The sequence below is a fragment of the Scyliorhinus torazame genome, chromosome 10, assembly GCF_047496885.1.
Source record: "Scyliorhinus torazame isolate Kashiwa2021f chromosome 10, sScyTor2.1, whole genome shotgun sequence".
NCBI classification, from domain to species: domain Eukaryota; kingdom Metazoa; phylum Chordata; class Chondrichthyes; order Carcharhiniformes; family Scyliorhinidae; genus Scyliorhinus; species Scyliorhinus torazame.
The window spans coordinates 178,274,691-178,563,048 of NC_092716.1; the positions used below are offsets into that span (position 1 = coordinate 178,274,691).

Genomic DNA, 288,358 nt, shown 5'->3' on the forward strand with positions numbered 1-288,358 from the left:
ATACATATATAAGTGGTTCAAGCTAGGAACTGTCTCCATGCTTGCTTGTGCACATGGTTTTGCCGGACAATAAACTGACCCCTCAGTGCGGTCATGTGTTTTCTTACATTAATGTGGGCAATACCACAGTCAATCTCATGTTAACCCTATATGTACCCTTTGTATTACATTCTGAACCCCCACTCCAAGGGCTGGATTCTTTGCCGTCGGGATGCTCCATTTTGCCGGCAGTCCAGGGCTTTCCCGACGGCATGGGGCTGTCTCACAATGGGAACCCCATTGAACAGCCGTCGAAACTTAGCATCCCGCCGGCATGCTGAACCAGAAATCTGGTACGGCGGGACGGAGAATCCAGCCCACGTCTTTATCCAATGTATTTTAAGTCATTCCAGCTTACCACATGCATTTACATCGTTATTATTACCCCATCTCCCCTTTCAAGTCTCACATTCCATAGGTTCAGGCAGTTAGTAATACTTTCATATAACACTTATAACAATTCCATATTATGCATACTACTTTCAGAGGCTCAAATATATGTTGATTCAGAGGTTGTTCAGGAATCTGTATATCTTTTTATCCTCTTTTTCCATTCCTTGGTATTGAACCGCTCTTTGGCGATCCAGCAATTGCACTGATGGGTAGTTGTTATTCCATTCCATTTCTTGAGGAGTGGACAAACGTAATGCTCATCTCCGTGTCATTTTTCCCTTCTTTTTTCATCGCAAAGTCCTCTGTACTGGAAGATGGCCTTTTCTATTAGTAAGCTCACTTTCCATTTGACAGTGTGGTGTGCTATTGGCAATGGACAGCTGCTATCTGGTTAGAGCATTGGCTGTGGCACTGTCCTGGTGTCTGGCAATTTAGATAGCTTTGTTGAGGGGGAGCTTTGTTTGGGGGGGGTGGGATTTGACATGTTAAATTAAGAATTAGACACTTTAGATTAAAGCCACAGTCAGAATCAGATAGACCTGATGGGAAGTCAAACAGCCAAACTTGCAAGACAGACAACCACGGCACATCTGGAGCTGTCCTCAGAAGATAATCAGCCCTATTCAAATGGATTGATTGGTGTTGATTGCCCAGATGAAGCCAGACTTTCTGCCGCCTAGATTTCCCACCGTTCCCTTAAATGGAATACAGTTACGAGCAGAAAATGTACCTAGGGATGGATGGACAGCTTTTTTTTGGGGGGAGAGGATCCTGGTGTCCTGCAGAGTTGCAATCGGCGACTTCATTGACTGTTGCAGCCCCCACCCGGCGACCTCAGCGACTGAGGGCCAGAGAAAATTCTGGAAGGGTGGGAAGAGGGGGTAAAGAAAAGACACCCAGACATCCTCCCCAGCGAAGACTCAATGCAGGGGCAATGGAGTAGACTTGAAGGCGGACCAGAGATTGGATGGAAGAAACGATTAAAACCCACCTTTGCAGACGAGAACCTCGAGACGACTGAGGCTCAGAGGATTAGCCTCGCAGCTCGAACCAGTTCATCAGCACAGGTAGTATTAGAATCTTGGGGGGGGAATAACTGATTTACTGTGTTTGTGAATAAATTTCGGTTGAATCGGAAATCGAAAAAAAGGGCACCTGGGTAAAATTGAAATGCAGCAATCTGCAGGCTCCAGTAAAGGTCCAGCACCAGGCAGGGAAAGAGAACAGAGCCCGTGCAGCAGACCATTCAAAGTGCCCACGCTATATTGGAAAATTAAAATCACAATTATCCATTAAAAAAAGAGGGACGAGTGGGAAGAGATAGAGGAGGAAGCCCGTGAATATGCACTCCCAGAAAATTCCCCCGTTCCTGAGCACTAGCTGTCGAGATGGCCAGAATGTTAACATCACATGCGTAACTCGATATACCTTAGCACAATTGACAATCATCACCAAGACAGTTGAGGTGTTTGAGCCTACAGGGGATCCAAGCGTCTTCTTCGAAATACAAACAAACAGAGGGTTTTGCTCGGATTAAATGATGTGAAGAGGTAAAACTGATATTAATGTACTTTAACCCAGCGAAAAGCTCCACCTTGCGCAATCCCCAAAATGTAACAGAGGGATATTAGAAGAGATGAAAGCGAAAATTTTGACAGTCATAGGATATATGATAGAGGCGACCTAGTGGATGTCCTGAATAAGTGTAGACAAAAGGGGAACCACCGACGGCATATGCAAGTCGCTTGTGGATTCAATTTATAGCGATTTTTGCGCGATTAGACAGAGCCCAGTTGAAAGAGCACAACCAATCCACTTGGATCCAAACACTAGTCTTGCATGCCACTGACAGGAGTCGGAAGGCATGAGAGAATTTTGACTCAACCAACGACAACACAAAATGAGCCATGGGCAATTCGGAGAATGACCAGTGCCTGGGAGTGGTAGGGAAGCTAGATAAGCCAAACTCACGAGAGCGGGGAAAATGAACCCGATTTGAACAAACTCAGACCCTAGCCAATGTGGAAGAATGAGGAGAGAGCAGGAATAGGGGAGGTAACTACAGAGGGTACCCACTCCCAAATACTCCTTCCACTCCTAGAAGCAAAGATCAGCCCAGAGGGGACCCTAGGTATTCACCTCCACAGGAACAATGTTACAATAGCAGCCAGACAGGCCAAAAGTGTAGGGCAACAGCCACAGACACACCAGCATTTTCCCAAACAAATATCCCAACCCATACCACTGGAGGCACCAGCCCGACAGGTTACGGAAACCCCAGTGGAGAAAACTGGCAATCCATACAGCCTGTGTCCACAACTAGACAGAGGACCGAGGGCACAACGGTATCAGGCCTCACCGACTTGGGTGTGAAACATCAAATGGGATAGTGTAGGGAGATCCCTGGTACAAAGCAAGGTAGGAAACCGCCCCGTCGAGTTCCTGTGGGACACAGGAGAATCCCGTACTACCCGTAATATATCCCGTCTTGGGTAGCACATGGCCTGCCTGTCAGAAGATCATGCCAGTAGCTTTGCAGGACACTTACAGTAAAGGTCCAAGACGGACCTATTAGAATTCAGGTTGGGGGATGTGGTGTTATCACCCAGCCATTTTAGTCAACCACCACCCCAAAGCAGAACATTTCCTAGATTCCGATTCCATACTAAAAAGTATTCTCTTCTTTGACCCGGCGAGTTGTTGTATATGGATTATGGCCCAGACAAGTATGGCATCAACAGAAGTAGCCACAAGATGCCATGTAGATAGAATTTACACGATCAGGGAGCTATGGATAAAAAACACAGGCATGAGGGAATCATTGCAAAGCACACACAAGCATTCACAAACCATAAACATGACTGTGGCTAGATTATAGGGGAAGTCATTCTAGAAGGTCCCAACTCAAAACCCCAATGGCAGTATGGCTTCCCAGGCAAGCCAAGGGAAAAGTGGCCAAAGTCATCCACAGTTATTACAGCAGGGAGTCCTGCACCAGTAATTGCCTCCACCAATAATTCCCTGATTTGGACAGTAAGAAAACCGAACGGTTCATGGAGGTTGACGATCAATTATTGGGAACTGAACAGATCACAACTCCTACTTGCACCAAAGCCATGATGAGGCAGGCCCTGCACGCCTAGTATTTCAGTGTTGAACATCACCAACAGCTTCTGGTCAATTCCTCTAAATCGCAATGCCAGCATAAATTTGCATTCACCTTTCAGGGGTAGCAATATACTTGGACATGCCTGCCACAAGGGCTTCCATAACTCACCCTCCATATTTCACCAGAGACTCGCAAAGGTCTGACAGGGTTTTCAAAACCCGAATGACTGGTGAGGCATGTGGATGATCTCCTCCTCCAACGAAACCAGGGGGAATATCTTAAAACTGTTGAAGGAATTGCTGAACCTCCTCACTACGCTAGGCCTAAAAGTCGACCCCAAGAAAGCCCAGATTAGGAGATCACAAATCTTATACTTGGGGACAGTAGTGACCGAGGGGAAGCACAAAATAAAAGGAAGTGGATTGAGTCAGTAATACTGCCAAACAATGGAAGCTCATTGCAATCCTTTCTAGGCTTGCAATCCTTTCTAGGTGCTGCCGAAACCACATTGATGGTTTCACCACCAAAGCCGCCCCCTATCAGACCTCTTAAGGAAAAATATTCAGGAAAGAAATGAGTCTGCATGACCCACACGCCATCAGTTCTTTGTCTTACTTAGGGATCAATGAAATCGAGACCTGTGCCAGTATCGGCGGCATGGCCCCCATCGACAGCGAGTCATTGAACATCTCCCGCAGGTGCGGGACAAATGCTTCCACGGAGCGTTTTGTGAAAGACCACTAGGAACCCGTCTGGTGCTTGTGTCTTCCCTGATTGCATGGAATTGATGGATTCTATGATCTCCTCCAGACCCAGCGGCGCTTCCAGTCCCCGTCTCTTTTCCTCTCACACAGCCAGGATGCCCACCCAGTCCAGGAACTGCTTCACCTTCAAGTCTCCCGCCAAGAGTTCAGAGGTGTACAGTCCCCAGTAGAAGGTCACAATGGCCCTTTTGATCTCCTCTGGAGCTGTAACCACCCTACTGCTCCTGTCAGTTATCTGCACTCTCTCTTTTGTGGCCACCTGTTTCCTCAGGTGGTATGCCTGTAAACGGCTGGCTTTGTCCCAGTGCTCACAGGTCCCCCATGCATGGCAGAGCTGGCTCACTGCTTTTCCAGTGGAGAGCAGGTCATACTCCATTTGTAGTTTTTCCCGCTCCGTCAACAGCTCCACCGTTGGGGCCGTGGAGTACCTCCGATCCACTTCCAATATGGAGTCGATCAGCCACTATTTGACCGCCCTTTCCTTCCTGTCCCTGAGTGCCCTATTATTTATTCCCTGATCGCTGCCTTCAGTGCTTCCCAGAATGTGGAAGGGGAAATCTCCCCATTCTGGTTGCAGGTTAACATACCTGTTGATGGCTTATGTAATTCTTTCGCCGAAGGTCTTCTTGCGAGCAGGGCTGTGTCCAGCCTTCATGCGGGGTGCTGGGACCGGCCCCGTCTCCAATCTCACATCCACGTAGTGTGGTGCATGGTCTGAGATTACTATTGCACAGTATTCCGTCCTTACTACTCTTGGAATGCACCAACTTTACTACTACGATGAAGTCTATACGGGAACAGGCTTTATGGACATGGGAGAAGGAGGTAAACTCTTTCTCCCTCCGGCGGTTGAAACTGTACGGGTCCACCCCCCCCCCCCCCCCCCCCCGGATCAGTCGGTGGGAGTTGAGGTCAGGGATCTCTGCCATGTTGTTTTTAATGAACACGTTGTTGTCTCAGTTAGGGGCATATATGTTGACTAATACCACAGGGCCGCTTTTAGAACCCCACTAACCATGATATGACGTCTCCCTGGGTCAGTCACCGTTGTCATTGCTGTAAAGGCTATCCTTTTGTTAAAAAGTATGGCCAACCCCCTCGCCCTTGTGTCGAAGGCACACCTGTTAGGCCTGTCCCACCCAGCCTTTCCTGATCCTCCGTTGGTCCCTCTCTCTTAAGTGGGTCTCTTGAAGAAAGATTATGTCAGCCCTCAGGTTCTTTAGATGGGCGAAGACTCGATCTTTTCACTGGTCCGTTCAGTCTCCTCACAGCCCAGGTGAGTATCCTAACAGGGAGTTTCTGACTCCCCCCCCCCCCCCCCTCCTCTGGTGACAGGCATACTTACCTTGTGGAGATGCCTCTGCATGCCCAGGCTCGCCTTTGTTTAGGCCGTTCAAAATGGCACCGCCACCTTCTTCTTTCAAACCTACTGTCCCCCACTTCCCTGCCCCCCCCCGCCTGTGAATTCTCCCCTTTCTTTTATAGATAGATTACAGATTTATTGATTTACTAATTGCTTCATTGATTTATTTGGGGCCTTTAAGAATTAATGCAGTATAATTTTTTAATTCAGTGCTAAGACAGAAAATGGAATATCAACAAAGCCAAAGTCATGGGGCTGGATTCTCCCAAAATGGGGCCAAGCCCTACCCCAGCGTCAAAAGGCTGGCGTTTCACTCTGGACTTTCCTTAAGAAAGTCCTGAGCGATTCTCCTACCTGCAGGGGGCTTGCAGGGCCCCGTGGTGCTTCTCGCAGCTCTAGCTGCGGATACGGGGCCCCATACTTCTGATCGGGCGTCCACGCACGGCGGCAGCGGACGGTCATGGAAAATGTAGCCCCCCCCCCCCCCCCCGCGGGATCACACGCGCCAGTAGATCAGTGCCGCCCGATCGTTCCCCCGGACGTCTATGAGGCCCCCCCCCCCCCTTGAATGATCCCCCCGCCCCCCACCAGGGCGGCCGTGGACTGAGTTCGCAGCCGTCACCCGTGGTTCATTCTAAAACAAAGAAGAGTGCTTTGTACACCTCTTCAACCGGACTGAATGCCTTATCTTCAGTAAGAGATAAGAGGAATATTTCACCGATCCTTCCCCTCCCAGTTCATGTAAGTCCGTACTTTTGTGTCTTCCCCGCATTATTTCCGTTCTTCTGCACAAACTCATTAGCTTCCTCCTGCGTATTAAAATAGTGTTCTCTGTCATTGTGGATGACCCATAGTCTTACCGGGTATAACATGCCGAATAACACCTTGATTTTAAAAAACTCTGATGCTTAACGGTGCTTAGTCAGGTCGGCTCCAATGTCCTGGTAAATGCAGATGGTGTGTCCTTCCCACTTACATGACCGTGTGTTCCTTGCCCACCTCAGTATCCGTTCCTTATCTTGGTATTTGGGGAACTTAAATTATTGTCCGTGATGGTTCCCGAGCCTGGTTTTTGGCAGAGTGATCTGTACGCCCGGTGTATTTCTGGGGTTTGGTGAAGCCCTCTTCCCCGACCAGTTTTCCGAGCATCTTTGAGATGAATTCCATTAGCCTGCTACCATCTGCACCCTCTGGTAACCCGATGATCTGACGATTCTGTCATCAGGACCTGTTCTCTTGGTTATCCATCTTTCCCGTTAGTGCCTTCTGGGTCACACAAATCTTGTTACCTTGGCCTCGAGTGAAGTGATTCACTCGCCCTGGTTGATGAGCACTTTCTCCAGGTCTCAAACTGTCGCTTCTTGGTCCTCCAGTCTCCGCTCCACCCTGTTCATTGTCCCCTTTATGGGGACCAGCATGGCCTCTATTGCCGACACAAGATCCTCTTTTGCCACCTCTGTGACTTTGGTGCTCTGTGGAGATAAACTCCATCAGTTTCACCATTGACGACTGGGTCAGTGTTGGCGGCTTTGCTGGGTCTGCCAAGTACAAGTCTGTGCCGCAACAGGGGTCCTCCCTGATCTAGAGTTGGGGTCTTTCTTTGCTTTTACTGGCCTTGAGGCCTGGTCGCTGCCTCGCCAGCAATTCAATCAGGTTGGTTATAGCTGGGTGTTTGGTTGGTTCACTTTGCCGTAGTTTTGGTGCCCGTTCGACGGGTTACAAAGATCTAATTAAATGTTTCCAGGAGAGAGTCACCTTTTGTATGACCACTCAGTTCATGGCCACCACCGCAAGTCCAGCATCATTAAAGTTAAGGCCCATCATAGAACTTGCCCAATTGGAAACATAAGGGCAGATGAATTGACCAAGCAGGGCACCTAGGAGGGGGAACCATGGCAGCCCCCGATTACTGAGCACATTGATGCCATCACTATAAGCCAGACTAAGGTCGAAGATCTTAAACAAGGTCAGAGCAGCGACCAGGACCTGAAACAGATTCAGGAAGGAGCACACCCCACCTCCTTTGACAAGTGGCGGGATACAATTACAATAAACGATGGGCTAGTCCTTAAGGATTGCAGGTACATGATATCGGCTAGGGACTGCAACCAAATTATTTATTAACACCACGATGTCCAAGGCCACCAAGGGGCAGGAGCCACAGGTGAACGAATTAAGAGTTAGAGCTGGTGGTCAGACATAGATTAAGACTTGCAACATTATGTCGATAACTGCATTGTCTGTGCCCAAAACAATCCTGACAGGATAGACCCACAAGGGAAAACTGAGGCAGACCCAACCCGCAGAAGGCCCTTGGACAAATATATAGATTGATTATATCGATCCCCGGGACTTCCGTTGGCAGCCATGGTGTGAGCAGTCGCATATTTGGCAGCTCCCGCTCGAGGCTGTTTTTTCAGACCTTTTCCCCATTTGGAGGGTGGATTTGTGGTTGAAGAAGGTGTAGGACTGGCCAGAGGGAAGTCTGACTCCACTGGTGGGACTGGTGGATGGATCCAAGGACCAGAAGTGGGTTGAGAAGAAGGGAGCAGCTGGAGAGTGAGAATCTTTGTGCGCCACAGCTTAAGATGGTGGAGGGAAAAGGGCCCGCGCTGCCAACCCAATGGTCGATGGATTAAGGGTGGACTTCTTGAACGAGAAGTTCAGCCAGGAAAGGAGAGAGGCCAATGAGGACCTAGCCAAGGCTATAGATCTGTTGAAGTCGAGAATTGACCGAGTGGAGTAGTGGCTAGAGTCCCAGGGCCAAGCTATCCAGAAAGTGGAGGAGGCGGTAGGGGAGCACAAGGAGCAGTTGGCTTCGTTAGCAGCCAAGGTGGGAGTAATGCAAGAGACCCAGAAGCAGCTACAGGAGAAGGTGGAGGACTTTGAGAACCGCTCCCGGAGGCAGATCTTGAGAATTGTAGGGATGCCTGAGGGCATCGGGGGAGCGGACGCTGCCACGTATGTGGCCAGAATGCTGGAAAAGCTGAAGGGGATGGGGCATCAGACCGGTCCCTGGAGGTCGATCGAGCGCATGGGGGGCTGATGAGGAGGCCGCAGGCGAAGGAGCTGCCGAAAGGTAATGAAGGTGCGTCTTCACCAGTTCCTGGAAAAGATTCTGAGATGGGCAAGGCAGACGAGGAGATGCACCTGGGAGGGGAGTGAGCTGCGAGTGTATCAGGACCTGGGCCCGGATCTGGTGAGGAGGAGTGCCGGGTTTAACCACGTGAAGGCTGCCCTCTTTAAAAAGGGGATGGGGGGAGTGGACCTATGGAGGTTTGGGAGGCCGAGGGAGAAGGAGTTTTCATACTTCTCCCATGTGCACAGGGTTTACTCGCGGATCGAGTTTTTGTGGTTGGGAAGTCATTGCTTGCGGGGGGGGTTGTGGACTCGGGATACTCGGCGAGCGTGGTCTCGGACCATGCACCACATTGGGTGGACTTACAAGTGGATCGGGGGGGGGGGGAGGCGGAGGCGAAGTGGAGGCTGGATGTAGGATTACTAGCAGAGGAGGTGTGTGAGTGGGTGAGGGCCACCATACGGGGGTAGGTGGAACTAAACGACACAGGTAAGATCTCAGCCGCCACTCTTGGGAGCCACTCAAGGCAGTGATTAGGGATAGTTTATATCAATTTGGGCACAAAGGGAAAGGAGGAGCGAGCAGAGATGGCAAGGTTGGTGAACTAGATTTTGCGGGTGAATAGGAGGTACGCAGAGGCCCCGGAGGCGGGACAGGCAGAAGCTCCAGATGGTGTTTGGGCTGGTATCCACAAGGCAGTGGGGCAGTTGCAGAGGGCCAGGGGGGCATTGAATGAGTATGAGGAGAAGGCTAGTAGGATTCTGGCCCACCAGCTCAGGAAACGGCGAGGGAAATTGGTAGGGTGAAGGACGGCAAGGGTGGAATGGTATTGGACCCCGTGGGGGTGAATGGGGCATTTGAGGAATTCAACAGAAGCAGGGCCTGTTGGAGGGATTGGAAGCACCCATTGGACTGGTGGAGGTGATGGAGGACATAGGGGCAATGCAGACAGGGAAGGCCCCGAGCCCAGACGGCTTCCCAGAATAATTTTATAAAAGACTTTCGGGGGACTTGGGGCCTCTGCTGGTAAGAGCATTTAACGAGGCGAGGGAGAAAGATGAGCTCCCACCTGTGTTATCACAGGCCTCAATATCTCTGATCCTGACGAAAGATAAGGACCCGGAGCAGTGTGGGTCATACCGTTCAATATCACTATTTAATGTGGATGGCAAGTTGTTGACTAAGATTTTGGCCTCACGGATTGAGGACCGTGCGCCATGGGTGAAAGGGGGGCCCAGACGGGGTTCGTAAAAGGGAGACATATGTCAGCTAATATCAGGTGTCTGTTAAATGTCATAATGATGCCCCCGGATGGACGGAATGTGGAAAGGGCAGTCGTGATGGATGCGGAGAAGGACTTTGATCAGGTAGAGTGTGAGTATTTTTTGGGAGGTATTGTGGTGGTTCGGGTTTAGGCAGGGGTCTGTGGATTAGATCCAGTTGTTGTACTAGGTGCCGGTGGTGAGTGTAAGAACAAATTGAGTTGAGTTTGGGGTACTTTAGGCTGTATCATGGGACTAGACAGGGATACCCACTCTCCCCGTTGCTCTTCCACTTGGCAATAGAGCCACTGGCAATGGCGCTTAGAGCGTCAAGGGGCTGGAGAGGGATAGTGTGGGGGGTTGGTGGAGCATAGGGTTAGGCTATATGCCGACGACCTGTTGCTGTACATAACCGGACCCATTGGAAAGCATAGGGAATATCATGGACATTCTGGTGGAATTCGGCCAGTTTTCGGGGGAAATTAAACATGGAGAAGAGTGAGGTCTTCCTGATCCAGGCGTGGGGGCAGTAGAGAAGGCTGGGCAGCTGCCGTTTAAGGTAGTGGGGGCATGTTTCAGGTATCTGGGCACCCAAATGGCGCAGGGGAGCAATTACATAAGTTAAATCTGGCCTGGCTGGTGGAGCAAATGAAGGGGGAGTTTAAGAGGTAGGATGTGCTTCCGCTATCACTGGTGCAGTCTGTGAAGATGACTGTGTTTCCAAGGTTTTTGTTCGTATTCCAGGCCTTCACAAATTTTATCTCAAAAGCCTTTTTTAGGAAGGTTAACACACTGATATCGGGATTTATGGGGGGGGGGGGGGGGGAGCCCCACGAGTAAAGGAGGTGCTGTTGGAGCGGGCGAGCAGGAAGGGAGGCTGATTGGCTGGCCTTGCCAAATTTAATGAATTACTACTGGGCAGCAAATATCGCCATGGTAAGGAAGTGGGTAGTGGGGGAGGGGTCGGTATGGGAGATGGATGGAGGCAGCCTGGTGAAAGGGCACTAGCTCAGGAGCACTGTTGACAGTGCCTCTGCCATTCACCTGGAATGTCAGGGGACTTAACAGCCCAATGAAAAGATCCAGATTCTTTGCCCACCTGAAAAATATGAAAGACGACATTGTCTTCCTCTAGGAGACCCACCTGAGGGAGAAGGACGGACTGTGGGTAAGAAAGAGTTGAGTGGGACAGACATACCATTCGTGCTACAGGACAAGGACTAGGGATGGCCATACTGCTCAATAAGAGGACAGCATTTACAGCAATGAGGACGGTTACGACCAAGGGGAACGGTACATCATGGTCAGTGTTGTTCTGGAAGGGCCACCAGTGGTCCCAACTGGGACGACACAGAATTCAAGAAGAAAACGATGACGGAAATCCCCAACATGGCCACACACCACCCATGGACAAACAAATCAAATTCCAAATCAGGGTAAAAGTCAAACATGGTGAAGGAACTAGGCGTGTTCATGGAACAGATGGGGACAGTGGACCCATGGAGCTTCACACACCAGGGGAGAAGGAATTCTCCTTCTTCTCCCAGATACATGACATATATACCACGATATAGACTTCTTTGTGGTGGGGAAAGCGATGCTTCTAGGGGGAGTAGGAACAGAGTACTCTGCAATCGTAATCGTAATCACCGACCACACTCCACGCTACGTGGACATGAAGTTGACAAGACATGAGAAAGCAGGCAGCCACGAGGAAAATAGCTCAGGTTACAGATAGAAGCGGCACGCTAGTCAGCATGCCAGAAAGGGTCAACATGACCATTGCGAAGACATGTACAGGTCAAAAACCTCCTCCGTAAGGAAACAATGATGTACCCCTGGGACAAAAAACTGTTGGACACGGTCGATCGACCTAGGGAAGGGAAACTGTGGGGACCAGTACGGACGACTGTAAGAGGAGATACGCTCTCTGTTGGACGAAACAAGGGAAAAGTGGAAGGAGAACTAGGCATAGAAATAGGGGGTGGACTCTGGATCGAAGCACTGCACAGGGAGAACTCCACATGTGCATGTCTGAGCCTAACACAGCTAAAGATGGTGCGCAGAGCACACCTAACCAGAACCCGAATGAGTAGGTTCTTTTCGGACGTGGAGGACAAATTTGAATGGTGCCAGGAAGGCCCGGCCAACCACACCCAAGTGTTCTGGGCCTACCCCAGACTTGCCGGGTACTGGACGACCTTTTTGAGGCAATGTCCAGTGTTGTTGGAATGAGGCTGGAGCCATGCCCAAAGGTGGCAGTCCTCAGGGTCTCAGACCAGCCAGACTCTTCATGGGGAAGGGCCAACGCCCTAGCTTTTGCCTTCCTCGTCGCTCTAAGAATTCTGTTTGGCTGGCGATCGGCAACACCACCAAAGGCTGCAGACTGGCTGTCTGACCTGGCGGAATTTCTCAAAACTGGAGAAAATAACATTTGCCACCCAAGGGCCAGAAGAGGACTTCCACAGGACGTGCATGCCGTTCACCACCTTGTTCCAAGATTTGTTCATAGCCAGCAACAAGAGTTGGGGGACACAAATCATGGGATAAATATGAAAAGGAAAGGGAGGTTGGGGGGAGGACACACAAGGAAATCGAGAGGGACAAGAGAATAAACTGTAGATAAACATCTGTAAATATGCGTCTGGACCAAACTGGGAACTGCTACACTGTTCGAGGGGTGGGGGGTGGGGGGGGGGGGGGCGTCATGGCCACAGCAGGGAGGAAAGCAATTGTATGTATGTAAATATATGTACTGACTTCTGCCTGTCTTTTTACCTCCTATTATTTCTTGCCCATTTTTGGTTTTTTTCTCTGGTCGGCATGGTTATGTAAAGTGTAACATATAACATGAGTTATGAAATACAAAATGTGAAACCCAATAAAAACACTTTTTAAAAATAATACAATTGCCCCCTCCCTCTCACCTTCTTTCCTCTTCAACAATAATTCAAATTATTTTCATCTGTGATCGAGCCCTCTGATCTACAGATGTGTATCTAACACACTTTTCTGGAGTGTGTGAAAATCACAATTCTTGTCACCTCTCCCCGTTGCGTGGTTTCTTGGCTGTAGTGATTTTTGTATGTGCATGTACATAAGGGGTTAATGTGTAATCAGAAGATCACTAGAGGGCAGCACTAATGGGTATAAAAGTCAGACTCAGCCAGTTCCTCTCTCTCTTAGTGATTAGACTTTGATGAGAGCAGGAGTATAGATTTAGCTCAGAGTGATTAGTGTGGTCAAACATAGATACTGCATTAAGACCTTGTAACCTTTCTACTAGTATTGATCTTAAAGTAAAGAACTCACGCAGTTGTTAATTTAGTTACTCAATAAACCTTTCAATACCTCTGGACGACTTTGAGTCTTTTTCATCAAGATACAGAAAACCTCTTCAGCAACTGGAGTAACGCATGTTACGCTCAGTAGTGCAACCAAACACACCACGGTAAAGTAACAAAAGATTTGCCACTTCCTGCGTGCAATTTCATCTTTCTACAATTGTCAATGGCATCCTCCCAGGCACCCTCACTTCTCTTTGCCTCATTTTCATACCACTTCCACTGTGCCTGCCAAACACAGCAACAGTCCTGTTTCCCACTTGTTGTTCACCAGTCTTCTCACCTTCTGCAAACTGACTTGGTCCATTTTACCTCTCCTAATTCATACCCACAACTAGGAAAATGACAATAGGGTCTTCAGGAGCCATGTTTTTGTTGTTTAAAGCTAATACGATATATATTGCAAACGTTGATACAAAGTTGAGTAAATTTTTTTAAATCATTGTAGAATCTCCACAGTACAGGAGGCCACTCGGCCCATCGAGTCTGCACCAACCCTCCGAAGAGCACCCCATCCAGGCCCACTCCCCCGTCCTATTCCCACAGCCTCACTCAATCTATACAGTCCTGGACACGAAGGGGCAATTTAGAATGGCCAATCCACCTAACCTGCACATCTTTGGACTAGAAGAGGAAACCGTAGCACTCAAGGGGAACCCACGCAGACACGGGGAGAAAGTGCAAACTCCTCACAATCACCTAAGGCCGGAATCGAATCCACATCGCTGCCGCTTGAGGCAGCAGGACTAACCACTGTGCCACCATGCTGCCCTAAAAATAATTTATCTTGATTACTAACAGAAAGAATTTCAAATCTCCAAAAATGAATGAATGTTTGTAGTTTTCTGTAGTTAGTTCCAGTAATAAATTTTAGAAATGATCAAAATGCGCAACTACAAACTAGAGGCTATGAAAAATAAACATAACACTCAACTTACCTGTGAAAGTGACTTCAAAAATATATGAGATTCAATTTCAAAAGCACTGCTAAAAATTAACACAGGCATGAATGCATGAATAAGCAACAATGGGTTGATGTTTGCCATAATCTCACTGTACTGGCGAACCTAAAGAAATCAGATAAAAAATTCATCCAGTGATCTAAAATCTTTGAGTCAAAACAATGTGCATTAAATAGAAGAGTGGCATTGATTATTTTATGCAACAGATAAATTGTTGATCCCCCATTGCAAAAACATTAACACAACCAAGGCAACTTGTATACAGCACAAATGACACAGCATTTAGTGCAATTTGTATTTCTGGCAAAAAAAGTCAGAGCTGAAATTTTGGGATGGCTGTTCACTCCCAAAATGGGTAGCTAGAGTCAGGAAATTTCTTGACCAGCACACCTGCCTCGGGGGAAAAAGTGGCTCAATTTTCACTTCAGGGTTCTGGAGTGAGGCCCGCCGACCCCAGATGCAAATTGGAGGTGGCCACAAGGGCTGAGTGCTGAGACAGGCTGGTTAAAAGCTCCACCTCAGTTGTCTGAGGTTTCATCCCACTTGGTTTGTTAAATATTAGGCTCTTGAGACCTCATCCCTCCACTTACTGCCCACCCATGCCACCCCATGCCTTCTTCTCACCCTTGCAATAGCCCTTTAGAGCCTCTATGCCAACCCATGGCCCCCACTTATTTATATGGTTTCTTGCCAATTTAGTACTAACTCCTGCCACACCAAATGCCCCATCCACCACCCTTAGCCTTTACATCCTCCATTTCATATCACTTAGTATCTATCATAGGCAGAGATTAGGAATTTTGTGAGATTAAATCAAATGAAGTTCTAAATATCTATTACACACATCACTATGCAGAAAAAGCTATTCACGAAAGCCTACTCAGTACATTAAAACCCCCTCAAGTACCTTATAAATACATACATTTGTATTCAAAATACCATATTAACGATGGATAATCCTTTAATAACTTCTATAAGCTATCAATCAAACTATAAACCTACAGCTCCCCCCAACTGTGATAATGATTTTTTTTTAGGAATCATTTTATTGAGGCATTTATCATTTTATCATATTAACATTCTAAATAACAGAACGGTCCGACACTCGCAAAAAACCTACAGTAACACACCCAACGTCCCCAACCCTAACTCCTAGCTACCCATATATTAGATTCTCTGCCTTTATTCTCCACTTCCATGCCTCTCCTTTCCCGCACCCCCTCACCATTCCCCCCACCCCCCTCTGCTGACGGTCAGTTTTTCTTAAAGAAGTTGATAAACGGCTGCCACTTCCGAGCGAATCCCTCTAATGAACCCTTTACAGCGAACTTGATCTCCTCTAGCCTGAGAAACTCTGCCATGTCACTGACCCACAACCCCGACTTTGGAGGCTCCGAGTCTCTCCATCCCAGCAAAATTCGTCTCCGGGCCACCAGGGAGGCAAAGGCCAAAACGTTAGCCTTTCTCCCCCCCCCTGGGCTCCCAGATCTTCAGACACTCCAAATATTGCCACCTCTGGACTTGGAGTCACCCCCCCCCCCCTTCCAGGACCTCTGACATGACATCTGCGAATCCCTGCCAAAATCCCCATAGCTTCGGACACACCCAAACCATATGTACATGATACACCGGACTTCCCCCGTAACTTCCACACCTGTCGTCCGCCTCCTCAAAAAACCTACTCATCCGGGCCAGTCATATGAGCCCTGTGGACCACTTTGAACTGGATCAGGCTAAGCCTGGCACATGACGAGGATGCATTGATTCTTTTCAGGGCCTTCTCCCATAGCCCAACTTCAACTCCCTCTCCACCTCGTCTTCCCACTTCCTCTTCACCTCCCTGATTGGGACTCCTTCCCACTCCATCAATTCCTTATATATTTCAGAGACCCTCCCCTCCCCAACTCCTGTTTTTGACATCACTTTATCCTGTAGTCCCCTTAGAGGGAGGCAAGAGAAGCTTGGCACCTGCCTCCGGACAAAATGTCTCTGACCTGCAGGTACCGGAATCCGTTACCACCCGGTAACTCAAACACCTCCTCTAGCTCCTTCAAGCTCGGGAAACCTCCTCAATGAAAAGGTCCCCAAATCTCTCAATCCCTGCCCGCTGCCACTGCTAAAGCCCCCATCCACCCCCCCCCCCCCCCCCCACCCCCCCACCCCCGGAGCAAACCGGTGATTGTCACAGATCGGTGACCACACCGACAGTCCCTCCAGTCTCATATGCTGCCTCTATTGCCCCCACACTCTCAGAGCTGCCACTGCTACTGGGCTTGTGGAGTACCGAGCCGGCGAGAATGGCAGAGGTGCCATTAACAGAGCCTCCAGACTCTTGCCCTTACAAAATGCTCCCACACCGACCGACCCCCCCCCCCCCCCCCCCCCCCCCACTTACCAACCATTGAAATATTAGCCGCTCAGTAGTAATTAATAAAGTTTGGAAGGGCCAAGCCTCCCTCCCCACGCCCCTGCTCAGGAAGGACCTTCTTCACCCTCAGGGCTTTACCAGCCCATATAAAACCCGAGATTGCCACGTTCATTTTCCTAAAAAATGCCTTGGGGATAAAGATTGGGAAACACTGAAACACAAACAGCAATCTCGGGAGGACTGTCATTTTCACAGTCTGTACCGTCCCCGCCAATGACAACGGGAGCATCTCCCACCTACGGAAGTCCCCTTTCATTTGCTCAATCACCCTGCCCAAATTTAGTTTCTGAAGCTGACCCCAGTCCCTTGCCACCTGAATCCCCAGATACCTAAAACCCCTTCCCACCATTTTGAACGGCATCTCCCTCATACTCCTCTCCTACCCCCTTGCCTTGCTCTTACTCATGTTTAGTTTTTAGCCTGAGAACCGGCCAAATTCCTCCAGTACTCCCATAATCTCTCCCCCCCCCCCCCCCCCCCCCCCCCCAAAACGGGTCTGTTATATACAGGAGCAAATTGTCCGCATAGAGCGAGACCCAATGCTCCACGCCCCCCTCACTATCCCCCACCAAATGTTCAATGCCCTCAGCGCCATTGCCAAAGGCTCTATGGCCAGGGCAAACAGTAGTGGGGAGAGTGGGCAACCCTGCCTTGTCCCCCTGCACAGACTGAAATACTATGACCGGACCCAGTCGGTCCTCACATTCGCCACTGGTGCCTGATAAAGCAACTGGACCCAATCCACAAATCCCTGCCCGAACCCGAACCTTTCCAGGACATCCCACAGGTACCTCCACTCCACCCGATTAAAGGCCTTCTCTGCATCCATGGCCACCACCACCACTTCAACCTCACGCCCCTCCGCAGGCATCATTATCACATTTAGAAGCCACCTAATATTGGATGTCAGGTGTCGTTCCTTCACAAATCCAGTCTGGTGCTCCCCTATTACCTCCGGGACACAGTCCTCTATGTGCATGGCCAAGATCTTTGCCAGCAATTTAGCATCCACATTCAATAGGGAGATCGGTCTATACGACCCACAACTCTCCGGATCCTTATCCCGCTTCAAAATAAGGGAGATCGATACCTGCGATAACGTTGGGGGGAGCACTCCCAGCTCCTTGGACTCATTAAAAGCCTTTACCAAGAGTGGTCCTAGCAACCCGGAGAACTTTTTATAAAACTCAATCGGGTACCCATCAGGTCCCGGGGCCTTACCCGATTGCGTCGCCCCCAATCCGTCCATAACTTCCCGAAGTCCAATTAGGGCTCCCAAATCCTCCATCAACTCCTCATCTATCCTCGGGAACTCTAGCCCCCCCCCCCCCCCCCCCCCCGCCCAGGAATCGCTTCATACCCTCCTCCCCGGCTGGGGGTTCCGATTTGTACAATCTACTGTAAAACCCCAGAAAAACATCATTCACCCCTGCTGGATCCAAAATCAATTTCCCCCTGTATCTTTTACTTTCCCAATCTCTCTTGCCGCCTCCTGTTTCCTCAGCTGGTGCGCCAACATCCTGCTGGCTTTTTCCCCATATTCATACACCGCCCCCTTCACCCTCCTCAGCTGTCCCTCCGCCTTACCTGTCGACAGGAGCCTAAATTCTAGCTGCATTCTCTGACACTCCTTCAGAAGCCTGTCATCCGGAGACTCCATACACCTCCTGTCCACCTGCAAAATTTCACCTACCAGCCTATCCAACTCCGCACGCTCAGTCTTCTCCTTATGTGCCCAAATTGAGATGAGGTCCCCCCCTAACAACCGCTTTCAGTGCCTCCCACACCAACAGATGCACAATCAATTGCACAAAGACGCAGATTGGGTACAACTGTGGCTTTATTGCAGTCAGATGCGTGGCATCCTGCTGCAGCTGGCGAAATGGCAGGGCAATGGACGTCATGCATATTTATCCAGATCTTAGTGGCGGAGCTAGGCGGCAGGGGCTACCGGCGAACCTGTAGTGCAGGTCCTACCTCACATCCCCTAATGCAGTGGTTCACCACATTCACCCCCTGTTAAAAATGAGTCCGGCGGGGGTGATGTGAAACTATATACAAATAGTGCAATTATGTACAGTGTTAAGAATGGGGAAAACAAGGAAGAAGAAAAAGGAAAAGTCCATGTTGACGGTCCGGAGTCCGTCAAAGGTTCAGCCGATCCGGTGCTTTGGTGCTTCGTTGGGAGCGGCGTAACAGTGGCGGCGAAGTCGGTGCTGGAGGTGGCACCAAAGGCGGTGATGGCGGTGCTGATGCTGGCCAGTCATCGGGGAACTCTGGAAGCCTGCCGAACTTCTCTTCATCCTCTTCTGCGGAGAGTTGGTCTGGTGGGGTCAATGTTGGCGGCGCGGTGGGAGGGGGGGGGGGCTTGGGTGGAGGAGTGTGTTCGGGTGGAACCTGACGGTGCCAGGTCCCTGAGTGAGACCATATCTTGGCGGCCGTCGGAGAACTCCACGTAGGCATATTGAGGGTTGGCGTGGAGCAGGTCAACCCTGTCCACCAAGGGGTCCGGCTTGTGGAGTCGGACCTGCCAACGGAGAAGGAACGGTCCTGGAGCTGCGAGCCAAGTCAGGAACGACACTCCGGATGTGGACTTTCTGGGGAAGGTAATAACAAGTTCATGGGGTGTGGTATTAGTGGCGGCGCACAATAGTGACCGGATAGAGTGTAGAGCGTCAGGGAGGACCTCCTGCCAGCGAGAGGCTGGGAGGTTCCTGTACCGGAGGGCCAGCTGGACGACCCTCCAAACCGTCCCATTCTCCCATTCTACTTGCCCATTTCCCCGGGGGTTGTAGCTGGTCGTCCTGCTGGAGGCTATACCTCTGCTGAGCAGGAACCGACGCAGCTCGTCGCTCATGAATGAGGATCCCCTGTCACTGTGGATGTAGGCGGGGGAACCGAAGAGCGAAGATGGTGTTGAGAGCCTTGATGACGGTAGCAGACGTCATATCGGGGCATGGGATGGCGAAGGGGAATCTGGAGTACTCATAGACCACAGTGAGAATGTACGTGTTCCGGTCGGTGGAGGGGAGGGGCCCCTTGAAATCCACGCTGAGGCGTTCAAAGGGGCGGGAAGCCTTCACCAGGCGCGCACAGTCCGGCCGGCAGAAGTGCGGCTTGCACTCCTCACAGACCTGGCAGTCCCTGGTGACTGTCCTTACTTCCTCGATAGAGTAGGGCAGATTGCGAACTTTGACCAGATGGTACAATCGAGTGACCCCCCCCCCGGTGACAAAGGCTGTCATGTAGGGCCCGGAGTTGGTCCACTTGTGCGCTGAAACATGTACCTCGGGAGAGGGCGTCTGGGGGCTCGTTGAGTTTACCGGGGCGATACAAAATCTCGTAATTATAGGTGGAGAGCTCGATTCTCCACCGCAAGATTTTATCATTTTTGATCTTGCCCCGCTGTGTGTTATTGAACATGAAGGCTACCGACCGTTGGTCAGTGAGGAGAGTGAATCTCTTACCGCCCAGGTAATGCCTCCAATGTCGCACAGCTTCAACGATAGCTTGGGCCTCCTTTTCGACGGTGAGTGTCGGATTTCAGAGGCATGAAGGGTGCGGGAAAAGAATGCCACGAGTCTGCCTGCCTGGTTTAGAGTGGCGGCAAGGGCGACGTCTGAAGCGTCGCTTTCTACTTGAAAAGGCAATGACTCGCCCACTGCATGCATCCCAGCCTTAGGCGATGTCTGCTCTGATGCAGGCGAAAGCGTGTTGTGCCTCGGCCGCGAGAGGGAGTGAATGAGTGAGCGGGCCTTGTCCACATAGTTTGGGACCCACTGGGCGTAGTAGGAAAAGAACCCCAGGCAGCATTTGAGGGCCTTGGGGCAGTGGGGGAGGGGGAGCTCCAAGAGGGGGCGCATGCGGGCGGGGTCTGGCACGAGAAGTTCGTTTTGGACTACATAGCCAAGAATGGCTAACCGGGTCGTGCTGAACACACACTTCTCTTTGTTATAGGCCAGGTTGAGAAGAGTGGCAGTGCGGAGGAAGTTATCGAGGTTGGTATCGTGGTCCTGCTGGTCATGGCCGCAGATGGTGACATTATCTAAGTACGGAAAGGTGGCCTGCAAACCGTACTGGTCGACCATTCGGTCCATTTCCCTTTGGAAGACCGAGACCCCGTTTGTGACGCCGAAAGGGACCCTAAAGAAGTGATAGAGGCGACCGTCCGCCTCAAAGGCAGTGTATGGACGGTCCGACTTCCGGATGGGGAGCTGGTGGTAGGAGGATTTCAGGTCAATTGTTGAGAAGACACGGTACTGCGCAATCTGATTGACCATATCAGATATGCGTGGGAGGGGGTACGCGTCGAGCTGCGTGTACCGATTGATGGTCTGACTGTAGTCCACGACCATCCTGTGTTTCTCCCCAGTTTTAACCACTACCACTTGGGCTCTCCAGGGGCTGTTGCTGGCCTCGATAATACCCTCCTTAAGCAGCCGCTGTACTTCGGGCTTGATGAAGATCTTGCCCTGGGTGCTGTACCGTCTGCTCCTGGTGGCAACGGGCTTGCAATCGCAGTTAGATTGGCAAAAAGGGAGGGGGGATCAACGTTGAGGGTCGCGAGGCCGCAAACGGTAAGGGGGGGTAGGGGCCCTTTGAATTTGAGGGTGAGGCTCTGGAGATTGCACTGGAAGTCCAGGCCCAACAAGAGTGCAGCGCAGAGATTAGGAAGGACGTAGAGGCGGAGGTTACTAAATTCTACGCCCTGGACAGTGAGGGTGACTGTACAGAAGCCTCGGATCAGGACGGAGTGGGATCCGGAGGCTAGGGAGATCCTTTGATTGGCAGGATGGACAGCGAGGCAGCAGCGCATTACCGTATCTGGTTCCACGAAGCTTTCGGTGCTCCCGGAGTCCAGCAGGCACGAGGTCGCCATGCCGTTGATTTTCACCGTCGTCGACGCGGTAGCCAGGTTGTGCGGGCGAGATTGGTCCAGCGTCATCGAAGCGAGCTGCGGGTAGTCGTCAGATGCTTCAGATGGCAAGCGTGTGCGGTTCCGATCTCGGGATGTCCGAAGACCCTGTGGAGAACAAGATGGCGGCACCCATGGTGCGCGCGTTGCGGGGTCGGGACAAGATGGCGGCACCCATCGGGCACGTGTGGCCGACGGAGGACAAGATGGCGGCGCCCATTGGTCGCACATGGCCCCGGAAGGAGAAGATGGCAGCACCCATTGTGCGTTTGGTGTGGGGGAGGGGGCAATAGCGGGCGCGATCGCAGCGACTGCGCGGGCCTGGCACACAGCCGCGAAGTGGCCCTTCTTACTGCAGGATTTACAAATGGCAGTGCAGGCCGGGCAATGTTGGCGGGAGTGCTTCTGCTGACCGCAGAAATAGCAGCGGGGACCTCCAGGGTGCGCGGGTCGGCGTGCGGCTCAGGCGTATTCGGAAGGCAGGGTCCCAGCTGAGGAGGTCGTCGGCGGGGTCCAGGAGGGGTAGGAAAGGGTAGAAGGGTGGGCAGCGCGGCGGGATGGGTACGACTGTACATTACGGGCGAGTGCGGATCCAGCTGCAGGCAATCTGGTTTGATTCTGATATCCATTCTGTGGAAAAGTCTGATTGTAATAAATTGATGCGCGATCAATTGTACAAAGACGCAGATTGGGTACAACTGTGGCTTTATTGCAGTCAGATGCGTGGCCTCCTGCTGCAGCTGGCGAAATGGCAGGGCAATGGAGGTCATGCATATTTATACAGATCATAGTGGGCGGAGCCAGCCGGCAGGGGCTACCGGCGAACCTGTAGTGCAGGTCCTACCTTACATTCCCTAATACAGTGGTTCACCATACCAACCCTGCCAAAACCTCATCTGTGTCATTGATCTTTATATACCCCCGAATGGCCTCCCTCACCCGCTCACACGCCACCTCCTCCGCTAACAGTCCCACATCCAACCTCTATTGCAGCCATTGGGCCTTTCCTTTATTGATTTGTAGGTCTACCCAGTGTGGGGCGTGGTCTGACACCACAATTGCTGAATATTCAGCATCCACCACCTCAGCCAGCAGCGTTTTGTCCAGCACAAAGAGGTCTATCCGGGAATATACCTTATGTACATGGGAGTAGAATGAAAACTCCTTACTCCTTGGCCTCCCGAATCTCTACGGATCCCCCCCCCCCCCCATGCGTTCCATAAACCCCCGAAGCTCCTTTGCCATAGCTGATACCTTCACAGACCTGGAACTTGACCAATCCAGCCTCGGATCCAGGACCACGTTGAGATTTCCCCCCATAATAGTCGATATGTATCCAGGTCCAGGATCTTCCCCAGCACCCGTCTGACAAACTCAACATCTTCCCAGTTTGGGGCATATATATTTATCAATACCACGGCCATTCCCTCCAACTTCCCACTAACCATAACATATCTACCCCCGGGTCCACCTCTATCTTCCCCACCTTGAACGCCACCCGTTTATTGACCAGGATTCCACCCCCCTCGTTTTAAACTCTAATCCCAAATGAAACACTTGCCAAACCCATCCCTTCCTCAACCTAACCTGATCCCCCACCTTCAGATGTGTATCCTGCAACATGGCCACGCACGCCTTCAGTTGCCTCAAGTGCGCGAACACACGGGCCCTTTTGGCTGGCCCATTCAGTCCCCGAATGTTCCATGTGACCAGCCTGGTCGGGGGGGCACCCCGCACCACTCCGGCAGCCCCCCCCCCCCCCGTCGATCAACTATAGCCTCTCCTAGGCAAGTCTTGGGGCCATGTCCTGCACCTCCCCTGGTCTGTCCTCGGCCAACCACCGTCGTCAACCCTCCTCCTCCACTTTGAAAGTCCCCTCCCCGTCAGCATTTTAGTCCCTCCCCCACCCAACCCCCCTCCCCCTCCCACACACCCCCTCCCACATTGGACACATTGCCCACTGCCTTTTTTAGGGGGTGGACAGGTTTATCTCCTCATTTGTTTGTGGGGGGGTAGGTGTCTAGGATAAGGAAGGTGATACTGCAGAGGGGACGGCAAACGGGGGGGGGGGGGGGGGGGGTTAGGTCTCCCAAATGCAGAGAAGATTCGGGAATGAAATAGGGAGGGGCGGGCTTTGTAGGTGAGGATGGAGACTGGCTCTTGCAGGGGGTCGGGCTTGCGGGCGCTGGCAAGGGCGTAGCTCCCGATGGCCCCAGGGCAGTATTCGGAGAGAGGAGCTGGGCGAGAGGTTTGAGTTGGCGCAGGGCAAAGGTTTCAGACATATACAGGTGCGGGACTTTGCGAGGAAGGTCTTCCCGACTCCCTATAGCACCTACCTCCTCGCAGGGGGGTTGGAGAGGGGGGTCGACTCAGCGATTTACGGGAAGATTTTGGAGGAGGATGGGGTGTCCATGGAGGGGGTTATGACATAGTGGGAGGAGTTGGGGTGGCATTGGAGGCGATACTGTGGTGCGAGGTTCTGCGGATGGCAAATGCCTCTACTTCGCCCGTGAGGCTGGGGTTGATACAGCTGAAGGTAGTGTACAGGGTGCACCTTACAAAATCTAGGATGCGCCAGCTCTTTGAGGGGTGGAGAAGGTCTGTGAGCGATGCGGGAGGGGCTCTGCGAACCATGTGCATATGGTTTGGTTCTGCCTGAGGCTGGAAAGGTTTTGGAGGACTGTGTTCAGCAGCATCTCGGGAGTCTTGCATGTGGATGTGGAACCTGGTCCCCTAGAAGCCAGGGGGGGGGGGTTCTACGATTGTTGGAATTTGTTTATCATGCATTTCGGGGAGTTGGTTACCATTGAGGAAACGGTGGGGGGAGTTGTGGGGTTGTTGTAAACTGTTTTTAAAAAATGAATAAAAACACTTGTAAACAGTTCAACAGTACAATATCATATCAGCTTTCAGACTAAAACCTCTTTTTCAGGTCAGCAGTGATGTCACAACCGTTGTCAGGGGAGTTCAGGATGGGCAATACTTGTGGCCTCGCCAGTGATGCATACACACACACACACACACACACACACACACACACAGCCACACACTGTGAGTGATGTCATTTTGCAGCAGAATGTGGTTTCCCAACAGGAGACCTATGTGAAAATCAAGGATCTAACAAGGTTGCGGAAGAAATGGGAGGGCAGGTACATCACTCGAGTTTTGATTGGAAGACATGGGGGACTGCTGTGTTGATTAATAAGAGGGTGGCTTCTTCTGCGGTTAATATATTGGCAGACCCAGGTGGGAGGTACGTAATCATCAGTGGATCATTGGTGGGCACGCCAGTGGTGTTGGTCAATGTGTATGCATCGAACTGCGTGTATCCTTTGCCATTGGGGAGTATGTCGAGTTCAACAAGATTGCGGCGGTATTGCCTCCTACGCCCTGGGAAGCCCTGAAGGCGGTTACTGGGAGGAAATAATCTCTTATAAGGCGCCGAGGGATAAATCTGGGAAGGTGGAGAGGCAGAGACTGATGGATGCCATTATCGAGGTGGACTGGCAGTACTCGATTCTCCCGACAGCGGAGTTATTGGCGGACGGAGAAAGAATTGTAAACGGATTTTGAGTTCTGACGAGTAAGGCAATGAGCCAGCTGCAACAGTAGAGGGGGACATTTTATAAGTATGGGGAGAAGACCAGTCGTCTGTTGGCCCTCCAAATGAGGTGGCAGACTGTCTCCTCGAAGATAGTACAGATTAGGGACCCGGGTGGCGGGTTGGTTTCTGACCCAGAGAAGGTTAATAAGGTGTTTGAGGCCTACTATCATGGATTGTAGCAGTCGGAGCCTTCGGAGGACGGTTCAATAATGAAGCAATTTTTCAATGGGTTGACCTTCACCTTGGAGGTGGAGCAGGAAAGAAGGCAGAAGTTGGAAATGCCAATAGGGCTGGAGGAGATTATGTACTGTATTCTGCACCAGGTCGGATGGGTTTCCCATCGAATTTTACGAATCAGTTTGCTGATTATTTGATCCCACTTCTGCTGGATATGTTTAATAATTCAACATCAGGGGTATTCAATATTCAGGAAAGATAGAAGGAAAGGAAAGGGAGGGGGGTTGGCGTTGCTAGTTAAAGAGGAGATTAACGCAATAGTAAGGAAAGACATTAGCCTGGACGATGTGGAATCTGTATGGGTGGAGCTGGGAACACCAAAGGACAAAAAACATTAGTGGCAGTTGTGTACAAACCACCAAACAGTAGTTGTGAGGTTGGGGATGGCACCAAACAGAGATGCGTAAGGGTACAGCAGTTTTTATTTTATAAATTTAGAGCACCCAATTCATTTTTTCCAATGAAGGGGCAATTTAGAGTGGCTAAACCACCTACCCTGCACATCTTTAGCTTAACCTACGGAAACACGGAGAGAATGTGCAAACGCCACATGAACAGTGACCCAGAGCCGGGATCGAAGCTGTGACCTCGGCGCCGTGCTGCCACGGATACAGCAGTTATTATGGGTGACTTCAATCTGCATATTGATTGGGCTAATCAAACTGTAGCAATGCGATGGGGGAGGATTTCCTGGAATGTATAAGGGATGGTTTTCTCGACCAATACGTCGAGGAACCAAATAGAGAGCAGGCCATCCTCGACTGGTATTGTGCAACGAGAGAAGATTAATTAGCAACGCTGTGGTGCAAGGTCCTTTATGGAAGACTGACCATATTATGGTAGAATCCTTCATTAAAGTGGAGAGTAACACAGTTAAGTCTGAGTCTAGGGTCCTGAACTCAAAGAAAGCTACCTTTAATGGTTTGAGACGTGCATTGGGTAGGATAAGCTGACAAAGGATACTCCCGGCTCACCACAAAAATGTTGATTCTGGAGTACACCCTGTAAACGTGTGAGAAAAAGGAGTACTCCCTTCCCCCTGGATTCTTAAGGTGCCACGGATCCACCATACCCATCTTTTTCATGAACCCCCCCACCTCTTTTGCCATTCGTATCCTTCCCATTGACCTGGGTCTTGACCTATCCACCCTCAGCTCTGGAACACAATTAAAATCTCCTCCCATGGTCAACTGCGGAATCGCTGCCAGCAGCCCGCTCAAAAACCTTGCATCATCCCAATTCGATGCACATATATTCACCGACACATAAAAACATAAGAACTAGGAGCAGGAGTAGGCCATCTGGCCCCTCGAGCCTGCTCCACCATTCAATGAGATCATGGCTGATCTTTTGTGGACCCAGCTCCACTTTCCGGCCCGAACACCATAACCCTTAATCCCTTTATTCTTCAAAAAACTATCTATCTTTATCTTAAAAACATTTAATGAAGGAGCCTCTACTGCTTCACTGGGCCAGGAATTCCATAGATTCACAACCCTTTGAGTGAAGAAGTTCCTCTTAAACTCAGTCCTAAATCTACTTCCCCTTATTTTGAGGCTATGCCCCCGAGTTCTGCTTTCACCCGCCAGTGGAAACAACCTGCCCGCATCTATCCTATCTATTCCCTTCATAATCTTATATGTTTCTATAAGATCCCCCCTCATCCTTCTAAATTCCAACGAGTACAGTCCCAGTCTACTCAACCTCTCCTCGTAATCCAACCCCTTCTTCTCTGGGATTAACCTAGTGAATCTCCTCTGCACACCCTCCAGTGCCAGTACGTCCTTTCTCAAGTAAGGAGACCAGAACTGAACACAATACTCCAGGTGTGGCCTCACTAACACCTTATACAATTGCAGCATAACCTCCCTAGTCTTAAACTCCATCCCTCTAACAATGAAGGACAAAATTCCATTTGCCTTCTTAATCACCTGTTCCACCTGTAAACCAACTTTTTGCGACTCATGCACTAGCATACCCAGGTATCTCTGCACAGCAGCATGTTTTAATATTTTATCATTTAAATAATAATCCCTTTTGCTGTTATTCCTACCAAAATGGATAATCTCACATTTGTCAACATTGTATTCCATCTGCCAGACCCTAGCCCATTCACTTAGCCTATCCATATCCCTCTGCAGACTCCCAGTATCCTCTGCACTTTTTGCTTTACCACTTATCTTAGTGTCGTCTGCAAACTTGGACACGTTGCCCTTGGTCCCCAACTCCAAATCATCTATGTAAATTGTGAACAGTTGTGGGCCCAACACTGATCCCTGAGGGACCCCACTAACTACTAATTGGCAACCAGAGAAACACCCATTAATCCCCACTCTTTGCTTTCTATTAATTAACCAATCCTCTATCCATGCTACTACTTTCCCCTTAATGCCATGCATCCTTTATCTTATGCAGTAACCTTTTGTGTGGCACCTTGTCAAAGGCTTTCTGGAAATCCAGATATACCACATCCATTGGCTCCCCGTTATCTACCGCACTGTTAATGTCCTCAAAAAATTCCACTAAATTAGTTAGGCACGACCTGCCCTTTATGAACCCATGCTGCGTCTGCCCAATGGGACAATTTCCATCCAGATGCCTCGCTATTTCTTCCTTTGATGATCGATTCCAGCATCTTCCCGACTACCGAAGTTAAGCTCACTGGCCTATAATTACCCGCTTTCTGCCTACCTCCTTTTTTAAACAGTGGTGTCACGTTTGCTAATTTCCAATCCGCCGGGACCACCCCAGAGTCTAGTGAATTTTGGTAAATTATCACTAGTGCATTTGCAATTTCCCTAGCCATCTCTTTTAGCACTCTGGGATGCATTCCATCAGGTCCAGGAGACTTGTCTACCTTTAGCCCCATTAGCTTGCCCATCACTACCTCCTTGGTGACAACAATCCTCTCAAGGTCCTCACCTGTCATAGCCTCATTTCCATCAGTCACTGGCATGTTATTTGTGTCTTCCACTGTGAAGACCGACCCAACAAACCTGTTCAGTTCCTCAGCCATTTCTTCATCTCCCATTAGTAAATCTCCCTTCTCATCCTCTAAAGGACCAATATTTACCTTAGCCACTCTTTTTTGTTTTATATATTTGTAGAAACTTTTACTATCTGTTTTTATATTCTGAGCAAGTTTACTTTCATAATCTATCTTACTCTTCGTTATAGCTTTTTCAGTAGCTTTCTGTTGCCCCCTAAAGAGTTCCCAGTCCTCTAGTCTCCCACTGATCTTTGCTACTTTGTATGTTTTTTCCTTCAATTTGATACTCTCCCTTATTTACTTAGATATCCACGGTCGATTTTCCCTCTTTTTACCGTCCTTCCTTTTTGTTGGTATGAACTGAGCACTGTTTGCTGAGCACTGTGAAAAATCACTTGGAATGTTCTCCACTGGTACTCAACTGTTTCACCATAAAGTCTTTGCTCCCAGTCTACCTCAGCTAGTTCTTCTCTCATCCCATTGTAATCTCCTTTGTTTAAGCACAAAACACTAGTGCTTGATTTTACCTTCTCACCCTCCATCTGTATTTTAAATTCCACCATATTGTGATCACTCCTTCCGAGAGGATCCCTAACTATGAGATCCTGAATCAATCCTGTCTCATTACACAGGACCAGATCTAGGACCGCTTGTTCCCTCGTAGGTTCCATTACATACTGTTCTAGGAAACTATCGCGGATACATTCTATAAACTCCTTCTCAAGGCTGCCTTGACCGACCTGGTTAAACCAATCGACATGCAGATTAAAATCCCCCATGATAACTGCTGTACCATTTCTACATGCATCATTTATTTCTTTGTTTATTGCCTGCCCCACCATAATGTTACTATTTGGTGGCCTATAGACTACTCCTATCAGTGACTTTTTCGCCTTACTATTCCTGATTTCCACCCAAATGGATTCAACCTTATCCTCCATAGCACTGATGTCATCCCTTACTGTTGCCCGGATGTCATCCTTAAATAACAGAGCTACACCACCTCCCTTACCATCCACTCTGTCCTTCCGAATAGTTTGATACCCTCGGATATTTAACTCCCAGTCGTGACCATCCTTTAACCATGTTTCCGTAATGGCCACTAAATCATCGTCATTCACGATGATTTGCGCCATCAACTCATTTACCTTATTCCGAATACTACGAGCATTCAGGTAAAGTACACTTATGTTGGCTTTTTTACCTCTGTTCTGAATCTTAACACCTCGATCAGTAACCTCTCCTAAGTTATATTTCCTCTTAACATTTCTCTTAATTTTCCTCGTCGTTGAACCCATATCTTCATGTAACAACCTGCCGCGTCGCTTACCACTAATGTTTTCACTTCCCGTTTTATTCCTTTTCATATTCCTGGTCCTATTCACTGAGCTCCCCTCAGTCACTGTACCTTGTACTGTCGCCCTTTTTGATTTTTGACTATGGCTTCTCTGCCTTACACTTTCCCCCTTACTGCCTTTTGTTTCTGTCCCTGTTTTACTACCTTCCAACTTCCTGCATCGGTTCCCATCCCCCTGCCACATTAGTTTAAACTCTCCCCAACAGCTCTAGCAAACACCCCCCCAGGACATCGGTCCCAGTCCTGCCCAGGTGCAGACCGTCCGGTTTGTACTGGTCCCACCTCCCCCAGAACCGGTTCCAATGTCCCAGGAATTTGAAACACTCCCTCTTGCACCATCTCTCGAGCCACGCATTCATCCTATCTATCCTGACATTCCTACTCTGACTAGCTCGTGGCACTGGTAGCAATCCTGAGATTAATACCTTTGAGGTCCTACTTTTTAGTTTAACTCCTAACTCCCTAAATTCAGCTTGTAGGACCTCGTCCCGTTTTTTACCTATATCGTTGGTGCCTATGTGCACCATGACAGCTGGCTGTTCACCCCCCCCCCCCCCAGAATGTCCTGCAACCACTCCGAGACATCCTTGACCCTTGCACCAGGGAGGCAACATACCATCCTGGAGTCTCGATTGCGTCCGCAGAACCGCCTGTCTATTCCCCTTACAATTGAGTCCCCTATCACTATAGCCCTGCCATTCTTCTTCCTGCCCAGCTGTGCAGCAGAGCCAGCCATGGTGCCATGAACCTGGCTGCTGCTGCCTTCCCCTGGTGAGCCATCTCCCTCAACAGTATCCAAAGCGGTATATCTGTTTTGCAGGGAGATGACCGCAGAGGACACCTGCACTGCCTTCCTACTCTTGTTCTGTCTTTTGGTCACCCATTTTCTATCTCCCTCAGTACCTTTCACCTGCGGTGTGACCAACTCGCTAAACGTGCTATCCACAACGTCCTCAGCATCGCGGATGCTCCAAAGTGAGTCCATCCGCAGCTCCAGAGCCGTCAAGCGGTCTAACAGGAGCTGCAACTGGACACACTTCTTGCACGTGAAGGAGCCAGGGACAGTGGACGTGTCCCTGACCTCCCACATCGCACACGAGGAGCATGACACGGGTCTGAGATCTCCTGCCATGTCTTAAACCTTCGGTTAACTTCAACAATTACAATTTACCCCCAAAAATTAAATAAATAAATAAACAACGAAGAAAAAAATATATCAGTATACCAATGAGAAGAACACAGAAACACTACTTATCAGTCACTGACCTCGAGCCTTCCTCTTGATCTTTACAGCGGTTGTTTTTTTTGGTTAGAGGAGGGGGTAGGGAGGGAAACACTGAAGAAGTGTTTTGGGTTTAAGTGTCACTTGACAACAGCTCCTCCACAAACTACCTTCAAACCTTGCAACACCAATCAGCAGCTCCGCTCTACTGCCCTCTGCTGGATGCTTGTCTTCACTCGAACAGCTAGGGTCTCTAGCTCAGGTACACCTTCAAATTAGGGTGGCCACGACGGAGGTATGCAAATTTCCCTTGCAACACCAATCAGCAGCTCCGCTCTACTGCCCTCTGCTGGATCACTATCGGTGTCCCCTTCAATACACTGCTCACCATCACGTATCCCCCGCCTGGGTCCTTCACTTCCTTCGCACTCACAAACTCAGTCTTCTTGCTCATCAAAATGGCCACACGCACCCCCTCCGTGACTTTGAGTCAAACCCCGAGTGGAATATCTGACCCACCAATCCCTTTCTCAACCTAATCTGGTCCTTCACAAGGAAGTCCAACTTCTGCAGAAAGACCACCTCGTTCTTTAAACTCCAGAGGTGAGCGAAAACCAGAGATCTTTTCACCGGTCCATTGAGCTCTCGCACGTTCAATGTTATAAGCCTTACCGTGAGCTTACGCCTCCATTCCACTCTACCGTCCGCTATCCTCTCCCTTTCAGCTCTGCTTCTTCTAATTTCGCCCTGTACCAGCCCTTCTCCGCACCTGACCTCACTTCTTCTCCAACCCTGCCACATCACATCTCCCTCCCTTCTCACCCACACGTCCCTTCCCATCCACATCCCCCTCCTCCCCTACCCTCTCCCCCCCCACCATCTCAAAACACCAAATTTTAACTGTTGCTGCATCTTATTCCTCACCTTTCAACAACAATTTTTATTTGTATAGCATCTTTAATAGTTCCATACTGTTAAATACTGCTAGAATTCTCATCCTAAAGTTCTCCACCTTTCTACATCTCTCTCCACCTTAGCATGTATGTTCAATTTACACATCAACTATTAAAAATTTACCGCATGAGCTCGTCTCTAACTCAGTTTTAATGTTTGTCAATCGTTTGTCAAGCATCCTCAAAACAATTTTCTCAATTAAAATCAATAATGTAATTAATAGTTATTGAAGAACTAATCAGAAATCAATCCACAGTGGTGATTCTAGGATGTGATTGGTTCCTTTGTCTCTTAAACTAATGAGACCCACGACTATCAGTGAGATACTAGCCAAAGATCAATGTGATTTGTTTCCACAATCTGATCATCAAAGGAATTTTAAAACCTAACGTGACATTCACATTTGAACAAGATAAAACTTCAGTAAGATTAAGATTCATACCCGTTGATACTTCACACTTAATGCCCCGAAAGCAATACCAGCCATGCAGACAATTACAGTGTATGGAAGCTTTATTTTCTTTATCAAAGTTCTGGTCACAGCTGAAAAATAAAAATCAAGTGGGTTTTCAATTTTCATAATACAAGAGCTATTATAGCAATAAAAATACATCAGGTGTGTACAAAAACAAATTCAAATCAGATCTAACTTTTAAAAATAAATTACATGAAGGACTTCCGGGTGCGGCGATGACCAGCTAAGTCGCACGTTTCGGCAGCTCCCGGTGGAACGGACTTTTGGGCTCTTAATAGGAGCCCCATCGGCAATTTTAACGGCAAATAACACTGTGCGGTAATCCAGAAGGGAATCCCCCCTGGACACGGATGGAAAAAAGAGAGGAAAGTAGCCGGATTGCGGTGGATCCTCAAGAGCAGCGGCCAGGAAGGCAGGCACAAAGCAAGATGGCGTCGGAAGGAGGCAGTTTAATATGGGGCCCTGACCAACAAGAGTTCCTGCGGCGTTGCGTAGATGAACTCAAAAAGGAGATGAAGGAGGAGCTGTTGGCCCCGATATTACAAGCGATTGAGGGGCTAAAGGAGGAGCAAAAGACCCAGGAACAGGAGTTTCGGGTCGTGAATGCTAAGGCTGCTGAGAATGAGGACGACATACAGGACCTGGTGGTGAAAACAGAGATCCACGAGGCACAACACAAAGGATGTGTGGAAAGGCTGGAGGTGCTGGAGAACAATGCGAGGAGGAAGAACTTAAGGATTCTTGGTCTTCCCGAAGGTGCAGAAGGGGCGGACGTCGGGGCATATGTGAGCACGATGCTGCATTCGTTAATGGGATCGGAGGCCCCGACGGGTCCGCTGGAGGTGGAGGGAGCCTATCGGGTTATGGCGCGAAGACCGAAGGCTGGAGAAATTCCTCGAGCAATAGTTGTGAGATTTCTCCGATACAAGGACAGAGAGATGGTCCTCAGATGGGCCAAGAAAACTCGGAACAGTAGGTGGGAGAATGCGGTGATCCGCGTGTATCAAGATTGGAGTGCGGAGGTGGTGGGAAGGAGGGCAAGCTTTAATCGGGCCAAGGCGGTGTTGCATAAAAGGAAGGTCAAATTCGGAATGTTGCAACCGGCAAGACTGTGGGTCTCACATCTAGGGAAACACCACTATTTCGAAACGGCAGACGAGGCGTGGACATTTATTGTCGAGGAGAAGCTGGAGTGAGCGGGCCAGAAAAAGAACGTTTGGGACAAAAGCGGGGGGGTGAATTTGTGGGATGAAGGGGGGAAAGGGGGAAGAGAGGACTTCCCAGATTGTTAAACCTGCGACCCTGTAACTTCTCTCTCTTCCCCATGTCGTGGGGGAGGGGGTGAGGGAGGATGAGGAGCTGTGGGCGCCGGCCATTGGGGGCGGGGCCAAAAGGGAAGCGCGGGCTTTGTTCCCGCGCTATGGTAATCATGGCGGGGACAGGGAAGCAGGAAGGAGGGGGCCTCGCACAGTGTGAGCCGAGGTCACGGGGGGAAGCCGAGGTCGGCCAGAGTTTGCTGACTTCTGGGAGCAACATGGGGGGTGCAATTACGCTAGCTTGGGATCTAGCGGGGGGGGGGTTAACTGGGTTGCTGCTGCTGGGGAGAAGGGGGAGCTGGTATGGGAGGGGGGAGGTCGGGGCGGGGGGGCGCCGCCTGGGGGGGATACAGCTATGTGGGAACCGGGTGAGGAGCTGGATTGAAAAAGGAAATGGCTAGTCGTCAAGGGGGGGGGGGGGTAAAGAGCCCCCCAACCCGGTTGATCACGTGAAATGTGAGAGGGCTGAACGGGCCGATTTAGAGGGCACGGGTACTCGCACACCTAAAGAAATTTAAGGCAGATGTGGTTATGCTTCAGGAGACGCATCTGAAGCTGACAGACCAGGTTAGACTTCGCAAAGGATGGGGCAGGTGTTTCATTCGGGGCTAGATGCAAAAAACAGGGGGGTGGCCATACTAGTGGGGAAGCGGGTAATGTTTGAGGCAAAGACTATAGTGGCGGATAGTGGGGGCAGATACGTGATGGTGAGTGGCAAACTGCAAGGGGAGGCGGTGGTATTAGTGAACGTGTATGCCCCGAACTGGGATGATGCCAATTTTATGAGGCGTATGTTAGGACGAATCCCGGACCTAGAAGTGGGGAAGTTGGTAATGGGTGGAGATTTTAATATGGTGCTGGACCCAGGGCTGGACAGGTCGAGGTCCAGGACCGGAAGGAGGCCGGCTGCAGCTAGGGTGCTTAAGGATTTTATGGTGCAGATGGGAGGAGTAGATCCTTGGAGATTTAGTAGACATAGGAGTAAGGAGTTTTCATTTTTCTCCTATGTACATAAAGTATTTTCACGAATAGATTTTTTTGTTTTGGGAAGGGCACTGATCCCAAAGGTGACGGGGACGGAGTACACGGCTATAGCCATCTCGGATCATGCTCCACACTGGGTGGACCTGGAGATAGGGGAAGAAAAACAACAGCTTCCATCCTGGAGAATGGACATGGGATTATTGGCAGATGAGGGGGTGTGTTTAAGGGTGAGGGGGTGTATTGAAAGGTACTTGGAACTTAATGATAATGGGGAGGTACAGGTGGGAGTGGTCTGGGAGGCACTGAAGGCAGTGGTTAGAGGGGAGCTGATATCTATTAGGGCACATAAAGGAAAGCAGGAGGGTAGGGAAAGGGAGCGGTTGTTGAAAGAACTTCTGAGGGTGGACAGACAATCGCGGAGGCACCGGAGGAGGGACTGTACAGGGAAAGGCAAAGGCTATATGTAGAATTTGACTTGTTGACTACGGGTAAGGCAGAGGCACAATGGAGGAAGGCACAGGGTGTACAGTACGAATATGGGGAGAAGGCGAGTAGGTTGTTGGCCCACCAACTGAGGAAAAGGGGAGCAGCGAGGGATATAGGGGGGGTGAGAGATGAGGAGGGAGAGATGGAGAGGGGAGCGGAGAGAGTGAATGGAGTGTTCAAGGCATTTTATGAAAGATTATATGAAGCGCAGCCCCCGGACGGGAAGGAGAGAATGTTGTGCTTTCTGGATCAGCTGAAATTTCCTACGGTGGAGGAACAGGAGAGAGTGGGGCTGGGAGCACAGATTGAGAAGGAGGAAGTAGTGAAAGGGATTGGGAGCATGCAGGCGGGGAAGGCCCCGGGACCAGACGGATTCCCAGTTGAATTCTATAAGAAATATTTGGACTTGCTGGCCCCGCTACTGATGAGAACCTTTAATGAGGCGAGGGAAAGGGGGCAGCTGCCCCCGACTATGTCAGAGGCAACGATATCGCTCCTCCTAAAGAAGGAAAAATACCCGCTGCAATGCGGGTCATACAGGCCCATTTCCCTCCTGAATGTGGATGCTAAGATTCTGGCCAAGGTAATGGCAATGAGGATAGAGGATTGTGTCCCGGGGGTGGTCCATGAGGACCAAACTGGGTTTGTGAAGGGGAGACAGCTAAATACAAATATACGCAGGCTGCTAGGGGTAATGATGATGCCCCCACCAGAGGGGGAAGCGGAGATAGTGGTGGCGATGGATGCCGAGAAAGCATTTGATAAGAGTGGAGTGGGATTATTTGTGGGAGGTGTTGAGGAGATTTGGCTTTGGGGACGGGTATATCAGGTGGGTACAGTTGCTGTATAGGGCCCCGATGGCGAGCGTGGTCACGAATGGACGGGGGTCTGACTATTTTCGGCTCCATAGAGGGACGAGGCAGGGATGTCCTCTGTCCCCGTTATTGTTTGCATTGGCGATTGAACCCCTGGCCATGGCACTGAGGGGTTCCAGGAAGTGGAGGGGAGTACTTAGGGGGGGGAGAAGAACACCGGGTATCTCTGTATGCGGATGATTTGTTGCTATATGTGGCGGACCCGGCGGAGGGGATGCCAGAGATAATGCGGATACTTGGGAAGTTTGGGGATTTTTCAGGGTATAAACTGAACATGGAGAAAAGTGAGTTATTTGTGGTGCATCCGGGGGAGCAGAGCAGAGAGATAGAGGATTTACCGTTGAGGAAGGTAACAAGGGACTTCCGGTACTTGGGGATCCAGATAGCCAAGAATTGGGGTACATTACATAGGCTTAATTTAACACGGTTGGTGGAACAGATGGAGGAGGATTTCAAGAGATGGGACATGGTGTCCCTGTCATTGGCAGGTAGGGTGCAGGCGGTTAAAATGGTGGTCCTCCCGAGATTCCTTTTTGTGTTCCAGTGCCTCCCGGTGGTGATCACGAAGGCTTTTTTCAAAAGAATTGAGAAGAGCATTATGAGTTTTGTGTGGGCTGGGAAGACCCCGAGAGTGAGGCGGGGATTCTTGCAGCATAGTAGGGACAGGGGGGGGCTGGCACTACCGAGCCTAAGTGAGTACTACTGGGCCGCCAATGTTTCAATGGTGTGTAAGTGGATGGGAGAAGGGGAGGGAGTGGCGTGGAAGAGATTGGAGAGGGCGTCCTGCAGGGGGACTAGCCTGCAAGCAATGGTGACGGCGCCATTGCCGTTCTCACCAAAGAAATACACCACAAGCCCGGTGGTGGTGGCTACATTGAAAATTTGGGGACAGTGGAGACAGCATAGGGGAGGGACGGGAGCTTCGGTGCGGTCCCCGATAAGAAACAATCATAGGTTTGTTCCGGGGAGAATGGATGGGGGATTTGGAGCATGGCAAAGAGCTGGGGTAGTACAATTAAGAGATCTATTTGTAGATGGGACGTTTGCGAGTCTGGGAGCGCTGACGGAGAAATATGGGTTGCCCCAAGGGAATGCATTTCGGTATATGCAATTGAGGGCTTTTGCGAGGCAACAGGTGAGGGAATTCCCGCAGCTCCCGACGCAGGAAGTGCAGGATAGAGTGATCTCAGAGACATGGGTGGGGGACGGTAAGGTGGCGGACATATACAGGGAGATGAGGGACGAGGGGGAGATCATGGTAGATGAGCTGAAAGGGAAATGGGAAGAAGAACTGGGGGAGGAGATTGAGGAGGGGCTGTGGGCTGATGCCCTACGTAGGGTAAGCTCATCGTCCTCGTGTGCCAGGCTAAGCCTGATACAATTTAAGGTGATACACAGGGCGCATATGACTGGAGCACGGCTTAGTAAATTTTTGGGGGTAGAGGATAGGTGTGCGAGATGCTCGAGAGGCCCAGCGAATCACACCCACATGTTCTGGTCATGCCCGGCACTACAGGGGTTCTGGGTGGGGGTGGAAAAGGTGCTTTCGAACGTGGTGGGGGTCCGGGTCGAACCAAGCTGGGGGTTGGCTATATTTGGGTTGCAGAAGAGCCGGGAGTGCAGGAGGCGAGAGAGGCTGACGTGTTGGCCTTTGCGTCCCTTGTAGCCCGGCGCAGGATATTGTTAATGTGGAAGGAAGCCAAACCCCCAGGGGTGGAGACCTGGATAAACGATATGGCAGGGTTCATAAAGTTAGAACGGATTAAGTTTGTGTTAAGGGGTTCGGCTCAGGGGTTCACCAGGCGTGGCAACCGTTCGTCGACTACCTCACAGAAAGATAGAGGGAATGGAAAAGAAGTAGATAACAGCAGCAACCCAGGGGGAGAGGGGGGGGGAAGAATCGGACGGACTCTCAGGGAGGTTATTGTATATGTATAGGTATTTGGTATATGTAATTGTATATTGGATTGCTGGATTGTATTTTTGGAGAGTATTTATTTTGGACAAGGCAGTTGCCATTTAGTTTTGTTTTTTGTTTATATATTACTTATTTATTTGTTTCAAACTGGCCACGGTTATTTATATTGCTTTATTGTTGTGTAAAAGAAACACTACGTATTGTTATGTTTGGCCAAAAAACTTGAAGAAAATATATATATTTTTTTAAAATAAATAAATAAATAAATTACATGCAACATTTAATTTGATTTATTCTCACATGTACCGAAGTACAGTGAGAAGTATTTTTCTGCGGCCGAGGGAACGTACACAGTACATACATAGTAGACAAAAGAATAATCAACAGGGAACATTGACAAATGGTACATCGACAATGATTGGTTACAGTGCGGAATAAGGGCCAAAACAAAGCAAATACATGAGCAAGAGCAGCATAGGGCGTCGTGAATAGTGTTCTTACAGGGAACAGATCAGTCCGAGGGGGAGTCGTTGAGGAGTCTTTTAGCTGTGGGGGAGAAGCTGTTCTATTTCTGGATGTGCGAGTCTTCAGATTTCTGTACCTTCTGCCTGATGGAAGGGTCTGGAAGAAAACAATGCCTGGGTGGAGGTGTCTCTGATAATGCTGCCTGCCTTCCTGAGGCAGCAGGAGGTGTATACAGAATCAATGTGTGGGTGGCAAGCTTGTGTGATGCATTGGGTTGAGTTCACCACAGTCTGCAGTTTCTTGCGATTTGGGACCAAGCAGTTGCCATACCAAGCTGTGATGCAGCCGGATAGGATGCTCTCTATCACACATCTGTAGAAGTTTGTGAGAGTCAATGCAGACATGCCAAATTTCTTTAGCTTCCATAGGAAGTAGAGACATTGTTGGGCTTTCTTGACTGTTCCATCAACGTGAGTGGACCAGAACAGACTGTTGGTGATGGTGACCCTCAGGAACTTAAAGCTATCGACCATCTCCACTTCGGTGCCATTGATGCAGACGGGAGTGTGTGTCGTGCTACGCTTCCTGAAGTCAATGATCAGTTCCGTGAGCTTTACAACATTTAGAGAGAGGTTGTTTTCGGTACACCATGCAACCAAGTGATTTATCTCGCTCCTGTAGTCTGATTCATCGTTGTTTGAGATACGGCCCACCACAGTCGAATCCTCCGCAAACTTATAGATTGAGTTGAAGTTAAATCTTGCCCACACATTCATGTGTGTATAGGGAGTACAGTAGAGGACTGAGCACACATCCTTGCCGGGCTCCGGTGTTCAGGACTATTGTGGAGGAGGTGCTATCCTGACAGATTGCAGTCTATTGGTGAGGAAGTTGAGGATCCAAGCTGCACAGGGAGGGGTCAAGTCCAAGATTGCGGAGTTTGGTTATTAGTCTTGTTGGGATAATGGTGTTGAAGGTGGAGCTGTAGTCTATGAACAGCAGCAGTCTTACATAGGTGTCCTTGTTGTCGAGATGTTCGAGTGTTGATTGCAGAGCCAGTGAGATAGCATCTGCTGTGGACCGGTTGCGGTGATAGGCAAACTGCAGTGGATCGAGACCGTCTGGGAGGCTGGCAGTGATCCATCTCATGACTAGCCGCTCGAAGCATTTCATGATAACAGACGTTAGGGCCACCAGTCAGTAGTCGTTGAGGCAGGCTACCTTGTCTTCTTTGGTACTGGGATGATGGTGGTCTTCTTGAAGGAGGTGGGGACCTCAGAGCGGAGGAGTGAGGTGGTGAAGATATCTGCGAATACACTCGCCAGCTGGTCTGCGCAGGCTCGGAGTGCTCGCCAGGGACTCCGTCGGGACCCGTCGCTTTCCGTGGATTCACTTTCAGGAAGGCAGCTCTAACCTCTTGAGGCTGTAATAGTGGGTATGGGTGTGTCCAGGGCTGTCGGGGCGGGTGGCACTGATACATTGGCTAACTGCTCAAAGCGGACATAGAACTTGTTCAGATCATCAGGTAGGGATGCTCCAGCCCCAGATATTCTGCCTGGCCTGGCTTTATAGCCTGGGATCTTGTGTAGGCCCTGCCATAGTCGTCATGGGTTAGTGTCATTAGCCTGGGACTCTAGTTTGATGCGGTATTCTATTTTTCCATCGCTAATGGCTTTCAGTACATCGTCCTGGATTTCTTATATGGGTCAGGGTCATCAGACTTGAACGCCTCCATCCGGAACTTCAGCAGGGAGTGAACCTTTTGGTTGAGCCAGGGTTTCCAATTGAGGAATACTCGTATTGTCTTCTTTGGTACATAGTCCTCGACACATGGTTTCCAATTGGGGAATACTCGTATTGTCTTCTTTGGTACACAGTCCTCGACACACTTACTGATAAAGTCTGTGACGGTGGTTGCGTACTCGTCCAGGTTAGCTGCCACGGCTTTGAATATGGACCAGTCCACAGTCTCCAAGCAATCGCGGAAGCTGTCCTTAGAGTCCTCGGACCAGCACTGCACAGTTTCCTGGCTTGTAATCATTCTAGCCATTTCATTACTCGAACTACGACTGGAAATATTAAGATGTATTTTAAGATTGGCTTTCGGTGGCGGCTATGAAGAAGTAGCTCGCACATTTGGTGGCTCCCGCTCGGGTCAGAACTTTGGACCTTTTTCCCCGATTTGTTGTCGGATCTGAAGTGGAAAATTGATGTTGGATGCAATTGTGAAGAGGAATCCGACATCAGTGCATGGAGAAGCGGACCAGGAGTGTTCGCAAAGGAAGAAATAGGCGAATGGAGAAGGCTTGGGCTGAGGCTGCAACGGGAGAAAGCATGGCAGAGGACCAGAGTTCTGACTTGACGACCCAGTGGTCGACAGAGCCGTTGATGCAGTTTATACAGGAGGGCTTCGCCAAGCAGAAACAGGAATGCTTGGACCCGATTAAGGAGTCGATTGCGCGACTGGAACTTAGACTGGATGCTCAAGAGCGGGTGATCCAGAAAGTGGAGAAGGCACTGACTGAGCAGGAGCACCAAGCTGCAGTGGAGTTGGAGGTGGGAATGTTGAGAGACCAACATAAAAGGCTCCAGGAGGTGGAGGATGTAGAGAACAGGTCCCGCCGGCAGAACCTGAGAATCGTGGGTCTCCCGGAGGGATCCGAAGGAACGGACACAGGGGCATACATAGCGGCTATGTTTGAGAAGATACTGGGGCGGGAACGTTCTCCCAACCCTTGGAGGTGGACAGGGCACTAGCGAGGAAGCCACGTGTGGGTGACCCCCCCCGAGAGCAATGGCGGTGAGATTCCACACGTACCTTGGCAAGGAGCGCATTCTACGGTGGGACAGGCAGACGCAGAGCTGCAAATGAGAGAACAGTGTCCTGCGTATATATCAGGATCTGAGCTCGGACGTGGCCAGAAGAGCAGGGTTCAACCAGAAAATATCGACCCTTTTTAAGAAGGTAAAGTTTGGACTACTGTACCTGGCTGTCTTTGGGTTACGCACGAAGAGCTACAATTCTACTTCGAGTCGCCAGAGGTAGCGATGGACTTCGCGAGAAGGGAAGGGCTGGTAGCGGACTGAAGTGTTTGGACTGAACTTTGCTGCAGTGCTCATGTGGTTTTTTTTCTCTTCAGTTATTTTTTTTTTTTTAAAAGAAAAGTTTCTGTCTTTGGATGTTACTTTTGTATTGAGTTGGGGTCTGCGGACGACCTGCTTGAGTTAAAATTTGCATTTTCAGTGATGGGGGATGGAGGTGTGAATGTTAGATGTTTGATCTTCTTTTTGATTTTCTTTGTGTGTTTCTTTTGGGCAATTGTGTTGGGATTGTTTACGTTTGCATATGTGTGGCGAGCGGGGGGGGCGGGGTGCGGACAGTAGGTGGGAAAATGTCTGGCGCCATGGGCGGGAGCCACCAAGCTAGCTGGGCGGAAGTGCAGATGGTATGCGTGTTGGAGGGGGCTGTGTGGAGAGTGCTGTTACTAAGGGGGTGGGGGGAATGTTCTGCTGACAGGGGAGGGACTATTGCTGTGGGACAATAGGGAGGTCGGGGACGGAGGCTGCCGGGGGGGGGGGGTTGCAGATGGGTGGGCTGGAGACTGGACCAAGATAGGTGATGGCTGATCGGTGGAGGGGGGGGTTGGGGGGCGGGGCGAGAAGCCCCACAACCAGGCTGATCACGTGGAATGTAAGAGGGCTACATGGTCCGGTTAAGAGGGCACACATCTTCGCGCATTTGAGGGGCCTGAAGGCAGACATGATCAGATTAGATTAAGGAAGGAATGGGTCGGACAGGTTTTCCACTTGGGGCTGGACTCTAAGACTAGAGGGGTCGCGATCCTGATTAATAAGCTAGTGTCATTCAAAGCGCAAGTTGCGGACTTGGGGGGTCGGTACATAATGGTCAGTGGAAAGCTGGAGGGGCTGCCAGTGGTACTCGTGAATGTGTCCGCGCTGGATTAGGATTATGTGGAGTTCATAAGGAGGATGTTGGGGAAGATCTCGGACTTGGATTTGCATAAACTGGTGATGCGGGGGGGGACTTCAACACAGTCATTAACCCAGGGCTAGATTGATCTAGCTCAAGGCCAGGCAGGGTGCCAGCAATGGCAAAGGAGCTAAAAGGGTTTATGGAGCAGATGGGGGGGGGGGGGGGGGGGCGCGGGTGGACCCATGGATATTTGGGCGGCTGAGAGCGAAGGAGTTTTCCTTCTATTCGCACGTGCACAAAGTGTACTCCCGGATTGACTTTTTTATCCTGAACAGAGCTTTACTGACGGGGGTATTGGGCACTGAGTACTCAGCAGTCACGATCTCCGATCATGCCCCGCCCTGGGTTGACCTACAGGTGAGCAAGGAGAGTAGCCAGCGCCCGCACTGGAGGCTAGACATGGGACTTTTAGCTGATGAGGAGGTGTGTGGGTGGCTGAGGAAATGTATCCAGAACTATCTGGAAGTCAATGACACGGGGGAAGTTTCGGCTGCGGTGGTCTGGGATGCGCTGAAAGCGGTGGTTAGAGGGGAGCTGATCTCGATAAGGGCCCACAGGGAGAAGGCAGACAGAGCAGAGACGGACTGACTGATAAAGGAAATACTACAGGTTGACAGGAGGTATGCGGAGACCCCAGAGGCAGGGCTTCTAAGGGAACGACGGAGGCTACAGGTGGAATTTGGCTTGTTAACTACAAAGAAGTGTAGCTGAGGAAGGCGAGGGGGGCGATCTATGAATATGGGGAGGAGGCCAGTAGAATGCATGCGGAGCAGCTTAGAAAGCGGGAGACGGCCAGGAAGATTGGGAAAGTAAGGGACAGAGATGGGAACGGAGGGGATGAGGCAATTCTTAGGGGGCTGAAGTTCCTGAAGGTTGATGAAGACTTGGTAGAAGGGCTGGGGGCCCCGATCGGGTTGGAAGAGATAGCAGGTGGGCTGAAGGCCATGCAGTCAGTTAAAGCCCTGGGACCGGATGGGTATCCCGTGGAGTTTTGCAAAAGGTTCTCTGGGATCACTGCTGATGAGAACATTTAATGAGGCAAGGTAGAGAGGGGGCTGCCCCTGACGATGTCACAGGCCACCATCTCGTTGATCCTAAAGCGGGATAAGAACCCAGAGTTATGCGGGTCCTACAGACCGATCTCCCTACTAAATGTAGACGCCAAATTGTTGGCCAAGATCTTGTCCTCAAGGATTGAGGGCTGCGTCCTGGACGTGATTCAAAGAATTCATAGAATTTACAGTGCAGAAGGAAGCCATTCGGCCCATCGAGTCTGCACCGGCTCTTGGAAAGAGCACCCTACCCAAGGTCAACACTTCCACCCTATCCCCATAACCCAGTAACCCCACCCAACACTAAGGGCAATTTATCATAGCCAATCCACCTAACCTGCACATCTTTGGACTGTGGGAGGAAACCGGAGCACCCGGAGGAAACCCACGCACACACGGGGAGAACGTGCAGACTCCGCACAGACAGTGACCCAAGCCGGAATCAAACCTGGGACCCTGGAGCTGTGAAGCAATTGTGCTATCCACAATGCTACCGTGCATTGGTCGTGTGATTGGGGAGGACCAGACGGGATTTGTTAAGGGGCCAACGTAAGAAGGCTGTTGAATGTTATCATGATGCCCCCAGAGGGTAGGGACGCAGAGAAGGCATCTGACCGGGTGGAATGGGATTATCTGTGGGAGGTACTGGGGCGGTTTGGATTTGGGCGGGGCTTCAATGACTGGGTCAGGCTGCTGTATCAGGCGCCCATGGCAAATGTTTGGACGAACAGGCTGACATCGGGCTATTTTAGACTGCACCAGGGGACAAGGCAGGGATGCTCCCTCTCCCCGCTGTTGTTTGCACTGGCCATAGAACCACTGGCAATTGCGTTGAGAGCCTCAAAGGACTGGAAGGGACTGGCCCCCGGGGGGGGGGGGGGGGGGGACGGACACAAAGTCTCACTATACGCGGATGATCTGCTCTTATATGTGTCGGACCCATTGGAAGGGATGGACGAAATTATGGGGATTCTAGGGGATTTTGGCCGGTTTTCGGGTTATAAATTGAACATGGGGAAAAGCAAGGTGTTCGCGATCCAGGAAGGGGGCAGGAGAGGCGATTGGGGGAGCTGTCGTTTAGAGTGGTAGGGGGAAGCTTTCTGTACCTAGGCATCCAGGTCGCGTGGGAATGGGAACGGCTGCACAAGCTTAATCTGGCCCGACTACTAGACCAAATGAAGGAGGATTTTCGGAGGTGGGACGTGCTCCCGCTGTCACTGGCTGGGAGGGTACAGACAGTGAAAATGACGGTTCTCCCGAGATTCCTGTTTGTGTTTCAGTGTCTCCCCATCTTTATTCCTCGGTCCTTTTTTAAACGGGTCAACAAGGTGATTTCAGGCTTTGTATGGGCGGGTAAGAACCCGCGAGTTAAAAGGGGGATGTTGGAGCGCAGCCGGGGGGAGGGCGGGCTGGCACTCCCGAACTTTAATAATTATTACTGGGTGGCAAATATAGCCATGAATGAAGATGAAAATCGCTTATTGTCACAAGTAGGCCTCAAATGAAGTTACTGTGAAAAGCCATGATTAGGAAGTGGATGGTGGGTATCGGTGTGGGAGCGAGTGGAGGTGGCATCTTGTAAAGGCACTAGTTTAGGGGCGTTGGTAATGGTGCTTCTGCCGTTCCCGCCGGCATGCTACTCCACCAGCCCCGTGGTGGTTGCGGTCCTGAGAGTCTGGGGGCAATGAAGGAGACATGTGGGAGCAGAGGGAGCATCGGTCTGGTCCCCAATTTGCAATATTCACCAGTTTGCCCAGGGGAGGTTAGATGGAGGGATCCGGAGATGGCAGAGAGCAGGGATCAAAGGGATGGGCGATATGTTTTTAGAAGGGAGCTTTCCCAGCTTGAGGGAACTGGAGGTGAAATTTGAACTGACGGGAGGGAATGAATCTCTGCAGGCGCGAGACTTCCTATGCAGGCAGGTCTCAACCTTCCTGCTCCTACCACCAAGGGGGATACAGGGTAGGGTAGTTTCCAGACTGTGGGTGGGAGAAGGGAGGGTTTCGGACATCAGAGGACAAGCAGACTGAGGGGCTGAAGCGCAAGTGGGAAGAGGAGTTAGGAGGAGAGATAGAGAGGATGGTCTTTGGGCCAATGCATTGAGCAGAGTCAACGCGTCCACAACAAGTGCCAGGCTCAGCCTGATACAGTTTAAGGTCGTTCATCGGGCTCACATGACAGTGGCCCGGATGAGCAGGTTCTTTGGGGTGGAAGACAGGTGTGCAAGGTGTGCGGGAGGACCAGTGAGCCATGTTCACATGTTCTGGACATGCCCGAAGCTTAGGGGATTCTGGCAGGGGTTTGCGGACGTCATGTCCAAAGTATTGAAAACGTCCAGAAGTGGCGATTTCGGAGTGTCGAAGGGCCCGGGAATCCAGGAGGAGAAAGAGGCAGACGTTCTGGCCTTTGCTTCCCTGGTATCCCAGAGAAGGATATTATTAGCTTGGAGGGACTCAAAGCCCCCGAAGTCGGAGACCTGGCTATCTTACGTGGCTAGCTTTCTCTGTTTGGAGAAAATCAAGTTAGCCCTGAGAGGGTCAATGTTAGGGTTCGTCCGGAGGTGGCAGCCGTTCGTCGACTTCTTTAGGGAATATTAACTGTCAGCAGGGGGTGGGGGCCCTGTGGGGATAGTTTAGTGTAGAGTAAGAGGCTAGAAAAGGTGGGATGTGTGAGAGAGGAAGACGGCTTTTGCACTATGTTTATATTTATATGTACAGTTTCTTCTGTTATAAAACCATAAATACCTCAATAAAATGTTTATTTAAAAAATGCATTTTAAAAGTAAGTTACTTCAGTAAGGTTTTTTTTAATAAAGCCATTGTGCTTTCCTACTTTACTGCCTCCTGTGACAGTTGAAATGAGAGATGGATCAGGAGATGGCTGTATGCTGGTTTTGCAGCAGGTGGCTCTCTCTCGCTCACACCGTGCCCTGCATCAGTGTGTCCTGTTCCGGTGGTCTTTGCTGCTTATCTGGGCGCCTTTTTATGGCCTTTACATTTTTTCTGAAGAGCAGTGCCTGAAATTGTCCACAATAATCCAGCAGAAGTTCAAATAGTGATTTATAAAGTTCCAGTGAGAACCCTTTTCTTTAAAGACATCAAACAGAAGCCCCATCCTCCTATTTGGGTGAATATGAAAGATCCCATGGCATTATTGTAAAGAAGAATGGGGAGTTATCCCCAGTGGCCTGGCCAATATTTATCGCTCAATCACAAAAACAAATGATCTGATCATTACCACATTGCTGTTTGCGAGTTTGCTGTGCACATTTTGGCTGCTGCATTACAACACTAACTTTACTTCAAAAGTACTTCATTTACTCTAAAGTGCTTTGAGAAACATAGAAAATGAGAAAATAGGCGCAGGAATAGGCCATTCGGCCGATTGAGTCTGCACCACCATTCAATAAGATCATGGCCGATCATGCAAATTCAGTATCCCACTCCCGCTTTCGCTCCATAACCCTTGATCCCTTTAACCGCAAGGGCCACGTCCAGCTCTCTCTTGAATATGTCCAACACACTGGCCCCAACAGCTTTCTGTTATAGAGAATTCCACAAGTTCACAACTCTCTGAGAAAATAAGTTCTTCCTTATCTCAGTCCTGAATAGCTTACTCCTTATTCTTAGGCTGTAACTTCAGGTTCTGATGTCCCCAACATCGGGAACATTATTCCTGCATCTAGCCTGTCCAGTCCTTTTATATGTTTTGTTGTGATCCCCTCTCATTTTTCTAAACTCCAGTAAGTACAAGCCCAGTCGATCCAGACTTTCTTCATATGTAAATCCTGCCATCCCGGGAATTAGTCTGGTGAACCTTCGCTGGACACCCTCAATAGCAAGAATGTCCTTCCTCAAACTAAGAGACCAACACTGCATACAATACTCAAGGTGTGGCCTCACCAAGGTCCTGTATAACTGCAGCAAGACATCCCTACTCCTATCCTCAAATCCTCTTGCTATGAAGGCTAGCATACCATGAGCTTTCCTCACCGCCTGCTGTACCTGCATGCCAACCTTCGGCAACTGTTCCACCATGACATCCAGGTCTCATTCAGACAAGAATTGAAGTGCATAAGTTGGGAACATAGGCTGGCAGGGAAGGACACAAGTGAAATGTGGAACTTGTTCAAGGAACAGGTGCTACGTGTCCTTGATATGTATGTCCCTGTCAGGCAGGGAAGAGATGGTCGAGTGAGGGAACCATGGTTGACAAGAGAGGTTGAATGTCTTGTTAAGAGGAAAAAGGTGACTTATGTAAGGCTGAGGAAACAAGGTTCAGACAGGGCATTGGAGGGATACAAGATAGCCAGGAGGGAACTGAAGAAAGGGATTAGGAGAGCTAAGAGAGGGCATGAACAATCTTTGGCGGGTAGGATCAAGGAAAACCCCAAGGCCTTTTACACATATGTGAGAAATATGAGAATGACTAGAGCGAGGGTAGGTCCGATCATGGACAGTAGCGGGAGATTGTGTATTGAGTCTGAAGTGATTGGAGAGGTCTTGAACGAGTACTTTTCTTCTGTATTTACAAATGAGAGGGGCGATATTGTTGGAGAGGACAGTGTGAAACAGATTGGTAAGCTCGAGGAAATACTTGTTAGGAAGGAAGATGTGTTGGGCATTTTGAAAAACTTGAGGATAGACAAGTCCCCCGGGCCTGACGGGATATATCCAAGGATTCTATGGGAAGCAAGAGATGAAATTGCAGAGCCGTTGGCAATGATCTTTTCGTCCTCACTGTCAACAGGGGTGGTACCAGGGGATTGGAGAGTGGCGAATGTCGTGCCCCTGTTCAAAAAAGGGACTAGGGATAACCCTGGGAATTACAGGCCAGTTAGTCTTACTTCGGTGGTAGGCAAAGTAATGGAAAGGGTACTGAAGGATAGGATTTCTGAGCATCTGGAAAGACACTGCTTGATTAGGGATAGTCAGCACGGATTTGTGAGGGGTAGGTCTTGCCTTACAAATCTTATTGAATTCTTTGAGGAGGTGACCAAGCATGTGGATGAAGGTAAAGCAGTGGATGTAGTGTACATGGATTTTAGTAAGGCATTTCATAAAGTTCCCCATGGTAGGCTTATGCAGAAAGTAAGGAGGCATGGGGTAGTGGGAAATTTGGCCAGTTGGATAACGAACTGGCTAACCGATAGAAGTCAGAGAGTGGTGGTGGATGGCAAATATTCAGCCTGGAGCCGTTACCAGTGGCGTACCGCAGGGATCAGTTCTGGGTCCTCTGCTGTTTGTGATTTTCATTAATGACTTGGATGAGGGAGTTGAAGGGTGGGTCAGTAAATTAGCAGACGATACGAAGATTGGTGGAGTTGTGGATAGTAAGGAGGGCTGTTGTCGGCTGCAAAGAGACATAGATAGGATGCAGAGCTGGGCTGAGAAGTGGCAGATGGAGTTTAACCCTGAAAAGTGTGAGGTTGTCCATTTTGGAAGGACAAATATGAATGCGGAATACAGGGTTAACGGTAGAGTTCTTGGCAATGTGGAGGAGCAGAGAGATCTTGGGGTCTATGATCATACATCTTTGAAAGTTGCCACTCAAGTGGATAGAGCTGTGAAGAAGGCCTATGGTGTGCTCGCGTTCATTAACAGAGGGATTGAATTTAAGAGCCGTGAGGTGATGATGCAGCTGTACAAAACTTTGGTAAGGCCTCATTTGGAGTATTGTGTACAGTTTTGGTCGCCTCATTTTAGGAAGGATGTGGAAGCTTTGGAAAAGGTGCAAAGAAGATTTACCAGGATGTTGCCTGGAATGGAGAGTAGGTCTTACGAGGAAAGGTTGAGGGTGCTAGGCCTTTTCTCATTAGAACGGAGAAGGATGAGGGGCGACTTGATAGAGGTTTATAAGATGATCAGGGGAATAGATAGAGTAGACAGTCAGAGACTTTTTCCCCGGGTGGAACAAACCATTACAAGGGGACATAAATTTAAGGTGAAAGGTGGAAGATATAGGAGGGATATCAGAGGTAGGTTCTTTACCCAGAGAGTAGTGGGGGCATGGAATGCACTGCCTGTGGAAGTAGTTGAGTCGGGAACATTAGGGACCTTCAAGCAGCTATTGGATAGGTACATGGATTAAGGTAAAATGATATAGTGTAGATTTATTTGTTCTCAAGGGCAGCACGGTAGCATTGTGGATAGCACAATTGCTTCACAGCTCCAGGGTCCCAGGTTCGATTCCGGCTTGGGTCACTGTCTGTGCGGAGTCTGCACGTCCTCCCCGTGTCTGCGTGGGTTTCCTCCGGGTGCTCCGGTTTCCTCCCACAGTCCAAAGATGTGTGGGTTAGGTGAATTGGCCAATGATAAATTGCCCTTAATGTCCAAATTGCCCTGGGTGTTGGGTGGAGGTGTTGGGTTTGGGTAGGGTGCTCTTTACAGGAGCCGGTGCAGACTCGAGGGGCCGAATGGCCTCCTTCTGCACTGTAAATTCAATGATAATCTATGATTAATCTAGGACAAAGGTTCGGCACAACATCGTGGGCCGAAGGGCCTGTTCTGTGCTGTATTTTTCTATGTTCTATGTTCATTGCATTTCCCCTTCTCCTAAACTGCCACCATTCAGATAATAATCTGTCTTCCTATTTTTGCCTCCAAAATGGATAACCTCACATTTACCCACATTATATTGCATTTTCCATGTGTTTGCCCACTCAGCCAGCTTGTCCAAGTCACCCTGCAGCCTCTTACAACATACACTGTCACCTAGCTTAGTGCCATCTGAAAATTTGGAGATATTGCATGCAATTCCTTCATTCAAATCATTTATATATTGTGAACAACTGGGGTCCCAGCACTGAATCCTGTAGTACCCCACTAGTCACTGCCTGTCACTCTCTGCTTACTGTCTGCCAACCAGTTCTTTATCCATGTCAACACATTACCCCCAATGCCATGAGCTTCACTTTTGCTCACTAATCTCTTGTGTGGACTTTGTCAAGAGCCTTTTGAAAGTCCAGGTACACAACATCCATTGGTTCATCTTTGTCCACTCTCCTAGTCACATCCTCAAAAGATTCCAGAAGATTTGTCAAGTATGATTTCCCTTCAGTGAATCCATGCTGACTTGGACCGCCCGCTTTCCAAATGCTCAGTTATTTCATCCTTAATAATTGATTCCAGCATTTTCCCCACCACCGATGTCAGATTAACTGGTCTATAATTCCCCATTTTCTCGCTCCCTCCTTTTTTAAAAGGTGGGGTTACATTAACTCTCTCCAATCCATTGGAACTCTTCCAGAGTCTACAGAATGCTGGAAAATGATCACCAATGCGTCCTCTATTTCTAGGGACACTTCTTTAAGTACTCTGGGATGCAGAGTATCAGGCCCTGGAGATTTATTGCATTTTAATCCCATCAATTTCCCTGACTAATAAAGATTTCCTTCAGTTCTTCCTTCATGCTGGACCCTCAGTCCCCTATCATTTCCGGAAGGTTATTTGTGTCCTCCTGAGTGAAGGCAGGTCCAGAGTATTTGTTCAACTGGTCTGCCATCTCTTGCCCATCACAAATTCACCTGATTCTAACTGTAAGGGACCTGCAGAGGGTAGTAGAGCGGAGATGCTGATTGGCTGTTGCAGGGAAAATTTGCATCAGTGCATAGCGGTCACTGCATCCAGAAAGTGTACCTGAGCAAGACACTCTAGGTGTTCAAGTGAAGGCAAGCATCCAGCAGAGGGCAGTAGAGCGGAGCTGCTGATTGGCTGTTGCGGCGAAAATTTGCATCAGTGCATTGCGGTCACCGTATCTTGAAGGTGGTTTGTGGAGGAGCTGTTGTCAAGTGTCAGTTAAACCCAAAACACTTCTTCAGTGTTTCCCTCCCTACCTCCTCTCACCAAAAAAAAGACAATCACTGTAAGGATCCCAGCCAAGTAAAGATCAAGAGGGAGACGCGAGGGCAGGTAGAAGTAGAAAGAAGTTGAACCGTGACGTCACGGCCTGCAGGTAAGTGATTGGCTGGTGACTGGTAAGTAGTTTTTATTTTCCCTGAGGTGTTATCGTGCAGGGTGCAGTGGTTGCTGAGTGAGTGCTTGCTGAGAAGGGGAGTAAAAAACATTTTAAACTTACTGTTGGGAGTTTCCAGCTGAATCCGGTCAGAGTGAGGATAGAGTGACTGCTGAGTAAGTAGTAAAGATTTAAATTGTTTGCACAGGCCCATAGCAGCTGATTGGTGTTCTCGTGTGGGGCGCAGTGGTTGCTGGTTAAGTGTTTTATTTTTACCTGTATTTAAGTTGGACAGTTTCTAAACCCTAGACACTACACCTGTAGTGGCCCCCACCCTTCCACCTCCTTTAACCTAAGGGGTAGAGTGAATAATAGGTAAGCTCTTTCTTTCGTTTTTGTTTTTATCTAGAGGGAATGGCAGGGCAGGCAGTTCCTCCTGCAGAATGTTTGAGGTGAGGTATGCTGTCAGTGTCCCTGCTGATTTCACCTGTGGGAAATGCACACATCTCCAGCTCCTCAGAAACCACGTTAGGGAACTGGAGCTGGATGAACTTCGGATCATTCGGGAGGCAGAGGTGGTCATAGATAGTAGCTTCAGGGATGTAGTTACTCCGAAGAATCAAAGTAGATGGGTGACGGTGAGAGGGGCTGGGAGGAAGCAGTCAGTACAGGGATCCCCTGTGGTCGTTCCCCGCAGTAACAAGTATACTGTTTTGGATACTGTTGAGGGGGACGACCTACCAGGGGTAAGCCACAGTGAACGGATCTCCAGCACTGTGTCCATCCCTGTGGCTCAGAAGGGAAGGAGGGAGAGCAGGAGAGCAATAGTTATTGGGGACTCGATAGTTAGAGGGGCAGATAGACGGTTCTGTGGCAGCGAAAGAGGCTCACGGATGGTATGTTGCCTGCTGGGTGCCAGAGTCCATGGCGTCTCAACCGTGTTTTCAGAATCCTTAAAGGGGAGGGGGAGCAGTCACAAGTCGTGGTACACATCAGTACCAACGCCATAGGTAAGAGAAGGGACGGTGATTTAAAACAGGAATTTAGGGGGCTAGGGTGGAAGCTGAGAGCCAGGACAAATCATGTTGTCATCTCTGGTTTGTTGCCGGTGCCACGTGCTAGTGAGGTGAGGAACAGGGAGAGAGTGCAGATAAACACGTGGCTGCAGGGATGGTGCAGGAGGGAGGGTTTCAGGTACGTGGATAATTGGAGCACATTCTGGGGAAGGTGGGACCTGTACAGACAGGACAGTTTGCACCTGAACCAGAGGGGCACCAATACCCTGGGAGGGAAATTTGCTACGGCTCTTCGGGGGGTTTTAAACTAATTTGTCAGGGGGCTGAGAAAACGAGCTGTAGTCCAGAAGCCAGTGTCGAGAGTAGTGAGATACTGAGGAGGGTATCAAGGTCGCAGGAGTCTACCGGCAGACAGAAAGGTGGGTTGAGGCGTGTCTACTTCAATGCAAGGAGCATCCGGAATAAGGTAGGTGAACTTGGAGCGTGGATTGGTACTTGGGACTACAATGTTGTGGCCATTACGGAGACATGGTTAGAACAGGGACAGGAATGGTTGTTGGAAGCTCCGGGGTATAGATGTTTCAGTAAGAGTAGGGAAGGTGGTAAAAGGGGTGGAGGAGTAGCATTGTTAATCAAGGATAGTTTAACGGCTGCAGAAAGGCAGTTTGAAGGGGATCTGCCTACTGAGGTAATATGGGTGGAAGTTAGAAATAGGAAAGGAACGGTCACATTGTTAGGAGTTTTCTATAAGCCCCCAAATAGTAATAGAGATGTGGAGGAAGAAATTGCAAAACAGATTTTGGACAGGTGTGGCGGTCTCAGGGTAGTTGCCATGGGTGACTTTTAACTTTCCAAATACTGATTGGAACCTCTATAGGTCGAACAGTTCGGATGGGGCAGTTTTTGTACAGTGTATGCAGGAGGGTTTCCTGACACAATATGTGGATAGGCCGACAAGAGGGCGGGGGGGGCACATTGGATTTGGTACTGGGTAATGAACCGGGCCAAGTGTTAGATTTGTTTGTGGGAGAGCACTTTGGAGGTAGTGACCACAATTCGGTGTCATTCATTATTGCAATGGAAAGGGATAGGGCCATACGGCAGGACAAGGTTTATAATTGGGGGAGGGGTAATTATGATGCGATTAGGCAAGAATTAGGGAGCATAAGATGGGAACAGAAACTGTCAGGGAAAGGCACAAATGAAAGTGGAGCTTGTTCAGGAACAAATACTGCGTGTCCTTGATACGCATGTCCCTGTCAGGCAGGGAGGAAATGGTTGTGTGAGGGAACCATGGTTCAGAAACGAGGTTGAATGTCTTGTCAAGAGGAAAAAGGAAGAGTATGTAAGGATGAGAAAACAAGGTTCAGTAGGGTCGCTTGAGGGTTACAAGGTAGCAAGGAATGAGCTGAAAAAAGGGCTTAGGAGAGCTAGGAGGGGGCATGAGAAGTCCTTGGGTGGGTGAGATCAAGGAAAACCCCAAGGCTTTTTACTCTTATGTGAGAAATAAAAGAATGACCAGGGTGAGGGTAGGGCTGGTCAAGGACAGTAGTTGGAACTTACGCATGGAGTCAGAAGAACAAGAGGCGTTCAATTAATATATTTTGTTTCGGTGTTCACAAAGGAGAGGGGTCATGTTTTTGAGGATGAGAGTGTGATTCAGGCAGGTAGGCTGGAGGAAGTAGATGTTCTGAGGAAGGATGTATTAGCAATTTTGAAAAACCGGAGGGTCGACAAGTCCCCTGGGCCAGATGGGATATACCCAAGGATTCTTTGGGACTAAAGTGATGAGATTGCAGAGCCTTTGGCTTTGATCTTTGGGTTCTTGCTGTCCATGGGGATAGTGTCAGAGGACTGGAGAGTGGCGAATGTTGTTCCTCTGTTCAAGAAAGGGAATAGGAATGACCCTGGTAATTATAGGCCAGTTAGTCTTACTTCGGTGGTCGGGAAGATAATGGAAAAGGTCCTGAAGGATAGGATTTATGACCATTTAGAAAGATGCAGCTTAATCCGGGATAGTCAACACGGATTCGTGAAGGGTAGGTCATGCCTCACAAATTTGATTGAATTCTTTGAGGAGGTAACTAAGTGTGTAGATGAAGGTAGAGCAGTTGATGTCGTATACATGGATTTTAGTAAGACATTTGATAAGGTTCCCCATAGTCGGCTCATGAAGAAAGTAAGGAGGTGTGGGATAGAGGGAAATTTGGCCGATTGGATAAGTAACTGGCTATCACATAGAAGACAGAGGGTGGTGGTGGATGGAAAATCTTCAGACTGGAGACCAGTTACCAGTGGTGTACCACAGGGATCAGTGCTGGGTCCTCTGCTATTTGTGATTTTTATCAATGACTTGGAGGAGGGGGCTGAAGGGTGGGTCAGTAAATTTGCTGATGGTACCAAGATTGGTGGAGTAGTGGATGAGGTGGAGGGCTATTGTAGGCTGCAAAGAGACATTGATAGGATGCAGAGCTGGGCCGAAAAATGGCAGATGGAGTTTAACCCTGATAAGTGCGAGGTGATTCATTTTGGTAGAAAACATTTGAATGCGTATTACAGGGTCAATGGCAGGGTTCTGAGGAATGTGGAGGAACAGAGAGATCTTGGGGTTCATGTCCACAGATATATGAAGATTGCCACTCAAGTGGATAGAGCCGTGAAGAAGGCTTATTAGCGTTTATTAACAGTGGTCTTGAGTTTAAGAACCGCGGGGTTATGCTGCAACTATACATGACCCTGGTGAGACCACATTTGGAGTATTGTGTGCAGTTCTGGTCGCCTTATTATAGGAAGGATGTGGAAGCATTGGAAAGGGTGCAAAAGAGATTTACCAGGATGCTGCCTGGTTTGCAGGATAGATCTTATGAGGAAAGGTTGAGGGAGCTAGGGCTTTTCTCTTTGGAGTGGAGGAGGATGAGAGGCGACTTAATAGAGGTTTATAAGATAATGAGGGAGGTAGATAGGGTGGACGTTCAGAGACTATTTCCTCGGGCGGATGTAGCTGTTACAAGGGGGCATAACTATAACATTCAGGGTGGGAGATATAGGAGGGATGTCCGAGGTAGGTTCTTTACTCAGTGGTTAGGGTGTGGAATGGATTGCCTGCTGTAATAGTGGAGTCGGACACTTTAGGAATTTTCAAGCGATTATTGGATAGGCACATGGAGCACACCAAAATGACAGGGAGTGGGATAGCTTGATCTAGGTTTCGGACATTGCTCGGCACAACATCGAGGGCCGAAAAGCCTGTTCTGTACTGTACTGTTCTATGTTCTACATTTGTTTTCACCAGTCTTTTCCTCTTCACATATCTATGGAAGCTTTTGCAGTCCATTTTTATCTTTTCTGCAAGCTTACTCTTGTATTCTATTTTCCCCCTCCGAATTAAACCCTGTGTCGTCCTCTGCTGAATTTGAAATTTCTCCCAGTCCTCAGGCTTGCTTTTTCTGGCCATTTGTATGCCTCCTCTTTGGCATTAATACTAGCCCTGATTTCTCTTGTTAGCCATGGTTGAGTCACCTTCCCCGTCTTACTCTTGCGCCAGACAGGGATGTACAATTGTTGAAGTTCATCCATGTGTTCTTTAAATGTCTGCCACTGCCTATCCACCATCAACCCCTTGAGTATCCTTTGCTAGCTTATCCTATCCAATACACGTCTCATACCATCAAAGTTAGCTTTCTTTAGGTTCAGGACCCTAGTCTCAGACTTAACTATGTCACTCCATCTTAATGAAAAATTCTACCATATTATGGTCACTCTTCCCTAAAGGATCTCACACCACAATGTTGCTAATTAATCCTCTCTCATTGCACAATACCCAGTCTAGGGTGACCTGCTCACTAATTGGTTCCTCGACATATTGGCCAAGAAAACCATCCCTTATACATTCCAGGAAATCCTCTTCCATCACATTGCTATAAGTTTGATTAGCCCAATCAATTTTGCAGATTGAAGTCACCCAAAATAACTGCTGTACCCTTACTGCATGCATCTCTAATTTCCTGTTTGATGCTATCCCCAACCTCAACTACTGTTTAGTGGTTTGTACACAACTCCCACTAATATTTTTTGCCCTTTGGTGTTCCACAGTTCTACCCATACAAATTCCACATCATCCAGGCTAATGTCCTTCCTTAATATTGCGTTAATCTCTTTAATCAGCAATGCTATCCATCTCCCATTCCTTTCCTTCTAACTTTTCTGAATATTGAATACCCCTGGGTGTTGAGCTCCCATCCTTGGTCGCCCTGGAGCCAGGTCTCCGTGATCCCAATTACTTCATATCTGTTAATTCATCAACCTTATTACAAATGCTCTTCACATTGAGAGACAGAGTCTTCGGGCTTGTTTTTTTGACTTTAAGAAGTATGATGTAATGCGGCCCTTTTTGATTTGAGTCTTTGATTTCTCTGCCTTCCACTTTTCCCTTTAGTACCTTTTGTTTCTATCCCCACCTTACTTCCCTCCGACTTCCTGCATCAGTTCTCATCCCCATGCCATATTAGTTTAAACCCTCCCCAACAACACTAGCAAACACTCACCCTCGGACATTGGTTCCGGTCCTGCCCATGTGCAAACCATCCGGTTTGGACTGGTCTCACCGCCCCCAGAACCGGTTCTAATGTTCCAGGAATTTGAATCTCTCCCTTTTGCACCATCCGTCAAGCCACATTTTCATCTTAGCTATCCTGCCATTCCTACTCTGACTAGCACGTGGTAGCTAGTAGCAATCCTTAGATTACTACCTTTGAAGTCCTGCTTTTCAGTTTAACTCCTAACTCCCTAAATTCAGCTTGTAGGACGTCACTCTGTTTTTTTTACCTATATGCACAACTGGCTGTTCACCCTCCCAGATGTCCTGTAGGTGTGGAAACAGCTACATAAATGCAAGTCATTCTTCTACAATCCATTCCTCTATTTATGAACCCACGTGATCCATGTTATTTTAAAACAATCTTATCAACTTCCCCTGCCACCTATAAGAATGTGTGTATGTGGACAGCAAGGTCCCTTTGCTCATCTATAAAATCATTAAATTTGTCGTATACATCTTTCCAGATCAGTCCGCCCAAAGTACAACACTTCAAACTTTTTAATATTGAACTCCATCTGCCATATCATCACCCTGTCTTGGTCATCCTGAAGCCTATAATTATTCTCATCACTGTATTGTCACATTACACTGTGTAATACTGCTCCCCACACCAGAGTCTAGGTGACGAGTCACATCTCATCTACAGCTGCCAATCTTTCCAAGTTCTGTTGCATGATGTCAAGACGAGTATTTTTAGTGAGGATAAAAGGGCTAATCATTAATCTGCGCTTTATACATTATTTCAAAAAAAGCATGCCAAGCACCCAACTCTCTCTTCCGACCTGAATACCCCAATCTAACAAAACCTCCCAACCCACCTACCTACCTCACCCACCCATCCCACTGAAAAGCTGCTCAAATGTCCCAAACCTTTCAGTGTGTTGGTGAATGCTTATCAAAATACAGCAGCTTGTGCCATAAAAAGGGTGGGTGGCTCATCTTCCTCCCAGCACTATAAGGAAGCAGTTTGATGGAAGGTCACTCCATATTTCTGAAAGGTCAGGATTGGAAGACCTGGCCAGAAAAGCATAGCTCTTTTGTGATGTAAAAAGGCAACAGCAGAGCAGCAATCCAATAGTGATTACCACTTCACAGAAGATTCAGGCCAATGCCTTTGGTTTGAGAAACAGGTTTTATGGTTGCAACCATTAGTGTTTCCAATATATCATATACAATAAATTATTCAGTAGTATCTGCTGTTAGAAACTTTTCTGGACCACAAGAATGAATAACTGAAAAAACTGTCTTAATTTTTAAAAACAATTTTAAAGGTAACTTTACTGACAAAATTATAGAAAATAAAAATGAATGATGCTATAATTCAGAGTTAGGTGTGTTTTGAATTTTTCTATTGATACATGAATTCAATACTTATATTTTATCAATTATAAATGGAAGCACGGTGCACAGCGAGCGGCATGGTAGCACAATGGTTAGCACTGTTGCTTCACAGCACCAGGGTTCCAAATTCGCTTCCCTGCTTGGGTCACTGTGCGGAGTCTGCACGTTCTCCCTGTACTGCATGGGTTTCCTCCGGGTGCTCCAGTTTTCTCCCACAAGTCCCGAAAGACGCTTTTAGGTCATTTGGATATTCTGAATTCTCCCTCCGTGTACCCGAACAGGTGCCAGAATGTGACAACTAGGAGCTTTTCACAGTAACTTCAATGCAGTGTTAATGTAAGCCTACTTATGACAATAAAGATTATTATATATACATCGCTGATAGCTTTACCGCCAAGTGTTCTTGTAATACAAATCAGGCCACCCGACAAGAACATTACATCGCAGCAAGGCTGGGTGGTATTAAACACTGAGAACACCTGCCACAAAGTCCGCAGAGATTTGAACATTTTGCAGACTGCCAGAATTAACAACATGGAGTCATTGAAAACACCAATGAGTCTCAGATTTCATGGTAATGTGGACAGCAATCATCGTGTGTGTAAACAACAATTTAATCTGTTTCTTACTGCAGTAAATTTAAGAGATCAATCAGATTTGCATAAGGTAGCACCGCTCCCAACAGTGGCAGGGCCCAAAGCAATTTCTGTGTTAAATACGATTTATAAACGATGAAGATAGTAAAAATTTTAACGAAGCACATTGCAACCCCAGAATGAATTAAATTGATAAGCGCTTTGTGTTTAGATCACGTTTACAGAAGACAGAAGAGTCCATAGATCATTTCAGCACTGATTTAAAGTTAAAAGCTAAAACCTGCAATTTTTTTGCGGTGGAACCTTCCATGATTCGGGACTAGATTGTGTTTGGTGTGAATGAAAATAAGCTGAGGGAATGGTTGCTGAGGGAATCGGAGCTGTCTTTGGAACAAAGTTAAGATTTGTCACGCTCACGAGCTAGCAGCACAGCATTCTAAAATGTTTCTCAGTAATGCTGGTGTCTTCTTGGGGGAAAGCAGTCCGGTTGCCGCTCTTGTTACAAAAAGGTGGGAAACTTAAAAAAAAAGACGGGACGGTTCTGCAGCTCCTCGCACACTAACAAACATGTTAACGATCGGGACAAAGTATTTCTGTGTAAAAGATGTGGTGAAAGGTTCGGCAAGATGTTGTCCAGCATTTGGCAAGTTTTCTTCTAGATGCAAAGAAAAAAAATCACTTTGTTCAGAATTGTCACCCTAAGCTCAACCCCAGATCAGTCAGCACAGTGGAAGATAGTCTCCAGTGATGAAATATTGTTGTTTGTTGGAGTAATAACAGAGAAGAACAATTTTTCGGAGACATCAAAACGTTCTCCAGCACAAGAAAATGCAAATTGATACTCCATGAATGCGGTTGATGAGGACAAATGACTGCTACTACTTGAAGTGAACGATAAAGTGGTTCAATTGAAGTTAGACACTGGTGCCAAATCCAATTTAATCAGCAAGCATGATTTTAAAAATCTAAAAATTCAGTCGATTAGAAAAAATCACGAAATATCTCAGAGATTATAATAGTTCAAGCATTAAATGTTAATGCCAGGTGCTTGTGATGGTGAAGAACACAGTTTATTCCGTCCCATTCTGTATTGTATCCGAGGGCTTGGATTCATTATTAGGTGATCAGTCCTGTGAAGAATTGGGACTAGTGTAGTTGGTGTATAGCATCCACAAAGGATTAGATCAACACTCCAACTATTCTGAGAACATTATCAGCAAATTCAGCGATGTGATCACAGGTTTTGCTACACTACCATATGCAAAACCTGTAATAAAGGCACAAAGAACAGTACCTGCAACTCTTCGGGATAGTCTCAAAAAGGAGCTAGACAGAATGACAAAATTATAAGTAATCAAAAAGATAGAAGAATCTACCGTTTGGATAAACTCCATGGTTTGTGTAAAGAAAAAGAACGGCATGGATCCCAAGATCTTAATGAGACTATCAAAAGAGGACATTACCAAAGTGTGCGGAAATCACATCCGAGATGGCTGGTGCACAATTCTTTCTGCATCGCAAGGTTTCTGGGAACTAAAGCTAGAGGAACAAAATACAAAGTACTGCACTTTTAATACGTGATTTGAACGGTACTGCTTTGAGAATGCCATTTGGCATAATTTCAGCATCAAAGATTTTTACCGGTGCCATGGAGCACATAATCGAAAGCATCAAAGGTGTACGTCGATGATATCATCGTTTGGGGTTCAAAAATAGAAGAGCACAATACAAGGTTGCTTAAAGTTCTAACGAACTTCAGGAGAAATGGGTTGAAGCTCAACAAGCAAAAGTGCCAATTTGGAGCAACTGAGGTCACATTCCTAGGTGACAAGCTCTCATCGCATGGCATTGAACCCGACAAGGACAAAATCCAAGCAATTCTCAACATGCCAAAACCACACAAGAAAGCCACCTTAAGAGTGATGGGTTTGATCAATTTTATAGGGAAATTCATTCCAAACCTGTCAGCAAAAACAACACATCTATGTGATCTCTTGCACAAGACAACGGATTTCACTTGGACTGCATGATGTACCTGCGTAGGGGCTGGTTTAGCTCACTGGGCTAAATCGCTAGCTTTTAAAAGCAGACCAAGGCAGGCCAGCAGCACGGTTCAATTCCTGTAGCAGCCTCCCCGAACAGGCGCCGGAATGTGGTGACTAGGGGCTTTTCACAGTAACTTCATTGAAGTCTACTTGTGACAATAAGGGATTTTCATTTTCATTTAATTTCAAGTACCGTCAATTACCACGAGACGAGAATGGTGAAACAATCGAGGCTTTATTGCACAAGATGCTGTGCCTCCTGCAGCTGGAACCAGAATGGGAGCAGTGCAGGGGAGCTTACACTTTTATACACCACCTGCTGGGAGGAGCCAGCAGGCAGGGGTTTACCGTAGTACCTTTGATACACAGGCAGTGCCGTAATACATACAATATCTCACTAGTGGTGTTTACCACATTCACCCCGTTTTAAAAAAAAGAGTCCGGCGGGGGTGAAGAACAACATTACAGATTAAGTCTGTCGGGGGCTTTGACCCTCCGCTGCGATCGCCTCAGTCCTGGTGGTGATGTGGGCACCGATGTGGTCACCTGCGACTCCGGGAGCGTGTTGTCCTCTCCTTCGTCGCCCCTGAGTGGATCCAGTGGGAGGACGGATCATGTTGGGGTGGGGAGGGTGGGTGGCGCAGGGGTGAATGAGGCAACCGGGGGGGGAGGAGCGGTGTCAGGTTGGGAGTTGTGGGTGGGGACCCAGCGGGTGCCAGGTCCCGGAGGGAGACTGTGTCCTGGTGCCTGTCGGAGTGTGCCACGTAGGTGTACTGTGGGTTGGCATGGAGGAGGTGGACTTTCTCGACCAAGGGGTCCGATTTATGGCTCCGCACATGCATCCGGAGGAGGACGGGTCCAGGAATTGTCAGCCATGTTGGGAGCAAGACCTCGGAGGTGGACTTCCTGGGGAAGGCAAACACACGTTCGTGAGGGGTCTCATTAGTGGCGGTGCAGAGGAGCGACCGGATGGAGTGGAGTGCGTCGGGGAGGACCTCCTGCCAGCGGGAGACCAGGAGATTTTTAGACCGAAGGGCCAGCAGGACGGGCTTCCAGACAGTCCCGTTCTCCCTCTCCACCTGCCCGTTTCCCCGGGGGTTGTAGCTGGTCGTCCTGCTCGAGGCGATGCCTTTGCTGAGCAGGAACTGACGCAGTTCGTCGCTCATGAAAGAGGATCCCGGGTCGCTGTGGATGTAAGTGGGGAAACCGAACAGAGTGAAGATGCTGTGCAGGGCTGTGATGACCGTGGCAGAAGTCATGTCGGGGCATGGGATGGCGATGGGAACCGGGAGTACTCATCAATTACGTTGAGGATGTACACATTGCGGTCGGTGGAGGGGACGGGCCCTTTGAAGTCCATGCTGAGGCGCTCAAAGGGGCGGGAGGCCTTCACCAGGTGCGCTTTATCTGGCCGGTAGAAGTGCGGCTTGCACTCTGCGCAGACTTGGCAGTCTCTGGTTATGGTCCTGACCTCCTCAATGGAGTAGGGCAGATTGCGGGCCTTGACAAAATGGAAGAACTGGGTGACCCCCGGGTGGCAGAGGTCATAGTGGAGAGCCCAGAGTCGGTCCACTTGTGCGCTGGCACATGTACCGCGGGATAGGGCATCAGGGGGCTCATTGAGCTTCCCCGGGCGATACAACATATCATAGTTATAGGTGGAGAGCTCGATCCTCTACCTCCCCGTTTTTTATCTTGCCCCGCTGCGTATTATTAAACCTGAAGACAACCGACCGTTGGTCAGGTCAGTGAGGAGAGTGAATCTCCTGCCGGCCAGGTAATGCCTCCAATGTCGCACAGCTTCCACAATGGCTTGGGCCTCCTTTTCAACAGAGGAGTGCCGAATTTTGGAGGCATGGAGGGTGCAGGAAAAGAAAGCCACGGGTCTGCCCGCCTGGTTGAGGGTGGCGGCCTAGCTACGTCTGATGCATCGCTCCACACCTGAAAGGATTCTCGTCGACCGCGTGCATCGTGGCCTTGGCGATGTCCGCCTTGATGTGGTTGAAGGCCTGGCGGGCCTCAGCCGTCAGGGGAAAAACTGTGGACTTGATAAGTGGGCGGGCCTTGTCCGCATAATTTGGGACCCACTGGGCGTAACACGAAAAAAAAAACAGGCATTGTTTCAGGGCCCTGGGGCAGTGAGGGAGATGGAGTTCGAGGAGGGGGCGCATACGGTCGGGCCCTAGAACTCCATTTTCCACTACGTAGCCAAGGATGGGCAAGCGGTTGCTGCAGAACACGCATTTCTCCTTATTGTAGGTGAGGTTAAGGAGTTTGCCGGTATGGAGGAATGTCTGGAGGTTTGCGTCGTGGTCCTGCTGATCGTGGCCGCAGATGTTGACGTTATCTAGGTACGGGAAGGTGGCCCGCAGCCCGTACTGGTCAACCATTCGGTCCATCTCTCGCTGGAAGACCGAGACCCCATTGGTGATGCCGAAGGGAACACTGAGGAAATGATTGAGGCGGCCATCTGCTTCGAACGCAGTGTATTGGCGGTCCTCCGGGCGGATGGGGAGCTGGTGGTAGACGGACTTCAAGTCTACTGTGGAGAAGACTCGATACTGCGCAATCTGATTGACCACGTCAGATATGCATGGGAGCGGGCACGCGTCGAGCTGTGTGTACCGGTTGATGGTCTGGCTGTAGTCAATGACCATCCTGTGCTTCTCCCCAGTCTTCACTACCATCACTTGAGCTCTCCAGTGGCTGTTGCTGGCCTCAATGATCCCTTCCCGCAGGAGCCGTTGGACATCCAACCTGATAAAGGTCCTGTCCTGCGCACTGTACCGTCTGCTCCTAGTGGCGACGGGCTTGCAGTCCGGGGTGAGGTTCGCAAACAGTGAGGGTGGATCAACCTTTTAAGGGTCGTGAGGCCGCAGACGGCAAGGGGGGGCAGGGGTCCGCTGAATTTCAAAGTAAGGATTTGGTGGTGGCATTGGAAATCAAGGCCTAGTAACAGGGCAGCGCAGAGGTGGGGGAGGACGTAGAGCCTGAAGTTGCTGAACTCTACGCCCTGAACGGTGAGGGTCGCGACACAGTACCCCGGTTTTCAACGGAATGGGATCCGGAGGCCAGGGAGATTTTCTGGGTAACTGGGTGTACCGTGAGGGAGCAGCGTGGATGAAACTCTCTGTGCTCCCGGAGTCAAAGAGGCAGGTTGGCTCGTGCCCGTTGATCTTCACCGTCGTCGTAACGGTCGCGAGGTTGCGGGGACGGGACTGATCCAGAGTGATGGAAGTGAGCTGCGGAAGATGCTGGGAGGTCCCGGGCTGATCAGCGGTGGCGGAGATATCAGTAGGCAGCGAATTGCCAATCGAGCAGGGGTCCTGAGGTGCGGTCCAAAATGACGCCGAAGATGGCGACACCCACAGGGCGCACGTGGTTTGCGGTGGAGAAGATGGCGGCGCCTCTGGATCGCACATGGGATTTGTAGTAACGCCAGACCTGGAAACAGCGGCGAGCAACCGGGCCTGGCAAACGGAAACAAAGTGTCCTTTCTTCCCACATCCATAGCAGGTCGCGCTCCGTGCCGGGCAGCGCTGCCTGGGGTGTTTACTCTGTCCACAGAAATAACACTTGGGGGGGCCCCCGGAGTTGGCTGGCTGCCGCGCGGCGCAGGCTTGCAGTGAGCTGGAGTCGGCAGCTGGTGGGGCCCACGAGGGTGCCGCGCGGTCGGGGAATCTGGAGGCCACTTCCAGTGAATTGGCAAGCTGCCTAGTCTCCGCAAGATCGAGCTTACTCCCTTCCAGTATTCGCTGGCGAACATACGTAGACTTCATGCCCGTGACATAAGCGTCACTGATTAAATGTTCGGTGTGTTGGACTGCCGAAACTGCCTGGCAGTCACAGTTCCTACCAGAAATCTGCAGGGCCCACAAGAAATCGTCCAGAGTCTCTCCCGGGAGTTGCCGTCTCATGGCCAGGAGGTGCCTGGCGTACACTTGATTCACTGACTTAACGTAATGTCCTTTCAGTCACGTCATCACTTCTGCGTAGGTAGGTGCATCCCAGATGAGGGGGAAAATTTCAGGGCTCACCCGTGAGTAGAGGACTTGGAGCTTCTAGTGGATCCGAGAGTTCTTCAGTGGCTGCTCTGAGGTAGCCTTCAAAGCAGGCTAGCCAGTGCTCAAAGGCGGACATGGCGTTGGCTGCGTGAGGGCTCAGCTGCAGACGATCAGGATTGATTAGGAAGTCCATCGTTTAAAATCTTGTGCAATAAATTGGTGTACCATCAATTACTACGAGACGCGAATGGTGAAACAATCGAGGCTTTATTGCACAAGATGTTGTGCCTCCTGCAGCTGGAACCAGAATGGGAGCAGCGCAGGAGAGCTTACACTTTTATACGCCACCTGCTGAGAGGTGCCAGCAGCCAGCAGTACCTTTAATACACAGGCAGTGCTGTAATACATACAATATCTCATTAGTGGTGTTTACCACACTGTGCAACATTAGGAAGAGTGGAAGAAGTTCAAGACTTCATTAACCACACCAGTTCTCACATTTCTTGACCCATCTAAGCAGATTAAAGCGTCAACAGGCGCATCCAAAGGTAGTCTTGGAGCAGTTCTTCTGCAACTCGAGCATGACGATCGAAAACTAGTATGCATCACGATACAAGATGACAACAGAGCAGAGGTACGCTCAAATAGAAAAAGAATGCCTAGATTTAATTGTAGGCTTGGAGAAATTCCACATCTGCGTGTATGGGCTTCCAATTTTCACAGTTGAGACAGATCATTGTCCTTTGATTATCAAAAAAACTCATCCAGATGTCTCCGTGCATTCAGAGGTTGATGATGAAGTTACAACGCTATGACTTCAATCTCATCTACATGCTTGGCAAATATTTGTTCTTAACAGATGCATTATCAAGAGCGCCGATACAAAGTATTAGTAGTGAAATTGCTGAAGGTGTCGATCTGCATGTCAATCTTATTTCCACACTACTACGAGTATCAGATACAAAACTATGTGAGATCCAAGAAGAGACCAGGAAGGATCAAACTCTTCAAGAGGTGATGAGGAGCATCAACTCGCACTGTTGTTTTGTATATAGTTGATACACAGTTAATGTTAAATTGTTTATAGCTTTAGCTACAAGTGTTCTCATAATATAAATCATGCCATCCGACAAGAACATTATACACTCCCATCACCTCCCCGAGACCAATCAGGGCCCCAGCCCCGTACCCTCGCATCATCCACCCTCAGGAACTCCAGCCCATCCAAAAACTACCTCATGCCCTCATCATCTCTGGGGTTCCGAACAGTACAACACCCAATAAAATGCCTCATACACCCCATTTACCTCCTCCAGCCTCATTACCAGCTTGCCGCCCCCACATCTGGGAGCTCACCCTTCTACCCGCAAATCCACCTAGTGTGGCGGGTGGTCAGCAACCATGATCGCCAAATACTCAGTCCCAACCACCCCCACCAGCAATGCCTTGTCCAGGACAAAAAAAAAATTAATCCGGAGTACACCCTATACATGCGGAAAGAACAAAAATTCCTTCACCCTCTCAAACCACCGCCCTCATTTGCTCCATAAACCCAGCAACTCCTTCACCATTGCCGACACCCTTAAACCTGGGCCACAGCCTGATCAGTCTCGGATCCAACACTGTATTAAAATTACCCCATGATCAGCCAGTGCGCGTCCAGGCCCAGGATCTTTGCCAGGACCCGCCTCATAAACTCCACATCATCCCAATTTGAGGCATAAATGTTCACCAGTACCAATGGCACCCCCTCCAACCTCCTGCACACCATCACAAATCTACCCCGGTCCGCCATATGCTCCCCACCACAAAGGACACCCTCTTATTAATCAGCACTGCCACCCTCTCGTCTTCATATCCAGCCCCGAATTAAACACCTGTCCCATCCATCCCTTCCTCAGCCTCGTCTGATCCGCCACCTTCAAATGAGTCTCATGCAAAAACAGTGTCCGCCGTAAGACTCCTCAAGTGCACGAACGCGTGTGACCTCACCTCTTAACCGGCCCAGTTAATCCCTGAACATTCCATATAATCAGCCGGGTCGGCGGGTTCCCCGTCTCCCTCCCCTCTAGCCAGCCATATCTCCACTTTATCCAGCTTCTCCAGTCCTAAATCTGCTCCACTTTATTTTGAGGCTATGCTCCCTAGTTTTAGTTTCATCTGCCAGTGGAAACAACCTCCCTGCTTCTATCTAAACAATTCCCTTCATAATTTTGTATGTTTCTATACGATTCCCCCTCATCCATCTAAATTCCAATCAGTACAGTCCCAGTCCACTCAGTTTGTCCTCATAAGCCAATCCTCTCAACTCCAGAATCAACCGAGTGAATCTCCTCTGCACCCCCTCCAGTGCCAGTACATCCTTTCTCAAGTAAGGAGACCAAAACTGTATACAGTACACGAGGTGTGGCCCCACCAGCCCCTTATACAGCTGCAACATAACCTTCCTGTTTTTAAAACTCCAGCCCTCTAGCAACCAAGGACAAAATTCCATTTGCCTTCTTAATTACCTGCTATGCCTGCAAACCAACTTTTTGCGTTCATGCACAAGGACACTCAGGTCCCTCTGCACCATGCTGCAATTTTGTACCATTTAGATACTGGTCCATTTGCTGTCATTCCTACCAAAATGGATGACCACACATTTACCAACATTGGACTCCATCTGCCAGACCCTTGCCCACTCACTTAAACTATCTATATCCCTCTGCAGACTTTGTGTCCTCTGCACACTCTACCACTCATTTTAGTGTCATCTGTGAACTTTGACACATTACACTTGGTCCCCAACTCCAAATCGTCCCTGCCCTCGACAGTGACCCGCTGACGGGTGATGACACAGTCCCATCACCCTGGAGTGATGTTACACAGACGCTGTTAAGGTAGGGGCGGAGAGCTGGCTGGAATGTCAGACTTAGCCACACCCTATGTGAAGCGGGTGAGGTTGAGGGCCTCCCTGGCTCTCTGGACTTGTCAGACCCTCACCACTGCTACCTGTCCTCCATCCACCGGCTGGTCCTGCAGGTCCTCCCCGAGCTCGTCCTCCAGCCCCCTACTGGTCCAGCGTCTCCTCATCCACCTCCTTGCAAGTGGCCACATGTTTCTCCCCCTCCAGTCACCCCGCTGCTGTATTAAGTTGTGAAGGACACAGAAGACCACCACAAGCAGGCGACACTCTGGGGATGTACTGTAATGCACCACCAGAGCGATCCAGGAATCTGAACTGCATCTCGAGGAGTCCAATGACCACTCAGTGATATCCTGGGTGGCTGCATGGGCCTCGTTGTATCGGGTCTCCACATCGGTCACCAGCCTCCGTACTGGCCTCGGTCCTCGAAGAGGCCGGGGATGTAGCGGTCATGCACACTCACTGGGAAACACACACGCGCATGATCTTCAAGTGGTGGTCGTCGCACACGAGCTGGACGTTCAGTGAGTGGACGCCCTTTCTGTTGATGTAGTGCACTCTTAGACGGCCTGGTGAGCGCAAGGCAACCTCCATGCCATCTATTAGCCTCGGGATCTGTCCCGTCGATGGTGGAGAATCCTGCTACCCGGGCATCTTGTTGGACCTGATTCGTATCAAAGTTTATATAGTTTGCTGTCCATGCAAACAGGGGATCCATGCACTTGTATGATACCACCCAAGTCCCCACTCGAGCCCTGGAATTATCCCGAGGCGTAGAAGTTCAGCGCTGCAGTGATCTTGACGGCCACCAGGAACTGATTTTCTCCTCCTCCACATGGTGCCATGTCCACGAGGGCAGGGCATAGGTGCCGCACCATCCCCTTGTTGAGGCAGAGCCTCCTGCAGCAGACGCTGTCCGCCATCTGTTCGAAAGACCAAGACGTCTGCACACCGTGGGCCGTCGCCGGCCTCCCCCTCTGGGTCCCTCCCTGATCTGATGGCCGACCAGGTCCTCAGGGTGTCGTTCACCATTCACATGGGCCGCTGCCTCGAGTCTCTGTCGATACTGCTGCAACTGCCTCCTCCAGCGTCTGGCCACCTGGCCTGCCAGCAGCACCATGAGTGCAGCTTCCACAGGATCCAAGATATCATCCATTGTGTGCAATATCTGTAAGGAATTGGAGAGGGTGAGGGACTGGCAAACAGCGGCATCCCCCACACTGGGACCCTCCCATTTCCCCCATTACTCTCCCCTCCCCACCATTCCTACATTGCTCCCCAATCCGCCTCCCATTCCAGCAATTCTCCTCCCTCCCCATTCCCCAAATGCTCCCCCTTCCCCCACTGCATTTCCCTCCTCATTCCCCTTCCCCCATACCCACGTTGTTACCCCATTTCCACATTGCTTCTCCCACCACATCCCCTGCCATCCGACATGCCCTGCCCACGCATCCCCAGCCACACCAGGTGCCCCTGTTCACCAGACCCCACACCCTGTGCCCCAGACACCTACGTGTAATGTTACCTGGGCCGGGTGCTGGTCCCCGCCACGGTGCACATGCCCACCCTCTGGTCACCGAAATGTCCCGGTGTTGGGGCATGGCCCCTAGATGCTCGGATGTTGTATCAGTGTTCAGGCATCATAATCTATTTGAGATGCCAGGCAATAACACCCACATGCTACATGGTATACCTACCCACGGGGATCCACTTGGGAGGTGTGAAGTGCTCATTTAACTACGGTTGCCAATTAGCAATAGTCTTCAGCCGCCCACCCAGATGCATCCGCAGTCAGTGGGAGTTATGGGTGGTCAGTGGGGCTGGCGTTGCCCCAGGAACAGGAAGAAACGATCGAGGGGAAGGAATGATGGACCCGTGGGCGCTGAGACACCCATCGCCCCACCACCGCACCCTCATGCTCGACAAACCCCCCCACTCCACCCCCGCCCACCACCCCGATGGCAGCCCCCCCCCGGGGTTCCCCCGCCCCACCTCCGAGCACCGGGGCAGCAATCCCAGTGCTCCCGGGCTCATTGCCCGGGAGAAAAGGTGGCCGCTCATCTCCTCGGGCTCCCGCAGCAGCCTTTCAGCCAGCTTCACGTAAAAAGGAGTACTTTTAAAAAAATATATATTTATTACAGTTTTACATGGGAGGAGGAGCCTCCTTTCGCCTCCTGCACTCCCGGTTCGTCCACTACTCCAAATATTGCTAGCCCCCAGCTTGGCTTGACCCGGACTTTCACCACCTGAGATATTGCTCCTGCCACTCCTCTCCAGAACCCCTCCAGTGCCGGGCATGACCAAAACATATGGACATGGTTCGCCGGGTTCCCTGAGCACCTTCCAATTCTGTCCTTTACCCCAAAGAACCTACTCAACCTCGCCCCCGTCAAGTGCGCTCTGTGGACCACCTTAAATTGTATCAGGCTGAGCCTGGCACACGAGGAGGAATTAACCCTACCTAGGGCATCAGCCCACAGACCTTCCTCGATCTCCTCCACCAGCTCCTCCTCCCATTTACCCTTCAACTCTTCTACCAGCGCTTCCCCCTCTTCTTTCAACTCCTGGTGTATTTCCGACACCTTGCCCTCCCCGACCCATACACCTGAGATCACCCTATCTTGAACTTCTTGTGCCGGGAGCAACGGGAATTCCCTCACCTGTCGCCTCACAAAAGCCCTCACCTGCATATATCTAAAGGCATTTCCCGGGGGTAACTCGAACTTCTCCTCCAGTGCCCCTAAGCTCGCAAACGTCCTGTCGATGAACAGGTCCCCCATTCTTCCAATCCCCGCCCGATGCCAGCTCTGGAACCCCCCGTCCATCTTCCCCGGGACAAACCGGTGGTTACCCCTGATCGGGGACCACACCGATGCTCCCATTGCACCCCGGTGCCGTCTCCACTGGCCCCAGATCCTTAGCGTTGCGACCACCACCGGGCTCGTGGTATACTTTGTCGGCGGGAGCGGCAGCGGTGCCGTCACGAACACCCCCAGGCTCGTTCCTTTACAGGACGCCATCTCCATCCTCTTCCATGCCGCCCCCTCTCCCTCCATAACCCACTTGCGGATCATCGCCACATTTGCTGCCCAGTAGTAGCTCCCCAGATTTGGCAGCGCCAACCCTCCTCGGTCCCTACTGCGTTCCAGGAACCCTCTCCTTACTCTCGGGGTCTTATTCGCCCACACAAACCCCATAATACTCCTGCCTACTCTCTTTAAAAAGGCCTTAGTGATCACGATGGAAAGGCACTGAAACACAAACAGAAACCTCGGAAGGACCACCATTTTGACCGACTGCACTCTACCCGCCAGCGAGAGCGGTAACATGTCCCATCTTTTGAAATCCTCCTCCATTTGCTCCGCCAACCTCGTCAGATTCAGTTTATGTAGGGTCCCCCAACTCCTGGCTATCTGGATTCCCAGATACCGAAAGCTACCCTCCGCCCTCCTCAGCGGTAGGTCCCCTAACCCTCTTTCTTGGCCCCCCACCTGTAATACAAAGAGCTCACTCTTCCCTACATTGAGCTTATAGCCCGAAAACTCCCCAAACTCCCTTAGAGTCTGCATGACCTCCACCATCCCCTCCATTGGATCCGCCACGTACAGCAACAGGCCATCCGCATATAGCGGCACCCGATGCTCTTCTCCCCCTCGGACCACCCCCCTCCATTTATTAGACTCCCTCAATGACATGGCCAATGGTTCGATCGCCAATGTGAATAGGGGGGACAGGGGGCACCCCTGCCTCGTCCCTCGGTACAGTCGAAAGTACTCCGACCTCCGCCGGTTCGTCACTACACTTGCCATCGGGGCTCTGTAAAGGAGCTTAACCCAATTGATAAACCCTACCCCGAACCCAAACCTGCGCAGCACCTCCCAGAGGTACTCCCACTCTACTCGGTCAAAGGCCTTTTCCGCGTCCATAGCTGCCACAATCTCCGCCTCTCCCTCCTCCGATGGCATCATTATCACGTTTAAGAGCCTCCGCACATTGGTGTTTAGTTGCCTGCCCTTTACAAATCCCGTCTGGTCCTCGTGGATTACACAGTCCTCGATCCTCGTGGCCAGCACTTTTGCCAGCAACTTTGCATCCACATTGAGGAGCGAGGTCGGCCTGTACGATCCACATTGCAGTGGGTCCTTGTCCCGCTTTAGGATCAAAGAAATTGTCGCTTCCGACATTGTCGGGGGCAGGGTCCCCTCCTCTCTTGCCTCATTAAAGGTCCTCATCAGTAGCGGGGCCAACAGGTCTGCGTACTTCCTGTAGAACTCCACCGGGAATCCGTCCGGTCCCGGGGCCTTCCCCGCCTGCATGCTCCCCAAACCCTTGCTCAGCTCCTCCAACCCAATTGGTGCCCCCAAACCAGCCACCTCTTGCTCCTCCACCCTCGGGAATCTCAGCTGATCTAGGAATCGTCTCATCCCCTCTTCCCCCGCTGGGGGCTGGGATCTGTACAGCTCTTCATAAAAGGCCTTGAATACCTCGTTTATTTTCGTCGCACTCCGAACCGTGGCTCCCCTTCCATCTTTGACTCCCCCTATTTCCCTCGCTGCCATCCTCTTACGAAGCTGGTGTGCCAGCATCCGACTAGCCTTTTCCCCTTACTCGTAGGTCGCCCCCTGCGCTTTCCTCCACTGTGCCTCCGCCTTCCCTGTGGTCAACAGGTGAAACTCCGTCTGGAGCCGTCTTCTTTCCCCAAGTAATCTTTCCTCCGGGGCCTCTGCGTATCTCCTGTCCACTCTCAAAATCTCCCCCACTCACCTCTCCCTTTCCATACCCTCTGTCTTCTCCCTATGAGCCCTAATGGAAATTAGCTCTCCCTGATCACCGCCTTCAACGCCTCCCATACCACCCCCACCTCCCCGTTGTCGTTGGCCTCCAAGTACCTTTCGATACACCCACTCACCTTCCCACACACCACCTCGTCCGCCAGCAGTCCCACATCCAGCCGCCACAACGGGCGTTGGTCCCTCTCCTCTCCCAGCTCCAGTTCCACCCAGTGTGGGGCATGGTCCGAAACGGCTATAGCCGAATACTCCGTCCCCTCCACCCTCGGGATGAGCGCCCTACCCAGAACAAAGAAATCTATCCGGGAGTAGGCTTTGTGTTCATGGGAGAAGAAAGAAAATTCCCTGGCCTGCGGCCTTGCAAACCGCCATGGGTCCACTCCCCCCATCTGATCCATAAACCCCCTAAGTACCTTGGCCGCCGCCGGCCTCTTTCCAGTCCTTGATTTGGAGCAGTCTAGTGCTGGATCCAACACTGTATTGAAGTCCCCTCCCATTATCAGGCCTCCTATCTCCAGGTCCGTAATGCGCCCCAACATGTGCTTCATGAATCCTGCATCATCACAGTTCGGGGCGTATACGTTTACCAACACCACCCACATCCCTTGCAGTCTACCGCTCACCATTACATATCGCCCTCCATTGTCCACTACAATAGTCTTGGCCTCAAATAACACCCACTTTCCCACCAATATTGCCACCCCTCTATTCTTCGCGTCCAGTCCCGAGTGGAATACCTGTCCTACCCATCCCTTTCTTAGCCTGACCTGGTCCGCCACCTTCAGGTGTGTCTCTTGGAGCATGGCCACGTCCGCCTTCAGTCCCTTTAAGTGCGCGAACACTCGAGCCCTCTTCACCGGCCCATTCAGGCCCCTCACATTCCACGTTATCAGCCGGATTGGAGGGGCTCTCACCCCCCCCCCCCACGCCCCGCCGACTAGCCATCTCCTTTTCTGGGCCAGTCCCGTGTCCACGCCTCCCTCACCCTCCAGTCCCCCAGAGGGGGGATCCCCGTCCCGACCACCTCTTCTGTGTCCCATTCCCTTTCAGCCAGTGCAGCAGCAACCCTTCCCCCCCCCCTTCCCCCCTCCCCTCCCCCCCCGTTAGACCCCTGTCTCGCTTTTTTGCTCCCCCCATGTCACTCCCGTAAGTCAGCTGACGCCTGCTGACCCCGGCTTCCCCCGCTGTCCCATTGACCTCCCCGCGTGGGAGTCTCCCAATCCATATGCATTCCTTCGTTCCCCTTTCCACCTTTCTTCCCACACGCGGGAAAACACCCCGCGCTTTCCAAAGCCCGCTCCGCCCCCTCTGGCGCAGCTCCTGTCGTGGCCTTGTCTCCCTCCCCCAGCCCATGTAACATTGCCTGCGCGTGATTGACCCCCTTATATACAACAACCATCACACATCAAACCTCAAACATCCCCTCTACCCTCACAAACCCTCAGTTAGAGTCCAACTTTTTGGCTTGTACAAAGGTCCACGCCTCTTCAGGCGTTTCGAAGTAATAGTGTTGGCCCTTGTATGTGACCCACAGTCGCGCTGGCTGCAGCATTCCGAATTTCACTTCTTTCCGGTACAACGCTGCTTTGGTCCGGTTGAAAGCCGCTCTCCGCTTTGCAACCTCCGTGCTCCAGTCCGGGTATATTCGGATCTCTGCATTGTCCCACTTACTGCTCCGCTCCTTCTTGGCCCATCTCAGGACCCACTCTCTGTCCGTGAACCGGTGGAACCTCACCACCATCGCCCTTGGCGGCTCATTTGCCTGGGGCTTCTTCGCCAGCACCCGATGTGCCCCGTCCAACTCCAGCGGCCTCGAAGGGGCCTTCGTGCCCATCATCGCCTCGAGCATCGTGCTCGCGTATGCCCCGGCATCAGCCCCCTCCACTCCCTCAGGGAGACCCAGGATTCGCAGATTCTTTCTCCTCAACCTGTTCTCCAGGTCTTCGAGTCTTCCCGCCCACCTCTTGTGTAGCGCCTTGTTCTGCTCCACTCTCACCGCCAGGCCCACGAGCTCGTCCTCGTTCTGACTGACTCTTTTCTGTACCCCCTGGATCTTAGCTTCGTGGACCTTCTGGGTGATCCCGAGTCCTTCAATTGCCGAAAGCATAGGCGCCAACATCTCCTTGCGCATCTCCTCGCGTTGCTCCTCGAAGCAGCGCTTGATGAACTCCTGCAGCTCCCCTTTGTCCCTGGCCGCCGCCATTTTGTTTTCTTTCCCTCGCTTCTCCCGTTGCTCCAGTGCCGCTCCTTTGGCCGTTACACTTCTGGTCCGTTTAAAAAGTCTATAGAAACTCCTGAAAAAGGTCTGAGAGTCAGTTCCAGACGGGAGCTGCCGAATACGCGACCTACTCCTCCATGGCCGCCACCGGAAGCCTCGTCCCTGCTTCTTCAATGGCCCTGGTAGATCCTTTCACAGTTGTTCCCTCTGCTGCTAGAATTCACCTTTGATAGAATCAAGTCAGATTGCAGCTTTAAGCTTGCCCTTCCTCCGCCTGCATGCTGGAAGAGGCCCTTGTCTAAACCTGCAGCCAAAGCCAAATCCTTTACTGTTACTGCCGGGTCTGGCAGCCAAAAGACATAACATTCCTGGGGGACACTGTCAGGGGAATGCTGCAGTCTTCTTGCCACACCGGGAAATGTCAAACAAATGCCGTGGGGGCCCTGTAAAAGAGCCCAAAAGTCCGTTACAAGTGGGAGCTACCGAATATGCGACCTAGCTCTGCATAGCCGCACCCGGAAGTCGTAAAAAGTACTAATCGGCGCCTGCGTGACCACTTGCTGGGGGCCCGTTAGATCACAGGAGACCATTAGATCGGGGTTTGCTCCCGTTAATTGTATGGAGATTGGACTTAAGTGGTTTCTCGCCATGCTACGGTGGGATCCTGATTTCGGCAACAGTGGCGGGCCGGTTAGATCGCAAAAGGATTGGTGCCCAGTGCAGTTCTCAATTTTGGCCACTCCCGCGATCTAATAGCCTCGCCGCACTCACGCTTAAGTGCAATGCAACCATTAAATCGCGCCCAATATTACTGGGACTACTGTCACAGATGTGGTGACAACATTGGCTTAATGTGCTGTTTTTATATTGCTCTGCAAATTTTGATATAAAGTGCTAAAATTCCAATAAAAATATATTTTTTTTAAACTGAAATCGGGAACAAAGCAGTATAAAGATGATTTATTGAAGTATGGCTTAGTTAATTGTACCAGTGCAAATCAGACTGCAAATCAGGATGTATGCAGGGAACTACTGGCAAATGAAAGTTTAAAACTCTCAAAATTTCAAAGGAATTTGAAGACTTAGCATGGCACGTTTGAGGACAAATCTCTTGATTTTTTCAAAGGATGCGGCGAGAACTTAAATCATCAGCTGAAGTCCTTCACAGAAAAATAACATTGAATGACGAAGCAAATGAGATCATGAGGAGCACACAGGCTCACCTGTCACATTAAAGGTGAGTGAAAATGTGTGTCGCGAAGGTCGGACAGTTGATAAAAGTGGGTCCCGGTCTGGCTGGGGGTGCATGGTCAGGCGTGTCGGATAGCAGGGATGTGGCAGGGGAAATAAAGTTTGAAAAACACGGGTCTGGTATTTTGACATAGTCCTTAGTATTAACCATACCTATAATTTAGTGTCCCCCCTAAATTTTGATGTTGTATTTCAGATTCAAGTCCAGATCGTTTCTTTAAATGATGAACAATGGTCCCGGTAATAGAATGCCACTTCCATCAGCCTCAGTAACTAAACTTTACCTCCCTGCTGCTATCTGTTTACAGACAGTTTTCTAGCCATTCTGTACTCATCCCCTGACTTAACCTGAGTCATGAGTCTAGCAAATACCTTCTCAAGGGTCCTTCGAAGGCCAGTTATATCACCAACTGCTTTGCCATTGATTTCTTCCAATGCCATGTTTGAATCTTTCTAATCAGATTTCCACCCTTACCACAGCACTGAATCATCCTTAATCAAAATCACTGTGGTCATGGTGCACTATCCCAATTCATCCTTTATGATCTCTCTTTGATACAATCAACCACACCATCCTCCTACAATACCTTTCCAGCCCTGCCCAGTTTTAACCATTGTGCCATTTTGATTGAAACTTGCCTTGGCTTAGTTTCATTCTTATCTATCTGAGCAAAGCTGGAGCATCACCATCAATAGCATCAATGGATCTCTGACCTCACATGGTTACCACTAAAGACCGCAAAGATCTAAGCTTGATATATGTACTACCCCTCAACGCCATCACCTAGACATGGCATCAGGTATCAATTATTTTGTCACAATATTTAATTACACTTTTTACATTTTACACACAAAAAAGCACACTCCACCCCAAACAGAACTAGTACACAAAGAAACGCCAACACCCTCCCCGCACCCCAAACCACCTCCCCAAAACACTAGAAAACCCTACATCCCCCACCATCCCTAGCAACTGACGGTGACCTACTCTTTGAAATACAGAATGAAAGGGCTCCATCTTTTATAGAAGCCCTCGATCACTCCTCTCAAGGTGAACTTAACTTTTTCAAGGTGAATGAATTCCATTAGATCCCTCAGCCATGAGGCACAGGGCAGAAAAGCTGCCCTCCACCCCAATAGGACCCGCCTACGGGCAATCAGCAAGGCGAAGGCCAAAGCATCCGCCCCGCTCCTCTTTGCAGCTCCAGCAGTCCAACACCCCATGAAGGAAATTTTCACAGTAACTTATTTGCTGTGTTTCTGTAAGACTACTTGTGACACTAATAAAATTAGTCATATAACCCTTAGGGGATTGGGCTCCAAATCAATTTGTAAGATTGCCGACATGATGGTGAAGAAAAAGCCCCAAAACCAGAACATACGAACATGATTGGCCAGGTCCCTCCTTCACTGCTCACATTTGTCCTCCACTCCTTCAAACAACCAGAGGAGTACACCTTCTTCTCACACATGTATCTAGAATTGATTTTATTGTGGTGAGTTGGGCGGTGTTGATAGGGGTATTGGGGATAGAGTCTGCAAACATTGTGATTTCAGAACATGCACCACATTGGCTGAAGGTCAGGCTTAGCTCAGGCCAAGTGCAGAGGCCGGGATGGAGGCTAGATTTGAGTTTTGTGGCAGACAAGGGGTTTCATGAAAAGGTGAGGTCAGAGATTGGGGATTAATCAGAACAGCGAGGTGTCAGTGGTCACGTTCTGGGAGGCGTTGAAGGCGGTGGTCCAGGTGAGATTATCTCGTTCAAGGTGCATTGGGATAGGAGGAGCATGGAAGGCTGCTGGACGAGATAGTCGAGGTGAATTGGAGATACTCGGGGGCACCTTCTAAAGAGCTGCTGGTGAAGAGGAAGAGTTTGCAGGGGCAGTTTGATAGGTTGACGACGGGAAAGGCGGTGGGGCAGTTACGGAGTGCGAGGGGAATGCAATAGGAGTATGGAGAGAAGGCGAGCCATATGCTGACCCACCAGCTACGGAGGCAGGCAGCGTCTAGGGAAATTCTAAGAGAGGAGGAGATGGTGTCAAGAGCCGGGGAGGATAAACAAAGTGTTCTGGGAGTATTATGAGAAGCTGTAAAGGGCCGAGTTGACTGAAGAAGAAGGGAATATGGGACGGTTTTTGGATGGTCAGGAGTTTCAACGTTGGAGGAAGAAAGGAGGCAGGCATTGAAGGCAGGCTGGGACTGAGGGAGGTGACTGACAGTATCAGGGGGATGAAGTCGGGGAAGGCCCCAGGACCGGGCGGCTTCCCGGCATTTGTGGCAGAGTTGACACGGCATTTGTTAGGGATGTGAGGCGTTGGAGAAGGGGGAGTTGCCAGAGATGTTGACACAGGTGTCGATCACCCTAATCCTGAAGAAAGGGAAGGATCCATCGGAGTTGGGTGCTCCGGTTTCCTCCCCATTGCGCAGCACAGTAGCACAGGTGGTTAGCACTGTGGCTTCACAGCGCCAGTGTCCCAGGTTCAATTTCCCGCTGGGTCACTGTCTGTGCAGAGTCTGCACGTTCTCCCCATGTCTGCGTGGGTTTCTTCCGGGTGCTGCGGTTTCCTCCCACAGTCCAAAGACGTGCAGGTTAGGTGGATTGGCCATGATAAATTGCCCTTAGTGACCAAAGAAAAGGTTAGGAGGGGTTATTGAGTTATGGGGATAGGGTGGAAGTGAGGGCTTAAGTGGGTCGGTGCAGACTCGATGGGCCAAATGGCCTCCTTCTGCACTGTATGTTCTATGTCTAATACCGAAAGACGTGCTTGTTAGATGAATTGGACATTCTGAATTCTCCCTCAGTGTACCCGAACAGGCACTGGAGCGTGGCGACTAGGGGATTTTCACAGTAACTTCATTGCAGTGTTAATGTAAGCCTACTTGTGAAAATAATAAAGATTATTTTAAAAAGTATAGGCCCATTTCATTGTTGAATACGGACGTGAAAGTACTGGCTAAGTTGTTGGCAGAGAGGATGGAAGGATGTGTGCCAGGGGTGATCTCTGGGATTGTTCATGATGCTGTTTGAGGAGCTGTTTGTCGAGGACAACAGCCTGCCCTTTACAAACCCTATCTGGTCCTCACCAACCACCTGCGCAAGACACTCCTCCAACCTGAGTTCCAGCACCTGAGCAAGAATCTTTGCATTCTCATTTAGTAGAGATATCGACCCGTATGACCTGCACTCTATCGGGTCCTTATCTCTCTTTAATACAAGTGAAATGGAAGCCTGCATCATCATCTCCAGGAGCCCCCCACTTGCCACTGCATCCTCAAATATCTCCACCAACAGAGGTACCAGCCGGTCCACAAACCTCTTAGAAAATTCCATCAGGAACCCATCTGGTCCCGGTGTCTTGCCTGTCTGCATTTTCCCCATAGCCATCCAAGCCTCCTCAACCACCAGTGGCTGTTCCAATCCCTCCCTATCCTTCTCCTCCACCTTAGAGCATTCCAATCTCTCCAAAACCTCCCACCATATCGGACTCGTCCTCCAGTGGCTCCAACCTGTACAACATTTGATAAAACTCCTCAAATGCCCTATTCACCTTCTCCAGTGCAGGCATCAAACACCCACTCACCTTTCATATCTGAACAATCTCCCAGGAGGCCCCCTGCCATCTAAGCTGGCCAGCCAACAAACGGCTGTCATTCTCCCCATATTCGTACATTGCTCCTTTTGCCCACCTCAACTGGCGCACCAACTTGCCTGTGGACAACAGATGAAACTGTGTCTGCATTACCTTCCTGCAGGCCTAGAGTTCTGGGATCGGATCATTCTAATACTTGCCATCCAAAATTTCATTTGTCAGCCTCTGGTGCTCCTCTCTTGCCTCCTTCTCAACCTTCACCTTATGCAAGATTTTCTCACCTCTTACCACTGCTTTCAAAGCCTCACACAGCACCGACAGAGAGACCACCCCATTTTTATTAACCTCCACATATTCATCTATCACCTTCGCCATCTTCACACAGAACCCCCAACGGGATTCTCCGATATTGAGGCAGAGTGTCTGCGCCGTTGTGAACGCCGTCGCGAGACGGCCGCGGGTACGATCGATTCAGGCCCCGAAAAGGGGCCAGCAGCGGGGTCGCGAGAAATGCGGTGGGCGTGGCGCCAGAGTAGCGGCGTCATTGCGCGACGCCCAGCTGATGCCGCGCGTGTAATTTAAAGTGCGCGATCCGCGCACAGGACCCCGAAGGATAGAGATGGCTGAGCCCGCCGTGCCTCTCCCAGGTTCCGGGGCAGTGATCTAGAGACTCTATTAGATGCACTAAGAAGAGTGCAGGGCCATCCTGTGGCCAAGACGTGGGTACCAGCACCCCTCCAGCACTGTGAATCGCGGCTGGCGTGAAGTGGGCACCGCGGTTAGCGCTGTGGTGCACACCCATCGCTCTGGAGACCAGTGCCGGAAGAAGCTCCACAACCTCATGAGGGCTGCCAGGGTAAGTACCCCGAGAGTTCCCCCGGGCCACACCCCACCCCTCCCTCCCTCCCACCACGTTTCACGGGAACCCACCCCTGCCCACGCAGGGGGGGGCACCACGTTGCACCCGACCCACATGGCAACACCCTCCCCCTTGAGAGCTGCCATGGTGTGGTGTCCAGTGTCCCCCACTCAGTCATAATGTTGCCAACATCTGCGCATCTTGATGCTGACTGTGATGCTTCTCTCCCCCCCACCCCCCCGGTAGGATAAGACAGCTCACAACCACAGTGAGCATACAAGAACCAGAGGGGGATCACCAGAGCTGCACCCCCTCACCGTCCATGAGCAGAGGGCTCTGGACCTCGCTGGAGGAGCCACCACCCGGGTGGTAGCGCCATGCCAGATCAGAGGCACAGGACCAAGTGAGACTCCCCTGCCTGGCTACACTCCCACAGCCTGTCACCTCCGTCGCCCCCCCCCCTCACACTGCAGCCCCTACCAGTGCCCGCAAACCCCCCCTCTCAACACACCCCGACACATACCCCTCCACCCCTAACCACCCCCCCCTCACACTGCCCCCTCCACCCCCTCACACCCGACTCCGCATGTCTAACAATACATGCCTTATTGTGTTCTCCAGGGCCAGGAGCCGAAAGTCCAGGGACGTCTCGGACAAGCCCCCGCCATCCAGCTGCAAGCTCATCCGCCCACAGGGACGCACGGCAGAGAGGGGAAGGAAGACGGACAGGAGGGCATTCTTCTGAGGCCGGGGCACTGGAGGGGGACTCACAGAGGACAGACAGAGACGACACTGACGAACACAGGACGGACAGTCAGGACACTGATGGCCGTGAGACGGACCAGGAGAGGGTTGCGAGCCAGGACAGTGACGGAGAGAGGACAGGGACTCTGGACAGTGACACACAAGAGGACGGCCAGACAGACGATGGACAGACTGGACTACGTGCATCGGTCCAAGGATCGACCCAGGAGACCCCAGACCTGGGGACAGATGAGGACCTCGAGTTTGCGTCACTGCTGTCACCCACAACATCCACCATCATTTTTTTTGCACTGAGTGCTGAATTTGGTGCATGTGAGTGCTATAGTGAGAGTTTGGTGACTGAGGGAGTATAAGGGTTCATTTTTATCTAAAGTCTAGTCTTTCTTTTATTTAGTTGATTAACTTAAATGTTGCTGTTTGGTTTAGAAGAAGGTGAATTTCAAACAGCTTTAAACAAAGGTTCTACTTGTAGGTACTTGCAGCTGGAGCTTGTTAATTAGTTAATTGGATTAGGCCAGTTTTCAGAGGCTAGATTCACAGTGTAAAAGTGATCCACCTGCAGTGCAGACTTTGTTTGCACTGAGTGCTGAATTTGGTGCATTTGAGTGCTATAGTGAGAGTTTGGTGACTGAGGGAGTGCTGAATTTGGTGCATTTGAGTGCTATAGTGAGAGTTTGGTGACTGAGGGAGTTAGGTGAGGAGGGAGCAAGGTGCTCCTTTCATTTTGTTTCCTACATTTCCGCAAAGAGCGAGAAGGGAGCCAGGAGTTTACAAAGAGTGCAGCTGACTGGGAGCAGAGTCAGAGGTCCAGTTGGTCCACAGGGCAGCTATATTCTGTAAGGTAAGAGGGGATGGAGGCTAGGCCAGTTGCATGCTCCTGTAGGATGTGGGTTGTGAGGTATACCACCGGTGTCCCCGCTGACTATACCCGCGGGAAGTGCACCCAACTCCAGCTCCTCAGAGACCATGTTAGGGAACTGGAGCTGGATGAACTTTGGGTCATCCGGGAGGCAGAGTGGGTTATAGAGAAGTTACAGGAGGTAACCACACCCAAGGTACAGGACAAGAGTAGCTGGGTTACAGTCAGGAGAAAGAAAACAAACAGGCAGACATTGCAGGGATCCTTCATGGCCGTTCCCCTTCAAAACAAGTATACCGTTTTGGATGCTGTTGGGGGGGGATGACCTACCGGGGGAAGGCCCTAGCGGCCAGGTCTCTGGCACTGAGTCTGGCTCTGGGGCTCAGAAGGGAAGGGGGGAGAATAGAAAAGCAATAGTAATAGGAGATTCAATGGTTAGGGGAATAGATAGAAGATTCTGTGGTCGCGAGCGAGACTCCCGGGAGGTATGTTGCCTCCCGGGTGCCAGGGCCAGGGATGTCTCGGATAGTGTCTTCAGGATCCTTAAAGGGGAGGGTGAGCAGCCAGAATCATGGTGCACATTGGTACCAACGACGTAGGTAGGAAAAGTTGTGTGGAGGTAATAAATGAGTTTAGGGGGTTAGGCTGGAAGTTAAAAGCCAGGACAGAGAGAGATGTCATCTCTGGTTTGTTGTCGGTGCCACGTGATAGCGAGGCTAGGAATAGGGAGAGTGCAGTTGAACACGTGGCTGCAGGAATGATGTAGGAGGGAGGGCTTCAGGTATTTGGATAATTGGAGCGCATTCTGGGGAAGGTGGGACCTGTATAAGCAGGACGGGTTGCATCTGAACCAGAGGGGCACCAATATCCTGTGAGGGAGGTTTTCTAGTCTTCTTCGGGAGAGTTTAAACTAATTTGACAGGGGAATGGGAACCGGATTTTTAGTCCAGCAACTAAGGTAGCCGATATTCAGGATGCCAAAGCGTGTAGTGAGGCAGTGGGGAAGGGAACACTGACAAAGGAGAGTACTTGCAGGCACGGAGATGGGTTGAAGTGTGTATACTTCAATGCAAGAAGCATCAGGAATAAGGTGGGTGAACTTAAGGCATGGATCGGTACTTGGGACTACGATGTGGTGGCCATCACGGAAACTTGGATAGAAGAGGGGCAGAAATGGTTGTTGGAGGTCCCTGGTTATAGATGTTTCAATAAGATTAGGGACGGTGGTAAAAGAGGTGGGGGGTGGCATTGTTAATTAGAGATAGTATAACAGCTGCAGAAAGGCAGTTTGAGGAGTATCTGCCTACTGAGGTAGTATGGGTTGAAGTCAGAAATAGGAAAGGAGCAGTCACCTTGTTGGGAGTTTTCTATAGGCCCCCCAATAGTAGCAGAGATGTGGAGGAACAGATTAGGAAACAGATTTTGGAAAGGTGCAGAAGTCACAGGGTAGTAGTCATGGGCGACATCAACTTCCCAAACATTGAGTGGAAACTCTTTAGATCAAATAGTTTGGATGGGGTGGTGTTTGTGCAGTGTGTCCAGGAAGCTTTTCTAACACAGTATGTAGATTGTCCGACCAGAGGGGAGGCCATTTTGGATTTGGTACTTGGTAATGAACCAGGGCAAGTGATAGATTTGTTAGTGAAGGAGCATTTTGGAGATAGTGACCACAATTCTGTGACTTTCACTTTAGTAATGGAGAGGGATAGGTACGTGCAACAGTGCAGGGTTTACAATTGGGGGAAGGGTAAATACAATGTTGTCAGACAAGAATTGAAGTGCATAAGTTGGGAACATAGGCTGTCAGGGAAGGACACAAGTGAAATATGGAACTTGTTCAAGGAACAGGTACTACTTGTCCTTGATATGTATGTCCCTGTCAGGCAGGGAAGAGATGGTCGAGTGAGGGAACCATGGTTGACAAGAGAGGTTGAATGTCTTGTTAAGAAGAAGACAGAGACTTATGTAAGGCTGAGGAAACATGGTTCAGACAGTGCGCTGGAGGGATACAAGATAGCCAGGAGGGAACTGCAGAAAGGGATTAGGAGAGCTAAGAGAGTGCATGAACAATCTTTGGCGGGTAGGATCAAAGAAAACCCCAAGGCCTTTTACACATACGAGAGAAATATGAGAATGACTAGAGCGAGCGTAGGTCCGATCAAGGACAGTAGCGGGAGATTGTGTATTGAGTCTGAAGAGATAGGAGTGGCCTTGAACGAGTACTTTTCTTCAGTATTTACAAATGAGAGGGGCCATATTGTTGGAGAGGACAGTGTGAAACAGACTGGTAAGCTCGAGGAAATACTTGTTAGGAAGGAAGATGTGTTGGGCATTTTGAAAAACTTGAGGATAGATAAGTCCCCCGGGCCTGACAGGATATATCCAAGGATTCTATGGGAAGCAAGAGATGAAATTGCATGGCCGTTGGCAATGATCTTTTCGTCCTCACTGTCAACAGGGGTGGTACCAGGGGATTGGAGAGTGGCGAATGTCGTGCCCCTGTTCAAAAAAGTGAATAGGGATAACCCTGGGAATTACAGGCCAGTTAGTCTTACTTCAGTGGGTAGGCAAAGTAATGGAAAGGATACGGAGGGATAGGATTTCTGGGCACCTGGAAAGACACTGCTTGATTAGAGATAGTCAGCACCGATTTGTGAGGGGTAGGTCTTGCCTTACAAGTCTTATTGAATTCTTTGAGGAGGTGACCAAGGATGAAGGTAAAGCAGTGGATGTAGTGTACATGGATTTTAGTAAGGCATTTGATAAGGTTCCCCTTGGTAGGCTTATGCAAAAAGTAAGGAGGCATGGGATCGTGGGAAATTTGGCCAGTTGGATAATGAACTGGCTAACCGATAGAAGTCAGAGAGTGGTGGTGGATGGCAAATATTCAGCCTGGATCCCAATTACCAGTGGCGTACCGCAGGGATCAGTTCTGGGTCCCCTGCCGTTTGTGATTTTCATTAATGACTTGGATAAGGGAGTTGAAGAGTGGGTCAGTAAATTTGCAGGCTATACGAAGATTGGAGGAGTTGTGGATAGTGAGGAGGGCTGTTGTCGGCTGCAGAGACATAGATAGGATGCAGAGCTGGGCTGAGAAGTGGCAGATGGAGTTTAACCCTGAAAAGTGTGAGGTTGTCCATTTTGGAAGGACAAATATGAATGCGGAATACAGGGTTAACGGTAGGGTTCTTGGCAATGTGGAGGAGCAGAGAGATCTTGGGGTCTATGTTCATACATCTTTGAAAGTTGCCACTCAAGTGGATAGAGCTGTGAAGCAGGCCTATGGTGTGCTAGCGTTCAGTAACAGAGGGATTGAATTTAAGAGCCGTGAGGTGATGATGCAGCTGTACAAAACCTTGGTAAGGCCACATTTGGAGTACTGTTCTGGTCGCCTCATTTTAGGAAGGATGTGGAAGCTTTGGAAAAGGTGCAAAGGAGATTTATCAGGATGTTGCCTGGAATGGAGAGTAGGTCTTATGAGGAAAGGTTGAGGGTGCTAGGCCTTTTCTCATTAGAACTGAGAAGGATGAGGGGTAACTTGATAGAGGTTTATAAGATGATCAGGGGAATAGATAAGAGTAGGCAGTCAGAGACTTTTTCCCCGGGTGGAACAAACCATTACAAGGGGAAATAAATTCAAGGTGAATGGTGGAAGATAGGGGGGATGTCTGAGGTAGGTTCTTTACCCAGAGAGTAGTGGGGGCATGGAATGCACTGCCTGTGGAATTAGTAGAGTCGGAAACATTAGGGACCTTCAAGCAGCTATTGGATAGGTACATGGATTATGGTAGATTGATATAGTGTAGATTAATTTGTCTTAAGGGCAGCACAGTAGCATTGTGAATAGCACAATTGCTTCACAGCTCCAGGGTCCCAGGTTCGATTCCGGCTTGGGTCACTGTCTGTGCGGAGTCTGCACATCCTCCCCGTGTGTGCGTGGATTTCCTCCGGGTGCTCTGGTTTCCTCCCACAGTCCAAAGATGTGCAGGTTAGGTGGATTGGCCATGATAAATTGCCCTTAGTGTCCAAAATTGCCCTCAAGTGTTGGGTGGGGTTACTGGGTTATGGGGATAGGGTGGAGGTGCTGACCTTGGGTAGGGTGCTCTTTCCAAGAGCCAGTGCAGACTCGATGGGCTGAATGGCCTCCTTCTGCACTGTAAATTCTATGATAATCTATGATTAATCTAGGACAAAGGTTCGGCACAACATCATGGGCCGAAGGGCCTGTTCTGTGCTGTATTTTTCTATGTTCTATCACAGATACACTCACCTCGGTTGGCCATTTTAGTGATGAGGCTTCTGGGTCACTGGCTGGTGCGCACCACAGAGCCGAACCGGTACAGCAGGTGGAGGTAGGAGCAGCCGAGGGGCTGGACAGTCGGAGGGCAGGCCAGGCCCAACACCCAGCTGCCGACCAGACGGTTCCCGGGTTCCTGGACTTACCAGACTCACCATCAGACCCGATGCCTTTGGAAACCCAGGGAGTGGACAACGGGATGACGGCCATCTTCCAGCATCTGCAGACGCAGTTGGAGGAGTCCATCCGCGTCCTGGAGCAGGGAGTGAGTGGTGCCAGTCATGGCTGTCACCCAGGCTGACACTGTACGGATGGTGTCCGCGGTGGAGGCAATGAGGGCAACGGTTTCGGCCATGGGTCAGGTTCTGCAAGGCGTGGGGCTTCATGTGCAGGCGTCATCCGTGGCCCAGGAGAGGGCTGCCCTCTCACAGGCAGCCATGTGTCAGAGCCTACTGGACATTGCCACCGCGCTCTGAGGTCTGGCCCAGTCTCAGCAAGCCATCGCTGAGCATCGGCTGCCTTGCGCAGGTGCTGGGTGGCGTTGTACAATCACAACAGGAGGTTGCACAGTCCCTGACAGCGATGTCGCACTCCCTGAGCTCCGTCGCTGCGAACGTTCAGACCCTGGTCGATGCCGCAGCCAGCCTCCAGGACTGACAGCGCCAGGTGTCGGTGGTGCAATGGCGCTCGTCTCCGCTCGCATCACCGTCTCATCGTAAGGCCCGGGGACCACCGGGCTCCCCGAGGGAGAAGGAGTTCCTGGGGCCCGTCCCGGTAACTCCAGCAAGGGAGGTCCCGGGACACTCGGGACTCCCCCCGTACCGTCCCTGGTGCATCTGGTGGGCAGTGGGCAGGACAGGGTGGCACCACGCCACCCAGAATGCCCGCCGAGCAGCCTGGCCCATCAAAGCCGGGCCGCCCCAGGAAACGTGCGCCGACGGGGAGCCACGTCGCAGAGCAGGTGTCTCAGCAGTCCGTCTCCACTCCTGCTGTACTGTTTGGGGAAACACCAAGGCGTAGTGGTAGGGCCCAAAAGGCAAAGAAGTTAGACACGTAGTAAGTTGGCACGGGTGCAGGGCACAGCTTAGTTCTAGGGGCTAGGGCACTTGCCTGTGAATGTCATGAATAAAGTCACTGTTACACAAAACCTAGATGACTCTGTGCTATGTCCGGTGCCTGAGGGGTCGTGAGGGGGACCGAGTGGCGCTGGGGACAACATTCGCTACAACTGGGATGCCAGGTGTGTGTTCCCCTCTCCACCCACCCCCCCAAAACCCCGTCGCCCTCGGCACACCGACGCCAGCTACCCCACAAGGGCATGTGATGGAATGTCCGTGACGCATACAGGGACCACCGAGGTGGAGGGTTTAGCTATGGCCATGAGTCAGACATTGCCTAACGATCCGGAGCTCACAGCTCATCGCAGAGTGGGTTGTCATCACTCAACATGGCACTGATCACACCCGCTTACACAAGCAACTGTGTGATACAATCCTATTGTACCGCAGGTGTAAGTTGCTGTGAAAGTGGTGGTGTGGACGCTAGGGTTGTCGGATGGTGCGGGAGGTGGGGGGTGTGTTTGTGTGGAACGGCATGGGGGCAGCACGGTAGCATTGTGGATAGCACAAATGCTTCACAGCTCCAGGGTCCCAGGTTCGATTCCGGCTTGGGTCACTGTCTGTGCGGAGTCTGCACATCCTCCCCGTGTGTGCGTGGGTTTCCTCCGGGTGCTCCGGTTTCCTCCCACAGTTCAAAGATGTGCGGGTTAGGTGGATTGGCCATGCTAAATTGCCCATAGTGTCCAAAATTGCCCTTTGTGTAGGGTGGGGTTACTGGGTTATGGGGATAGGGTGGAGGTGTGGATCTTGGGTAGGTTGCTCTTTCCAAGAGCCGGTGCAGACTCGATGGGCCGAATGGCCTCCTTCTGCACTGTAAATTCTATGAAATTATATGGTGGTGCAAGTGCTTTGCTCAGCGATGCCCTCCCCCTAGTTCGTGAAACGTGCTGCGATCAACGCCTCGCGTGCTCGCTCTCCAAGCCGGTGGCGTTGTGCAGCCTCCCGGCCATATGCAGCCCCCGGGTCATGTCTGTGCCCCCCGCCCCACCCTCCTCATATGCAGATGCGTCGCCGTCATCGGGCTCCCCCTGTGCCTCCTCCTCCAGGACTTCACCCCTCTGCTGGGCAATGTTGTGTAGCACACAGCAGACAACAAATATGCGGCCGACCCTCTCGGAATGATACTACAGGGCACCTCCAGAGCGGTCCAGGCACCTGAATTGCATCTTCAAGAGGCCGAAGCACCTCTCCACAATACCCCTGGTTGCTGCACGAGCCTCACTGTAGCGGTTCTCTGTGTTGGTCTGTGGCCTCCGTATAGGCGTCATCAGCCACGACCGCAATGGGTAACCCCTGTCGTCCAGCAACCAGCCCCTCAGCCGGGGGGGGGGGGGGGGGGGGCTCTCGAACATTGCAGGGATGTACGATTGCGCCAGTATAAAGGCATCATCATCATGCACACTGCCGGGGTACTGGGCGCACATGTGCATGATCATCATGCAATGCTCGCAGATCACCTGAATGTTCATAGAGTAGGTCCTCTTTCTGTTCCCGAAAACTTCGCTGTTCTCCGAGGGTGGGAGCATGGCGACGTGCACCCCATCAATCGCACCCTGGACCTTCGGTATCCCGGCCACGGTGGCGAATCCCGCTGCGCGTGCATCCTAGTGTGCGCGGTCCTCCGGAAACTGTATGTACCTGTCGGCGATGGCATACAGGGCATTGGTCACGGCTCGGATGCACCGGTGCACCGATGCCTGTGAGATGCTGGATAGGTCCCCGCTCGGCGCCTGGAACAAACCTGGAAATTGAGGGCTACCGTCATCTTGACGGTGACCGGGATAGCATGTCCTCCCCCCGTTCCACATGGTGCCAGGTGCACCATGAGGTGGCATATATGTGCCACGGACTCCCTACTCAATCGGAGTCTCCTCCTGCATGCCCTGTCCAACAGGTCTCGAACAACATGCGGACACAGTAGACTCAAGGCCTCATGGGGCACATCCGGCACCTTGGCACCACCACCTCCTCCCCCTGCGCCCCATCAAGATCAGAATCCTCATCCTGTGCATCACCGACGATGTGGTGATCATTGTCCCCCTCCGCCTCCTCCTGCACATGTCGGGCGTGCAGGCCTGCAGCCTCAGCAGCTGGCACGGGTCCCTCTGCAGCCACTTCCTCTGCTGCAGCTACCGCTGCCGCAGCTGCTCTGAGCCGCCTGCATCGACGCTGCTGGATGGCCACCTGCAGGGCAGCGGCTCCCGCCACAGCGGCAAACATAGCTGTGCGCAAACATGACGATCTGCAAGGGGGGGGCAGGAGAAACAACATGCTTAACGATGGTGTTTGAACACCTCGACAGCCAGGTGCTATGGGATGCATGTGTGCCCCGGTTGCCTGGTCTCGCTGCAGACCCCTGCCCACAGTCTCGGTCCACCGGCCAGTTCACCCTGTCCCTCCTCATTGCTGCGCCAGTGGCCTTTGCCCATCAGCATGACCTCAACTTGCGAGCGTGTCTTTGCCACCGTCCTGCCATGGCAGGCCGGCTGGCATGTTGCTCCCGCGCGGATAACCCTCCCCCAACCCCCACCACGGGCATGACTGCATCCTTCCCCTCCCCCCCACCGGCATAACTGCTGCCTTCCCCAACCACCTCCTCCTTTTCCCCCCCTCCTCCCTCCCCTCCCCCACGGGCCAGACTGCATCCTTCCTTCCCCTCCCCCCCCCCCACCCCCACCCCCACGGGCCTGACTGCATCCTTCTCCTCCCCCCCCCCCCACGGGCATGGCGGCATCCTGGCCTCCCCCTCTCCCAAGCATGACGGCACCCTTCCCCAAAAATCCTCCCCCCGCCAGCACCAGCCGTGGACACCAAAACTCCTGGGGTCACGCCGTCGGGACTTTGGCCCATCCAGGCCGCTGAATAGCGGGGGGCCCGGAGAAGCGCCGTACTTAGTGCCTCGCTAAGTACTCCGGCAGGCACGCGACGTCCTCGATGGTTCCGTTTTCGCCGGTTGGGAGAATGGCGGAACGGCGTCAGACCGGCGTCGCGCAAAGAATCGGCGTGAACAGCGATTCTCCCAGCCGGCGTGGCATGGGAGAATCCCGCTCCTCCCATGTCCGCTAACAACCCCACATCCAAACTCCACACCGACTACTGTGCCGAGCCCCTCTCCAATACCACATCCATCGGGTGTGGGGCACAATCAGAAATGACAATCGCCGAATATTCCACCATCCTTACCCCTGCCAACAAGGTCCTCCCCATGATGAAAATATCAATCAGAGTGTTGTGTACTGGAGAAAAGAAAGAGTACTCTCTGTCCCCCTTATTTAGAAACCTCCACGGGTCTACTCCCCCCATCTCATTCATAAACACTCTCAACAGCTTTGCACCCCTGGACGGGGCCCAAAGACCTTGGCTTACACTGATCCACTCTCGAGTTCAAGACCGTATTTAAGTCTCCACCTCCCCAGAATCAACTGATGTGTCCATATCAGGGATGGCCACAAACATCTTCATGAACCCAACATCATCCCAACATGCTAACCACCAACCAACCTTCCCACCAAAGTATCCGTAACTATCTTGTTAATCAGTATCACTAGCACACACCCCTCCCTTATCAAAGCCCGAGTGAAACACCTGACCAACCCAGCCATACCGAAGTCTTACCTGGTCTTTTACCTGCAAATGGGTTTCCTACAGCAGTGCCACATTGGCCCTCAAACCCTTTAAGTGAGCGAAAGCTCATACCTGCTTCACTAGCCCTCCCAATTCCAGCATGTTCCAAGTTACTAACCGAACCGGGGACCTCTCACCACCCCCACCGCCATTTCTGCCATGTCCACTGCGAGGGATAGTCAGATTCCCCCACCCGATTCCTAAAACCGGAGCCCACCCAAGATGGCCCCCAGCCCCGCCTCACGAATTAGACCAAGAACTATTCCCAGTCACCATCAACCAGCTACTCCTCCCCAATCCCCGCTTCCTCTAAACAGCTCCTCCCTTCAATACCCCCCTCCCCCAACTTCACACCTGCCTATCCAGGTTCTGCCGACCGCAGCCCCTCTCCCCATCTCGCTCCCGTTCACTAGCCAACGCGTTTGCTAAGTGACGTGGGCTCAATATGTTCATTCATCCCTTCCACAACAATGCGGTCAATTTGTTTGTCTGACATCCGGTCTCACATGAGCCAAAATTTCTTCCAGTTCAACCCTGAAGCCGTTGGATTCAATCTCTACCACAAACGTCATGTGCTCACCGGTGCCCACTGACTGAACTAACCCTGGCCCCTGCCTCCGGTTGAACTAGAAGCTCAGAATTCTCCCCACTCATCCTCATGGCTGCCACGACTTTACCTCCGAACAGAAAGGTTCCAAAGATGAAGAGAACGACGTGCGGAAGATCTTCCCCGACGACGTTGAAGGAAGTTCTTTTGAAACGTAAGTTCTTCAATATGTTCCCCTCAAACGCTCCGAAGTCCAAGCTGGTCGTGTTCACCAGGTCGTCGCCTTCATTAACGGCGTGCCACGGAAGACCCCGCGTTACGTTAAGCACCACGCCCATGATTTTCACCTTGTGCATCGCTCCCTGCCCGGCAGTTCGCCAAGCACCACGCGCTCAGAATGCCGAACACGTTTGAACGCAGTCGAGAACTGATGTCACGTGATCTTGAACCATCACGTGTCACTTGATCTTGAACCATCACGTGTCACATTCCTGGCGGCCTCTCTTCGCGCGCGTGTGTCTGTCCTCTTATTTTCGCCCTTGTCAATATCTGTAGCTCTCTTTGTCGGTCTCTTTGGGTTTTCTGTGCGGTTCTCCCTCTTTTCTTTCTTTGTAATTTTTCTCTCTCCATCCCAGTTCCTTGTGTGCGGTTTACCCGCTTCGTTCAAAAGCAAAATACTGCTGTTGCTGGAGATCTGGGGGGGGGGGGCAGAAAATGCTGAAACATTCAGACAATATCGACCTAGAACGTTATCTTGGTTTCTTTCCTCAAATATTGTCTGACCTGGAAATACTGAGACCTCCTGTATTGAGTATTTCCAGCATTTTCTGATTTTATTTCACACCTCGGTTATCTGTGATTCTCCTTTCCCGTCCCCTCATTAAACCTTCGTCACGATGTGCATTATTCTGTCCGCCTTACCGGAACAGTGTTCTCCCAGTGTACTGGTCCAAATCATGTCCCCTTTGTTGATTATGGGACGTTGCTGTACACAAATTGTTTGATAGTTTCCTTAAACATTGCACTGTTCAGAATAAACAATTAATTGGATGTGAAGGGCTTGGAGACAATCTGAGGACTGAAAGATCATCTTACTGCAACAAAAGATTCTGTACTGCCGCTATTTTAAACTTCATATATCGCACACTACTATTTATCTAGGACATGGCCCGTGGGTACGTATCCTGCCTCTGAGTCAGAAGCTCTGAGGTTTGAGGCCATTTCATAATGCAGACAAACAGATTGATATCAACCTGCAAATTCGTTCAACGCATACCAATGGAAGGCAGTAAGTACGGTAGAAATTCCTGGTCAGAGATGTGATGGAAAGAAAATTGGAGCTTCTATCATCACTATCCATAGCTACGTGTATGTTTCCACAGCAACATGGACTCCCTGAGTAAACACACCATCTCATCCCGAGGATGCTAAAACCAAGATTCATTGCATCAGGTAGATTCTTATTCCCAGAACGTTAAAGGTCCACATCCCCCTCAGTATTCCCTTTTTCCTAAATGCTGCCAGTTTTTAATCCCCAAGGTTGATTCATCTACATACCTCTTGCTTGGTATACTTGTTCAATGTCTCGCAGGAACTATAAGTCTTGGGCTCCACATTTTAGTCGTTTAATAATGTTAAAGTGTCCAATCGCACGAGCGAGTGAAAATATGCTTCTGCCTTGATTTGAAGCCGAATTATGATCAATTTAAGGTATTGGTTTGTATTTCAGCTCTGGAATTACTAGTGACAGGAAACAATATCCAATCTATGCCCGAGGTTAAAAGTATTGAAATCACAGATGCTTTGATCTGTAATACCGGTTCACTAGTCATGTGGAGGAGAAAATAAATATTTTTGATACCTAATTCTGAGAAAGGAGTGTTAACGTTTTAGTAATATTTAGAAACTATTCCTGTCGCGCACGACAAATATAAAAGTTCTGAAGAGGATAGAAAATATTTTATTTTCTAAATATATATATCTGTAGATATAAAAGAAGTGAGAGATGGCAATTTGTAGCTCGTGTACACAAGGCATGTTACGCTTTGGGCAGCCAACCTTTGGATAACGCACTCATCAAATGTAATTATCTGCTTCGTGTCTGTCTATCTGCAGCCAAATTACCTAAAAGTATATTTAATTTAATTGGTGCAATTTTGGTTCTAATGGGGGTGACATACAGAGAAAATAGAGCTCGTGACGCGGGAGGGAGATTGGTGGTGCGGTCGGCTTCCCATATAAAAGTACACACCTGCTCCGCTCTCTACAACAACCTCTGTGTAATGGCAGCTGTCGCGCCAGTCTGGAGGGAAACTTGTTAATTCAGCAACTCTCGGGGCTTCAATAACTGAAACAATACATCGAACAATTAAGTTCAGAAGAAAACACACCAGGAGCAAAACAGGGTAAGATAACATTTGTCAGATAAATAATTTTCTGTTAATTTTATTGTCTTAAAATGATTTTTCTCTTTCTCTGAGACGTTGCTTCAAGAATTCTGCCATTTTGTTCTCTTCCCCCCCATCCCCTCTTTTTCAGATGCCTCGCTTTGCTAGTATCCTGGGTCTGTCTCTAATCTTGTGTGCCGCCGTTTCCCAATCTTTTGGGTTAGTCCTCTCGGTGAGTTCTCTCTGACGTTTCTATTCTTTCTTTTAAATGCTTTACTTTGCACCTAGCGCTGTCTATTTAGGGCCCCTATTTCCTTCCCTCAGAATTTGAAGAAACCTGTCACTCAGTATAATCTTACGGAAAACTACTGTAATGCTGACTGATACCAAAATTAAGTGATTCAAGCGCCTGGCAGGTTTCTTAACCCAAAAGATTACGAAGAATCTGATTAAAGATATTTGCTGAAAACAGCCTGTTTATTCATTCGTGTTGAGATGTCACCATTCAAAATGTTAACTTATCCTTTTTATGGTATTGATGACGTATTTATTTCTGGTTTGAGTATTTGTAACTATAAATATAGGGTATATAAGACTATTTAAAACTAATGGTACTTAGTCTCACGTGTTTAATTCTTTAACACCTATCCTTGAAAGTAGAAGAAAACTGATTTTAAAAAATACTGCCCAGTGTAGAACTCTGGGAGAACAATTTAGCAATGAGCCAGGACCTGCCTTGGGCATGTATGCAACCATCAAAGAGGGGGAAATGTCACTGGAGAAGGATTTGGCTCGGGGTTTGAACGCCTAAATGTGACATTGTGAGTCTGCAATTTTAACTCCGATAGACTTTGGTACCGCTTGCCCCCCAAAAAGTGACAGTGACATCAGCTGGCCAATTCGTATGAGTGAAAATTTGGTCAGCAGGAAAATATTCAGCTCGGCCAGGAAAAGATTAGTTAGTCGAAAGGAAAGTGAGTCATGAGCAGGAGATTTTTGGGAGGGGCTCGTGTGAGGGAAGAGTTCAACTCCAGACTAGGGGTGACCTAAACTTTCCATGTGACATCTGGAGAAGCACTCCGAGCCCGATAAGGGAGTTTTTTTATCATTAGTGGTCATCTTCTCACTGTCTTGATCTGCCAGGAAAGTTGTAGCAATTTCTTCACTCCGTTTAGAGTTGAATGTAGAACGTTTAACCCTGCTTACGATACCTGCTTTTATAAATTTTCAAATAGAGATTCATTTGGAGTTTATTATTCTGGTATGTTGTATGCTTTCTAAAAGGTAATATTGAGACATTTCTCCAGCAGGCAAAAGAAAAAAGGGGCTGGACGTTAAACAGTGCAGGATACCTATTAGGACCACGTGAGTATACTTTATGCAATTGGTAAATTTTGCAAATTATATCTGTTCCAGGAATGTCAATCATTTATTCCTAATCCTTAATTGTAATGTGCCCTGTCAATTAACTATCTCAGCCGTATTTCAATCTGTAGCATCCTTTCTCACTTGGGCAGCTGTGGTTCAAGCAATGGTCTATCAACTTTACAAGACAACTAGGAATGGGCAATGAATGCCAGATTTCAAGACTGTATATATTTTTTAATCAGTTCTCCAATTATGTCTCGATGTGGTATGAGTGACATGAAAGGTTTTTGGTGGGATCCTACCTGGGGAGGAAATCTGAAATCTAATTTCTTACCTTTTTATTACAGTCTTTTCTGTCTATTATGAATGCATTTATTTGTGATGAAAAACAGTTCTACAGGTGACAACCTCCAGTGCCTCCTTAACATTCACATTTGTGTGCTTTCCAGCGGAAAGCACTAAATAATCAGGTGTGGATACCTCAAACTTTATTCTAGCTCCTGGCTGACAGAATTTCATTCAATATAAACAATAGATCTAACAAGAGCTTGCTGCTTTATATAGCTCTGTTCCATTTTTGGCAGCATATCTACCAGCTGCTGAAACAGCTAGATAATAGGAATACAATAGTGGTTATACTGTTGGAACCATTAATAGTTGTCTGAAAAGGTCAGGGACAACAAAACATTTCCCTCAAACAAAATATTGCAGATGTTGATCATCGAAGATAAACAAAAGATGCTGAAGGTCAGGTAGCATCTGCAAAGAAAAAATAATTCATTATTTAGGTCAATAACTTTTGAGACTGGGGGTAAAAATAAGACGTAATAGGCCTTTAAACAAATATCGAGGGGAGGACAGAACAAAATATTAGGACTGTGATGGATGGAAAATTTGAAGTATTAAATGACAATATTTCATCACAGTTTATGAACAAATTCTTTTCATACATTATTATGATTGTATGTTGAGTAGATAATATGTCTGATTTTTTTCAGTCTTTATTCAAATTAGTTGGCACGCCTATTGCCAAACTGTCTCAGAACGTGCAGATATATCTCCTTGCAAAAAATGTCTGCTTGTATGTTCAGAAAATTAATCTAAATTAATCTAACTCTGTACTGCTGGAATAGAGAATGGACAAAACAGCTAGCATGGTTGCTAACCAGATATCTGCTGAAAATTATACATTGGTCAACACCAGAGCTTGGTTTCCATAATTGAACAACCTACCAAAATGCATTATCTATGTTCAGCCATTTGGCCTAGGTTTCCAAATGCTAAAAACACATTCTAATATGATTCACTGCCTTAAAATAAGAGCAGAAAAACTTGGACGAAGAATTCCTCGCATGTTCTGGTAACCATTCTATGATTCTATAATACAAGATTTTAAAAATTCGTTCATGGGGTGTGGGCATCGCGAGCTGGGCCAGAATTTATTGCCCATCCCTGAGTGTATTTTAGAGTCAACCACATTGCTGTGGATCTGGAGTCACATGTAGGCCAGACCATGTAAAATGGCAGATTTCCTTCCCTGAAGGACATTAGTGAACCAGATGGGGTTTTACAATAATCCACAATGGTTTCATGGTCATCATTAGTCTTTTAATTCCAGATTTTTCTTTTTATTAAATTAAAATTTCACCATCTGCCCTGGTGGGATTTGAGCCCAGGTCCCCAAAGCACTACCCTGAGTGTCTCGATTATTAGTCCAGTGACAATACCACTATGCCACTGCTTCCCTTTGCTGGGTGGAAATTGAACCATTATCCATATGAACTATATTTTATGTGCTTACTCAATCTAAAATTAAAGCAATAATTCCCTGGGAAAATTTAATAGCCAAAACTTTGGATTTCTGCAATTTTGTTGACCAGTGTTGCAGATGAATGGAAATTCTTTAATGTTGCATTTGGTAACTGTCTTCCTCATAGATGCTGTGGACAATCACCGATCCTTGAACGAAAAGAATGGCCTTGCTGGCAAACGTGAACTGCGACTTGAAGATGAAGTTAAACATGGTAAGAGGTTATTCCAATTTTATTTGTAACCATTTTGTTCCTTCCTGCATTATGGAGCAAAACTAAATGGCATGTTTTGCATGCCATGTGAGTAGAAATGACAGAACAGGAAAGAGCAAATAAATTATTACCGACACTTCCTCAACAATGTTTGTGTTGGATGATTTCTCAGTCTAAACAAACAATTTGTTCGCTCGTCATTGAAAAGGGCTGTATGTAGCATGTTTGAGATTGGATAAAGTGTCTGAACAATTTGCTAATTCAGTTGCAGAAAAACGTGGACAAAGAACTTCTCACACATTCTAGTAACCATTGTATAATACAAATATACTTGCTGGATGGACATTGAAACATTCACCATATTAATGTGATAACTCAATCTATAAGGCAGTATGCACATCAATGTTGTTCTTTTGAAAATACAGCATTAGGTGTGTGGAGTTTGTCTACATTGTATTGATTCATCAGTCTAACTTAGGAGAATATTTTGTGATCATTTTTTGCTATTTATATTCCATGCATTTGCTATACAAATTTTTTTTTTTAAATTCCTAGACTAAATATGAACCTTTTTAATGTGCGGTTTCTAGGGAACTTGCTACAAACCCTTGCTGATGAAAGTGCTGCTCGAATAGCCATCGAATTTATTTTGTACTTGCACTTAAAAGGTAAGAATATTTGATATTGAAAACACTAGCTATCCCAAGGGTACAAAAGGATATGGAGCCAAGGCAGTGGGTGGAATTTATTAATACTGATCAGCTATTATTTAATTTAATGGCGTCATAGGCTCATGGCAGGCCATCTCCTCCTGTTCTATTACTAATAATACCTATTACTAAAATATGCAAACCATGCTGTTCCTTATTTGCTGTGTTTTCTCACCTGATGGGTATTTACAGATTATCATTAGTATACAAATTTATTCAAAGCAGTTTCCAGTTTAGTAGGTTCCTATAACTGTTCATAGGCTCTTGATCTCTTGTAATTTCCCAGCTTGTAAATAAACAATATTCCGATGATATAATTGGGCAGGAAGTTCCCAGAATGGAACCCTGACGCAAAAGACTAAAAACATGGAGGAACAGAGTCACAGGACCACTAATTAGTTTTAACAGGAACAAAATATTTATTAAACATGAAAGTTGGACTATTGTACAATACTCTCCCCTTAACCAATACACACTGATTTAAAGATTAACATGGATTACAGAGTACCGTTTTTAAGATACAATAGTCTCATTAACACAGTCCCTTTTAAGCACACAAGATGACTGTGGGCAATCACTCTGAATCCGAGGCAAATGTTTGTGGATGTCGTCTCAAAACTCCACGCCCCCAGATAATTGTCATATGACAGTTTCCAAATTCCACTCATAAAAACACACATTTTAAAATCTTCTCCTCTCATAATAATGTTTTTCCTTAATGATTTGCATTCCAAGCTCCGGACCAGATTTCCCAAATGGCAGTTTTAAACAAAGCTTCTGCTCCCTTTTTAAAAAAAATGTATTTTATTCCAAACATGTGTTTTATTTAAAAAACAATAACATTATAGAACACACTCCACAACCTCACAGTTGCAACCCCCGCAATGAACAGTTCCTCAAATATTGTCATGAACAACCCCCACCGTGTCGAAGCTCTCCACCAAACCCCCTCAACACACATTTGATATTTTTCAGCCGAAGAGAGCCATACAGGTGCCCAGCCATCCCACCAGCCCTGGCGACGTAACCGACCTCCAATTCAGCAAGATCCTTCGCCTGGCAATTAGAGAGGCAAATGCCATGACTCAGCCGCCTACCCTCCCGCAGCTCCGGCATTCTCTATACCCCAAAGATCGCCACCATTGGATCCGGCCTGACCGCCACCCCCACAATATAAAATAACGTCCCAAGCACCACTTCCCAGTAACTCTCCAAATTCCCGCAACCCAAACTTCTTGCATTCATTGGCCACCCCTTGAAAGCACACACTCATCCTCGCCCGGGTCATATGTACCCTGTGCACCACCTTGAACTGAAGCAAGCTCATCCTAGCACAAGTTGAGGTTGCAGAATCCAGGAGCTCAAAGGTGTCAACCAACCAGTTTGTCCCTTTGGAAGCCGAGATAAAAAGGTTGGTGGAGACCCAAGGAGCCTGAAGGGAAAAGTCGAAGATCAAAAGAACTGTTCTTGGTGGCAAAATATTCAAATAGTGGGCCTGCCAGAGGGGATCGAAGGCAGAGACCCAACTGATTAATGTGGCCCAAATGCTGGGCCACCGGGTCGGAAGGGACAGCTTCCCCAAGCCACCGGATCGGAAGGTACAGCTTCCCCAAGCCACCGGATCGGAAGGTACAGCTTCCCCAAGCCACCGAATCGGAAGGTACAGCTTCCCCAAGCCATAGGAGATCGACAGGGCCCACAGGTCACCCTGACCGATGCCCAAAGGACGATAATCACCAAGTTACACACGTACCAGGATTGGGAGAAGATCCTGCATTGGGCTCGGCAGACCAAAGCGAGCAGTTGGGAAGGACACAGAATACGGGTGTACCAAGACATTGGGGCAGACCTGGCAAAGCGCAGGGCCAAGTTTAACCAAGCAAAATTGGCCTGTACAGGAATGGTCTAAAATTCGGGAGGAAATTCTCAGCCAGGTTCTGGGTGACATTCCAGAATAAAGAACATTTATTCACCACCCCGGCAGAGGCAGACAAATTAGTGTGGGTGAATGGCCTAAACAAAAGACAGACAAATCAGCGATGAGGAATACTCAGGAAGAGAATGAAAAGTTACGAACATGAACAATTTTTGCGCGGGATGGTACTGCCTCGTTTTGAGCAAGACCACTAGCTTACATGAAGGCAAGGGCAGCAGAGCACAGGAAAGGGTGAAGAGGAGACAGAGGAAGGCAATTCATCGGGCATAAGGACTGGGAAAGATCAGCCTTGGGAGGGGGGGCCACCACACTAGCGAGGAAAGCTAGCACCAGGAGGTATGAAAGAGGGAGGCTGCAGCGCATCTCCCAATGGGGAGGGAACGCCTAGTGGGAGGGTGGGGAACCACCAGGATGGGTGGGCATGGGGGTGGGGTGGTAGATAGAAAGGGAAACAGTGGGGAGGGAAGGGGGGCTGTCATGTGAGAGTACCTTTAAGAAATGGGTGTTTAAGAAATGTACTTTTAATAAATGGGTATTATCAGTAATGTCAGAGTGTGGGTGGAGCTGGGCTGTCTGTCAGCTTTTTACTTTTGTTTTAGGCTGTTCGCTGCAGGGTGTGTTTTAGTTTCATTTGCAGAGCTGGATAGCTGCAGTCACGGCCAGTAGGTGTATGAATCTCTCTCTGTAATCTAAAGACTGTAAATCGATCCTGGTGATTTAAAACTAATAACAGTAGAGACTTTAACCTGATGTGCTTCTGGCAAAAGGTGTTTTAAGTCATATGGATGTTAAAAGGAAAGCTTAAACAATTACTTAGTGTAGTAGTCTTTGTGGGTTGTATTTGAATTAATGGTTGCTAAGATGTTCACTGTATGTTTTCAAAAGGTTAGCTTGAGTTCATAGAATAAACATTGTTTTGCTTTAAAAAATACTTTTCCATTTCTGCTGTACCACACCTGTAGAGTGGGCCATGTGCTCCCCATACCACAATCTATTAAAAGTTGTGGGTCAGGTGAACTCCATGATACACTTTGGGGTTCTCTAAACCCTGGCCCATAACAAATTGGGGGTTCGAGGGGGATAAAAGTCTATCTATTGGATTGGCTTAATGAACTTAAAGACAGTGAGGCATGAGCATATTGTGGTTGCTTTTCAGGTGTGGTATTTCAGTTTAAGTAGGGAGTGTGTTATGGACAATGGCTCTTTCAGAGGCTCTGAAGTTTTTGGGGGTGGAGACGGTCACACACACTACCTGACGGACAGAGACTAAAAGCAGACTGTTAGATTAGGCAAAAACTTTGCAGTTAACATTACCTGACAAAATGCGAAAAGATGAGGTAATTATGGCGGTGGCTAAGCATTTAAAGTTGCCTGAGATACAGTTTGACTAATTGGAAATGGAAAAAATTCAGTTACAACTTAAACAAATGGAACATGAGAAAGAGTTAAAGCAGCTTGAATACGAAAGAGATAGAGAGGAAAAAGAAAGGGAGATACAGATCAGTGAAAAAGATAAAGAGGGAGAGAGTTTGAACTTCAGAAAATGGCCATGAAACATGACAGTCAGTTAAAATTGGCAGGAGTAGAGGGAAACGTACAGTTGGATGATAGTGAGAAAGAGCGTCAAAGTCGAATGCTTGGTGGGAATCTATTTAAATATGTCCAAGCATTGACGAGAAGGAGGTGGAAGCCTTTTTCATTTCATTTGAGAAGGTGGCCAAACAAATGAAATGGCCACAGGACATGTGGGTATTACTGATTCAATTAAAGCTGATAGGTAGGGCTAGTGAAGTGTTTGCATCACTACTGGAGGACGTATCTGGGAAGTATGAGGAGGTGAAAAAAATCAATTTTAGGTGCATCTGAACTAGTGCCTGAAGCCGACAGACAAAGGTTTAGAAATTTAAGGAAAGAATTTGGTCAAACATACATGGAGTGTGAAAGGATCAAACAGAGTAATTTTGATAGGTCGGTAAGGGCTTTGAAAAAAGACCAAACGTATGAAGCTCTCAGAGAAATTATATTTTGGAGTTTAAAAATTCAATTCCTGATGTCGTGAGAATTCATGTGGAAGAGCAGAGGGTTAAAACTGCGAAATTAGCAGCAGAAATGGCAGATGATTATGAATTAGTTCATACATCAAAGCTTGGTTTCAGTCTGTGAGGGATAGAAACTGGGGACATGAGAAATACTCAAGTGGTAAAGGTAAAGGTGATCTGAGAGGAGATAATAAGGAGAGTGTACCTCAGATTTAAAAAGAAATCCAGGAGGGTGGAAAAGAAATGAACTGTTTGAAATGTTTCACCTTAATAAACTAGGCCATGTAAAGTCACAGTGTTGGTGGTTGAAGAAAAGCACTGGGAAGGCTGATGTGGTAAAACAGGATAAGACAGTGGGGTTTGTTAAAGCGGTAAAGGAAAGCCCAAGTGAAGCGAAGGAGGTGCAAAAGATTGTACAGCCTGATCAAGAGATGATTGATAAGAAGGTGCCAGATGTCTTTAAAGAATTTACTTGTGTGGGTAAAGTTTACTCATGTGTATCAGAGGAGCAATTTAAGAAGTCACAATTTTAAGAGATACGGGAGCTAGTCAATCTTTAATGGTAAGAGATGAGGAGTTATGTAGTTTGGGAAGAATGTTGCCAGAAAAGGTGACCTGAAAGAGTTATTAATATCACATGGGCAAGTTTGTGGAGATAAATTGGGAAGTACTAAAATGGCTATACATGATGTAGATGTGGGAAATGCTCTTCCAATCAAACAACATCCATACAGACTTAACCATTTAAAATTGGCACAGGTTAACAAAGAGATTGAGAGTATGCTTAAAAATGGCATAATTGAAGTGGGTTGCAGCCAATGGAGCTCATCCATAGTGATAGTACCATAACCGGACGGTACCCAACGGTTGTGTGTGGACGATAGAAAGGTTAATGCAGTTACAAGAACGGACTCTTATCCTACCCCACGTTTGGAGGATTGCATTGAGAAAGTGGGACAATCCGCTTTTATTTCCAAACTGGATTTACTTAAAGGTAAAGGCAGGTACCGTTGTCAGAAAGGGCGAAGGAGATTTCAGCTTTTGTGACTCCAGATAGTATATACCAATTCAAAGTTATGCCATTTGGCACGAAAAACACACCAGCCACATTTCAACGGTTAACTAACAAAGTTGTTTCAGGATTACCCAATTGTGCGATATACATCGACGATCTGGTAATTTTCAGCCAGACATGGACAGAACATTTGAAACATCTGATGGAGTTATTCAATCGACTTCAGGAGGCGGGTTTGGTGATAAACCTAGCCAAAAGTGAATTTGGAAAAGCCCAAGTCACTTTCTTTGAGAAGTTTCCGATACCCTCAAGATGATGGGAAATAATGCGATTTCTTGGCATGAGTGGATTTTACCAGAAATTTGTACCCAATTTTAGCAGTGTGGTCGCTCCCTGACGGATTTGCTCAAGAAGTGTAACAAATTCTAGTGGACAGCGGAGTGTCAACAGGCATTTGACGGCCTGAAGGCTGTGTTGACCACTGCTCCTATGTTAGCCATCCCAAATTATACGAAACCATTCAAAGTGGCGGTTGATGCGAGTGATGTGGGTGTAGGTGCGGTGCTTCTACAAGACGACGATGAAGGGCTAGTGCGGCCTATTGGTTATTTTTCAAAGAAATTGAATTCTCACCACAAAATGTATTCCACGATTGAGAAGGAAACTTTGAGTTTGGTGCTCGCTTTGCAACATTTTCACATTTATGTGACCAGCAATCCGTCTGACACCATTATATATACTGATCATAATCCGTTGACGTTTTTGGAGCGATTCCGGAATAACAATGCAAGGCTGTTTGGCTGGAGTTTATTGTTGCAGCCATTTAATTTAAAAATAGTACATGTGGCGGGACGAGAAAACGTGATAGCCGATGCTTTGTCACGAATGATGAACGGAAGCAGTTTCAGTTGGAGGAAAAAGAACAAAAAAAATGGACTATTATTATTATACCTGTTTGCGTGTGTTTTTTTTTTTGTAACGAAAAAGTATATATACTGTGTGCATTTCTTAAAGAATTGTGAAAAGGTGAAAAATGAAATCATCTTGAAGTTGATGGTTTATTTATTTTTTCTTGGGGGAGGTGGCATGTGAGAGTACCTTTGATGGGTGTTTAAGAAATGTACCTATAAGAAATGGGTATTATCAGTGACTTCAGAGTGTGGGTGGAGCTGGGCGCTCTGTCAGCGTTTTACTTTCGTTTTAGGCTGTTTGCTGCAGGGTGTGTTTTAGTTTCGTTTTCAGAGCTGGATAGCTGCAGTCACAGCCAGAAGGTGTATAAATCTCTCTCTCTAATCTAAAGACTGTAAATCGATCCTGGTGATTTAAAACTAATAACAGTAGTGACTTTAACCTGATGTGCTACTGGTAAAAGGTGTTTTAAGTCATATGGATGTTGAAAGGAAAGCTTAAACAATTACTTAGTGTAGTAGTCTTTGTGGGTTGTATTTGAATTAATGGTTGCTAAGATGTTCACTGTATGTTTTCAAAAGGTTAGCTTGAGTTCATAGAATAAACATTGTTTTGCTTTAAAAAAAATACTTTTCCATTTCTGCTGTACCACACCTGTGGAGTGGGCCGTGTGCTCCCCATACCACAATCTATTAAAAGTTGTGGGTCAGGTGAACGCCATGATACACTTTGGGGTTCTCTAAACCCTGACCCATAACAGGACCATGGGAGGAGCATAATGATAAGGAAGGGAAGGGCTTTAGACTAGCTTCAAATGGTCAGTTTTGGGTTGATGGAACAAGATGGCACCATAAGCAGCCACTTTGGAGGGCCCCGAAACAAAGGGAAACCCGGATGCAGGGGCTCACCCATGTGGCATACACGCAGTTGGCAGCCATGTTGGGTGGTCCCTGGACAAGGGGGAAACCTGGAGCACAGGGGCCCAACCTCATGGTGAGAATGGTGACCGTGGCCATTTTGGATGGCCCCGAATGAAGGGAAACCCCGGAGTGCAGGGACGCCTCCACAAGGTAAGTATGGTTGATCCAACAGGATGGGAGGGGGGCAGAAACCCCCCACCAGGGTAGCCACTTGGAACGTTAGGGGACTTAACAGCCCTGTGAAATGATCCAAAGTCTTTGTCCATCTGAGAAGTTTGAAAACCGACATAGGCTTCCTCCAAGAGATGCACCAGAGGGAGAAGGACCAATTGCAGGTAAGAAAGGGCTGGGTGGTCAGCAGTGTCCTAGATGGGGCACCGGTAGTCCTGGTAAAGGGGTATGTGCCCATCTGGGAATACACAGAATTTATAAGGCTGAAATTCCGGACATAGATATGCACCAACTGATCATGGGGGGGTGGGGGGAACTTTAACTGTGTATAGGACGCATTGACGGACATAAAAAGCCCCCGAACAGGGAAAACTGCAGGCACGACGAGGGAACTGGGAATGTAAAAAATTCAGTTACAACTTAAACAAATGGAACATGAGAAAGAGTTAAAGCAGCTTGAATACGAAAGAGATAGAGAGGAAATGTAGGTTAGACATGGCCCTCTTGGCCGACAAGGTCTTCTCCCAGAAAACATCACAGACCATAGGTAAGTACATTACGAACAACCAGAGTGGGAAAGTCTCACCTTCCACATTCTGGGAGGCACTGAAGGCAGTGATTAGGGGAGAAACCATAGCCTATAAGGCTCATAGAGACAGGGACGAGAGGGCAGCTAGGCAGCAATTCCATCTTGGAGGTCGACAGAAAATATTCCGAGGCCCCGACTGCAGAGCTTCTGGTGGAAAGGAAAAAGCTACAAATGGACTTTAACATGCCATCCACCATGAAGGCAGCTAACCAATTCCGTTAGGCATGTGGGACCTTTTATAAACATGGAGAGGAGGCTAGCCACCTGCTAGCTCATAAGGTGAGAAAGCAGGCAACCACGAGGGAGATAGCCCAGGTAAAGGACAGCAGAGGTGGACTGGTAGCCGAAACAAAAAAGATCAACTAAGCATTTGAAGCCTACACCTCCGAGCCCTCTGACGGGGATCCAGGGACGAAACGGTTCCTCAATGGACTGGACATGCCAGACGGGGGAAGCTGGAAGCACCAATAAAAATGGAAGACGTCATGGAGAGCATCAACTCATACAGGTGGGGAAGGCGCCGAGACCCGACAGGTTCCAAGTGGACTTCTACAAAACATTCTCACCAGCTCTCACCCCACACCTGCGGGAGATGTTCGCTAGTGAGGGGCACCCTGCCTCCAACGCTAACACAAGCCAACATATTGCCGATACCCAAAAAAGACAAAGGCCTGGCAGAATGTGAATCATACAGACCCATTTCACTGCTCAATGTGGACAAGAAATTACACTCAAAATCCTGGCCAGGAGACTGGAGAACTGCGTACCAGAGGTGGTCGCAGAGCACCAGACAGGCTTTGTCAAGGATAGACAGCTAACTGTGAACATTAGACGGCTGCTGAATGTGTTTGGACCCGTAAAACAACATGAACAAAATCATGAAGCCTCTGGAAGTGTTTGGGGCCTTCTCAGGCTGCAAACTCAACCTGGGCAAAAGTGAGGTTTCCCTGGTGAACCTGAACGGGAGAAGGACAGAATTGGAAGGTGTCCCATTTAAAATGCTCAAAACGAATTCCGCTACCTGGGGATCCACAATTGGACAAGGATCCACAAGTGGAATCTGACCAGTCGGTGGAGGAAGTAAAAAAGGATCTATAAAGATGGAATGCACACTCGCTTTCCGTGGCGGGAAGGGTGTAGATCAAGATGAACCCGGTTTCTCTCTCTGTTTAGATCCATGCAGATCTTCATCTTCAAGGCCTTTTTTAAAAAATAGACAAATTGATTGTGGAGGGGGGGAGGAGAGGGCAGGGGGGGGGGGGGGGAGGAGAGGGCAGAGGGGGGGGGGAGGAGAGGGCAGAGGCAGCAGGGGGGTTGGTGTTGCCGAATCTGCTTCATTATTATTGGACGGAGAATGTGGATAAGGTGCGGTGATGGTGGGAAGACAGGGGTAGAATGGGTTAGGCTGGAGGAGGAATCTTGTAAGGGTCTAGTTTGAGGGCTAAGGTGATGGCAGCATTGCCAATGGCTCAGAGTAGGTATTCAGGAAGACTGGTGGTGCAATCCACGGTGAAGATATGGAATCAGTTGATGAGGCATTTTGGGGTGGAAGGGATGTCGGTGTTAACGCTGCTGTGCGAACATCTTTGAGCCGTGGGGGGGATGGATAGTGTGTACAGGAGGTGGAGGGAAGTGGGGCTGGTCAAGGTGAGGGATATATATTTGGAGGAATGGTTCGCCAGTCTGGAGGAGCTAAGGGAGAGGGTAGAGTTACCGAGGGGGAGTGAGTTCAGGTATCTGCAGGTTAGGAACTTTCCGCAAAAGATCTGGAGAGGGTTCCCTAGGTGGCCGGGATACACCCTACTGCAGCGACTGCTGTTTCCATACTTGGAAGAGGTAAGAATTGGGGATATATACAAGTGGTTGGGGAGCAGGGAGGCAAGGGGGTGGTGAAGTTCAAGGGTGGATGGGGAGATCAATTGGGGAGTATGGAGTGAGGCACTGCGGAGGGTAAATGGGACCTCCTGTGCAAGGATGAGTCTGACACAGTTTAAGGTGGTGCACAGGCTGCATATGACTTGGACAATAATGAGTGAGTTCTTCTCGCGGGTAGCAGATGAAGTGAGAGGTGTGGGCGGGGGCTAGCAAATCCCCCTCACATGTTTTCGGGTTGTGAAAAATTGGGAAGATTCTGGGTGAGAGTGTTGGCGGTCCTAGCCAAGATAGCGGAGGAGGAGGTGGACCCGGACCCTTTGGTGACAATATTTGGGGTTTCAGAGAAGCCGGAGTTCATGGAGAGGAGGAAGTCCGATGTCGTGGCCTTCGCCTCTCTGATTGCACGGCGGAGAATTTTACTCAAGTGCTACTCGGCATCGCCACCGGGGGTAGCGGCTTGGTTGAGTGACCTATACGACTTCCTGCGGGTGGAAAAGATTAAAGTATGAGTTAAGGGACTCTGCAGAGGGGTTTGAGAAAAGGTGCAGGATGTTTGTGACCGTGTTTGAGGAGCCGTTCGTCACCCGGGGGGGGGCTGGATGGGAGAGCACATCTGACAATGACCCGAATGAGCAGGTTTTGTCCGGAGGCGGAGGACAAATGTGAATGGTGCCAGGGAGGCCCGGCCAATCACACCCACATGTTCTGCGCCTGCCCCAGACTTGTCTGGTTCTGGACAGGCTTCTTCGAAGCGATGTCAAAGGTTGTGAGGGTGGAGCCATGCCCGAGAGTGGCTGTCATCAGGATACCGGACCAGCCAGAACTTCATGTGGGGAAGTGGTCCGACACCCTTACATTTGCATCCCTAATCACCCGCCGGAGAATCCTGCTCAGTGGGAGATCAGCGGTACCACCCACAGATGCAGACTGGCTGGCAGACCTATCGGAATTTCTCCATCTGGAGAAGATCAAATACATAATTTGAGGATCAGACAATGGCTTCCACTAAGCATGGGAGCCATTCATCAGCCTGTTCCAAGACCTGTTCGAAGCTAACAATGAATAGAGAGGGGGGATGCGAGGGGAGGCGGGGGGGGGGGGGGGGGGGGGGGGAGGAACAGGTGTAAATTATAACCGTTTCATCCATTTTTTTGTAAAAATACAAACTTTAATTAAAATATTAATATAAAATAAAACAATGGCGGAGATCCCCGACCGCTACTCCCATCAGCTACTCATGGGGAGAGACTTAACTGTGTACAGAACCCAACGACAGACCAGCCCACACACCCACACACACCGACGAGGCGTCTGTGAGTAAAAAAAATATTACAAGCCATCAGGCATGTAACCTGCAACCAAAATGGGGAGGTCTCATCCTCCACAGTTTGGGAGGCACTGAAGGCAGCGATAAGAGGGGAAATAATAGCTTACGGACCTCTCCAGGATAGGAAGAAAAGGGCGGTTACACAATGGCTGATCGACTCCAAATTGGAAGTGGATCGGCGGTATTCCACCGCCCCGACTATGGAGCCACTGGCGGAGAGGAAATAACTATAAATGCAATTTGACCTGTTTTCCACTGGGAAAGTGGTGAACCAGCTCCGCCAGACACATGTTTATGAACATGGAGACCAGGCCAACCGCTACTGGTTCACCAGCTGAGAAACGAGAGAGATAGTATAGGTATAGGAATGGCAGGCTAGTTACAATGACAAACAAAATCAACGAGGCCTTTGAAATCTTCTACCAGGGACTGTACACCTCCGAGCCCCCAGACGGGGACTTGGAGATTAAACAATTTCTCGATTGGCTGGGCATATCAGTTTTGGGGGAGGAAAGGAAACGGGGATTGGAAGCACCTTTAGGATTGCGGGAGGTCATGGAAAGCATCAACTCCATGCAGTCAGGGAAGGTACGGTAGCACAAGTGGATAGCACTGTGGCTTCACAGCGGCAGGGTCCCAGGTTCGATTCCCCATTGGGTCACTGTCTGTGAGGAGTCTGTACGTTCTCCCCGTGTGTGCGTGGGTTTCCTCCTGGTGCTCTGGTTTCCTCCCACAGTCCAAAGATGTGCAGGTTAGGTGGATTGGCCATGCTAAATTGCCCTTAGTGTCCAAAAGGGTTAGGAGGGGTTATTGGGTTTCGGGGATAGGGTAGAAGTGAGGGCTTAAGTGGGTCGGTGCAGACTCGATGGGCCTAATGGCCTTCTTCTGCATTGTATGTTCTCTGTACCAGATCCAGACGGATTCCCAATGGATTTCTATTGAACGTTCATGGCAACACTGGCCCCGCACCTGTGGTAGATGTTCAATGGCTCACTGTCAAGGGGAGCCCTGCTGCCCACGGTGGCACAGGCCTCGATATCGCTGATCTTGAAAAAGACAAAGACCCGACGGAGTACAGGTCATGCAGACCCATCTCACTCTTGAACACTGACGCTAAAGTCTTGGTAGAGGCCCTGCAGAGTTGCATGCCATAGGTAGTCGCATAAGATCAGACGGGGTTTGTCAAGGGCAGACAGCTAACGGCAAACATCAGATGCCTGCTGAACATGATTCCCGTATCAGCCTCTCTGAACAGGCGCCGGAATGTGGCGACTAGGGGCTTTTCACAGTAACTTCATTTGAAGCCTACTTGTGGCAATAAGCGATTTTCATTTCATTTATGACCCCATCTGGGGAGGAGACACCGGAAGTGATCATCTCCCTAGACACAGAGTCGAATAGAGGTACCTCATGGATGAACTGGAACGATTTGGGCCACGGTTCACCTCGTGGCTGAAACTACTGTACATGGCAAAAAGTATGGACTAACGCCACCAGCTCTGAGTACTTCTGGCTGCATAGAGGCAGGGATGCCCATCGTCCCCAGTGCTGCACAGAGGCACGAGGCAGGGATGCCAATTGTCCCCCGTGCTATTTACCCTGACGATCTAGCCACTGGCTATCGTCATTAGGTCGTCCAAAAGGGAAACAGAGCATAGAGCCTCACGCTGTGCAGATAACCCACTCCTCTATGTCTCAAACCTCTGAGCCAATATGGAATTAATAATGGAACTCCTAAGGAAGTTCTGAGCCTTCTCCGGTTACAAACTTTAAAAAAAATAAATTTAGTGTACCCAATTCATTTTTTCCAATTAAGGGGCAATTTAGCGTGTTCAATCCACCTTCCTTGCACATCTTTGGGTTGTGGGGGCGAAACACTAGGAGAATGTGCAAACTCCACACAGACAGTGACCCAGAGCCGGGATTGAACCTGGGACCTTGGCACCTTGAGGCAGCAGGGCTAACCCGCTGCACCACCGTGCTGCCCCTCCGGTTACAAACTTAACCTGAGCAAGAGTAAAATCTTCTCTGTGAATCCCCAGGGGGGAGGATTAGAGCTGGGGACACTACTGTTCAAGCTGGCCCAAACCAAATTCCGATACCTGGAGATCCAGATAGTCCACGACTATCCATCAGTGGAACCTCATGAGCCTAGTGGAAGAGGTAAAGAGAGTCCAACGGAAGTAGGACTCATTCCCACTCTCCCTGGAGGGATGAGTGCGAGTGTAGACAATAAAACTGAACATGCTAAAGATTCCTCCTTCTATTCAGATCCCTCCCGATCTTCATCCCCAAGGCCTTCTTCACCAAAGTAAATAAATCTAATTATAGGATCCGTTAAAAAAAGGTCTTGCAAAGAAGGAGGGGCAGAGCAGGGACTCTGGGGGAACTAAAAGAAAAGCTCCTGCTCCTGAAGGAAATGAGCTTTGATACCTGCAACTGAAGAACTTCCTCCGCAAGGAGACTGCAACGTTCCCCCAGCTACCCGGCACACCCTATTGAACAGACTGTTAGCATTGGGTGAATTAGGGGATGGTAACTGCGCCGACATGTACGGACAACTGCTAGAGGAGGTAAGGGCCCGACTGGATGAGACACGGGGGGGGGGGGGGGGGGGGGGGTTGCGAGGAGGAACTGGGCATGGAGATAAGGGGAGAACTCTGGATCAGAGCATTGTACACCTCCTCATACGTAGGGCTGAGCCTAACGCAGCTAAAGGTAGTGCACAGGGCACACTTGACCACAGCACGCATGAGTGGGTTCTTTCAGGAGGTAGAGGACAAATGCAAATGGTGCCAGGGAGGCCCAGCCACCCACCCCACATGTTTTGGGCCTACCCCAAACTTGTGTACTGGACAGCCTATTTTGAAACCATGTCCAGGATTGTAGGAGTGAGGGTGGAGCCATGCCCGATGGTGGCGGTCTTTGGGGTGTCAGATCAACTCGCGCTCTTAATGGGGAGAGAGGCAGACGCCCTAGCCTTTGCCTCTTGATGGCCTGCCGGAGACTCCTGCTCAGCTGTAGACTGGGTGGCTGACTTGGCGGGATTCCTCAAATTGGAGAAAATAAAATTTGCCATCAGACAATCAGAAGAAGGCTTCCACAATACATGGACGCAATTGACCAGCCTGTTCAAGGACCTGTTCATGATCAGCAACTAACGAGGGGGGGGGGAGCTCATGTTTATGTAGATGTTTTGTGTGTTCTTAGATTGTATGCAAAAATGATTGTGATTAAATGTGTATTGCTGAGATTAATACATGTCATATATAAACTGAATAACTTGTGACATGGGATGGCCTCCTTCTGCACTGTAAATTCTATGATTCTATGATCTAGTCAGTGAGAATCTAATCTTGCTTACAATTAATTACATTTTCCCCTCAGTTCCACTTTTTCTCCTGAAATAAATCTTTATTCGCCTGCATTTTGGGGGTAATCTCACATTGCCTTATATCATACGGGAGGGGGGGGTTAAACATTTTTTTGAAAATTGTTTTGTTTGGTAGGGTTTTTGCTGATATTTTAAAATGTGAATGTAGATCTAAAGTTTCCAGAAGAGTATAGCCATTTGTTTTATACTTAGCACACAAGTGGAAACTATAAGGCAAGCAGTGTCAGTTCCATTGTGTGTTCTCTTTGCTATACTTAAGTTTTGTTCCATGTTCCAAACTTGACATGACTGAACATTATTTGTTTCAGAGATTGGTGCACTTGACAATATGCCATCACTGTTATCGTCTGAAGCTCTCCAGCCATGATCTCTCAAAGCAACTTTTCTGGAACGTATAAACCACATGATTAGTGACTGCAACCAACTTGTACACTGAACAAATCAGAGATTATTGACATAAGATAAATTACAATTAGGTTTCTAAATATTTTAATCAACTTTCATTACCTTTGATTTAGTATCGAGATCAATACTTGGTGAACTTCTTTGTATTCCCACATGGAAGAAAATCTATAAACAAATAAAATGAACAGATGCAACAATTGTATTTCACGGCTTGGTACTTTTTACAAGATTAATTTTCCTTTGCAACATCACTATTGAAGCAACTGGCATCCATCAGCATCAAGCCATTACTCTTATTCTGAGTCCATAAAGGGTAGCTCCTAACCCTAACAACTTCCAGCTGATTCTTTTCATTCCCCCATATCCACAATTTGTCATAATGTACACTTTAAATAAGTTGTGTTATTGGGAGAAAGACTGAGTAAGCACCATTGGGGCATTCAAGGGAGGGTTCCTTGAGTTTGACAGGACTATGAAGGAGAACCTGGTGGAAGTTTGAGGCCGAGTTCATTTCTGGTAGCATGGAAAAACAACAGCATTTTGGAGCAAGTCATGGGTTTGACAGCGCTGGATAGATTTTTAAGGACTGCCAGAAAGGGGAGAGAATATTTCTCATAACAAATCAGATGCCCAATACCCAAAGTTTTGCCACCCACAGGCTCAGCGCCAGCTCCACTCCCAAAATCTTCAACATTACATTCGCAAACTCTTTCCAGAAACCCCTCCAACCAAAAACATATGGATATGGTTCATTGGACTCCCGACACTGATCTTCCACCCCTGGAAAAAAACAGCTCATCTTTGACCCCATCATATGAGCCCTATGCACCACCTTAAACAGTATGAGACGAGAATGATTTATCCTCCACAGAGTCTCACTCCACACCCCAGCTTGCATCACCTCTCCAAACTCCTCCTACCACTTGTGCTGGACCTCCTCCACCAGGGCATCCTCCCTCTTTATCAGCTCCCCATATAGATCTGACACCTTGCCCTTGCCTATCTCATCCTCAGACAGCAGCGTGTCCTGTAGTGCTGGAGGAGGCAGCTGCGGGAACGAGCCCACCTCCTTCTTCAAGAAGTCCCTCATCTGCAGGTACTTGATCCCATTCCGCTTCTCTATAAATGCAGGTCTTCAGTACAGCCAAGAGCAAAATAACGTATCAAAGTTCCGAGTGCAAGGTTGGAGTTAGGTAACTGGCAAGATCAGTGATGTGGAAGGTAGACGTCGTCTGTTTCCCTTTGCTTTAAAAAATGGAGCACCATGGTGTCACAGTGATTAGTTAGCACTGCTGCTGCCCAGCGCCATGGACATGAGTTCAATTCCAGCCTTGGGTGACTGTCTGAGTGGAATTTGCACTTTCTCCCAGTGTCTGTGTGCGTTTCCTCTGGATGCTCCGGTTTCCTATCACAGTCCAAAGATGTGCAGGCCACGCTAAATTGCCCCTTAGTGTCCAAAGGTTAGGTGGGGTTACTGGGTTACGGGGATGGGGTGGAGGTGTGGGCTTAGGTAGGGTGCTCTTACAAGGGCTGGTGTAGATTCGATGGGCCGAATGGCCTCCTTCTGCACTGTAAAGTCTATGATTCCACAGCAAATACACCTCCTCATGCTCCTCCAATTCCGCCAACTTACCCCCCAAAAACAGGTCCTGAAAATATTCTATCCCCAACTGCCCCCACCCCCAAAACCTCGCAACCAACCCTGACGGAACAAACCTGTGGTTGCCACAAATTAGTGCCCACAGGGTCATGCCTGCCATCCTACAGTGCTCCTGACATTGATTCCACACCCTTAATGCTGATATCACCATCAGGCTCGTGGAGTACCTGGCTGGCTGGAACTGAAGAGGCACCAACAATAGCACCCTCAGACTGGTCCCTTTATACATAGCCTCCTCCACCTATCTCCACACTGACCTCTCCTCCACTGCCCACTTCCGAACCATTGCTATGTTCATCACCCTATAATAATTCGGCAGATTCGGGAGCGCAGCAGCAGCCTCCTCCTCCCCCCACCCCGGCCTATCCCTTTCCAAAAACACCCTCCTGGTCCGGGGAACCTTACCCACCCTCACAAACCCCAGTATCATCCTATTCACCCTACTAAAAAAAGACTTGGGCACGAAAATCGGGGGATTCTGAAACATGAACAAAAACTACGGCAACATCGTCCTCTTTATCGTTTGGACCCTTCCATCCAACGACAAAGATAACACATCCGACCTCCTAAAGGGAGGTAGGATTCTCACTGGTTTTTGTCTTTCTATAAAATAAGTGAGATAGATGCCTGATACAGTATGGGAGGAAGCTTGCCCCTCCTCAGAATCTCTTTGTACATCTCCAATAACATGGGCACCAACTCCAACCCAAACCTTTTAAAAACTATGCTGGGAACACGACCAGGTCCGGGGCCTTCCCCGACTGCATCGTCCCACACAATCCATTACCTCCCTCAGTCCAATTGGAATCCCCAGCCCCTGCACCCTCACCTCCTCCATTCTCAGGAATTCCAGCCCACCTAGAAACTGTCTGATGCTCTCATCCCCTGCCGAGGACTCCGAACTGTACAATCTCTGATAAAAATCCTCAAACACCATTTTTAGCTCCTCTGGCTCCATTACCAGTTTGCTCCCCCCACCCCCAAATCCCTAATCCGCCCGCGAGCTTCCTGCTCGCCTTCCCCCATACTCTTACACTGCCCGTCTGGCCATGCACAGTTGTCCCACCACCTCTCTCATTGACACGAGCCCAAACTCCATTTGGAGCTTCTGTCTCTCCTTCAGCAGCTCCTCCTTTGACGCCATCGAGTATCGCCAATCCACCACCAGAATGGCCTCCACCAGACTCACTGCCCTGTGAACCATAATCAAAAAGAAAAATCCCCTAAACACTGCCTTCAATGCCTCCCACAACGTAACTGCAGAGACCTTCCCCTTCTTATTATGCTCAACAGAGTTGATCTTCTCACAGATCTTATTGGCCAATAACCCTAAATCTAACCTTGACTGCTGCGTCTGGAAGCTTGCCCCCTCCTCCTGCAAGTCCACCCAGTGCAGCGCATGGTCTGACACCACGATCACCGAATACTCGATTCCAACCACCCCAACAGAGCCTTGTCCAGGACAAAACATATCAATCCGGGAGTACCCCCTGTGAACATGCAAAAAGTACGAAAATTCCTTCACACTCGTCCTCAAACTGCCATGGGTCCGCTGCCCCCATTTGATCCATAAATCCCAAGGACTCCTTCGCCATTGCCGACACCCTCATAGACCTGGGGCACAACCGGTCCAGCCTAGGATCCAGCACCGCCTTAGAATCCGCCCCCCCCCCCCCCAACCGCGCGCGCGCGCGCCCCCCCCCCCCCCCCCCCCCCCCCCAGCCCCCTCAATGATGAGCTGGTACGTGTTCAGGCACGGGATCTTTGCCAGGACTGGCCTCATAAAGTCCGCATCGTCCCAATTTGGGGCATAAATGTTCACCAGCGGATCGACTTCCGGTGACGGCGGGTGGGAGGCAGCCGCACACTGGAGGGCTCCCGTTCGGGAACAGAATTTCCGGGGTCTTAACTCCTGGTCCCAGGGACAATGGAAGCTGCAAAAGCTGTAAAAAGGTACAGTGAGGAAAAATGTCCAAGTTGGGGAAAAAACGGCCATGAAAAAAGTCTGCCGGGGAGTGGACAAGTCAGCGCGGGGACTGCAGGGAAAACCGAGGCTGGGGCACCAGGGGAGGCCGCATTGCTCATGGCAGAAGAAATTACCAAGGTGATTGCCGTGGAACTTGAAAAACAGTTCACAAAGCACATGGAAGCGATGAAGGAGATGAGGGCGGTATTGAAAGTGCTGGTGGAGGAGGCGATTGCCCCAGTGAGGGCAGCGGTATCAAGCACAGCGGCAGAGGTGCGGGAGCAAGGTGAGACACTGAAGGACGTGGAAGAGGCATTATCGCAGCACAGAGATCAACTCACCTCGATGGGGAAGGAGCTGCGGTGGGTGATAGAGACCAACAAGGGTCTGCGAGCCAAAATGGAAGACCTGGAAAACATATCCAGCCAGCAGAATCTGAGGATCGTGGGTCTGCCCGAAGGGGTGGAAGCCCGAGGTCGATGGAGTATTTTGCCACAATGTTGGTGGAGCTATTGGGGGAGGGGGACAATCCCTCTCGATACGAACTGGATCGGGCTCATAGGTCGTGGAGGCCTATACCAAAGGCGAGTGAGCCGCCAAGAGTACTAACTGTTTGTTTCCGTAGGTACAGCGTGAAGGAGAAGGTCCTGTGCTGGGCAAAGCAGAAGCGGGAGGTGCAGTGGGCTGGAGCTTGTATACGTATATACCAAGACTTTACGGTGGAGCTGACCAGGAGGCGTGCTGCCGTCAGCCGGGTGAATAAGGCACTGTACAACAGCAAGGTGCAGTCATAGTGTATCCAGCTAAGTTGAGGGTGGCCTCCAAATCCAAGGACGTTTATTTTGGGACAGCAGAAGAGGCAGAGGGGTTTGCGAAGGCAGAAGGACTGGCAGAATTGAGAATTGGGACCGAGAGCGAGTCTTGTACCGATGTAGCCTCATGTAACTTTATTTTTTTCACTGCGTGTTGGTGTATGTACTAAATGAGTCGACGGCTGTATATTTGGATAAGGGAAGAGATGGGACTTTCATTTGCAATAATGGTTCTTTGGCGCTTTGGTGGAAATGCTGGGGTTGTGTACTAAAAGGGATTTCTTGGTTTTCCTGGGACCGGGCAAGGGGGAAGGAGACCCAGGCGGGGGCCTCCACTCTGGCCAGTGAATGGGAGTGAGGTGGGGGGAGGGGCTGCGGCATCGGAGCCTGGGAGAACAGGTTTTGGTGAGTCTAGCCGGGGTGAAAGTTTGGGGGAAGGAACCTGATGATTTAGGCAGCTAGGTTCGATGTGGACTGCACTCGATGCAGGGAAGCTAGAAACAGGCGTCTAACACTGGAGAAGATCCAACATTGTTTTATTCAACGATAGAACTGATATACATATTCAACTGTGGGTTGACACTATACTGAACTGACTGGAGACCTTGTAGTAGCCTGACCAGGCTTACTAGCTACCGCATGGTATTTGCACTTGCTAGCTCGTGGACTCTGACTGGCTCAGTGGCTGGGTCCTGAGAGAATGGGAAACCTAGTGCCCTCTGGCTTTATAGTGGTAGTGTCCTGTCTGGTGATTGGCTGCACTGTGTTGTGAACGTACTGGTCATCCTGTGTGTCAATCACTGCCTGTCTGCATCTCATTATATACATGAGTGGATATTATGACAGAACCGAGGCTGGGAGGAGGAGTTTACAAGAGGAAGTGGAGGGGACGAATTTGTGTGTGTGTGGGGGGGTGGGGGGGCGGTCTACAATTCATGGGTGTCATTCACGGTACTCTTTTGGGGTTTGGATGGCATTGAATATTAGGGGGGGGCGGGAGGGTGGACTATATATGTCAATGGTGATCATAGGCGATTCCTGATTCCTTTTTCTGATTTCTTTTCTTCTTCTCCTTGGGGGGTTTTGTTTTATTTGATGCTTATATTGTAATGCGGGCCGTTGTTTTGGGGGGGGGGGTTGGAGGATGGGATCGTTGTTGTTAATAAGGGGATTTGTTTACTGTTTGTTGGTTGGGTGTAAATCTTGAAGATAATGTGAAAATGGAGAATAAATTTTAAATTAAATAAATGTTCACCAACACCACAGTCTTCCCGCTCACCATCACAAATCTACCCCCAGGGTCCGCCACTATGCTCCCCACTGCAAAGGACACCCTCTTACCCTCTTATTAACTAGCACTGCCACTCGCCTCGTCCTCATATTCATCCCAAATGAAACACCTGTCCCACCCATCCTTTCATAAGAACATAACATAAGAACTAGGACCAGGAGTAGGCCATCTAGCCCCTCGAGCCTGCTCCGCCATTCAGTGAGATCATGGCTGATCTTTGTGGACTCAGCTCCACTCTCCGGCCCGTACACCATATCCCCGAATCCCTTTATTCTTTCGAAAGGTATCTATCTTTTTCTTAAAAATGTTTAAAGAAGGAGCCTCAACTGCTTCACTGGGCTTCCGGTATCCTCTGCACTTTTTGCTTTACCACTCATCTTAGTGTCGTCTGCAAACTTTGACACATTGCACTTGGTCCCCAACTCCAAATCATCTATGTAAATTGTGAACAACTGCGGGCCCAACACTGATCCTTGAGGGCCCCCTCTAGTTACAGGTTGCCAACCAGAGAAACACCCATTTATCCCCACTCTCTGCTTTCTGTTAGTTAACCAATCCTCTACCCATGCTACCACTTTACCCTCAATGCCATGCATCTTTAGTTTATGCAGCAACCTTTTGTGTGGCACCTTGTCAAAAGCTTTCTGGAAATCCAGATATACCACATCCATTGGCTCCCCGTTATCTACTGCACTGGTAACGTCCTCAAAGAATTCTACCAAATTAGTCAGACACGACCTACCCTTTATGAACCCATGCTGCGTTTGCCCAATGGGACAATTTCCCTCCAGGTGCCCCGCTATTTCCTCCTTAATGATAGATTCCAGCATTTTCCCTACAACCGAAAGCTTACCGGCCTATAATTACCCGCTTTCTGCCGACCTCCTTTTTTAAACAGTGGTGTCACGTTTGCTACTTTCCAATCCTCTGGGACCACCCCAGAGTCTAGTGAATTTTGATAAATTATCACTAGTGCGTTTACAATTTCCCTAGCCATCTCTTTTAACACTCTGGGATGCATCCCATCAGGGCCAGGAGACTTGTCTACCTTGAGCCCCATTAGCTTGCCCAATACTGCCTCCTTAGTGATTACAATCATCTCAAGGTCCTCACCTATCATATCTTTATTTCCATCAGCCTCTGGCATGTTATTTGTGTCTTCCACTGTGAAGACTGACCCAAAAAACCTGTTCAGCTCCTCAGCCATTTCCTCAGCTTCGTCATATCCGCCATCTTCAAATTAGTCTTTTGCAGAAACACAACGTTTGCCTTCAAACTCCTCAAATATGCGAACACGGACCCACTGGGACTTCTGGTGGCGGCCATGAAAAGGTTGTGGAAGCAGAGTCTTTGAATACTTTCAAGGCAGAGACGGATAGATTCTTTATAAGCAAGGGGGTGAAGGTTATCGGGGCAAGAGGATGCAGATTTGAGGTTATTATCATATAAGCTATGATATTATTAGGAGCGTCACGGTGGCTGCGGTCTATGGCGCCGAGGTCCTAGGTTCAACCCGGCCCTGGGTTACTGCCCGTGTGGAGTTTGCACATTCTCCCCGTGACTGCGTGGGTCTCACCCCCACAACCCAAAGACGTGCAGGGTGGGTGGATTGGCCACACTAAATTGCCCCTTAATTGGAAATAAATAATTGGGTGCTCTAAATTTTTTTTTTTTAAACTATGATATTATTAAATGGTAGGGCAGGCTCAAGGGGCTGAATGGCCTACTCCTGCTCCTTCTTTGTATGTTCACAATCCTCTATCATGTTCAGCTAGTGAAATAAATACGTTATTCTGACGCAAAATCATCTCGATAGCATAATATCCAGGACATCACAAGGAGGATTTTATTGTCACATGGACCTTAAAACATTAAGGTGATCTTTAACTCTGTTAAGTTACTAAGTGAACTCTTGACGAGCTATTCTGGAAACTGGGAAATGATTCTTCCTCCTTTACGCACCTGGCCTAAGATAACATTGGTGTCCATGGACTACCATTGGATTGGTCCATGATTATGCTTGGCAAAGTACTGCAGTGGTTTATTGTTGCCTACTGCAGTGATTTATTGTTGCCTTCTGCAGTGTGGCTGTCCAGGAAACTCTCCCTCTTTTACAAACTGCCATCAGGCATATTGAAAAGATTTACAGGTTGATAATCAGCCTGTTTGGCCACCTTATGAACACATCTTCCATTGCCATCAAGCACTGAGGTGGGACTTGATCCTAGAGATCCTGGCACAGCGATAGGGGTACTATCAGTGCACCACAAATTCCACAGGCAATGGTTAAGCCAGCTATATATCATACAGATCTTCTATTCATGAATTCATGAGAAGGTGAGTAAAAGGACACCTTGTGCAACACAATGATCAGTTGTTCAGGAGCTGAAAAAATAGTTGATTGTTTGGGACACAAGGAGCATGACTGAAATTTAAAAAAAATCTTCTTTCTTCACATCACAATGTGTTCCTTTTATTCTATCTCTTTCTTACTCCAATAACTTTCCTCCATCTTTAATTTCCTTTTCCTTCTTCCAGCTATACATCATTATACACATGTACTATCAGCTCAGTTACCTGTGAGTTATAAGATTCTATGTTCAAGTCTGACTTCGACATCTTAGGCACAAAAATTGACATTTTGAGGAAGTACTGTAACCTTTGGAGGTGAATGTGGTGTATTTTGGATGAGACATTAAACCAAGGTCTAATATACCTGCTTGGGTAGATTTCATAGAATCCCTACAGTGCAGAAGGAGGCCATTCAGCCCATCGAGTCTGCACCGACCCTCTGGAAGCACACTTTACTCAGATCCACTCCTCCACCGCAATCCTGCCTGACCCACACATCTTTGGACACTGCAGGGAGATTTAACATGGCTAATCCACCTAACCTGCCCATCTTTTCACTGTGGGAGAAAACTGGAGCACCCGGAGGAAACTTTCCCACACATGGGGGTACATGCAAACTCCACACAGGCAGTTACCCACGCCTGGAATCGAACACAGTGCGAACCACTGTGCCACCCATGAAAGATCACAATGCACTTTTTGAAGAATAGCAGTGGAGCTATCCCCAGTGCCCTGGCAAATATTTATCCCACAAGCAACATTACAAAAAAAGATATCTGGTCATCATCACATTGCTGTTTGTGGGAGTTTGTTGTATGCAAAATTGGCTCCCCTGTTTCTTACATTACAACTGTGATGGCACTTCTAAAGTACTTTCGGATGTAAAATGCTTTGAGACGTCCAGTGGTGGCGAAAACCACTTTATAGATGCAACGCCATTTTTCTTTTCAATTCAATAAATTTCAATTTATTGGCTCCACCCAATTTTCTCCCTTGTCCCTGCATTATATCTTCCTTGATATCCTTATCAATCCATTTGTTTCCACGCCCTGGTTTCCTCCATCCCTCAGGTCTTTTATTAACTCTTCCCTTTTCCCCCTTTTTCAAGAATCATAGAATTTACCGTGCAGAAGGAGGCCATTCAGCCCATCGAGTCTACACTGGCCCTTGAAAGAGCACCCTACTTACTTCCAAGCCTCCACCCAATCCCTGTAACCCCAGCTAACCTTTGGACACCAAGGGTCAATTTAGCATAGCCAATCCACCTAACCTGAACATCATTGGACTGTGGGAGGAACCACTGTGCCATTTGTCAAGGAAAGTTATGTTTAACTTACTTGCTTGAGTTTTTGGATGAGGGAAAAGAGAGGGTTGATGGAGGGTAATGTTGTTATGTATGTGGTATAGATGGATTTTCGAAAGCATTTGATAAAGTGCCTCAAAACAGACTTGTAAGTAAAGTTAGAACTTATTCCATGAACAACACTATTACCATATTACAGCCTCACAGCCCATTTCTCTCCATTGTGTTCTGACTGGTTCCCCATTAGCCAATTGCTCATCTCTCTAGAACTGCCCATGGGAATGCTGCCCTTGTGACGTCACCGACGACGCCCGTTGACCCTGTCTGCCCAGTCCTCACTCTCGATGAAGATGGCGCAAAGATTGGGAACGGGCGGGATGAAGGTTAGCAGAATCTTGGCGGCAGCCAGCCAGGCACAGGGGCAGAAAGCAGGTGAGATGGAAAAAAACAAACCCACAACACCAAGGACGAATAATCACCACACAAAACTGAAATGAACCGATGCGAAGGTACAAGGAAGGGAGCTGACATTGACCATCGCAGAACGGGGAGACAAAGGCACGCGCTCCAGCCCCATTTAAAAAAATAACCGTTAGCGGGAGGGGTTCGTGCCGCAGACAGCGCTCCAAAGTTTAAACGAAACGGCGGCTGGGTGCGAGGCACGGACATAGTGGATGGGGAAGCTGTCGGGGCTGACATCTGAGGTCAGGAAAATGACCAATCTTATTCACATGCTTTGAAGCTGAAGCTGAATGACCCTAATATAAAAACGGTTTCCATGAACCCGCCCTCATCTCATCCCATGATTAAAATGTGCAAGAGATTATTGAAACAGCATTGTAAACTTTGCAAGGTTTTGACGACTGCCAAGAAGAAAGATCAGACATCCTTGGAATAATATATATGTACATGTATGGTACACAGACACACAAAGTGAACACAAATGCATGTGAGGGGAAGAAATTAGGGCAGCACAAGTGGCTAGCACCGTGGCTTCACAGCAGCAGGGTCCCCGTTCGATTCCCCACTGGGTCACTGTGAGGAGTCTGCACGTTCTCCCTGTGTCTGCATGGGTTGCCTCCGGGTGCTCCGGTTTCCTCCCACAGTCCAAAAGATGTGCAGGTTAGGTAGATTGGCCATGCTAAATTGCCCTTCGTTTCCAAAAAGGTTAGGAGGGTGTCGTGTTAAGCACAGTAAGATAACACGGGCTGCAACTGGATGCAGTTTTACCTGAGAGACACTCCACACCTTGAAGTTAGTTCAATATGATTTATTGAACCTGTCACACAGTTAGCTCAATCCTCTGTGCGTTTGACTCTCTGCTAACTTAGTGTGATGAATCTGTCTGACTGAACCAGACTAGCTCTTAGCCACATGCTGTAGGAGTTATATGATCTGTCCACCCTGACTCACACTGTAGATGCCACCCGTGGAAAGAGGTGGAGTGTGAGTGCCTCGTGCCTTTTATAGTGGGAAACCATCCCCAAGTGTTCTGCCTGCTGATTGGTTATGTCCTGTTCTCTGTATTCATTAGTTGTCTATTTGTATCTCATTATGTGCATGTCTGCAAATCATGACATCTCCCCTTTTGAAATGTTTTTCTATGGCCTATCTGAAAGTATTTACCTGTGTAGGCTAAAAAACTAACTTATTTACATACAGTAGCAGATGGGAACATATAGACATGTAAAAACAGGTGTCTAAGGTACGAAAACAGAACATAGCAAACAAAACAAGTGTTCATAAGTCCAGTCTCTGGGGCTTGCGTCTGATTCTGGTCAACCGCTGGAGAGGTGGTAATGGGGACGACGGCGCCTTGATAGGCTGGATTGAAGCCTGACTGGTGGCCTCATGGTTCGAGGTATCAGGAGGTGGCACAATAACGGATGGAAACAATGAAGAATGTGGTTGCGGGCAGGCAACTGTGCACAGTGCCCGTCTGTTGCGCCGCACAACAGAGCCATCAGCCATACGCACAACATACGATCGGGGACCAGCCTGTCGAACAACAACAGCTGGAGCTGACCAACCTCCATCAGGTAGCTTGATCCGAACAGCATCCTCCGGGGATAGCACAGGCAAATCAGTAGCCTGAGCATCATAGCTCTGCTTTTGCCGGTCCCTGAGTTTCTGCACCTTCTGCAGAACCGGGAGGTGATTCAGGTCAGGCACGTGTATGTTAGGCCTGGAAGAGTCGTCCGCAGGTCCCCGTTCATCAGGAGTTGAGCTGGTGACATGCCGGTAGACAGAGGGGTTGCCCTGTACGCAAGCAGCGCAAGGTTGATGTCAGAAGCAGAATCCGCAGCCTTGCAGATGAGCTGCTTCACTATGTGCACCCCTTTCTCAACCTTCTCGTTGGACTGCGGGTAATGCGGGCTGGAAGTGACGTGATGAAACTGATATACCTGGGCAAATCCTGACCACTCTTGGCTGCTGATAAAGGACCGTTGTCACTCATGACATGCCTGGAGAACGTCTCCTTACAGGCCTTGATGACAGTCTTGGATGTGAGGTCCGAGAGCTTCACAACTTCTGGGAAGTTAGAAAAATAATCAATGATTAACACATAATCATGACGATTGGCATGAAAGAGGTCGATGCCACCTTGGACCACGGGGAGGTCACGATTTTGTGCTGCTGAAGCGTCTCCTTGCCCTGTGTTGGCTGGATGTTGAGGACCATATTCGAGACTAATCCCAGGCCAGTAGACAGCCTGTCTGGCCCTGCGCCTGCACTTCTCGACACCCAGATGTCCCTCATGGATTTGCCGGAGCACCAAGTTCTGGAGACTGAGTAGAATGACAATGCGGTCCAGCTTGAGGAGGATGCCATCAACTAACGTCAGGTCGTCCTTCACATTGAAAAATTGAGGGCACTGCCCTTTTTGCCAGCCATTGCCGAGGTGGCGCACGACACTCTGCAGAAGAGGGTGTTTGGCTGTCTCCTCGGGAATGCGAATCATCTTTTCATCCGACGCCAGGAGGTTGCTGGCCCACAGCTGCACCTGTGATTCGATCTGTTGGACGAATGCCGGTGGGTCAGCAGGCAAGGTTATGGAGCAGGACAAGGCATCCGCAATAATAAGCTCCTTGCCAGGCATGTACACGAGTCCAAAGTCATACCTCCGGAGTCTGAGGAGGATGCGCTGCAGCCGGGGCGTCATGTCGTTCAGGTCCCTTTTTTTAAAAAGTATTTTTGTTAAGGTTTTGAAAAATTGTTCACAATAAAACAGTAGTAACAATAATAACAAAACAAACTAGAGTGAACATCAACACAGTGCAAAAAGAGAATATACAATAACAATTAAATAGACATTACCCCACGCGACTCAGTCTTCCCACACCATCCCAATGAAGCACCCCCCCCAACGGATTGCTGCTGCTGACATTTTAATTTTCCCGGAGAAAGTCGACGAACGGCTGCCACCTCCGAGAGAACCCTAGCGTGGACCCTCTTAAGGCAAACTTTATTTTCTCAAGGCTGAGAAGCCCAGCAATGTTGTTAACCCAAGTCTCTACACTCGGGGGGCTTCGAGGTTCGAGGCCCTCCACATTAATAAAATCTGTCTCCGGGCTACTAGGAGGCAAAGGCCAAGACGTCGGCCTCTTTCGCCCCCTGAACTCCTGGGTCTTCTGACACTCCAAAGATCGCTATCTCTGGACTCGGCACCACCCGTGTGTTAAGCACCTTGGACATTGCCCTCGCGAACCCTTGCCAGAACTCTCTATGTGGACATGGTTTGCAGGGCTGCCCTTGCACCTCATACAACTGTCTTCTACCCCAAAAAACTTGCTCATTCTCGCTGCCGTCATGTGTGCCCGGTGGACCACCTTAAATTGAATTAGACTGAGCCTGGCACATGATGAGGAGGAATTAACCCTGCCCAGGACCTCTGCCCACAGACCCGCTTCCAACTCCTCACCTAGCTCCTCATCCCACTTGCCCTTGAGCTCCTCCACCGGGCTTTCCTCCGCCTCCTGTAGTTCCTGGTAGATATCCGACACTTCCACTCCCCCACCCAGGTGCCGGAGACCACCCTGTCCTGTATCCTCAGTGGCGGCAGCGTCGGAAAGGCCACTACCTGTTTTTTCAGGAAGGCTCGTACTTGCAGATATTTAAAGGCGTTTTTTGGCAGCAGATTAAATTTGTCCTCTAGCGCCTTCAAACTGGGAAAGCTTCCGTCTGTGAACAGATCTCACATCCTTCCTGCCCTCTGCCAGCTCTGGAACCCACCATCCATCCTACCCAGGACAAACCTGTGGTTGTTACATATCGGGGTCCAGACCGACACTCCCTCCACCTTCTTGTACCTCCTCCACTGTCCCCAGATCTGCAGTGTCGCCACCACCACCGGACTTGTGGAGTAACGGGTCGGAGAGAATGGCAAAGGAGCCGTTATCAAAGCTCCCAGACTAGTACCTTTACATGACGCCGCCTCATGCTGCCCCCTCCCCCTCCCCCCCCACCTCCCCCCGGACTGCGCTCCAACAGCGATCTCCTTACTCGCGGGGTCTTATTCTCCTACACAAAGCCCGAAATGATCCTACTCACCCGCTTAAAAAAGGCATTCGGGATGAAGGTGGGGAGGCACTGAAAGACCAACAAAAATCTGGGGAGGACAGTCATTTTCACGGTCTGCACCCTCCCTGCCAGTGACAGCGGGAGCATGTCCCACCTTTTAAAGTCCCTTTCCATTTGCTCCACCAACCGGGTCAGGTTGAGCCTGTGCAGGGCATCCCATTTCCTGGCCACCTGGATACCCAGATAACGAAAACTTTTCTCTACCATCTTGAGCGACAGCTCTTTCAGTCTCTCCTCCTGCCCCTTGGCCTGGATCGCAAACAACTCGCTCTTTCCCATGTTCAGTTTGTACCCTGAAAAACTACCAAAATCCCTCTGCATCCGCAGAACCTCCCCCATCCCCTCCACAGGGTCCGAAATGTACAGGAGCAAATCATCCGCGTATAGCGAGACCCAATGTTCCACCCCCCCCCCCCCGAACCAGTCCCCGCCAGTTCCTCGAGGCTCTCAGTGCCAAAGCTAGCGGTTCTATAGCTAGGGCAAAGAGTAACGGGGAGAGGGGACACCCCTGCCTCGTTCCCCGGTGAAGCTCGAAGTACCCCGACCTTAGCCGGTTTGTACATACACTTGCTACAGGCGCCTGGTACAGAAATTTCACCCAGCCAATAAAGCCCTCACGAAACCTGACCCTCCCCAGTGTTTCCCACAGGTACTTCCACTCCACCCGGTCAAAGGCTTTCTCTGCATCCATCGCTGTTACCACCTCCGCCTCCCCTCCCTCTGAGGGCATCATAATATTCAAAAGTCTCCGGACATTGGTATTGAGTTGTCTGCCTTTAACAAACCCAGTCTAGTCTTCCTCTATACCTCTGGGACGCAATCTTCAATTCTTGTGGCCAGAATCTTAGCTAGCAATTTGGCATCCACGTTTAAAAGCAAAATCGGCCTGTATGACCCGCAATGTTCCGGGTCCTTCCCTCGTTTAAGAATGAGTGAGATCAAGGCCTGTGACATTGTTGGGGGAAGGGCTCCTTTCTCTCTAGCGTCATTGAAGGTCATCATCAGGAGTGGGCTCGATATTTCCGAAAATGGCTTATAGAATTCTACCTGGTAACCGTACGGCCCCGGGGCTTTACCCGATTGCATGCCCTCTATACCCTTGACAATCTCCTCCAATTCAGTCGGGGCTCCCAGCCCCTCCACTAGGTCCTCTTCCACCTTTGGAAACCTCAACTGGTCCCAAAGTTGCCTCATCCCTTCCGCTCCCGTCAGGGGCTCCGACTCGTATAGTTTACTATAGAACTCCTTAAAGACTCCGTTCACCCCCCCGGATCCAAGACCATGTTACCCTCCTTATTCTTTACTCCCCCGATTTCCCTGGCCACCTCCCTCTTTATGTCCCCTGGCCGCCTCCCTCTTTATGTCATTCAGGTCCTTGTGAATAATGTGGACCAGAGGCCTGTGGTCCGTCTTGACAGTGAACGTCGGCAGGCCGTAGACATAATCGTGGAACTTGAGAATTCCAGGAAGCAGGCCCAGGCATTCCTTTTCAATTTGGGCATACCGCTGCTCAGTGGGTGTCATTGCCCATGATGCGTAGGCAACCTGTGCCCAGGATGAGGTGTCATCGCGCTGGAGCAACACCACGCCGATGCCGTCCAGGCTCGCATCTGTCGAGATTTTTGTTTCCCTGTCAGGGTCAAAAAATGCTAATACAGGTGCAGTGGTGAGCTTGGCTTTAAGCTCCAACCACTCTGCTTGATGAGTCGCCTGCCACTCAAAGGCAGTAGACTTTTTTACCAGGTGTGTGAGGCCAGATTTGGGATAAACTTGCCCAAGACGTTTACCATGTCTAAAAAACGCCGTACCGCCCTCTAGTCTTTAGGGGTCTTCATGGCTTTGATGGCCTTGACCTTGTCTGCGTCCGGGCGCACACCCTGTTGAGATATCTGGTCACCTAAGAACTTAAGTGCCGACATGCCAAAGCAACACTTGGCCCTGTTCAGCTTGAGGCCATTGGCTTGGGCACGGCGGAATACCTGCTGGAGATGAGAGATGTGCTCTTCGGGGGTCGTGGACCATATGATAACGTCATCCACGTACACACAAACCCCTTCAATGCCCTCCATCATCTGCTCCATGATTCTATGGAAGATCTCCGAGGCTGAGACAATGCCAAACGGCATACGATTGTTGCAGTACCTGCCAAATTATGTGTTTAAGGTGCAGAGCCTTCTGCTGGACTCATCCAGCTGGATTTGCCAGAATCCCTGTGACGCATCTAGCTTTGTGAAAAAATGGGTGTGTGCCATCTCACTTGTGAGTTCCTCCCGCTTCGGATGTGGTAGTGTTTCCACATTATATTCTGGTTGAGATCCTTGGGATCAATACAGATGCGCAGCTTACCCGAAGGATTTTTCACACATACCATCGAACTGACCCATTCCGTCGGTTCCGTAACTTTAGAAATGATGCCCTGGTCCTGAAGAGCCTTGAGCTGTGCCTTCAGGCGCTCCCTCAGTGGAGCCGGGACCCGGCTTGGTGCGTGGACCACAGGCATGGCATCAGGCCGTAACAGGATCTTGTACCGATATGGCAGAGTGCCCATCCCGTCGAACACATCCGGATACTGAGCTAGGTTGTCGTCAATGCCGGCTTGAAGATCCCTGTTGGGCGAGGTCATTGTGTAGACCCGCTGCACAAGTTGTAGCTGCTTGCATGCCTGTGTGCCGAGCAGGGAGGCCCTGTCTGGCTTGACGATCTCAAACCGTACCCTTGCGTGATTGTTCTTGTTGAAGACGAGCAGGTGGCAGGATCCCAGTGCTGTGATGGCATTGCTGTTATAGTCCAGGAGCTGGCAGGCTGCAGGAAGGAGCTTGGGTGGCTTCTTGATGTGGTTGACACACACCTGTGTCCAGCTTGAACTGGATTGAGCAAAGACTTACTTGCAGCACCGCTCGCTATTCGTCTCCAGAATCCACATTGACGATGGACAGGCGTCGTGATGATGTTGGTGAGGCATGTTCACGTGTGGTAATGATGCCCACATGGTAGGGGGACTCCAGGTCCGTTGTACTGCCAGGATCAGAATCCTGTAAACCTTGCTGTACACTCCTAACGCATCTGCGTTGCAATTGGGAGCGCTGGCCCTTGACTGGTGGTGCAGACCTGCACACGGCTGCATAGTGTCCAGGCGTCCCGCAATTTAAACATCGCCTGCCTCTTGCAGGCAGTGTCTCTTTAAGTGACGGTGCCACAGTTTGGGCACATCATGACGTCATTACGTTCCATGCGTCGTCGCACATGCGCAGTGCGGTCGGCAGACGTTCGCACCTGCGCAGAGTGCTGATCGGCAGCTTCATCGTCCCAGTCGCATCGTGCATGCGTGGGGCTCCGGGAAGAGCGCGCAAAATGGCCGCTTTCATCAAGGCTGAGGCGCTGCATCCGGGGAATGGCCTGCACACACTCTGCCTCGTGGGAGGCAAGTTTCTCCTTTTCAGCCGATTTATATTGGGAATACCAATTTTTGAAGTGCTCATGCACTGTACATGTTTCAATCGTGACTGGCAGGGTCATTTTCTTGATTTTTAAAAGCTGCTCTCTCAGATCAATTGCACAAAGACTAAAGTTGTGTACAACTGTGGCTTTATTACAGTCAGATGCGAGGCCTCCTGCTGCAGCTGGTGAAATGGCAGGGCACTGGATGTCATGCATATTTATACAGTTCTCCCTGGGCGGAGCCAGCCGGCAGGAGCTACCGGCGAACCTGTAGTGCAGGTCCTACCTTAAATCTCCTATTACAGTGGATCACCACATTCACCCCCTGTTAAAAATGAGTCCGGCGGGCGTGACGTGAAACTATATACAATTAGTGGAATTATGTACAGTGGTAGGGAAAGAAAAGTCCATGTTGACTGTCGGAGTCCGTCAAAGGTTCAGCCGGTCCGGTGCTTTGGTGCTTCGTTGGGATCGGTGTAACGGTGGCAGCGAAGTCGGTGCTGGCGGTGCTGATGCTGGCCAGTCATCGGGGAACTCCGGGAGCGTGCAGAAGTCCTCTTCGTCCTCTTGTGTGGAATAGGGGAGGGAGGGTGGTGGTCTGATGGTGTCAATTATGGCGGTGCTGTGGGAGGTGGGGGGTGCGCATTGGTGGGGGTGTGTGTTGGGGTGGAACCCGAGGGTGCCAGGTTCCTGAGTGACACAGTATCTTGGCGGCCGTCAGGGAACTCAACGTAGGCATATTGAGGGTTGGCGTGGAGCAGGTGAACCTTGTCCACCAAGGGGTCCGCCTTGTGGAGTCGGACGTGCCTCCGGAGAAGGACCGGTCCTGGTGCAGCGAGCCAAGTCGGGAGCGACACACCGGATGTGGACTTCCTGGGGAACGTAAAAACACATTCATAGGGTGTGTTATTAGTGGCGGTGCACAATAGTGACCGGATGGAGTGCAGAGCGTCAGGGAGGACCTCTGCCAGCGAGAGGCTGGGAGGTTCCTGGACCGTAGGGCCAGCTGGACGGCCCACCAAACCGTCCCATTCTCCCGTTCTACTTGCCCGTTTCCCTGGGGGTTGTAGCTGGTCGTCCTGCTGGAGGTTATACCCCTGCTGAGCAGGAACTTACGCAGCTCATCGCTCATGAATGAGGATCCTCTGTCACTGTGGATGTAGATGGGGAAACCGAACAGAGCGAAGAAGGTGCTGAGGGCCTTGATGACGGTGGCACACGTCATATCGGGGCATGGGATGGTGAAGGGGAATATGGAGTACTCATCAACCACACTGAGAATATACGTGTTACAGTCGGTGGAGGGGAGGGCCCTTTGAAATCCACGCTGAGGCGTTCAAAGGGGTGGGAAGCCTTCACCAGGCACGCACGGTCTGGCCGGTAGAAGTGTGGCTTGCACTCCACACAGACCTGGCAGTCCCTGGTGACTGTGCTTACTTCCTCGACGTAGTAGGGCAGATTGCGAGCTTTGACCAGATGGCACAATCGGGTGACCCCCGGGTGACAAAGGCTGTCGTGTAGGGCCCGGAGTTGGTCCACTTGTGCGCTGGCACATGTACCTCGGGAGAGGGCGTCTGGGGGCTCGTTGTGTTTACTGGGGCGATACAAGATCTCGTAATTATAGGTGGTGAGCTCGATTTTATCATTTTTGTTCTTGCCCCGCTGAGTGTTATTGAACATGAAGGCCACAGACCGTTGGTCCGAAAGGAGAGTGAATCTCTTACCGGCCAGGTAATGCCTCCAATGCCGCACAGCTTCAACAATAGCTTGAGCCTCCTTCTCGACGGATGAGTGTCGAATTTCAGAGGCATGAAGGGTGCGGGAAAAGAATGCCACGGGTCTGCCTGCCCGGTTTAGGGTGGCGGCAAGGGCGACGTCTGAAGCGTCGCGTTCTACTTGGAAAGGCAGTGACTCGTCCACTGCGCGCATCCCGGCCTTGGCGATGTCTGCTCTGATGCGGGCGAAAGCATGTTGTGCCTCGGCCGCAAGGGGGAATTGGATGGACTGAATGAGTGGGCGGGCCTTGTCCGCATAGTTTGGGACCCACTGAGCGTAGTAGGAAAAGAACCCCAGGCAGCATTTGAGGGCCTTGGGGCAGTGGGGGAGGGGAAGTTCCATGAGGGGGCGCATGCGCTCGGGGTCGGGCCCGAGAAGACCATTTTGGACTACATAGCCGAGAATGGCTAACCGGGTCGTGCTGAACACACACTTCTCTTTGTTGTCGGTCAGGTTGAGAAGAGTGGCAATGCGGAGGAATTTATCGAGGTTGGCATCGTGGTCCTGCTGGTCATGGCCGCAGATGGTGACATTATCTAAGTACGGAAAGGTGGCCCGCAAACCGTACTGGTCGACCATTCGGTCCATCTCTCTTTGGAAGACCGAGACCCCATTTGTGACACCGAAAGGGACCCAAAGTAAGTGGTAGAGGCGACCGTCCGCCTCGAAGGCAGTGTATGGCCGGTCCGACTTCCGGATGGGGAGCTGGTGGTCGGCGGATTTCAGGTCAATTGTTGAGAAGACCTGGTACTGCGCAATCTGATTGACCATATCAGATATGCGTGGGAGGGGGTACGCGTCGAGCCGCGTGTACCGATTGATGGCCTGGCTGTAGTCCACGACCATTCTGTGTTTCTCCCCAGTTTTAACCACTACCACTTGGGCTCTCCAGGGGCTGTTGCTGGCCTCGATAATACCCTCCTTAAGCAGCCGCTGGACCTCGGACCTGATGAAGGTCTTGTCCTGGGTGCTGTACCGTCTGCTCCTAGTGGCAACGGGTTTGCAATCCGCAGTTAGATTTGCAAAAAGGAAGGGGGGATCAACGGTGAGGGTCGCGAGGCCGCAAACTGTAAGGGGGGTAATGGCCTGCCGAATTTGAGGGTGAGGCTCTGGCGGTTGCACTTCCAGGCCCAACAGGAGTGCGGCGCAGAGATTAGGAAGGACATAGAGGCGGAAGTTACTAAATTCTACGCCCTGGACCGTGAACAAGTGTTCTGCCTGCTAATTGGTTATGTCCTGTTCTCTGTATTCATTTGCTGCCTGTTTGTATCTCATTATATGCATGTCTGCATATCATGACAGAGGGCTTATTGGGTTACGGGGATAGTGTGGAAGTGGGGGCTTAAGTGGGTCGGTGCAGACTCGATGGGCCGAATGGCCTCCTTCTGCACTGTATGTTCTATGTTCTAAATTATCTGACTTGGAATTATTGAGATATACTTTAAGTAACATCTTCCTTACATTATAACACAAGTGGTGATAACTGATCCCTATCCTTCACCTGATCTTGGCTCTGAGTCAGAAGAATGAGTTCATTTCCACTGCATAGACTTTTTTCAATGTATTTTTATTGAAATTTTCAAGTTTAAACAAATATTACAACAAAGAAGGAAAAAAGAAAAAGCAATCGGGATCAATGCAAAGACTAGTACAGAACAGGAGTCATTGCAAGCAGAGGAACAAGACAGGATGAGTTAGGAACAATATCTCTAATATGTTCCCTTCACAGACACAAGGCCTGCCTGTGCCAATACAAGATACGGTCAACAGCACAGAGTTAAATCCATCACTTCTTCAAAAGAAAAAAAATCATGAAAACCCCATTACTAAGGAAGAATTACATTGTACCTCACAACACAATTCAACCCCATGCAGGCCCAGAACTTGTAAACCAGGATAACCAACGGTACTGACCATCACACCCACATTATACATTTCCGTGTAGGAAGTAAAAATTTACATCACGCAGACAACAACATGATCAACAGGCAGAAGTGTCCAGGATAACGAGTGAGATGCAGGCAATCTTCAGGATAAAGGCATCTTAACTGAAGCACGAAGAAAGCAAAGATCAAGGATGAGACAGGATCAGCAAACACTCTTCAGGATCTATCAAGGATCCCAACATTCGAAGCATGAGACACATTACTTCCAACATCTCGCCAGAACCCAGGCGGTCAACAAACCTCGGTTCCGTCCGGGATTGATGACTCAACCAGTTCGGCCCCTGCCAGGCTTCCGGACCGGTGCAGGACAAAAGAGGACCAGTGATTGGAAGGCCAAACTGACCCCAAGCCTCGAAGACAGGATAAACTGTGCTCCATCAAATTCAAGGGACAGTGCTCTCTATTGCGAGAACCTCCTCGTGCGCCTCGATCGCTTCCATAAAAACACCCGCAGCCGTTGGAATTGTGCCTTGATGACATGTACCACAAAGCCAAGATTTTCAGCCAGAACACCATCTTCGTTGGCAGCCATCATCTGTCTGCTCAATAGCAACTGTGCCACTGAAGGCAGGGCCCCACTCCAACCACCATGAACAAATGAGGATTTGAACCAGGCAAACCCTAACATCGATCCCCTCAGGGCAAGCTTAATCTCGAGCCGGAGAAACCCAGCCATGTCACTGATCTACACCCCCGACTTCTGGGGCTCCGTGTCCATCCATGTGAATAAAATCCGTTTCTGGGCTTCCAGGGAGGCAAAGGCCAAGACACCACCCTTACCTTCAATACCTCCAACATGTCAGCAAACCCCTGTTAGAGTCCCCTAAGCTTCGGACATGCCCAAGAGATATGGACATGATTCGCAGGCCCACCCGCACACTGCCCATACTTATCCTCCACCCCATCAAAGAATCTACTCATCCGGGCCAGTCATGTGCGCCCTATGGACCACCTTCGGCTAAGCCTGGCACTCGACGGTGCATTGACTTGCCTCAAGGCTTCCTCCCACAACCCAGCCTTCAGCTCCCCACCCAGCTTTTCCTCCCACTTTTGCTTCACCTCCCCTATCGGGGCTCCCTCCCATTCAATCAGCTCCTTCTAAATCTCCGATACCTTCCCCTCCTCCACTCCCATTTTCAACACTTATCCTGTAGCCCCTGGGGTGGCAGGTGCGGGAAAGTCAGTACCTGCCTCTGCACAAAGTCCCTCACCTGCAGGTCATGGAACCCATTCCCACCGGGCAGCTCAAACTCCTCCTCCAACTCATCCAAACACTGAAAGGTGCTGTCAATAAACAAATCCCCAAACCGCTCGATCCCTGCCCGCTTCCACTCACGGAACCCCCCTGGAACAAACCGGTGATAACCACAGATAGATGCCCCCTCCAGCCCCATGTGCTGCCGCCACTGTACCCACACACTTGGGACAACCACTGCTACCGGGTTTGTAGAGTACCTGGCCGACGAGAATGGCAGAGGTGCCGTTAACAGAGTCCCTACAGGAGGCCGCCTCCATCCGCTCCCATACCGACCCCATCCCCACTACCCACGCCCTGACCATCACTATGTTTGCCACCCAGTAAAAATTTATAAAGTTCGTAAGGGCCAGCTTCCGCCCCCTCCTTCCTCTCTCAACCTTGCTCCAGCAGCACCTTCTTCACCCACGGTGTTTTACCCGCCCACACAAATCCTGAGATCACTGCGTTCACCCTCCTAAAAAACGCCTTGGGAATAAAAATGGGGAGGCTCTGAAACACAAACAAGAACCTCAGGAGAACTGTCATCCTCACCATTTGAACACTCCCCGCCAATGATAACGGGAGCGCATCCCACCTCCGAAAGTCCCCCTTCATCTGCTCTACCAACCGAGCCGAATTTAACTTATGCAGCTGCTCCCATTCCCGCGCCACATGAATGCCCAAGTACCGAAAGCTCCCCCACTACCATAAACGGCATCTACCCAATCTCTTCTCCCGCCCCCTCGCCTGGATCGGAAAAATCTCGCTCTTCCCCATGTTCAATTTATACCCCGAAAACCAGCCGAATTCTTCTAAGATCCTCATAATCTCCCCAATACCTCCCAGTGGGTCCAAAATTACAGCAGCAAGTCTTCCGCATAAAGCGCGACCCTATGCTCCAACCCCCGTACTATCCCCTGCCAGTCCCTTGACGCTCTCAGCACCATCGCCAGTGACTATAGCCAAGGCAAAGAGCAATGGGGAGAGTGGACATCCCTGCCTCGTTCCCCAATGCAGCCTGAAATAATCCAAGCTCACTTGGTTTGTCCGCACACTCGCCACTGATGCTTGATACAGCAGCTGGACCCAATCCAGATATCCCTGTCCATACCCAAACCGCCCCAGTACCTCCCACATATAGTCTCATTCCACTCGATTGAAGGCCTTCTCCGTCTCCATGGCGACCACCACCTCCACATCCCGTCACTCGGGGGGGCACCTTTATCGTATTCAATAATCTCCCAATGTTGGCCGACAAATGCCTCCCTTCACAAACCCCGTTTGGGCCTCCCCTATCACCCCTGGCACACAGTCTTCAGTTCTCCAGGGCAAGATCTTAGCCAATAAATTGGCGTCCACAATTAGTAATGCGATCGGCCTATAGGACCCCACACCATTCCGGGTCCTTGTGCCTTTCTAAAATCAAGGAGTTTGAGGCCTGCGATAACATCGGAGGGAGCACCCCTGCTCCCTCACCTCGTTAAACACCTTCACCAGCAGAGGCCCCAGGACACCCACAAACATTTTGTAAAATTCCACTGGGAACCCATCCGGGCCCGGGGCCTTACCCATCTGCATTGCCTCAAGCCCCTCCACCATCTCTACCAGACCAATGGGGGCTCCCAGCCCCATCACCAGGTCCTCCTCCACCCTCGGGAATTCCAACCCCTCCAAAAATCACCTCATTCTCTCCACCCCAGCTGGGGGTTTGGACTCATACAGCCTCCTGTAAAAATCTCCAATTACCCCATTCACCCCCACCAGGTCCAAGACGGTTCCCCCCTTCACCCCGTCCTTCACTTTTTCGATCTCCCCCGCTGCCTCCTGCTTCCTCAGTTGATGCGCCAGCACCCTGCTCGCCTCCTCACCATATTCATAGACCACCCCCTTCGCCCTCCTTAACTGCCCTAACACCTTCCCTGTGGATAAAAGCCCAAACTCCATCTGCAGTCTCCGCCACTCCCTCAACAGCTCCACCTCCGGGGCCTCCAAATACCTCCTGTCCACCTGCAAGATCTCCTCCACTAGCCTCTCCATTTCCGCCCGTTCTGCCTTCACCCTGTGTGCCCGTATAGAGATAAACTCCCCTCTCACCACTGCTTTCAGTGCCTCCGAAACCTCCCCTGTGTCGTTCAGCTCCACAAATCCTCGAATGACCGCCCTCGCACACTCTCAAACCTCCTCATCCGCCAATAGCCCCAAATCCAACCTCCACTGTGGGCACTGACCCCCTGCCTGTTTACCTGCAAGTCCACTCAATGCGGCGCATGATCCGATACAACAATTGCCAAGTCCTCCAAACCGACTACCCCTGCCAACAACGTCTTATCCATCAGGAAAAAGTCGATTCGGGAGTACACCCTGTGCACATGGGAGAAAAATAAAAAGTCCTTCACCCGTGACCTATCAAACCTCCACGGATCCAACACCCCCAAGTACTCCATAAACCCCTTCAGCTCCTTCGCTACCGCCGACACCCTCCCGGACCTCAACTCGACCGATCTTATCAACCGATGCGAGTCCAGGTCAGGGATCTTCCCCAACATCCGCCTCATGAACTCCACATCGTCCCAGTTTGGAGCATAAATATTCGGCAAGACCACCGGCAACCCTTCCAATTTCCACTCACCATAACATATCTCCTCCCAGAGTCTGCCACTTTACTCGACACTTCAAAAGCCACCCGTTTATCAATCAATATTGCTACACCCCTTGTCTTTGAGTCTAATCCAGAATGAAATACCTGCCCTACCCACCCTTTCCTAAGCCTAGTTTGATCCCCAATCTTCAAGTGTGTTTCCTGCAAAAAAGCCACGTCCGCCTTTATGGTGCCATACACTTTTACCAACCTGTTGGTCTTTTCCAACGCCGACCGAATGAGAGCCTGGCCTCTTACATCGACTGCTTCTGCTTCTCAAATTTAGTTGCTAAGATGCCAGTAAGCACTTCAGCTGTTAGTGGAATGGACGGCACCACCCTCCGCCGTTTTCTCCACAGAAGAGCCCCAAATATTGGGGGTTACATGGAGAGACAGTGGCATAGTGCTATTGTCACTGGAATAGAAATCCAGAGACCCAGGATAATGATCTGGGGACCACGGCAGGTGATGGAATTTAAACTCGATAAAATATCTGGAATTAATGTCTGGATGACTGTGAAACCATTGTCGATTGTTGGAAATACCCATCTGGTTCACTAATGTCCTTTAGGGAAGGAAATCTGCCATCCTTACCCGGTCTGGCCTACATGTGACTCCAGACCCACAGCAATGCCCTCTGAAATGGCGTGGCAAGCCACTCAGTTGTATTCAACAGCTACAAAAACACAAAAAAGAAATGAAACTGGAGGGACTACCCGGCATCGAACCAGGCCCCGGAAACGAAAACGGCAAAGCCAGCCCTGTCGATCCAGCAAAATCCTCCTTACTATCATCTGGGGGTTTGTACCAAAGTTGGGAGAGCTGTCTCACAAACTGGTTAACCAATAACCTGACATAGTCACACTCACGGAATCATACCTTATGGACAATGTCCCAGCCACCTCTATCACCATTCCTGGGTATGTCCTGTCTCACCGGCAGGACAGACCCAGCAGATGTAGCGACACAGTGGTATACAGTCGGGAGGGAGTTGCCCTCGGCGTCCTCAACGTCGACTCTGGACCCCATGAAGTCTCATGGCTTCAGGTTAAACATGGACAAGGAAACCTCCTGCTGATTACCACTTACTGACCACCATCAGCTGATGAACCAGAACTCCTTGTTAAACACCACTTGGAGGAAGCACTGAGGGTGGCAAGGACGCAGAATGTGTTATGAGTGGGGGGGTTTCAATGTCCATCACCAAAAGTGGCTTGGTAGTACCACCACAGACCGGTGGCCGGGTCCGAAAGAACATAGCTGCTAGACTGGGACTGCAGCAGGTAGTGAGGGAACCAACAAGAGGGAAAAACACCAATCAGCCTGCTGCAGATGCATGTTCCATAACAGTATCGGTAGAAGTGACCAGCACACAATCCTTGTGGAGACAAAGTTCTATCTTCACATTGAGGATACCCTCCATCGCGTTGTGTGGCACTACCACCCTGCTAAATGGGATAGACATCGAACAGATCTAGCAAATCAAGACTGGGAATCCATGAGGCGCTGTGGGCCTTCAGTAGCAGCAGAATTGTACTCAACCACAATATACAACCTCATGGCCTGGCATATCCGCCACTGTACAATTATCTCCAAGCCAGGGGATGAACCCTGGTTCAATGAATAGTGCAGGAAGGCATGCCAGGAGTAACATCAGGCATACCGAAAAATTAGTTGTCAACCTGGTGAAGCTACAACACAGGACTACTTGTGTGCCAAACAGCATAAGCAGAAAGTAATAGACAGAGCTAAGCGATTCCACAACCAACGCATCAGATCTAAGCTCTGCAGTCCTGCCACATCCAGCCGTGAATGGTGGTGGACTATTAAACAACTCACCTAAGGAGGAGGCTCCACAAATATTTCCATCCTCAAGATGGAGGAGCCTAGCACAAACATGCAAATGACAAGGCTGAGGCATTCGCAACAATATTCAGCTAGAAGTGCCGAGTGGATGATCCATCTCTGTCTCTTCCGGAGGTCCCCAACATAACAGATGCCATCGTCAGCCAATATGATTCACTCCACATGATATCAAGAAACGGCCGAAGGCACTGGATACTGCAAAAGCTATGGGTCCTGATAATATTCCGTCAATAGTACTTAAGACTTGTGCTCCAGAACTTGCCGCGCCGCTAGCCAAGCTGTTCCAGTACAACTACAACACTGGCATCTACCCGGCAATGTGGAAAATTGCCCAAGTGTATCCTGTACACAAGAAAGAGGATAAATCCAACCCAGCCAATTACTGCCCTATCAGTCTACTCTCCATCATCAGCAAAATGATGGAAGGAGTCATCAACAGTGCTATCAAGCGGCACTTACTCTACACAATAACCTGCTCACGGATGCTTAGTTTGGGTTCCGCCAAGGTCACTCAGCTCCTGACCTCATTACAGCCTTGGTTCGAACATGGACAAAGGAGCTGAATGTCAGAGGTGAGGTGAGAGTGACTGCCCTTGACATCAAGGCAGCATTTGATCGAGTATGGCATCAAGGAGCCCTCGAGTCAATGGGAATCAGGGGGAATCTCTGTGCTGGTTGGAGTCCTACCTGGCACAAAGGAAGATGATTGTGGTGGTTGGAGGTCAGTCATCTCAGCTCCAGGACATCACTGCAGGAGTTCCTCAGGGTAGTGTTCTTGGCCCAACCATCTTCAGCTGCTTCATCAATGACCTGCCATCCATTATAAGGTCAGTAGTGGGGATATTTGGGGATGACTGCACAATGTTCAGCATCATTTGCGACTCCTCAGATAATGAAGCAGTTCATGTCCAAATGCAGCAAGACCTGGACAATATCCAGGCTTGGGCTGACAAGTTATATTCGTGCCATACAAGTGTCAGGCAACAACCATCTCCTACAAGTCAGGATCTAATCATCGCCCCTTGTCATTCAATGGCTTTATCATCGCTGAATCCCCACAATCAACATCCTGGGGGTTGCCATTGATCAGAAACGGAACTGGACTAGCCACATTAATAGGGTGGCTACTAGAGCAGGTCAAAGGCTAGGAATCCTACGGTGAGTAACTCACCTCCTGACCCCCCCAAAGCCTGTTCACCATCTACAAGGCACAAGTCAGGAGTATAATGGAATGCTCTCCACTTGTCTGGATGGGTGCAGCTCCAACATTACTCAAGGAGCTTGACATCATCTAGGACAAAGCAGCCTGCTTGACTGCACCTCCTTCCACAAACATTCAAACCCTCCACCAGCGACGAACAGTGGCAGCCTTGTATACCATCTACAAGATGCAGTAACTCACCAAGGTTCCTTAGACAGCACCTTCCAAACCCACGACCACTACCATCTAGAAAGACGAGCAGCAGATACCTGGGAACCCCGCCACCTGGAGGTTCCCCTCCAAGTCACTCGCCATGCCGTTCCTTCAATGACACTGGGGCAAAATCCTGGAACTCCCTCCCTAACAACATAGTGAGTGTGCCTCCACCTGAAGGACTGCAACGGTTCAAGAAGGCAACTCATCACCAGCTTCTGAAGGGCAATAAATTGTTAGGCAATATGGCCTAACCAGCGATGTCCACATCCCATAAATGAATTTTTTTTTTTTTTTTAATTCTCTTGACTTTCCTTCTTCAAACACCTTTACCCCAGTTCTTCTGGGCATTCCTCGAATGTGGGCACCTGATAACTTCGAGCGGGTGGGAATTCAAACAAAAGTACTTCCAGAAACTGGACAAAGAGGGGCTTTTCACAGTTACTTCATTGAAGCCTACTTGTGACAATAAGCGATTTTCATTTCATTTCAGTTCAAATGGGCTGAAAATCCCATACTCTGATGGGAGCCACCTTGTGTGCGCTCTCCCTCTACCAGAAGTCCCCAACGGAGAAATTCATATGCTTATTAAATAACATCATATCAACTTAACTTGCTGTTTTTATTTATTTTAACTGCAGTAAGTGCTTTAATGGCAGACTGCCATGTGCTGTTTGTATGGTATGGATGTATTTTATATGTGCACAAGTGTATGAATGTAGGTACATATGAAATATTTTCTGTTTTTATCTAATGACTGCCTGATTATTTGTTATTATGAAGGTAAAGCCAAACACAAATTTTCACTTTTGCATGGATGATAAAGCTCTACTTTATTCTATTTCTGGCACTTATCACACTGCTGTTTGTTGGAGATTGCTGTGAGTAAATTAGTTACTGAATTTCCTGCAATAAAGTGACTATATAAAAGCTCTTCAATAACTGTAAGGCACCGTGGGGTGTTCTAATGTACTTATGAAAGGCACTATATAAGTGAAAGTTTTTATTTTGCTCAGTGGCTGACAAAGCCATTGATCTTTCCAGCACATCTGTCACAGGTGTGGAGGGGATCCTAGGTTTTTTTCCCCCCCCTCATCAAGGGAAATGGTTTGTAAAGGGTAAATTGTTTGTATGGATTTGTTTATTTTGTGTTTTATAGAATGAAAAGTTTAATAAAAATATATATTTTTAAAGTTACTCGACAACTGTTGCCCCTTCACAAAGACAGTCTGATCCTCGGAGATCAGCTCCGGTACGCACCCCTCCAGATGCCTCGCCAAGATCTTTGCAAGCACCTTCTCACCCGTGTTCAATAAGGAGATATAAAACCCACATTCCACTGGATCCTTACCCTTCGTTGTAATCAGGGAGATGGACGCCTGCGCCAGCATGTCTGGCAATTTCCCCTGCACCAATGAACCGTTAAACATCTCCAGTAGATGTGGTGCCAGTGAAGCTGCAAAATGCTTATAGAATTCCACCGGAAAGCTCTAGGGCCCTGGTGCCTACCCCGATTGCATAGACCCAATGCACTCCATTATCTCCTGTCGTCCTAATGGCATCTCCAACCCCTGTCCCCTCCCCCTATCCACCACCGGGAAGTCCAGCCCATCTAAAAATTGCTCCATTTCCGAGTCCTCCTATGGGGTTTCAGATCTATACAGTCCCCGATAAAATGCCTCAAATGCTCCATTGATTTTATCCGGAACCGTCACCAGTCCTCCCCCCTTGTCCCTAAAGTGAACATAATGTGGTGCATGGTCCAATATCACTATTACCGTATATTCCGCCCCCGCAATCCCTGGGAGTAGCGATTTCTCCACCACGACAAAGTCTATTCAGGAGTACACCCAATATGGTAGAAGAAGGAAAATGGCCTCTCTTATCGGATGCCTAAACCTCCATGTGTCCACCCCCCAACATCTGCTCCATGAATACCCCCAGTTCCTTCACCATTCCCAATGTTATTAATGACTTGGGGATTGATCTATCCACCTTTGGGTCCAAAATGTTGTTGAAATAACCCCTCATGATATTTCAAGATGGCTTTCACTCATACTCTAAATTTCCCTTTCTTATCAATTGTTTGAGATTCTTTGCTTTTTTAAATATTTTGTCAAATCTTCTGACCTGTCACCCACCTTTACACAATTATATGATTTTTCTTTAAATTTGATAAGATCTTTCACATTTTTAGTTAACCTAAACTGCGGTTAATCCTGTCTCATTGCACAATACCAGGTCCAGTACGGTCTGCTCACTGGTTGGTGCCAGAACATGATGCTCTAAGAAACTATCCTGAAAACGTTCTGAGAGTTCATCTAGGCAGTCTTTGTCCATATGATTTCCCAGTCTGTATGCAGATTAAAATCTCCCATGATTATCTGACAAGCACCCATTATTTCTTCTTTCTTCCCAGTCCAACTGTTTGGTTACTGTTAGGAAGCATGTACACCACTTCCACAAATGCCTTCTTCTTTCTCATTATAATTTCTCTTCTAATTTTTCATCTCTCCCCAAACTGTGACAAATAAATACAGTATATTTCATATTTATGACAGTGATGTCTTGAAAAACGATGGTTCAAAATACATACAAGCAGTGTGTCTACTAAAACTGTAATTAAGCAATCGTAAAAGCTGTGGTAATGATTGATTTTAACCATTTATTTGTTTACAGAGAGATGGCTGATGGGTTATTGTTTTGATTGATGGAGATTCCTTGGAGAGTAGATAATTTGAGGGTTTGTATTTAGTCCTAACTAAGCAGCTGGTGGGACATATTAGTGGGACACTGATAATGTAATTAGTGGGAGGAGCCAGGTCTGTCTGTAGTATGCAGTTTTACCAAATGCGGCTACGTTGAGTAGAAGGACTTGACAAGGTAGAATTGTTAGGTTGTTCCTGAAAAGGGTCTCGCCAAAGGTCTGCACAGATAAGCAAGAAACCTATTTTGTTAACTTTATATATAAGTGGCATTTGAACTGTATAGGGTTGTTTAATTGGAATTAGTGGCCGGTGTAGATAGTAAGTTAAAGTGTTTCCTTTTATTTCAGAACTGTTTAACTGTTAATTGTTAATTTTATGTTTTTAAAAATATTTTTATTCACCAAATTTGCCACCAACAAATAATCAGCAATAACAAATGCAATGGCAAGCCCCTGGCCAACAATCCCTTTATCCCACCTGTTGCTACCTTTGGTTGGCTCTTAATTTGGCTCTGTTTAATCACGTTTGCTCAAGAGTCGCCAGGTATCTTTCGACACCGCCACAAGGTTCAGAACCGAATACTGATCAATGACTCGATACACCAGTTAGTAAGTTCAAAAGCAATGCTCATTTATTTACACACAGTCAAATCTACTCGTGCATAAACTCTACAAACTAAACTACCACTATTACTAAAGCCTATACTTAGCTTCGGGTGCCCACTCAGTCAGAGGAACAATGGCCGTTGGTCGGCTCTGAGGCTGTTGGGTTGAGCTGTTTACAGGGTAGCATATAGGAGCGTCTATCTCGTAGCGTGCGTTGACTTGGGACTTACTTGGTCTGGTGCAGCTGCTAGGCAGGTCTCTCTCTTCGGTGAGAGCCAAAGGAGGAAGATTCTCCCTTGGGGGATACCTTTTATACTGAAAAGGGCTTTGCGCGCTTTTGGGTGGGCCTTGAACTTGGCCTCAACTAATTGGGTCTTTCCCAATCATCTGTATCAATTTTCCTCCAATAGAGGGGTGGTTCCCTGATCGCTGGGCGTGTCCTGGTGACTGTCAGCCTGCTTTGTCTTAGCTTCTTCTGGCGCCAGGGAGTCTGCCTTAACATTGTGTATCTAGATGTTTCCCTTTTGTCCCCGGAGATGGCTCATTAATATGCAGATTGTTTGGTAGTTTCTGTCCTGTCTGAGAGTTTAAGGTTCTAATCAACAGACAGAGCTTGCACCTGCTTGTTTCTTAGCATTGTCCAGTTTTCCCTGCATTCTTTGCGGGTGTCCATTTTGTAATCGGGACGTGGCCATCCCAGATGGCTACACACCCTCCTTGTGAGCCTCAACGCGAAGCATGAAGGATTACATTACTATGTAGTCTTCATCCTCTGACCAGCTGGGGCACCCATACTTAGGCTCGACACTGTCCTATCCTATGCAACACAATTTTACCTAAACCATTTAAAATACATTCATTATCATAAAATTCTACGGGGCGCTATGACATTAATACATGCATTGCAGAAAATTTTTTAAAACTGGAACCTCTAACTATTCTCAATAAGCTATCCTCATCCAAACAATCCAAAAATACAAACAATCCAAAAATAATCTATACATCTTAAACTGTACAAAATAGCAGCACACAAATTTCTCTGGCCTGGCAGACAGACACAGAGGTTTACATCTCTTTATTCCATAGAATACATAAAGAAAGTGGATGCTCTTTAATTGTCCCAGTGGGTTCGGGGGTCTGGTGAAATCCGAAAATGGGGGACCTAAACCTGTATACCGGGTTGCAAGAGCGATATGTTCTCTTTCGCCATTTCCTAACTCAAAACGTTTGCACGACACTGCACAGTATCGCCAGCGCTAAGAGTGCTTCGACTACATACGAGAGTGAGTACCAGGTGATAAACTTATCATACCAGGTCGGGGTATTGCGAGCTGTCGGTGGGCTAGTTATCTCGGGGTTCCGTGTATTACAGGGGTGAGAATCATTTACGGTTTGTGTGGTAGCGGTCAGGGGGGGTAGCATCGCGCGCAACTGAAAGGATCCCGCTAAGATGCATTTGAACACGAAGGCTGTCTTCATCTTTGTCGGACTTCTTCTTTGTCTTCCTCTGGGGTTCCTGGGTTTCTGGGGTTCTGTGAACACAAGCATAATTTCTGTTATTATCTTGCTTAAGAACTCGTATGTCTGTCTGTCTGTCCTTTATTGACAATTTCCCTTTATAGCCCCGTTAACCGTGACCCAATTACATGATGCGTGTGGAAAAATTACACCGTTCCTTCCCACATCCGACCCCCACCAATTTTTCGCGAAAGTCAGACAACAGGCTACCATGTACGGCCTGGATGAAAAGGAGCAAGTGAAGCTCACAGTTTTGAGCCTCGACCCTTCAGTCGTAGCAGCCCTTCCGGACCCACAGAATGTAGGAGGAGGCAAACTGTAAGAGGAGGCAAATGTAGGAGGATGCACAGAGCGATCCTTGATGCGATCGGCTTTAACAGAGGAGACCCCGTAGAAGGCCTAAATAAGTGTAGGCAAAAGAAGACCGAGCACCCCACAGCATTTGCTGGACGTTTGTGGATTCACTTTACCGCAGTTTTTGGAGAGTTAGCCCGCGCCCATTTGTCCCCAGATAATATGGCCAAATGGACCCAAATTCTAGTCTCCCACGCCACAGAAGCAGGACGAAAAGCTTGCGCAAATTATGACCCCTCAGATGAGACCCACAATGAAAAATGGGTTTTGAAGAGATTATCCCGCGCTTGGAGGCAATCCATTGCAGGCAAACCCTCATTTATAACACCCGATGAAGAGCAGGTAGAAATGAACCCAATTAAAGCACACCAGAACCCCGCATGGGTAAATGAGGGCAGGAACAGCCAACCCCAGCCCAAAGCACAGGAATGTTACAACTGTGAACAGCCAGGACACTCTGCATGAGAGTGCAACGCGCCCCAGAAGCAGCAGAGAAACCAACAGACAGGTACCCTAAACAAGAATAGGGCAAAGCCGACCCATAGCGTGAGCGCCCGTTCAAAGAGTACAGACATGAACGGCACCGACTGACGGTGTTCGGGCTCCCCAACTTGGGTCTGCGACACCCTTTTGGACAAGTCCGGTAGACCGGTAGTAGTAGGCAAATTTCGGGGACAGCCCGGGGAATTTCTTTGGGACACAGGAGGGTCCCACACCACACTCAATTCCTCCACGATGTTCCAGCTAGACACATGGCCCACAACAGACACCATTACACAGCGGTTTTACAGGCCATTTACGACAGGGACACATCTCAGTCCCTATAGCAATACAGATAGGGAACATCACGACCAAGCACCCCGTAGTTTTAGTTGATCTGCCCCAGACATCAGAACATATCCTTGGGATCGATTTCATGAGCTCCCATAACCTTTCTTTTGATCCAGTTAACAAGTGTGTATGGAAAATGGCAAAGGCAGCATGAGCCCCCGCCACGCTCACAGTAGGAAGACTACGTAAATAGGATTAGCTCAGTAGGAGACTTCTGGTTCGACCCTCGAGCCATTAGTGCAGACAAACAGGTTAGGGCAGTCCTGCATGAACACAAAGCAGCATTTGCACAGCACAAGCACGACTGTGGCAGTTTGACTGGCTTTGTGAACGTTACAGGTCCCGACCCTAAACCCCAGAAGCAGTACGGATTTCCTCAGGAAGCATAGGGAGAAACCTCCAAAGCAAAAGAGAGTTTGTTGGATCAAGGCGTATTCAGACCAATAGCCTCCACAAACAAAGCACCGATTTGGCCCGTCAGGAAACCAGATGGATCATGGCGACTGACCATTGATTACCGGGAACTGAACAAAGTAATCCCAACATCAGCCCCCACCATAGCTACGAGTTCCGAGACCATGCTCAAACAAGGACTCCAGTCAAAAATGTTTTTGGTTTCGGACATTAGTGATGGCTTTTGGTCCATTCCATTGGCTAAAGCGTGCCAGTACAAATTCGCCTTTACATTCCAAGGGCAACAATACACGTGGACGTGCCTTCCACAAGGCTTCCACAACTCCCCCTCCATTTTCCACCGACAGCTGGCAAATGGATTAGCAAAATTTTCCCGCCCTGATTGTCTGGTCCAGTATGTAGACGACTGGTTACTACAGACAGACACAAAGGGAGAGCACATTTCGCTTCATGCTGATCTCCTAGCACTCCTAAAAGAAATTGGTTATAAAGTCAACCACAAGAAGGCCCAGATTCTGAAAGAAAAAGTGATTTACTTGGGAACAGTGATCAGAACAAATAACAAAGAAAATTACAGAACAGGAACAGGCCCTTCGGCCCTCCCAGCCTGCGCCGATCCAGATCCTTAATCTAAACCTGTCACCTATTTTCCAAGGATCTACTTCCCTCTGTTCCCCGCCCGTTAATATATCTGTCTAGATGCATCTTAAATGATGCTATTGTGCCCGCCTCTACCACCTCCGCTGTCAAAGCGTTCCAGGCACCCACCACCCTCTGCGTAAAAATTTTTCCACGCAGATCTCCCTTAAACTTTGCCCCTCTCACCTTGAAATCGTGGCCCCTTGTAATTGACACCTCCACTCTTGGAAAAAGCTTGTTGCTATCCACCCTGTCCATACCTCTCATAATTTTGTAGACCTCAATCAGGTCCCCCCTGAACCTCCGTCTTTCCAACGAAAACAATCCTAATCTACTCAACCTTTCTTCATGGCTAGCACCCTCCATACCAGGCAACATCCTGGTGAACCTCCTCTGCACCCTCTCTAAAGCATCCACATCCTTTGACAGAGCTCCCAGTGTAGTCTAACCCTGGTTCTAAACAAGTTGAACATTCCCTCCGTACTTTTCAATTCTATCCCTCGAGAATGGAACCCTATATATGGACTCCACACTTTAGGAAAGATGTGAAGTTCTTAGAGAGGGTGTAGAGGACATTTACAAGAACGGCACAAGAGATGAGGGACTCCAGTTAGTTGGAGTGACTGGAGCAGCTGAATTTCTCTCCTGAGATCACAGCATCTGGAGGCTGGGGAATGGGGCCATTCAGCCCTTTGGGACTGTGTCGGCTCCCTGTGGAGGAAGCCAGTCTGTCCATTGCCCCGTTCTATCCCCGAATCCCTGTGGGTTTATTTCGCTGCGTGCCCGTCCAATTTCCTATTGAAATCCTTCCGTCATCTCTGCATCTCCTACCTCATAGGCAGTAGGTTCCAGGTTGTTACCACTCCCTTTACATGTACACAAGGCTGCTAGAGCACAGAGGAGTCTATTTGGCCCATTTTTCCCGTGCCAGCTCTTTGTACAGCGACCCATTTAATCCCATAGTTCGACTATTTTGTTTTCTTTTTCAGAATGTACCAAATTCCCTTTTGGAAGTTACAGTCCAATGAGATTCCAGCACCATTTATGGACAGTGCATTCCAAATCACAACAACTCGCTGTGTTTTACAACAAATAATTGTGCATATGGCGTGTCTGGAATTTCACAGAATATTCAAAATGGTGTCAATGACGTGGTTATTACACAAAATTAAGACTCAACCTTTATCAATAAATTGGTGAGGACACCGAGTGTAATATTTCCTCGTTTGCAGACAATTAGAACCAATGTACATTTCTATAAAACCTCACTACCACTGGACCTCCTAAAGTGTTTCAATGTCAATGGAGTATGTTCAAATATATTCACTGTTGTAATGTAGGAAGCTGTAAGTACGCATGTGTAATCACATTTAGTTTTAAAATTGTTATTTTCATTATTAAAAAAAAATTTTTTAGAGTACCCCCCCAAAAAAAGCATCCACATCCTTCTGGTAATGTGGCGACCAGAACTGCATGCAGTATTCCAAATGTGGCCTAACCAAAGTCCTATACAACTGTAACATGACCTGCCGACTCTTGTACTCAATACCCCGTCCGATGAAGGCATGCTTGCTGTATGCCTTCTTGACCTGCGTTGCCACCTTCAGGGTACAATGGACCTGAACTCCCAGATCTCTCTGTACATCAATTTTCCCCAGGACTCTTCCATTGACCGTATAGTCCGCTCTTGTATTAGATCTTCCAAAATGCATCACCTCGCATTTGCCTGGATTGAACTCCATCTGCCATTTCTCTGCCCAACTCTCCAATCTATTTATATTTTGCTGTATTCTCTGACAATCCTCCTCGCTATCTGCAACTCCACCAATATGATCTGCAAACTTGCTAATCAGACCACCTATACCTTCGTCCAGATCATTTATGTATATCACAAACAACAGTAGTCCAAGCACGGATCCCTGTGGAACACCACTAGTCACCGTTCTCCATTTTGAGACACTCCCTTCCACCACTACTCTCTGTCTCCTGTTGCCCAGCCAGTTCTTTATCCATCTAGCTAGTACACCCTGAACCCCATACGACTTCACTTTTTCCATCAACCTGCCATGGGAAACTTTATCAAACGCCTTACTGAAGTCCATGTATATGACATATACAGCCCTTCCCTCATCAATTAACGTCGTCACTTCCTCAAAGAATTCTATTAGGTTTGTAAGACATGACCTTCCCTGCACAAAACCATGCTGCCTATCACTGATAAGTCTATTTTCTTCCAAATGTGAATAGATCCTATCCCTCAGTATCTTCTCCAACAGTTTGCCTACCACTGACGTCAAGCTCACAGGTCTATAATTCCCTGGATTATCCCTGCTACCCTTCTTAAACAAAGGGACAACATTAGCAATTCTCCAGTCCTCCGGGACCTCACCCGTGCTCAAGGATGCTGCAAAGATATCTGTTAAGGCCCCAGCTATTTCTTCCCTCGCTTCCCTCAGTAACCTGGGATAGATCCCATCCTGACCTGGGGACTTGTCCACCTTAATGCTTTTTAGAATACCCAAAACTTCCCCCTTCCTTATGCCGACTTGACCTAGAGTATTTAAACATCCATCCTTAGCCTCAACATCCGTCATGTCCCTCTCCTTGGTGAATACCGATGCAAAGTACTCATTAAGAATCTCACCCATTTCCTCTGACTCCACGCATAAATTCCCTCTTTTGTCTTTGAATGGGCCAATCCTTTCTCTAGTTACCCTCTTGCTCCTTATTTACGAATAAAAGGATTTTCCTTAACCCTGTTAGCCAAAGATATTTCATGACCCCTTTTAGCCCTCTTTATTGCGCGTTTGAGATTTGTCCTACTTTCCCGATATTCCTCCAAAGCTTCATCAGATTTAAGTCGCCTAGATCTTATGTATCTTATGTATGCTTCCTTTTTCATCTTCGCTAGTCTCACAATTCCACCCGTCATCCATGGTTCCCTAATCTTGCCATTTCTATCCCTCATTTTCACAGGGACATGTCTGTCCTGCACTCTAATCAACCTTTCCTTAAAAGACTCCCACATTTCAAATGTGGATTTACCCTGAAAGAGCTGCTCCCAATCCACATTCCCTAGCTCCTGCCGAATTTTGTTATACTTGGCCTTTCCCCAATTTAGCACTCTTTCTTTCGGATCACTCTCGTCTTTGTCACTCATGGTGAACGCAAGATCGAGCACAAGAGAATTGACTCGATCGTCAAATTGCCCCTTCCCCAAAATGCCTCAGCCCTCCGGTCATTTTTAGGACTAGTTGGCGACTGCCGAAACCATATTGACGGTTTCGCCAATAAAGCAGCTCCCCTTTCCGAACTTCTCAAGAAGCAAGCACCTTGGAAATGTTTTAACAGCATACAGATGTCGTGGATGCTTTAAAAAGAGCACTCAGCACAGCCCCCGCGCTACAGCTCCCAGATCCACATTCCCCATACGCTATAGAGGTAGCAAGCACTGACCGAACCCTTTCGGCCGTGCTCCACCAGGAACTCAACGACCAGTTACGCCTCATAGCATACGCCTCATGCATGTTAGACCCCGTAGAGCAAGGATTTTCTGCCTGTGAAAGGCACCTGCTCGAAGTTTTTTGGGCAGTACAATACTTTGCATACATTACAGGACTCAACCCCATCACCATCCTCACAGAACACACACTGACACAGCTATTGTTAGACGGCCGACTTAAAGATGGCACAGTCAGCCAAATTCGTGCAGCCCGTTGGACCCTTCTTTTGCAGGGACGGGACATCACGGTAAAGAGAACCAAAACCCACACATTCCTTGCCGATAATCTGCAGTGTGCAGGCACCCTGCATGAATGTGAGATCATCACCACTAAACAGAACACAGGTCCATTTATTCCCAAAACACCCCCCAGGAAAACAGGTAGTACACCCCAGAGACCCCAGCCCACAGACACGTGCGCACCCCTAAGGATTTATGTGGATGGCTCATCCACAGTGTTAAATGGACAGAGAATTACCGGTTGCGGTATATATGTAGAGGACACGCAGGGACGCACCCTAGATGAAATTTCCTTGAAGGTGCCAGGACACTTAGGCTCGCAGGCAGCAAAGCTGGCAGCAATTGCATATATTGTAGACCACCCAGACTCGTTCCCGACCCCAGCAGACATCTTTTCAGACAGCTTATATGTCTGCAATAGTTTGACAGAGTGCCTACCACTCTGGGAAACAAGAGGATTTGTTTCCGCGGACGGTAAACCCCTACCCTCAGCCCCATTACTCCACCATATCTTAGAGACAGCGAAGGATAGGAAATACGGCATAATTAAGGTTCGCAGTCATCACCGTTCTTCCCCCCCCCCCCACCCCTGGAAACGTTAAAGCAGACGCCATGGCGAAGGCAGGCTCCAGGCATGGTTATTTTTGGAACCCCCCTGAAAGCACCCCAGTACACGCAGTTCAGGTCCCACAGACCAACATTCAGGATTTAGCGAAGGCCCAGAAAGAGGGCGAGAAACTCAGAGAGGTTTTAAAGGGAACCTACCCAGCCCCGTATGACAAGTTTAAAAATGCAATCACCACACACGATGGTGTGATTTTAAAGGATGGCATTTATATAGTTCCCAGCCAGGACAGGAACCAGATCATTTGTCAGTTACATGACAATCATGGACACCAAGGAATTTAACCCACCCTAGCCCACCTCAGACCGCTTTGCTGGTGGCCTGATTTAAAAACCGATGTCACACACTACATTGAGAATTGTTCAATCCGTGCCCAGAACAATCTGGACAGTTTTACTAAAAAGGCTCAACTTAGCCATACCCGCCCCGTTAATGGACAGGACAAATCTCCAGATAGATTATATAGGACCCCTACCCCCGTGCAGAAATGGTTACAAGTATGTGTTGGTGGTCATAGACACCTTCACAAAATGTGTGGAAGCATTTCCATCACGAACTAATACGGCCAAGACAATGGCTAAAATATTAACACACCACATCTTTACAAGATGGGGCCTCCCACGCAGTATAGAGTCTGATCAAGGCTCCCATTTTACCGGACGTGTAATGAAAAACGTCCTCACGATCTTCGGCATTACACAAAAGTTCCATATCGCATACCACCCCCAGTCAAGTGGTATTGTAGAACGAATGAATAGGACATTGAAAGCCACCCTCAGGAAAATGGTTCAGCAAAATACTAGCACCTGGGGTTCAGTACTCCCATTTGCTTTGATGTTTTTAAGAAACACGGTATCTACATCCACAGGTTACACCCCCCACACCCTCATGACCGGACGCCCCATGAAAGGCACTGAGTATTTACTAGGACTGGATTTGGGCAGCCCCGCAGTTACAGCCCTCACGCATGAAAATGCAGTTACACAACTATTACAGAACATAAAGGCAGCCCAACTCGCCGCAGCAGTGAGACGTGGGACCAGGAAGAAACAGAGCAAGGCTTGTTTCGACATAACAGTACACACCACTGAGTTTACAGTAGGGCAACAAGTTATGCTTTCCCTTTACAACCCCAGTTCATTCCTCTCCCCAAAATTTTCCTGACCGTACTCCATTTCGGACAAAGTCAGCCCCTCAGTACACAAAATAACCTATCCCAATGGTAAGTCTGCGTGGTTTCATATAAACCAGCTCAAGGCTTACGGCTCACAGAATAATCACACACACCGCATCCTGCTCACAGCAGCAGACGATCACGCCCCGCCCACAGATGACGTATTCCTACCCTCCCCCAACCACTCCAGCCCATCCTCAGACACGACTTCAACTCCACCCCCAGAAGCACGACTCCGCCTCTCCCTTCCCTCAACCAGCAGCGACAGTGACACCGATCACAATGACGACAGCCACAGCACACCACGTTACGACTACACCCCTGCACCAGGCCCCACTCCCATTCGAGATCACTTATATCAAAGACCCAGACCCACCGCCCGACGATTACAGATTGAAGCATAGTAGCTCCAACCTCGACACACGATTCTGGCACCGAGATAATTCGTTCAGGCTCATCCGGAATGATGAGATGGACCCCAATTCGCCCCAAGCAGCTTTAGCACGGTTACTACAGACAAGAGTTTGGCAGCCGGGAGAACATGATGACTTAGAGTCTGACTCCCACCAAACAAATCCCTTTGCGACCCTGTTTGCTATTGAGCAGTGACGTGTCCAGATGATGGAGAAAAAAGGAACCGCTGGAGAGGTATGGTGTCCTTTCTGATAGAACCTGCACCATGTTTGTTGAATGTTTGTTCATTAGTGTTAACGTTAAGTGTTGTTTGTAAACTCAAAGTTTTTCACGGCCCACGTCACCACTCCTTTAACGCCCCCCGGCTGTCAATGGAACAAGTTTGTCCCAGACAATAGTTCAGAGGAACTATGTTGTCACCAGAACCTTGTTAAAGGTACAAGTCTGTCCCAGACAATAGTTCAGAGGAACTAGTTTGTCGACAGAACCCGACTCATAGATGCTCTCCTAATTAGAGAGGTAGCCCCCCACGACAACCACATTCTTACCCTTTCTTGCCGGTTGCTCAGGCAGTGGAGAAACGGCATTGGTCCCCGCCCTGCCTGAGGATCACCCTCTGGTCAACTACGCTCGGGTAGAGCACATACGGCATTGATCACTGTCCTACCCGGGGATTTCACCCATTTCTTACCCGCCGCGGCCCATACGCAACCCATTTTGGCTCATTACGTTCAAAATTATTTTGTTTGGTTTTGGCAACCCTTAGGTTGCTTCTTTGTGCTATTTACATCTTCAAACACTGGGATGGTAAATCTCACAGGCTGCGAGACGACTCGCAGTATGGCAGTATTTTTCTTAGATGTCTAGTCCAAATATTCGATTTTTTTTTTAAATGAAGGAGTCCCAGATGGTGACCAATTATAATGGGAAATTGGCAATAAAGGACAGACAGACAGACATACGAGACCTTAAGCAAGATAATAACAGAAATTATGCTTGTGTTCACAGAACTTCAGAAACCCAGGAACCACAGAGGAAGACAAAGAAGTCCGACAAAGATGAAGACAGCCTTCGTGTTCACATGGATCTTAGCGGGATCCCTTCAGTTGCGGCGGGGCTATCCCTCTGACCCCTACCACACAAAACGATTCTCACCCCTGTAATACACGGAATCCCGAGATAACTAGCCCAGCGACAGCTAGCAATACCCCGACCTGGTGTGATAAGTTTATCACCTGGTACTCACTCTCATATGTAGTCGAAGCATTCTTAGTGCTGGTGATACTTTGCAGTGTCATGCAAACGTTTAGAGACAGGAAATGGCGAAACAGAGCATATCGCTCTTGCACCCCGGTATACAGATTTAGGCCCCCCATTTTCGGATTTCACCAGACCCCCGAACCCATTGGGACGGATTAAAGATCATCCATTTTGTTTAATGTATTCTATGGAATAAAGAGATGTAAACCTCTGTGTCTGATTGCCAGGCCAGAGAAATTTGTGTGCTGCTATTTTGTACAGTTTAAGATGTATAGATTATTTTTGGATCGTTTGTATTTTTGGATTGTTTGAATGAGGATAGCTTATTGAGAATAGTTAGAGGTTCCAGTTTTTATTTTTCTGTGATGCATGTATTAATGTCATAGCGCCCCGTAGAATTTTTTGATAATGAATGTATTTAAAATGGTTCAGGTAAAATTGTGTTGCATTGGAAAGGACAGTGTAGAGCCTACGCATGGGTGCCCCGGGGATCAGAGGATGAAGACGCCATAGTAATGTGATCCTTCACGCTTCGCGTTGAGGATCACGAGGGTGTGTAGCCATCTGGGATGGCCACATCCCGATTACAAAATGGACACTTGCAAAGAATGCAAGGAAAATTGGACAATGCTAAGAAACAAGTAGGTGCAAGCTCTGTCTGTTGATTAGAACCTTAAACGCTCAGACAGGACAGAAACTACCAAACGATTTACATAGGAATGAGCCATCTCCGGGGACAAAAGGGAAACATTTAGATACACAATGTTAGGACAGACTCCCCGGCGCCAGAAAAAGCTAAGACAGAGCAGACTGACAGTCACCAGGACAGAAATTGGCTAGCTGGAAGAAGACAAAGTGTGGTGGTTGATGTTCAGACTAGAGACCAGTTACTAGTGGTGTGCCACAAGGATCTGTTTTGGGGCCACTGCTGTTTGTCATTTTTATAAATGACTTGGAGGAGGGCGTAGAAGGATGGGTGAGTAAATTTGCAGATGACACTAAAGTCGGTGGAGTTGTGGACAGTGCGGAAGGATGTCACAAGTTACAGAGGGACATAGATAAGCTGCAGCGCTGGGCTGAGAGGTGGCAAATGGAGTTTAATGCAGAAAAGTGTGAGGTGATTCATTTTGGAAGGAATAACAGGAAGACAGAGTACTGGGCTAATGGTAAGATTCTTGGCAGTGTGGATGAGCAGAGAGATCTCGGTGTCCATGTACATAGATCCCTGAAAGTTGCCACTCAGGTTGAGAGGGTTGTTAAGAAGGCGTACGGTGTGTTAGCTTTTATTGGTAGAGGGATTGAGTTTCGGAGCCATGAGGTCATGTTGCAGCTGTACAAAACTCTGGTGCGGCCGCATTTGGAGTATTGCGTGCAATTCTGGTCGCCGCATTATAGGAAGGATGTAGAAGCATTGGAAAGGGTGCAGAGGAGATTTACCAGAATGTTGCCTGGTATGGAGGGAAGATCTTATGAGGAAAGGCTGAGAGACTTGAGGCTGTTTTCATTAGAGAGAAGAAGGTTAAGAGGTGACTTAATTGAGGCATACAAGGTGATCAGAGGATTGGATAGGGTGGAAAGTGAGAGCCTTTTTCCTCGGATGGTGATGTCTAGCACGAGGGGACATAGCTTTAAATTGAGGGGAGATAGATATAAGACAGATGTCAGAGGTAGGTTCTTTACTCAGAGAGTAGTAAGGGCGTGGAATGCCCTGCCTGCAACAGTAGTGGACTCGCCAACACTAAGGGCATTCAAATGGTCATTGGATAGACATATGGACGATAAGGGAATAGTGTAGATGGGCTTTAGAGTGGTTTCACAGGTCGGTGCAACATCGAGGGCTGAAGGGCCTGTACTGCGCTGTAATGTTCTATGTTCTAGGACACGCCCAGCGAGCAGGGAACCACCCCTCTATTGGAGGAAAATCGATACAGATGATTGGGAAAGACCCAATTAGTTGAGGCCAAGTTCAGGGCCCGCCCAAAAGAGCGCGAAGCCCTTTGTAGTATAAGAGGTATCACCCAAGGGAGAATCTTCCTCCTTTGGCTTTGGCTTTCACCGAAGGGAGAGACCTGCCTAGCAGCTACATCAGACCAAGTAAATCCCAAGTCAACGCACGCTACGAGATAGACGCTCCTAGTTGCTACCCTGTAAACAGCTCAACCCAGCAGCCTCAGAACCAAGCAACGGCCATTGATCCTCTGACTGAGTGGGCGCCCAAAGCTAAGTATAGGCTTTAGTAATAGTGGTAGTTTCATTCGTAGAGTTTATGCATGAGTAGATTTGACTGTGTATAAATAAATGAGCATTGCTCTTGAACTTACTAACTGGTGTATTGAGCCATTGATCAGTATTCGGTTCTGAACCTTGTGGCGGTGTCGAAAGATACCTGGCGACTTTTGAGCAAGCGTGATTAAATAGAGCCAAATTAAAAACCAACCAAAAGTTAGCAACAAGGGGTCCTGGTTCGAGGCTCACGTGCACCACCTTCGAGATTACCCTGAAGACCTCCATCCAATACCCCTCCAGTTTTGGACAGGAGCAAAACATCTGAACATGATTTGCGCGGCTCCTCCCACAACGTTCCCAAACATCCTCCACCCCCTCAAAGAGTAGGCTCATCCTTGCCCTCGTGAGGTGCACCCTATACACCACCTTCAACTGTACCAGCCCCAACTTTGCGCATGATGTTGAGACATTCACCCTCCGGAGCACATCACACTGCAATCCCTCCTCCATTACCCCCCCCAACTCTTTCTCCCACTTCACCTTTATCCCTTCCAGCGATACCTTGTCCTCCCCCAGAATCACCCCATAAATCACCGACACCACCCCCTTCTCCATTCCCCTGTCATCAGTATCTCTTCCAAGAATGTGGGGGCTGGAGCCAACTCCTTCCTGGCAAAATCTCGGACCTGCATATATCTAAACATCTCCCTCTGCCCCAACCCATATTTCGCAAACCGGCCCCCCAGAAACAGATCCTTTAATACCCTAACTCCCCTCTTCCCCCACCGCCGAAAACTCCCATCCCACTATCCACTTGTGCAGCACGGTAGCACAAGTGGATAGCAGTGTTGCTTCACAGCGCCAGGGTCCCAGGTTCGATTCCCTGCTGGGTCACTGTGCGGAGTCTGCACGTTCTCCCCGTGTCTGCGTGGGTTTCCTCTGGGTGCTCCGGTTTCCTCCCACAGTCCAAACATGTGCGGGTTAGGTGGATTGGCCATGATAAATTGCCCTTAGTGACCAAAAAGGTTAGGAGGGGTTATTGGGTTACGGGGATAGGGTGGAATTGAGGGCTTAAGTGGGTCGGTGCAAACTCGATGGGCCGAATGGCCTCCTTCTGCACTGTATGTTCTATGAAACTTCCCTGGCTCAAACCTATGGTTCCCTCGAATCGGCATTTCCCTTGACCCCACCCACAACTTAAAAATGCTGGCGCAACTGCCTCCAGATCTGCAACGTCGCCACCACCACCGGACTCCCCGAATATTTTCCCCGGGCCATTGGGAGCGGCACTATTGCCAATGCCCTCAACTCCGACCCCCTACTTAGATTCTTCTCCATTCTAAATCACATTTTATGTTAATATGGTTAATTCTATGTTTAAATTAAAGTTTGTTTTAACATAAAAGATATCTATTGGTTAGAGTTATCATTCCTGGGGTAAAGTATCCTTTCCTCACAGTTTTACAAATTGAAAAATTGTTTGGGGTTCTCGTCTGGTATCCTAACAAAAGTTGGTCGGTATCCTAACAAAACCTTGATTTCCTGAGCTTGGATCATCCGCCTATAGTGTGCTGATACGAACATTAATTGACAGAGCCACCCCTACATTTTATCCTAACTTCCTGTGCCTCTTAAATGTCATGTACTCTTCAATATTCAGGTCCCAATCTATGCCATCCTACAGCCATGTCTCTGTAACGGCTATCAGATCACACTTGTTTATTTCAATTTGTGCTATCAATTCATTTGTTTCGAATATGATGTACATTCAGCCACACAACCCATAGTTGTTTATTTTTATTATTTTTGTAACCTCTGTCCTTATTTGCTGATTCACTCTTTAATTTGTACTCCCTGTACTCTCTGTTCTTTCCTATTATGGTCTATTTATTATTTCCTACATTAATACTTTCTCTCCAGCTGTTTCTCTACCACATCTCCCCAAATTTGATCCCTTTGTCCCATTATTTCATTTAAAACTCTCTCTACTATGTGGCTCACTGGAACACTGGTCCCAGCATGGTTGAGGTGTCGATCATCCTAACTGTGCAGCCGCCACTTTCCCTGGTACTAGTGTCAGTGCCTCATGAACCACAACCCACTTCTCCCAAACCGGTCTTAATTTATCTCTTTAATTTTATGTACCCTATCCCAATTTGCATGTCCCTCAGGTAACAATTCAGCCATTATTACCTTTGAGATTTGTTTTTGAGTTTAGTGTCTAACTCCTCGTACTTTCCATGCAGAACCACTAACCTAGTTCTGCTTATGGCGTTGGTGCCTACCTGCAGAATGAGAACTGAATCCTTCCCCTCTGCAATTTCTTCTCCAGCCCTGAGCAGATGTCCAAACTCTGGCATGGCCAGGTAACACAGCCACTTGGATTCTCACTCTTTGCTGTTAAGAACAGTGTCAATCCCTCTCACAATACTGTCACTTACTACCACTACTTTCCTTTTAGCTCTCCCCACTTGAATGGCTTCTTGTGCCATGGTCAGTTTGCTCATCCAACATACAGCCCCCACTCTCATCCAAACAAGCTGTGAGAACCTCAAACCTTTTTAAAAATAAATTTAGAGTACCCAATTAATTTTTTCCAATTAAGGAGCAATTTAGCGTGGCCAATCCATCTACCCTGCACATCGTTGGGTTGTGGGGGTGAAACCCACGCAAACACGAGGAGAATGCAAACTCCACACGGACAGTGACCCAGAGCCAGGATTGAACCTGGGACCTCGGCGCCGTGAGGCAGCAGTGCTAACCACTGAGCCACCGTGCTGCCCGAGAATCTCAAATCTATTGGATAGTCGTAACAGCTGAGGCTGCTTGACTCCATCGGGTGAAGCATACATCGGTGTAGTGTTAATCAGGTCAGTCCATAAGAGGGTCATTTAGGAGTCTGGTAACAGCGTGGAAGAAGTGTGTTCTCAGACTTCAGTATCTCCTGCCCAATGGAAAAAGTTGGAAGAGTGAGTAAGCCGGGTGGAAGGGGTCTTTGATTATGCTGCCCACTTTCCCCAGGCAGCTGGAGGTGTAGATGGAGTTGATGAATGAGAGGCAGATTTGTGTGATGGATTGGGCCGTTGTTCACGACTCTAAAGTTTCTTGCGGTCTTGAGCCGAGCAGTTGCCATACAGGCTGTTGTGCAGCCAGATAGGATGCTTTCTATGGTGTATTTGTAAAAGTTGATAAGAGTTAATGTGGACTTGCCGAATTTGCTTAGTTTCCAGAGGAAGTATTGGCGCTGTTGTGCTTTCTTGGTGGTAGCGTCGACGTGGATGGACCAGGACAGATTTTGGAGATGTGTACCCCAAGGAATTTGAAGCTGCTAACCATCGACACCTCGGCCCCATTGATGCTGACAGGGATGTGTACAATACTTTGCTTCCTGAAGTCAATGACTACCTCTTTAGTTTTGCTGGCATTGAGAGATAGATTGTTGTCGCTGCACCACTCCACTAGGTTCTCTATCTCCTTCCTGTATTCTGACTCGTTGTTATTCGAGATACGGCCCACGATGGTCGTATCGTCAGCAAACCTATAGATGGAGTTGGAACCAAATTTTGCCACGCAGTCATGTGTGTACAGGAAGTATAGTAGGTGGCTAAGTATGCAGCCTTGCAGGGCCCCGGTATTGAGGACTATTGTGGAGGAGGTGTTGTTTATTCTATCTGATTGTGGTCTTTGGGTCAGAAAGTCGAGGATTGGATTTGACTTCCGGCGGGGAGGAGAGAGCGGTCGTGGGTCGAGGGGCTCCCGAGTCGCGTCCCGTTCCCTCGAACTTGCCCGACCGAGCACACCCCCCCCCCCCCCCCCCCCCCGGCCCCCGCACAGCAGGAGAGTATGGCAGCAGAAGAGGAGCGGCGACCCCCGCGAAGCTGGAGACATAAGCGCTCGGCAGCGGAGCCAGCAACCAAGAAAGAGAGAGACTCCCCCCCCCCCCCCCCCCCCCCCCCCCCCCGGAACCAGTGGCGACCACGTGGTGAGCTGCGAGACAAAGGGGGACCTCCGTCCAGACCAGAAAACTTCTCTTGCGACCCCCCGACCCAGTGAGAGGGAAGGGAAAAGAGGAGTAAAGGGAAGAAAAAAAGAAGAAAAAAGAAAGGAAGGGAACCAATGTTATACCGTCAATTCACTGTGAGACCGTGAGAACGAGTGAATACTAGGCTTTATTATCCATGAACTCGCCTGCCAGTATCTGTTGTACAAATGAGTGCCACCCACAGGTGGTCGGTCTATATATCCCCTGGTGAGGGTGGAGCCAGAGGCGGAGACTACCAGGGTTCCAGTACAGTACCTGGAAGTAGACCGTATTATCATTTCCAGGTCACAGGTCATAGCACATTAAAGACAGTTCATACTTAGATGAATACATTCACCACATTCATCCCCTGTTAAAAAAATCAAGTCCAGCGGCGTGATGTGGGGTCATCAAATGTTCAATCTGTCTGGAGGCCGGATCGTTCTTTTAGACCTCCTCAGCTCTGCCGATGCGGCGGGCACGGTTATTACAGGTGGTGACTCTGGGGGCATGTTGTCTGGAGCTTGAGCTTCAGTCCGGCGTGTCGGAGACGATTGAGGGGTGGGGGTAGGCAGGGGGGTGGCGGCAGCGCAGGTTCGGGGCAATACAGGAGCCCCAGGGGGGCGTAAGGGGCGCTGGGGTGGTGGTCGGTAGGGGGGTGGGGGGTGCGTTAGCAGGGGAACCAGCTGGCGGCAGGTCCCGTAGAGAGACCGTATCTTACCGTCCATCCTGGTGCGTGACGTAGGCGTACTGGGGGTTGGCGTGCAGCAGCTGGACCCTCTCGACCAGGGGGTCGGTCTTATGGCTCCTCGCATGCTTCCGGAGAAGGACAGGTCCTGGAGTTGTCAGCCAGGATGGAAGTGAGACCCCGGAGATACACTTCCTAGGGAAGATAAACAAACGGTCGTGAGGGGTCTCGTTCGTGGCTGTGCAGAGGAGTGATCTAATGGAGTGGAGGGCGTCGGGGAGGACCTCCTGCCAGCGGGGGATCGGGAGACTTCAAGACCGGAGGGCCAGAAGGACGGCCTTCCATAGCGTCGCGTTCTCCCTCTCCACCTGCCCATTTCCATGCTGGTTATAGCTCGTAGTCCTGCTCGAGGCGATGCCCTAACTGAGCAGGTACTGAAGCAGCTCATCGCTCATGAATGATGTGCCTCGGTCGCTGTGGACGTACGCAGGGAAACCGAACAGTGTGAAGGTGCTGTGCAGTGCCTTTATAACCGTGGCCGAGGTCATGTCAGGGCAGGGACAGCGAAGGAGAAGCGGGAGTACTCATCAGCGACGGATAGGAAGTATACATTACGGTTGATGGAGGGAGGGGCTCTTTGAGGTCAATGCTGAGGCGCTCAAAGGGCCGGGAGGCCTTTACCAGGAGGGCCTTGTCTGGCAGTGCCTGGTTATGGCCTTGACCTCCTCAGTGGAGTTGGGCAGGTTGCGGGCCTTAATAAAGTGGGTAAGCCGGGTGAGCCCCTGGCTGACAGAGGTCATCGTGGATAGCCCGAAGTCGGCTTCTTGCGCGCTGGCGCATGTGCCGCGCGCGGGACAGGGCATCTGGGGCTCATTGAGCTTCCCAGGACGATATTTGATATCATAATTGTAGGTGCAGAGTTCGATCCTCCACCTCAAGATTTTGTCATTCTCAATCTTGCCCCGTTGTGCGTTGTCGAACATAATGGCAACCGACCGCTGGTCGGTGACGAGGGTGAACCTCCTACCGGCTAGGTAGTGCCTCCAGTGCCGCACGGCTTCCACTATGGCTTGTGCTTCCTTCTCGACCGAGGAGTGTCGGATTTCGGAAGCGTGGAGGGCTCTAGAGAAGAAGGCTACTGGTCTGCCCGCCTGGTTGAGTGTGGCGGCCAGGGCGACATCTGACGCATCGCTCTCTACCTGGAAGGGGACGGACTCGTCCACCGCGTACATTGCGGCCTTAGAGATGTAGGCCTTGATGCGGCTGAATGCCGAGCGGGCCTCAGCCGTCAGGGGAAATGTTGAGGACCCACTGGGCATAGTAGGAGAACAGCCCCAGGCATCGTTTGAGGGCCTTGAGGCTGTGGGGAGGGGGAAGTTCTGTGAGAGGGCGCATGCGGTTGTGGTAGGGTCCTAGGACTCCGTTCTCCACGACGTAACCGAGGATGGCTCGTCGGGTAGTGCGGAAAACGCACTTCTTGACTTCCGGTTGTGGCTATGCGGAGCTAAGTCACAGGTTCGGCAGCTCCTGCCAGAAACTGACTTTTGGGGTCCTTTTAGGGCCCCCAGCAGAATTTGTTCGACGGTTCCCAGTGTGGGAAGGTGACATTAACATTTCCCCGGCACTGTATGGATTGGACCAGGAGTGGAGCGGTGAAAAAAAGTAGTTTTGGAGCAACGAAAAGTGCGAGGGAGGAAAACCAAGATGGCAGCGGGTGGAGACCAGGCAGCGTGGGCGCAGTGGTCACAGGAACAGCAGGAGTTTCTCCAGCACTGCTTCACGGAATTGAAGGCAGAGCTGTTAGAGCCGATGAAGGCTTCGATAGACAAGCTGCTCGAGACCCAGAAGGCCCAAGGGGCGGCGATCCGGGAGGTGCGGCAAAAGGCCTCGGAGAACGAGGACGAGATCTTGGGCCTGGCGGTGAAGGTAGAGGCGCACGAGGCGATGCATAAGAAATGGCAGGAGAAGTTCGAGGACATGGAGAATCGGTCGAGGAGGAAGAACCTGCGGATTCCGGGTCTCCCGGAGGGAGTGGAGGGGTCGGATGTTAGAGTATACGTGGTCACGATGCTGAACACGTTGATGGGCGTGGGGGCCTTCCCGATGCCCCTGGACCTGGAGGGGGCCCACCGAGTCCTGGTGAGGAGGCCCAAGCCCAACGAGCCGCCGCGGGCGGTGCTGGTGCGGTTCCACCGCTTCATGGACAGGGAGTGTGTCCTAAGGTGGGCAAAGAATGAGCGGAGCAGCAGGTGGGAGAATGCAGAGGTCCGGATATACCAGGACTGGAGCGCGGAGGTGGCCAAGAAGAGGGCCGAGTACAATCGGGCTAAGGCGGCTCTGCATGGGAAGGGGGTGAAACTTGGAATGTTGCAGCCGGCGCGACTGTGGGTCACTTTCAAGGACCGCCACGACTACTTTGAGACGCCGGAGGAGGCGTGGACCTTTATCCAGGCCGAAAAGTTGGACTCGGATTGAGGGTCGGGTGCGAGGGGATGTCAAGAGGGGATTGGTGGGATTGTTGTGTTTTGGGGGGATGTTCTGTTCTGTTTGGTACTGGGGTTTATTTGGGGGGGGTTTTGGGTGCTGGGTGGGGTAGGGTGAAATGGTTCATAGTGGGGGTTTGGTGAGAGTGTGGGCATCGGTGATTGGAAGAGGGGGCCCCATTGGGGGGGTGAGGGAAGAGGGGAGGCCCGAGGTGGGGGAGCTGGGGTCAGGCCGCGAAAGGGAGCTGCGCCAGAGGGGGTGGGGCTAGCTTGGTGGAAAGCACGGGCTTTCTCATGCTAGGGAAGGAAGGGGGCGCGGGTGGGGGGGGGGGGGGTGAGGTGAGGGGTGGTGCTGGAGAGGAGCGCCCGCTGATGGACACGGAGGGGGAGGGAGAGAGATTCTCACACTGGGATGGTCGATGGAGTGGCGTGAGCGGCCGGGATCAGCAGGAGTCAGCTGACTTACGGGAGTGCTATGGGGGAAGCAACGCAGCTAGGGGGGTAGCTAGCTGGGGGGGGACTGGGTTGCTGCTGCATTGGCCAAAGGGGACTTGGAGCCTGAAGAGAGAGTCGGGGTGGGGATCTGCCGCTGGGGGGAATGGAGAGTGCGGGAGGCGCGGGCACGTGGCTGGCCTAGAAAGGGAGACGGCTAATCGGCGGGGGGGGGCAGGCCCCTGATCCGGCTGATAACTTGGAATGTGAGAGGCCTGAATGGGCCGGTTAAGAGGGCCCGTGTATTTGCGCACCTGGAGGGGCTGAAGGCAGATGTGGTCATGCTCCAGGAGACGCATTTGAGGGTGGCCGACCAGGTTAGGCTGAGAAAGGGGTGGGTAGGGCAGATTTTCCATTCTGGGTTGGACGCAGAGAATCGAGGGGTGGCGATTTTGGTGGGGAAGCGGGTGTTGTTTGAGGCGCTGAGCATCGTGGCAGACAATGGAGGTAGGTACGTGATGGTGAGTGGTAAGCTGCAGGGGGTGCGGGTGGTCTTGGTGAATGTGTATGCCCCGAACTGGGACGATGCCGGATTTATGCGGCGCATGTTGGGCCGGATTCCGGACCTGGAGGTAGGAAGATTGATAATGGGGGGGACGGACTTCAATACGGTATTGGATCCAGCATTGTAATCCAGGCTCCTAAATGTAATCATGATGCCTGCAGTGGAGGGGGAAGCAGAGATAGTGGCGGCTATGGATGCGGAGAAGGCCTTCGATAGGGTGGAGTGGGGGTACCTGTGGGAAGTGTTGAGGAGGTTCGGGGAGGGGTTCGTTAGTTAGGTTAGGTTACTGTACGAAGCCCCGGTGGTGAGTGTGGCCACAAATCGGAGGAGGTCGGAATACTTTCAGCTGTACCGGGGGACGAGGCAGGGGTGCCCCCTATCCCCCTTGCTATTTGCGTTGGCAATTGAGCCTTTGCCGATGGCTTTGAGGGAGTCCAGGAACTGGAGGGGGCTGGTGTGGGGGGGGGGGGAGGGGAACGGACACCGGGTATCGCTGTATGCCGACGACCTGTTACTGTATGTGGCGGATCTGGTGGGGGGGGATGCCGGAGGTGATGCGGATCCTCAGGGAGTTTGGAGACTTTTCTGGGTATGAGTTCAACATGGGGAAGAGTGAGCTGTTCGTGATACACCCAGGGGACCAGGGAAGGGGGATAGACGAGCTTCCACTGAAGAGGGCGGAAAGGAGTTTTCGGTACCTAGGGATCCAGGTGGCCAGGAGCTGGGGGGCCCTACACAAGCTCAACTTGACGAGGCTGGTGGAGCAGATGGAGGAAGAGTTTAAAAGGTGGGATATGCTGCCGCTCTCCCTGGCGGGTAGGGTACAGCCGGTGAAGATGACGATACTCCCGAGATTCCTTTTTATATTCCACTGCCTCCCCATCCTGATCCCTAAGACCTTTTTTAAGCGGGTCGGCAGGAGCATCATGGGGTTTGTATGGGCAAAAAAGACCCCGAGGGTGAGAAGGGTGTTTCTGGAACGGAACAGGGACAGAGGAGGGCTAGCGCTGCCTAATCTGTGTGGGTACTACTGGCTGCCAATGTAGCGATGATGCACAAGTGGGTAATGGAGGGGGAGGGGGCGGCGTGGAAGAGTCTGGAGATGGCGTCCTGTGTGGGCACGAGCCTGAGAGCGCTGGTGACGGCGCCGCTGCCGCTCCCGCCGACAGGGTACACCACGAGTCCATTTGGTGGTGGTGACCCTCAAAATTTGGGGGCAGTGGAGGCGCCACAAGGGGGAGACGGAGGCTTTGGTGTGGTCCCCGATCTGAGAGAACCATCGGTTTGTCTCGGGGAGAATGGATGGGGGGTTCCTGAGCTGGCACAGGGCAGGTCTTAGAAGGATGGGGGACCTGTTTATAGATGGGAACGTTTGCGAGCCTTGGAGCATTGGAGGAAAAATTTGGTCTCCCCGAATGGAAATGCCTTCAGGTACATGCAGGTAAGGGCATTTGTAAGACTGCAGGTGAGGGAATTCCCGCTGCTGCCAGCACGTAGGATCCAGGATAGGGTGCTCTCGGGGGGGTGGGTTGGAGAAGGCAAGATTTTGGCGATCTACCAGGAGATGCAGGAGGAGGAGGAGGCCTCGGTGGAGGAGCTGAAAGGTAAATGGGAGGAGGAGCTGGGGGAGGAGATAGACGAGGGTACGTGGGCGGACGCACTGGGTAGGGTAAATTCTTCCTCCTCTTGCGCCAGACTTAGCCTGATACAATTTAAGGTTCTGCACAGGGCGCATATGACTGGGGCAAGCTGAGTCGTTTTTTTGGAGTAGAGGACAGGTGTTCGGGGAGCCCAGCAAATCACGCCCACATGTTCTGGGCGTGCCCAGCGCTGGATGGGTTCTGGAGGGGCGTTGCGAGGACGGTGTCTAAGGTGGTAAACACCCGGGTTAAGCCGAGTTGGGGACTCGCACTATTTGGGGTATCGGACGAGCCAGGAGTGCAGGAGGCGAAAGAGGCCGGTATTCTGGCCTTTGCATCCCTGGTAGCCCGACGGAGGATTCTGCTACAGTGGAAGGATGCGAGGCTCCCAAGCGTGGAAGCCTGGATCAGCGACTTGGCAGGGTTTGTTAAATTGGAGAGGGTAAAATTTGCCTTAAGAGGATCTGTGCAAGGGTTCTTCAGGCGGTGGCAACCGTTCCTAGACTTTCTAGCGGAGCGTTAGGAGGTGGACAGTAGCAGCAGCAACCCAGGGAAGGGGGGGTACTTTGTGTTCACTACTGTGTTTATTATCGTTTAATGGGGGGCTTGTATATTGCGGGAATACGTGACAGAGCTATAAGATGTTTATTTATGTGTTCTTTGTTTTTTTTCTTATCTCTGTAAGGGGGGGGGGGGTTTTGATGAAATATGTAAAAAATTTGAATAAAAATATTTTTTAAAAAAGAAAACGCACTTCCCTTTGTTATATGTGAGGTTGAGCGATTGGGCAGCCTGGAGGAACCTCTGAAGGTTGGCGTCATGGTCCTGCTGATCGTGGCCGCAGATGGTAACATTGTCCAAGTACGGGTATGTAGCCTGCAACCCGTACTGGTCCACCATTCGGTCCATCATTCTCTGAAAAACCAAGACCCGTCACCGTTAGTGATGCCGAAAGGGGCTCTGAGGAAGTGGAAGAGTCGGCCGGCTGCTTCGAAGGCAGTGTAATGGCGCTCAACCGGGCGGATCGGGAGCTGGTGGTAGGCCGACCTCAGATCGACAGTTGAGAACACCCGGTACTGTGCGATCTGGTTGACCATCTCCGCTATGCAGGGTAGGAGGCACGCATCCAGTTGCTTGAACCGGTTAATGGTCTGGCTGTAATCCACACCCATCCGATTCTTTTCCCCAGTCCGGACGACCACCACTTGTGCTCTCCAGGGGCTGTTGCTGGCCTCGATGATCCGTTTCCTCAACAGTCGCTGGACTTCCGACTTGATAAAAATCATGCCTTGGGAACTGTACCGCCTGCTCCTGGTGGCGACGGGCTTGCAGTCGGGAGTGAGGTTCGCAAAGAGGGAAGGGTGGGGGCCTTGAGGGTCGCGAGGCTGCATACCGTGAGGGGGGGGTAAGTGTCCGCCGAACTGTAGGGTCAGGCTTCGGTGACTGCATTGGAAGTCTAATCCAAGCAGTAGGGGGGCGCACAGGTGAGGGAGGACGTACAGCTTAAAACCAGCGTACTCGGCACCCTGCATCGCGAGGTTAGCGATACAGTACCCCCGGATCTGAACCGAATGGGATCCGGAGGCAAGGGAGATTGTTTGGGATGCGGGGTAGATGTGAAGGGAGCAGCGCCTTACCGTGTCAGGGTGAACAAAGCTCTCCGTGTTCCCGGAGTCGAAAGACAGGGGGCTCGTGGCCGTTGACCCGGATGACCATCATGGAATTTTTCAGGTGCTTTGGCTGCGACTGGTCGAGGGTGACTGCGCCAAGCTGCGGGTAGCCTGTGTGGTCGGCGGTATCACAAAATGGCGGCCCCCGCGACTTGCACGTGCCGGGCTGGGTCGAAGATGGCCGCCCCCAACGGTCGCACGCGTCGGCCGGAGCTGGCGGCCAAGATGGCGGCCCCCGTGAGTCGCACGTATCAGTTGGTGTTGGAGCCGGCGACCCCCACGAGTCGCACGAGGCTGATGACGCGTCTGAAGGGGGCGTTCCAGGCTGGCACGCAGCCACATTGCGGGATCTGCGGGCCTGTGAGCCCATGGGTCGGGTCTGGTGAGTTTTCGACTTCTGGGCTTTAGGTCGGTGCAGACAGACTCTGGCGAAGTGTCCCTTTTTGCCACAGTCGCTGCACGTCGCTGTGCGGGCTGGGCAACGCTGCTGGGGTGTTGACCCTGGCCGCAGAAGTAGCACTGCGGTTCACCGGTCTGAACGGGCAGCCGCGCGTCACAGGCCTGTGACATAGTCGGGTCCGATGGGGGCTGCGACGATGGTGTCCACGAGGGGTTCGGCGGCTCCGCGGGGAACGCACTGAGGCTCTGGTGAGGTGGCTAGTTTTACTGTACCCTGCAGGTCAGTGGTCCCGTTTTCCAGCAGGCGCTGCCTGATGTAGTTCAATCGGACCCCAGCCACGTAGGTGTCCCGGATCTGTAGGTTCATGTGCTCCTCCGCTGTCACATCCTGATAGCTGCAGTTCCTTACGAGTAGGGTCAGTTTTTCCAGGCACTCGTCCAGCGATTCCCCGGCGCTTTGACGGCGAGTAGTGAGGAGGTGTCGGGCGAACGCCTCCTTTACGGGCTTCACGAAATGCGCCTTGTGGGTCGCGACCGCCGCCTCGTACGTGGCAGTTTTCTCTACCATCACGGAGATTCGATGGCTAACCCGAGCGTGGAGGAGTCGCAGCTTGAGGGTTTCCGAGGGAGGCATTGTGGAGGAGTCGAGGTAGACCTCGAAACAGCGAAGCCAGTGTTCGAAGATCTCCTTGGCCTCTGTCGCTCCCGCGTCGAGTTCGAGCTTATCTGGCTTTAGAGCGGCTTCCATGGTGCTGTCGATGGATAATAAATTGTTATACCGTCAATTCACCGTGAGACCGTGAGAACGAGTGAATACTAGGCTTTATTATCCATGAACTCGCCTGCCAGTATCTGTTGTACAAATGAGTGCCACCCACAGGTGGCCGGTCTATATATCCCCTGGTGGGCCACCGGTGGGTTCCAGTACAATACCTGGAAGTAGACCATATTATCATTTCCAGGTCATAGGTCACAGCACTATACAGACAGTTCATACTTAGGGAAATACATTCATCAGAACCAACTACAACCCCCACCTCCACAACAAATAAAAAGAAACCCGACGCCTGAGACAGACCCAGCGGGAGCAGGGGAAGGGAGAGGAACTCCAGGGTAAGGAACAGCAGCGTGGAGAGAGAGAGAGACAGATATCTGGAGGCAAGAAAAACACCAAAGCAAAGGAACGGTGAGACGCAAGCAGCAGGGAGGGAAAAGTGCAGGAGCAGCGGCCCCACAAGACGAGATGGAGGTTCGGGCGAGCCTGAAAGGGAAAAGGATGGCGGACCAAACAGCGGAGCAGGACGCAGCGCCCAGCATAAAGTAGGCGCTCTGGTCGGAGCTCCACGTAATGATGAAGGAGGCGCTGGTGGAGTCGATGCACAAAATGCAGCAGACCATCGAAGGCCTGGAAAGGAAAGTGGAGGCACAGGAAAAACCAATTCTGGAGTTGGAGAGGGCCGCCACGGACCAGAGTGACAGAGGGATAGCCCAAGAAGCCGAGGTGAAAAGGTTAGTAATAAGTGGTCCAGACGGCAGAACATTAGAATAGTGGGTCTGCCAGAGCAGATAGAGGGCAGAGGCCCAACAGGCTACATCATTCAAATGATGGGCAAGCTAGTGGGAAAGGAGGTATTTCCAAACCCACCAGAAATAGACGGTGCACAGGTCGCTCCGACCCAAGCCCAAAGCCGGGGAGCAGCCCAGAGCGATTATCGCAAGGCTGCGCCGGTTCCAAGACCGGGAGAAAATCCTAAAGTGGGCCCGGCAAACGAGACCGAGCACGTGGGAAGGGAAGAACATAAGGATGTATCAGGACACTGAGGCGGACCGGGCCAAAAGAAAGGCCAAGTTCAACAGGGCGAAATCATCATTACACAAAGGCAAGATGAAATTTGGGATGTTATTCCCGGCCAAACTCTGGATAACATTTCAGGGGAAAGAGTTATATTTTAACACCCCAGCAGCGGCTGACAAGTTCGCTAGAGTGAACAAATTGGGAGAGGAGCAGACGCAACCGCGATGAAAGACACGGGGACGGAAAAGGAAGGGAAAACCGGAACAAAGAGCGGAGGACAGACTGCAAACAAGGACAATGGGATCATGAACTTTTATGTCTTGCGCGGGACTGTGCTGCCTTGTTTCAGATCTTGTCTCTCTCAATGCAATGTGGGAGGAGTGGAGCAAGGGAAATGATGGTGAGAAAGCAGGCAGGAGGGCAAGACAAGGGTCAGTAGGAGGAAGATTAAACAATGCCAGAACTGGGTGAATACTGGGAGGAGGGCCACCATACTAGCGAGGAGGGCCAGCAGGGCAGTCAGGAAGGAAGGAGAGCCTCTCAGGGGAGAGCGAGCGCCTGGCACAAGGAGGGGGGGGACACAGAGGGGGGGGACAGAGGGAGGGGGGCTAGGGGGATGGGGGGAGAGGAGTCGGGGGAGAGTGCAGATCAAAAGAGAAGCAAAGAGAAGGGTGAGACGGTGAAGCAGTACAGACATAGGCCTCTGCGGGCATGGAGCAGGGTGAGGAACCAAGAGGGCCGCAAGCAGCCACACGGGAGGGCATCAGGGCGAAGGGAGACCCCGGAGTGCAGGGGCGCACCCAAGTGGGTACACACATCTGGTGGCCACATTGGGTGCCCCCTGGACAAAGGGAAACCCCGGAGCGCTGGGGCCTGACCCCATTGTGAGAGCAGCGACCCTGGCCATTTTGGATGCCCCCCTAGCAAAGGGAACCCCGGAGTGCAGGGGCGTGTCCACCAGGTAAGTATGGGTGGATCCCACAGGACCGGGGGGGTCAGAACCCCCCCCCCACCAGGATTGTTACCTGGAATGTAAGAGGATTCAATGGCCCAGTGAACAGATCCAGACTCTTCGCCCACCTAGGAGGCCTAAAAGCAGACATAATATACCTACAAGAGATGCACCTGAGGGTGAAGGACAGACTGCTGGTGGAGAAGGACCGACTGCTGGTAAGATCATGGTGGAAATCCCAGACCTTGACACACACCGACTGATTATGAGGGGGGGGCGACTTTAACTGCGTGCTGGACCCACTGACCGACCAATCAAACCCCAGAACGGGGAAAAAGTCTGGCATGGCTAGGGAGCTAGGAGCCTTCATGGAACAGATGGGGGCGGTGGACCCATGGAGGTTCCTGCACCCGGGAGAAAAGGAGATCTCGTTCTTTTCACAGATGCACAAGGTATTGACTTTTTTTTAATAAATATTTTATTGAAAATTTTTGGTCAACCAACACAGTACATTGTGCATCCTTTACACAATATTATAACAACACAAATAACAATGACCTATTTTATAAACAAAAAATGAATAAAAAATAAATAACAAAAATGAAAACTAACCCTAATTGGCAACTGCCTTATCACAAGTAACACTCTCCAAAAATATAATTTAACAGTCCAATATATAATTATCTGTCGCAACGACCTATACATATTATACAGTATATATTAACAACCCTGAGAGTCCTTCTGGTTCCTCCTCCCCCCCCCCCGATCCTGGGCTGCTGCTGCTGCCTTCTTTTTTCCATTCCATCTATCTTTCTGCGAGGTATTCGACGAACGGTTGCCACCGCCTGGTGAACCCTTGAGCCGACCCCCTTAGAACGAACTTAATCCGCTCTAGCTTTATAAACCCTGCCATGTCATTTATCCAGGTCTCCACCCCCGGGGGCTTGGCTTCTTTCCACATTAACAATATCCTGCGCCGGGCTACTAGGGACGCAAAGGCCAAAACATCGGCCTCTCTCGCCTCCTGCACTCCCGGCTCTTGTGCAACCCCAAATATAGCCAACCCCCAGCTTGGTTCGACCCGGACCCCCACTACTTTTGAAAGCACCTTTGTCACCCCCATCCAAAACCCCTGTAGTGCCGGGCATGACCAAAACATATGGGTATGATTCGCTGGGCTTCTCGAGCACCTTGCACACCTATCCTCCACCCCAAAAAATTTACTGAGCCGTGCTCCAGTCATATGCGCCCTGTGTAATACCTTAAACTGAATCAGGCTTAGCCTGGCACACGAGCACGACGAGTTTACCCTGCTTAGGGCATCTGCCCACAGCCCCTCCTCGATCTCCTCCCCCAGCTCTTCTTCCCATTTCCCTTTTAGTTCATCTACCATAGTCTCCCCTTGGTCCCTCATTTCCCTATATATATCTGACACCTTACCATCCCCCACCCATGTCTTTGAGATGACTCTGTCCTGCACCTCTTGTGTCGGGAGCTGCAGGAATTCCCTCACCTGTTGCCTCGCAAAAGCCCTCAGTTACATATACCTGAATGCATTCCCTTGGGGCAACCCATATTTCTCGGTCAGCGCTCCCAGACTCGCGAACTTCCCATCCACAAACAGATCTTTCAGTTGCGTTATTCCTGCTCTTTGCCACATTCCATATCCCCCATCCATTCCCCGCGGGGCAAACCTATGGTTGTTTCTTATCGGGGACCCCCCCCAAGGCTCCAGTCTTTCCCCTATGCCGCCTCCACTGTCCCCAAATCTTCAGTGTAGCCACCACCACCGGGCTTGTGGTGTAGTTCCTCGGTGAGAACGGCAATGGGGCTGTCACCATAGCCTGTAGGCTAGTCCCCCTACAGGACGCCCTCTCTAATCTCTTCCACGCCGCTCCCTCCTCCTCTCCCATCCACTTACCATTGAAATATTAGCGGCCCAATAATACTCACTTAGGCTCGGTAGTGCCAGCCCCCCCCCATCCCTGCTACGCTGTAAGAATCCCTTCCTCACTCTCGGGGTCTTCCCGGCCCACACAAAACCCATGATGCTCTTTTCAATCCTTTTAAAAAAAGCCTTCGTGATCACCACCGGGAGGCACTGAAACACAAAGAGGAATCTCGGGAGGACCACCATCTTAACCGCCTGCACCCTCCCTGCCAGTGACAGGGATACCATATCCCATCTCTTAAAATCCTCCTCCATTTGTTCCACCAACCACGTTAAATTTAACCTATGCAATGTGCCCCAATTCTTGGCTATCTGGATCCCCAGGTAACGAAAGTCCCCTGTTACCTTCCTCAACGGTAGGTCCTCTATTTCTCTACTCTGCTCCCCTGGATGCACCACAAACAACTCACTTTTCCCCATGTTCAATTTATACCCTGAAAAATCCCCAAACTCCCCAAGTATCCGCATTATTTCTGGCATTCCCTCCGCCGGGTCTGCCACGTATAGTAGCAAATCGTCCGCATACAAAGATACCCGGTGTTCTTCTCCTCCTCTAAGTACTCCCCTCCACTTCTTGGAACCCCTCAACGCTATCGCCAGGGGCTCAATCGCCAGTGCAAACAATAATGGGGACAGAGGGCATCCCTGCCTTGTCCCTCTATGGAGCCGAAAATATGCAGATCCCCGTCCATTCGTGACCACGCTCGCCATCGGGGCCCTATACAACAGCTGCACCCATCTAACATACCCCTCTCCAAAACCAAATCTCAACACCTCCCACAAATAATCCCACTCCACTCTATCAAATGCTTTCTCGGCATCCAACGCCACTACTATCTCCGTTTCCCCCTCTGGCGGGGCCATCATCATTACCCCTAACAGCCTCCGTATATTCGTGTTCAGCTGTCTCCACTTCACAAACCCAGTTTGATCCTCGTGGACCACCCCCGGGACACATTCCTCTATTCTCATTGCCATTACCTTGGCCAGGATCTTGGCATCTACATTTAGGAGGGAAGTAGGTCTATAGGACCCGCATTGTAGCGGGTCCTTTTCCTTCTTTAAGAGAAGCGATATCGTTGCTTCAGACATAGTCGGGGGCAGGTGTCCCCTTTCCTTTGCCTCATTAAAGGTCCTCGTCAATACCGGGGCGAGCAAGTCCACATATTTTCTATAGAATTCGACTGGGAATCCATCCGGTCCCGGGGCCTTTCCCGCCTGCATGCTCCTAATTCCTTTCACCACTTCTTCTACCTCGATCTGTGCTCCCAGTCCCACCCTTTCCTGCTCTTCCACCTTGGGAAATTCCAGCCGATCCAAGAAGCCCATCATTTTCTCCCTCCCATCCGGGAGTTGAGCTTCATATAATTTTTTATAAAATGTCTTGAACACTCCATTCACTCTCTCCGCTCCCCGCTCCATCTCTCCTTCCTCATCCCTCACTCCCCCTATTTCCCTCGCTGCTCCCCTTTTCCTCAATTGGTGTGCCAGCAACCTGCTCGCCTTCTCCCCATATTCGTACTGTACACCCTGTGCCTTCCTCCATTGTGCCTCTGCAGTGCCCGTAGTCAGCAAGTCAAATTCTACATGTAGCCTTTGCCTTTCCCTGTACAGTCCCTCCTCCGGTGCTTCCGCATATTGTCTGTCCACCCTCAAAAGTTCTTGCAGCAACCGCTCCCGTTCCTTACTCTCCTGCTTCCCTTTATGTGCCCTTATTGATATCAGCTCCCCTCTAACCACCGCCTTCAACGCCTCCCAGACCACTCCCACCTGGACCTCCCCATTATCATTGAGTTCCAAGTACTTTTCAATGCACCCCCTCACCCTTAGACACACCCCCTCATCTGCCATTAGTCCCATGTCCATTCTCCAGGGTGGGCGCCCTCCTGTTTCCTCCCCTATATCCAAGTCTACCCAGTGTGGAGCGTGATCTGAAATGGCTATAGCCGTATACTCCGTTCCCCTCACCTTCGGGATCAACGCCCTTCCCAGCACAAAAAAGTCTATTCGCGAGTAGACTTTATGGACATAGGAGAAAACCGAGAACTCCTTACTCCTAGGTCTGCTAAATCTCCACGGGTCTACACCTCCCATCTGCTCCATAAAATCTTTAAGTACCTTGGCTGCTGCCGGCCTCCTTCCAGTCCTGGACTTCGACCTATCCAGTCCTGGTTCCAACACCGTATTAAAATCTCCCCCCATTATCAGCTTTCCCATCTCTAGGTCCGGAATGCGTCCTAGCATCCGCCTCATAAAATTGGCATCATCCCAGTTCAGGGCGTATACGTTTACCAAAACCACCGTCTCCCCCTGTAGTTTGCCACTCACCATCACGTATCTGCCCCCGTTATCCGCCACTATAGTCTTTGCCTCGAACATTACCCGCTTCCCCACTAATATAGCCACCCCCCTTTTTTTCGCATCTAGCCCCGAATGGAACACCTGCCCCACCCATCCTTTGCGTAGCCTAACCTGGTCTATCAGTTTCAGGTGCGTTTCCTGTAACATAACCACATCTGCCTTAAGTTTCTTAAGGTGTGCGAGTACCCGTGCCCTCTTTATCGGCCCGTTCAGCCCTCTCCCGTTCCACGTGATCAGCCGGGTTGGGGGGCTTCCTACCCCCCCCCCCCCCCCCCCCCCCCTTGTCGATTAGCCATCACCTTTTTCCAGCTCCTCACCCGGTTCCCACGCAGCTGTATCTCCCCCAGGCGGTGCCCCCCCGCCCATCCCCTCCCATACCAGCTCCCCCCTCTCCCCAGCAGCAGCAACCCAGTAATTCCCCCCTCCCACCCCCCCCCCGCTAGATCCCCCGCTAGCGTAATTACTCCCCCCATGTTGCTCCCAGAAGTCAGCAAACTCTGGCCGACCTCGGCTTCCCCCCGTGACCTCGGCTCGCACCGTGCGACGCCCCCTCCTTCCTGCTTCTCTATTCCCGCCATGATTATCATAGCGCGGGAACCAAGCCCGCGCTTCTCCCTTGGCCCCACCCCCAATGGCCAACGCCCCATCTCCTCCACCTCCCCTCCTCCCCCCATCACCACCTGTGGAAGAGAGAAAAGTTACCACATCGCAGGATTAGTACATAGAACTCCTCTTTCCCCCCTTTTTAACCCCCCTCTTTGCCCCCCACATTCGCCCCACCACTTTGTTCAAACGTTCTTTTTAATAACCCGCTCATTCCAGTTTTTCTTCCACAATAAAAGTCCACGCTTCATCCGCCGTCTCAAAGTAGTGGTGCCTCCCTCGATATGTGACCCACAGTCTTGCCGGTTGCAGCATTCCAAATTTTATCTTCTTTTTATGAAGCACCGCCTTGGCCCGATTAAAGCTCGCCCTCCTTCTCGCCACCTCCGCACTCCAGTCTTGATCAACGCGGAACACCGCGTTCTCCCATTTACTGCTCCGAGTTTTCTTTGCCCATCTAAGGACCATTTCTCTATCCTTAAAACGGAGGAATCTCACCACTATGGCTCTGGGAATTTCTCCTGCTCTCGGCCCTCGCGCCATCACTCGGTATGCTCCCTCCACCTCCAACGGACCCGCCGGGGCCTCCGCTCCCATTAACGAGTGCAGCATCGTGCTCACATATGCCCCGACGTCCGCTCCCTCCACACCTTCAGGAAGACCAAGAATCCTTAGGTTGTTCCTCCTTGCGTTGTTCTCCAGTGCCTCCAACCTTTCCACACATCGTTTCTGATGTGCCTCATGCGTCTCCGTCTTCACCACCAGGCCCTGTATGTCGTCCTCATTCTCGGCTGCCTTTGCCTTCACGACCCGAAGCTCCCGCTCCTGGGTCTTTTGTTCCTCCTTTAGCCCTTCGATCACCTGTAGTATCGGGGCCAACAGCTCTTTCTTCATTTCCTTTTTGAGCTCTTCCACACAGCATTTCAAGAACTCTTGTTGTTCAGGGCCCCATGTTAAACTGCCACCTTCCGATGCCATCTTGGTTTTTGCTTGCCTTCCTTGCCGCTGTTCTAAAGGATCCACTGCAATCCGGCCACTTTCTCCTTTTTTCATCCGTATCCAGGGGGGATTCCCTTCTGGTTTACCGCACAGTGTTTTTAGCCGTCAAAATTGCTGTTGGGGCTCCTATCAAGAGCCCAAAAGTCCGTTTCACCGGGAGCTGCCGAAACGTGCGACTCAGCTGGTCATCGCCGCACCCGGAAGTCCAGGTATCGACTTCAATGCAGTAGGGAAATCGGTGCTTCCAGGGATCACGGGGACAGACTACTCCGCGATCGTTATCTCCGACCACGCTCCACACTATATGGATGTGAGGTTGGAGACAGGCCGGCCGGTACCAGCGCCCCACGTAGAGGCTGGACACGGACCTCCTGGCTGACAAGGCCTTCTGCCAAAAAATATCACGGGCCATAGGCGATTACGTTAGTAACAAGCAAGGTCTCACCCTCCACATTTTGGGAGGCACTGAAGACCATGATCAGGGGAGAGATCATAGCCTACAAGGCAAGCGGAGATAAAGAGTGGCTAGGCAACAGCTAGTGGATTCCATTCTGGAAGTCGATAGAAAATACTCCGTAGGGCTGCTGGCGGAGAGGAAAAAGCTGCAAATGGACTTTAACCTGCTATCCATTTGGAAAGCAATGTACCAACTCCACCAGACATGGGGGACCTTCTACGAACACTGAGACAAGGCTGGTCGCCTATTGGCTCCCCATCTGAGAAAGCAGGCAGCCACGAGGGAAATAGCGCAGGTTAAGGATAGCAGAGGCAGACTGGTAACAGAGCCAAAGGAGGTCAATCGGGCATTTGAGACCTTCCTACCAGGGACTGTACACCTCCGAGTCCCCCAACGGGGATGCGGGAATGAAATAGTTCCTAGACAGATTGGAACTGCCAGTGTTGGGGGAAGACAGACGGGGGATCTGGAAGCACCAATAGACCTGGGAGAAATCATAGAGAGCATCAGCTCCATGCATGCGGGGAAGGCACCAGGACCCGACGGGTTCCCGGCGGACTTCTACAAAAGATTCGCACCAGTCCTGGTCCCACACCTAAGGAACATGTTCGCGGACTCACTGGCTAGCGCAGGCCACAATCTCACTGATATACTGATATCCAAAAAAGATAAAGACCTGAATGTGGATCATACAGACCCATTTCACAGCTGAACGTGGATGCGAAAATACTCGCAAAGGTCCTGGCCAAAAGGCTGGCGGGCTGAGTACCAGAGGTGGTCGCAGAGGACCAAACGGGCTTTGTCAAGGGTAGGCAGCTCACAGCGAACATCAGGCGGCTGCTGAATGTGATAATGACAACCCCACCCAGGGGGGGGAAAGAACACCAGAGGTGATCATCTCTCTGGACGCAGAAAAGGTCTTTGACAGAGTCGAATGGAACTACCTCCTCGAGGTACTGGAACGGTTTGGACTAGGAGCGGGATTCACCCCCTAGGTGAGGCTCCTGTACAACGCTCCTAAAGCAAGAGTCTGCACTAACACCACCAGCTCTGAATACTTCCAGCTACAATGGGGAACTAGGCAGGGCTGCCCCTTGTCTCCACTTTTGTTCGCGCTTGCAATCGAATCCCTGGCGATTGCCCTGCGGGACGCAAAAAGCTGGAAGGGAATCCGGAGATGAGACAGAGAGCACAGAGTTTCACTCTAGGCAGATGACCTGCTACTCTATGTCTCGAAGCCACAGGAGGGACTGAAGGCAATACTGCAAATACTGAAAGAGTTTGGAGCCTTCTCGGGCTACAAACTTAACCTGGACAGAAGTGAGGCATTCCCTATGAACCCAAAAGGGGGAGGGACAGAGCTGAAGGGGCTCCCGTTTAAAACGGCCCAGAACAGATTTTGCTACCTGGGGATCCAAATAGCCAGAGACTGGACACAGATCCACAAGTGGAACCTGATCAGCCTGGTGGAGGAAGACCTTCAACGGTGGGGCTCACTCCCAATCTCCCTGGCGGGGAGAGTGCCAACGATCGAGATGAACGTGCTGCCGAGGTTCCTCTTCCTTTTTCGATCCATCCCGATCTTCATCCCCAATGCCTTTTTCCAAAACGTAGACAGTCTAATCATGACGTTTGTGTGTGTGTGTGTGTGTGTGTTGGGGGGGGTGGGGGGGGGGGGGGGTGGGGGGGGGGGGGGGCCCGAGAATTCCCAAACCGACACTGCAAAAAGGAAAAGTGAAAGGGGGCCTGGCTTTGCTGAACCTATAATACTACCACTGGGCAATAACAGCAGAAAAAGTGAGGGGATGGGTACAAGAACCCAACACAGATGGGGTACAAATGGAGGAGGCATCTTGTAAAGGAATGACCCTCCAGGCCCTGGCTACAGCAGCACTCCCATCCTTCTCAGCAAGATACACAACGAGCCCAGTGGTGGCGGCCACACTGAGAACGTGGACCCAGTTGAGACAGCACTTCGGGATAACCAAAATGTCCCTTATGGCACCCATCTGCGGCAATCACAGATTACCCTCAGCCATGCTAGATACCACCTTCAAAAGATGGAAGCAGGACGGGGGCATACTAGGGCGCAGACTGGTGACACTGGACGAACTGACGAGGAAGTGGAAACTGGCAAAAGGACAGGAATTGAGACACCTCCAAATAAAACACTTCTTCCGCAAAGAGACAGTAGGGTACCCCGGGGCCCTAGAAAACACACTACTAGAGGACCTGATAGGCACAAGCAACGAGAAGGGGGGGGGGCTAAGTGGGAAAATATACAGACAGCTACTGGACAGAACTCGAACACCACTGGACGAGACCAGACAAAAATGGGAGGACGAACTGGGGAGGTAGGATGGGGACTCTGGAGCGAAGCACTGAGCAAGGCGAACTCCATCTCCTCTTGCGCAAGGCTAAGCCTAATGCAGCTCAAAGTGGTGCACAGAGCGCACCTGACCAGAACCCGAATGAGCAGGTTCTTCCCGGAGGTGGAGGACAAATGTGAGCGGTGCCAGAGGGGCCCGGCCAACCACACCCACATGTTTTGGACTTGCCCCAAGCTTGCTGGGTTATGGACAGCCTTCTCCGAGGCAATGTCCAAGGTTGTGGGGGTGAGGGTGAAACCATGCCCAATAGTGGCAATCTTCGGGATATTGGAGCAGCCAGAGTTACACATGGGGAAGGGGGCCAACGCCCTTGCTTTCGCTTCCCTAATCGCACGCCGGAAAATCCTACTTGGCTGTCGATCGGCAGCACCACCCAAAGCTGCAGACTGGCTCGCTGACCTCTCGGAGGTTCTCCACCTGGAGAAGATCAATTGCACCATCCGAGGGTCAGAGGAAGGCTTCCTGGATACTTAGGGGCAGTTCGTCGGCCTGTACCAAAACCGGTTTGAGGCCAGCAACGAGGAGTAAGCTAAGGGGAAAAAAAAGATGTGGACCAAAGGACTGCGCAACCTGGGGGGAGGGGGTGTTCTGGAAGGAAGGTGGGGAAACCACAAGAGAAGAGAAAGAGTGCTGAAGCCAATGGAGGGGGGAGGAAGAGGGGGAGAACCATAGACCGATCCAGAGAGCAACAAAATGTACATAGAGTTAGTTAAATGAAGGACTAAACAAACCTCTCTGTAAAATAAAATAAATTAGCGCGGGCAAGAAAAATGTAATGTATATACACAACTGTTTATAAATATGAGAAAAGTCAATAAAAAGTTTTTTTTTAAAGAAAGCAAGGATCCAGTTGCAGAATGAGGAGCCAAGTCCTAGGTTTTGGCGCTTTGATATAAGCTTGGCTGGGATTATGGTGTTGAAGGCGGAGCTGTAGTCAATAAATAGGAGTCTGATGTTGGAATCTTTGTTGTCCAGATGCTCTAGGGATGAGTGTAGGACCAAGGAGGTGGCGTCTGCTGTGGACCCGTTGCGGCAGTATGTGAATTGCAGTGGATTAAGGCGCTCTCGCTTCATGACCAACCTCTTGAAGCACTTCATTACGACTGAAGTCAGGTCCCATCGGACGGTAGTCATTGAGGCACATTGCCTGGTTCTTCTTTTGGTGGTGATCTTCTTGAAGCAGGTGGGGACCTCGGAGCGGAGTAGGGACAGGTTAAAGATATCCGCGAACACATCTGCCAGCTGGTCCGCGCAGGCTGTGTGCACGGCCAGGGATCCCGTCCGGACCCGTCACCTTCCGAGGGTTTATTTTCAGGAAGCTGTGATGGTGGATATGGGTGTGTTATCGGTTGCTGGGGCACTCAACAGTGGATTGTTGGTTTCCTGCTCGAACCGAGCATAGAATGCATTGAGTTCATCGGGGAAGGGTGCACTGCTGCTGGAGATACTACTCGGCTTCGCTTTGTAGCCCGTTATGTTGTTTAGGACTTACCACAACCGCCGAGAGTCTGTAACACTAGTCTGTGACTCTAGCTTGATCTGATATTCTTTCTTCGCATCTCGGATGGCTTTGCGGAGGTCGTACCTGGATTTCTTGTATACGTCAGGGTCGCCTGACTTGAACGCCTCAGACCTGTCCTTCAGTAGGGAGTCAATCTCGCGATTGAGCTATGGTCCCCGGTTGGGGAACGTACATACTGCTTTCTTTGGCATGCGGTCGTCCACACATTTGCTGATGAAGTCTGTGACAGTGGTGGCATACTCATTTAAGTTGGTCGCTGAGTTCTTAAATATGGACCAGTTCACTGTCTCTAAGTAGTCGCGGAGGAGCTCTTGTTTCCTCGGACCAGCACAGCGCACGACCTTCTTATCTGGATTCTTCTACTTGAGTTTCTGCTTTGCCGGGAGAAGGAGCACTGTCTTATGATTTGATTTTCCAAAGTGCGGTCAGGGGATGGAATGGTAGGCGCCCTTAATTTTTAAGTAGAAGTGGTCAAGAGTGTTGTTGCCCCTGGTGGGACAGGAGATGTGCTGGTGGAATTTTGACAGTACACCTTTGAGGTTGGCCTTGTTGAAGTCCCCGGTCACGATGAACAAGGCTTCCGGGTGTTTTGTTTCGTAGTTGTTTATAACTGTACAATTCGTCCAGCGCCTTCTTCACTTCTGCCTGGGGTGGGATGTAGACAAAACTGTGATAATGGCTGAAGTGAACTCATGTGGAAGATAGTATGGGTGGCACTTCACGGTCAGGTATTCCAGGTCCGTGGAGCAGTAGATCGCCACATCCAAGCACCAGGAAGAGTTGATGAGGAGGCAAACCCCTCCACCCTTCGCTTTGCCTGATGATGCGGTGCAGTCCGCCCGATGAATTGAGAAGCCTTCAGGTTGTATGGCACAGTCCGGTGAGGTGAGGGTGAGCCATGTCTCTGTGAAACAGAGCACCCAGCAGTCTCTTTCTTCCCACTGAGAGGGAAGTCTGGCGTTAAGTTCATCCAGCTTGTTTTTGATCGCTTGTACGTTTGCCAGGAGTATGCTGAGGCGAGGAGTATTGAAACCATGTTACTTCAGTCTCACCTGCAGACTGCCGCATTTCCCTCGCTTCCTCGGTCGGCGGCTGCGGCAGGATGGTCCCGGGATCCGATGGGAGAAGTCTGCCCTTGTGGAAAGTAGGTGATTGCGTCTGGCGGGGGCCGGGGCGCTGTCGGGGTCCAGGGCTCTGGTTACATTTCCAGGGTCGTGTCTGGCAGGGTCCCGGGCGCTGGTTGAGGAAGTGGGATTGCTGGGGAGGGCATGTTCAACTGCGATCCCTAATTCGAGATTCTCCCACATCCTTTCCACATCCACCCTGTCAAAACCCCTCAGGATTTTATATGGTTCAGTCAAGTCGTCTCTTACTCTTTTAAACTCAAGCATAGCCTGTTCAACCTTTTCTCATAAGACAACCAGCCCATTCTAGGTATGAGTCTAGTACCTTCTCTGAACTGCTTCCAACACTTTACATCCTTCCTCATACAAGGTGACCAATACTGTACACAGTACTCGAAATGTGATCTCACGCTCCTTAAATAAAGAGACCCATACTGGACATAGTAGTTCAGGTGTGATCTCACCAATGCCCTGTTTAAATGAAGCATAACCTCCCTACTTTTGTATTCATTTGCCCTCGCAATAAACGATAATATTCTATTTGCTTTCCTAATTACTTGCTGTACCTGCACACTAATCGTTTGCCTTTCATCCTTTAGCCACAAGACATGTTACTTCTTCAAAGAACCCCAGTAAATTGGTTAAATATGATTTCCCTTTCACAAAACCATGCTGACTCTGCCTGATTTTCTAAGTGCCATGTTATAATGTCTTTAATAACATTTTCTAATTGTTTTCATAATTTAAATTCTGAATGCTTTTAGCTGTATGGTTACTCTGTGCACATGGCCAATGTTTTACACGTATTCTCTTTGGCCTACACTGATGGTTTCTTTGTTTTTCAGGGCGTCTGTGGAAAATAATGAGTTTTGGCGTTGCTTTACCTTCAGTTGCTGTTTGCATGCTGAATGCTTTTCTGGGCAATGCACATGAACCGCCTGATTTTGTGCCATTTGACCATCTCCGCATCCGCAGTAAGGTATAAGACTAAGTAAATGATCTGTAAAAGATATTCCAATAAAACATTACAAGAATATTCTAATTGTAACAAAATCTGGCAGCACAAACATAAAAAGTACACCAGGGCTTTGCATGCTAGCAAAGGCGGCTGGCATTCATGGAATTATATTTCAGCAAGACTGAATGCCTTCAGAAAGAGAGAAAACTGAATTGTAAAACAAAAAATCATGCCAGGCGTAACAAGCCATAAGTGCTATACAGTATGCATTTTCCATGCCCACACCACACAGGTTGAAATATCATGCTGTGACCAATCTAAGCAACTGCAACCTTAAGTGCTGCCAGGTGCACCTAGCATTACAACAATTCACATTTGTCCTGCACCTTTAACATTGTTTATCTTAGGCGTGTTCACAGAAGCAATAGTAAACGAAATAGAAACTGAGACAAAAGTACAAAGAACAAAGAAATGTACAGCACAGGAACAGGCCCTTCGGCCCTCAAAGCCCGTGCCGACCATGCTGCCCGATATAACCATCCCAGACCAGATCCCAACAATGGCTAATATACTGGACCAAAACGCCAATATTTTAGTTTATTTTAAGACTGTGCAGAAAGAATGATTCGCTCCAGGAGTGATTGTGTGAAAAAATAGTGTTTGGTATTTTTAAGATAAGACTTTATTATGAATACAATATTAAACTTTTAACTTCACACCCCAAAAGGACAGCTTGCAATTACCCCTTAACACAACTATACAATTTTCCATTAACCAACAAGAAAAAAAACATACAGCTTTAATCCATCTTAAAATTAGCAGGGCATAGAATAATACTTGCTTTATAAAACAGATTTGGAGCCCTTCAGACTGTGGCTTAATGTCTTCAAATAGCTGCTTCAACTAAGTTGTTTCAGCCTTTTCCATGTCAAGACGAATGCCCTTTATGGAAATCTGCCAACCTTACCTGGCCTGGCCGACATGTGACTCCAGACCAACTGCAATGTGGTTGACTCTTAAATGCCCTCGGAAGTGGCCGAGCAAGCCACCAAGTTGTATTTAACAGCTACAAAATCACAAAAAAGGAATGAAACCAGACGGATCTTTTGACACTGAGCAATGCACTGAAAATGACAATGGCAAAACTAGCCCTGTTGACCCTGCAAAGTCTTCCTTACTAAGATCTGGGGGCTTGTCTCAAAGTTGGGAGAGCTGTCTCACAGATTAGTCAAGCAACAGCCTGACACAGTCATGCTCACTGAATCATACCTTACAGACAATGTCCAGTCACCACTATCACCATGACTGGGCATGTCCTGTCTCACCACCAAGATAGACCCAGCAGAGGTGGCGGCACAATGGTATATATACACTTGGGAGGGAGTTGTCCTGGGAGTCCTCAACATTGACTCTGACCCCCATGAAGTCTCATGGCTTCAGGATAAACATGGGCAAGGAAACCTCCTGCTGATTACCACATATGGTCCACCATCAATTGATCATAGAATTTACAGTGCAGAAGGAGGCCATTCGGCCCATCGAGTCTGCACCAGCTCTTGGAAAGAGCACCCTACCCAAAGTCCACACCTCCACCCTATCCCCATAACCCAGTAACCCCACCCAACACTAAGGGCAATTTTGGACACTAAGGGCAATTAACATGGCCAATCCACATAACCTGCACATCTTTGGACTGAATCATCCTACATGTTGAACTCACTTGGAGGAAGCACTGAGGATGGCACGGGCACAGAATATACTCTGGATGGGGGACTTCAATGTCCATCACCAAGAGTACTACCACAGACCAAGCTGGCCGGGTCCTGAAGGACATAGCTGTTAGACCAGAACTGCAGCAGGTGGTGAGGGAAAATTGATTGAGATTTATTGTCACATGTACCGAAGTACAGTGAAAAGTATTTTTCTGCGGCCAAGGGAACATACACAGTACGAACATAGGAGACAAAAGAATAATTGACAGAGTACATTGACAATGGTACATCAACAAATAGTGATTGGTTATAGTGTGGAACAAGGACAAAACAAGAGCTGCATAGAGCGTTATGAATAGCATTCCTACAGGGAACAGATCAGTCCAAAGGCGAGTCGTTGAGGAGTCTAGTAGCTGTGGGGAAGAAGCTGTTCCTATGTCTGGAGTGCGGGTCTTCAGACTTCTGTATCTTCTGCCTGATGGAAGGGGTTGGAAGAGGGCAAAGCCTGGGTGCGAGGGGTGACTGACAATGCTGTCTGCCTTTCTGAGGCAGCGGGAGGTCTATACAGAATCAATGGGAGGATGGCAAGCTTGTGTGATGCGTTGGGCTGAGTTCACCACACTCTGCAGTTTCTTGCGATCTTGGACCGAGCAGTGCCATACCAAGCTGTAATGCAGCCAGATAGGATGCTCTCTATGGCACATCTGTAGAGGTTTGTGAGAGTCGATGCAGATGTGCCAAATTTCTTTAGGTTCTGTAGGACGTAGAGACGTTGTTGGGCTTTCTTGACTGTTGCATCAACGTGAATGGACCAAGACAGACTGTTGGTGATGGTGACCCCCAGGAACTTAAATCTATTGACCATCTCTACTTCGGAGCCATTGATGTAGACATGCAACCAAGTAATCTATCTCCCTTCTGTAGTCTGATTCATCGTTGTTTGAGATACGACCCACCACAGTCATATCATCTGCAAACTTACAGATTGAATTGGAGTTGAATCTTGCCACACAGCCGTGTGTGTATAGAGAGTACAGTAGAGGACTGAGCACACTGATGTGTTAGGCAGGTAGGTTCGATGTGGACTGCACTCGATGCAGGGAAGCTAGAAACAGACGTCTAACACTGGATAAGATCCAACACTGTTTTATTCAACGATAGAACTGATATACATATTCAGCTGTTGGTCGACACTATACTGAACTGACTGGAGACCTTGTAGTAGCCTGACCAGACTTACTAGCTACCGCATGGTGTTTACACTTGCTACCTCGTGGACTCTGACTGTCTCAGTGGCTGGGTCCCGAGAGAGCGGGAAACCTAGTGTCCTCTGGCTTTATAGTGGTAGTGTCCTGTCTGGTGATTGGCTGCACTGTGTTGTGTGCTTACTGGTCATCCTGTGTGTCAATCACTGCCTGTCTGCATCTCATTATATACATGGGTGGATATTATGACATCGCCCTCCCTTTTTTTTTTGATAAATAAATACTATGGTGTGCATGCGTACATATATATATATATGCCTGACTATACAAAAGGTGTCCAAATGAACGTATATACATAGGAAGGTGTCGATGGTGCAGATACATGGCAAACAAAACAATATTTACAGAGGTTAAATCGATGAAGTCACAAAATGTACAAAAGTTTAGTCTACAGATTCAGTCTTTGTGGTGGGCGACAAATTCTTGTCAACCGCCGCAGAGGTGGATCAGGAGGCGCCTGCACGTTGATAGGCGGGATTGCTGCCATCGCGGTGGTCACATGGGCCGGCAGGATTGCTGGTAGATCGGTGGCCTCGTGGCAGGGTACGTCCGGAGGAAGCATCGTAGGCGGCGGGGCACTTTGGTCAGGTAGCAGGTGTGGAACTCTTCGCAGTGCCCGTCTGTTGCACCATAGCAGGGAGTCATCAGCCATGCGGACAAGGAATGATCTTGGGGCCACTTGTTTGATCACAACAGCTGTGTCTGACCAGCCGCCCTCAGGCAACTGGACACGAACATGATCAGTTGGGGCCAGCTCGGGTAGATCCGTGGCATGAGCATCGTATGTGGCCTTCTGTTGGGCCCGTGACTGCTGCATTTTCTATAAGACCATGAGGTGGTCAAGGTCTGGAACATGGATGGCTGGAACTGTGGTCCTCAGAGTGTGATTCATGAGCATCTGCGCTGGAGACAACCCAGTGGACAGTGAGGTTGCCCTGTATGCCAGCATCGCCAGGTTGAAGTCGGAGCCTGAGTCTGCAGCTTTGCACAGCAACCGCTTTACAATATGGACCCCTTTCTCGGCCTTCCCATTTGACTGCGGGTAATGGGGACTGGAGGTTACGTGACGGAAGTTGTAGGACTGTGCAAAATCAGACCATTCCTGGCTGTAAAAGCAAGGACCGTTGTCGCTCATTACCGTGAGCGGAATCCCATGCCTGGCGAAAGTTTCTTTGCAGGCTTTTGATTACCTCCTTCGACTTGAGGTCGGACAGTTTCACCACTTCTGGGTAACTGGAGAAGTAGTCGACCAGGGTACGGAGTCACACCCCTTGGCGTGGAAAAGGTCTTTGGACCACGGAGAGGTCACGATCTCGTGCTGTTGCAGCGTTTCCTTGGGTTGAGCTGGTTGAAACTTCTGACAGGTAGGGCAGTTGAGGACTGTGTCGGCAATGTCCTGGCTGATGCCCGGCCAATAGACTGCCTCCCCAGCTCTGCGTCGGCATTTCTCGACCCCAAGCTAACCCTCATGGAGTTGGCCGAGCACCATAGCCCGCATGCTCTGAGGAATTACGATCCTGCCGAGTTTCAGAAGGATTCCCTCCACCACCGTCAGGTCGTCTTTTACATTATAGAACTGGGGACATTGTCCCTTCTGCCAGCCATTGGTAAAGTGCTGCATCACACGCTGCAGCAAAAGATCCTTGGCCGTCTCCTCACGAATTTGGACCACCCGTTCGTCAGAGGCCGGAAGGTTGGTGGCACACAACTGCACTTGCGCTTCTATGTGGCAGATGAAGTCACTTTGTTCACACGGTGTGGTAATGGACCAGGATAGGGCATCTGCAACGATCAGCTCTGCCTGGCATGTAGACAAGTTCGAAGTCGTAGCGGCGTAGCTTAAGAAAAATTCGCTGTAACCGAGGTGTCATGTCATTTAAATCCTTCTGGATTATATGGACTAGAGGCCTGTGGTCCGTTTGTACCGTGAATTTTGGCAGGTCGTAAACGTAGTCGTGAAACTTGACTATCCCTGTCAGGAGGCCCAGACACTCCTTTTCAATCTGAGCGTACCGTTGCTCAGTGGGCGTCATGGCCCTGGAGGCATACGCCACTGGAGCCCAGGACGAGGAGTCATCTCGCTGAAGGAGCACTGCCCCCAATGCCGTCCTTGCTTGCATCAGTCGATATCTTGGTTTCCTTGGTTGGGTCGAAGAATGTTGTGGTGATCTTTGCTTTCAGCTCACGCCATTCCTCTTCATGCGTGGGCAGCCACTGGAATTCCGTCGACTTCTTGACGAGATGGCGGAGGGCCGTGGTGTGGGATGCCAAAGTGAGAATGAATTTCCCGAGGAAGTTGACCATCCCGAGGAAGCGGAGGATCGCCTTCTTGTCCTCCGGGGTCTTCGTGGCGTTGATCGTCGAGACCTTGTCGGCATCTGACCGCATGCCCTACTGCGAGATGTGGTCACCCAGGAACTTAATATCCGATTGACCAAATGAGCACTTGGCCCTGTTGAGCTGGCGACCATGTTCATGAATTCTCTGGAATATCTTCTTGAAGCGAGCGATGAGTTCCTGGGGCGTTGTGGACCAGATAATTACGTCATCAACGTATACTCGTACCCCCCAGATGCCCTCCATCATCTGCTCCATGATGCGGTGAAATACTTTGGAGGCAGGTATGATCCCAAAAGGCATCCGGTTGTAGCAGTAGCGACCGAACGGGGTGTTGAACGTGCACAGCTTGCGACTGGACGCGTCCAGCTGTATTTACCAAAAACCCTTGGAGGCATCCAGCTTAGTAAAGAATCTGGCATGAGCCATCTCACTGGTCAACTCTTCACGTTTTGGTATCGGGTAATGCTCCTGCATGATGTTGCGGTTTAGATCCTTCGGGTCAATGCAAATGCGAAGCTCCCCTGATGGCTTCTTAACGCAGACGGCGTGGTGCATGAATTACAGGAGTGTCGTTCGGCTTGAGCAGGATTTTATATCGGTATGGGAGCGTGCCCATTCCATCGAATACGCTGTGGTACTGCGTGATAATCTCATCTATGTTGGCTTGCAAGTTTACATCACCGGTGATGATGACATGGTGTGGACTCGTTGAACCAGGTTCAGGAGCTTGCAGGCCCGAGAACCGTGCAGGGATGCTCTGTCAGGCCCGACGATTTCAAACCGCAGTGTTGCCTTGATCGCCTTGTGGGATACCCTTAGTTGACAGGAGCCACTGGCAGCTATGGCATTGCCATTGTAGTCAAGGAGCTGGCAGGCCGGTGGAAGAATGCTTGGTCTGGCGCGGATGGTGTCGAGGTCAGATTTTGAGATGAGGTTCGCTGATGCGCCTATGTCCAGTTTAAACCAGATGCAAGCCTTGTTAACTGTGAGGACAGCACACCACTCGTCGTCGGGATCCACACTGAGGATCGAGAGGCATTTCGCCGTTGTGGTGGAAGGCAGCGCATGTGTAGTTATGATGCCCACCCGGTATGGGGACTTGAGGCACTCAGCATCAGGGTCTGTTGGGCTGTCGGGATCGGAATCTGGCATGCCTTGTTGTATTGAGCGGACACTTCTGTGCCGCAGCTGGGATCGCTGGCTGCTGAGCGGTGGAGCAGATCTGCAAAGGGCTGCGTAGTGGCCAAGCTTGCCACACAGTAGACACCGGCGTCCTTTTGCCGGACATTGCCGCTTTAAATGGGCGGAGCCGCCATTTGGACATGCCATGACGCCGACGTCAGCGCGTTCCGTGCTCCAGTGCACAGTCGGGCTCGTCATCCAGTCGGTCGTGGCGCGCATGCGCAGGGACCTGGGAAAAGCACGCGAAACGGCCACTCTTCTCGATGCGCAGGCCCTGCATTTGTGCAATGGCCTGCACCCGTTCCGCCTCGTGGGAGGCCAGCTTTGCAATTTCTGCCACCCTGATGTGAGAGTAACGATTCTTAGCATGCTCATGGACAACACACGTCTCGATAGCGACAGAGAGGGTCAACTGTTTGACTTTCAGGAGCTGCTGCCGAAGGGATTCAGAGTGGACCCCGCAAACGATCTGATCCCGGATCATGGAATCAGCCGTCAAGTCATAGTTACATGACTGCGCTAGAATGCGGAGATGGATCAAGAAGGACTGAAAAGGTTCATCCTTACCCTGAAGCCTCTGCTGGAAAACGTACCGTTCAAAGCTCTCATTCACCTCAATGTCACAGTGGCTGTCAAACTTCAGCAGGACTGTTTTGAATTTTGTTTTGTCTTCGCTGTCAGCGAACGTAAGGGAGCTGTAGATGTGGTCCTCTGCGGTAGAGAGAAATAGCATGATCTTCCTGGCATCCGTTGCTGCTTCGAGGTCGGAGGCCTCGATGTACAAGAGGAACTTTTGCTTGAAGATTTTCCAATTGGCGCCGAGGTTGCCGGAGATGCGTAGCTGCGGAGGAGGCTGGATGTTTTCCATTTCACTGGATGGCTGCTTGCTGGTCAATGCTGATTCACTCGAGGTAGGTCCGTCAAGATCAGTATCACTCTGGTAATCACTGCCTGTCTGCATCTCATTATATACATGAGTGGATATTATGACACACACGTCCTTGTGGGGCCCCGGTGCTGAGGCTGTTGTGGAGGAGATGTTGTTACCCATCCTGACAGGTTGTGGTCTGTTGGTGAGGAAGTCAAGGATCCAGCTGCACAGGGAGGAGTCAAGTCCAAGGTTGCAGAGTTTGGTTATTAGTCTTGTTGGGATAATGGTGTTGAAGGTGAAGCTGTAGTCTATGAACAGCAGTCTGACGTAGGTGTTCTTTTGTTGAGATGTTCCAGAGTTGATTGTAGGGCCAGAGAGATAGCATCTGCTGTGGATCTGTTGCTGCGGTAGACGAACTGCAATGGATCGTGACCATCTGGGAGGCTGGCATTGTTCCTTCTCATGACTAGTCGCTCAAAGCATTTCATGATAACAGACGTCAGGGCTACCGGTCGGTAGTCATTGAGGTACGCTACCTTGTTCTTCTTTGGTGCTGGTCTTATGGTGGTCTTCTTGAAGAAGGTAGGGACCTTCGAGCGGAGAAGTGAGGTATTGAAGATATCTGCGACTACACTCGCCAGCTGGTTAGCGCAGGCTGAGTTCTCGCCCAGAGACTCGGTCGGGGCCCGTCGCTTTCTGCGGGTTTATTTTCCAGAAGGCAACTCTTACCTCCAAGGCTTGTTGTTGAGATGTGGGTATGGGCGTGTCCAAGAGGTAAAAACATACTTGACTTCAACGTCACTGAGCTGCCTCTTGTAATTGCTTTTTTTGATGACAGTATCGGTAGAAGTAACCGCCGCACAGTCTTTGTGGAGATGCAGTCCCGTGTTCAAATTGAGGATACCCTCAGCGTCGTGTTGTGTGGCAATACCACCATGCTAAATGGGATAGACTTCGATCAGCAACTCAGGACGGCATCCATCTTGCGCTGTGGACATCAGCAGCAGCAGAATTGTTTTTTTTAAAAATATTTTTATTAAGGCATTTGTATATAAATTAAACACAACCAAAACCAAAATAGGAACAAACAGGAAGTCTCATAACAAATAAATAACACCCCACCCTCCCTGTTGTTCCCCTTCACACACCCTGCCTTCCCCATTTTTAACCCCTTTATCCCTCCCTCCCTACCTCCTTCTGTTGACATCTTAACTGTCCTTGAAGAAGGCAATAAACAGCTTGCATCTCCAGGGCAAACCCATCCACTGACCCTCTCAAGGCAAACTTAACTTTTTCCAGCCGAAGGAACTCCGCCAGGTTGCTCACCCACACTGCCAGCTTCAGCGGCCCCAAATCCCTCCACTCTAATAAAATTCATCTCTGGGCTACCAGGGAGCTAAGGCCAAGACATTGGCCTCTCTCGCCCCCTGGACTCCCAGGTCTTCCGACACTCCGAATATCTGGACTTGGGGCCACCTTCACCTTCAGCACCTCCGACATAACATCCGCGAACCCCTGCCAGAACCCCTTCAGCTCCGAGCATGCCCAAAACACACGGGCCTCCCCATGCACCGTCCACACCTGCCCTCCACCCCCTCAAAGAACCTGCTCATCCTGGCTCCTGTCAAATGCGCCCTATGGACTACTTTGAATTGAATAAGGCTAAGCCTAGTACACAAGGGAGATGCATTCACCCTCCTCAAAGCCTCCTCCCACAACCCCCCCCCCCAAAAAAATCCTCCTCCTACCTTCTGTTTAACTTCAAAAAAGAAAATGCTTGAAAATCTCAGAAGGTCTGGCACCATCTGTCAGGAGAGAAAAGAGCTAACGAGTCCAGATGACCCTTTGTCAAAGCTAAAGATAAAGTGGGAAATATTTATACTGTGGAGTGAGAATGAAAGATGAGACATAGCTTCAGAAACCCAGGGAAATGGGATGCTAATAGCCACAGAAAGCAAGGGGAAAGAGTGCTAATTGCAGTCCCGGAGAGAACAAAAGGTGTGAAAGGTCCAACTGCAGAGAAACTAACATCAGAGGATAAACTGTGACAGATGTAGATGTGCGTGGCCTGGATAGAGTGGATGTGGAGAGAATGTTTCCACTTGTAGGAAAAACTAGAAGCAGAGGACTTGAAGCAAACAATCTCAGACTAAAGGGACAATCCTTTAAAACAGATGAGGAATTTCTTCAGCCAGAGGGTGGTGAATCTGTGGAACTCTTTGCCGCAGAAGGCTATGGAGGCCAAATCACTGAGTGTCTATAAAACAGAGATAGATAGCTTTTTGATCAATAAGGGGATCGGGGGTTATGGGGAGAAGGCAGGAGAATGGGGATGAGAAAAATATCAGCCATGATTGAATGGCGGAGCAGACCCGATGGGCCAAGTGGCCTAATTTTGCACCTATGTCTTATGGTCTTAGGGAAGGGGAAAGCAAAGGGGAGAAAGGGGAACATAAAGTGGATAAGGTGTGTGTGTGGGGGGGGTGAATATATATAAAGAAAGACAAGAGAGAAAGAAATGGTAACTAACAGTTAAAGTAAAATGGGATGAAGCCAAATGGGTTGAGGTGGGGTAGAGCTAATCATCTGAAGTTGTTGAATTCGATGTTGAGACCAGAAGATGAGACGTTGTTCCTCCAGGTCGCATTGAGCTTCACTGGAACATTGTAGCAGGCCAAGGACAGACATGGGAGCAGGGTCTTATGTTAAAATGGCAAGCAATGGGAAGGTCAGGGTCCTGTTTGCGCAAAGACCGAAGGTGCTCAGCAAAGCGTTCACCCAGTCTGTGTTTGGTCTCTCTGATATAGAGGAGCTGAAGGTGAAGGTGGCCCCGAGGCTGGAAGTGGTGATACTCGGAGTGTCGGAAGACCTGGGAGTCCAGGGGGTGAGAGGGGCCAATTAGCTCCCTAGTAGCCCAGAGATGAATTTTATTAGAGTGGAGGGACTTGGGGCCGCTGAAGCCGGCGGTGTGTCCCCTTGTCTGTCCCATGGTATAGTCCGAAATAACCTGCACTCACCCTATTCAAAGAACAAAGAAAAGTACAGCACAGGAACAGGCCCTTCGGCCCTCTAAGCCTGCGCTGACCATGCTGCCCGTCTAAACTAAAATCTTCTACACTTCCGGGGTCCATATCCCTTTATTCCCATCCTATTCATGTATTTGTCAAGATGACCATTAAACATCACTATCGTCGCTTAGAACGGAGCGGGGAGGGGGAGAACCTGTCGATGGGGAGCGGGAGAGGAGGGTGTGCCACACAATGGGAGGAGTCGAAGGGGAGGCGGGAGTGGCCGGGGTCAGCAGGAGTCAGCTGACTTGCGGAGGTGCAATGGGGGGAGTAAACCAGCTAGGATGGGTCCTAGCCCGGGAAGGGGGGGGGGAATCGAGTTGTTGCTGCTAAGGTCAAGGAGGAGCTGGAGCGAGTGGGGGGGGGGGGGGGGGTATGCCACTGTGGGGAACGGGCCGGGTGTGGGGTGCGGGCGCGTGGCTGGCCGAGGAGGGGTCATGGCTAGTCGGCGGGGGAGGGGGGCGGGTAGCCCCCTGATCCGGAATGTAAGGGGACTGAATGGGCCGGTTAAGCGGGCCCGCGTGTTCGCGCACCTGAAGGGGCTTAAGGCGGATGCGGTTATGCTCCAGGAGACACACCTGAAGGTGGCAGACCAGGTAAGACTGAGGAAAGGGTGGGTAGGTCAGGTGTTTCACTCGGGGCTAGATGCCAAAAATCGAGGGGTGGCGATCTTGGTGGGAAAGAAGGTGTCATTCGAGGCGTCGAGCATTGTGGCAGATAATGGCGGTAGGTACATAATGGTAAGTGGTAAGTTGCAGGGAGAGAGGGTGGTACTGGTCAATGTGTATGCTCCGAACTGGGATGATGCGGGTTTTATGCGGCGTATGTTGGGTCGGATCCCAGACTTGGAAGTGGGGGGCCTGATAATGGGGGGAGACTTTAACACTGTGTTGGATCCGGCACTGGATCGTCCAGGTCTAGGACGGGTAGGAAGCCGGCGGCGGCTAGAGTGTTGAGGGGATTTATGGACCAAATGGGAGGGGTGGACCCTTGGAGATTTGCAAGACCGCGGGCTAGGGAATTTTCATTCTTCTCACATGTCCATAAGGCTTATTCTCGAATCGACTTTTTCATTTTGAGTAGGGCGCTGATAGCGAGAGTAGAGGATACCGAGTATTCGGCAATAGCCATTTCGGACCACGCCCCGCATTGGGTGGACTGAGAGATGGAGGAGGAGAGGGACCAGCGCCCGCTGTGGCGCTTGGAGGTGGGGCTGTTGGCGGACGAGGAGGTGAGCGAGCGGGTCAGAGGAAGTATAGAGAGGTACTTGGTGACCAACGACAACGGGGAGGTCCGAGTGGGGATGGTATGGGAGGCACTGAAGGCGGTGGTGAGGGGAGAGCTGATCTCCATTAGGGCCCACAAGGAGCGGGGGGAGAAGGAGAGGCTGGTGGGGGAGATGGTTAGGGTAGACAGGAGGTATGCGGAAGAGCCTGAGGAAGGATTGTTGAGGAAGAGGCGCAGCCTCCAGGCCGAATTCGACCTGGTGACCACCAGGAAGGCGGAGGTGCAGTGGCGGAAGGTCCAGGGGGCAGTCTACGAGTATGGGGAAAAGGCAAGCCGGATGCTGGCACATCAGCTTCGGAAGCGGGACGCAGCTAGGGAGATCGGGGGAGTTAAGGACAGGGGAGGGAGCATGGTGCGGAGTGGGGTTGGCATCAATGGGGTCTTCAGGGACTTCTACGAGGAATTGTACAGATCCGAGCCCCCACGGGAGGAGGGAGGGATGGGCCGTTTCCTGGACCAATTGAGGCTTCCAAAGGTGGAAGAGGGACTGGTGGTGGGACTGGGGGCCCCGATTGGGCTGGAGGAGCTGATCAAAGGGATAGGAAGCATGTAGGCGGGGAAGGCACCGGGGCCGGACGGTTACCCGGTCGAATTCTATTAAAAATATATGGACCTATTGGGCCCGCTGTTAGGACCTTTAATGAGGCAAGGGAGCTGGGGGCTTTACCCCTGACGATGTCCCGGGCACTGATCTCCTTGATCTGAAGCGGGACAAGGATCCCCTGCAATGTGGGTCTTACAGACCGATTTCCTTGCTAAATGTAGATGCCAAGGTGCTGGCGAAGGTCTTAGCCATGAGGATTGAGGATTGTGTGCCGCAGATCATCCATGAAGACGAGACGGGGTTTGTGAAGGGGAGACAGTTGAACGCGAATGTGCGGAGGCTTGTGAACGTTATCATGATGCCGGCGAGGGAGGGGGAGGCGGAGATAGTGGTGGCGATGGACGCTGAGAAAGCCTTCGATAGAGTAGAGTGGGGGTACCTGTGGGAGGTGCTGAAGAGGTTCGGGTTTGGGGAGGGGTTTGTCAGGTGGGTTAGGCTGTTGTATGAGGTCCCGATGGCGAGTGTGGCCACAAATAGGAGGAGGCCCGAGTACTTTCGGTTGCACCGAGGGACGAGACAGGGATCCCCCCTGTCCCCCCTGCTCTTCGTACTGGCGATTGAACCCCTGGCTATGGCACTGAGAGAGTCGAGGAACTGGAGGGGGTTGGTGCGGGGTGGGGAGGAGCATAGGGTGCCGCTTTATGCGGACGACCTGTTGTATGTGGCGGACCTGGTGGGAGGGATGCCAGAGGTAATGAGGATCCTTAGGGAATTCGGGGACTTTTCGGGTACAAGCTCAATATGGGGAAGAGCGAGCTGTTCGTAGTTCAGCTAGAGGACCAGGAGAGGGGGATTGGCGAGCTCCCACTAAAAAGGGCGGAGAGGAGCTTCAGATATTTGGGGGTCCAGGTGGCCAGGAGCTGGGGGGCCCTGCATAGGCTTAACTTTACAAGGCTGGTGGAGCAAATGGAGGAGGAGTTCAAGAGGTTGCCGCTGTCCTTGGCGGGTAGGGTGCAGTCAATCAAAATGACGGTGCTCCCAAGGTTTTTGTTCCTGTTCCAGTGCCTCCCCGTGTTTATCCCGAAGGCTTTTTTCAGACGGGTTAACAGGAGTATAATGGGGTTTGTGTGGGCGCGAGGGACTCCGAGGGTGAGAAGGGTGTTCCTGGAGCGGAGTAGAGATAGGGGGGGCTGGCGCTGCCAACCTCTGTGGGTACTACTGTGCCGCCAATGCGACGATGGTGCGCAAGTGGGTGATGGAGGGGGAGGGGGCTGCATGGAAGAGGCTGGAGACGGCGTCCTGTGTGGGTACGAGTCTGGGGGCGCTGGCAACGGCGCCGCTGCCGCACCCTCCAAGGAGGTATACCACGAGCCCGGTGGTGGTGGCGGTCCTCAAAATTTGGGGGCAGTGGAGGCGGCATAGGGGGGAAGTTGGGGTCTCGGCGTGGACCCCATTACGGGGGAACCACCGGTTCACCCCAGGAAGAACAGGTGGAGGGTTTTCGGGGTGGCACAGGGCAGGGATACAAAAGTTGGGGGACCTGTTTGTGGACGGGAAGTTTGCGAGCTTGGGTGAGCTGGAGGAGAAGTACGGGCTCCCTCCGGGGAACACCTTCAGGTACTTACAGGTAAGGGCGTTTGCCAGACGGCAGGTGGTGGAATTCCCGCGGCTACTGCAACGCACAGTACAGGACAGGGTGCTCTCGGGGGGGGGTGGGTGGGAGTGGGGAAGATCTCGGAAACTTACCAGGTGATGCAGGAGGAGGAGGAGGCCTCGGTGGTGGAGTTGAAAGGTAAGTGGAGGAGGAGTTGGGAGAGGAGATAGAAGAGGGGGAGTGGGAAGTTTGGGAGATAGATGAGGGGACGTGGGCAGATGCCCTAGGGAGTGTGAATTCTTCCTCTTCGTGCGCGAGGCTCAGCCTCATACAGTTTAAGGTGCTGCACAGGGCACACATGACCAGGACAAGGATGAGCCGGTTCTTTGGGGGTGAGGACAGGTGTGTTAGGTGCTCAGGGAGCCCAGCAAATCACACCCATATGTTCTGGGCATGCCCAGCGCTGGAGGAATTTTGGAAAGGCGTAGTGAGGACGGTGTCGAGGGTGGTAGGATCCAGGGTCAGACCGGGCTGGGGGCTCGCAATATTTGGGGTGGCAGAGGAGCCGGGAGTGCAGGAGGCGAAAGAGGCCGGAATTCTGGCCTTTGCGTCCCTGGCAGCCCGGCGAAGGATTCTCCTTCAGTGGAAAGATGCGAGGCCCCCAAGCGTAGAATCCTGGATCAGCGATATGGCAGGGTTCATTAAATTGGAGAGGGTGAAATTCGCCTTGAGAGGGTCGGTACAAGGGTTCTTAAGGCAGTGGCAACCATTCTTAGACTTTCTGGCAGAACGATAGACATTGGTCAATGGCAGCAGCAGCTCTGGGGGGGGGGTTACTTTATTTTTGTTTATGTTATTTACATTGGAGGGTCTGAGGGGGTGTGTACACCTGTTGTGCTAAGTCGGGGTGTTAATGTTAATTTATTATTTATGTCCGGGGGGGAGGGGTTTGGGAGGTTGCTTTTTTAGGTTGTGTTTTGTACTTAACCCTGTTGGGTTCTTTTTTCTTTCTCATTTTGTTATTGATATTTTATGAAAACCTTTAATAAAAATTATTTAAAAGAATAAAAAAAAACATCACTATTGTCCCTGCTTCCACCAGCTCCTCCGGTAGCGAGTTCCAGGCACCCACTACCCTCTGTGTAAAAAAATTTGCCTCGTTCATCTCCTCTAAACCTTGCCCCTCGCATCTTAAACCTATGCCCCCTAGTAATTGACGTCTCCACCCTGGGAAAAAGTCTCTGACCATCCACTCTGTCTATGCCCCTCATAATTTTGTAGCCCTCTATCAGGTCGCCCCTCAACCTCAGTCGTGAGAACAAACCGAGTTTATTCAACCTCTCCTCATAGCTTATGTTCTCCATACCAGGCAACATCCTGGTAAATCTCTTCTGCACCCTCTCTAAAGCCTCCACATCCTTCTGGTACTGTGGCGACCAGAAATGAACACTATACTCCAAGTGTGGCTTAACTAAGGTTCTATACAGCTGCAACATGACTTGCTAATTTTTATACTCAATGCCTCGGCCAATGAAGGCAAGCATACCATATGCCTTCTTGACTACCTTCTCCACCTGTGTTGCCCCTTTCACTGACCTGTGGACCTGTACACCTAGATCTCTAACTGTCAATACTCTTGAGGGTTCTACCATTCACTGTCTATTCCCTACCTGTATTAGACCTTCCAAAATGTATTACCTCACATTTGTCCGGATTAAACTCCATCTGCCATCTCTCCGCCCAAGTCTCCAAACGATCTAAATCCTGCTGTATCCTCTGACAGTCCTCATCGCTATCCGCAATTCCAACCATTGTGTCGTCCGCAAACTTACTCATCAGACCAGTTACATTTTCCTCCAAATCATTCATATATACTACGACCAGCAAATGTCCCAGCACTGATCCCTGCGGAAAGCACCCTTCCATTGCTACTCTCTGCTTTCTATAACCTAGCCAGTTCTATATCCATCTTGCCAGCTCACCTCTCACCTCTGATCCTGTGTAACTTCATCTTTTGTACCAGACAGGGTTTGTAAAGGGGAGGCATTCATCCTTGCACTCGCTACCAGCGCCCAATTAGCAGCCAGATCCAGTGCACAAACCCCTGCCTGTACCCGAACCGTCCCAGCACTTCCCACATTCCACCCAATCAAACTCCTTCTCTGGGTCCATAGCGAGCTCCACCTCCTGTTCCTCCAGGGGCATCGTTATCCTGTTTTATAATCGCCTAACATTCGCCGACAGATGCCTCCCCTTTACAAACCCTGGGCGTCATTCTCCGCCGGCGGGAGTCTCCGTTTTGCCGGTGCCCGGGGGTTTCCCGACGGCGTGGGGCTGCCCCACAATGGGAAACCCCATTGACCGGCCGATGTAACGGAGCATCCCGCCGACGGGTCGGGGCAGAAATGTGGCGCGGCGGGATGGAGAATTTCGCTTCCTGTCTTGATCCTTCCCTATCACTCCCGGCACACAGTCCTCAATCCGCGAGGCCAAGATCTTTGCCAGCAGTTTGACATCCACATTTAGCAGCGATATCGGGTGATAGGACTTGCACTGCTCTGGGTCCTTATCCTTATACAAAATTAAGGATATCGAAGCCTGTGATAATGTAAGGGAAAGTTCATTATATGCCCTTACTGGCAGGGGCCCCAGATTCCCCGAAAACGTCTTATAAAATTCCACCGGAATCCATCCGGGCCCCAGGGCCTTCCCTTCCTGCATCGCCCCCATTTACCCTCCATTACCTCCACTAATCCAATGAGGGCCCTCAACCCCTCTACCAGGTTCTCCTCCACCTTGGAGAATTCCAACCCGTATAGGAATCGCCGTATTCCCTCTCCCCCGCTGGCCAGGGGCTCCAATTCATAGAGCCTGTTATAGAATTTTTCGAAAACCCCATTCACCTCCACCGAGTCCAGAACCGCTCTTCCCCTCCCATCTCCCATCTTTCACCTTTCCGATCTCCCTCGTCGCCTCCGACTTCCTAAGTTGGTGAGCCAGCACCCTACTCGCCTTCTCCCCATACTCATACACTGTCCCACTGGCCCTCCGCAATTGCTCCAGCGCAGAATTGTACTCAACCACAACCTGCAGTCACATGGCCAGCATATCCCCCACTGTACCTTTACCACCAAGCCAGGGGATCAACCCTGGTTCAAAGTAGAGTGCAGAACATCATGCAAGGAACAATACCAAGCATACCTAAAAATGAGGTGTCAACCTGGTGAAGCTGCAACACAGGACTACTTGTGTGCCAAACAGCATAAGCATCAACTAATAGACAGCTAAGTGATTCCTCAACCAATGCATCAAATCTAAGCTCTGCAGTCATGCCACATCCAGCCGTGAATGGTGGTGAACAATTAAACAACTCACTGGAGGTGGGGGCTCCACAAATATCCCCATCCTCAATCATTGAGGAGCTCAACACATCTGCGCAAAAGACAAGGCTGAAGCGTTCGCAATGATCTACAGCCAAAAGTGTTGAGTCGATGATCCATATCGGTCTCCTCCGGAGGTCTCCAGCATCACAGATGTCAGCTTTCAGCCAATACAATTCAGTTCACTTGATATCAAGAAACAGCTGAAGGCACTGAATACTGCAAAGGCTATGGGCCCTGAAAATATTCTGGCAATAGTACTGAATATTTGTGTTCCAGAACTTGCCGCACCCCTAGCCAAGCTGTCCCAGTACAGCTGCATCACTGGCATCTACCCAGAAATGTGGTAAGTTGCCCAGGTGTGTTCTGTACACAAGAAACAAGACAAATCCAACCCAGCCAATTACCGCGCAATCAGTCTACTCTCCACCATCAGCAAAGTGATGGAAGGAGTCATCAACTGCTATCAAGTGACACTTACTCACCAATAACCTGCTCACGGATGCTCAGTTTGGGTTCCGCCAGGATCACTTAGCACCTGACCTCATTACAACCTTGGTTCAAATATGGACAAAAGAGTTGACTGGCGGAGGTGAGGTTAGTATGACTGCCCTTGACATCAAAGCAACATTTTACCACGTATGACATCAAGGAGCCCCAGCAAAATTGGAATCCATGGGCATCTCTCCCGGTTGGAGTCATACCTGGCACAAAGGAAGATGGTCATGGCGATTGGGGATGAATCATCTCAGCTCCAGGACATCACTATACGGGTTCCTCAGGGAGTGTCTTAGGCCCAACCACCTTCAGCTGCTTCATCAATGGTCTCCCTTCCATTGTAAGGTCAGAAGTGGGGATGTTCACAGGTGACTGCACAAAGTTCAGCACCATTCACGATTCCTCAGATATTGAAGCAGTCCATGTCCAAATGCAGCAAGACCTGGACAATATTGAGGCTTGGACTGACAAGTGGCAAGTTACATTCTTGCCACATAAGTGCCAGGCAATAACCATCTCCAACAAGAGAATATCGAACCTTCACCCCTTGACATTCAATGGCACTACCATCGCTGAATCCCCGACAGTCAATATCCTGGGGGTTACCATTGATCAGAAACAGAACTGGACTAGCCATATAAACACAAGAGCAGGTCAAAGTCTAGGAATCCTATGGCGAGTAACTCAACTCCTGATCCCCCCCAAAGACTTGTATGTCTCCAACATACAAGTCAGGTGTGCAATGGAATACTCTCTGCTTACCTTGATGAGTGTAGCTTCAACAATACTCAAGAAGCTCAACACCATCCTGGACAAAGCAGCCTGATTGATTGCTACTCCTTCCACATTCAATCCCTCCACCACCGACGAACAGTGGCAGCCATGTGTGCCATCTACAAAATGGACTGCACGACCTTGCCAAGGTTCCTTAAAACCCATGACCACTACCATCTAGAAGGACAAGAGCAGCAGGTACCTGGGAACCCCACCACCTGGAGGTTTCCCTCCAAGTCACTCACCACCCCGACTTGAAAATACATCGCCGTTCCTTCAATGTCACTGGGTCAAAATCCTAGACCTCCCTACCTAACAATACCGTGGGTGTTCCTACACCTCAAGGACTTCAGTGGTTGAAGAAGGCAACTCGCCAGATCAAGAGTAGACTGATGGGGCAGTAATTGGCCGTGTTGGGTTTGTCCTGTTTCCTATGTACAGGACATATTTCGGCAATTTTCCACACTGCCGGGTAGATGCCAGTGCTGTAACTGTACTGGAACCGCTTGGCTAGGGGCGTGGCAATTTCTAGAGCACAGGTCTTCAGTCCTCCTGCTGGAATATTGTCAAGGCCCATAGCCTTTGCAGTATCCAATGTCTTCAACTGATTCTTTTTTTCAAAAGATATTTTATTCCAAACATAGATAACATCAACAAAATAAACAATCCATCATTACAGTCAACAGTTTGAATTTTGAATTGAATTTGATTTATTGTCATGTGTACCGAGGTACAGTGAAAAGCATTGTTCTGCATACAGTCCAGACAGATCGTTCCATGCATGAAAAAAATCATAGGACATGCATGAATACACAATGTAAAGACATAGGCACAGGCGTTGGGTGAGCATACGGAGTGCAGTACTACTCAACAGAGAAGATGCGTGAAAAGATCAGTTCAGTCCACAAGAATGTCATTCAGGAGTCAGGCAACAGTGGGGAAGAAGCTGTTTTTGAACCTGTTAGTGCATGTACTCAGACTCTTGTATCTCCTGCCTGATGGAAGAAGTTGGAAGAGAGATTAACCTCGGTGGGAGGGGTCTTTGATTATGCTGCCCGCTTTCCCAAGGCAGCGAGAGGTGGAGACAGAGTTGATGGATAGGCGGCGGGTTTGTGTGATGGACAGGGCTGTGTTCATGAATCTAGTTTCTTACGGTCTTGGGCCTAGCAGTTGCCATTCCAGGCTGAGATGCAGCCAGATAGGATGCTTTCTATGGTGCATCTGTAAAAATTGGACATGCCGAAGTTCCTTAGTTTCCTGAGGAAGTATAGGCACTGTTGTGCTTTCTTGGTCGTAACGTTGATGTGGGTTGGCCAGGACAGATTGTTGGTGTTATGCACACCGAGGAATTTGAAACTCAACCATCACCACGTCAGCACCATTGATGCAGACAAGTGTGTGTACGATACTTTGCTTCCTGAAGTCAATGACCAGCTCTTTAGGTTTGCTGACATTGAAGGAGAGATTGTTATCGTTACACCATGCCACTAAGTTCTCTATCTCTCTCCTGCACTCTCACTATTTGTTGTTCGAGATCTGTCCCACTACTATCGTGTCATCAGCAAACTTGTAGATGGAGTTGGAGCCAAATTTTGCAACACAGTCGTGTGTATATGGGGAGTATAGTAGGGAGCTAAGTGCGCAGTCTTGCGGGGCCCATGTATTGAGGACTATTGTGGAGGAGGTGTTGTTGTTTATCCTTACTGATTGTGGTCTATGGGTCAGGAGTCAAGTATCCAGTTGCAGAGGGAGGAGCTAAGCCCTAGGTTTTGGAGTTTTCATATGAGCTTGGCTGTGATTATGATGTTGAAGGCAGGGCTGTAGTCAATGAACAGGAGTCTGACTTAGGCATCCTGGTTGTCGAGATGCTCCTGGAATGAGTGTAGGGCCAGGGAGATGGCGTCTGCTGTAGACCGGTTGTGGCCGTATGCGAATTGCAGTGGATCAAGGCATTCTTGGAGGATGTAGTTGCTGTGTCTCATGACTTACCTCTCGAAGCACTTCCTATTGATAGATGTCAAGGCCACCAGACAGTAGTTGTTGAGGCATGTTGTCTGTTTTTTCTTTGGCACTGGTATGATGGTGGTCTTCTGGAATCAGGTAGGAACTTCGGAACGGAGTAGGGAGAGGTTGAAGATGTCCCCGAACACGCCCCCCAGTAGGTCCATACAGCATATGAGTGCACAAACAGGGACTCCATCAGGACACGTCGTTTTCTGAGGGTTCACTTTCAAGAAGGCCTATCTGACTTTGGAAGCTGTGACGGTAGGTATGGGTGTGTCTGAGGCTGCTGGGGCAATTGACAGCGGTTTGATGGTTTCCTGCTCAAACTGAGCATAGAATCCATTGAGTTCATTGGTGAGGGATGTGCTGCTGCCGGAGATTCTACTCGACTGCTTTGTAGCTATGTTTAAGCCTTGCCAGAACTGATGAGAGTCTGTGTCATTAGTCTGTGACTCTAGCTTAGTCTGGTATTGTCTCTTGGCATTCTTGATGGCTTTGCAGTAGTCATACCTGGATTTATGGATAGGTCAGGGTCGCCTGTCTTGAACATCTCAGATCTGGCCTTCAGTAGGGAGTGAATCTCCCGATTAAACCATGGTTTCTGGTTGGGGAATATAAGTACTACCTTCTTTGGCACGCAATCATTTACACACTTGCTGATGAAGTCTGTGATGGTGGTGGCATACTTATTTAGATTGGCCGCTGAATTCTTGAATATGGACCAGTCCACTGACTCCAAGCAGTCGCATAGGAGTTCATCTGTTGCCTTGGACCAGCATTGCATGACCTTAACTGGATTCTCCCACTTAAGTTTCTGCTTGTATGCCGGGAGAAGGCACACCGCCTTATGGTGTGATTTTCCAAAATGCGTTCAGGGGATGGACCAGTAGGCACCCTTGATGTTTGTGTAGCAGTGGTCGGGAATGTTGACGCTGCTGGTGGGACAGATGTGTTGATGGAATTTTGGCAGTATGCTCTTGAGGTTGGCCTTGTTGAAGTCACTGGCCATGATGAACAAGGCCTTGGGGTATTCTGTTTCACTGTTATTTGTAGCGGTGTACAATTCATCAAGCTCCTTCTTCGCGTCTGCCTGGGGTGGAATGTAGACCACTGTGATGATGGCAGAAGTGAACTCCCGTGGAAGGTAGAATGGGAGGCACTTCACAGTCAGGTATTCCAGGTCCTGGGAGCAGCAGTTCACCAGGGTCGCCACGTCCGAGCACCAGGAGGAGTCGATGAGGAGGCAAACCCCTCCACCCTTCTCTTTGCCCGATGATGCTGTGTGGTCCAATCGGTGTATTGAGAAGCCGTCACGTTGTATTCACCGTCCAGTGAGGCAGGGGTGAGCCATGCCTCCGTGAAACAGAGCATACCGCAGTCTCTTACTTCCCTCTGAGAACTCATCCAGCTTGTTTTTGAACGCTTGGATGTTTGCCAGGTGAATGCTGGGGAGAGGAGACTTGAAACTGTGTTGTTTTAGTCTCACCTGCAGACTGTTGCGTTTCCCTCACTTGTCGGTCGGCGGCTGCTTCTCGATGGTCCCGGGATCTGATAGAAGTCTGACCTTGTGGAAGGTAAATGGTTGTGTCTGGCAGCATTCGGGGCGCTGGTTTTGATTTCAGGGTCATGTCTAGTGTTGTTCCGGGCGCTGGTTGCGCTTTCCAGTTTGCTGGGGGGGGGGGGCATGTTTGCGATCCAGTTGGGCCTCGGGATTCTGGGAGGACGGTTCTACCTGCCGTGTCTTCGTGTGGGGTCTCTTATGTTTTAGGGGCCATTAGTCCGGTTTTGGGTCGCAGGCAGGATCTTCCTGGGTCAGGTTGGGCCAGGTCCGCTTTCGGTTCCAGCGTTGGTGGTCTGGTTGGGCGCTCCTGGAATCTGTCCTTGGAGTAGGCCCAATCCGGCCTCAATGTGGTTTCTCCTCCGTTCCTCCATCTGTCGGTAAGTCGGGCCGCTGGGCGGGCCTCTCCGGGTCAGGGCGCTGGACGGCCTCTCCGGGTCGGGTCAGGCCAGGTCTCGTGATCGGGGGCCAGGTTGGGCATTCTGGCAGCTGGATCGGGCTGTCCAGGGCTGGCGTTGCTTCCCAGGCGAGGTACGGTGCTCCGAGGGCCGGGTCAGGTCCTGCATGAGGTCGTGGTCCGTCTTCCGGGTTGGGCCTCATCTGCTTCCAGTTGTACAGTTTGTAAAGTTTTTCCCCTTTTAAATCCTCCCCTCCCTCCTGTGACGAACACTCCTCAAATAAAGTCAAGAACGGTCTCCACCGCAGCTCAAAACCCTCTTCTGACCCCCCCTCAACTCATACTTAATCTTCTCCAGAAAAGTAGTACAAGTCCCCAGCCAGGTCCCAAACACCGCCTCCCAAAAGCTCTCCAGCTTCTCGCAACCCAGAACATGTGAACATGATTCGCAGGCCCCTACCCACACTTCTCACACCCATCAGTCACTCCTCAAAGAACCCACTCATCCTCGCCCGAGTCATGTGCGCCACCTTGAACTGAATCAAGCTCATCCTCATGCAAGGCATGGTTGAGTTCACCCGCTGCATCGCCTGACACCAGAGTCCCCATTCTATTGCCTTCCCCAACTCCACCTCCCATTTACACTTTATCCTCACCACCTGTGCCTTTCCCTGCTCCCCCAACCACCCATATAAGTCCCCAATCCTACTCTTCCCTAAATTGTCAGGGAGCATTAGTTGCTCCAACCATGGGTACTCCAGTAACTTGGGGAACGCCTGCCACTCTTTTTGTGCGAAGTCCTGCACCTGCATGTACCTAAACTTGCTCCCCCTCGGCAACTCAAACCTCTCCCGCAGCTTGACCTTCCCCACAAACTTCCCCTCTGAAACATATCCCTAATCCACTCCAGCCCCGCCTCCTTCCACTTCCCAAACACCACATCAATACCCCACCCTCGCGCGCTTACACCTGTGGTTACCACACAGTGCGTCAGCACCAACATTTTATCCAACTTAAAATTAATAACAACTGGTTCCATATCCTGATAGTCGACTGCACCACTGGACTCCTCGTATACTTCCTCGGGGCTAATGGAAATGGGGCCTACGTTAGGGCTCTCAAACCAGAACCCCTGCAGAACTCCTCCTCCAACCTAATCCCCTCCACACCCTCCCCACCCCTACTCCCTCACCCACGCCACCTTCAAAGCTTCCTAGAATATGCCTGCTGACACCTCCCCATTCTGATTAAGCTCCACATAGTTCCTAATTGCCACTCTCACCTTCTCGCAAAACACCTTATCTGCCAGAAGTCCCAAATCCAACCTCCACCCCGGCCTCTGCACCTGCCCCGAACTAAGCCTCACATCTGGCCAATGAGGCGCGTGGTCTGAAATCACAATTCCTGCATATTCCGCCCCTATCACCCCCATCAACACCGCCCAACTCACCACGAATAAAATCAATTCTAGAGTACACCGTGTACCCATGCGAGAAGGAGTACTCCCTCGCTTCCGGGTTCTTGAACCTCCACGGATCCACCATCCGCATTCTATGCATGAACCATCTCAGCTCTCATCATCCTCGATCTTCCCATCGACTTGGGCTTGACCTCTCCACCCTCGGCTCCATCACACCATTAAAATACCCTCCCATGATCTGCTGGTGCGAATTCCAAGTCCGGAATCGCCCCATATACCCTTTTTACAAACCCGCATCGTCCCAGTTAGGTGCATAAACATTGACTATAACACCACTGCCATCCACCCTAACACCCCTTGCACCATCACAAACCTCCCCCCTCTCGCACCTCCCTGGCCCCCACAAACCCCGTTTCTTGCTCAGCAAAATGGTTACCCCTCTCGACTTAGAGTCAAACCCCGACTGAAATACTTGTCCCATCCATCCCTTCCTCAGCCAATCCTGATTCTTCACCCGGAGATGCGTCTCCTGCAAGAAACTCACCTCTGCTCTCAAATGTTTTAGTTGTGCAAAAACCCGGGACCTCTTTGATCAGTCCATTTAACCCTTGGACATTCCAGGTCACAATTCTTACCGGAGGCTTACACCTCCTCCCCCACTCTGTCGTCTGCCTCATCCCCCCTTGGTTCTGCCTCGCCTCCCCCCTGCCCCACCCATGACCTAGTTCATCCTCCAAACCTGCCACACCCTCGCGGCGTCCTTCCCCATCATACTCCCGTTCGCCAGCATTGCTTGCTATGGTGGTGACTCCTGCCAGAAGGCCCCCTGTACACCCCTCCCCCCTACCCCCACCAACCGCACTTTAGCCTGCACAGCAGGCCCTCAACCACCCTGAATAACAACAAAACCATTAACACAACCCAAAGGCCCCAACTATCACAGCACTTCAATGAAAAAACACCAGAATTTTATATGGAAAAACACAAAAATTCATAAATAACCTCCTCCCTAAAAAAAAGGTGGGGGGCGGGGGGGTTGAGCAATTGACCCCGTACAAATTTACATCTTCTGAAAATCTACCCCCCTCCCCCACCCCCTTGGCAACCCAGAAGAAGTAACTCTCGGCATTAATTCCTCCATCCTGTACCTACCCTTAGTTCTCCCCCAGTTTATGGTCCCTTATAAAGTCATTGGCCTCCTCCGGCATCTCAAGATAACACTGCCGGCCGTCATGGGTCAGCCAGAGTCTGGCTGGCTGCTGCACCCCAAACAGAATCTGTCATCTGTACAACACCGCCGTAGCCTTGCTGAAGACCGCAAGCCCCTCCTCCAGCTCCCTACCAATGTCCTGGTAAATCCGCATTTGTTTACCGTCCTACTCACAGACTTGCTTCGCCTTGGCCCAACTCAGGATCTTCTCCTTGTCCAAAACCTCCTCACAATCTCTGTCCGCGGTGGCTTCCCTGCTCTTGGTTTCTGCCCCAAGGCCCCGGTCCACCTCTGAGGCTTGTCCAATACCTTCTCCATCAACTTGGCTGGAAGATTTCTTATTCTATCTTCAATAGTCTGATTGATTGGAGATGTCCAAAATACAACTTTTATTGCTAATTATTCAGCTTAATACACTTGCAAAAGAACTGAATCAAAAATTTAGATCAAAGTAATACATAAACTGGTCAGAACATAGCGAAAGTGTTAAACATAAAGCATAAGAAAAGTATAAATAAATTACTTTAAAACAAAGTAAATCGATAGATGGTTCAAAAAGTCATGAAATCACAAATTTGGAACAAACACTTGACCACGAGGTCTTTTAAGGAAATTCCTATCGATGGTCTAATCACTCATTTCTCTTATTGGTTTCTAATTCTCAGCTGAGACCTCCTGATTTGTTTAAATAAATGTCTGTCACTTAGAGGATGATTTATCAATCAAACATTGGTCATTACTTAAGATTTACTAATGTCCATCAAAATTAATTCAGTGTTTCCGTGCGCCACCTTACGAGAATAGTATTCTCACGTCGCGGCTAGCCATTAACTTTGCTGTAGCTTGATACATTCTGATTACGAAATGCGCTGGAATACAATGGTCTATTCATTATATGAAACATTTGTTGAAACAATGTCTGAATTTCTGCAGATACGACACCAAAGTTCAATAGTTTATTCATTATCTGAAGCCGTGATTATCCCTTTGCAGTCTGGGCCTTTTGAATAATTCCATTCTCTGGCTATGCACTCAATCAATCCTTAAAGTCATCAGATAAATCAATGAATCAAAGAACAAAGAAAAGTACAGCACAGGAACAGGCCCTTCGGCCCTCCAAGCCTGTGCCGACCATGCTGCCCGTCTAAACTAAAATCTTCTGCAATTCCGGGGTCTGTATCCCTCTATTCCCATCCTATTCATGTATTTGTCAATATGTCCCTTAAACGTCACTATCGTCCCTGCTTCCACCACCTCCTCCAGCAGAAAGTTCCAGGCACCCACTACCCTCTGTGTAAAAAAACTTGCCTCGTACATCTCCTCTAAACCTTGCCCCTCACACCTTAAACCTATGCCCCCTAGTAATTGACCCCTCTACCCTGGGGAAAAGCCTCTGCCTATCCACTCTGTCTATGCCCCTCATAATTTTGTAGACCTCTATCAGGTCGCCCCACAACCTCCGTCGTTCCAGGAAGAACAAACCGAGTTTATTAACCTCTCCTCATAGCTTATGCCCTCCATACCAGACAACATCCTGGTAAATCTCTTCTGCACCCTCTCTAAAGCCTCCAGATCCTTCTGGTAGTGTGGCGACCAGAATTGAACACTATACTCCAAGTGTGGCCTTACTCAATGCCCCGACCAATGAAGGCAAGCATGCCGCATGCCTTCTTGACTACCTTCTCCACCTGTGTTGCCCCTTTCAGTGACGTGTGGGCCTGTACACCTAGATCTCTCTGACTGTCAATACTCTTTGAGGGTTCTACCATTCACTGTATATTCCCTACCTGCATTAAACCTTCCAAAATGCATTACCTCACATTTGTCCGGATTAAACTCCATCTGCCATCTCTCCGCCCAAGTCTCCAAACGATCTAAATCCTGCTGTATCCTCTGACAGTCCTCATCGCTATCCGCAATTCCAACCATTGTGTCGTCTGCACACTTACTAATCAGACCAGTTACATTTTCCTCCAAATCATTTATATATACTGCGACCAGCAAATGTCTCAGCACTGATCCCTGCGGAACACCACTTGTCACAGCCCTCCAATCAGAAAAGCACCCTTCCATTGCTACTCTCTCTGCCTTCTATGACCTAGCCAGTTCTGTATCCATCTTGCCAGCTCACCCCTGATCCCATGTGACTTCACCTTTTGTACCAGTTTGCCATGAGGGACCTTGTCAAAGGCCTTACTGAAGTCCATATACACAACATCCACTACCCTACCTGCATCAATCAACTTTGTGACCTCCTCGAAAAACTCTATCAAGTTAGTGAGACACCACCTCCCCTTCACAAAATCGTGCTGCCTCTCGCTAATACGTCCATTTGCTTCCAAATGGGAGTAGATCCTGTCTCGAAGAATTCTCTCCAGTAATTTCCCTACCACTGACGTAAGGCTCACCGGCCTGTAGTTCCCTGGATTATCCTTGCTACCCTTCTTAAACAAAGGAACAACATTGACTATTCTCCAGTCCTCCAGGACATCACCTGAAGACAGTGAGGATCCAAAGATTTCTGTTAAGGCCTCAGTAATTTCCTCTCTAGCCTCCTTCAGTATTCTGCGGTAGATCCCATCAGGCCCTGGGGACTTATTTACCTTAATATTTTTCAAGACGCCCAACACCTCGTCTTTTTGGATCTCAATGTGACCCAGGCTATCTACACACCCTTCTCCAGACTCAACATCCACTAATTCCTTCTCTTTGGTGAATACTGATGCAAAGTATTCATTTAGTACCTTGGCCATTTCCTCTGGCTCCACACATAGATTCCCTCGCCTGTCCTTCAGTGGGCCCATCCTCTCCCTGGCCACCGTCTTGCTTTTTATGTATGTGTAAAAAGCCTTGGGATTTTCCTTCACCCGATTTGCCAATGGCGTTTCGTGACTCCTTTTAGCCCTCCTGACTCCTTGCTTAAGTTCCTTCCTACTTTCCTTATATTCCACACAGGCTTCGGCTGTTCGAGCTTTCTAGCCCTGACAAATGCCTCCTTTTTCTTTTTGACGAAGCCTACAATATCTCTCGTTATCCAAGGTTCCCGAAATTTGCTGTATTTATCCTTCTTCTGCATAGGAACATGCCGGTCCGGAATTCCTTTCAACTGACATTTGAAAGCCTCCCACATGTCAGATGTTGATTTACCCTCAAACATCCACCCCCAATCTAGGTTCTTCAGTTCCTGCCTAATATTGTTATAATTAGTCTTCCCCCAATTTAGCACATTCACCCTAGGACCACTCTTATCCTTGTCCACCAGCACTTTAAAACTTACTGAATTATGGTCACTGTTCCCAAAATGCTCCCCCACTGAAACTTCTACCACCTGGTCGGGCTCATTCCCCAATACCAGGTCTAGTATAGCCCCTTCCTTACTTGGACTATCTACATATTGTTTTAAGAAGCCCTCCTGGATGCTCCTTACAAACTCTGCCCCATCCAAGCCCCTAGCACTAAGTGAGTCCCAGTCAATATTGGGGAAGTTAAAGTCTCTCATCACAACAACCCTGTTGCTTTTACTCCTTTCCAAAATCTGTCTGCCTATCTGCTCCTCTATCTCCCGCTGGCTGTTGGGTGGCCTGTAGTAAACCCCCAACATTGTGACTGCACCATCTTATTCCTGATCTCTACCCATATAGCCTCGCTGCCCTCTGAGGTGTCCTCCCGCAGTACAGCTGTGATATTCTCCCTAATCAGTCGTGCAACTCATCCACCCCTTTTACATCCCCCTCTATCCCGCCTGAAACATCTAAATCCTGGAACGTTTAGCTGCCAATCCTGTCCTTCCCTCAACCAGGTCTATGTAATGGCAACAACATCATAATTCCAAGTATTAATATCATCTGCTTTACCTGTTATACTTCTTGCATTAAAACATATGCACTTCAGGCCACCAGTCCCGCTGTTTTCAGCAACATCTCCCTGCCTGCTCTTCCTCAGAGCCATACTGGCCCTATTCCCTTGTTCTCCCTCAATTGTTTCACCTTCTGACCTATTGCTCCGGTACTCCCCCCCCCCCCCCCCCCCCCCCTCCCCCCGCGCCATAATAGTTTAAACCCTCCCATGTGACACTAGCAAACCTCACGGCCAGGATATTTATGCCTCTCCAGTTTAGATGCAACCCATCCTTCTTATACAGGTCACACCTGCCCCGGAAGAGCTTCCAGTGATCCAGATAACGGGAACCCTCCCTCCTACACCAGCTGTTTAGCCACGTGTTTAGCTGCTCTAACTCCCTATTTCTAGCCTCACTGGCATGTGGCACAGGGAGTAATCCCGAGATTACAAACCTCGAGGTCCTGTCTTTTAACTTTCTGCCTAGCTCCCTGAACTCCTGCTGCAGGATCTGATGCCCCTTCCTGCCTGTGTCGTTAGTACTAATATGTACAACGACCTCTGCCTGGTTGTCCTCCCCCTTCAGGATGCCCGCTACCCGTTCGGAGACATCCTGGACCCTGGCACCAGGGAGGCAACATACCCATCCTGGAGTCTCTTTCATATCCCTGACTATAGAGTTCCCTATGACTATTTCTCTTCTGCGCTTTGACCCTCCCTGCCGAACATCAGAGCCAGCCGTGGTGCCACTGCACTGGCTGCTGCTGTTTTCCCCTGATAGGCTATTCCCTCCTACAGTATCCAAAGCTGTATACCTGTTCTAGAGGGGGATAACCACAGGGGATTCCTGCACTGACTGCCTTCCCCTTCTGGTGGTCACTCATCTCTCTGACTGCACCTTGGGTGTGACCATATCTCTCTAACTCCTATCTATGATGCTTTCTGCCACCTGCATGCTCCTAGGTGCATGCATCCAATTGCCGCTCCAAGCGAACCAGTCTGTGAGGAGCTGCCATTGGTTACACTTACTGCAGAAGTAGTCAACCAGAACGCTGGAAGCGTCACAGATCTGCCACATCTCACAGTTGGAGCACTGCACCCCGCTGAGTGACATTTATGCACTGGTTAATTAATTCAAAATAAACACTTGAATTATTGGTAAATTGAGTTACAATTAACTATGTGGCCCTGACGCTAGATGATTTTTACTGTAAAGTTAAATGCTGAATACCGATCTCTGCCCTCAGGTTTAGTTACTCCACTATCTAGTTAATCAATTAGATTTTTTTTTTTCAAATTTAACAGATTCCCAACCAGCCAATCAGGTCACAGCTTTACTGTGATGTCACTTACAGTTCCCCCCCCCCCCCCCCCCACACACACACACAATTTGAAAAGTTAATAAAAATAAAATAAAATAAAAATCACTTACCTTCCCAGGATGCTCTCTGGTTCTCTCCCTGCAGATTGACTGTTACAGGCCAGAAGAAAGAGAACAAAACGGTAGGGGAAAAGCACCATCTCCCACTCGGCACCGAATTACCTCACTACACCAAATTACCAAGTTCTAATTCCCACTCTGGATGTGTCTCACTCACCTGCGCAAATCAATAACCTATCACTGGCCAACCTCCTCGAAACTTACCCCGTTCCCTCCACACCTTCCGGTCACCCCACAATCCGCAAATTTTGTCATTTGGACCTGTTCTCCTATTCCTCCACGTTCGACAGCAAGGACTTGCATAGATCCCCTAGGATCCCCTCCAAAGACATAATACGGTCACTCTGGTTGGACACCACTTTTGTCACCTCACGGATTGTCATCCCTTGCGCTTCCAGGGACTTTTCCACCCGATCCAGCGATCCGCGAAGAGGTGCCATTGCTCATTGAATTGCCTTTGACCAGTCACTGTCCATCTCCTTTCTCTGCTGTCAAAATTCCTCCGTGATTTTTTTATTTAAAAAAATATATATTTTATTAAAGTTTTCAAACACAATTTTTCCACCTTACAAATCAACATGAAAGATAACACAATAACTAATAAGTAACATTATTAAAATAAAATAGTGAACTAACAAAGGAACAAAAAATAGTGCTCCCCCCCCCTCCCCCCCAACCAGAACAAAACAGGTCCCGCCCCCTCCCCTTTCCCCCCCGCCCCCCCCCCCCCCCCCCCCGGGCTGCTGTTGCTGACGATCTATTTTCCTTTAACGTTCCGCGAGATAGTCAAGGAACGGTTGCCACCGCCTGGAGAACGCCTGAACCGATCCTCTCAACACAAACTTCATCCGTTCCAGTTTTATGAACCCTGCCATACCGTTTATCCAGGCCTCCACGCCGGGGGGTTTCGCTTCCTTCCACATGAGTAAGATCCTTCGCCGGGCTACCAGGGACTCAAAGGCCAGAATATCAGCCTATTTTGCCTCCTGCACTCCCGGCTCCTCCTCTACCCCAAATATAGCTAACCCCCAACCTGGCTTGACCCGGACCTTCACCAGCGTTGCAATCACTCTTGCCACTCCCCTCCAGTACTCATCCAGTGCCGGGCACGAGCAGAACATATGTGTGTGGTTCGCCGGGCTTCCCAAGCACCTCCCGCACCTGTCCTCCACCCCGAAGAACCTGCTCAGCCTCGCTCCCGTCATGTGTGCTCTGTGTAGAACCTTGAATTGTATCAGGCTAAGCCTGGCACACGAGGAAGAGGAATTTACCCTACTTAGGGCATCAGCCCGCAGACCCTCCTCAATCTCCTCCCCCTGCTCTTCTTCCCATTTTCCTTTCCGCATCTCTACCAGCGCCTCCCCCTCGTCTCTCATCTCCTGATATATTTCGGACACTTTGCCCTCCCCGACCCATACCCCCAAAATCACTCTATCCTGGATCCCCTGTGTCGGGAGCAGCGGAAATTCCCTCACCTGTTGCCTCGTAAACGCCCTAATTTGCATGTATCTAAAGATATTCCCCGGGGGCAACTCATACTTTTCCTCCAGCGCTCCCAGGCTCGCAAAAGTCTCGTCAATAAACAAGTCTCTCAATCTCCTAATTCCTGCCCGATGCCAGCTCTGGAACCCTCTGTCCATCCTTCCTGGGACAAACCTATGGTTGTTCCTGATCGGGGACCACACCGAGGCACCTGTCACACCCCTATGTCGCCTCCATTGCCCCCAGATCCTTAAGGTTGCCGCCACCACTGGGATTGTGGTGTACCTTTTCGGGGAGAGCGGTAGCGGCGCCGCCACCAGCGCCTTTAGGCGCGTTCCTTTACAGGCCATCTCCAGCCTCTTCCACGCCGCCCCCTCTCCCTCCCTCATCCACTTGCGAAGCATCGCCACATTGGTGGCCCAGTAATAATCGTCCAGATTCAGCAACGCCAGTCCCCCTCTGTCCCTGCTGCGCTGCAGGAACCCCCTCCTTACCCTCGGGGTCTTCCCCGCCCACACAAAACTCATAACACTCCTATCTATTTTGTTAAAAAAGGCCTTAGTGATCAAAATGGGGAGACATTGAAACACAAAAAGAAACCTTGGGAGGACCATCATCTTGACCGCCTGCACTCTGCCCGCCAGTGAGAGCGGCAGCATATCCCACCTCTTGAAATCCTCCTCTATCTGCTCCACCAGCCGCGTCAGATTGAGTTTGTGTAAAGTTCCCCAGCTCCTGGCTACCTGAATCCCCAAATATCGGAAGCTCCTTTCCGCTCTCCTTAACAGCAGGCCGTCTATCCCTCTTCCCTGATCCCCGGGGTGTACTACGAAAAGCTCACTCTTCCCCATATTAAGCCTATATCCTGAAAAATCTCCAAACTCCCTCAATATCTACATAACCTCTGTCATCCCCTCCACAGGATCCGCCACATACAGCAGTAGGTCATCTGCATAGTGACACTCGGTGTTCCTCTCCCCCTCTAACCACCCCCCTCCATTTCCAAGAGTCTCTCAATGCTATGGCCAGTGGTTCAATTGCCAGCGCGAACAGTAATGGGGACAGAGGGCACCCCTGCCTTGTTCCCCTATGTAACCGAAAATACTCCGATCTCTGCCGATTTGTGACTACACTTGCCACTGGGGCCCCATAGAGGAGTTTAACCCAACTGACAAACCCCTCCCTGAACCCAAACCTCAGCACCTCCCATAAATACTCCCACTCTACCCTATCAAATGCCTTCTCTGCATCCATCGCTGCCACTATCTCTGCCTCCCCCTCCGCTGGGGGCATCATTATCACCCCCAACAGCCGTCGCACGTTAACATTCAATTGTCTCCCCTTTACAAACCCTGTCCGGTCTTCAGGACAGCACGGTAGCATTGTGGATAGCACAAATGCTTCACATCTCCAAGGTCCCAGGTTCGATTCCGGCTTGGGTCACTGTCTGTGCGGAGTCTGCACATCCTCCCCGTGTGTGCGTGGGTTTCCTCCGGGTGCTCCGGTTTCCTCCCACAGTCCAAAGATGTGCGGGTTAGGTGGATTGGCCATGCTAAATTGCCCATAGTGTCCAAAATTGCCCCTAGTGTTGGGTGGGGTTACTGGGTTATGGGGATAGGGTGGACGTGTGGACCTTGGGTAGGGTGCTCTTTCCAAGAGCCGGTGCAGACTCGATGGGCCGAATGGCTTCCTTCTGCACTGTAAATTCTATGATTCATGCACCCACCCCCCGGGACACAATCCTCGATCCTCATCGCTAGCACTTTTGCCAGCAACTTGGCGTCTTCATTCAGGAGCGAGATAGGCCTATATGACCCGCATTGCAGCGGATCTTTATCTCGCTTCAGGATTAATGTTATCGTCGCCTCCGACATTGTCAGGGGTAGAGTCCCCCCTTCTCTGGCCTCGTTAAAGGTTCTCGCCAGCAGCGGGGCCAACAAGTCCACATACTTCCTATAAAATTCCACTGGGAACCCGTCTGGTCCCGGGGCCTTCCCTGCCTGCATGTTCCCCAGCCCTTTAGTCACCTCGTCCACCCCGATTGGCGCCCCCAGACCTGCCACCTCCTGTTCCTCCACCTTCGGGAACCTTAGTTGGTCCAAAAACTGTTGCATCCCCTCTTTTCCCTCCGCGGGTTGGGACATATATAGCCTCTCATAAAAGGTCTTAAACACCTCATTTACCTTCCCTGCACTCCGCACCGTAGTTCCCGTTTCATCCCTAACTCCCCCCATTTCCTTCGCCGCTATCCTCTTACGAAGCTGGTGGGCCAGCAGCCGGCTCGCCTTTTCCCCATATTCGTATCTCATCCCCTGTGCCTTCCTCCACTGTGCCTCTGCCTTCCCTGTGGTCAGCAGGTCAAACTCCGTCTGAAGTCTTCGCCTCGCTCTATATAGTCCTTCGTCCGGGGCCTCCGCATATCTTTTATCCACACTCAAAATCTCCCCCACTAATCTCTCCCTTTCTTTGCCCTCTTTTTTTCTCCTTGTAAGCCCTAATGGAGATCAACTCTCCCCTAACCACCGCCTTTAGCGCTTCCCATACTACCCCCACCTGGACCTCACCTTCATCATTGGCCTCCAGGTACCTTTCAATACATCCCCGCACCCTTCCACAGACTCCCTCATCCGCCAATAGTCCCACATCCAGTCGCCAGATTGGCGCTGTTCCCTCTCTCCTAGTTCCAGATCCACCCAGTGCGGGGCATGGTCTGAAACGGCTATGGCCGAGTACTCCGTTCCTGCCACCCTCGAAATCAGTGGCCTACTCAAAACAAAGAAATCTATCCGGGAGTATACCTTATGAACATGGGAGAAAAAGGAAAACTCTTTGGCCAACGGCCTAGCAAATCTCCACGGATCCACTCCCCCCATTTGCTCCATAAACCCCCTGAGCACCTTGGCCGCTGCCGGCCTTCTTCCGGTCCTGGATCTAGACCGATCTAACTCTGGATCCAGCACAGTATTGAAATCCCCCCCCATTACCAGGCTTCCTACCTCCAGGTCCGGGATACGTCCCAGCATCCGCTTCATAAATCCCGCATCATCCCAGTTCGGGGCATATACATTTACCAGCACGACCTCCATTCCCTGCAATCTACCACTCACCATCACATATCTACCACCGTTGTCCACCACTATATTCCTAGCCTCGAACGACACCCGTTTCCCCACCAATATAGCCACCCCTCTATTTTTTGCGTCCAACCCTGAGTGGAACACCTGTCCCACCCATCCTTTCCTTAACCTGAGCTGATCCGCCACCTTCAGATGCGTCTCCTGAAGCATGACCACGTCTGCCTTCAGTCCTTTTAAGTGCGCGAACACTCGGGCCCTCTTAATCGGCCCATTTAGGCCTCTCACATTTCACGTGATCAGCAGGATTGGGGGGCTGCCGACCCCGCCACCTAGCCATCACCTACTCTAGGCCAGTCCCACGTCCAGGTCCCGCGCACACACCCGTCCCCCAGGCGGTGCACTCCCATCCCGACCACCTCTTCCCTTGCCAGCTCCCTCTCGCTCCCAGCAGCAGCAACCCAGTTGTCCCCCCCTCCCCCACCCCCGCTAGATCCCCATCTAGCATGGTTACTCCCCCCATAATACTTCCGAAAGTCAGCTGACTCCGGCTTCCCCCGCTCTCTCCTTGACCCCCCCCCCCCCGTGTGTGGAACTCTCATCCTCCTTGCGCCTATCTTCCCGCCATCATCTCCCTAGCGCGGGAAAAAACCCGCGCTTTCCTGGATCAGCCCCGCCCCCCTATGGCGCAGCTCCCCCTACAGCCCCGTTCCCATTCCCCATCCCCCACCTCTGTCCCTTTTTCCACCGGCGCCCACATTTCTCAGTGTCCCCCCGTCGAGAGAAAATACCCCATCTATCATCCCGATACGGTGAACCTCCCATTCCCCAATTTACATTTCTGTACATCAACATCGTCATCTCCCCCACAGCATCAGTCCCTCAGTTCTGGTCCAATTTCTCTTTCTGGATGTAGGTCCATGCCTCTTCCGACGTTTCAAAATAGTAATGTCTATCTTGGTACGTGACCCACAATCACGCCGGCTGCAGCATCCCAAACTTTACTTTCTTCTTGTGAAGCGCTGCCTTGGCCTGATTAAAACTCACTCTCCTTCTCGCCACCTCCGCGCTCCAGCCCTGATACACTCGTATCTCATCCTCGTTCTCAGCTGCCTTCGCCTTCACCCCACGGAGCTCTATCGCATGGGCCTTTTGGTTTCTTTTAGCCCTTCGATTGACAACAACATCGGCGCCAGCACCTCCTTTAATTCCTCCACACACCGTCTAAGGAATTCCTGCTGATCCGGGCCCCATGTCGTCTGGGCTCCATCTGTCGCCATGTTGCTTCTTCCTTCTCTTCCCTGCCGCTGCTCCAAAGGATCCTTCGCAATCTGGCCACTACCACCGATCTTTTCCATACGCACTAGGGGGGACTTCTTACTTCGTCACCCCACACTGGGCTTGGTCCGAAAAAATTTCCGTTGGGGCTCCCAAAAAGAGCCCAAATGTCCGTTAGAACGGGAGCTGCCGAAACATGCAGCTTAGCAGTGCATCGCCGCCACCGGAAGTCGCAAAAGCAAAATTCCTACTTGATGAAGCTCATCAATTGCCTCCTATGAGGCCTTCCCACCGACAACAACCCTTCCTCCTCTGCCTTTCTCATAATTGGTGCTGCGCTACAGTTCTCCTCCCACTGCTTAGCCAGGTCCTTTACTGTCTTCTGCCAGGTGTGATAGCCAGTAGACAATCCAGGGAAGAACACCTTCTCATAGAATCATAGAATTTACAGTGCAGAAGGAGGCCATTCAGCCCATCACGTCTGCACCGACTCTTGGAAAGAGCGCCCTACTTAAGCCCACGCCTCCACCCTATCCCCATTATCCAGTAACCCCACTTAACCTATTTGTACACTAAGGGCAATTTATCATGACCAATCCACCTAACCTGCACGGGCGGAATTCCCCCCCCCATGCCGGGTGGGAGAATCGCCGGGGCGCCGCGCGAGTCCCGCCATTCCGTCCCGGCACCCGCACGCGATTCTCCCACCCCTCCCAAAACCGCTCGGAGAATCGCCGCTCGCCATTTGTAACGAGCGAGTGGCGATTCTCCGGCCCAAATGGGCCGAGCGGCCTGCAAAACACGACAGATTCCCACCGGCGACGTCCACGCCTGGTCGCTGCCGGCGGGAACAGCGCGGGAACGCTGGGGGGGGGGGGGCCTGTGGGGGGGGGAGGGGCGTTCCTGCACTGGGGGGGAGACTCAAAAGGGGTCCGGCCCACGATCGGTGCCCACCGATCGGCGGGCCGGCCTCTCTAAAGGAGGACCTCCTATCCTCCGCCGCCCCGCAAGATCCATCCGACATCTTCTTGGGGGGCGGCCGCAGGGAGGACGGCAACCGCACATGCGCGGGTTGGCGCCGGTCAACCTGCGCATGCGCGGATGACGTCATTTGCGCAACGACGGCCGCGTCATTTACGCGGAGCCGCTTTTATGCGACGCCAAGGCCCAGCACACGTAAATGATGCAGCGTCGCTCCTTGCCCCCCGGGGACGGGAGAATAGGGGGCTGGGAGCGGCCTCCGACGCCAGAGTGAAACACTCCGGTTTTCACTCCGGCGTCGGGACTTAGTCTCCCAATGGGAGAATTGCGCCCCACATCTTTGGACTGTGGGAGGAAACCGGAGCACCCGGAGGAAACCCATGCAATCACGGGAGAATGTGCAGACTCCACACAGACAGTGATCCAAGCCGGGAATCGAACCTGGGATCCTGGAGCTGTGCTCTCTTACACTTTCCGATCCACTTTTCTGCCGAAACTACCCAACTAATGGGTAAAAAATGCGAAAACCATATGCTTTGAGCCGGAGCTGCCCTGTGTGCGACCACTCACTTCATGGCCGCCACCAGAAGTCCCCTTCAACCGATTCTTGATGTCACATGGAATGAATCAAATTGACTGAAGACTGACATCTTTGATGGAGGAGATCAAGATGGATCTTTCACTCGGCTGAAGATTATTGTGAATGCTTCAGCCAAGTCTTTTGCAATGATGTGCTGGGTTCCTTCATCATGAATATTTGTGGAGCCGCCGCCTCTAGTGAGTTGTTTAATTGCCAACCACCATTCACATCTGAATGTGGCAGGACTGCAGAGCTTAGATCTGACCCGTTGGTTGTGGAATTGTTTAGCTCTGTCTATTATCTGCTGCTTATGCTGTTTGGCACACAAGTAGTCCTATGTTATAGATTCACCAGGTTGACAACTGATATTTAGGTATGCCCTGGTGTTGCTCTTCGCTGTGTCTGTGCACAAACACCCCAAGTTTCTCTCTTCTTGCATCCTGTTTAAATTCCATCCTATTTAGTTTGTATCTATCATTCTTCCTATTAAAATATGTCTCCTACTTTTTCTTTTTTAATTGTCATCTGCTATGTATCTGCCCATTCCACCAACCTGTCTGATCAAGATGAATTGTTTGGCGAGGAAAGAGGTAACTGTACCTGGGGAAAGAGTTCCTGAGTGCAATGCCCAGATATTTGAAAGGTGCATGGCCTCCTGTACTCTTCATTGAACCAGGGTTGGTACCCTGGTTTAGTGGTAATGTCAGAGTGGGGGACATGCTGGGCCATGAGGTTACAGATTGTGGTTGAGTACAATTCCGCTTCTGCTAATGGCCCACAACGTCTTATGGATGTCCATTCTTTAATTGTGAGATCTGTTCGAAGTCTCTCTATTTAGCATGCTTAAGGGTATCCTCAGTGTGAAGATAGGACTTTATCTCCACAAGAACTGTGTGGCGGTCACTCCTACCGATATTTTCATGGACAGATGTCTGTAGCTGGCATGTTGGTGTGAATGAGGTCAAGAATGTTTTTCCCTCTTGTTGGTTCCTCAGCACCTTCTGCAGACCTAGTCTAGCAGATATGTCTTTGAGGACCCGGCCAGCTCGGTCTATGGTATACTACCAAGCCACTCTTGACATTGAAGTCCCACATTCAGAGTACATTCTGCGCCCTTACCACCATATGCTCAACATAGCAGTACTGATTCAACACCTGAGGGTAGACGGTATGTGGTTATCAGCAGGCAGTTTTCTTGCCTGTGTTTGACCTGATGGCATGAGACTACATGGGGTCCAGATTCAATGTTGAGGACTCTTAGGGCAACTCCCTCCTGACTATTTGCTGACTTTGCTGCTATCTCTGCTGGGTCTGGACGGTGATGGTTGAGTTGTTAACTGTAAGGCATGATTCCGTGAGTATGACTTGTCTGTTGCTTGACTGGTCTGTGAGACAGCTCTCCCAATTTTGACACAAGCTTCCAGATGTTAGTAAGGAGGACTTTGCAGGTCAACAGGGCTGGGTTTGCCGCTGTTGGGTGGTCTGTCTAGTTTTATTCCTTTCGTAGCAATCAAGTACAGCTGAGTAGCTTGCTAGGCCATTTCAGAGGGCACGTAAGAGTTACTGTGGTTCTGGAGTCACATGTGGGCCAGATCAGATAAGGACAGCAGGTTTCTTTCCCTAAAGAATATTTGTGAACCAGTTGGGTTTCATCTTTAGACATTTTATTCCAGATGTTTTATTGAGTTTAAATTTCACTATTTGCCATGGTGGTATTCGAACCCGGGCTTCCAGAGCATTACCCACAGACTCTAGATTACTAGTCCAGCGACAATACCACTACAATCTCATCGGAATCATGGGTTTGTATAGCACTGCTGATTGAGACTGAATCAGTTCTCTGGAGAGTAATCTAGTTAGTCTCCACTTTGTCCCCATGTCTTTGCAATCTTCTTCAAATATTTATCCAATTGCTTTTTGATGGCAACTATTGACACTAACATCACCCTTTCAGGCAGTACATTCCAAATCCAGACCATTAATTTCATAAAAGTGTTTTTTCTTCATGTTGGTTCTTGTTCTTTCATCATTTAAATCAGTTTCCTCTGACGATAGATCCTTCATTGGAAATGGTTTCCTTTTTTTACTCTAAGTTTTTAATGACTTTAAACAGCTCTATCAAATCTCCTTTTGGCTTTCTCTACTCTGAAGGAGAACAATCCCAACTTCTCAAATCGATCCAGTTGATAACTTCTACGCAAAACTCTCTGTCACTGTTTATAAAGCCCAGGTTTCCTTATATCTTTTTCTTTAAATTTAGAGTACCCAATTCTTTTTTTCCAATTAAGGGGAATTTAGCGTGGCCAATCCACCTAGCCTGCATATCTTTGGGTTGTGGGGTCGAAACCCACGCAAACACGGGGAGAATGTGCAAACTCCACACGGACAGTGACCCAGAGCCTGGGATGTAATCCATCCGGTCCAAGTGATTTATCCACCTTCAGTTCTTTCAGTTTCCCCAGAACTTTCTCCTTAGTGATGGCCACTCCACTCATCTGTGCCCCCGATTCTCCTGGAGCTCTGGCATCCCACTGGTGTCTTCCACCGTGAACTCTGATGCAAAGTAACTATTCAGTTCCTCTGCCATTTCTTTGTTTCCTATTATTCTCCAGCCACATTTTCCAGTGGTCCAACATCTATTTTTGCCTCTCTCGTACCTTTTATATGTTGAAAAAAAACTCTTCCCATCTTCTTTTATATTACTAGCTAGCTTGCACTCCTATTTCATCTTCTACCCCCTTATTTCTTTTTTAGTTGTCCTCTGCTCGCTTTTAAAGGCTTCCCAATCCTCTGGCTTTCCATTAATCCTCGCCACTTTGTATGGTTTTTCTTTTGCTTTTATGCTGTCCTTGACTTCCCTCGTCAGCCATGGGTACCTTGTCCTCCCCTAAGCATGTTTTCTCTTCCGTGGGATGAATTTCTGTTGTGCCTCTCGAATAACCCATAAAAACTCCTGCCATTGCTGTTCCACTGTCTTCCCTGCTAGGCTCCTTTTCCAATCAACTCTGGCCAACTCCTCCCTCATGTCTTTATAATTACCCTTATTTAATTGTAATACCATTACATCTGATTCCAGCTTCTCCCTCTCAAACTGCAAGGTAAATTCTATCATATTGTGGTCACTGCTCCCTAAGGGTTCCTTCACCTTAAGTTCCCTAATCAAGTCTGCCTCATTACACATCACTAAATCCAGAATTTCCTGTCCCCTAGTAGGCTCTGTCACAAACTGCTCCAAAAAACCATCTCTTACTTTTGTTCCCTATTTACCCTTCAGTTATTACACCTTCTAAGCTAACGCTCTGGTTCCCACCTCATGCAACCTACCTGGTAAAATTAATCTTCTGGAGCCCTGCATAGTCCTGAGCCACCTGCACCCCCAGATACTTAAAATGAGACGTCGCCAAGCAGAATGGCAACTCTCCCACCCCCGTTCCCATTCCCAGTGGGAGATCATGAAAACCTCACTTTTCCCTAGGTTTAACCTGTACCCGAAGAACTTCCCAAACCTCTGAAGCAACTCCAATATACCCATCGATACCTACGGCTCTGAGACGTATTGGAGATCATCTGCATATAGGGACACCCTATTTTCTACCCCACCCCTCACTATCCCCTTCCACAACCCTGGGCTCCTTAGAGCAATGGCCAAGGATTCTATAGCCAATGCAAACAGACGGGGGGACATAGGGCAGCCCTGCCTCATACCCTGATGCAATGTAAAATATCTCGAGTTCAAATTATTCGTACGCACACTTGCCTTTGGTTCCTTATATAGCAGACACACCCATGCCCAAACTTTGGCCCTCTCCAATACTGCATCAGTCATCCCATTCTACCTGATCGAATGTCTTCTCCACATCCAGAGCCACCACCCCCGTCTCCCTTCCCTCTACTGGAGAGAGGACCACATTCAGCAACCTCCTCAAAGTTTGAAAACAACTGCTTTCCCTTAACGAATCCCGTCTGATCCTCCCGGATCAGCTCCGGGAGACACCCCTCCAGCCATAACGCCAACACCTTTGCCAAAGTTTTGGCATCTATATTCAGCAGTGAAATGGGTCTATATGACCCACATTCCACCGGGTCCTTACCTTTCTTTAACAATAACAAGGTGGAGGCCTGCCTCATAGTTTGTGGCAAGACGCCCCTGTCCATCACGTCTTCGAACATGCCCAACATCAGTGGGGCCAAATGTTTTATAGAATTCAGCTGGGAACCCGTTGGGCCCCGCCACCTTGCCTGTCTGCATCCTCCCAATTGTATCCTTCACCTCTTGCACCCTTACTGGCTCCTCCAAGCCCGCCCTATCCTCCTCTCCCAACTTCGGGTACTCCAACCCATCCAAGAACTCCTTCATCTTTCGCTCCTCCTCTGGAGGCTCCGACCTAAATAGGTCTCTATAAAAGTCTATGTAAACTTAATTAATCTCCTCTGGAGCCACCACCAACGTCCTCGTATCCGGATTATCTCCCTCTCCGCGCTGCCTACCTTCGAAGTTGGCCTGCCATCATGCATCCTGCCTTCTCCCTATACTCATATACTGCCCCTTTCACCTTTCTTAGCTGAAGCACCGCTTACCTTGTGGACTGCTGATCGAACCTCGCTTGTAGCTCCTTCCTTTTAACTAGAAGACCGAGGTCTGTGCCCTCAGCGAGCTTCCCATCTACTTCCAAATTCTCCTCTATCAGCGAGAGCGGCTGCTACTTGTTCACCTTCGGATCCGATACCATGTTCCAATCACCCCCTGCTATCAGCTCATGGGTATCCAGATCCGGGATAGCACCTAACACCTTCTTTGCACACCCTGCATCATCCCAGTTGGGATCATATGCGCTCACTAATGCCAACAACCTACTATTTCGCTCACCCGTCACTACAAAGTACCTGCCCCCCTGGTCCACCACCACCTTCTCCATCCCCTGGCGTTGCTAGGCGAGGTTGTAGAAGCAGCTACATTAATGGCATTCAAAGACATCTTGACAAATACATGGATAGGATGGCTATAGAGGGATACGGCACAAGGAAGTGCTGAGGGTTTTGGCCAAGGTTGATATCGTGACCAGTACAGACTTGGAGGGCCGAAGGGCCTGTTCCTGTGCTGTATTGTTCTTTGTTATTCAAAACTGTACCCTCTTCCTACCAGTACTGCTACACCCCAAGCACACTGTCAAACCTCGAGTGAAATACCTGACTCACACAGCCTTTCCTATGCCTCACCTGTTGTTTCACCCTCAGATCATCATCACTGCAACAGCCTTTAAGCTCTTCAAATGAGTGAAAACCTTTGATCTCTTCACTGGTCCCCTTAACCCCCTCATGCTCCACGTTACTATTCTAACTGGGGATCTCGTCCCCACCACTCTTCCTATCTACCATCATCATATCCGCGGGTCCTGCCTCTCAGGCCTAACCCACCCCACCTTTTTGTTACTGTCAAACAAACCTCCCCTCAACAAACCTGGTCAACTAGACTGCGACAGCCACGGCCCCTCCCCATACCACACTCCTGTTCACTAGCCAGGCTCTGCTTGCTGGTGCAGGGGCTTCTACCCAAACACCCCTCCTCCCAATCCCCTCTTCCATAGCCCAATCCCAGGAAAACATTTTAAAAAAGAAACCGCATCCCCACCAAAGTCGGTGCACATATCCCCCAAGCCCAAAGTACTTATAACAAACTCTAAACACAGCTAATCAACCCTCCTACATACAACCAACGCCAAGACCCCTACATTCCTGCTACCCAGTACAGAAATGTAAAACACCATAAACGGAAAACAAAGACTAAGCCCAGTCCCCTTCCCCCAGTCCAGATCGGATTTCCAGTCCCATCTCTCATTTCAGTCTCAATCGTTTGGCCTTCACGAATGCCTCTGCCACCTCCGTTCCGAAATAGAGATCCTTCGATTTGTACGTCACCCTCAACTTTGCGGGATAGACCACTCCAAACCGCGCGCCTTTGTTGTAGAGTGCCACCTTTACCCCTCCGAAAGCCACCCGCCTTTTCGACAAATCCATTGTCAAATCTTGGTAAATTTGGATACCAGCACCCTCCCATTTCACCTCTCACTTTTGTTTGGCCCAGTTTAGGACCTTTTCCTTGGCATGATACTTGTGGAATCAAAGTATGACTGCTCTTGGCGGCTGATTCACTTTTTGCTTCGGCCTTAACGACCGATGTGCCTGTCCAGCTTGTGTGAGGAAGGTTCTTCTCCCTCCCCCCATCAACTCCGCCAGCATCTTTGCGAAGTAATCAGTCTGCCTCGGGCTTTCCACCCCCTCTAGCAGACCCACGATTGGAAGATTTTTCCTCCTTGACTCGTTCTTCAGGTCCTCCACCCTAGCCTCGAGTCCTTTATTCGCCTCCGCCACTCTACGCAACTCCTCGCCCATCGCAGTAATCTGGTCGCTGTGCTGTGATATCGCCTCCTCCATCCCTTACAACTTACCTCCTTACTCTTACCTCAGCCACATTTTTCAATAGAGCTCCATTTACCAGAGCCATCGCCTCCTCCACCCACGTTTTCATCACAGCCATTATTTCTCTTCGCATAACCTCCATATGTCTTGTGAACAGCCTTTCAAATTCACCAGACATCACTTTGATCAAAGAATCCGCCATAAAGGGAGCAGAGCCACAATGTGCTCCTTCCCCGCCATCTTTTTTCCCGCCTGAAACATGGACTCAATCAACGACAGATTGTCGGGCGCCTCCTTCTTTCCCCATTCTTCTCTTGGGCGTTTGACATCGCATCCCTAAGTAAAGTCTTCCAAAACTGACTAGTACAAAATGGCAGCCCCCTGGGCAGCGTGGACCCCCCCCCGCGGCCGACCCCGAGGCATCTCCCATCCCCCCACAAACTTGTGCTGCAAAGACGGCCTGGCAACCCTGGGGGTCCCCGCTGCTATTTTTGTGGGCAAGCCAAGCACCCCCGACAGAGCTGTCCGGCCCGTGCATCCACCTGCAAGGGATGCAGTAAAAAGGGCCACTTTGTGGCGGTATGCCAGGCCCGGGCGGTCGCTGCGGTCTCCGGCGGCGAATACGGACCGCCACCACAATCCTCTCCACGGTCCCCGTGCGGCCAGCGGGCGCCGCCATCTTCCTCCTCCAGGGCCATGTGCGGCCTCCAGGCGCCGCCATCTTGTCCTGCGGACGCCGCGTGTGATGGATGGGCGCCGCCATTTTGTTCACCCCCAGCCATGTGCGACCAATGGGCGCTGCCATCTTGGATGGACTCCCAGGACCCCAGCTCGGCTGACCACACACCGTCCGAAGAAAACATTCAACTGCTGCCACGAATAGCCTCGGTGGCCCTGGACCAATCTCGGCTCCGAACACTATCGACTGTTACGACGACGGTGCTTATCAATGGGCATGAAATGTCCTGCCTAATCGACTCTGGGAGCACGGAGAGCTTCCTACACCCCGACACGATAAGACGCTGTTCTCTCCCCGTCGACCCCGTTAATCAAAAAATCTCCCTGGCCTCCGGATCTCACTCAGTAGAGATAAAGGGGTTCTATGTAGCTAACCTCACAGTCCAAGGAAGGGAGTTCAAAAACTACCGACTCTACGTCCTTCCACACCTCTGCGCAGCCACATTCCTAGGGTTGGATTTTCAGTGCAACCTCCAAAGTCTAACTTTCAAATTCGGCGGCCCTATACCCCCCCTCACTGTCTTCAGCCTCACGACCCTCAAGGTCGATCCGCCTTCCCTGTTTGCGAACCTCACCCCGGATTGCAAACCTGTCGCCACCAGGAGCAGATGGTATAGGGCCCAGGACCGGATCTTTATTAGGTCAGAGGTCCAACGGTTACTGAAGGAAGGTGTTATTGAGGCTAGCAACAGCCCCTAGAGAGCTCAAGTAGTGGTTGTAAAGACCGGGGAGAAGCATAGGATGGTCATCGATTACAGTCAGACCATCAACAGGTTTACGCAGCTCGACGCATGCCCTCTCCCCGCATATCCGACCTGGTCAACAGGATCGCGCATTATAAGGTCTTCTCCACGGTGGATCTTAAGTCCGCCTACCACCAGCTCCCCATCCGTACTAGTGACCGCAAATACACTGCCTTCGAAGCTGATGGGTGGCTATACCACTTCTTAAGGGTTCCCTTCGGTGTCACTAACGGGGTCTCGGTCTTCCAACGAGAGATGGACCGAATGGTTGACCGGTACAGTTTACGGGCCACATTCCCGTACTTCGATAATGTCACCATCTGCGGCTACGACCAGCAGGACCACGCCACCAACCTCCGAAAATTCCTCCACACCGCAAAAATCTTTAACCTAACGTATAACAAGGATAAATGCGTGTTCAGCACCGACCGCCTAGCCGTCCTCGGCTACGTAGTGCGTAATGGAGTGATAGGCCCCTACCCTGAACGCATGTGCTCTCTTATGGAGTTCGCCCTCCCACACTGCTCCAAGGCCCTGAAGCGCTGCCTAGGTTTTTTTTCCTACTATGCCCAGTGGGTCCCCAACTATGCGGACAAGGCCCATCCACTGATCCAATCCTCAGTTTTTCCCCTGTCGATAGAGGCCCACCAGGCCTTCAGCCGCATCAAAGCAGACATTGCAAAGGCCACGATGCACGCCATCGATGAGTCCCTCCCCTTCCAGGTCGAGAGCGACGCGTCCGACGTAGCTCTGGCGGCCACCCTCAACCAAGCGGGCAGACCCGTGGCCTTCTTCTCACGCACCCTCCACGCCTCCGAAATCCGCCATTCCTCAGTCAAAAAGGAGGCCCAGGCCATAGTCGAAGCTGTGCGACATTGGAGGCATTACCTGGCCGACAGGAGATTCACTCTCCTCACTGACCAACGGTCGGTTGCTTTCATGTTCGATAATGCACAACTGGGCAAGATAAGAAACAACAAGATCTTACGGTGGAGGATCGAACTCTCTACCTACTACTATGAGATCTTGTATCATCCCGGGAAGCTAAATGAGCCTCCTGATGCCCTATCCCACAGCACATGTGCCAACGCACAAGTGGACCGCCTCCGAGCCCTCCACGAGGACCTCTGCCACCCGGGAGTCACTTGATTTTTCCACTTCATCAAGGCCCGCAACCTGCCCCACTCCATCGAGGAGGTCAGGACAGCCACCAGAAATTGCCAAATCTGCGCACTTCTACAGGCCAGAGAAAGCGCACCTGATAAAGGCTTCCCGTCGATTTTAATGCCTCAGTATGGATTTCAAAGGCCCCCTCCCCTCCACCGACCGCAACACGTATTTTCTGAATGTGATTGACGAGTACTCCCAGTTCCCATTCGCCATCCCCTGCCCTGACATGACCGCAACCACCGTCATAAAAGCCCTCCATAGTACCTTTACGCTGTTCGGTTTCCCCGCCTACATACACAGTGATAGAGGGTCCTCCTTTATGAGCGACGAACTGCGTCAATTCCTGCTCAGCAAGGGCATTGCCTCGAGCAGGACGACCAGTTACAACCGCCGGAGAAACGGACAGGTAGAGAGGGAGAACGGAATGGTCTGGAAGACCGTCCTACTAGCCCTGCGGTCCAGGAATCTCCCAGTCTCCCGCTGGCAGGAAGTCCTCCTGGATGCCCTCCACTCCATCCAGCCACTGCTCTGTACGACGACCAACCAAACACCTCACGAACGTCTCCTCGTCTTCCCCAGGAAGTCCTCCTCTGGGACCTCGCTCCCAACCTGGCTGGCAGATCCCGGACCTGTCCTGCTCCGAAAACACATGCGGGCGCACAAATCGGACCCATTGGTCGAGAGGGTCCATCTCCTCCACGCTAACCCTCTACGCCTACATGGCGTACCCCGACGGCCGACAGGATATTGTCTCCTTACGGGACCTGGCGCCTGCTGGATCCCCACACACACCCCCGCCAGCAGTCCCACCCTCCCTCCCACCGGCGCACCCCACAACCGCCCCCTTCCCAGGTGGATCGGTTCTTCCACCGGCCCCATCTAGGCCCTGCCCACCGGCGCACCCCATAGCCACCCCCTTCCCAGGTCAGTCGGCCCTTCCACCGGCCGTGTCTAGGGGTGATGAACCTGCCACAGAAGCCAAAACCACGCTCCCGGAGTCACAGACGCCCATACCTCCACCGGCATCACCACCAAGGCTACGACGATCGCAGAGGACGACCAGGGCCCCCGATCGACTAATTGCTTCCTTTTGAAATGTACATTACTGTTGTAAATAGTTAAGAGTTGTAATGAGGCAAAAACGCTGTACGAAGGCATCATGGTACCTTCATAACTGTATTTTCTACCACTTTTACCACGTTGTAATACGAAGCCACCACCCCCGCCGGACTCTTTTTTTAACAGGGGGTGAATGTGGTAGTCTGTGTTAGGAGGATTACGGTACCTAGTAATGCCGGAATACCATTGGTGGAGAATGTACTTGTTCCCATTGGATAAGCTTGTATGTTAACTCTGCCCTGCAAGGCGGGGTATAAGAGCCCGTGCCGCCCCAGCAGCTTTCTTCTGTACCTGCACTGCTGGGGGAAACATCTAGCGTATTAAAGCCTTCAATTGTCTCCAATCTCGTTTCTGAGGTTATTGATCGTGCATCACATCGCAATGGCTGAAAGGTCAGTAACCAGAGTACACAGATTGAAGGTAGTTGGCAAAACACCTGCAGGTGATGTGAGGAAAATATTTTTTATGCAATGCGTTCTGATGTGAAGTGTTCTGCCTGAAAAGCTGGTGAAAGGAGATTCAATAATATCTTTCAAAGTGGAATTGGATAAGTACTTCAAAGGAAAATGGGCACAGCGCCAGTAGAATGGACCGAATGGCATAACATTCAATTATTCTATGAGCTTCCTAGGGTACATAAAAAGTCTAAGGATATGTAAAAATAATTAAATGTGCAACTTCATTAATTCCCTGAAGAATAATAAATCTGTATCAACATTATTAATAAAATCATGGTTACAGCATAGGAGGTGGACATTTGGCTGTTGTGTCTGTGCCAGTTCTGTATAAGAGCAGCTCAACTAGTGCCACTCCTCCGCTTTTTCCTCATAGTGTTGGAAATTCTTCAAGTGTTTATTCAATTCCATATTTAAGCTCCCTAAAATCTGCCTGCCTAAAATCGTCACCCTTGCTACTTATGTCATTGATGCTGATAAAAACCATGACTTTGGTCCTCTGTTTTATAACCACCCAGTGATATCCTTGGCCCTGTGACAGGGAGGGAATCACATCTGCGTGATCTATAAGTGTGGATTTTACTTCTTAATGGGAAATCACTAAACTCCTTCCAATTGGCATCAGAATATCCAAAAGCTGGTTGTTGAAATGTATCCCAATGCATGTGCCAAGAGTTGTTTTTATCTGTACCATCTGCTATTCCATGTTATTTTAAACAGGTATCGCAATTATTAATCTACATCCCACAGATGAAATGGCATCTGTTTTAATAAACAGTGCCTATTGAATGCAAGATATGCATCCAATTGCACGTTCCAAAATCCCTTTACCGTAAATTAATTGTTTTCAAGACAAATCTGTGTCAAGTGGTTACACTTGCTTTACAATCAAAATATACTGACATATGAAAAATGTTATCTATATGTAAACTGTTCTTCGGAGTTTTCATATATTCCCAAGGAATGTGGATTCTACTCTCAACACAGAAACTAAACTTAAAGTAAAACAAATTCAAAAGAATACACTACACTTTACATCATTTGTCACAACTCTCACTGTACTTCAGATTCACTTCAGTGCAATACTGAGAGATTGGAGGAGCAATCCTTTGGATGAGATGTTAAAACTCTTGTCCTTATGTGCTAAGATTGTTTATGTCATTGTTAAAGGGCACCATTCAGTGAAGAGGTGAACTGGCTATTCATGGTTATTCATGCAATTTTGTTTGTTGTAGATCAGCTGTGTCTATATAACAATCAGTCAGAATTGATGACAAATGAAGCATTTTGGGTTGTGTGATAAGACCAGCATAACTGCAAGTCTCTCTTAAGTTAATGTGACATTTCTTCATTTCCTACAACACCTCTAACTGAAACAACTAACCTAGTTCCAATGAGTAGAGATGTGATGCATTTAGAACCATGAGAGGAGATTAAGGGAAATTTTATTGCTTGTCTTATGCTCATAAGGGACTATCCCAAACCTGTTTCACACAGTATGCACGCAGCTTGCATATAAGTGAGAGCATTCCTGCAGTAGCTTTGGATTCTTTTACTGTCGCACAACAGTACAGGTGAAATTGTGTTTCTCTTTTACAGCCTTTTCCTTGGGCCGATGGGAATCACACGCTTTTCCACAACTCGCACGTCAACCCATTACCCACTGGTTATGAGAAATAAATTATGTTAATTGGGGGAATTCGAGCCCCACAATGAATTCATCATTATTGGGCAAAATCCATATTTACTGTTATAATCCAAATGTAGTGTTCAAAATATATAATAAAAGGCTTTACATGACCAATAAACCCAATATTGAACTGTCTCAATAATTTTTGGAAAAAGTATTTTCTCGAACATTAGAGCAAAGCTTAACTTTTAGTTCAGTCATCGTGCAAATCAGTTGGATAACATTTCAGAATTGGGGGCTAGATAAGAAAAACCAAAACTTTGCATTTATTTTGATTCATGACTTCAAACGATGTAAAATAATCTAATCATAAGTTCTGTGTAATCATATAATAAACAAAATGCAGAAATTACATTGCACCATGAGTTGCTATGCAGTAGTGATTCTGTGCCACATATATGTGTACATATTAATGTACTGAGATCTTGTATTGAGATAAATAAACTAGTGAACTTATGTCATGTATTGAGGTGTACATAATAATGACCAATACTCTGTGTTGCGGAGTATAAAAAATAACCTTGCAACAGGTGTTAGATATACAATGGCCCTGTGCCACATGTTGAAGGGAACATAGTCTTCATTTTGAAAGGAACATGGCCGTGGGACTAATTTACATATACCATTGGGCAGAAAAAGATTCACAACCTTCTCCTGCACTGGTTACAAATGTACTGATCCTCGCAGTTAAATTACATTGTTTTTACTGTGTGGCTGTGGCTGGTATGTTAGAATTGATTGAATGTCAAATGAGTGCAAACTAATACCTGCTTTGGGATTATCTGAAACATACATTTCACAATCAATACCAGGCCCTATCACAATTTATAAAGGCATTGATATGCGCAGAAAATTACTCCACCGTCTAAATTCGCTAGTTGATACTCACACAAGAGAGCATAAATTGTCAATTGATGAACTCTTGAGATTTTTATAGAATTCCTGCAGTACAGAAGGAGGCCCATTGAGTCTGCTCCGACCCTTGGAACCGAGCACCCTACTTAAGCCCACACCTCCATCTTATCCCAGTAACCCCACCTAAACCTTTTGGCCCTAAGGGGCAATTTAGCGTGGCCAATCCACCTAACCTGCACATCTTTGGACTGTGGGAGGAAACCCACGCAGACACAGCGAGAAAGTGCAAATTCCACACAGTCTGGAATTAAACCTAGGATCCTGGAGCTGTGAGGCAGCAGTGCTAACCATTGTGCCACCCCTGGAAGAGTCTTGCAGTATAATGTATTCTGTAAAAAAAGGTTTCCACCAAGTATGGCTGATTTTGCTAAACACAAAACCAGGGAAATTACAGAGAGATGCAAGAATCAGAGAGCAGTGATAATGGAGGGCTTTAATTATTATAATATAGACTGGGATAATAATAGTGTAAAGGGCAGAGAGGAAGAAAAGCATGTGCAGGAGAATTTTCATGATCAGTTTGTTTCTGGTCCATTGAGGAAGAGGCATTGGACCTGATTGTGGGGAATGAGGTGGATCAAATGGAAGTGGGAGAACATTTCGGGAACAGTGATTATTGTGATGAGAGATGTTATTTTATATATTTTGGGGGATTATTGTGTTATTCAGTGAAGAAAGTGTGTGGGTCTGTGGAAATAATTTTATTAGCTTGAGGCTGGTGTTTGATAGGACTTCAGAAAAGAAAGCAGTGTTGGTGCTAAAGGCATCCATGCATTTGAAGTAGGTGTGGTCAAGTGAATTTTCTATAAATAAACAAGCAGTCAAAATCTGCATTAGGAGATAAGTAGGGATTTAGATATTCAGCTGATAAATTTCAAAGGGAGCAAAAGGTTTTACAACTTGGAAAATATCATAAATAAATAAGAAAAGGTGATTAATTTTTGATCCAAAAGTGGGTGCAATCGGGAGAACAAGTTCAGTTTCAAAGAGGGGCTAAGAACAATAATCAAAGATGAAAGGGAAAAAAAGGATATTTAAAGGTGAAAAGTATTGACGTTGCAAAACCAGTCATGTGTCTGAAGTCTTGAATTTCCACAGCAGAGTGGAGGTAAATTTGAGAAGTCTTGTGATGTACCTTCCCTACAGCGACAGTGGGTTTGCCTTCTGGTATTATTAGAATATTGTAGTTAAACATCTGTAAGGGAGTGTTGCCCTGGGTCTGTTCGGTGTATGTCTAACCAAGTGCGTTTCATTTGAGGAATGTTCTGTGATGCAAATTTTAACTGTGTAACTAAAATCTTGATTGCTTAAGTTATCTATTATTTTGTTAATAAATGTTTAATATTTAAAATCTCAAAAGTGTTCCTGGAATTTCTGGTTTCTGAATTCAGGTTTTTCTTGTCAGAATACAAAAAAAAGGTTTGGGATATGTGGGCTAAATTCTCCTTTGAGATTTGATTTACGCAGCAATTAATATCTGCTGGATCATAAATTTAGGGATTCTAGATAGGATTATTAAGAATTTGTTGATTGGCTTGGAGTCTGTGAATCCAAAGGCTATGAGTATAAGAACAGTGAACTCAGGAGTTTTTTGTTGAGAGATTTTAAAGCAGTTGGACTGCAAAATGGCTTTGGCAATGGCCCAGTGGAAGATGTGACTATGGAGTATTTGAAATCTCTGAATAAGACTAAGCTGCAATTGATAGCAGATTTTGTGCAGGTGGAAATAAAAGCAAACTTTAATAAAGCATTTAAAGCTGGAAGAGACTCCTGAAGTTAATGTCACAGCTGGAGGTAGTAAGACTTCAATTAGAAATTAAACGGCTTGATATAGAAAAGATCAATGCAAAGACTTGAATTGGCCTTTGGCTAAGATGAGCGTGAGGTCAGGTGTAGTGCCTGGATCTGGTATGTCTCTCTTGTGGGGACCATGAATTGGATTCAATTTGAATTGGTTTTGGAGCAGGCAAAGAGCTGGATTAGGGGTTTTCCCCTGTCCAAACACTGAACTCTGGCTTCCTAACTCTGATAAAGTAATAATTTTTTTTAAAAATTAAAATTGGAAGAAAGAGAAATGTGCAAATTGAATTAGAGGGAAAGGGATAGATATAAAGAAGCTTGCACGAGAAAAAGGTGGAGCAGGAGAGGGGGAAGAGGTACAAATGCAAAAAGTGTGATCTTGAACTTCAGAGAGAAAAGTTGTCAATTGAGGAAGGGAATAGAGAGCTTCAGAGAGAGAAAGAAGTTAAATGCTATGAACTGTCTAATGTGAAACTTAAAATAAAGGAAAAAGGATAGTTATTCAGATGGTAACTTTGATTCCTTTGAGGAATTTGATTTAGCTAAGAATCTTTAAGTTTGGACCTAAATTTACCGAGGATGGAGTTGAAAGATATTTCATCTTATTTGAAAAGATAGCTGTGAAATTTTGAATTGGCCAAGAGATTTTTGGACTATAATGTTACACAAAGTGCTTAGTTAGGTGCAGCCATGAGTATGCTAATTTGTCAGAGGAGCAATCTGCAAATTACAAGATAGTAAAGAAGGCAATATAAATGCTTACAAGCTTGTCTCTGAAGCTTAAAAGCTGAAGTTTAGAACTGTAAGACACCTAATCGGACTTTTAGAGTTTGTAAAAAAAAAAAGTCCTCTGTTAGCAAATATTCAAGGCATTAAAATTGGACACGACGTTTGAAAATGTAGGAGAGGTTATGATTATGGAAGAATTCAGTAATAGAATTCCAGTAAACATTAGATGAAAAACAAAGTAAAAAGATCAGGTAAAACATTGCTGTTTTAGCCAATACATGTGATATTTCACTCAAACACTTTAAGTGTAACAAAAGGGTCAGATGCAAATTCGCAAGGAAATTGGAGATATAGGGCACGATCTTCCGGCCTCGATCTCAAGCGTAACGAGGCTGGGAAGAGTGGGAGAGGCCAAAAACGAGAACCATGCCAGACGTCAAACTTTTTGCGATGCTCACGCTGGAGCCGATCAGTACTCCTTTTTAAAAATGTGAACCTGATGGAAGGGTTTCTGTGAGGGGCCGAGGAGATGAGACCGGGGCACTGGGCTTGCTGCCCCTGTGCTTGGTGGGGGACAGGGGACCTTCAACTGGGGGTGGGGGGACCCTCCACAGGCGTGGGCCGCCGGGGGGGGGCCAACCGCTCGCACCTCCATGGCAGTCCCTGGATCATGTGTACCCATTCCGGGGGCAAACCCTCCACCTGCCCTTCAGCCCCCAGACCACCCATAGCCCCCACCGACTACTAAGGCCTCTGCCATGCAGCTGAAGGCTATTGCCAATAGGGAATTGGCAATCACGGTTAAGTGAGAACTTCACACAACCCAAGATATGCCTTCTTGAAAGTGAACCCGCGGACAGCGGTGAACCCGACGGAGTCCCTGGGCAAACACTCAGATCCTGCGCAGACCAGCTGGTGAGTGTATTCGCAGACATCTTCAACACCTCACGTAGCCGCTCTGAGGTCCCCACCCCCTTCAAGAAAACTACCAATATACCAGTACCAAAGAAGAACAAGGTAACGTGCCTCAACGACCGGTGGACCTGACGTCTGTTAGGAAATGCTTCGAGCGGCTAGTCATGAGATTGATCAATGCCAGCCTCCCAGATGGTCTCGATCCATAGCAGTTCGCCTATGCCGCTAACTCCCTGGCCCTACAATCAACATTCGAACACCTCGGCAACAAGGACACCTACGTCAGACTGCTATCCATAGATTACAGCTCCGCCTTCAATACCATTATCCCGACAAGACTAATAACCAAACTCTGCAATCTTGGACTTGACCCCTCCCTGTGCAGCTGGATCCTTGACTTCCTCACCAACAGACTGCAATCTGTCAGGATAGGTAACAGCACCTCCTCCACCATAATCCTCAACACCGGGGCCCCGCAAGAATGTGTGCTCAGTCCTCTATTGTACTTCTACTCACACGACTGTGTGACAAGATTTAACTCCAATTCGATTTATATGTTTGCGGGTGATACGCCTGTGGTAGGTCGTATCTCAAATAATAATGAATCAGACTACAGAAGGGAGATAGATTGCTTCACTTGGTTGCATGGTGTACCGAAAACAACCTCTCTCTAAATGTTGGCAACACCAAATAACTGATCATCAAATTCAGTAAGTGTAGCACGAACCCCCCCCCCCCCCCCCCCCCCCCCCCCCGCGTCTACATCAATGGCTCTGAAGTGGAGATGGTCGATAGCTTTAAGTTCCTGGGGGTCACCATCACCAACAGTCTGTCCTGGTCCGCTCACGTTGATGCAACAGTCAAGAAAGCCCAACAACATCTCTCTTCCTACGGAAGCAAAAGATATTCAGCATGTCTGCATCGACTCCCACTATCTCCTACTGATGTGCGATAGGGAGCATCCTATCCGGCTGCATCACAGCTTGGTAAGGCAACTGCCCGGCCCAAGATTGCAAGAAACTGCAGAGTGGTGAACTCAGCCCAACGCATCACAAGCTTGCCACCTTCCCATTGATTCGGTCTACACCTCCCTGTGCCTCAGGAAGGTAGACAGCATTGTCAGGGACCCCTCCCACCCAGGCGTTGCCATCTTCCAGACCCTTCCATCAGGCAGAAGTTAACAGAAGTCTGAAGACCCGCACATCCAGACATAGGAACAGCTTCTTCCCCACAGTTACTAGACTCCTCAACGACTCTCCCTTGACTGATCTGTTCCCTATAAGAACACTATTCACAACACTATATGCTGCTCTTGCTCATGTATTTGCTTTGTTTGGCCCTTGTGCCGCACAGTAACCAATCACTATTTGCCGATATACTATTTGTCAATGTACTTTGTCGATTATTCTTTTTGTCTACTATGTATGCACTGTGTACGTTCCCTTAGCCGCAGAAAAATACTTTTCACTGTACTTCGGTACATGTGACAATAAATCATTCAATTAATCAATTAGAGGAAATGACAGAGATTTAATTGGACCACCTTTCTAAAAAACATCTGTATTCATGATGGAGAAATAGGAAAAGCAACTCAGGGAGATGATGAAATCCAGGCTCAGTGCGGATTCGCTGTCACCCCTCCTTTTATATACATGAATGGAATTTCGGCTCCAAAACAAACGGGTCAAATATCATGAGTACACCATTCTTAAATCCCTTCCCTTTAAAGATATTTGACTTTGTTTAAAAGCAGTTTGTGGTCAATCACAACAAAGCACCATGGGATTTGTATCCTGAATGACCCTCTTATGAACTGATCTCTCCACACATCTTCTACACTCCGTACGCTTTACCCAATGTCTGTGTCTATGTATTTACATTGCATAGTTATCGTATGTTTTATGTTTTTTCATGGATGGAACGATCTGTATGGACTGTATGCAGAACAATACTTTTCACTGTACCTCGGTACACTTGCCAATAAATCTAATCAAATCAAGTGTATTCCTGTGGGTGGGCGGGCCATGTAGCATGCAGGAGTCATTGTCTGGCATCTCAAACAGACGGTGATGCCAGGTCAGTATAAATGAACACCGCCGGAGGCAATGCCACAAATGCAGCAGCCACCATCCGAACACCCAGTGGATGGGGCACAGCTCCAGTGCATGTCCACAGCCGGAGGGTGGGTGAGTGCCACCGGGAGGGAGCCAGCACACGGTCCATGTGGTGTTGTGAGCGGGTGTCTGGGGTACAGGGTCTGGGGCCTGGTGAGGGGAGCCCACTGCGACCGGGAGTATGTGGGCATGGTGTTATTGTTAGAGGGATGGGGGAGGGAATCAGTGGGGAAAATGGAGGGTCTCCTAATGCCTTACAAAACGCAGAAGTTGCCCTCGTGATGCTGGTGCTACACGATGCGGCCAGACAACGGAGAAGGCAGCAGCAGCATTTGCAGATGCTCGAGGCAGCGGCCCATGTGCCGAACCCCGCCCCACACCAAGGACCCGGCTGCCCATCAGGCCAGGGACAGACCCAGAGGGGGAGTCCCGTGACGGCCGAGAGTGTACAGGCGTCGCTGGTTATTTGAACAAATGAAGGACAGTCCGTGCCGCAGGAGGCTCCACATCAACAAGGAGACAGTGCGACATCTATGCCATATCCTCGTCGATTTGGCATCACGTGGATGAGGAGGAGGACACCCACCCCCAGTGGCCGTCAAGGTCACTGCAGCCCTGAAATTTTATGCCACGGAATCATTCCAAGGCTTAGTGGTATCTTACAGGCCACAGCCCACAGGTGCATCTGACAGGTTACGAATGCCTGGGTGGAAGATTACATCATTTTTGACATGGACCAGGCCCAACTGGATGCCCGGGAAGCAGGATCCTACACCATCGTCGGGATGCCCCAGGTCCAGGGAGTCATAGTTGCCCTGCACTCACCGGGCCATCTGGGGGTGCCCTATGTTAACCAAAAGGGGTTCCACTCCCTCAATATGGAGCTCGTGTGCAGCCATCAATTGCAGATAATGCTTCCCGAGGTGTGTGCACAATAGCTACATCCTGCGGCAGATGGTCATCCCTGCTCCCTTCGAGGAGCACCCCAGGCTGGCTCTTGGGGGAAAAGGGATAACTGCTGAAGACCTGGCTAATGACACCAGTACGGAGACCGGAGCTGAAACGGAGACCCACTAAAACGAGGCCCATGCAGCCACCCGAACTGTCATTGAGTGGTGCATCGGAGATATGGGGCGTCATTCTCCGACCCCCCAGAGGGTCGGAGAATGGCCGTTGGCTGCCGAGAATCCCGCCCCCGCCCCCGCCGAAGCCTCCGAAGGGAGAAAGGTCGGCGGGGCATTAATGGCGCCGCTGCCGCGGAGAATGTCACGGGTCTGCGCAAGGCAGCCGATTTTCGGCCTGCCAATATTCTCCCTTCCGGATGGGCCGAAGTCCCGTCGACATGATGACCGTTCACGTCGACGTGAATCAAACCTCCTTTTCATCGGCGTGACCCGGTGCTCCAGGCTCACGCCAACCAGCGTGGAGGTGAGTGATGGCCTGGGGGGTTGGCTCTGGGCAGGCAATGGCGTGGCCGCAGTCTGATTGCGTGAGGAGAGGTGTGTCTCGGGTTGTGTGTGCGTGTGCGGCGGGGGGGGGTGGGTGGTTAGTGTAGGCTGGGCTCCGGGGGAGTGCCGGGAGGGGGTCCGTGCCGGGGTGGAGGTTTGGGGGGGGGGGTCCGTGCCGGGGTGGAGGTTGGGGGTTGGGGGGGGGTCCGTGCTGGGGTGGAGGTTGGGGGGGGTCCGTGCCGTGCTGGGGTGGAGGTTGGGGGTTGGGGGGGGTCCGTGCTGGGGTGGAGGTTGGGGGGGGTCCGTGCCGTGCCGGGGTGGAGGTTGGGGGGGTCCGTGCTGGGGTGGAGGTTGGGGAGGGTCCGTGCCGGGGTGGAGGTTGGGGGGGGTCCGTGCCGTGCTGGGGTGGAGGTTGGGGGGGGTCCGTGCTGGGGTGGAGGTTGGGGGGGGGTCCGTGCCGTGCCGGGGTGGAGGTTGGGGGGGGGTCCGTGCTGGGGTGGAGGTTGGGGGGGGTCCGTGCCGGTGTGGAGGTTGGGGGGGGGTCCGTGCCGGGGTGGAGGTTGGGGGTTGGGGGGGGTCCGTGCTGGGGTGGAGGTTGGGGGGGGGTCCATGCAGTGCCGGGGTGGAGGTTGGGGGCGGGGTCCGTGCTGGGGTGGAGGTTGGGGGTTGGGGGGGGCGGTCCCTGCTGGGGTGGATGTTGGGGGGGGGGTCCGTGCCGTGCCGGGGTGGAGGTTGGGGGTGGGTCCGTGCCGAGGAGGGGGATGGGAGGGCAAATGAGTTGGTCCACCTGGCCAGGTGCCAGCCTCCAACAGTTGTACCCATGCGGTCCATGCCACCTGGCTGGGGGGAGGAGGGGATATGGGCAATGATGACATGTCGTCGTTCCCCTCCCCCCCACCAGGCCGTCATGTTTTCAGATCATCCAGCGATGTTGGCCGCCGTGGTGGCAGCCGCTCATGTCTATGTTGCCCTGGATGAGGAGGAGGAGGAGGAGGAGCGTGCCAGAGAGGCGGCGCAGGCTGCCGCAGAGGGGCAGGCGGCAGCCGCCCAGGCTGGAGGGACACCTGACCGACAGGACGAGGAGGGGGAGGAGGACGTCGCGGCCCCACGGCAACGGAGGCACCCGAGGGCGCCCCGTGTGTACCGGCCCCGGCAGTCATAACAGGACCTCACGGACCGCGAATGCAGGAGGAGACTCCGGATGAGCCGGGAAACCGTGGCACACATCTGCCACCTGCTGGCACACCTGTCACCGCGTGGCACTGGCGGGGGACACCCTCTCCCCGTGTCCGTCAAGGTTACGGTGGCCCTGAACTTTTATGCAACGGGGTCATTCCAGGCACCGAGTGGGGACCTGTCCGGCATATCGCAGACATCGGTGCACCGGTGCATCCGGGCAGTGACAGATGCCCTATATGCCATGGCGCACCGCTACATCCGCTTCCCCGTGGACCGGGCCAGCCAAGATGCCCGGGCCGTGGGCTTCTCTGCCGTGGCCGGGTTCCCCATGGTCCAGGGCGCGATCGATGGGATGCACGTCGCCGTGCGGCCACCTGCAGATAACAGGGCCGTGTTCACTAATAGGAAGGGGACCTATTCGATGAACGTACAGGTGGTCTGCGACCACCGCATGATGATCCTGCACGTCTGCGCCCGTCACCCAGGCAGTGTACACGACTCATTCGTGTTGTTGCGGTCATTCATCCCCGGCATGTACGAGGGACGCCATCCCCGGCTGAGGGGCTGGTTGCTGGGCGACAGGGGCTACCCATTGCGATCGTGGCTGATGACGCCTATACGGAGGCCACGCAATGAGGCGGAGAACCGCTACAATGATGCCCATGTAGCGACAAGGGGAGTGATCGAGAGGTGCTTTGGTGTGCTGAAGATGCGTTTCAGGTGCCTGGACCTCTCTGGGGGCGCCCTCCAGTATCGGTCAGATAGGGTCGGCCGCATCATTGTGGTGTGCTGCGTCCTGCACAACATAGCCCAGCAGAGGGGCGATGTGCCGCAGGCAGAGGAGGGCGGAGTGGAGGAGCAGCAGGAAGAGGCCCAGTCCTCCCCAGATGAGGGGGATGGGGGCAATGGTCAGGGCAGACGGGGTAGACACAGGCGGATGGCTGTCCACCGTTACCGGCTGGCCCAGCGGGCACGGGACAGACCGATAGACGCCCGCTTCACTGACTAGATGGGCGTGGGAATCGGGTAGTATGGCCACAGACCGCACACCATGGCAACAGCCGACCACCCACAGCCCCCACCCATCCACCCACCCAGCACCCTCACCCCCCTCCCCAACCCCACCCACCCCACCCGCATGCACACCACCCCCCCCCCCCATTGCCGATCCACCTGCGGCACAACGGGCCGGGCTCACACAGTTGCGGGTGGACGCGTGTCTATCGCAGGCCATGGAGGATGATGACAACCCGCCCTGCGATGAGCTCCTGGCTCTACATCGTTGGACTATGTCTGACCCATGGCCACAGTACCACCATCCACCCGGACCATCCCTGCATGCGGCTGTGACACTGCAGCGCACGGTCCCGTCCTCTGCCCGGGGGATGTTGATGGCGGCCCAGGGGGAAGGGGGCAGACTCACCTGGGGCTGAGGTAAGACCACCCCTCACACACACACTTGCGCTCAATGTACATGACACCCCCGCACACTTTGGACAGAGCACAAAGGCAGCTTCGGTAGGTGTAACATTGACTTTAATAACCAAAGGAGTTCATGCACGTGCCCTAGCCCCTAAAACTCATCTGTGCCCTGCACCCGTGCCAACTTACTCAGTGTCTAATTGTTTGGCCTGACGGGCCCTTTGACTACGTCTACGTGGTTCCCCAGACGGTACAGCAGAACTGGAGGTGGACTCCTGTGATTCCTGCCCTCTGACACTGGATCCCTTTGGCGGCCGTTTCCTGGGGCGTCCTGGCCTAGATGGGCCAGGCTGCGGCCCGGGCGACTGGGATGGCGAGCTGCCAGCCTGTCCTGCCCGTTGCCCACCCGATGCACCTGGGACGGAAGGGGGGGGAGTCCGAGGTGTCGCGGTGTACCGGGACCTCCCCTACAGAGGGAGCCGGGACGGACCACACCACCTCCTCCTCCCTCGGGGGCCCGATGGCCCCCAGGCCTCTACATGGGTGGGGGATGCGAACGGACTGGCCATCCGACGCCCCCCCGACATCTGGCGCTGCCAGTCCTGGAGGCCCGTGCTGGTATCGACAGGGGTCTGCAGGTATGCAGCCATGGAGCCCAGGGGGTTGGCAAACCCTGTCTGTGACAGTGTGACGCCGGCTCGCACATGGCCACTGGCGCCGATGCCCTCAGCAATGGCCTGCAGAGACTGGGCCATGGCCTGCAGAGACTGGGCTATGGCGTTGAGCGCCTCTGCCATCTGGCGCTGGCACTGGCTCATGGCCTCCTGTGAGAGGGCAGCCATTTCCTGGGCCACAGACGCCGCCTGCACGGAAGGCCCCAGGCCTCGCAAACCGTTCCCCATGTATGACACCGTCGCACCCATTGCCTCCACCGCGGACGCCACCCGTGCGGTGTCAGCCTGGGTGGCACGCATGACCGGCACCACTCCCAGCTCCTGGACGCGGGTGGACTCCTCCACCTGCGACCGCAGCCGCCGCAAGCCGCCCGTCACCCTCTTCGCTCGTCTCCGGGTCGGTGGATCTATGTGTGGGTGTGGTAACTGCAGGAACCCGGGATCCATCTGGGCGGCAGATGTTCGCTTGGGCTGGGCTGCTCTCCGACCGCCCGGTCCCTCTGCTGCTCCTACCTCCACCTGCTGTACCGGGACGGTGGTGTTGTGCGCACCAGTGAGTGTACCAGACGCCTCATCACTAAAGTGCCCAACCGTGGTGAGTGTTTCTGCGATGGTGGAGGGTGTTGGTGACAGCAGTGGCGTTGTGTCGTGCTCTTCGTCCCACTCTGAGTCCATGGCACTTTGGGGTGGGGGTTTGTCTCCACCCATCCACTCTGAGTCACTGTCCGGTATTTTGTCTTCCTGGGTAGTGCTGTCCCGGGTAGGGGTGTCCTGGGTAGTGCTGTCCCGGGTAGGGGTGTCCTGGGTAGTGCTGTCCCGGGTAGGGGTGTCCTGGGTAGTGGTGACCTGGGTAGTGGTGTCCTGGGTAGTGGTGTCCTGGCTCGGATGTGACGGGGGCCTGTGGCTGCCCCCCTCGTCGCTGGGTGGTCGCTCCCGCACGTGACGGGGGTGTCGTCTCCCTGTTGCTCCAGGTCTCCCGTGGTGTGCGAGGGGCATCCTGCGGGCGTCGCATGCTGGAGGGTGCGGGTCTCTCCGTCTCCCGTGGTCTCCGAGGGGCATCCTGCGGGCGTCGCATGCTGGAGGGTGCGGGTCTCTCCGTCTCCCGTGGTCTCCGAGGGGCATCCTGCGGGCGTCGCATGCTGGAGGGTGCGGGTCTCTCCGTCTCCCGTGGTCTCCGAGGGGCATCCTGCGGGCGGTCTGCATCTGCGGGGATGGGTGCCTGGACGTTTGGTCCTGCGATACACAATGAAGCATGCATGGTTAGACATCAGGCAGTGATCAGGTGATACGGGGGAGGGGGATATAGGGGAGGGGGGATATGGGGACGGGCTGTCGGTGGCTCACTCGCTAGTACGCCCCTGACCTCTGCATCAGCAACCTCCCGGTCCTCAGGTCCGCCAGCCAGTTCCAGGGCCCTTTCCTCGTGTACGGTCAGTGGCCTCTCATCAGCGGGCCCTCCTCCAGTCCTCACATGCTCCCTATTGTTGTGTGCGCGCTTCTCCTGTGGGGGGGGGGGGGGCAGGGGTAAAAGGCAACAGTGTTAGGCAGGTATATGAATGCACGCCATCGGTTGCGCGTGCATTGCAGAGGTTAAGGTTAGGGCTGGATTCACTTGGGGATATGGGGGATATGGGGGAGGGGGGATATGGGGGAGGAGGGGATATGGGGGATATGGGGGAGGGGGGATATGGGGGAGGGGGGGATATGGGGGAGGGGGGATATGGGGAGGGGGGATATGGGGGAGGGGGGATATGGGGAGGGGGGATATGGGGAGGGGGATATGGGAGAGGAGGGATATGGGGGAGGGGGGATATGGGGGAGGGGGGATATGGGGAGGGGGATATGGGGGAGGGGGGATATGGGGGAGGGGGGATATGGGGGAGGGGGGATATGGGGGAGGGGGGATATGGGGGATATGGGGGAGGGGGGATATGGGGGTGGGGGGATATGGGGGAGGGGGGGATAAGGGGGTTATGGGGGAGGGGGGATATGGGGGAGGGGGGGATATGGGGGAGGGGGGATATGGGGAGGGGGGATATGGGGGAGGGGGGATATGGGGAGGGGGGGATATGGGTCAGCATCCCCGAATCTTGGGGCAGGTCTCCTCGGTTCCATTATCGTGAGCTGACTGGGGTTGGCTGAGCAAGTACAGCCTAAGTGCTGCTTGACATTGTTAGAGGGGGGCTGTCACGTGAGAGTACGCTTTAAGAAATGAGTGTTTAAGAAATGTACCTTTAAGAAATGGAGTTGCTCATGTTACTGGAGTGATGTCAGAGTGTGGGTGGAGCTGAGCTCCACTTCTGCTTTTTTTTAGTTTCAGTTTGGGAGAGCTTGGGTGTGTCTGTGTTCTTTCAGTGAGCTGCACTGCTGTTGATCTCTGTCACGCAAAGACTATCTGGACCATTTGGCGAACTCAGAATTGTAAAACGGCCTCAGTATTAGATGTAACCTTAATGTGTTCCTGTTTGAAGGTTTTTTAAGTCAATTGGATGATAAAAGGACAGCATACAGGTTACATAGTGTTGTAGTCTTTGGGGGGTGTATTTGAGCTATTGGTTTCTAAGATATTCACTGTTTGCTTCAACAAGGTTAACTTGAGTCCATTTTCTGCTATACCATACCTGTAGAGTGAGCGGTGTGCTCCCCTTACCACAATCCATTAAAAGTTGTGGGTCAGGTGAACTCCATGATACACTTTGGGATTCTCTAAACCCTGGCCCATAACAATTGGGGGCTCGTCCGGGATGAAAGTCTATCTATTGGATTGGCTTAGTGAACTTAAAGACAGTGAGGGGTGAGCATACTGTGATAGTTTTTCAGGTGTGGTATTTTAGTTTAAGTGGGGAGTGTGTTGTGGACAATGGCTCTTTCAGAGGCTCAGAAGTTTTTGGGGGTGGTGACTGTCACACGCAATACCTTACATACAGTGACTAAAAGCAGACTGTTAGATTTGGCAAAAGCATTGCAGTTAACATTACCTGACAAAATGCGAAAAGGTGAGGTAAGTATAGTGGTGGCTAAGCATTTAAAGTTGCCTGAGATACAGTCTGACTCATTAGAAATGGCAAAGATCCAGTTGCAGATTAAGCAACTTGAACATGAAAAAGGTATTAAAGCAGCTTGAATACGAAAGAGAGAGAGCGGAAAAAGAAAGAGAGAGAGAGGAAAAAGAACGAGGGAGAGAGGAAAAAGAAAAGGAGAGAGAAGAAAGTAGAAAAGAAAGAATAGCCCTAGCAGAACAAAAATAAAGAGAAAGGGAGATACAGATCAGGGAAAAAGATAAAGAGAGAGAGTTTGAACTTCAGAAAATGGCCATGAAACATGACAGTCAGTTAAAATTGGCAGATGTAAAGGGAAACGTACAGTTGGATGATAGTGATGAGGATAGTGAGAAAGAGCATCAAAGTCGAAGGCTTGGTGGGAATCTATTTAAATATGTCCAGGCATTGCCAAGGTTTGACGAGAAGGAAGTGGAAGCCTTTTTCATTTCATTTGAGAAGGTAGCTAAACAAATGAAATGGCCACAGGACATGTGGGTATTACTGATTCAAACAAAGCTGGTAGGTAGAGCTAGTGAAGTGTTTGCATCACTACCGGAGGAGGTATCTGGGACGTATGAGGAGGTGAAAAAATCCATCTTGGGTGCATATGAACTAGTGCCTGAAGCCTACAGACAAAGGTTTAGAAATTTAAGGAAAGAATTTGGTCAAACATACATGGAGTTTGAAAGGCTCAAACAGAGTAATTTTGATAGGTGGATAAGGGCTTTGAAAATAGATCAAACGTATGAAGCTGTCAGAGAAATTATAATTTTGGAGGCGTTTAAAAATTCAATTCCTGATGTCGTGAGAACTCATGTGGAAGAGCAGAGGGTTAAAACTGTGAGGTTAGTAGCAGAAATGGCAGATGATTATGAAATAGTTCATAAATCAAAGCTTGGTTTCTGACATCAATTTCAGCCTGTGAGGGATAGAAACTGGGGACATGATAAATACTCAAGTGGTAAAGGTAAAGGTGATCTGATGGGTGATAATAAGGAGAGTGCACCTCAGATTAAAAAAGAAATCCAGGAGGGTGGAAGAGACATGAAAAGTTTCAAATGTTTTCACTGACAAACTAGGCCATGTAAAGTCACAATGTTTGTGGTTGAAGAAATGCACTGGGAAGGCTGATGTGGTAAAACTGGATAAGACAGTAGGGTTTGTTAAAGTGGTAAAGGAAAGCCCAAGTGAAGCAAAGGAAGTGCAAAAGATTGTACAGCCTGATCAAGAGGTGATTGATAAGAAGGTGCCAGATCTCTTAAAGAATTTACTGGTGTGGGTAAAGTTTACTCATGTGTATCAGGAAGAGCAGGTAAAGAAGTCACAATTTTAAGAGATAAGGGAGCTGGTCAATCTTTAATGGTAAGAGATGAGGAGTTATGTAGTTTGGGAAGAATGTTGCCAGAAAAGGTGGTAATATGTGGAATTCAGGGTGAGAGGAGTTGCGTGCCATTATATAAGGTAAGGTTGGAAAGTCCAGTGAAGAGTGGTGAAGTGGTAGTAGGAGTAATAGAGAAACTATCTTCTCCAAGAATACAGTCTATCTTGGGTAATGATATAGCTGGATCGCAAGTGGAGGTGATGCCTACTGTGGTTGATAGGCCAGTGGAAAATCAGACAACTGAAGGGTTGAAGGATGAATATCCTGGGATTTTTCTGCATTGTGTAGTAACAAGGTCGCAAAGTCACAGGTTAAGACAAGAAGAGAAATCAAAGAGTGACGATGAAGTTGATGCGCAATTATCAGAAACGATTTTTTATCAGATGGGTTGAAAAAGAACAAGGACAGGTGGAGGATGAGGTGTATATCTTTAGTTCAGGAAAATTGGCGGAGTTACAACAAAAAGATATAGAAATAAAACGGATGTATCAGAAAGCATACACGGAAGAGGAATCTGAGTGTATACCAGAGTGTTATTACCGTAAAAGCAATGTCTTCATGAGAAAATGGAGACCTTTACATATGCAGGCGGATGAAAAGTGGGCAGAAGTTCATCAAGTAGTATTGCCGGTAGGGTATAGAAAGAAGGTGTTGCGAGTTGCACATGAGGTACCTGTGGGAGGTCATTTGGGAATAAGGAAAACTCAAACTAAAATCCAGAACCATTTTTATTGGCTTGGACGACATAAAGATGTAGTTAAATTTGTCAATCATGTCATACATGTCAAGTGATAGGGAAACCTGAAGCAGTGATAAAAACCAGCGCCCTTAATACCCATTTCAGCATTTGAGGAACCTTTTACAAGGGTCCTAATTGATTGTGTCGGACCGCTTCCGAAAACAAAAAGTGGGAATCAATATCTTTTGACTATAATGGATTTGTTTACTAGGTTTCCAGAGGCCATTCCAGTACGTAATATTACAGCTAAAAAGATTGTGGAGGAGTTACTTAAATTCTTTACGAGATATGGACTACCCACAGAAATACAATCGGATCAAGGATCAAAGTTAACCTCAAGGTTATTCAAAGAAGTCATGGATAGCTTAGGAATAAAACAATTTAAATCAACCGCGTACCATCCAGAATCGCAGAGAGCGTGAGAAAGGTGGCATCAGACATTAAAGACAATGTTGAGGGCGTATTGTCAAGATTATCCAGAGGATTGGGATAAAGGAATTCCATTCGTTCTGTTTGCAATTAGGGATGCTCCTAATGAGTCAACCAAATTTTGTCCTTTTGAACTAATTTTTGGTCATGAGGTAAGAGGACCACTTAAATTGATTAAGGAAAAACTGGTGAGTGAGAAATCGGAAATTACATTTTTGGATTACGTGTCAAATTTTAGGGAACGATTAAATAGAGCAGGTGAATTGGCTAGACAACATTTAAAAGTTGCACAAAATGTGATGAATCGGGTAGCGGACAAGAAATCCAAAGTTCGTAGTTTTGCCAGTGGAGATAAAGTTTTAGTATTGCTACCAGTGGTAGATGAACCTTTAAAAGCAAGGTTTTGTGGACCTTATCAGATTGAAAGGAAATTAAGTGAGGTGAATTATGTGGTAAAAACACCAGATAGAAGGAAGAATCACCGAGTGTGTCATGTGAATATGCTCAAAGGGTACTTTGAAAGGGAAAGAGAGAAAAAGGAGGAGGTTTTAATGATTCTAACTCAAAGTGACGAACCAAATCCAGATGACTGAATTTGACATACCTCAAATTAAATTGGAAAATGAGGATGTTCTAAAAAATGGGGATAAATTGTTGAGTTATCTTCTAGAGGAAAAACAAACTGATCTGAAAGAGTTATTGATATCACATGGGCAAGTTTGTGGAGATAAATTGGGAAGTACTAAAATGGCTATACATGATGTAGATGTGGGAAATGCTGTTCCAATCAAACAACATCCATATAGACATAACCCTTTAAAATTGGCACAGGTTAACAAAGAGATTGAGAGTATGCTTAAAAATGGCATAATTGAAGTGGGTTGCAGCCAATGGAGCTCACCCATAGTGATGGTGCCTAAACCAGACGGTACCCAACGGTTGTGTGTGGACTATAGAAAGGTTAATGCAGTTACAAGAACTGACTCTTATCCTATCCCACGTTTGAAGGATTGCATTGAGAAAGTGGGACAATCAGTTTTTATTTCCAAATTGGATTTACTTAAAGGTTACTGGCAGGTACCTTTAGCCGAAAGGGCAAAGGAGATTTCAGCTTTTCTGACCCAGATGGGATATACCAATTCAAAGTTATGCCATTTGGCATGAAAAACGCCCCAGCCACATTTCAACGGGTAACTAACAAAGTTGTTTCAGGATTACCCAATTGTGCAGTATACATCGAAGATCTGGTAATTTTCAGCCAGACATGGAAAGACCATTTAAAACATCTGATGGAGTTATTCAATCGACTTCTGGAGGCGGGTTTGATGATAAACCTAGCCAAAAGTGAATTTGGAAAAGCCCGAATCACTTTCCTTGAGGAGAGCCCCACACTAGGTTTTCTGGCATACCAACGGGAAAATATGGAAAATGTGGCATACAGATGTCTGGATTCACCTGAACAATGCCTGCAGCTGCCTCCAGAGTTCAGGATGGATGCTGCCAGCAACTCTGGACCACCCCAGAAGGGGATCAGGGATGCATCTGCAGGTGGATCTCCAGATGAGGTGTCCTGTTGGTGGTCCATCTTTCAGCCTGAGAATGTTCCTGGCAACCCATCTTCATTTTCAAGAGGTCCACCTTTCTTCAACGGGAGGTCAGTGATATTGGGTGCCTTTTTCGTAAGGCACCGGATATAACGGCAAACTATGAGCCACCCAGGACTGCCCCTTAACTGAATATGGTGTAAAACACTCAGGTGCGTAATTAATTAGGTCGGGGCCAGACAATTAGGCATGTTTTCCCACCAGTCTGCACAGCGGGAAGCACTCCATGTTCTCTCTCCTCCACAGCACTTTGTCTCAAAAGAGGTCCGCTCACAGGAAACCCAGTGAGGGTAACAATGTTATCAACCAGGAACACATTGAAGGATGCCAGTACATTAAAAATTGTAAGGTGGAAAATAAAGTTGAAGGAAAGAAGTAATATCTAACCATTGTAATAAAGCTTGACTTACAAGGTCAAATCTTTGGAGGTTAAATGGGAGACCTATTGCAGCAATAGGGACTCGGAAGAGTTCTGTGAGCAAGAGTGCTGGGGACTCTGAGACTGATGCAAGACTAACCAATAGCTTTTTTTACAAAAGGAGGGATGAGTGATACCTAGAAAAGTGGGAATGTGTTCACAACTTACCCAAGGGAATTCTAAAGGACAGGTTCCAAAGATATTTAAACATTTTATATCCATGTGTACAGGGAAGAACAGGAAAACATGTTAAGATTTTTAGGGACACGAGGAGGCTAGTCAATCATTAATATTATGGGATAGTGCTATCTGTTGTCCAGAGGAATTATTGCAGGAAAGAATATTGTGATGAATGTAGGAATTTCAGATATATTGGGCTGGATTTTCCGATTTTGAGGTTATGTCCAGAGGAAGTGTCTAGTTTTACAATGGAAAAGTCAGCGGCACCCAGCACTGATGCTCTGCCCGGTGGGGGGCTAGCAGCCGCAGCACGTGAAACTTCCAGCGTCCCTGGCATAAACGGCCGGAGAATTGCCGGGTCCATGGCCGGGCATGTGCACGCCGATGACCTGCAGCAGTCGCGCCGTACAACATGACGCCAACCGCGTGCGGAACAGGCGGCCAAATTGTGTCCCCCTGGACACCCCCTCGCCTGGGAACCCCCCACCAGTCCCCCCAGCCCTCGCCGAAGCACCCACTGTGGCGGTGCTGGACACAGTCCGCAGCCACCATGCCGGGTCTAATCAGACCACGTGAGACCCACGCAGTCGGGAACTTGGTCCATTGGGGGCTGAGCATCGAGGGAGGGCCTCAAAGCGACGCGCTGACGCCATCGCAATGGCATGCGGAGGGTGCCTTGATGACGCTGATTTGGAGGGCGCGGAGCATCTGAAAATGGCACCGGTCCCGATTCAGTCGCAAACGGGAATTCTCGTTCCGAGCGACGAATACGATTTTGGTGTTGGGCAACGGAGAATCTCCCCCCATTGTATTTTATATATTTGGTGCAGTACGGGTTAAAAGCCTGAGTTAATATGTGACTGTAGTCATGTTTTTAAAAGAATCCCGGTTTGTAAGGTGTTGGGAGTCAGATGTGCAATTAAAGTATTGTAAAAGCCTGGGCTAATGGATTTTAGTTTGGATTAAGAAGGTTCCCTTTGAAATATTTAATTAGAGATCTTTGTGTTGTTAATAAGATGATGTAACTAATGGGAGGAACTAGAGTACCAGGCATTTTAGCAGAGATTGGTTGGTTCTTGGAAGTCAAACCATGAAGATAGTTTCTGAATATTTCAGCTAGAGATATTTACATAGATGATTTGGAGTTGGGGACCAAGGCAATGTGTCCAAGTTTGCAGACGACACTAAGAGTGGTAAAGCAAAACGCGCAGAGGATACTGGAAGTCTGCAGAGGGATTTGGATAGACTAAATGAATGGGCTAGGGTCTGGCAGATTGAATACAATGTTGACAAATGTGAGGTTATCCATTTTGGTAGGAATAACAGCAAACGGGATTATTATTTAAATGATAAAATATTAAAACATGCTGCTGTGCAGAGAGACCTGGGTGTGCTAGTTCATGAGTCGCAAAAAGTTGGTTTACAGGTGCAACAGGTGATTAAGAAGGCGAATGGAATTTTGTCCTTCATTGCTATAGGGATGGAGTTTAAGAATAGGGAGGTTATGCTGCAATTGTATAAGGTGCAAGTGAGGCCACACCTGGAGTATTGTGTTCAGTTTTGGTCTCCTTACTTGAGAAAGGCCGTACTGGCACTGGAGGGTGTGCAGAGGAGATTAATCCCAGAGCTGAAGGGGTTGGATTACGAGGAGAGGTTGAGTAGACTGAGACTGCACTCTTTGGAATTTAGAAGGATGAGGGGGGATCTTATAGAAACATATAAAATTATGAAGGGAATAGATAGGATAGATGCGGGCAGGTTGTTTCCACTGGCGGGTGAAAGCAGAACTAGGGGGCATAGCCTCAAAATAAGGGGAAGTAGATTTAGAACTGAGTTTAGGAGGAACATCTTCACCCAAAGGGTTGTGAATCTATGGAATTCCGTGCCCAGTGAAGCAGTGGAGACTCCTTCGTTAAATGTTTTAAAGATAAAGATAGATAGTTTTTTGAAGAATAAAGGGATTAAGGGTTATGGTGTTCGGGCCAGAAAGTGGAGCTGAGTCCACAAAAGATCAGCCATGATCTCATTGAATGGCGGACAGGCTCGAGGGGCCAGGTGGACTACTCCTACTCCTAGTTCTTATGTTCTTAAGATCCTGCAGTGTTTTGACAGGATTCAGATCTATCTCTTAAAACGGCCTCAAAGAACATCTTTTAAGCAAGTATGCCTGGGTCTGCTAATTTCATTTAACAGTGTATTGAGATCTGAGATGGTTCTGTTGTTGAGTAGAGGTAAAGATAACAGTTAGGGTTATTGTGACACTATTGATTAGCGCTGTTTAAGGTGTAATTGCAAGCTATTTTATTGGTTGATGTTAAAGATATTTAATACTGTGTTAGTAATAAAGTTTGTTTTAATATACTATATCCATATTTTGTGTGAAATCACTCCTGGAGCAAGCTATCTTTTCCTTAGTCTTTCAAAATTAAAATAAAGTATTGGAGATTCTGTCCAGTATCCTAGCCACAGTTGGGGTCTAGTCCAGAATCATAATAGTATTAATTAATGGAATTCATGGAGAAGTCACACCTATTTCATTGTGGAAGGTAAATTTAACAAGTAAACAGAAGTGATTGTTTGACTAGTAGAGAAATTGTCCATTGCAGGGGTTCAATTTATTCCAATGGATGATAGTCACAGATGATGACTATGGGTCACAGATGATGACTATGCGTACTGTATTAGAGCAGCCTGTTGAGATGCAATCAACAAAGATTTTGCAGGAAGAACATCCTGGATTGTTTCCAGATTGTGCAGTAATGAGATCCCAGGTGCATAAGCTTGAACAGGCCGAGGAGAAAACTAAACGACACGAGAAGGATGTTGAAATTAAATCAGCTGGATTGGTCTTTGAGAAGATAATTCAGGAGAAGGTTGGTGAGAATGAGACTTGTGTGTTTAGTTCAGTGAAATTTGTAGAATTACAGCAGCAAGATCCAGATGTACCAGACAGCTTACTCTGAAACAGAGGTAGAATGCATTCCAAAGTGTTACCTTAAAAATAACGTGTTGGTGAGGAAATGGAGGCCGCCTAATAGAACATAGAACAGTTCAGCACAGTACAGGCCCTTCGGCCCACGGTGTTGTGCCGAGCATTTATCCTAATCTAAGATCAACCTAACCTACACCCCTTCAATTTCCTGCTGTTCTGTGCCTGTCCAAGAGTCGCTTAAATGTCCCTAATGACTCTGACTCCACCACCTCCGCTGGCAGTGCATTCCACACACCCACCACTCTCTGTGTAAAGAACATACCCCTGACATCTCCCCAATACCTTCCTCCAATCACCTTAAAATTATGTCCCCTCGTGACAGCCATTTCCGGGCTGGGGAAAAGTCTCTGGCTATTCACTCTATCCATGCCTCTCATCACCTTGTACACCTCTATCAAGTCACCTCTCGTCCTTCTTCGCTCCCTCAACCTTTCTTCATAAGACATGCCCTCCAGACCAGGCAGCATCCTGGTAAATCCCCTCTGCACCCTCTCCAAAGCATCCACATCCTTCCTATAATGAGGCGATCAGAACTGGACACAATATTCCAAGTGTGGTCTATCCAAGGTTTTATAAAGCTGCAGCAAAACCTCGCGACTCTTAAACCCAATCCCACTGTTAATGAAAGCCAACATACCAGACAACCTCTTAACAACCCTATCAACCTGGGTGGCAACTTTGAGGGATCTATGCATGTGGACCCCAAGGTCCCTCTGTTCCTCACACTTCCAAGAATCCTGCCTTTAACCCTGTATTCAGCATTCAAATTTGACCTTCCAAAAGGAATCACTTCACATCTATCTAGGTTGAATTCCTTCTGCCACTTCTCAGCCCAGCTCTGCATCCTGTCAATGTCCTGTTGCAACCTGCAACAGCCCTTTGTGCCCTGTCTAGCACAAAAGCAAAATGAGCAAGAGTGCCACTCCATGGCTTACAAAGGAAATTAGAAATAGTATCCGATCCAAGGAAGAAGCATACAGATTGGCCAAGAAGAATAATAGGTCTGAGGATTGGGAGCAGTTTAGAATTCAGCAAAGAAGGACGACATGATTGATTAAGAAGGGGAAAGTACACTACGAAACAAAGCTTGCAGGGAACATAAAGACTGACACTAAGAGTTTCTATAGATATGTAAAGAGAAAGAGATTGGTGAAGAGAAATGTAGGCCCCCTACAAACTGAGACAGGGGAATGCATAATAAGGGACAAAGAAATGGTTAAGGAATTGAATACATACTTTGGTTCTGTCTTCACAAAAGAGGACACAATGTTGGAGAATGAAAGCTTTAGTGAGAGGGAAGAACTGAGGGAGATCAACATTAGTAGAGAAATTGTGCTGGGAAAATTGATGGGATTGAAGGCGGATAAATCCCCAGGGGCTGAGAATCTGCATCCCAGAGTGCTTAAGGAGGTGGTTCTGGAAATAGTGGATGCATTGGTGGTCATCTTCCAGGATTCTATAGACTCTGGAACAGTCCCTGCAGATTGGACGGTAGCTCACGTCAGTCCAATGTTCAAAAAGGGAGGTAGAGAGAAAGCAGGAAATTATAGACCAGTAAAGTAAGCCTAACATTGGTAGTGGGGAAAATTCTTGAATCCATTATCAACGACTTTATAGCGGTACATTTGTAAAGCAGTAGCAGGATCAGTCAGAGTCAGCATGGATTTATGAAGAGAAAATCATGCTTGACAAATCTATTGGAATTCTTTGAATATGTAACCAATACAGTTGACAAGGGGGAGACAGTCGATGTGGTATATTCGGACTTTCAGAAGGCATTTGACAAAGTCTCGCATAAGAGATTATTGTGCAAAATTAAAGTGAATGGGATTGGGGAAATGTATTGAGGTGGATAGAAAACTGGTTGGTAGAGAGAAAACAAACAGTAGGAATTAATGGGCCCTTTTCAAATTGGCAGGCAGCAACTAGTGGGGTGCCACAGGGATCGGTGCTGGGACCCCAGCTATTCACAATATATATTAATGATTTGGATGAGGGAACAAAATATAACATCTCAAAGTTTGCAGATGATACCAAGTTAGGTGGGAGGGTGAACTATGACGAGAATGCGGGATCCTACAGCATGATCTGGACAGGTTGGGTGAGTGAGTAAATCAATGGCAAATGCAGTATCATTTGGATAAGTGTGAGGTTATTCACTTTGGAATCAAAAACAGGAAGGCAGATTACTACCTGAATGGTTGTAAATTGGGAGAGGGGAGTATGCAGCGGGACCTGGGGTCCTTGTGCACCAGTCGCTGAAGGTAAGCACACAGGTGCAGCAGGCGGTAAAGAAGGATAATGGTATGTTGGCCTTCATTGCGAGAGGTTTCGAATATAGAAGCAGGGATGTGTTGCTGCAATTATACAGGGCATTGGTGAGGCCACACCTGGAGTATTGTGTGCAGTTTTGGTCCCCTTCTCTGAGGAAGAATGTTCTTGCTCTCGAGGGAGTGCAGCGAAGGTTTACCAGACTGATTCCAAGGATGGCGGGACTGTCATATGAGGAGAGATTGACTAGGTTGGGATTGTTCTCGCTGGAGTTCAGAAGAATGAGGGGGGATCTCATAGAGACTTATAAAATTCGAACAGGACTAGACAGGGTAGATGCAGGGAAGATGTTACCAATGATGGGTGTGTCCAGAACCAGGAGTCACAGTCTGAGGAATCAGGGTAAACCATTTCAGACATAGATAAGGAGACATTTCTTCACCCAAAAAGTGGTGAGCCTGTGGAATTCATTACCGCAGGAAGTAGTTGATGCTAAAACATTGAATATATTCAAGAGGCGGCTAGATATAGCACTTGGGATCAAAGGCTATGGGGAGAAAGCAGGATTAGGCTATTGAGTTGGATGATCAGCCATGATCGTGATGAATGGCGGAACAGGCTCGAAGGCCAAACTCCACCAACCTTCGTGTCATCGGCAAACTTATTAACCCACCCTTCCACTTCCTCATCCAAGTCATTAACCACTGTGCGGTTAGCACAGTTGCTTCACAGCTCCAGGGTCCCATGTTCGATGCCTGGCTTGGATCGCTGTCTGTGTGGAGTTTGCACGTTCTCCCCGTGTCTGCGTGGGTTTCCTCCGGGTGCTTCGGTTTCCTCCCACAGTCCAATGATGTGCAGGTTAGGTGGATTGGCCATGATAAATTGCCCTCAGTGTCCAAAAAAGGTTGGGTGGGGTTAATAGGTTATGGGGTTACAGAGATAGGGTGGAGGTGTGATCTTAAATGGGGTGCTCTTTCCAAGGGCCGGTGCAGACTCGATGGGCCAAATGGCCTCCTTCTGCACTGTAAATTCTATGATTTATAAAAACCACAAAGAGCAGAGGTCCCAGAACAGATTCCTGCGGGACACCACTGCTCACCGACCTCCAGGCGGAATACTTTCCACCTACTACCACTCGCTGTCTTCTTTCGGCCAGCCAATTCTGTATCAAGACAGCCAAATTTCCCTGTATCCCATGCCCCCTACCTTTCTGAATGAGCCTACCATGGGGAACCTTAGCAAATGCCTTACTGAAATCCATATACACCACATCCACTGCCCGATCACACGGGGCTGTTTCGCACAGGGCTAAATCGCTGGCTTTGAAAGCAGACCAAGGCAGGCCAGCAGCACGGTTCAATTCCCGTAACAGCCTCCCCGAACAGGTGCCGGAATGTGGCGACTAGGGGCTTTTCACAGTAACTTCATTTGAAGCCTACTTGTGACAATAAGCGATTTTCATTTTTTTTTCATGTGTCTCGTCACATCCTCAAAGAATTCAATGAGGCTTGTGAGGCAAACCTCACAAAGCCATGCTGACTATCTTTAATCAAACTATGTTTCACTAAATAATCATAAATCCTATCTCTCAGAATCCTTTCCAGTATTTTGCTCACCACAGACATAGACTGACTGGTCTGTAATTCCCAGGGATTTCCCTTTCTTGAACAGGGGAACGATTTTCGTCTCCTTCCAATCATCCGGTACTATTCCAGTGGAGAGTGAGGATGCAAAGATCATCTTCAATGGCGCAGCAATCTCCTCCCTCGCTTCCCGTAGTAACCTTGGGTATATCCCATCTGGCCCAGGGGACTTGTCTATCCTGATGGTTTTCAAAATTTCCAGCACATCCTCCTCCTTAATATCAACCTGTTTGAGCCTATTAACCTGGTTCACGCAGTTCTCACGAGCAACAGGGACCCTCTCCAGTGAATACTGAAGCAAAATATTCATTTTGGGCCTCCCCCACCCCCTCAGACTCTAGGCACAAGGTCCCTCCACTATCCCTGATCGGCCCTACCTTCACGCTGAACACCTGGGGCGTCATTCTCCGACCCCCCGCCGGGTCGGAGAATGGCCGTTGGCCGCCGTGAATCCCGCCCCCGCCGAAGTCTCCGGTACCGGAGATTGGGCGGGGGCGGGAATCGGGCTGCGCCGGTTGGCGGGACCCCCCACTGGATTCTCCGGCCCGGATGGGCCGAAGTCCCGCCCAGAAATTGCCTGTCCCGCCGGCGTAAATCAAACCTGGTATTTACCGGCGGGACCAGGCGGCGTGGGCGGGCTCCGGGGTCCTGGGGGGGGGCGCGGGGCGATCTGACCCCGGGGGGTGCCCCCACGGTGGCCTGGCCCGCGATCGGGGCCCACCGATCCGCGGGCGGGCCTGTGCCGTGGGGGCACTCTTTCCCTTCCGCCTCCGCTACGGCCTCCACCATGGCGGAGGTGGAAGAGACTCCCCACTGCGCATGCGCGGGAAACTGACAGCGGCCGCTGACGCTACCGCGCATGCGCCGGGAAACTGTCAGCGGCCGCTGACGCTCCCGCGCATGCGCCGCATTTCCGCGCCAGCTGGCGGGGCAACAAACGCCATTTCAGCCAGCTGGCGGGGCGGAAATCCCTCCGGCGTCGGCCTAGCCCCTCAATGTTGGGGCTAGGCCGCCAAAGATGGGTCGGCGCGATGCCCGTCTGATTGGCGCCGTGTTTGGTGCCAGTCGGCGGACATCGCGCCGTTGGGGGAGAATTTTGCCCCTTATTTCTCACAGAAATGTAGAACACCTTGGAGTTTTCACTACTTGTTCCCACCAGGGCTTTTTCACGCTCCCTTCTAGCTCTTCTAAGTCCATTTTTGAGTTCCTTCCTGGCTACCTTGTAACCCTCTAGAGCCAAGCCAGATCCTTGTTTCCTCAACCTTAAGTAAGCTTCCTTTTTCCTCTTGACTAGAAGATCCACTTCTCCTGTCATCCAAGGTCCTTCACCTTACTATTCCTTCCTTGTCTCAGTGGGACAAAGCTATCCAGCACTCGCAGCAAGTGCTCCTTAAATAACCCCCACATTACTGTTGTGCATTTCCCGGAGAACACCTGTTCCCAATTTATGCTCCTCAGCTCCTGTCTAATAGCAGTATAATTTCCCCTCCCACAATTAAATACCTTCCCATACTGTCTGTTCCTATCCCTCTCCGTGTCTATGGTAAAGGTCAAAAAGTTGTGGTCACTGTCACAAAAATGCTCTCCCATCGAAACATCCGAAACCTGGCCCGTTGCCAAGCACTAAATCCAATATGGCCTCCCCCCTAGTTGTCCTATCTACATATTGAGTCAGGAATCCTTTCTGGATGCACCTGACACAATCTGCTCCATCCAAACCATTTGCACTGAGGAGGCTCCAGTCAATATTAGGGAAGTTGAAGTCAACCATGACAACAACTCTGTTACTTCTGCAGCTTTCCAAGATCTGCCGCCCAATCTGTTACTCCATGTCTTTCTGCTGCTATTGGGGGGGGGGGGGGGGGGGGGCTATAGAAAACTCCCAATAAAGTGACTGCTCCTTTCTTTTGATTCTGACTTCCACCCATATTGACTCAGTACACAAACCCTCCTCGACTACCTCCTTTTCTGCTGCTGTGATGCACTCTCTACAGTGCCACTCCCCCTCTTCTTCTACCTCCCTCCCTATTCTTCTTAAAACATCTAAACCCCGGAACATCTAACAACCATTCCTGCCCCTGTGGAATCCATGTCTCCGTAATGGCCACAACATCGTAGTTCCAAGTACTGATCCATGCTCTAAGTTCATCTCCCTTATTCCTGACACTCCTTGAATTGAAAAAGACGCACTTTAACCCATCCCACTGAGTGCAACTTTGCCCTATCAACTGTCTATCCTTCCTCACAGACTCCTACATACTATTTGTGCCTGTTCAACAGCTACCCTGTCCTCTGATCTGTAGCTCTGATTCCCATCCTCCTGTCAATCTAGTTTAAACCCGAAGAGCTCTAGCAAACCTCCCGCCCAGGATATTGGTGCCCCTCCAGTTTAGGTGCAACCTGTCCATCATGTACTGGTCTCACCTTCCCCAGAAGGTATCCCAGTGATCTACATATCTGAAGCCTTCCCTCCTGCATCAGCCCTGCAGCCACGTGTTCAGCTGCACTCTCTCTGTTCCTTGCCTCACTGGGACGTGGTACCGGTAGCAATCCTGAGATTACTATTCTGTTCTTTAGCTTCCAACCTAACTTCCTAAAATCACTTTTTAGATCCTCATCCATTTTCTAAGGTGTGTCGTTGGTGCCAATGTGCATCACGACTTCTGGTTGCTCACCCTCCCGCTTCAGAATCCTGTAGGCTTGATCCGAGACATCCCTGACCCTGGCACCCGGGAGGCAACATACCTTCCAGGACTCTCGTTCGCGACCACAGAATCTCCTATCCGTTCCCCTAACCATTGAGTCTCCTATCACTATTGCTTTTCTATTCTCCCTCCTTCCCTTCGGAGACCTGGCCGCTATGGCCTTCCCCTGATAGGTGCCCCCCAAAAAGCATCCAAAACGGTATACTTGTTTTGAAGGGGAACAGCCACAGGGGATCCCTGCACTGTCTGTCTGTCCCCTTTCCTTCCCCTCATTGTAACCAAGCTACTCTTGTCCTGAACCTTGGATGTGGCTACCTCCCTGAAACTCCTCTCTCACCCCTCTGCCTCTCGGTTGATCCGAAGTTCATCCAGCTCCAGTTCCCTAACACAGTCTCAGAGGAGCTGGAGTTGGGTGCACTCCCCTCAGGTATAGTCAGTGGGGACACTAGTGGTGTCCCTTACCTCCCACATCCTCCAGGAGGAGCATGCAACTGCCCTAACCTCCATCCCCTCTGATCTGAATTGCCAAAGAGATTTTTTTTTAAATTATTCACTTACCACCCGCTCGGTTCCGCCGACTGGCTGCTGTTCCCGCGATTCCCTGTCTTTTTTTTCAGGTAAGAGGTTCTGAGAAATGGGGCGGGATTCTCCACTCCACTCCGTCGTGAACGCCGTCGAGATTCACGACGGCGCGAAACGGCCCCGATCCCGACCGATTCAGGCCCTGACAATGGGCCAGGATCGGGGCCGCGTCATCTACACGCACCAGGCCTTGTCGCCCGCATAAAGGCGGCGCCGCATAGATGACGCGGCCGGCGCCGCATAACGGGCGTCATCCGCGCATGCACGGGTTGGCCGGCGGCAACCCGCGCATGCGTGGTTCCATCCTCTCTAATTCCGCCCCGCAAGAAGATGTCTGACGGATCTTGCGGGGCCGTGGAAGGAAGGAGGTCCTCCTTCAGAGAGGACGGCCCGACGATCGGTGGGCGCCGATCGCGGGCCACCCCACATTTGAGGTACCCCCCGGTGCAGGATCCCCCCTCGCCCCCCCGCAGGCAGTCCCCCCCAGCGTTCACGCACCGATCACGACGGCAGCGACCAGGTGTGGACGGCGCCAGGGGGAACCCGCCGTTTTGGCCTGGCCGCTCAGCCCATCCAGGCCTGAGAATAGCGGGGGTGCCGGAGAATCGCCATTTTGGGTGTCTCCGGCGATTCTCCGGCCTGCGGCCCGCGAAACTCGACCGGGCCGTTCCCGCCGTTTGGGAGAATCGCGGGAGGGCGTTGGACCGGCGTCCCGGGAAATTTTGGCGGCCCAGGCGATTCTCCCAACCAGCGTAGGAGTGGAGAATGTCGCCCCCCGTCTCTGAACCTTGGGTGTGGCTACCTCCCCGAAACTCCTTTCTATCACCCCTCTGCCTCCCGAAGTTAAAACTGAACTCTCTCCTCTCTCCTGCGCTGTTTTAAATTAACTCTCTCCTCCCTCTCCGCTATCAAAATGAACTCTCTCCTCTCTCCCTGCTCTTTTTGAAATGAAGTCTCTCATCTCTCTCCGCATTTCAAAATTAACTCTCGCTCTCTCCCCGTGCATTTTCAAATGAACTCTCTCCTCTCTCCCCGCTATTAAAAATGAAGTCTCGCCTCTCTCCCTGCGCTTTTTGAAATTAAGTCTCTCCTCTCCCCCCGTGTTTTTTGAAATGAACTCTCTCTCTCCCCGCGCTTTTTGAAATGAACTTTCTCCCCTCTCCCCACGCTTTTTGAAATGAACTCTCTCTTTTCTCTCCGCTATTCAAAATGAATGTTCCAGCAAAAGGAAAGTGAGCGATAGTGCACCAAGATACCCTCTGGGGACTTCCGGCGGCAGCCATGACCTGCTAGGTCCCGCGTTCACAGCAGCCCCTGCCGAGGTCGGTATTTCGGGCCACTGAACCGGTGGCGGCATTTGGAGGCTGAGACCGGTGTGGGAACGGGTGCGGGAGAGGTTCCCCCGGGGCTACATGGAGAGAACGAGGTGTGAGACTGGCAGACGTGCAAACGCGGGGAGGAAGGTAGAGAAGGTCCGGGGAAACAAAATGGCGGCCGGAGAAGATCGGGTGATGTGGGCCCACTGGGCCAAAGAACAACAAGAATTCTTAAAAAGTTGCTTTGTGGAGCTTAAAACGGAGATGTTGGCCTCCATGGAGAAGATTGTGGTGGCCCAGAAGGCGCAGGAGAAGGAGATCAAGGAGGTGAGGAGGAAGGTGGCGGAGAATGAGGACGAGATCCTGGGCCTGGCGGTGAAGGTGGAGGCGCATGAGGCGCTACATAAGAAATGGCAAGAGAGGCTAGATGATCTTGAGTACAGGTCTCGGAGCCATAATCTGTGGATCCTGGGCCTTCCCGAAGGAGCGGAGGGGGCGGACGCGAACACGTACGTGACCACGATGTTGGGGACACTGATGGGTGCGGGGGCCTTCCCGCGACCCTTGGAGCTGGATGGGGCGCACAGGAACCTCGCCAGAAAGCCGAGGGTGAACGAGCTACCGAGGGCGATGGTGATACGGTTTCATCGTTTGGCAGACCGGGAGCGAGTCCTGCGATGAGCGAAGAAAGAGCGGAGCAGTAAGTGGGAGAACGACGAGATCCGCATCTACCAGGACTTGGGAGCTAAGTTGGCGAGGAGGCGTGCGGGGTTCAACCGGGCTAAGGCGGTCCTCCACAGCAAAGGGGTGAAATTTGGGATCCTTCATCCGGCGAGACTCTGGTAACATGCCAGGACAGGCACCATTACTTTGATACGCCGGATGAGGAGTGGTTGTTCATCAGGCACGAGAAGCTGGACCTGAACTAAGGGACAGTTGTATGGGGGTGAAATGTGCGGGTGGGGGCGGACCGGGGGTAAGATGGTGGGTAAAGCATAAGATTATTTGCTTGTCTGCTCCAGTTTGGTCTGTGGTTTTGTTGTTTGTTTTGTTTTTCAGGGGTTTGGTTTTAGGGGGCGGGAAACGCCCGGGACGGGTTGTCCAGCACATGGGAAGGTATCAGTTGGCGCTTGCCTCTCTACCCTGTGGGGGAGGGGGGGTTGGGTGGCCCGAAGGAGGCAACATGTTTAGGGGCAGCATGTAGGAGTGGGAGCGGCCGGGGTCAGCATGGGTGAGCTGACTCACGGAAGTATAGTGGGGGGGAAATCAGAGATAAGCGGATGCTTGGCAGAGGGCGGGGGTAGGGGGTTGGGGTGGGAGGGGAAAGGGGTGCTGCTGTGCTGACTGAAGGGGAGCCAGGTGAGGGGAATGGATGGAGAGTCGGGCTGGGGAGGGCTGGAATCAGGAGGCGGGGGCACGTGGCTGGCCGAAAAAGGGAGATGGTTAGTCGACAGGATGGGGGGGTGGCCAACCCCCCCGACCAGGCTGTTCATGTGGAACATGAGGGGCCTGAATGGGCCGGTCAAGCGGTCCCGCGTGTTCTCACATTTAAAGGGGTTGAAGGCGGAAGTGGCCATGTTGCAAGAGACGCACTTAAAGCTCGTGGACCAGACGAGGCTAAAGAAAGGATGAGTGGGACAAGTGTTTCACTCAGGGTTAGACTCAAAGACCAGAGGGGTGGCAATTATGGTTAGTAAACGAGTGGCATTTGAGGCAGGGAGTATCGTGGCGGACAAGGGGTGGCAGGTACATAATGGTGAGTGGTAAGCTGCAGGGGGCCCGGGCCCCAAACTGGCACGATGCGGACTTCATGAGGCGGGTGTTGGATAGGATCCCGGACTTGGAGTCAAGTAACCTGATTATGGGAGGGGACTTTAATACGGTCTTGGACCCGATTTTGGACTGTTCCAAGTCCAGGTCGGGAAAGAGGCCGGCGGCCAGGGCCCTGTGGGTGTTCCTGGGCCAGATGAGGGTGTGGACCCGTGTAGGTGTGCGCGGCCAAGGGCGAAGGAGTTCTCCTTTTTCTCCCACGTCCATAAAGTCTATTCGCGGATAGACTTCTTTGTGTTGAGTAGGGCCCTGATCCCGAGGGTGGAGGGGGTTGAATACTCAGCCATTGCGGTCTCGGACCATGCACTGCACTGGGTGGACCTGCGGCTGGGGGCGGAGCGGGGTCAGCGCCCTCTCTGGAGACTGGATGTGGGGCTGCTGGCGGATGAGGAGGTGTGTGGGCGGATAGGGAGGAGCATTGAGAACTATGTGGGAGCGAATGACACAGGGGAGGTAACGGTTGCAGTGGTGTGGGAGGCTTTGAAGGCAGTCGTTAGGGGGAGAGTTAATCTCCATCAGGTCCCACAGAGAAAAGGAGAGGGCGGAGAGGCAGAGGCTGGTGGGAGAGATACTCCGGATAGACAGGAGATACGCGGAGGCCCCAGAGGGGGGGGCTGCTGAACGAACGCCGGAAACTTCAGGCGGAGTTCGATTTGCTGACCAAGGCGGAGACGCAGTTAAGGAAAGTGAAAAGGGCAGTCTACGAGTATGGGGAGAAGGCGAGTAGGATGCTGGTGCACCAACTGCGCAAGAGGGAGGCGGCTAGAGAGATTGGGGGTGTGCGGGATAAGGAGGGCAACATGGTGTTGAGCCCAGAGAGGGTCAATGAAGTCTTCAGGGAGTTCTACGGGAAGTTATACGAGTCGGAACCCCCTGGGGACGGGGAAGGGATGAGGCAGTTTATGGACCGGTTGAGGTTCCCGAGGGTGGAAGTGGAGCGGATGGAGGGATTGGGGGCCCCAATTGAGTTGGAGGAGGTAGTCAGGGGGCTGGCAAGCATGCAGTCGGGCAAGGCCCCGGGTTTGGACGGCTTCCCTGTAGAATTTTATAAGACGTTCTCGGAGCTACTGAGCCCTCACCTGCTAAGAACCTTCAATGAGGCAAAGGAGAGAGGGACCCTCCCCCCGACGATGCCACAGGCATTGATTTCGCTTATCTTGAAGAAGGAGAAGGACCCGCTTCAGTGTGGATACTACAGGCCGATATCGCTCCGGAATGTAGACGGCAAACTGTTGGCAAAAATTCTGGCCACCAGAATAGAGGACTGTGTCCTGGGAGTGATTGTGGAGGACCAGACAGGTTTCGTTATGGTCAGGCAGCTGAACACGAATGCGAGGAGGCTCCTGAATATTATCATGATGTCCTCGGAGGGGGGGGATGCGGAAGTGGTGGCTGCAATGGACGTGGAGACGGCCTTTGACAGGGTAGAGTAGGAGTATTTGTGGGAGGCGTTAGGCAGGTTTGGATTCGGGGAGGGATTCATAGGGTGGTTCAAGCTGCTGTATCAGGCCCCTGTAGCGAGTGTGTCCACGAACCGGCTAAGGTCAGAGTATTTCAGGCTGCACCGGGGGACGAGGCAGGGGCGTCCCCTGTCCCCATTGCTGTTTGCCCTGGCAATTGAGCCGTTGGCCATTGTGCTCAGGACTTCAAGAGATTGGAGGGGGCTGGTGCGCGGCGGGGGAGGAACACCAGGTCTCCCTCTACACGGATGACCTGTTGTTGTACGTTTCATAGAATTTACATAGAATTTACAGTGCAGAAGGAGGCCATTCGGCCCATCGAGTCTGCACCGGCTCTTGGAAAGAGCACCCTGACCAAGGTCAACACCTCCACCCTATCCCCATAACCCAGTAACCCCACCCAACAGTAACCCCATTTCGGACCCGCTAGAGGGGATGGGGGAGGTCATGCGGATCCTGAGAGACTTTGGGAGCTTCTCGGGGTATAAATTGAATGTGGGGAAGAGTGAACTGTTCGTGGCCCACGCTTGGTGCCAGGAGGAGAGATTGAGGGAGCTCCCACTCAAGATAGTGGAGAGGAGCTTTCAGTACTTGGGAATACAACTGGCCAGGAACTGGTATGCCCTGCACAGGCTCAACTTAACCCGACTCATGGAGCAGATGGAGGGAGAGTTTAAATGGTGGGATATGCTCCCGCTTTCCCTGGCGGGGCGGGTGCAGACTGTGAAGATGATGGTTCTCCCCAGGTTCCTCTTCGTCTTTCAGTGCCTCCCCATTTTCATCCCCAAGTCCTTTTTTAAGCGGGTGAATAGGATTGTTACGGGTTTGTGTGAGCGAATAAAACCCTGCGAGTTAAACGGGCATTCCCGAACTTCTGCAGCTATTATTGTGCGGTCAATGTGGCCATGATTAGGAAGTGGATGATGGAGGAGGGGGCGGCATGGGGGCAGCTGGAGGCGGCGTCATGCAAAGGCACCAGCCTAGGGGCACTAGTCACGGCTCTGCTGCCGTTCTCACCGGCACGATACATGTCAAATCCGGTGGTGGCGGCAGCACTGAGGATTTGGGGGCAGTGGAGGAGACACAGGCAGGAGGAGGGGGCCTCTGTGTGGACCCCGATACGGAATAACCATAGATTTGCTCCAGGTAGGATGGATGGGAGGTTCCAAAGCTGGTATAGGGTAGGTATTAGGAGGATGGGGGACCTGTTATAGACTGGACTTTCCCTAGCATACAGGCGCTGGAGAAGTTTGGCTTGCCCCCGGGGAATGCGTTCAGGTACCTCCAGGTTCAGGACTTTCTTAGAAAACAGGTGGGGACATTTCCGCTGCTGCCCCCGCGTAGGATCCAGGATATGGTGGTGTCTGGCATCTGGGTAGGGGAGGGGAAGGTGTCGGACATATATCAGGAGCTGCAGGAGGTGGAGGAAGCCTCAGTGGAGGAGTTGAAGGGCAAGTGGGAGGAGGTGCTGGGGGAGGAGCTGGATGAGGGCCTGTGGGCCGATGCCCTGGGCAGGGTGAACTCCTCCTCATCATGTGCCAGGCTCAGCTTAATTCAGTTTAAGGTGGTGCATCGGGCGCATATAACGGCGGCAAGAATGAGTAAGTTTTTTGGGGTGGAGGACAGGTGCCCGAGATGTGCAAGGAGTCCGGCGAACCATGCCCATGTGTTTTGGGCATGCCCAGCACCTAAAGAATTCTGGCAGGGGTTTGTGAGGGTGATGCCTAGGATTTTGGACACTCGGGTGTAGGCGAGTCCAACAGTAGCGATATTTAGGGTGTCAGAGGATCCGGGAGTGCAGGAAGTGAAAGAGGCCGGGGGGGAGCTCAGGTGGGGGGTGGTGGGGGGGGGGGGGGGACTGTTGATATAATGTAAGGTTTACAGGAAGACAACACCCACCTTGTTTTGTTTAATAATTCGTGTTTATTTTTATTTTTATTATTGTTTGTACTTCTATTTTGGTTATGTAAAAACGTTGGTTGGAAAAGCTTTAATAAAACATTTATTTTTAAAAAAAGATACTCTCTGGATACTGGAATGAAAGTTTGAGAGTGACTGATTAATTCCAATGGCTGGATATTTAGGAATCGGGAAAACTCAAGTTAAGATACAAAAACATTTCTAATGGCCTGGACTACACAAAGATGTAGTCAAATTTTGTCAAACTTGTCCGACATTAGGCGATAGGCAAATATCTAGCAGTAATTAAGCCATTTAATTTTACCAATAAATTTTCATTCCAATTCCAGTGTTTGAGGAACCTTTTAACAGGGTCCCTTCCAAACACTAAGAAATAGCAAACAGAAGAAGCCCCTGGTGAGAGTCCTCCATAGGTCCCCATACAATATGATAATCTATGATAATAGTTCCTCAGTGGGACACAGTGTAAACCAGGAAATACTGGGGGCTTGTAAGAAAAATATGGCAATAATCATGGGGGATTTTAATATGCACATAGACCGGATTAATCAAATTGGCAAGAGTAGCCTCAAGAGAGAGTTTATTGAATGTTTTAGAGATTGTTTCTTGGAACAATATGTTGTGGAACCAACCAGGGAGCAGGCTACTCTGGATTTGGTATTGTGTAATGAGGAGGGATTAATTAATTACCTCAGTTCAAGATCCTCTAGATAATAGTGACCATAGTATGATAAAATTCAAAATTATGTTTGGGGGTGAGAAAATGGAGTCCCACACCACTGTTCATGAATTGAACAATGATAATTACAAAGGCATGAGGACCGATTTGGCCCGAGTCGAGTGGGCAGGAAGGCTAAAAGGTAGGAGAGCTGATGAGCAGTGGCAGTTGTTTAAGAAAATACTCAATTCCTCACAACTAAAATATAGTCCAGAGAGGAAGAAAGATGATAAGAGGGTTAAAAATGGCATCCATGGCTGAGCAAGGAGTCTCAGGACAATAACTAAGGTATATCATGTTGCAAAGGCCAGTGGCAGGCTGGAAGATTGGGAAACTTTTAAACATAAACAAAGCATTACTAAAATAAAAAGTAACAATGCGATCTATGATAAATTGTGAAAGAAAGCTAGCACAAAATATGAAAAAGGATAGGAAAGCTTCTATAAGTACATAAAAGGAAAGAGACTTGCAGCACGGTAGCACAGTGGATAGCACTGTTGTTTCACAGCTCCAGGGTCCCATGTTCGATTCCCGGCTTGGTTAACTGTCTGTGTGGAGTCTGCACGTTCTCCCTGTGTCTCCGTGGGTTTCTTCTGTGTGCTCCGGTTTCCTCCCACAAGTTCCGAAAGACGTGCTGTTAGGTGAATTGGATATTTTGAATTCTCTGTGTACCCGAACAGGCACCGGAATGTGGTGACTAGGGGCTTTTCACAGTAACTTCATTGCAGTGTTAATGTAAGCTTACTTGTGACAATAAAGATTATTTTTTTAAAAAGATTATTATTTAAAAAAATAAACTGAATCTTGGTCCCTTGGAAGATGAAACTGGAAAGTTATTAGTGGGGAACACAGAAATGGCGGAGATGCTAAATCAATTTGTTATGGGCCAGGGTTTAGAAAACCCCAAAGTGTATCATGGAGTTCACCTGACCCACAACTTTTAATAGATTGTGGTGTGGGGAGCACACGGCCCACTCTACAGGTGTGGTACAGCTGTATGGAGAAGTATTTTTTAAAGCAAAACAATGTTTATGTTATGAACTCAAGTTAATCTTTTAAAAACAAACAGTGAACATCTTAGCAACCATTAATTCAAATACAGCCCCCAAAGAGTACAACACTAAGTAATAAGTAATGCTTACGCTGTCCTTTTAACATCCAGAAGACTTACAAAAAACATAACCTTTAACAGAAGCACATCAGGTTAAAGTCACTACTGAAAACATTTATAATTCTGAATTCACCAAATGATCAAGAGATAGTCTTTTCATGGCAGAGAGAACAGCAGTACAGCTGCTTTGTCTGACTTCAGCTCCAACACTGAAAACGAAACTAAAACACACCCTGCAGCAAACAGCCTAAAATGAAAGTAAAAAGCTGACAGACAGCCCAGCTCCACCCACACTCTGACATCACTGATAAACGCCCATTTCTTCAAGGTACATTTCTTAAACACCCATTTCTTAAAGTTACTCTCACATGACAAATACTTTGCCTCAGTTTTCACAGTGGAAGACACGAGTACCAAAACCTATAGGAATGGGTAATTCAGCAGTAATGGAAAGTGTGGAACTTGGAACAGTCAGCACCAGTAGGGAAACAGTACTCAACAAACTATTGGGATTGAAGGCAGACAGGTCCCCAGGGCCTGATGGCCTTTATCCTAGGGGTTAAAGGAAGTGGCAACAAAGATCCACTGGTTATGATATTCCAAAATTCGCTGGACACAGGAAAGGTTATAGTGGATTGGAAAACTGCTAATTTATTCAAAAAGGGAGGCAGAATGTAGGAAATTTCAGACCAGTTAGTTTAACATCTGTTGTTGGGAAATTGTGAGAATCCATTATTATTAAGGAAGTAAGATCAGGGCATTTGGAAAGTCAAAATGCAATCCATCAGAGTCAGCATGGTTTTATGAAGGGTAAATCATGTTTGACTAATTTGCTAGAGTTCTTCAAAGATATAACAATCCAAGTGGATAATAGGGATCCTGTAGATGTATTATATCTGGACTTCCAGAAGGTGTTGATAAGGTGCCACACAGAAGGTTAATTCACAATGTTCGATCACATGGGGTTGGGGGTAATTTATTAGCTTGAATAGAAGACTGGCTGATGGACAGAAGACAGAGGGTAGGGATAAATGGATCTTTTTCTGGATGGCAAGAGTAACTAGTGGGGTGCCATAGGGTTCGGTTCTTGTGCCCCAACTATTTACTATATTAATGTCTTAGATACAGGGATAGAAGCTTCTATAGCCAAATTTGCAGATGACACTAAAATAGGTGGGTCAGTATGTTGCCATGAGGAAATAAAAACCTTACAAATGGATATAGATAGGTTGGTTAGTGGGCCAAAATGTGGCAAATGGAGTTTACCGTGGTAAGTGCCAGGTCATCCATTTTGGTCGGAAAAATGGAAAGTCAACTTATTATCTAAATGGGGAGAGACATGGAGGTGCTCCGGTGCAGAGGAATTTGGGTGTCCTCATGTATGAGTCGCAGAAAACTAGTCTGCACGTACGGCAGTTAATAAAGAAAGCGAATGGAATGTTGGCATTTATAGCTAAAGAAATGGAGTGTAAAGGTAAGGATGTGTTGTTGCAACTGTACAAGGCATTAGTGAGATTGCACCTGGAGTATTGTGCAGTTTGGTCCCCGTATTTGAAGAAAGATGTAGTGGCATTGGAGGCACTTTAGAGGAGGTTAATTGATTGATTCCAGAGATGTGGGGTTGTCTGGTGAAGAAAGATTGAGTAGTTTAGGTTATACTCTCTAGAATTTAGAAGAATGAAGGGAGATTAAATGGAGGTAAATAAGACGATAAAAGGTATGGATAAAGTAGATGATGCTTCCTCTTGTGGGGCATTCTAGAACGAGAGGTTATAGTCTCAGGATAAGTGTTGAGGAAATTATCATAAAGACAATTCTTCGAGCTTCGATTCAGGAAATGTATTTGACACAAATATTTGTAGAGAGGGCCATGGTCTGGCTAAATAGCCATTCCACAGTACTCTGAATTATACATTTGAAAACCATTATATTTCTAATGTGAAATAAACAACTCTGAAGAAATAAAACCATGGGAACATACGTAAGACAAAATATGAATGTTTTGCCCTTGGTTAAAAACAATTTTCGTACGCATTTGTTAACTTTCGGTAGGACAATATGTTATCATAATAAGGCCAAGAACAAAATATTAAGCAGTATGCTTTTCCGTTACCTGACCTTATTTTGTTCAGAAATTAATGTAGATTCTAAGTGGGCAACTAATCCTCACATTAATTTCCCTTCCACAGTTCACTCCTTGTTGATCTTTTGATCAACACCTTTTAGTACATTATCGTGCCCTCCGTAGAGAAGGGTGGTTTATAATGTAAGGGGATGGAAGTATGATAGTTCGCTGTGTATTATGAGGCTGGTACCAAGGAGGCAATGGGGCCAGGGCTGTTCCCATGTTCGTACAATATCCTGCGCAACATTTAAACAGTAGTCATACGACAATCAAGATTACAATGGTGATTATAATCCAGAACGCAATCCTCTGTCCTAACAATCCCAACCACCCATAGCCAAAGTCCCATCCCACATCCTCACGTAATCTTGTTACCTCTCTACGAATGTGATCCACCAGCTTATCAATTTTCTCTGAGTTATCAGGGATGTATGTGCAACAGTCACTTCCAAATAGCAGGAGCCTTCCCAATTTTCACGTAACCACGGGTATGCCTTACGGCCACAGATAAACTTTGTGCCGTTATATGCGGTCAGGTTTCCTTTACTATCAGTCATCATGATTCTAATTGGAGCCCCTCCCCAGGAGCCTCCCACTAGTTCGATTTTCAACTCCGGACCAATCAAAGATGATAGTCCTTTAGCTGTAAAGTGGAACATAGGGGGCGGGATTCCCCACTCCCGCGCCGAAGTGCCCACGCCATCGTGAACGCCGTCAAGGTTCACGACGGTGCGAAACGGCCCCAATCCCGCCCGATTCAAGGCCCGATAATGGGCTAGGAGCGGGGCCGCGTCATCTACATGTGCCAGGCCTTGTCGCTGCGTAAAGGCGGCACCGCATACATGACGCGGCCGGCGCCGCATAACTGGCGTCACCCGCGTATGCGCGGGTTGGCCGGCGCCAACCCGCGCATGCGTGGTTGCCGTCCTCTCCGAGTCCGCCCCGCAAGAAGATGGCGGACGGATCTTGTGGGGCCACGGAAGGAAGGAGGTCCTCCTTCAGAGAGGACGGCCGGACGATCGGTGGGCACCGATCGCGGGCCATGCCACAGTTGAGGCCCCCTCGGTGCAGGATCCCTCCTCCCCCCCCCCGCAGGCCGCCCCCCCCAGCGTTCCCGCGCTGTTCCCGATGGCAGCGACCACGTGTGGACGGCACCGGGGGGAACCCGCCCTTTTGGCCTGGCCGCTCGGCCCATCTGGGCCTGAGAATAGCAGGGGTGCCGGAGAATCGCCATTTTGGGTGTCTCCGGCGATTCTCCGACCTGTGGCCCGCGGAACTCGACGGGGCCATTCCCGCTGCTTGGGAGAATCGCGGGAGGGCGTCGGACCGGCGTCGCGGGAAATTTTGGCGGCCCAGGCGATTCTCCCAACCGGCGCGGGAGTGGAGAATCTCGCCCAGTGGGTTGCCAATTCAAGGTCTGATCACACTGACTCATGCCTACTGAGTGGGTCCCATATGTTTTATGGTTCCAAAAGCATATGGTGCCCTTTGGGACTCCAGTGTAATTGAGAAGGATCAAACAGGGTGGCTGGCGTGTTACATTAAACCAAGGCCATCACCATCTGTTCATATCGTATCCAGCTGATTCCAATCTAACATATTCAGTGTATCTTTACCATAGAACATACAGTGCAGAAGGAGGCCATTCGGCCCATCGAGTCTGCACCAACCCACTTAAGCCCTCACCTCCATCCTATACCCATAACCCAATAACCCCTCCTAAACGTTTTGGATACTAAGGCCAATTTATCATGGCCAAACCACCTAACCTGCACGTCTTTAGACTGTGGGAGGAAACTGGAGCACCCAGAGGAAACCCACGCAGACACGGGGAGAACGTGCAGACTCCGCACAGACAGTGACCCAGCGGGGAATTGAACCTGGGACCCTGGCGCTGTGAAGCCACAATGCTATCCACTGTGCTACCGTGCTACCATGTCCTGTACTATTTCGTCTTAGAGCCATTCTGCTATCTCGTTTCTAGTGAATGGAATAGGTCGCACAGTGATGCCGTCCCCTAAGCATCTGGGAATTTCTGCGGGGGCAGTGCGGAAGTGATTGCTGGGAGGTAAGTCTGTCCTTTAAAAACACTTGTCTTTGCAGGGGCAGGCCAGTCGATTTCGGCGGGAGGGGAGGAGCTGGTTTGTCAATTTCAGCGGGGGCAGTGCGGAAGTGATTGCTGGGAGGTAAGTCTCTCCTTTAAAAACACTTGTCTTTGCAGGGGCAGGCCAGTCAATTTCGGCGGGAAAGGAGGAGCTGGTTTGTCAATTTCAGCGGGGGCAGTGCGGAAATGATTGCTGGGAGGTAAGTCTGTCCTTTAAAAACACTTGTCTTTGCAGGGGCAGGCCAGTGGATTTCGGCGGGAGAGGAGGAGCTGGTTTGTCAATTTCAGCGGGGGCAGTGCGGAAGTGATTGCTGGGAGGTAAGTCTGTCCTTTAAAAACACTTACCTGGTCCCGTTTTTGGTCCCTCTTTTCTGTTTTTTAAAATATTTTAGTATTTAAGGCGGGAACAGGAAGTTCGACCCGCGGACTTCTGGGAAGACCCTCACCAATAAATTCTGGTGGAGAGGAAACCCGAGACACTACACTTGTAGTGTCTCCCACCCGCCCTCCTCGTCTAACCTAATAATAAAACCCATTGGTGTGAGGTAAGTACCATATTTTATTATTAACAATAAGAAGGTAAGTAAGTGATTTTTACGCATTTTTACTTTTGTACCTTTTTCAAATTGTGTGTGTGTCGGGGGGGAAATTGAAGTGAAATCACAGAAAAGCTGTGGCCTGAGTGGCTGGTTGGGATTCTACACTAAATTAAAAAACTGAGCATTGGTAACTAATTAAACATAATTACTTAATTATAATTTAGAGGGATATCTAAGCCAGAGATAGGAGAGTACTATATTTAGCTTTCGCATTTCTATTAGAAATCTAGTGCTAGGAAACAGATAGTCAACAGTAACTTTGAAGTTAAAAAAAAAAATATTCAATAAAAAAATTTAAATTTTAATTTTAATTAATTGACGCAATGTCAGTTAGAGGGGTGCTGTGCTCTGACTGTGAGATGTGGCAGGTCCGGGAGGCTTCCAGCGTCCCGGATGGCTTCATCTGCAGAAAGTGCACCCAACTGGAGCTCCTCACAGACCGCATGGTTCGGTTGGAGCGGCAATTGGATGCACTTAGGAGCATGCAGGTGGCGGAAAGCGTCATAGATCGCAGTTATGTAGATGTGGTCACACCCAAGGTGCAGGCAGAGAAATGGGTGACCACCAGAAAGGGCAGGCAGTCAGTGCAGGAATCCCCTGTGGTTGTCCCCCTCTCGAACAGATATACCCCTTTGGATACTGTCAGGGGGGATAGCCTATCAGGGGAAAACAGCAGCAGCCAGAGCAGTGGCACCACGGCTGGCTCTGATGTTCAGAAGGGAGGGTCAAAGCGCAGAAGAGTAATAGTAATAGGGGACTCTATAGTCAGGGGCACAGATAGGCGCTTCTGTGGACGTGAAAGAGACTCCAGGATGGTATGTTGCCTCCCTGGTGCCAGGGTCCAGGATGTCTCCGAACGGGTAGAGGGCATCCTGAAGGGGGAGGGCAAACAGGCAGAGGTCGTTGTACATATTGGTACTAACGACATAGGCAGGAAGGGGCATGAGGTCCTGCAGCAGGAGTTCAGGGAGCTAGGCAGAAAGTTAAAAGACAGGACCTCTAGGGTTGTAATCTCGGGATTACTCCCTGTGCCACGTGCCAGTGAGGCTAGACATAGGAAGATAGAGCAGCTAAACACGTGGCTAAACAGCTGGTGTAGGAGGGAGGGTTTCCATTATCTGGACCACTGGGAGCTCTTCCGGGGCAGGTGTGACCTGTATAAGAAGGACGGGTTGCATCTAAACCGGAGAGGCATAAATATCCTGGCCGCGAAGTTTGCTAGTGTCACACGGGAGGGTTTAAACTAGTATGGCAGGGGGGTGGGCACGGGAGCAATAGGTCAGAAGGTGAGAGCATTGAGAGAGAACTAGGGAATAGGGACAGTGTGGCTCTGAGGCAGAGCAGACAGGGAGAAGTTGCTGAACACAGCGGGTCTGGTGGCCTGAAGTGCGTATGTTTTAATGCAAGAAGTATTACGGGTAAGGCAGATGAACTTAGAGCTTGGATTAGTACTTGGAACTATGATGTTGTTGCCATTACAGAGACCTGGTTGAGGGAAGGGCAGGATTGGCAGCTAAACGTTCCAGGATTTAGATGTTTCAGGCGGGATAGAGGGGGATGTAAAAGGGGAGGCGGAGTTGCGCTACTGGTTCGGGAGAATATCACAGCTGTACTGCGAGAGGACACCTCAGAGGGCAGTGAGGCTATATGGGTAGAGATCAGGAATAAGAAGCGTGCAGTCACAATGTTGGGGGTTTACTACAGGCCTCCCAACAGCCAGCGGGAGATAGAGGAGCAGATAGGTAGACAGATTTTGGAAAAGAGTAAAAACAACAGGGTTGTGGTGATGGGAGACTTCAACTTCCCCAATATTGACTGGGACTCACTTAGTGCCAGGGGCTTAGACGGGGCGGAGTTTGTAAGGAGCATCCAGGAGGGCTTCTTAAAACAATATGTAGACAGTCCAACTAGGGGAGGGACGGTACTGGACCTGGTATTGGGGAATGAGCCCGGCCAGGTGGTAGATGTTTCAGTAGGGGAGCATTTCGGTAACAGTGACCACAATTCAGTAAGTTTTAAAGTACTGGTGGACAAGGATAAGAGTGGTCCTAGGATGAATGTGCTAAATTGGGGGAAGGCTAATTATAACAATATTAGGCGGGAACTGAAGAACATAGATTGGGGGCGGATGTTTGAGGGCAAATCAACATCTGACATGTGGGAGGCTTTCAAGTGGCAGTTGAAAGGAATTCAGGACCGGCATGTTCCTGTGAGGAAGAAGGATAAATACGGCAATTTTCGGGAACCTTGGATGACGAGAGATATTGTAGGCCTCGTCAAAAAGAAAAAGGAGGCATTTGTCAGGGCTAAAAGGCTGGGAACAGACGAAGCCTGCGTGGAATATAAGGAAAGTAGGAAGGAACTTAAGCAAGGAGTCAGGAGGGCTAGAAGGGGTCACGAAAAGTCATTGGCAAATAGGGTTAAGGAAAATCCCAAGGCTTTTTACACGTACATAAAAAGCAAAAGGGTAGCCAGGGAAAGGGTTGGCCCACTGAAGGATAGGCAAGGGAATCTATGTGTGGAGCCAGAGGAAATGGGCGAGGTACTAAATGAATACTTTGCATCAGTATTCACCAAAGAGAAGAAATTGGTAGATGTTGAGTCTGGAGAAGGGTGTGTAGATAGCCTGGGTCACATTGAGATCCAAAAAGAAGAGGTGTTGGGTGTCTTAAAAAATATTAAGGTAGATAAGTCCCCAGGGCCTGATGGGATCTACCCCAGAATACTGAAGGAGGCTGGAGAGGAAATTGCTGAGGCCTTGACAGAAATCTTTGGATCCTCGCTGTCTTCAAGGGATGTCCCGGAGGACTGGAGAATAGCCAATGTTGTTCCTCTGTTTAAGAAGGGTAGCAAGGATAATCCCGGGAACTACAGGCCGGTGAGCCTTACTTCAGTGGTAGGGAAATTACTGGAGAGAATTCTTCGAGACAGGATCTACTCCCATTTGGAAGCAAATGGATGTATTAGTGAGAGGCAGCACGGTTTTGTGAAGGGGAGGTCGTGTCTCACTAACTTGATAGAGTTTTTCGAGGAGGTCACTAAGATGATTGATGCAGGTAGGGCAGTGGATGTTGTCTATATGGACTTCAGTAAGGCCTTTGACAAGGTCCCTCATGGTAGACTAGTACAAAAGGTGAAGTCACACGGGATCAGGGGTGAGCTGGCAAGGTGGATACAGAACTGGCTAGGCCATAGAAGGCAGAGAGTAGCAATGGAAGGATGCTTTTCTAATTGGAGGGCTGTGACCAGTGGTGTTCCACAGGGATCAGTGCTGGGACCTTTGCTCTTTGTAGTATATATAAATGATTTGGAGGAATATGTAACTGGTCTGATTAGTAAGTTTGCAGACGACACAAAGGTTGGTGGAATTGCGGATAGCGATGAGGACTGTCGGAGGATACAGCAGGATTTAGATTGTTTGGAGACTTGGGCGGAGAGATGGCAGATGGAGTTTAATCCGGACAAATGTGAGGTAATGCATTTTGGAAGGTCTAATGCAGGTAGGGAATATACGGTGAATGGTAGAACCCTCAAGAGTATTGAAAGTCAAAGAGATCTAGGAGTACAGGTCCACAGGTCATTGAAAGGGGCAACACAGGTGGAGAAGGTAGTCAAGAAGGCATACGACATGCTTGCCTTCATTGGCCGGGGCATTGAGTATAAGAATTGGCAAGTCATGTTGCAGCTGTATAGAACCTTAGTTAGGCCACACTTGGAGTATAGTGTTCAATTCTGGTCGCCACACTACCAGAAGGATGTGGAGGCTTTAGAGAGGGTGCAGAAGAAATTTACCAGAATGTTGCCTGGTATGGAGGGCATTAGCTATGAGGAGCGGTTGAATAAACTCGGTTTATTCTCACTGGAACGAAGGAGGTTGAGGGGAGACCTGATAGAGATATACAAAATAATGAGGGGCATAGACAGAGTGGATAGTCAGAGGCTTTTCCCCAGGGTAGAGGGGTCAATTACTAGGGGGCATAGGTTTAAGGTGAGAGGGGCAAGGTTTAGAGTAGATGTACGAGGCAAGTTTTTTACGCAGAGGGTAGTGGGTGCCTGGAACTCGCTACCGGAGGAGGTGGTGGAAGCAGGGACGATAGTGACATTTAAGGGGCATCTTGACAAATACATGAATAGGATGGGAATAGAGGGATACGGACCCAGGAAGTGTAGAAGATTGTAGTTTAGTCGGTCAGCATGGTCGGCACGGGCTTGGAGGGCCGAAGGGCCTGTTCCTGTGCTGTATATTTCTTTGTTCTTTGTTCTTGAATTTGTGTATAAACCCAACAACTGGATTTATTTATCCTCTCGGTGCACAAGTGAGACATGTATATTAAGGTGTTAGTATGCAGTTCACCTACATGATGTTTGATCAATATGATAATACATAAGAACAGTAGCGCTGTCATTCTCTTCACGTCAGCGCTTCTCTAGTACTCTCAAAGTTCCGTATGATATCATTTACACAGAGTTGCGTGGATCCAATCTGGCTTTTCTTTTACTTTAATGGCTGCTCGTGTTGTTAGCAGTGCTTGGTAGGGTCCTTTCCACATAGGAGAAAAAGAATCTTTGTTTAATGCTTTCACATATACTTGATCTCCAGGTTTAGAGGGGTGCGTATTTCTCTCTTTTGGCTGCATCTGAGCCTGTCGCACCTTTTCATGTATTTTTCAGCAGTTTCACACATGGCCTGGACATATTTTAATGATGCCTCATCTGCCCATATTAAGGCTACTGCCGCTGGAGTCATTGGGGTTTAGTTCCAGTTGTCATGGGGCGCCCCATTAATATCTCATAGGGGTTAAGCCCGTGTTGCGGTTTTTCTGATTTCTCGGGGCATACATTACTATAGGTTAGGCATCTGGCCAGAGCAGCCCATTTTGTTGACACACTTTTGTTACTGCAGTTTTAAGTATTCCATTCGCCCTTTCCACCATCCCTGAGGATTGCGGCTGATATGGTATATGAAATTTCCAATCAAATCCCATGGCTTCTGTTCGGGCTTTGGTCAATTTGCTAGTGAAATGAGTTCCCCTGTCACTGTTAATACCCATTGGTATTCCAAACCTAGGTATTATTTCCTTTTACAGAATATTTACCACTGTTCTAGCATCATCTCTTTTGGTTGGAAAAGCCTCTACCCACCGTGAAAACATGTCCACTATCACCAGCATGTATTTGAATCCTTTAGCCATTGGCATGTGTGCAAAATCTATCTGCAAATTTTCAAAAGGCATTTTGGGCTGTGGTAGATGATCAAAGACAGTGGGTGTTTTACCCCGTTTATCCTCTGACAAATCATACATGAGCGGCCTACTTTTTCAATTGTTACCCTAATACCTGGAGCATACCATTGTTGACATATGGCATGTGTCATCCCTCCTTTGCCCACATGAGCCTGTCCATGGGCAAGGCGTCATAGGGCCAAGGTGACATAGTGGCAAGAACAGACTTCTGGGGCATACTGCTCGGGTATCTGGGTGGATCCAGATTTGATGTTGGTCTTGATAGCAACCCGCTTTTAGCCAAGAGCGATGCTCCTGTGGGGAGGCTTGCTCCTGTGCCTGTTTTAACTTTGGTTCTGTCATGGTGGACGGAAATTCTACTGCAGCAGCTTGCACTTGTGGCCGCTGTTTGAGAGCCATTTCTTTTGCTAGTTTATCAGCAAATCTATTCTGCATGAGACTTCATCGTCTGCAATAGTATGCACATCGCACTTTAAAACGGCTATCTTGCTGGGCAGCTGAACAGCATCTAGTATATTTAAAACCAATTTAGCATGTTTAATAGGGTGACCGGAGGAAGTTATGAATCCCCTGTTTTTCCGTAATTGGCCAAAATCATGTACTACCCCAAAAACGTATCGAGAATCAGTATAAATATTGACTGAGAATACATCTTCTAGTAAGGGCAAACAATTCGGCCGCTTGAGCAGACGTTCCCGAAGGCAGAGCAAAAGCTCCCACTATCTCAAATGGAGTTACTATTGCACAGCCGGCCTGGAGGGTCGTATCATTTGGTCAGTTTGCTGACCCATCGGTGAAAAAGATGATGTCTGGATTTTCTAGTGGGTGACTCAATAAATTAGGTCGAGGGGTTGTGGTGGCTTGAACCAATTGTAAACAGTCATGATCATACAGATGTTCCGCGTCTGAGGGCACGGGCAAGAGTGTAGCATGGTTGACAGCTGGTGCTCGCTTGTAGGCAGAGTTGGTTTTAGTTTGTCCATTGAGACTCTATGCCCTCTGTCTGCCAGATGTGAAAATAACAAAAGGGTTTCCTGTTGACAAACTAGCCCTCCCTCTGAGGCTATCAATAAATTGTCAGCATATTGGGGGAATGTTGAGCCTGCAGACAACTGGCACTCGTTCAAGTCTCTTTTAATACTGTCGATTCCGATATGTAAAGGCAAATGGATATTGACTATCCGGGTGTAATGGTATGGAGAAAAAGGCTGAGCGTAAGTCTATGGCGGAGAAGGTACCCGCTGTTGGTGGTATAGAAGACAAAATTACATTAATGTCCGCACCAATGGAGCAATAGGATAACAATTTTATTGATGGCTCTAAGATCCTGCACAAACCACCACTCGTTGGGTCTTCCTGCTTTTGGAATGGGGAGTATAGGGGTGTTACAGGGGCTTTGTGTTCTCTTCAGCACCCCTTGCTGTAATAGTGCATTGATCACTCCCTCTATCCCTTTTTCTGCTTCCGGCGCCAACCTATATTGTTTTAAGCAGGGCAGGGCAACGTTCTTCTGTAAGTGCACCCTATGCGCTGGGGCAGAATATACTTTTCCAACATGATTTTTATTTTGGGCTCATAGATGTGCCGGTACCTGGGCCAGGACTGAAGGGAGTAAATGATTGCTCTTTCGGGGCGGTTGTTGTCTTTCAAATATAGCGAGCCATTGCTCCTCTTTCCAGGTCACTCTGCCCTCCTGTTTGCCATAAAATTCTATCAGGCAATTTTGGCTATCAATTTCAATATAAATCTCATGTGTTACTTTTTTGCCTTTGGCCTCTTTGATCAGTTCTCCTGTTTGCTTTGCCTTAGCGCGATGTTTTACGGCCAATGTTAAATGGGGTCCAAAAGTTAATCCCATCCTAAAAAGGTCCCTCTGACTATGGGTCAACTGTACTAACATTCCTAATCCCACAACACCGAAAAATAAAAAGGGAGTGACATGCAATGAGGTCTGCTTTCTTAAGTGGCACGGCGCTTGTAAATTGTATACGTGCTCATCCTCATGAGCATACCAAGCCGTGCAATGGGTCACTATATTCTCTCGGCTGGACTCTATCAGGTGTATCAATAGCTGTGCCCAAGGGTCATTAACCTTTTGTAAGACTTCCTGCAGTTTTTTTTTCCCACAGTGTTACTGTAAGGGTTAAGTTCAGCTGCCAGCAATACAACACAGACACAATTTGATCGGGTGCAGACTCTGAAGTAATTCAATTTAGCAGCTGGTGAATTCGTATTTGAGGCAGTTCCATAAACATTCCCGCATTAGTGCAATGAATTACCGCTCCTAATTTGCAGAGTGTCTGTCTGCCTAATAAGGGAAGGTGTCGCTAGGTGGGGTACTGCCTTCCTGGGGGTTAAAGTGACAATCGCGAGCCCAATGTCCTTTTGCCCCACATCTTCTACATTGATTCTGTGATCTATCTCTCCTCTGCCATTGTCCTCTGCCTCTACCTCCTCCATTATAACCTCCTCTCCCTCTGCTTGTCTGTTGACCACAATCCTGCCCTCTCTTTCCTTGGTAGAATTGCCCTGTGACTTTAGGCTTTTGATCTTTGGGGGCCACAAACAGTCTTTCTCGGTCCATGTTTACCAAGGAGGTAACTACTACTGTCCAAGGCAATATTTGCAAGGTGCGATTAATCAATTTGTAACTTTGTGTATGCTCTGGCAGCGTGCAATTCAGCAATGTCTGAACAGCTAAAGGTCCATTTTCCTCCAATGAAACACCAGCATGTTCTTCCCAACAATTTTTAAATCTGGCCACAAATGCGGGCATTCTCTCACCCTTATTCTGCAAACACCGTGTCACTTCACCTATGTCACTATGCTTCTTGGCCCCTGGCATGATAGCCTCTTTCCCTCTATTTGTTAACCAGTGTTCGAGGGACTCATTTCCTTCATTCAGGTGATTATCATTATTGGGAACCCAGTCCCTGTTTATGCCGGGTGGGACTGCAATCCCATCCTTCAAAGCTGGCCAAGATGTACCATAAGAGTATTTTAGAAGCAGCAAAACATCCCCTGGGAGGGGGCTATAAATACCATACATTTGTTGTCACCATTTGTGGAATGCAAGAGGTTTCTTTATGGGATCAGGGGCCTCATTTAAATCAATTTACAACGATTGATTTTATAGGCATTAGCTATTCTGAGAGACGCATATTTTTCTTTGACAATTTAGAAAAGATCAACTGTCTGCTGAAATGGTTAATTTTCCTACAGAACCTAAGGGGGCAGAGAGTGGATGGAGAACTTGGAATGATGCCATTTGTGTCTCTTCACGTAATTTAAAAACTTATTTAGTTCAATTACTTTTATTCCGCTTGAATTTTCTTTCTTTTAAACTGATTTCAATTTCCAATGCTTTAGCGTTTATAGAAATCTCACAAGTTCTTTTTTTGAACTCAAATGTTGACACAAATCACTTAAATTATGATCTCGAACTCATAATATCAGACAACACACAAATATCACCACACTTAGCAATTCAGTGCTTTGACCAAAATTAATTGGGTAAACGTCCTTCAAATACCCACATAAAACAAAACACACAGATTCTCACAGCTCGTAAATTTCAGTTAACCGTTAGCCTTATCTCACGGCTACAGACAAATCTGAATTCCCTTTTAGACAGGAACCCATCTGTTACGTTTTTACCTTAATCTTCTATTTACTTTACTCCCCTGTTTTTTTATTTTGAGAAGGGGTCAGCTCCTTTGGAATCCTATGGGGGACATATAAGTTTTCCTACTTCATTCCGTTGCTTTACGATTGTTTCTTTTCGTTTTCTTACTCATTTTGACTCCCTTATCTGTCTCCTTTGTGGAGTTCACCTTCTTTCTCACTCCGAATGTCTTTATCGAGGCTTCGGGATGACCAGTGAGGGGATTGTCCGAGTTTATTGCCCATCGTCTTTGTTTCTGCAAAATACTTTAGGACATATATATAACAACAACCGTGGAAATTATTCACAAATATTACAGGGAGCCTCAAATCTGTTTTAAAAAAATTAATTTTAGTCTCTATGGCACCTTTTTCTTCTCATGCAGCTTTCGTTAATTTATTAATTAAGATAACTCATTGTAGCATGAGTCACCGGCATGTAGGTAAGGCTGCCGAGCGCCGTCTCCCTTTCAGCTGAGACGCGCTGCTGGCTCTCCCCCTTGCAACTGAGAGAGTCCTATTTAGAGAGTCCTTTCAGGGTCCATATCCCATTAAATTAGAGATCCGGCCAAGACTACGCCAATTTTGTTGAGGAAATTATAATAAAGACAAATTTTTCGAGCTTCGATTCTGTAAATTTATTTGACACATCTTTGCAGAGAGGGCCGTGGTCTGGCTAAATAGTCATTCTACAGTACTCTGAATTATACAGTTGAAAACCATTATATTTACAGTGTGAAATAAACAACTCTGAAAAAATAAAACCTTGGGAACATACGCAAGAGGAAATATGAATGGTTTAAAAACAATTCTCGTACAGATTTGTTATCTTTCGGGAGGATAATGTGTTATCATAACAATAAGAAGTCTTACCACACCAGGTTGAAGTCCAACAGGTTTGTTTCAAATCACCATCTTTCGGAGCACTGTTCCTTCCTCACCTGAGTGCTCCGAAAGCTAGTGATTTGAAACAAACCTGTTGGACTTTAACCTGGTGTTGTAAGACTTCTTACTGTGCTCATCCCAGTCCAACAACGGCATCTCCACATCATGATTATCATAACAAGGCCGAGAGCAAAATATTAAGCAGTATGTTTTTCTGTTACCTGACTTTCTTATTTTGTTCAGAAATTAATGTATGCTCTAAGTGGGCAACTAATCCTCACATTAATTTCCCTTCTACAATAAGGATGTAACAAATTTAAAACAGATGAGGAGAAACTACTTCTCCCAAAGGGTCGTGAATCTGTGGAATTCGTTACCCAAGAGTGCAGTGGGTGCTGGGAAAGTGAGTAAATTTAATGAGGAGTTGGGCAGATTTCTAATTAGTAATGGGGTGAAGGGTTACAGAGAATGGGCAGGACGGTGGAGTTGAGGCCATGATGAGATCAGCCACGATCGTATTGAATGGTGGAATAGACATGAGAGGCTATATTGCCTATTCCCAGTTCTTATGTTCTAAGAAAGAACTATTCAGTCTAATTCCACCTTCCAGATCTTGGTATGTAGCCCTGTAGGTAACAGCATCTCAAGCACAAGTCTGGTGTTCTTGATCAATAAGGGACTCAGGGACTATGGGGAGAAGGTAAGAGAATGGTAATGAGGAACATATCAGCCATGATCGAATGGCGGAGCAGACTCGATGGGCTAATGGCCTAATTCTGCTCTTGTGGTCTAATGGACTAAAAAATGGAAATCAATATTTGCCGACAATCATGGATGTGTCCACCAGATTTTCAGAAGCAATACCTTTGAAGAAAAATTACAACAAAGGTGATGGTAGAGAAGCTGACTAAATTCTTTACAAGATCTGGATTACCAAAAGAAATATCATTGGATCAGGGTTCGAATTTTATGTCACAGCTTTGTAAAGAAGTAGTGAACAACATTGTAACAAAGCAATTTAGGACATCAACCTATCATCCTGAATCACAAGGTGCCTTAGAAAAGCGGCATCAAACTTTGAAGACCATGATGAGAGCATATAGTTAAGACTCTCCACAGGATTGTGATCAAGGAATTTCATTCTTGTTGTTTGCTAATAGGGACTGAGTTAACAGGATTGAGTCTTTTCAAATTAGCTTATGGTCATGAAGTAAGGGGATCACTCAAATTAATGCAGGAAAAATTAGTCAATGTTCTGAAA

The 288,358-nt window shown here is 49.6% G+C and overlaps 2 protein-coding genes across 3 annotated transcripts; both read left to right on the forward strand.

Annotated features, from left to right (window-relative positions):
* The first annotated feature begins 94,197 nt into the window (after positions 1 to 94,197).
* Positions 94,198 to 113,235, forward strand: LOC140384898 (galanin peptides-like). Of its 2 annotated transcripts, none has more exons than XM_072466817.1 (6): positions 94,198 to 94,369; positions 94,503 to 94,583; positions 95,659 to 95,716; positions 97,657 to 97,743; positions 98,334 to 98,411; positions 112,937 to 113,235. In XM_072466817.1, exons 2-6 carry the CDS (start codon positions 94,503 to 94,505, stop codon positions 112,993 to 112,995), a joined length of 363 nt encoding a protein of 120 aa, XP_072322918.1. In that variant the 5' UTR covers positions 94,198 to 94,369; the 3' UTR covers positions 112,996 to 113,235. The 2 variants fall into 2 exon arrangements, with proteins under 2 accessions (XP_072322918.1, XP_072322919.1); XM_072466818.1 differs by having other exon boundaries at positions 95,662 to 95,716.
* Positions 113,236 to 122,714: 9,479 nt separating this feature from the next.
* Positions 122,715 to 235,065, forward strand: LOC140384899 (cytochrome c oxidase subunit 6A, mitochondrial-like). Its single transcript, XM_072466819.1, has 3 exons — positions 122,715 to 122,849; positions 184,721 to 184,854; positions 234,852 to 235,065. The coding sequence occupies exons 1-3, from the start codon at positions 122,762 to 122,764 to the stop codon at positions 234,930 to 234,932; spliced, it is 303 nt and encodes a 100-aa protein (XP_072322920.1). The 5' UTR covers positions 122,715 to 122,761; the 3' UTR covers positions 234,933 to 235,065.
* Positions 235,066 to 288,358: the final 53,293 nt, after the last annotated feature.

Excerpts from the sequence above, each read along its gene's own strand:
- LOC140384899 (XM_072466819.1), top strand. The coding sequence starts at position 122,762 with ATGAAGATGGCGCAAAGATTGGGAACGGGCGGGATGAAGGTTAGCAGA. Across the intron at positions 122,850-184,720 it reads GGCACAGGGGCAGAAAGCAG|GGCGTCTGTGGAAAATAATG; the intron begins GTGAGATGGAAA and ends TTTGTTTTTCAG. Across the intron at positions 184,855-234,851 it reads ATCTCCGCATCCGCAGTAAG|CCTTTTCCTTGGGCCGATGG; the intron begins GTATAAGACTAA and ends TCTCTTTTACAG.
- LOC140384898 (XM_072466817.1), top strand. The coding sequence starts at position 94,503 with ATGCCTCGCTTTGCTAGTATCCTGGGTCTGTCTCTAATCTTGTGTGCC. Across the intron at positions 94,584-95,658 it reads CTTTTGGGTTAGTCCTCTCG|CAGGCAAAAGAAAAAAGGGG; the intron begins GTGAGTTCTCTC and ends ACATTTCTCCAG. Across the intron at positions 95,717-97,656 it reads AGGATACCTATTAGGACCAC|ATGCTGTGGACAATCACCGA; the intron begins GTGAGTATACTT and ends TCTTCCTCATAG.